This window comes from Lissotriton helveticus, chromosome 2_1, assembly GCF_964261635.1.
Source record: "Lissotriton helveticus chromosome 2_1, aLisHel1.1, whole genome shotgun sequence".
Classification (NCBI taxonomy): domain Eukaryota; kingdom Metazoa; phylum Chordata; class Amphibia; order Caudata; family Salamandridae; genus Lissotriton; species Lissotriton helveticus.
This window is the reverse complement of record NC_136059.1, coordinates 1,648,860,999-1,649,149,356: the sequence shown is the minus strand read 5'-3', so window position 1 is coordinate 1,649,149,356 and position 288,358 is coordinate 1,648,860,999. Positions and strand designations below refer to the sequence as shown.

The 288,358-nt window shown below is 43.4% G+C and overlaps 1 long non-coding RNA gene across 1 annotated transcript; it reads left to right on the top strand.

Annotated features, from left to right (window-relative positions):
• Window positions 1-63,704: 63,704 nt before the first annotated feature.
• On the top strand, window positions 63,705-271,549 carry LOC144819884 (uncharacterized). Its single transcript, XR_013607607.1, has 6 exons — window positions 63,705-63,785; window positions 132,284-132,352; window positions 163,149-163,259; window positions 192,522-192,613; window positions 219,034-219,125; window positions 271,449-271,549. It is a non-coding gene; the product is annotated as an uncharacterized LOC144819884 (long non-coding RNA).
• Window positions 271,550-288,358: the final 16,809 nt, after the last annotated feature.

Genomic DNA, 288,358 nt, shown 5'->3' with positions numbered 1-288,358 from the left:
TTCCCATTGTGACCAGTTTCCTCCACAATGTCCCCCTGTCAACTCAGTCGAAAGCCGTGGAGAAATCTATAAAGGCAGTGTATAAAGCCATTCCCTTGCCCATCTGGTCACATCCAATTATGCAATCTGCCTGAAGCTAGCAGGGGTTGTTTTAGGACCCTTTTTGTATAATGGGACCACAATACTTCCTTTCTAGGAGGACGGTATATTCCAATGCGCATAGCAATAAGACAATATTGGACAGAGAAGTTGTGCCCATGCTGGGCTATCATGTTTGATTATAGCTATAGGTAAATCATCTGGGCCCATCGCATCTGAATACCTTGCCCCTTTGATAAACAAGAAAAAGGTCCTTGACTACTATTGATGAAAGTGCAAAGAATTCCAAATTACTGGTAATAAGGTTTGGGCTGCATCAACTAAGTATCCTGATTGCTTAGAAAGGAATCACCTGAAGCACAGGGGGCCCTATTCAACAAAAGTAATCTGACAGAAAACCCTAACTTTACGACTTTCGGTATTCACAAAAGGCATTTAGGAGTAATAAAGTTAGGATTCCTGACTTTCCTGCTCTAAAATGCCTTTTGTGAATACCAAAAGTCGTGAAGTTAGGATTTTGTCTCATATTACTTTTGTGAATCGGGCCCACGGACCTAATACTTAATCGATCTAAAATGGCACGGACCATTGCAAGTCTCGAATGAGTCCTGTGGTGCTCTGGGAAATGTAGTATTTCATGACTCTACTTGCATGGTTCATAAAATGCATGTGCCACAACTGCAGAACCTCACACCAAGATGTGCCTACACTCCAGGTGTATTGCTGACCTCGTCTACAGCCGAAGAGTCAACCACCATTGAAGTACAGAGGAGCATGTCTCTGTGCCTGCCTGGTATACACAGGAGCCTGGGCTACAGATTTTCCCGCCCTTCTAAGGGACCAAGTTCCTGGCAGCATGGCTACAGGCTATTATTGATGATCTCTATAGAACTCACTTAATAACGTGGAGCATGAAAATTAGAGACCGCTTCTCTGGGCCACTAAATATTGCACCAATATGCCTTTTAACAATTTGTTCTCCTAACATCTATGTATCTCATATTCATTTTCAGAATTCACCTGAATAGAAATATGATTTGGAACAAGCTGTGTCTTCACAGAACAATGTATTACAAAAGATACATGAAATAAATCTTTTTAAATTGTGGTAATTTTAATTGCAATGATCCAGGATCCAGAATGTGTTCAATGGTAAATAGACAAACACAGTTGGTGTGTAGCTTAAAAGTTTAAAAAATGACAATTCTTTGTGAATAACCAGACCTTTCCACCCAAAGTATACTTAAGCATAGGCTTCTCTTTTTATCAGTTTGGAACTTATAAGTAGCTTTGGCTTTCTCTGAAGACTCTTGTGCAGAATTTCGGATTCTCTGAAGTTCAGTTAAGTTATTGAAGGAATTGATGCAAGAAATGTGGTACTAATGGCAGCACCTTAGGTTGATATCCATACATACAGATAAAGAAGTGTCCTACCTATAGCAGAATGAAAGCATTGTTATAGGTTAGTTCTTCTAACCATAAGGTCTTACTATAGGCCTCTTCATGTAATAATGTCTGATACCCAAAACATTATTCAAAATACTAGTCAATCATTCTATCTGTCCATCCATTTGTGGATGATACTAGTGGACCGGCGAACCTCCATATCCAATTCTTTACCCAATGCCAACCACAAATTTGAGTCAAATGAAGAATCTCTATCTGGTATCAAAACATGAGGCACACATTGTGATATAATGATACTATGTGCAAAATACAGTCAAATGATCACCAATCACAAAAATGACAGTACAATTTTGACTCATGGCTAATTCGACAAAAAAGTCCATGGATACGGTGCATCTTGGTCTGGTAGGAACAGGTGTTGTTCTTAAAAGGACATTACATTTGAATAAAATGAAGACAGATCTCAGATTATGACCTTTAATCAATTTGAAGTCAGACTCTTTTGCTCTGCCATGTGGGGTGCCTCATGGATCTTCCTTGTGCACACTATTTATTCCATAGGTATCCCCACTAGCTAAACTGATTCAGTCATTTGGGCTACAGACACTCTCATAAGCTGATGACACTCAAATAATTGTGCCCATCACAGAAGACAGTGAGTCCATGTCTGCCAACTTCAACAACTGCAAGAAGGCAGAGGCTAATTGGATGAGAACTAATTGTCTGAAATTAAATGGAGACAAGATGGGAGTCATCATTTTTGGAAGTCGATTTTCCATATGGAATAACAACTGGTAGCCAGAAATGCTGAGATCGACGGCCACCCTCACCACCCGGAAACAAATCTGTGTGTAATTGTAGACGAAAATCTTGCGTTTGACCTGCAGGTTAATTCCACAGTTTCCACCTGCTTTTATATTATTAGGATTCTTCACACAATCTTCCCTAACATCCATGTATCTGCCTACAGACAAGTGTTTCTGGCCCTAATATCTTCCTAACTTGATTACTGCAATGCTCTTTATCTTAACATCAATAAGTTGGCCTTGACTGAGCTGCAACCTGTTCAAAATTCAGCAACGAAAATGAACAATCAATCTTGGTGGGTCTAAACAAGCTTCACTAGTTACCAGTGAAAACGTGTATTATGTTTAAGGCCTTGTGGAATGCTCACCAGGCCTTACATAGCTCAGGGCCTAGTGCAATTAGACCAATGCTTCATTGGTATCTACCAACCAGACTGCTACGCTCTGCAACTCATAATCGGTTGTGGTCCCCAAATTTTTCTCACTTCTGCCTTTTTTATGACCCATGCTTCTTTATAAACATATTTTCATTCTGTAAGTCCGTTGATTAGAAAGGCATCCACATTATAGATTTACTTTCCTTGGTGTGAGGTACCAGGTGCCCCACTAGTTAAGCACTTCAAGAGACTGGGCCACACTCCCGATACGCTGAAATGGATCGTTCTAGAGAAAATTACCCTTGGCCCGAGAGGGGGGGATATCACCATGATCCTGAACATTCGAGAATCCAAATGGATGACCCTCTTTGATTCAGTGAACAATGGTCTTAACGAATTGGAAAGCAGCCACACACAATTGGTGACACTATCCAAATAAACGCAATTGTACTATGTTATAGATAGTCTTCGCCTATCTGACATCCTGTAGGAACCACTGGACTAATACTAAGCTTGCTACCCACATCCTCGGTTTTTTTTGTTTTTTTTTTTCTTACATGACTGTCACAAAAATAATGGGTAGTACATCGTAAGGGGCATGCCAACATAATGTAAACAAGAACGATGTCTGTGGTTTTCTTTGATTTTGCCAATTGCATGCGGCCACAATGGAGCAAATGTGACATTTTCATCCTCATGTATGAGAGATGCATGTCTTTAAGTTCACTAAGCTATTTAATCGAAGATTGCTGCATTTTTATATACATTATGATACTGTTATTTGTATTCTGGACGGTACACCCTCATGTCCCGAGAGGTGCGCACCCATATTCCATTTTTGAATTACTTGGCAATAGCTGTACATCAATATGTTTTTTATTGTCAATATCTGTTTCGGCACTAATCGATGACGACAATGTGCAAACTTATTTTAATGTGTGGTATGTTAGATCAATATTCCACTACTTTCCTTTCGTCTGGCATGTTTTTTCAAAGTCTGTCTACCATTATCACTATTTAATCGAAGATTTGTGCATTGTTATACACATTAGGATATATGTTATATGCTGGACGTCACGCCCTCATGTCCCGAGAGATGCGCGCCCATATTCCCTTTTTTGAAATACTTGGCAATATCTGTGCATCGATACGATTTTTATGCTGTATCATTAATATCTGTTTTGCACAAATTGATGACAACATCATGTTAATGTGTGGTATTTTAGATTATAATTCCACTACTTTCCTTTCGCCTGGCATGCTTTTCAAAGTCTTTGTACCATTATAACACGCATTGCGCGTTAGTCCACGTGCAAGCGCGCTACACTACGTCTCCTTTCATAAACTGATGCGGCCGAGTTCCCACTCATTTGCTGGCTCATTTGGCGTATACCGGACCAGTTGATTGACTGAAGGCCGCTCTTCTTTGTAACCAGGTATGCATTCTGACAACTATGCCCGTGAGTGTATCCCTGCGCTCTAGTCACGATCTTTTGAAGATCGGTTATCTTACTGCTCTGTATTTCCTTTTCCAGAGACATCGTCGACCGCGGCAATAACGATGTCCTCTTCCCATTGCCGGAACTCAGACCGTCTAAGCTACCCTAAGTGAGTGGTGTTTAGTAGGGACCTATTTCCGTTTTCTCCCATTGCATTCACTGTATATATTCCCTCATAATGTTGCTCCCTCCTTGTTTTTAATGTTTCACATACAGCTACGACTGATGAAAGCGGCAGCATTTACTTTGAATTATATCTCGTTTATCTGCCATTGATACCACTATTCGAGTGTACACGTATATTGATTTATTTTCATTCTTGAACATAATTAAACCCTACTGTGCACATGACAAATATACACGCTTTTTTGAATATATAACAGATCGTCACTCCCCGCCAATTGGAGCCGGATGGCCCAATCTTAGTGATGTTTCCTCCTTACGGTAAATGTCCTTAGACATTTCCCTTTTTAATTCAATTTCCACTTGCCTATTCTTCGACTCACGGCTTTTCATTATTTTAGGATAACTGAAGCCCCTCCCCCTCCCATCACCGTCCTGATGAAGACCCCGCCCTAAGGCTCCATCGTCACCTAGCATCAGTTTTGGGGTCGAAACGTCGACTTTTCCTTTTCCCCCCAACCAGCTGACGCCATCTCAAACAGAGAATATATGTTGATGAGGAATAAGCATGGTTTTGTCTGAAATTGATGTGGTCATTTATTGTGTTCCAACTGTTGGCCTTTTTTTATTACCAACAGCTAATTACCATTGTGAAGCCAAAGATTAGTCCTTTATTTTTCACGCAGGACATCTTTCCACTACTTGTTTCTTCACTTGCACGTCTATACTTTTTCACAACTTGGGGCACAAATGTTATTATTTATAAATATGTTGAAGATATACGCTTTATTTCTCGCTACACATTGTGATTAAATAACAGTGTGTCTGACTCAAACATAACCTCTGTGTCTACTTTTACTTATATGATTATTTTGAATCATTTGCTTTGTCATATAGAATGTTTACTGGGACCCCTCTTTTACATGTACCGTCTATGATGCTCACCCTGCTCTTCTTGGCCTCCTCCACTGAGAACAGAATTCTTTGTGCAGGCTTAGAATTTAACTTTTCAGCAAGACTAAGCTATCCGCTCCATCACGGTCGACCTGAACTTGTGATTTTACTTCAGTCTAGCACAATCAGATGACCAGAGTGGTGTTTATTTGGTACTATTTTCACTAAAAACATTAGAATTGAATAACTCCTGTTCTTCTTATTGGATGTTTGTTGTCTGGTAGTATTTTATTTATTAGAATTTACTCTATTTGTCTAAATTGGCTTGAATTTTTTTGTGCTGTCTTTGAACTTTATTACTGTTTGTGTGTAGCATACATACTTTAGATATTGCCTCTAAGTTAAGCCTGACAGCTTTGTGCCAAGCAATGTGAGATCAAGAACAATTTAGGAACATGGAAATATCTTAGCAGACCTGAAGAGCATACACAAAATGACATACATGTACCATTTATTAAAAAAAAAATATTTTTTATTTTTTTATACATTTTATAACTTAATCATATTGAAATTCATATAAAATAGCAATACCCTCAGTGTCAATTATTGCAAAATTGTAAGCAAGAATAGTTGCTTCAATTATTTTGTTACAGAGGATGCAATACTTTGTTTTCTATTCTAAAGTTCATTAAACATTCACTGAATCATATAAAAAGTTCATAATGCTACTGGAAATCAGAACAACATGATTTGAGTCATGGCTTTTCTATACAATAATTCCTACGTGCGTTTCGGCTGAAGCCTTTATCAGGATGCCATGTACATTTATAATTTGAAACCTGAAAAAGGTACATGTAGACAAGAACATGTATCAGTGGTGCGAATTGGTCCTGTTTACATAATTTCATTTTCAATTAAACAATCCAATAATATACTTTTTTAGAAGGAACCAGAATAAAAACACTAGTCACTTAAGAAAAAATTACCAAAGAAAGATTGAAGATAATATCTTGAAATGAAGAAAAGGGGTAAGGAGAAAAAGGGCAAGTTTTCAGACTCCGTATAGACTGACATATCAGTTCTGTGGAAAAACTCTATTTACCAACACCAATGTGAAAAGTCACTCCTAAAACATACCAAATTGGCAGAAATAGGAAAGAATGGGGGGGGGGGGAAAGGGGAGGGGTAGAGATTTTGGGCAACCCTCGAGTCTCACATTTATGTGTATTAGTGCTTTTCTCAATACTTATTTACAACAGTAAGTACCTTAATGTGTCATGATAAGTTATTAGGCTTCTTGATTATTTCTACAGGAAACAGTTATGTCATTCCTAGGGGAGATTCTGTAGACTGTGAAAAAGATAGAATAATATTATCTCAGTCCTAATCTATATGGCAGAATTTTTTGTAAGTATGTGGGTGAGCAGATCTCACTATTACCTAAGGACGGGGTGAGATGGATCAGACGTTTATGTATATAAATCACTTTTGAAGTATTCCAAGCCATCTACTTGTTTTATCGGCCACCTCAATCTCTATCTAATTGAAACAAACAATGTATTTAGTTCAATCATACTCCAAAAAATCTAAGAGAAGAGATTGGCTTCCCTGAGCTGTTACTTATAACATATACATGGGGTAAGATAGAGCACAAACTATAAATCTGAAAAGGGGATGGCATCGGCCTGCTCTTACTATGTTGTTCAGACCAGAGACTTTACCCCACGGACCTATTCTGCAAGGCTCTTCTGACAGAATTCGTAACATACCCGGTCTGTTTATTTGTTCAGATCTGCAGATTCCTTGAGAGATGGTCTCTTATCGCCGACAGATGCTCTCGGGATCTCATGATTCTAATTGTAGAAACTGCTATGGAGTTGGTCCAGAGTTTGCTACAAGAGATCTTAGAATTAGAAGCCAAAATCAAAAATAGTGAGGCAATATAAGATGCACAGAAGAAATTAGAGGAAGTAGAAAAGGAAATGAACTCCTACAGTGACTATCTACTAAAAAGAAAAACGGATAAACTTAAAAAAGATATAAAATACTTCAGTCAAGAGAGAGCTTATCCGTAATTAGCTGAGCATTTTTATCAACCAGAATCCAATGGTGATACCACAGATCAGTCCAATTATAACAGACCCCCTAGAAAGGTGACTACATTCTCTGATAGTTCAGATTCTGAAAATGAAACATATAATCATTATCCAGAACAAGGTCTAGGCAGGATGACACCAGGTACTAGCAGAGGTGAACAGCCTTTTTTATCCAGGCGAGGGAACCAACACACTCGTTGGCGAACCAGATACCAACTCAGGTTCAGAGGCAATTTCCAACAGGCACCGAACCAACAGTACTCACCTCAACAATACCCTCCATCTCAAAATTACCAACAAGTCCTGAATCCTTATACCAATCAAGAACGGTACCTAGTAACGAGGCATGCACAGTACTGGTGAGATTAGAGCAAATTCCGATCTTTAACCCCTTCAGTGCTAATGACAAGGGTAACTCGTCATGGGGTTTCCATTGATTTCAATGGAAAGTCAATGGGAAGAGGGGGATGTACCTTAGCAGCCAAGTGGTTAATTTTAGTCAATAGACCTTAGACAATGCTACAGAATCTTTACTGACCAAAGGTTTATCCTTTGTTCCGCATAACAACATAAATACATTTGAAATATTCAAAGATTTGATGGTCTTTTTTAGAAAGATCAGATTACAAAGCTTCTTTGAAGGAAACCAAGATCTTACTTTAACTAAAGAGAATAAGTCAGGACTCAAACCAGCATCCACTTTTCTTCCCACATTATTCAATCAATTCAATTTGATTTGTATATGATTTGGAACTCAATTGAGATCCACATATAAACAAAGCATAAACGACAACAAAATTACAAAACATAAAATCCTTAAAATACATTCTATATACACAGAAGCTGGAGTGTGAAAATCATATCCGTTAATATAATTCTAAGAAACATTTAAAAAAATTGAAAATTCTGTAACAAAACATTTCATTAGGAGGGTTAAGAATGGCATCGAATAAAGATTTGGCAGATAAAATGCTTGATTGTAAGCAAATTGGTCTCACCTACTTTCGACGATGCACCATTAGGGCCGGGAATATGAAAAGGATATGGGTAATATCCTGGATCAAAATATTATTGTTACATAAATTACATTTATCGGAAGAACCATACCATCTAGCTAGTAATTTATTTAAAGGGAGAAGATCTTGCCTCAAGAGGAACCAAAAACGGCATAAGCCGTGAGGGAGGTTCCAAGAGGCATAGGGTTGTATGTGTTTAAATGAATAAGAATTAACAACCTGCGTAACACCTTTCTTAGAAATTAGGACATCTCTGTCCCTCCTTAAGCTTAACTCCCATGTAGCCAGTCTTAGTGACGACTTTAGCTGATGTGAGGATAGCAAAAAAAGAGTTGATTCCTCCAATTCTAGTAATGTAACAGCCCTTCTGAAATTCTTTATAAGTAAGTAATATTCGTTCAGGGGACCTAGTAGTTCATTTTTAATCAGAGATCTTAAAGTGGCCGGTTTGCCCCTGGCTAAGCAAAAGACCCAACGTATTACTCCCGCCAGGGCCTGAACCCAATTACTTCGTATGCCCAATTCGAGTATGAGTGATTCCACTGTACAAGCATTATTGACCGAAGTTAGATGTCGCAAAAGTCTGCCCTCGATGGTATCTAAAAAACCCCATTGCCCCAAATCAATAAGCTCGATGCCATAGAGCAAAGAGGCTGGAATTTTTGCTCGAAAGGCCTCTAGCAGATGGACAAAATGTCTTTTGCCGGTGGCTTTATAAAGAGCACTCAGACCATTTCCCTGTGTCTTGGCTTTCCAAATGTTGTTATCTATGTGAGCCTTGTCGCTCAAGTTACCACATACTATTTTCCCTAAAAAAACGTAAGATTTTACGATTTCCAGTTTCTCACTGCCAATATACCAACTAAAATTTCCAGATTTCGATTTTTTCTTCCCCGTTATACACATTACCTTGCTTTTAGAGATGTTAATCTTCAGATGGTGGGACTCGGCAAATACATGCAATGCATGCAGACGATTATTAAGTCCTTTCGGAGTCAGGTCTAGAAGTAATATATCATCTGCATACATTAAGCATGCAACTGGTTTGTCCCCTAAAGTGGGGGCAATTCCTTCACTTAAGGATAGGTTCTGGGGAAGGTCACAGACATAAAGGTAAAACAATAGTGGAGATAATAAACAGCCCTGTTTAAGACCATTAGCTGAGGGGATTGCTTGGGATAGGCCTCTCTCTCCACCCAACAATACTCTGCACCAGGTATCAGAGTGGAGGTCCTGAACTAGATTTAGCAGCCGAGCTGGCATACCAAAAGTAAGTAGTTTCTTCCACAGCAAAGGTCGATCAACTTTATCGAAAGCCGTGGAGAAGTCTATAAAGGCTGCATAGACTCTCCCTCCTCTGACCCTGATATATTTATCAGTTATTACTTGCAGAGCTGTTAAGTTATCCATGGTACCCCATGGTTCTTTCGGAATCCCGTCTGTTCTAGGGGAAGTATATTAGCTTGATCCACCCAATCATTAATTCGTAACAAAAGGCATCTTGCAAAAACTTTGCCAATTGCATCCAACAGGGCAATTTGGCGACAATTTTGGGGAGATAGTCGGTCACCCTTTTTAAAGAGGGGCACCAGGATACTCCCTTTCCACGAGGGAAGAATCTTTCCGCTTGAGAAACAAATATTAGACACAGGGCATAACAATTTGCTCCATTTTACGCTGCTTCGTTTTAAGACAGAGATTGGGAGTTCATCTGGCCCCATTGCCCCGGAAGAGCGCATTTCCTTAATAGCTAATTCAATATCCTTTTCAGAGAAAGGGATCAAAGGCTGACTACTCTCATTAAAACCTATACGGGGGACCGCTGCTCCATTACTTGCGTAAAGGGATGTAACATAATCCACCCATGTTTGTTCTTCAATGGGGATGGGAAGCGGTCTTGTTCAGGCTCCACAGCCCTCACCTATAAGGGACTAGAACGGTCTCATTTCTCCATTAAAGGCGGCCTCTCTTAGTTTTATCCAAATAATATCCTACCCTTCTTTTCGTAATTTTGCTTGTAACCTTCTCCTCCTTCTTTTTAGTAAGGTTACTCTACGCGATCCTTCTGTCGATTTACACAGATATTGTTCCCTTACTAACTTATTTATTTCTATATTAAGTAGACGCAGCGGACTAGAGGGTATTGCAAAACACCTTTTCTTGTTTGGTTTGTTAGCCACCGAAATCACTACCTTCATAAAATCTAGTGTGATGTATTCCTATAGGTACTGTATCGATTCCCCTATTCCTGACCCTGGTTTGGTTAATAATTAACTAGCAGCCATCCAACGGTGCAAAAACCGTTATCTGATTAAGCCACACCACGGCACAGAAGCGCGTTATCTGATTAGGTCATAACGCATGCCATCTAATTAGACAAGCGATATTCCTCCAGCCCCTGATAAGGCATACGGAGTTCTCAAAACAAATCAAACCTACAGCGACCTGGGAAATTCCCATGGCCATTGTTTTGATTTCACCGAGAACTTCAGCAAAAGAATGTGCGAACGAGCCCGTTCATATGACATCCTTATTGACGTATATATGTCCATCCTTACGTCAATCTCGGCACCTTTCAGGTATAAATATTACCGACATTGCCTTAAGCAAACACATGCGGTGGTGACGAGATTGGAGCAGCGAGACGTGCTGAGGAGCCCAGCAGAGAGCGAAGCCCACAGGCGCTGCCCCGCCTTCCTGACGCGCTGAGAACGAGACGCTGTCTTTCTCCTGCTGAGAAATCCAGCTCCGGCGCTTCCAAGCAGCCCTCGCAGGCAGCTGGAATATCAAGACCTGGGATAAGAGATACCAGCCCTCCATCATTCTAGATCTCAGGTACAGAACTGAATAACCCCTCGCAGAGAATTCTCTAGTCAGTCCCTTGGCAAAACAAACTTAACTTAAACTGCTACTTATCTACTCCCGCCCACGTATTAGGCTTAGGTCAGGTACACTGGGGTAGGCGTGGTTAGAAGCACCAGTTGAGTATGATTAGTCAAATGTATATATGTATGTATCTATTTTATCCATTTTAAAGTATCATATGGCTCAGAAACCATATCAATGCTTTTACAGTATTATTTTATAATTCTGTCTCTACTGTATGCACTTTACTTAACTACAAGTATTGCAATAATAGCGATTCATTTCTCTTGTATGAGAAAAGAGACTGATCAATAAATAACATCTTTTTATTGAACACGCCCGTCTCTTCCTTTTCTCTACAATCTGGTGAAACTAAGAATGCACTGAACTGACTGAGTAAAATAAGTTGTCTTTTGTTTTCCCACGACTCTAGGGATACACTCTTGATTAGGGGAGAGCAAAGTTGTCATGTTCTATGGTTGTCAGAAACTAAATCCCTTCTTGTCTATCCAGAGAGGTTAAAATCCTCTTTGCCTATTCGAGAAAGTTTCTAGTGAACTCTGAGCTAGCTGGCAAACACAAAACTTTAAGTCTAATATCGTCGGTAGAAGACCTAGTTAACCTCTGCCCTAGGTCTATACTATTGAAGATATTATTCCAATGCGCAGAGCCTATTGGGATAATAGGAACTACACTACATGGCGCCCAACGTTTGGATAGGCGATAAAACTAACGCAAGACATTAGAGTACCTCAGTGTGCTTTTTCACACAGACCCCTTTTTTCCCATAATACTCCAAAGACGTCTGGAGTGGGTGAAAGGTCATATCCGCCAAACCTCGCAGGAGGAGACTCCTATGTATGGTTCTTGGTTTACTCAACGTTGAAGGATACACTGTTCCAAAATAGTGTGCATCTAATCTTTGTTTCCATAGAAACCTGATCTGCAAATAAACAGAATAACCTTCCTGTCAGTAAAATGACAGAAAGTGAAGAAGAAAGGGAGACAGTTAGATTAGCAGCTGAACTCCTAGTAGCAGACAATACTCTGCTGGAAAATGACCCGGATATAATACTCATCCCGGTCAACATAAGAAAATCTATAACCTTAAAACTTATAGAAAATGGACTGACACCAAGAGGTGGTACAGTCATATTCGTAATTGAGGCACACGAATATCGGCAGACAGAGGTATTCTATTCATGGATAAACTTTCCAGCAGCAAACGCTGTAACAAAGGACTTCCACTATTACAAAATAGAGGAACCTCCTAATGAGTACACTCTTTTCGAGGAGGTGGAAATACCATTCAAATTCCAAGAGCATCTGCTCTTGTTTCATGGCGCCCTAAAACATAATAATCACATCACCAGGCTCGGTCAACTAGGTAGACCAGGAGCAACGTGGCCGGTCCTAGCCGGATACACACCACATCCAGACATTGAAGAAATGCCTGCACCAGATCTTTTAGCACAGCTAAAACAATTAATAAAAATACATAGACAATTAGTCCAATATGTAATGCGGACTTCAACAATCCAACCAGCAATCAAAATTCCACAGCTGACCAGTCATCAGGGGAACACAAATAAAATTACACCTCAGAACATACAGTCCTGTCTAGGTAAAGTACCCGCAAAACGGGAACAAATTCCTTTCTGGCTAGCACAAAAAATCACTCAAATAGAGGCGGTGTTTCCAGATACCACGCCTGTTGAGAAACATAGGATTCTGACTATCTGTCTTCCAATGGGAATCGCACCACATGTGGAGGACTGTGACACTTGGGGTACAGTCTTTGCTTCCATTTACACAAAAACACATGGTGTTCCATCCTTGTCAGTAATACCAGATGTGCTAAAAACAAATTCAAGATGAATACGGTCCAGAACCCGCTTTAACTCTCGGTATGAAATTACTGAAAGACTTCAAGCAGGTCTCTGCAATATTATTAGCCAACATAAAGGGAGAAGCAGCAAATGTGGCGATTCGCCAGAGGTTAAAAGAGACAAATATAGCAGACCAACCATCTGCAATTGCCAGAATCATAGAAAAATCCTATGAAGAACTAGGAAGAGATAGTTTGGGTGGAATACCAGTGAAACCCCAACTAGTTGAAAGTCCTGAAAAAGTATTTATTAAAAATAATTTAAACACTCAAAAAAAGAGCTGACATGGAAATAAACAATCCAATCCTAAAGAAAAAAGATTCCAGTCCAGAGGAAGGTCTCCTCGGCGGAGAGAAAGATCTCCTGACCAAGGACGCAAGTCTCCCCAAAGGGAGCCCTCTGTTAAAAAATACAACCTTAGAAATAGGGATAATATAAAAAAACCTGATAGATATCAAGATATTGATACACGTCCCTCTTAATCTTTTCAGACTTCCTCGCAGAAATCGGAAAGAAGAGGACGATCAGAACACAGGGAAGAGCACGTCAAGTCCAAAGACAAAGAACCTGCTCATCTGAATAAAAAATTACTATTTCCAAAAAAGAAGGTAGCCAGTATTAAAGTAATCAACAATGCCGAGAATACTGAGGACACAGCTGAAAAACGGAGAATGGGCTCAGACAATGCTAGACAGCGCAGCAGAAGTGAGCATAGCTCGCAAAGTCCTTATGAATCATCTGGAGACAGTGGACACGAATGAATACATTCAGGTGGAAACTGCAGATACCAGAGTTAGCAAACCTCATAAAATATATGAAATAACATTGCGTATAGAGGGGGATAAGACTAGAAAAATAAAGGGTCTATTTTGGAATAATCTCTCCAAGGGCTATGACATCCTTCTAGCTGAACGAGACTGGCCTCCAGAGTTTGTCATGGAGTGCCCACATGGCGAAGAAGTAATTATGCCTGCCTTCTCAAACAATATTCCAATTCATAAAAAATATACACTTGCAAGAAAGTGGGCAGTAGCCCAAGCCCCTGCATTATATAAAAACCGTGCGGGATGGGATGAGGACTCTCCTCCTCACAAAATCCAGTTAAAATCACAACCTACTGCTCAGAGGCAGTACCCAATAAGCAAGAAGCTAAAAAACAGGTAAAAGAGATCCTAGATCAACTTGAATACCAGGGGGTGATTGAAACTTGCACCTCACAAATGAACAACCCTTTGTTTCCTGTCTCCAAGCCAGACAATTCATTTCGACTTGTTTTGGACTACAGACACCTTAACTCATGTTGCAAAACATTTGCAGTACAAAACTCGCATAGTGCTGCACTAATGAATAACATAGTGCGCAAAAAATACAAAACCACATTAGACATTTCTAATGGATTCTTTTGTCAAAATATAGCACCAGAGAGCAGATATTTGACGGCGTTCTCAATAAATGGCACGCAAAAAGATTTCTGTCGTTTGCCCCAGGGGTTCAAAAACAGCCCAGGATTATTCTCAGCGAGAGTAACAGAATTACTACAAACATATGATGACGAGGCATTATCTTATGTCGACGACATCTATCTAACAGATGATGACTTGGATACTCACTTGAAGAGAGTGAACACCATAATACTTGGGTTCGCAGCAGAGGGTTACAAATTCAACTTTAAAAAGTCAAGAATTGCCCATCTAACTGTCCTATTTTTAGGATATGAACTATCAAGTGAAGGCAAAAGCCTGGCTGACAATTTCCTAGAGAAATGTGCTGTAATCCAAGCACCTAGAACACTGAAAAACTTACAATCAATTATAGGCTTCCTAAATTTCGGAAGAACTTACATTATAAATTATGCAGAGAGAATTAAACCTCTCTATGATCTAATAAAACCAGATTTTAAAAGAATCAATTGGACTCAAAAACACACAGAAATTTTGAGATCTTTACAAACAGATATGTTAGTTAAAACAAAATTACAAACAGGTGAGAACACACGCAACCTTGTGATTCGAGTCATCCCAGGAAGATGCGGATTCACATACCTGACCTCTAATGAGGGAGAGAAGGTACGAATAGCATACAAATCACATTTGTACACAGAAGCTGAAAAAAGGTTCAGCATTAAGGAAAACATTGTTCATGCGGTTCAAACAGCTGTAGCAAAAGAAAAATACCAAGCAGACGGTAGACAGGTTACAGTCAGAACAGCAGAATCAGCTTTTGAGGCATTAACAACACCATGTAATTTACCGACAACTGCACTAAATCCAGAATGGATACAATGGGTAAATTCTGTTGCTACAGACAAAGTAAAATACTATTTTGACCCGGAAATGAAAGAATTAAAATATATAGAATATGAGAGAGAATACCCTCTGCCAATCGACATTCTGCCTTTACGACACTACGCCTGTGTAATATATACAGACGGGCATCTCAACCCTCTGTTTGGGGAGAGCTGGCTTACAACGCCACATGCGAAATTGTAAAAGAAGTGTGGCGCGGAGGTAAATTAAAACCTCTACTTACAAAAACACACTCAGTGGAAAATAATTCAGAACAACAAACTGAAATAATAGCATTAAAAATGGCGCTAGATAATGCCGATCGCGAATTCCCGACACTTATTGTGTGCGATTCGTATTACTGCGTCAAATCATACAATAACGATTTGCAGAAATGGATTCAAAACGGTTACAAAGATGACACAGGTGCCACAATAAAGCAGAAAGCACTTTGGGAACAATTAGTTCTTTTAAAGAAAGAACTACCAATATCTCACGTGATACATTCACTGAGTCATCAGCGTGATGGCGTTCACGTTGCAGGGAATTCATTGGCTGAGACAGCCACAGCGGTAGCAACTAAACCGGCCTCCGTAGCTACAAAAAAGCATACAGTAAAACACATTGACGGTGAAACTGTGCTGGCGGTGAAAACGTCATCAAAAGGCGACTGCTCAGCGCTACCGATCAATTATCCACTAAATTATACATACATAATCGATGCAAACTCAGTCCCTTTTGCTCGAATCCCTGGAGTGGGGGATAGAGTAATTCCAAACACGGACAGGAGAGGCTTGTTAATAGCAGACGCACATATGGGTGAGGGTCTCAGACACCTTAAGCAAAAAGATTCTCTGGAAGAATTACAATCAGTGTACTGGTGGCCAGGCATGAGCCTGCATCATCACATTTTTGTAAAAAATTGCCCAGACTGCAATAGAGATCGCAGTGGCGAGCGAGGAGGACTATTACCATGGCACTTCGCTCCAGAAAAACAACAACAATAAGAACATACCCATCATGAAAAAAGCGTTATATTAACATAAAAAGACTAATTTTCACTTATAATGTAGACCCCAGCACTCGGCTGACGTCTGGACTGTTATAAAAGGATTTGCAAGTCTATAATGGCATATACGCTAGGAGCATGCTACGTTTTGACTAAAGTATTCCCTTTAGCCCTCAAGCTTATGGGGAAGCATGGCCAAATGAGCATTGCATAGCGGGACTCTTCTCACTTCCTTCCTGAGGGATACGGGATGGTGTAAAGAAAAAACCAAGACATAAAGCAATCTATAACGGAAAAGGTATTAGGTTCGGGAGCTGGGTGGGTCAAACATTTAATAAGTGTCCAACGTAGTCTAAATAACCTGCCAAGGAATTCTCTGAAAGGGTTCAGTCCGTACGAACTATTGTTCGGGACTAGAATGATGATCCAAGATCTTGATAGTCAGACTTCAGTGGTTAAAGACAAAAGCTTTGATATCAAAGATCGTTTGGCTATTTTGCAGGACTTAAATGAAACAAGGAAAGACCTGAGCAACATAAAGTTGAAACAACAGCCAACAACCACTGAAGAAAAACCACCTGTCCCAGCAAGGCCTGTCTGGATTCCAAAAGTCGGGGATCTGGTCAGAGAAAAGATCGCGGTAAAGAAGGAATTTGGGCCTTCTTACAGAAAAGCAGTTCCTGTCTTGTCTATCAACGGGACAAGATCAGTAGTACTACCGCCCCTTGCTGGTAAAAAGGAGAACCGAGTCATATCCATCGACCTGGTAAAACCACAATCATGTGGCCGATAACAAACAGTAGGCCAAGTGGACTCCCAAGAAGTAGCAGAACACCAATGTTTGCTACGAATACAGAGGCTCAAACTGGAAGAATGATCACATTTGGAAAATCTACAGTGAATCAACAAGGACTATGCAACAAAGCAATGGAACTCGAACCTCTTAAAACCCAAATCAAAGCTTTTCATCAAGAAACAACCTATGATGATGTATCTACAGACTTTGCTAATAAAACAAAGCAAAATCCGAAAGCAATTGGAACAATTGACAGAACAGCATCCGGCTACTTCATCAACTTCGATGATTCATCTGAAGACCTGAGTGAAGCAAAGAAACAGCCATCAACAAAAACTTTTAAAGATTAAGCTAAGGAACTTTTTCAACAGCTGAAAGAAACGTATCTGATCTCTCCATGGATTGAATTTTGGGTGGCCTTTGGTGCATTTATCCTCATTCTTTGGCTCATCTTAGTACTATGCTTGGGACATTTCATTGAAGGAAAATATGCTAAAATGGACACAGCAAGCCAGAAAATCAACTTGGTCCTTAAACCACACACATCTTCACACATCGAGAAAAGAGAACTTTCTTCAGTGAACTTCACAGCCAATCCTATACCAGGCGGTGTAGCATGGGACAAAACTGATTATGAAATCTATGGTCCGGTTGAAATCCTGAAGTATCCACACCAATTCAAGATCTCATTGAGTGACTTTGTAAAACCAAGCACATTTGCTGATGATTGGGACTTTGAAAGTATTAATGATATGATGTCTGATCTTGTGATGTCTGCCAAATTCACAGAACATGATTATTTGCAGGGTTTGTCTAATTATGATCAGATGTTCTGCTACAACCACTATGGTAACCATTATCTACATAAATCTGCACAACCTAGAAATGTTTTAAATTATAACCAATGGAAACATTGTGCTACTCCTCCAAAAGATAGCTCGAAAACATTTTATGATAAATATTCATACTTTTCAGGGTTTAACACAAGTAATGCAGAAACATTTTATTTCAAATTGTCAAATAAGACAGGTATGAAGACCATGCTTACAAACACAAAATTGATATATTCCGATTCATTTTTTGAGCAAATGAATACATTTGGGTTTGATTTCTGGAACAATAATATTGAAACAAAAACTGTTTGGGGTACAAGAGAATGGCAAGTACAAGGTATAGAATCATTGTTTAGAGCCTGCATGATCCCAGAACAAATTATATTTTTGAATGACACTATTCACCAAACTACCTGTCTTGGCTTAGCCAAAATCAAAGATTTGAACAAACCGTCTATTCCAAAGCCAACAGTGAACAGTAATAGCTCTATAGATGTTGAGACAGACGTAACCCATATATTAAACCAAAACATAACACATCCTGAATGGAAAAAATGGTTGATCTGGCCCACAGATACAAATAACTGTCAAGACAGATTCCTGAACAAAACACAGGGGTTCACATTGACTAGGCCAGACCCTAGATATTCCCAAAGACAACATCCAGGGATAGTAACCACCTACAGCGTGGGCAAGCTCTGCCTTCAATGGCTACAAACGTCCACACTGGCAGAAATTAAGCAACACCTAACTTTACTTACAGAAGGTGCTGACATGCGTGATTTCATATTGGGACCACGCAAACAGCGTCAAAAACGTTTCATAGCGGCCTCTATATATGCAGCCTATAACGAAGTTTGGAAAGTAACTCAAATTGAGACAGCAGAAAAAATACGGGAAATTGACCGTATTAATTTGGAAAAATCACTTTCTGTGATGGACAATGGGTTAATGACTCTGTCCTCCAGAATATATTCTCTGGACAGCATTGTGTCTTCAGCAATCGATATAATATCGCAAGACTTACTGATGTTACAACACGGTCAGTCCCAATTGCGTTCTATTGTACAGCTTGGCTGGACGTTACAAAATCTGCGTTCTGGCTATGTGCCTTGGCGTTTAATCAACACAACGTCATTATTTAATATCTTTAACCTTACTGATAAACAAATCAGTTTGGCACAGAAGGGTGCTGACTATACAATTCTGAGCATTGAAAGACTTGAGAGATTACCATTGACAATGTCAGAACGACCTGTCATTGAATGGATAATACATGGAATAATAAATATTCCGATAACTACTTTCCAGTTTCAATTCTGCCAAAAATATATACAGGCAGGCCAGTATGAAAGGTTGGGTAAAGGGTACATTAAGTCAATATGGAACTTGCCCTATACACACGAATGTGTCAGTAATAAAGGCCAGAAAGTGTTTCTCAGTGGCAATAATTGTGCAAAATCACTAAGCGGTACACTTCTGTGTCAGGGTATTAGTTTGCATGGAGCCTGTGAAGGGACTTCGAATAATCTTTCATGTTACCAGCTAGGCACACCTGCAACACAAATAGAACCATTCTTTAGGAGACTCTCAAACGGGAGTTACATTCTAATAGTAGATCGCAGATGTTGTAGTTTGCTGCCCGGAAAACCTTATCTCATAACCGTGACTAGGAAGGTCATGTGCTGTGAACGAGTTTTGTTCCCGAACGATTCTCCAGACAGGGAGGCAAGGTTATGGCCCGATTTGAAAATTGCTTCTATTCGAATAGATACTTTAAGCAGAATGAAGACTGTGCTCCTACAGACGCCGACCAGGCTCACGTCATCAAAAGAAATGTATGATCTCCAAGTTGCAAGGACAACAGAAGAGATTCATTCATTATTATCAACTAATTCCCCCATACATTTCGCAGAAATACTGAACGAAATCTTAAATATTTCTGATACCACTGGTGTCTCCAGTGTATTTAAAGCAGTGTTTTCGGGTGCTTTAATTCCATTCAAAGCCATCCTGGGTATTTTTCCAGACTTTGTCCATTCCCTTTTTGGCGGACTTCCTCTCCTTTTAGGACTAGTGGCAGGCTTACTATTTTTGATCCTGTTATTTCGCTATGGCAAACCATGTCACAGACAAAACACCTGCGACAAGGGAAGAAATGATCCTAGCCATTGGCTACCGGGACCGGGTAACTAAAGTCCTTGGACTAGCACGGCTTCGGGACCTGAACATGACTTGGTTTCTTTCATTTAGACCAATGTGGCAAAGTTGTGTTATGCCTGTATTAAGGTGCTTGCTATGCGGCGAAGAATGCGTGTTGGACACCTGTCTGGCACTACAATCGGATGTGCCAATGGACGCAGATACCTTGTTGGGTCCGGTAAAGGCTCATGCATTGTGCTGTCCCCAGCGGCTACCAATCCTGATGACGGCATTTGTGGAGACTTCACCACTACGATTGAGGGGTAGTGAAGTACAAGATGAAAGCAGCATCGATCAGGTACGACCTTCAGTCAGCTATGCTGATCAAAACATCAATGGAGGCAATCATGCTCAGGCTCATGAATGCATGGTAACAACTTTTTCCGAGTTAGTGGAACTTACGCAAGAAGCTGTTGACAGTTTTTTCAACAGTCTAAATGATATGATGTTTTCACCAGAGCAGCAGGAATAACTTTGAGCAAATTAGCACTCGGAGTTCCCCACATCCAGAATTTGGCCTTCAACTTTTTAAAGAAAAGCGATATGAAAAATGTTCTCATCATTTTGTTCAGACTGCAAGAACTTTTTCCCCAATTCCAAAATATTTACGATTTTTGGGACACTTATCTTCTGCTTAAAGTAGACATTATTCTTAGAGAACTGAATTTCTATTTTAGGTAGTCACGAGACATTAGCTATCGTCTAGCACTGTTATACAAAACTTTATGATTGTGATGAAATGGTCTCGCACCTTTTTTTTCTGTATTAAGAGCCATTTCATGTGTAGTTCTCGCATTTTATTCATGCTGAATTTAACACATGCTTTGTATGAGTAGCATTATTAGACTGCTTGTGCATATAGTATACTTGATAGTACATGTGATTGTGTTTCTTATATTTTATAAATTCCAATTTTCGGAATACATATAAATGTATTTTGGGGTGGTACGGTATACTCAAATGCTACTGGTTTCACTATGCCTAGATTTGTAAATATGGACATAGTCTACGTGGAGTGGGTGTGATGTATTCCTATAGGTACTGTATCGATTCCCCTATTCCTGACCCTGGTTTGGTTAATAATTAACTAGCAGCCATCCAACGGTGCAAAAACCGTTATCTGATTAAGCCACACCACGGCACAGAAGCGCGTTATCTGATTAGGTCATAACGCATGCCATCTAATTAGACAAGCGATATTCCTCCAGCCCCTGATAAGGCATACGGAGTTCTCAAAACAAATCAAACCTACAGCGACCTGGGAAATTCCCATGGCCATTGTTTTGATTTCACCGAGAACTTCAGCAAAAGAATGTGCGAACGAGCCCGTTCATATGACATCCTTATTGACGTATATATGTCCATCCTTACGTCAATCTCGGCACCTTTCAGGTATAAATATTACCGACATTGCCTTAAGCAAACACATGCGGTGGTGACGAGATTGGAGCAGCGAGACGTGCTGAGGAGCCCAGCAGAGAGCGAAGCCCACAGGCGCTGCCCCGCCTTCCTGACGCGCTGAGAACGAGACGCTGTCTTTCTCCTGCCCTCGCAGGCAGCTGGAATATCAAGACCTGGGATAAGAGATACCAGCCCTCCATCATTCTAGATCTCAGGTACAGAACTGAATAACCCCTCGCAGAGAATTCTCTAGTCAGTCCCTTGGCAAAACAAACTTAACTTAAACTGCTACTTATCTACTCCCGCCCACGTATTAGGCTTAGGTCAGGTACACTGGGGTAGGCGTGGTTAGAAGCACCAGTTGAGTATGATTAGTCAAATGTATATATGTATGTATCTATTTTATCCATTTTAAAGTATCATATGGCTCAGAAACCATATCAATGCTTTTACAGTATTATTTTATAATTCTGTCTCTACTGTATGCACTTTACTTAACTACAAGTATTGCAATAATAGCGATTCATTTCTCTTGTATGAGAAAAGAGACTGATCAATAAATAACATCTTTTTATTGAACACGCCCGTCTCTTCCTTTTCTCTACAATCTGGTGAAACTAAGAATGCACTGAACTGACTGAGTAAAATAAGTTGTCTTTTGTTTTCACACGACTCTAGAGATACACTCTTGATTAGGGGAGAGCAAAGTTGTCATGTTCTATGGTTGTCAGAAACTAAATCCCTTCTTGTCTATCCAGAGAGGTTAAAATCCTCTTTGCCTATTCGAGAAAGTTTCTAGTGAACTCTGAGCTAGCTGGCAAACACAAAACTTTAAGTCTAATATCGTCGGTAGAAGATCTAGTTAACCTCTGCCCTAGGTCTATACTATTGAAGATATTATTCCAATGCGCAGAGCCTATTGGGATAATAGGAACTACACTACACTAGGAAGCACACAATTTCAAAACCGTGCCACATAGCAAGGTCATCAATTGCAAAATCAAGAACACTCTCCAACTCTCGTTCAGCTTTTGTGTTCCAGTAGCACCTTCCTGATTTTGCTCCAAAACTTACCTGGTCGCCATTAAGTGACAATTGGTCAGGTTTCGGAGGGATTATATTCACAGAGGTAGAAAGTATTTTGTGGTCGCTAAAAAGGGTTTCAATAACCCTAAGATCCTTTAATAGGGCAAAGGTAGAATTCTCTACTATCACAAAATATAATATAGATTCTCCCTGACATGATTTATGAGTAAAATTTGCAGGGGAATCAGAGGGGAGCCTGACATTCGCTATAATCCCGTCCATAACGGACAGTTCTTTAAGAAGTATCTTCCCTCGCTTGTTTGTTTTAATCTTCTCAGGGAAGAGAGCTTGGGGGATCTGTAATGATTCTTCTTTATATTTATCGCGAAACAGGCTCATACTTAAATTAGAGATTTTACAGTTCAAGTCCCCTACTAGGATTATATTAGGAGGAGGAGATTTCTCCCTAATACTCTGAATATAGACAAAAACCCTTTTTAAAGTTACGTTAAAACTAACTTCGGGGGGAATATAAGCATTAATCAAAACTAAAGGTTTAGATACATCAACATTGTCGTAACTAAACAACGTTACAGCCTGAAAAAGGTTACAAGGATCCAAATAGTGAGAGAAATTCCATTTTATCCGGTTGGATAATAGACAGGCAATACCCCCACTAGCATGGCCTCTCCTGGAGGGGACAGCGTAACCCTCCAGAACAAAATAATCCCTTCCTATCTGGATTTTCTCCGAACACCACGTCTCCTGGAGACAAATCACACTGGCTTTTAGGGACAGGAGTAATTGAATTTTTTCAGGACAGTTCTTCAACCCAGCACAATTCCAAGATAGTATTGTTATATTGTCACTAAAGATGAGGATTAGGCGGGTACTTAATAGTCAATTTCCTCGAGAGAACACCAGGTAACCAGTTCCAACGAAGATTTTCATCTACGATCTTATCCTGGGGGAGGGATGTAGGAGGATTAGGGTAAGATACAAGACGGAGATCTTTTGATATGCAAATTTTCAAATCATTGAAACCGCCAGATTGTTCTACATTTCCACATTAGATCAAGTGACACCGGAAATATCAACTTTTGAACATGTGGTTTTAAATAAACTCACAGCAGCCACCAAGTACATCCCCAAGCCTACCTATAACATATCGCGTGAAGAACATCTAGCACTACAATCCTAAAGTTCTTAACCATCAAGTGTTGTGACAAGGTCGGAGGGATAGTAGTATTCGACAGAGAGCAATATATCTCTAAAATGAACAAAATGTTGAACAATAAATCACATTGTGCTTTTATTCAAAAAGACCCCACGAAAAGAGTACAAAAAATCATACTCCAGATAACGACTCAAGCGCTAAGATCCAACTGGATCTGTGAGAAAGAATGGGAATTCTGAAATGTCCAACAACCCAAAATGGCTGCCATCTATGGAATCCCACAAATTCACAAAGACAGTGTCAATCCTCCATACAGACCCATAGTCACGACTATTGGGTCTGTTACAGAGCCACTATCCAAATATGTGGATACTCTTTTGAGACCTTTTGTCCCCCAAATTCAATCATATGTAAGGGACACGCAAGACATTATAAACAAGGTATAAAATCTCCCCTTCAATACGAACAGACACACGATGGTCACAATGGATATAGAAGCTCTATATTCGAACATCCCTCAGGAAGGAGCCCTAGAAGCAGTCGCCTGGTTTATAGATACATTCAATATTGACTGTCCTGAATCCTTTGTCCTTGAATGTTTACGAATAGTGCTTACAGAAAATACTTTTGAATTTAATGGGGCACTATATAAACAAACTAAGGGGGTAAGCATGGGGGCTTACTGTGCCCCCACGGTGGCTAATATCTTCATGACCCTTTATGAAAAGCGATACATCTACAACGAAATTGCTCCCTTCAGTGAATCTATTCATCTATGGTCTAGACACCTAGATGATATTTTTTTCATCTGGCTAGATGATAGTGAGAATATCACAGAATTTGTATCATGGCTTAATCTATGCGATGAGAACATCTTTTTTACATCCAATGTGAGTAAGCATAAAGTGGAATTTCTGGATCCAAAACAAAGAACCACCTTGAAGTGGATCTTTACGTGAAGCCTACAGCTCGAAACACTTTGCTGCATTTCGACAGCTACCACCCTCTGAAACAAAAGGCAAGTATTCCATTTGGACAGTTCCTGCGGTTACGCAGGAACTGTACCAATGCCCATGATTGTGACACTCAAGCTGAAGAAATTAAAGCAAAATTTCTAGCTTGCGGTTATCCGAAATGGCTAATACGTGATTCATATAAACATGCGCAGTCCAAACGAACTGTTCCCAGATTAGTGTTAGTCACAAGACATTCGACAATGAATGAAAAAATTCGGCACATCATAAACTCGAATTGGCACATTCTTAATGCCCCGAAACCAAAGGGTGACGAAATTCTTATAGTTCAATCTCGGATGCCAGCTAAACCCAAAACTAACACACAAACATCACTTACGGGTTTACCATGCCTCATAGGTAACTTCAAGTGCCTCACATGTGTGGCATGTCAGTTCGCCATAGAAACGTCTGACTACATGTTCAATAAAGTCCAGTTGCAATCTAGGACTTAAACAAACTGTAAAACATCCGACATAATTGACCTACTTCTTTGCCCATGTAACAAAGGTTATGTGGGGGAAACTGCACGTACTATGTCGACGCGCCTAACAGAACATAGGTCAGCGATTCGTACAAAGTAAAGTTAAGCTCCACTAGTACATCATTATTTGGAAGCACAACATAGCGCAGATGAGATAAGATGGCTCATGTTAGAGAAAATTCGAACCAATGCTGGCATTCTTAGCACTAACATTCGCAAGTGTAGGGAGGACTACTGGATTTTTGTTTTGGACACATACCAGGATGGAAATTCCATGGGACCAATTATTGAACTATAACTGTAATTAAATCATTTATTCACATACAGTATCAGCAGGACTCTGCAGAAATGTATGAATAGCTATAGTATATCTGTAGGGATTTTCAAATATTTATCCTTTTGGGTGCTACCTTTCAGTTTTGGGAATTCTGCAATCAATATTATGAGCTGAGATAATCTTACCCGGAGTATACATGTCTAATAACACTGAATGTTGTTTAGAATGACACAAACCAGCTTTAAGGTATTAGACAGTACAATTGAACAGTCAGTTCCTGATGTCAAGAATTTAGGAATAAAATAATTAAGTATAGTTCAGTATCATACGAATGATTCACATATAATACCTGGCCAAGTGAAACATTCTCAATATTTGGCCAACAAAAGCTTTATCTATTTTCATCTTTTTGTTCTATTAATCACCATTTAGGACGCGATTCATATTTTATAAATTACGCTGAACAAACTATAAGATGGGCACCACAGAAGTTGACAATTTCAATCCTATAGCTGTCTGTTTTATTTCAGGGCACTTCGATACAGTTCCGTGTAGCTAGAGGCGCGTTCCAATTGCGATTGGCTTATTTAAGAACCACATGAGTAGCCACGCGTAAAGGACGGACATTGCAACCCATGGCGCCCAGCTGGTGAGACGCCCGCATTCCGGGACCTTATACAAACCTTTCGGATGGTAACAATTCGGATATTAGAGACACGTAAACAGTGAGGACATTTAGTAACTGGCAAGTTAGATCGCTAGACTATCGCAGGAGAGAACATAGAGTTAATCAAACGCTCTCCTTTTTGATTCTCTGTCACGTCTATAGGAACATAGATCCCTTCATTGAATGGTGACTGGAACCCTGTAACCACATTTCGAGAGAGTAGCAATTCCTTTAATGGATACAGCGTCTCTGCGAAAAGTGATAAAACAGGTATATACCAGTTAGCCAAATCATAGCAGTCATTTCGTTTTTCAAGTATCATCTGCAATATATTTTAAGCATGCTTGCTTTCTTTCTCCAATATATAGATTGGACTGAGATTATATTATTCTATATTTTTCAGATATAGAATAGATTAGGACTGAGATTATATTATTCTATATTTTTCACAGTCTACAGAATCTCCCCTAGGAATGACATAAATGTTTCCTGTTGAAATAATAAAGAAGCCTAATAACCTATCATGAGACATTAAGGTACTTACTGTTGTAAATAAGTATTGAGAAAAGCAATAATACACATGATTGTGAGAGTCGAGGGTAGCCCAAACCCCCCCTCCCCTCCCCCACCATTCTTTCCAATTTCTGCCAATTTGGTATGTTTTAGGAGTGACTTTTCACATTGGTGTTGGTAAATAGGGTTTTTCCACAGAACTGATATGTCAGCCTATACGGAGTCTGAAAACTCGCCCTTTTTTTCCTTGCCTCTTTTCTTCATTTCAAGATATTATCTTCAATCTTTCTTTGGTAATTTTATCTTAAGTGACTAGTGTTTTTATTCTGATTTCTTCTAAAAAAGTATATTGTTGGATTTTTAAATTGAAAATGAAATAATGTAAACAGTACCACATTTCACCACTGATATATGTTCTTGTCTACATGTACCTTTTTCAGGTTTCAAATTATAGATTTACATGGTATCCTGATGAAGGCTTCAGCCGCAACACCTGTAGGAATTATTGTATAGAAAAGCCATGCCTCAAATCATGTTGTTCTCATTTCCAATAGCATGTTGTACTTTGTATATGATTTCGTGAATGCTTAGTGAACTTTAGAATAGAAAACAAAGTATTGCATCCTATGTAACAAAATAGTTGAAGCAACTATTCTTACTAACAATTTTGCAATAATTGACACTGAGGTTATTGCTATTGTATATGTATTTCAATATGATTAAGTTATAAAATATCATAAAAAATAAAAAAAAATAAAAAAATTAATAAATGGTACATGTATGTCATTTTGTGTATGCTCTTCAGGTCCGCTAAGATATTTCCATGTTCCTAAATTGTTCTTGAGCTCACATTGTTGATACACCCTGATTTAGGAACTACCGTCAGAGGTACCCCTTTCTTTACAAGCTTTGTGCCAAGCGCCAGAGGTTTACGCACAGGTTCATTTTGTAACTTTTGTGGATCACCCTGACAAGAATTGAGATTGTTGCCTGAGTGGGGCTTCCGCCCCTGACTAGTAGCCCAATCTCCTACAGCTACCATAAGCTAAAACCTGGAAAAAATGCTTGCTTATTTGACGTGATCCTAAAGAACAGATATAAGCAACGGATATCTGTTTTGGACTGTAATCCTATTGAGTGCTCAATAATTTGTACATGTTCTTAGCTATTTCCACTTTTCAGGTACATAAAATAAGGAGAGGAAGCTAGGGATTGAGATGATCCAATAAGCTCATTAGTTCTCATCTTAGTATTGCCCTAAAATACTCTGTTACTAATCTGTAAGGGCTTATACAGTACTACATTTATTGACATGTACAATAGAACAAAGACTACTATAGTTTGGTCATCAGTAAATGTCATGGTTATACATAAGCAATGCAAAGGAAATAGAGCAAACTTTAAGGATTACCAGGGAGCCTCTATAAAGCTAAGTGTATTACAAGTTGTACTTTTTGAGAATGAATGCAAACAAGACTCCAAGGCCCTCACTTGGGGATGGAATGCCTAAGAACAAAATGCCTTAGTTTCTATAGGCAAGGAATCTGACCCTGACTTCAATGAAGAGCCTATTTGTTTTACTTTTACTTGCAGTAAGTAACTCAGATAGAATTACACTGACTTTCCTATTGTAATTTGAGAAATATGTCTAAGGTTTCTGACCTTGTGGATCCTCTGCTTGGGTTAAAATGATATAATAGGCCAGGTAATCTATTATGGTTGACCTAACCTGGCAATCCTGATCCAGCAGAAGTGGTGTTAGTATCCACAGTTCCATGAAACCACTGACAACCATGCAGAGAATATCTATGCCCGTTGGCAGTAGATCGAGCAAAAGGGGAATGGGGCAAGAAAGAGAGAGTGAGAGAGAGAGAGAGAAACAGAGGCAATGGAATCTTCTCCTCTTCTGTTCTTACTGATGGACCTTAAACTGCACTGCAGAGGCATTGTACAGCAAGAATTATGTATTGCTGGCTAGATGGATCATGCATGTGGTGAAGATGGTCAGGCTCAGGGAGGATCCTTGTAGAACTCCGCTGTTGAGTCTAAGGGCATTCGAAGTCAACGGTGCCAGGCTGAGTGACTGGGTACTTCCAGTCAGGAAGGAGCAGAACCATCAGAGTGTGTGTCCTTAAATTCCGATGTCATGTAGGTGTTGGATGAGGATAGGGTAGGAGACTGTGTCAAATGCTGCAGAAGGTCCCAGGAGGATGACAACCACCATGATTTCTCTGTCCAGTCATGCAGATGTCTTCCTAGACCATAAAGAGGGCAGTTTCCCTTCACAGTTTCTTTGCTTCTGTTGGTGCTGACATTGATGCAGTCCACCAGAGGGGCACGTTTTGGGATCATTTGGTGGTAGTGTCTCAGGGCAGATTACAATGTGCTTCTGTCTGTTTTGAACTTGCTTAGTCTCTATTTGCACTCCAGCTGTTTGCAGTGGTGTTTCATCAGTATGTGTTCCTCTGTGTACCAACAAGTCTAGGGTTTAGATCTTGTTGTATTGCTGTTTTTGAGGGGAGGTCATGGAGTTTGGGAAGGAGCTAATCCAATTGTTGATATTCTTGCTGGCTTTGGTGAGGCCCTCGCTGTGTTCTGATCGTGGGGTGATGAGAGCGTTATACCAGTCCTTGTCAGTGACGCTGCTCCAGTTTCGGCGGGCTGGTATGGCAGTGGTGTGTGTGGATGTTCTTTTGGATTATGGTGATTCCATCTCATGGGCTTGAGAATTCTGTCTTGCCTGGCAATCTTGTAGGCAGGGGGGATCCCTGTTATGATGTAAGGTGTCGATGAAGGGTTCCGCCTTTGTTTCCATGAGAAAAAGTAGGTTGGGGCATTGTCTTGCGGCAGGTAGGTATCAGATCTCTGAGGCATATTTGAGGGATGAACGGATGTTGAGGTGCATGCATGCGAGTGCAGAGTGTTGTGTTGGTGATTGCAAGACTATGTGAGTTTCAGGACTGTGTGAGAGATTCGGGTGCTCGGTGCTGTCTTTGTGGATGCAGCGAGTACTGGGTGTGGGTGCCTACATTAAAAACAGTGTGGTGGCAGGGATTGAGGACATAGAGGAAGGCTGCTCCTGCTGTTAAACCCATGAGAGTAACTACAAGGGTGGACCTGCTCCCACTCATGCCAAGGGCCAATGAGAGGACTCCAAGGGCTAATTGGCTAGCCGCATGTTAAGCTTCAGGGACACATAAGCTAAATAAGCCTTCCACTTAGAAAGGTCCCATCTGCCCAGTTGGCTCTGGGCTTACTCTGGCCTCTACTGGTGAATCGGAGAGATCAAGTACTAGCTTCCAAACGATCTCGCTCAGGTCCTGGACCTTTGGCTAATACTGGAGAGGACTCTTTCTCACCAAAGTCCTTTGATTTGTGAGCCAAAGTCAAAGATAACAGTTTCTGACCTCAAAGTCAGTAGCTCAGAGACTACCGCTACTTGCTGGTTTGCCGATGCTTTCACTGGACCCTTGTGAAAAAGTGTGAAGGTAAAATCTTGGTGGTCCAGGGCAAAAACCACTGACTGCTGTTAAAAAATAAAAATATTTGTTTAATATTTTCAGAGGGGAAAAGTACCCCATCTTATTTGGGATGGATTACCACCACTTTCAAAATGGTGTTAAATATCACTGTTTAGCGACCGGAATTAATTTGCAAAATAGTAGTTCATACCATTCGATTTAGTATTTGAAATGGAAGTCCAAAACAAACCCCTTCCACAACTGATTTGCAAATGCAAATTGCAATTCTCTCATTTTGTATTTTTTACATGTGAAAAAACATTTTTCCGGTTGCAAACGGCCACATTCTGTGAATTGGCCTATTTGCAACCAGATAAATGCTTTGTATATCTGGCCCTACATGCTTTATGCCACACTGTATTGTTCTCTGTAGTATTGAGTGCCAATTGCCTGCACCATGGGCTGTACAGTAATGGTGCTTTTAAAAATACAACTTTGGGTCATTTCATGATCCCCTTCTGTTCACTGCAGGGGTTTGTTCATGTGTTTTTCCTTTCTACAGTGCATCGATTAACTCACAAACTCTCTGAGTTAGACAATAACTGCAGACATCAGAGCTCATAAACAAAGTGCAATAATTACCTCTTCATGTTTCCAAGCTCTGCTGTGAGCAGCTCATGCACTAACTCAGAGATATTGCAAGTTAATTATTGTGAGGTAATACATGCATTGAAGGGGATTGCATGTAACATTCCTAGGCAATAATAACAATAAAATAGGAAAAAGGTTGCAATGAAAGTGGACATACAAAAACACACTATTAAAAAACTTGTATTTTAATGTACATTTAAGTTATAATCATAGTTCATAAAAACAGAATACATACTAATAATTACATAAAAAAGCTAAAAAACATTATAATCTGAAACAATAATTAAACAACTTAAAAACATATAATCAATCTTTCAAAAAGTGGCAGTTAATAACTCGACGTGCGTTTCGGCGTTAGAAAACGCCTTCTTCAGGAGCCACAAATGATTCTGAAATATATGGACAAATAGAAAAACACATCAAGCTTCATTCTGAGAACGGGAAAGCTCACAGCCCCGTTAGTGAAACATTTTGTGGAAATGAACCATAGACCGGACGATTTCCAATGGCGTGTTCTAGAAAAGATCAGGTCACCTGACAACAAGGGCGGTTGCGCCATTCGCAAGAAAAGAGAAGTTTATTGGATTTTCGTTTTTAACACTTTTAAACAAGGATTGAACAGCGAAATTCCTTGGGAGAATGCGATATTTTAATCGCTTCTGTAATTTAGGTCCCTTGTCTGCTGTTCCTTTGAAATTTATATAGGTCGTTGAACTTATTGGTCCTCATAAGTTTGACGTTTTAATTATATGAATTGTTTTATTCGATACATTGATTTTGTGATAATTGTCTTGTTAATAATATCATTTATTAATCTACTTCATTTCTATCCTTATGATCCAACAATGGTTTATTTTTTCATAAACCTACATTACAATGTATCGTCTTTGTATCTAGTATGTCTTTAGCATATAGACATTCTTATTCGATTATTCTTTTTTTTTTTTTTTTTCTTTAATTTGTCTATTCCTTTATGATATTGGTAGCCTGGATACCTTTCACACGTTAGTTCTTATTATTTATACTAACTGTCTGTTAAGCTTTAAAAGCTAGCAGAAAAAGCTCCAGCAACAATCTTGTTTACGGGCTGATACACCTTTAAGAATTCTCAGGTGCTTATTCACGTTACTTATATGCACCGGCTATTTAAACATCTTACCGGACGTTTGTTACATCCGTATTTGAGCCGTCTGGCGCCAACAACTATCCTTAGTTTGGACGCCGTTTTCCGCCGCATTTTGCCGCAATTAAGGTGAGCTTCTTTCCGCTGGACCGACTTGGTTTAGTTATCGTTGTAGTTTCGACATTGTTAATGGTATTATTTGAGTGGTTTACGAATCACTCTCTACTCCCTAAAAATATTTTTTTTATTTCAGTTTTATTCAGATGGGTCATCGTGTAAACAGTTAGCCGTCAACAGGAATTCTCTGTTTAAACGCCTTTATACGACATAAGCGGCTACCCGCTTGGTGAGTGTTTCTAACATTTAGAATGCACCTCTATATGTAGCCGACAAAAGGGCGCATTGACATTTAGATCTTTGTCGTATTTGATTTGCATGTTTTAAATGTTGCGTATTGCCCATTATAAGAAAAGTAGCCACCATTCAGGTGGCCTTGACTAATATTAAGATGCACATTTGAATATAGTTTATTGAACGGTATCGTTCTGGCTGTAAACATTATACGTTTATTTTTGTCGCTCTAGACATGTATATTATTTTATGATAGATAATTCCTTACATTCATAAATTACCATGACATGGATTTTACCTAGATTATTTTTGTAAACCAAAGGGTGTGAATTTGGTAAACGTTGATTACCTATAGAAGTGGTTTTCTAGTTAGATGCTTTTCATTAGAAGCATAAATAATGACTTTTTTCTATAGATACTTACTTTATTCTTTTCTCCTTATATTTTTCTTGAGTAAACTTATATGTTATTATTTTAGGTTTATAGATATAATATCCTATATCTTGCAACAACACGATAAAAGCTGCGACTACCTCATATTTTAAATCGTGCAACGTTTTATCCAATTTCAAATAAGCTGGAACATTCGATTACCCTTTTTGAGTGATTTAGCCATCACGCCTGTTTAGGTAAGTAAGGTTCCCCCTAAATGCGATTCAGTATCACGGATTTGAGAGATTATAATGGAACATCTAGAGTTAAATATGTGTTCCGTTTGTATCTTTTAGACATAAAACGTACTACCTTTGGAAATTGGGCTCACTGGGACATATCTGTGTTAATATCTGATAAATAGCTGTTTTAAACAACAATTTCTGTATAAGGTGAGCATGAACAAGCCTAATAATTTCCTAGTATCGTTAGATTTTTAGTTGGTCTGAAATTGTGTATATATATGTAAAAAATCGAGTACTTTTTAGGGCCACTTTGAACCGGGTTCTGTCTAATGTTTATCATTCTTGAGTAGTGTGTAGCTTAAGGGACCTTGATGGTAATTTTTTCCAAATCTTCAGGGGGGTCCATTAGTTGTCTGCTCGAACCGTTGGATTATATAATGGAAACATAGAATGTTACTCTTTTTAAGTAAGTCCCCGACCACCCATCACTGGATTAATATTTCTCCTTTCACTATATTATTTGATAATGTGGCTGCTCCAATATAGTATTATATCTTGTGTTGGACTATATATATAAAACATGTATATTAGAAAAACTGTAAGGAAAGGTTGTCTACTAAGGAGGTCTTTTTCTTAGTCAATGGACATGCAATTTTGTGAAATGTAATTCGTTTTTAATTGTCTAATTATAATTTACTAGAATGAAGCTTGATGTGTTTTTCTATTTTTCCATATATCTCAGAATCATTTGTGGCTCCTGAAGAAGGCTTTTTTCTAACGCCGAAACACGCGTCGAGTTATTAACTGCCACTTTTTGAAAGATTGATTATGTGTTTTTAAGTTGTTTAATTATTGTTTCAGATTATAATGTTTTTTAGCTTTTTTATGTAATTATTAGTATGTATTCTGTTTTTATGAACTATGATTATAACTTAAATGTACATTAAAATACAAGTTTTTTAATAGTGTGTTTTTGTATGTCCACTTTCATTGCAACCTTTTTCCTATTTTATTGTTATTATTGCCTAGGAATGTTACATGCAATCTGTCTTTCCCTGTCCTAGGAATTTGATTATTTCTGAATCAGGGGGCCCTTGTTTTTCTCACATTGTTACCCACAGCTTGTCTGTGTAGGGCTTTGTAACAGTATATTATTATATTCTTATTACTGCATTGTTAAATATTGGAGCAGTTACATTGCATATTATTTTGACTTTCTTGATCGTTCTACATCTTCACTTATGGCCCAACTAAAAACCTTTGGGTTTACTGATCAGGAATTTGCTTTATTGGTAGGTACCTCAGTTTCAGTAAATAATACGAGTACTAACAATAGAAGCAACGATGAGACCAGAAAACTCTTAGATCTTAAGAAAAAACTCATCAGGATGGAGGCACATGGTGACTTTATGTTGGCTTATCTGAGAACGGGGATTATCCCTATTGGGTTGAGAGTTCGCAACACACCAGGGTTGTTTGTACACCACAGACCCTTTTTGGAAAAATGGGGTTTAATAGCGAATAGGTGCTCCCGGGATTTAATGATCCTAATTGTGGAGACCTCCAAAGAATTAGCAGCCGCTATTAAAATTGAAATTGACGAACTAGAAGAGAGATTAAAACAGATTAATGGAGTTGAGGAAGCACTGAAAAAAAAGAGGAGTCTAATAAAGAACTATAATCCTTCATTAATTACCTCAATAAACGTAAAACAGATAAACTGGCGAAAGAGAAAAGGTTTTATACTGAGGAATTGGCCTATCCCTTTCTAAATAAAGATTTTTACCAGCAAAATCATTACATTGATGAGACGAGGACTGCCCCTCAGAGGGTGAATAATTTCTCTGATACATCAGACTCTGAAGGAGAGGGCCCTAATAATTATTATGAATCAGAAGGGGCCTACAATTCGTATTCGGGTACCCGACCACAACAACCTTTTTTATCCAACCGAGGGCCTCGCCGGGGACGCCCCAGAGTTAGATTCCAGGGTCAAGGCAGGGGGAATTTTCAGAAAAATTATCAACAACACCAACAGCATCAACAGCAGCAACAAAATCAGCAACCAGAACCTCAGTTCATCAAGGAGACCCGCAATCGGCAATATTGGGGTCGAGGGATGTAATCCCTATCTTTAATTTGTCAACTACTGTTCTTGATCGCCATAGTGAGTCCCTGTTATCTAAGGGTCTTTAATATGTGCCCCATGCACATGTGGATACTTTTGAACTACACCAAGATATTATTTCCTTTTTCAGAAAGATCAGGTTAAAAAAGTTTTTCCAGATGAATGAAAATCTGAATATGAACTCTTATGAACAAGGTGAGTTATCATTGCCTTCCACTTTGAGCCCATCTCTGGACCAATTGGGTCCCGAGGTGGCTGCCTTTGAACTTACAGTACTTCAAAAACTTTAAAGGACACTGAAATGTATTCCTAAACCTCTTTACAATCTTAGTAAAGATGAATCACTGGCTCTTAAAGCACTTTCTAATAACAAAAGCCTTGTAATTAAGGGATGTGACAAAGGTGGAGGTATTGTCTTAGTCGATTCTAATAAGTACGAACAGAATATGAAGGCTATGTTAGACGACAATTCTACCTACCTTAAAATCAATTCTAATCCATCTGTCACCATTTTTAAAAAGATTCAATGTCTGACTAACAAAGCTTTGTCAAATGTATTAATTAGTCCAAAGGAACATGAATTTTCAAATACAAATAAAGGTAAGACAGGTTGTATCTATGGTTTACCCAAGATACACAAGAATGTTATTAATCCTCCTTATAGACCAATTGTGTCAACTATAGGGACCATAACTGAACCCCTATCTAAATTTGTTGATTTTCACTTAAGACCCCATATTCCCTAAATGAAATCCTACATTAAAGATACGGGTCATATGATTAATATAGTTGAGAATCTGAATTTTGTGTCTAACAGGGACATTCTGGTTACTAAGCATGGGCGTAAAATCCGCTCCGATCGCGGATTTTTGGCAAATTCGCAATCCGCGAACTCTCGCGAATTTGTCGAAAATCCGTGAATCCGCTCGCGGCAGATTTTTTGCTTGGTTGCGGCGCGCGGCGTGGTGCACGGCGTTCACTTTCCGTCATTTAGCGTTTGCCGAGTTGTTTTTCTTTGCGAGTGACGCGCCATTTTGGATCTTGCTGCGTGATCCCGCGGGAGTTTGGCGCCCGCGAATACGTAATCGCGGCTTGCCACCTTGCACAGCACACCTCGCGAGAGTTCGCAATTGCGAACATGTAGTTGCGGCGGAAAGGAACAATCTCGCACTCGCGAAATAGAGCTTTTGCAATTCTGCACAAGAAAATCACCAGCAAACAGGATAAACCTTCAGAAAATTATGATTTTTATCAGAATCACTCCTCAGATTGACATTTGCATGGCCTTTTTTTTTGCAAGGAGTCCATTTTGGGGGGGGGGGAGGAAGGAAGTGCCCCACAGTCTCCAACTTCCTGTTCCTTTCCAGCAGGCTCCTCCCAGTGCTTTGTCCATCTCCTGGTCACTTTCATTTGGATCTGGAGCTGGAAGGATTACTTTTTGTGGGTGCTGCTGGATATTTGGATTTGAGGCCTTTTTGACTGTCTTTGGATCACTTTTGGATTAGAAATCAACTTTCACAAGTAAGTTTGTTTGGGGCATTACAGTTGCTGCAAGTAAAATTTTGGAACTTTTTCAGAACATTAAATAAATTATATTGTGGGTAGCCACAGTATCCAGTAGGACCAGGGTTGGTTAGGGGTGCATGATACAACTGTTTTGTTGAATTTAAACACCATTGAGGCCATGGATGGGCTGGGATTGTGCTGATTTTTGTCGTTTTTTTGGGCCTGCTGGTGGGGCCCTTTGCCCAGGGGTGGTGAGTGTTGCATGGGCCTAGTCTTTCTGTGGGGTGTCTTTTTGAATTTAAACATAATTGAGGCCATGGATGGGCTGGGATTGTGCTTATTTTATTGTTTTTTGGGGGCTGCTGGTGTGGCCTTTTGCCCAGGGGTGGTGGTGCATGGACTGAGTGTGCCTGTGGTGTGGTCTCACTCTCTTTAATGTAAACATCATGGATGGCATTGGATTGTGGTGATTTCTGGCTGTTTTTCTGTTTTTTGGGGGTGTACTGTTGATGTGGACTGGCCATGTGGGTGGTGGTGGTGGCCATCTTGAGTGCTGGCTGGTACAGGCAACATGTGCTTGGGGTGTAAGGGGCCATTTTGAGGAGAGGCAGTGTCTGAGGCCTGCACTTATTTTGCCTACTTTTCATCCTTTATGCCCAGGGGTAGTGAGTGTTGCATGGGCCTAGTGTTTCTGAGGGGTGTCTTCTTGAATTTAAATACCATTGAGGCCATGGATGGGCTGGGATTGTGCTGATTTTATTGTTTTTTGTCGTTTTTTTGGGCCTGCTGGTGGGGCCCTTTGCCCAGGGGTGGTGAGTGTTGCATGGGCCTAGTCTTTCTGTGGGGTGTCTTCTTGAATTTAAACATAATTGAGGCCATGGATGGGCTGGGATTGTGCTTATTTTATTGTTTTTTGTCGTTTTTTGGGGGCTGCTGGTGTGGCCTCTTGCCCAGGGGTGGTGGTGCATGGACTGAGTGTGCCTGTGGTGTGGTCTCACTCTCTTTAATGTAAACATCATGGATGGCATTGGATTGTGGTGATTTCTGGCTGTTTTTCTGTTTTTTGGGGGTGTACTGTTGATGTGGACTGGCCATGTGGGTGGTGGTGGTGGCCATCTTGAGTGCTGGCTGGTACAGGCAACATGTGCTTGGGGTGTAAGGGGCCATTTTGAGGAGAGGCAGTGTCTGAGGCCTGCACTTATTTTGCCTACTTTTCATCCTTTATGCCCAGGGGTAGTGAGTGTTGCATGGGCCTAGTGTTTCTGAGGGGTGTCTTCTTGAATTTAAATACCATTGAGGCCATGGATGGGCTGGGATTGTGCTGATTTGATTGTTTTTTGTCGTTTTTTTGGGCCTGCTGGTGGGGCCCTTTGCCCAGGGGTGGTGAGTGTTGCATGGGCCTAGTCTTTCTGTGGGGTGTCTTCTTGAATTTAAACACCATTGAGGCCATGGATGGGCTGGGATTGTGCTGATTTGATTGTTTTTTGTCGTTTTTTTGGGCCTGCTGGTGTGGCCTTTTGCCCAGGGGTGGTGGTGCATGGACTGAGTGTGCCTGTGGTGTGGTCTGGTCTCACTCTCTTTAATATAAACATCACGGATGGCATTGGATTGTGGTGATTTCTGGCTGTTTTTCTGTTTTTTGGGGGTGTACTGTTGATGTGGACTGGCCATGTGGGTGGTGGTGATGGCCATCTTGAGTGCTGGCTGGTACAGGCAACATGTGCTTGGGGTGTAAGGGGCCATTTTGAGGAGAGGCAGTGTCTGAGGCCTGCACTTATTTTGCCTACTTTTCATCCTTTATGCCCAGGGGTAGTGAGTGTTGCATGGGCCTAGTGTTTCAGAGGGGTGTCTTCTTGAATTTAAACACCATTGAGGCCATGGATGGGCTGGGATTGTGCTGATTTGATTGTTTTTTGTCGTTTTTTTGGGCCTGCTGGTGGGGCCCTTTGCCCAGGGGTGGTGAGTGTTGCATGGGCCTAGTCTTTCTGTGGGGTGTCTTCTTGAATTTAAACATAATTGAGGCCATGGATGGGCTGGGATTGTGCTTATTTTATTGTTTATTGTCGTTTTTTGGGGGCTGCTGGTGTGGCCTTTTGCCCAGGGGTGGTGGTGCATGGACTGAGTGTGCCTGTGGTGTGGTCTGGTCTCACTCTCTTTAATGTAAACATCATGGATGGCATTGGATTGTGGTGATTTCTGGCTGTTTTTCTGTTTTTTGGGGGTGTACTGTTGATGTGGACTGGCCATGTGGGTGGTGGTGGTGGCCTTCTTGAGTGCTGGCTGGTACAGGCAACATGTGCTTGGGGTGTAAGGGGCCATTTTGAGGAGAGGCAGTGTCTGAGGCCTGCACTTATTTTGCCTACTTTTCATCCTTTATGCCCAGGGGTAGTGAGTGTTGCATGGGCCTAGTGTTTCTGAGGGGTGTCTTCTTGAATTTAAACACCATTGAGGCCATGGATGGGCTGGGATTGTGCTGATTCGATTGTTTTTTGTCGTTTTTTTGGGCCTGCTGGTGTGGCCTTTTGCCCAGGGGTGGTGGTGCATGGACTGAGTGTGCCTGTGGTGTGGTCTGGTCTCACTCTCTTTAATGTAAACATCATGGATGGCATTGGATTGTGGTGATTTCTGGCTGTTTTTCTGTTTTTGGGGGGTGTACTGTTGATGTGGACTGGCCATGTGGGTGGTGGTGGTGGCCATCTTGAGTGCTGGCTGGTACAGGCAACATGTGCTTGGGGTGTAAGGGGCCATTTTGAAGCGAGGCAGTGTCTGAGGCATGCACTTATTTTGCCTACTTTTCATCCATTATGCCCAGGGGTAGTGAGTGTTGCATACTTGCATGTCCCTAGTCTTTCTGTGGGGTGTCTTCAATGTAAACATCATGGATGGCATGGGATTGTGCTCATTTTTCTGTGTTTTGTCAATTTTTTGGGGTGTATAACTGAACTGATGTTCCTCTGTCTTCCATTGCTTTTAGGTGCACAAGAAGACTCAAGAGAACCACCAGTGCCAGGAAGAAGTCCTGCAGCGGTGTGTGTGTGCAGCATAACGTCACGCGACGTCACGTCTGGACACAGAACCCTCTGCAACTCGTGCAACTGCTGCCTGCTGACCTGCTCTGAAGAAGATGGCCCCAAAAAAAGTAACCCGTAGCTCCTCTAGCAAGAAAGGTGCCAGTAAGGAGCAGAAGAAGCAAGTTACCAAGGACACTGGTGTGCCGCCCGCCCCTTTTTTTGGGAGTAAAAAAAAAAGTATGCCTGCAGCAGCAGCGGGATCTGCTGGGGACCAAGCTGGCAGCAGCACCCCCGCTCCATTGGGCTCAGTGCCACCACCACCACCACTCCAACTTAAGTCCAAGCCCTTGAGTGCTGCAGAGGCAGCCAGTATAGTTCTTCAATCACCATCGACCAGTGATGTTGGCTCATCGCAAGAAAGCAGCAGCAATGTCCCTCAATCAACACAGGTTGTTGTAGCTCATCTGACGAGTGTTGAACAACCACAGCCGCAACAACAATCACATGTGCAAGTACAAGCCCAAGTACATGTGGAAGGAGAGGCAGTGCAAGGAGATGCGCAAGCAGAGGTGCATGGAGGGTCACAAGTGGCCACAATAGTTGTTCCTCCCGAAGTAGGGGCACATCAGGAAATCGACAATCAAGGCGAGGTATCATTTGAGGAAGCCACTCCTCCTGATGATCCTTCATTGTCTTCCACACCCCTAGCAAGGAAGAGATCAAGGGTGGTGTCTACATCTTCTTCAAGCACACCTCCTTCTGATGATACGGATCAAACTTGGGAACCAGCACCACAGCCGTCTGAGAGTGAGGCACACCATGATCCGACAAAGGTAGTTAAGCGTAAAAGGAAGCTCGTCCAAAGTCTCAGAGTTATGGAGTGTGATGAGGCTCAACAAGAAGTGGCGGATACTGCTGCTGATGAAGACTCTGCCAACGACGACCCAGTCATCATAAAGGTCACTGCAGCCCCAGCGGGCATGCAGCAAACAGACATTTTGACCCTAGCCCGAAGAGCTGCTGAGCGTGATGATGATGATGATGTTGTCGATGAGGAGGCAGTGGAAACACCACAATCATTGGAGTTAAGTAGTACACCAACTCGTCCCGCTTCCATATTTCTTTCTGGCAAGAAGAGACCTCCGTCAACCTCGACCTTAATTAGTGGCGGTGAAAGTGCAAAACGTACAAAAGTTGGGCAATCCAGATCCTCCACTTCATCTGGCATTAGCTTCATGACCACCACCACCAGTATCGCCGCCTCCTCCATGTCCCACAGACACTTCAAGTCCCCAGTTTGGGACTTCTTTACTGTTTGTCCAAAAAATCCAAAGTTTGCCATTTGTACCATTTGTAAGCAAGCAGTTAGTCGTGGTAAGCCAGGTACCAACTATGGTACCGGAGGCCAGAGAGGTCATCTTAGGAGACAGCACACTGTCAAATGGTTTGCGCACCTAGATGCGATCAAGAAAGGCCGAATTCAAGGAAACGTTGATGTTTCATCTGATGATGACGAGGAGGAAGAAGACGTGTCAAACACTTTCCTTACACCCAGTACCCCTGTCAGCAGCACACCCAATGTGAGGCACACTAAGAGTGTTGGAGCGACTGAGACACCAACGCACAAAAGTTCACCAGCGAGCAAAATTGGGTCAACGAAGTCATTATCAGCCCGTAAATGCTTGGTCCAGGGCAACATTAGAACAATGCTTACTTCAGACGTGCCATATGAACGCAACCACCCACTGACGCGTCTGTATAACAATAAGCTGGCTAAAATGCTAGCTGTGGACCTTCTCCCTTTTTCTTTTGTAGAAGCGGTAGGTTTTCTAGAATTAGTGGCAACGCTCTGCCCTAAATGGAAGGTTCCTAGCCGGTTCTATTTTGCCAGAAGATGTGCTGGAGGCGATTGGGGCAGCTTTGCAGAAGAGTGCTGTTCACACAATACATCTGACAACAGACATGTGGACCAGTGGCGCAGGCGCTGATTACATGTGCATCACTGCACACTGGGTCTCTTTTTCAGGTGTTAAAGCAAAGCTAAACGCAGGTGTTGACCCGGACCAAGTTTTTAAAGCTGCCCGGAAACATGCAACACTAGCCATGTTTGGCTTGGAGAAAAGTCACACAGCAGAAAACCTTTTGGAAGAGTTTAACAAAAAGGTCTTGAAAATGCTATCCCCCCAAAAACGCATGATTGGTTATGTTTCCACGGATAATGGCGCCAATGTAGTTAAGGCCTTGAGTGATAAACACAGTCCAGCGTTCGAGGTAATGGCCACCTGCCGCAAAATGTGCAACCATTTCGGCCATTCTTTTAAGGCCCGGAAGCATCTGAGGAGACTGCTACTTGAACGTCAAATGCCAGTGAAAGCACTCATCCAGGAGGTGGCAACACGTTGGAACTCAACCTTCTACATGCTTGAGCGTCTGTATGAGCAGTATACGGTACTCGATCACTATTTCTTCACAGAGGGTACATCTCAGAAGGAGGACATGCGGTTGGGTGCGGCGCAATGGGACATAGTTAAAAGCCTGACAGACATGCTTCGTCCTTTTGAGTTCTTCACGCGTGCAGTCAGCCAGGAGGACTGTCATTTGGGAAAAGCTATCCCATTGTTGTGCATGCTGGAGCACCAACTGATGGCGGTGTCTTCTGAGTTTGAAAAAGATGAAAAAAAAAAAGACCATTTTATTTTGTCTGAGAAATTATTAGAGCGCCTACGTGGTGATGAACGTCTTGAAAACATCAAGTCAGAACAGCATTACATTTGTGCTACTATTCTGGATCCACGCTACAAAAAGGCACTGGCAGGCGAAGCATTCTTTCCTTTTGCTGATGCAGATGTTCAAAAGTACAAACATTGGTTAGCCTTGTCAGCCAAGAGGTTTGAAAAAGAACGGCAGGTTATTGAAGGAGAAGACAGTACATCAGCATCAGCATCAGCAGGCCATCCCCAGTCACAAGAATCCACTTCTGCACCTGTGGCTGGGGCACAAGTGACCTCTCAGCCGTTAAAGGCAACTGGATCATCTGCACCACACACAACAGTATCAGTGGCTGTTGTAGAGGATTGGCTAAGTTTGCTTGGGTATGGTTCTCGAAAAAATGTCAAAGGCACAGCAAAAAGTAAGCAAAGTGGAGGAACCGTTGATGACCTTGAGCCGATGGTGCAGGACTATATGAATGACTCAACAGAGGTCTTTCTTAATGATGAGCCATTGCAGTATTGGCATGGCAAAAAACAATTGTGGCCACAGCTCTCCAACCTGGCTATAAACTATTTGTCTTGCCCACTCGCAAGTGTGTCTACTGAACGTGTTTTCAGTGCTGCTGGTGGCATTGTAACTCCCAAACGGAGCCGCCTCTCGCCCAAAAATGTGGAGCGGCTGACAATGATCAAGATGAATCAGCACTTCATACCACCAGATTACAAAGTACGAGAAAGCACGTCGCATGAAGACGAGGAGGACGGCAACGTAGATGAGGGGATTTGTTCTCTGTTCGGTGGCACTGACCTCATCCAGCCTGAATTCGCAGAGTATGATGACGAAATCTTCTTCTTATTCCCTGACACCGAGCCCTGAAAATGAGACAATGAATCAAGAACTTTCTTTTTCGTCCTTATTCACTTTTATTCCTGTTTGTCTCTCTTTCTTTGGTTTGCACAGTTAATTTAATTCAAACTTTAATCACCTAATCCCAAAAACAAGACCATCAGCAGAACTGTCTTCACTTGTTTGCTTATTGATTTGAATGTGCCGCAGTCTACATTCCTCAGGTTCACAAGTTCTGAAGAACATGCTCCTCTATCCTCCTCCTCCAGACTGCGATTTCCCTCAAAGCAGAGTGCTGGATTACGCCCAATGAAGAAAGACTCAGCACTTGTGGGGGTGTTGTACTTCTTTGCGGGTGAGTTGACGGATTTGGGCCCATTGCTGTGAAGCTCTAATAATGGACAAAAGTGTTTTGGACCAAATATGAGGTGGAAATTTCTTGCCATTTTTGCTGACTTGCTTGCCTTTGGGGTGCTCTTTGGCGGGGTTCCGGGTGTTTGTGGGTGATTATTGGTGTCTGGGAGCACTGCTGCGACAATCTAATCTTGATTGCATTTGCTTTTCAGGAAATCCGTGGTGGAAAACAGGAGTTATGATGATGATTGATGATGATGACCTAGCTGCACAGCGCCGCGTTTGGACCGAAGGCCGAGAGATATTGTAAGTATGAGATTTAGCTTTTTCGCTGTTTGGGGGTGTTGTCGGGTGGTTTTTTCCGGGTGGGTTGGTTGGCGGGTCTTGCCTGGGGCATTCCTGGGAAGGTCTAATACCGGATAGAAGTGTTTTGGACAAAATCCTTAAGGAACAGCCTTTTTTTTGCTATTTCTTCTGTCATCTTGCTCAATGTAGCGTTTTGGGGGGCTTCCTGCTGTTCGTGGGTGGGTTGCGGCCGGGGTCTCTGTCGAAGCACTGCTGCGACAATCTAATCTTGATTGCATTTGCTTTTCAGGAAATCCGTGGTGGAAAACAGGAGTTATGATGATTGATGATGATGACCTAGCTGCACAGCGCCGCGTTTGGACCGAAGGCCGAGAGATATTGTAAGTATGAGATTTAGCTTTTTCGCTGTTTGGGTGTGTTGTCGGGTGTTTTTTTCCGGGTGGGTTGGTTGGCGGGTCTTGCCTGGGGCATTCCTGGGAAGGTCTAATACCGGATAGAAGTGTTTTGGACAAAATCCTGAAGGAAACACCAGTTTTGGCACTTTTTGTAAGTTAGGGTTCGTTAGGGTTAGCCCTAGCAGCAGGATTGCATGTGTTTCGGGGGGTTCTATTGCAACGCAGTTCTGGTGTTGTAGAGCACTGTTGGAGCGATGCTGGCTATGGATACTTTTGCTTGCTTGCAAGTGGTTTGAATACAATCCACGGTCTGTATTTGGGCCTACTGTTACTTTCAAAGTACGTTTTGTAACCATTTTTCTGCTAGGCATCGTTTTTGGAGATCTGATTGGGGTTCTTCTACATTTTTGCGACTGGCTTTAGTAAGGGTCTTGGTGGGAGCATTGCTGGGAAGGTCAAATTTTGTTCTAAAACACAGTTTACAGTACACCTACCTTGAGGGGAAAGATCCGCTATAATATTTTGGCCATACTTATTTATCCTTAAAAAGGTGACTCAGACAGAGCACGCAATTTCAAAAATATTGTACTGTCTATTAGGGAAATCAAAGTGTCACTTTTTGAACCACACAGCGTACATACCTTTTATTTATTTATCAGTGGTATTGTAATAGCACTTCCTGTTTTCTGTTCAATAATTACAGGCCGGGTTTCAGTCAACATCCGCCAGGCAGGCAGTGGACAGGGTGTCTTCTGTCAGTGGTCACCAACATTGATGGACGAAGCGTCAGCTGGAATGGAGGAGTGCCGCCAATAAGAGGAAATGTTTGGTGCATGCAACTTACTTACCAAATTCAACAGGACAACTCCAACAACATACGCAATACAGATACAGTATCCATTGTTTTATTCTATGAGTGTGACTGCATGTGCTTAGCTTTAGTTTGTAACCAAAGATTGTCTTTATCTTCAATTATTGTTTGTCCATGCTCTGCTTTTTTTTCTTCTCTCAACAAAACCTACCCAAAAAGAAACCCCCATTCCCATCCATTTTACAAACCCTAACCCTCTTCCCCCGGGCTGTGTTGTTTTGCTTGATGTCTGACTAAAATGACATCAATAATTCCACACACTTGCTGGGGAGGATAAGGTCATAGCAACAGGCTGGTGAAGGAATACGAGGATATCTTCTAGACTTACTCAGCTTCAGTACTATATCTTCTAGTAGTAATAGCCAATGTCAAATAAATTCAACGCAAGTACTAGTTATACTTGCAAGCAAATACTTTACCATTTGTTAGGCTACATTATGGCACTGTTCTGTCTGTCACCTGCTATATTCTCGATCGTACCGTAACCGTTGTAATGCTACAGTAAGGACAAACAAGGTTTCGTTTTCTTTTTTTCCATAGGCATGCAACTGCCACTGTGTCACACCACTAGTACCACCGCAATGAGGAAATGTCACCCGCCCAGGATTGACAACGTTAATCCCCATTTCACGTGGAGCCAGCCCTGGGCCTAGCCCTAATTTCTAACACAAATTACAGGTAAGATAAGCGTTTGGTGGGAGGTAGTATAATGGAGTATTATTTCGGAGTAGACAAGAGATTGACGGTTGTACTACTAAAGTCCTACGACTGTTCAGGAAAACAAAGTTACTGTTACACCCCCGCCCCCCACCCACCAGACTGAAAAGCAGTAAAAAACAGGTATGGTCAGATAAAGTTTAAAAATATATTTATGTAGCCCTAACAAAATAATCTCCCTCACCCACCCTAACCCCAACGATTGTCTTTGAAACGTCCCAAAACGATCCCAACTCCCAAATCCCACCCCCCAAAAGTCTATAAAAAAGGGCAAGGGACACTCCACTACTGGAGGGTGCTGGTGCTGGTGCATTTTGCGGCATGGGCATCATACTCCTTGCGGAGGGTGGCAAGCTCGGAGCGGAGGCCCTTAACCAAGTTCTTATACTTCAGGACCTCCTGCTCCAGGTTGGACATTCGGACTCGTAGGCGGCGTTGGCGTTCCTTGCAGCTCCTGTGGGGGGCAGCTGGTATTTCTGTTGCTTGGCGGTGGCGGTTGTCTTTGTTAGCCCGGCTCGGTCCCGCTGGCTTAGTCACGGAGGAGGATGCAGCGGTCCCAGTCGAGGATGTTGTTGTTGCCCCGCTCGACTGCGTGTCCTCCTCCTCCTCCAGGGCCACCAGCCGCCGATATTCGGCGACAGTGGCCTCCAGCCTCCGTTGCCGGGCCATTCTAGCCTGCTCCCTCCGTGTTGTTGATTTGGAAGGAGCAACTATATGAAGAAAGAAAGACATAGTCTGTAACCAATGCTCCTTAGCATTAATAACACAAAGTGATTGAGCCGAAAGTTGGGTCACAGTACAAGTAGCAAATTGAAAGCACAGTACATAACTATTGAGGACAGTATCTATGTAACCTCCCACTTCTGCATCCTTGCTCTAACATTAGTGGTAGTTTAATGAACAAATTCTACGACCACTATGGACTTCCATTACAGTCGACTATGACAGTACACCAGTCTTATTCTTCTTCTTCTCTCTTGTTTAGGGAAATTGGTACGTTATCTTATGCAAGCCGGCAGAATGACATGGACAGCACAGTGAACTTGCACCCGAGAAAAAAAGTTGCACACCATGATGAGTGAGACAGACTTGCGTTACTGTACCGGTCCAGTACATGCAGGTGGTGAAGCTATTACTTTTCTATTACGGGTGGCACTGAGAATACTCTGTTACAAGGGCTACTGCTTAATTAATTTACCTTTCACCCTACAGTGCAAATGAGTACTAGAAAAGGAAAATGAAGAAGCTAACTAATTTGATTATCTATCACTTCACATGGGACGTATTTGATGACATATGGGATGACTTTAGGTGCTTTGCTTAATATTGAGTGAACAGTGATACACCCACACATGAATGACGTACTACAAGTAAACTAAAGTTATTAAGAGAGGTACGGAGTGTCCACCGTAATAACCAGATATATGCTGTGATTGCAGACGCAATACAAAGTACTGCTACTATTCATGGTAGTATTGGACACATTTACAATTTCTTTTCCTTGCCTTCCCTGCACTGGAACGGACGTGCGGGTGCGGTGGTACATGCTCTTCAAGGTAACACTTAGTTCATCTGGCGACCATCTACTCTCTCTAGATACACATGTGCTATCTAAGAGTCAGAGAATACCATGCTCCAGGCATCCATTCAGTCAAAGTATACGCACACATACAGTTTCTGTTTCACCCACCCAGGCTGCTGTCCTTCCACCCATCCTTGCTTCATCATTGACCCAGCCATGCACCATACCATATTCTTTCCTTCCCAGCCACCTCGGGGGCCAAGCAAACACATATCGTTCTTCTTTGCCAGCCATCATACAAGTTCGCGTCCCACTTACTTACACCCTTCTTTCGCTTTTCGTTCATCCCATCCATCACGTTCGTCTAAGAACTTATTGGGATTCTTCTCACCAAAAACTTCACAGCTAAGTCGAAGTACATTTCGAGGAGGCTACTACCTGGTTGATTTGTAATACACCCGTGCAGAAAGCACACTATGCAGTCTTCAATTTCAATAAGTAAGGAATATATAGCTTACCTGTTTCCGCCACCACCGTTTGAACCCCCACAGGACCGTCCGCCGGCTCTTGCACCGCCTCCTCCCCAGAGTCCTCCGAGTCCTCGCCCAACACAGCCACCTCCGCGCTGGCCCCGTCACCAGATGTTACACCTACAAAGTACATTTAAGAATGTTAGAATACACCACTCACTACTATATAATATTTGGTCTAGGAGAAATGTTAAAAAAACTGAATACAATGTAATAATTTGTGACTGTCTACTCCAAAGTAAAAATGTCCCTTTTTCCAGGGAAGGCTGTTGTCTTGCTGCACTTTTATGCACAACTGATGAATGCTTGCTTTTGATTTTTAACACGCACCACTTTTTCTCCTAACAGACAGAAGCTTGACTCCTAAGAACACGACCAGGATCAAGTTCAAACCAGGTGAGAGCTCGGCTCGACCACAAGAAATGTGTCCAATTAATCGTCAGCACTAAACACTTTTCCGTTTTCAGTTAAATAGTTTTATGACAAAGTAGATTTTAATAAATGTGTTTACTTTTAATAAAGCTTTTAAACTTAAATAGACTCTGTGGTTTTTGTTCCTCCAGACTAGAGTGGATGAGCTAAAGGTTTTGGAATTTTTGCAAGCATGAGTGCCTCTGACACTTCTTGACTGTGCTGTGACTCCGTACTCTCTTGTCCTGCGTACGATAATCTAGAGATCATTGGGGATCAATAATCGGTGACTTCGGGAGCTGAATGACTCTGCCACACTATCTAGTCAGTAAGGAGACAGTGCATAGAGCTATTGCTGAATAGAATGGGAGTCCAATGGAATTGCCAAATGTCCAATCTTAGTTAGCTACACAGACAGACTAATAAGAATAGTCTAGTAATACCACAGGGAGTCATATTCGAGGCAGGATAATAATTTATATCCAGTCTACAAGAAGATCAAAGACGATTTAGAAAAAATCGAATGAGGAACGCTAGGAAAAAATAGGTACTCTTTATTAAAATGTAAACTTACTGGGGCCAGCAAAGGAGCCCTCGCCTGCCCGATCCTGGCCTGCATCCTCAGCACCCTCCTCCTGTGTCCTCTTGCCCTTGGGGGGAGCTGATGTACAACATGAAAGAAAGAAAGACCAGAAAACATGGATGAGATTTTTCAACCAAATCAAACATTTCAAAAGAACAATAACAAAATATTTTGGAGAAATAGCAAATAGATAGACAACTATTCCACGGGATCTATCTCATGTGGTATACTACGTTATTCGTATTGCCTGATTTGCGGAACGTTGACTTAGAAAGTTCCTATGTAACTCAATAAACAGACTACTAAAGAGGTTTGCCTAGGCCTGGCACTGCAGGCAGCAGTCCGCAGCACGCGAAGTGACAGACAAAGTCCATCCTGCTTGCAGATCAGTGAATACTCAAACTATCAATCCACCCACCACCGCCACTATTTCTTCTTATAGCCATGTGTGTAAAGGAAGGACTGGACTTCAGTCTGTTGGGGCTGATTTAGAAGTCCCTTGCGGCTCATTTTCCTCCATTGTTGCGTGCCTTTTGTGACGCAGCGGCAGAACAAAAGACTCGCCATGGTGTTGGTGCGGCGTATAAATTAAAAAAAACCACATATGGGCATATAGGCGATGCATCACGTTGTAAAGCCCTGCGCCATCAGGGGGCGTTCCGGCGCAAGGGAGGGCGTACCTGCGCAGGAACGAATCCTAAAAGTGGCTGAGGGAAATCTACAAGATGTCAATCAGTCACTTTTAGGACAATGATGCATGACTCAAACCCTGCGCACTTGAAGCCGACGTACGGCTTGATGCAGCATTGGGGAGATAGGGTACCCCAGAGCATTGCTGGAGCTGCGCCATCGTTGGCACGCAACTCCAGCAATGCGCTGCCTTTACGGCACAGATGCGTAAGGCTTCTGTGACGTTTTGGGCCAATGGGTGGTGGTGGCATGGCACACAATTACTGCCGCATCCCTGCTACTTTGCAGGGATGCGCCGGTAATTGAAAATATGACCCTTAGTGTCTAGCATTACGCAGTTCTTATCTTTACACTACACTCATACATAATTTCTCAGGCCAATGAAATGCTTCTGAACACAACATACAAAACAAAGAAGCATAGTAGCAAGCAAGGCTACTGAGAAGGAGAGCAGTGCACCTGAAATGCATAGAAGATTTTGAAATATAATTTACCTCAATGTAATCGGCAGCATTATTGCTCTTGGTAAAGAACAAAGATTTGCAAATAACAGAGCCGGATAAAACAGAGTAGTAAATGAATAGCTACTACTAATCACCAAGCCCGGGGACCTCTATGCCGAGCGCGTCCAGCAAGTCCCGTTCCCGGTCCATGACATCGGTCCAGCGGTGGGTGGCCTGGTTATATGTGCGCCGGACCCCAGAGAGCTTATACATGGCCCGGCACACCTTCTCCCACCGCTTGCGGCGCTCCCGGATGCCATAGCCAGTCGCGATCTTGCCGCCTCCCAGGATCGTCTTGGGGAGGCGGCGCTGGACGTGGAAGATGAGTGCCGCCACTTCCTCCGCGCTGAAGATCTCCCGCGGCACCACTTGCTCCCCCCTCAAACGCCCGCACGGGAGCCGGGCACGGGGTGCGGGACCCTTCCCCTTCTCAGGGTGCTTCCCGGCTCCCTTTACCATGGTCTGGGCAGAAATACAGTTAAATGATAAACAAGAAATAGAATAGTGAAGAAGAAAAGAAAAGAGTTTAAAAAAGTAGTTTAAAAGTAACTAAAAGCAGCAGAAAACACAAAAAATAGAGCTAGAAAAATAGAGGGATAGATAATAAGTAAAATTAGATCAAATAAACTTCAAACAAGCAAAGGATGGCAGAGATTGAGAGAGGATAGAGAAAGCATGCCCAGAACCATAGCAATGAATGAGAAACAAGATGGCCGCGCCCGTTTACGACCGCATGGGTAAGTTCGCGCGAGATTTTCCTCGCGAGCACGCGCGAAATTGTACTAGCGAGCAGCACACTTTGCGAGATTACACATAGCGGCCGGAAACGGAATTACGTCACGCAAACAAGATGGCCGCGCCCGTGTACGACCGATAGGGTAACTTGGCAAACGTATAGCTAGAAGCGCCTCGCGAACACGCGCAAGATCACGCGAACATACACGTGGCAAAAAAAACTATTTTGTATTCGCACGCATTCGCGGCTTCCGAAATCGATCTTGCACGGATTCGCGCCCCAAAAAACACGCGAAATTGCAGAAAAAACGATTTTAGCTAAACTGAAAGCAATGAGCAGGTGCAAAAGTTCAAACTTAACATTAGTAACATTCAAGGTAGTGCTTCCTGAGGGGCCCCTCCAGAGTTTGCAACTATTCTATGACCCTGCTATGACCCAAACAGCAGGCTCATAGAATAGCTACAAGTAGACCATAAAGGTCCTGTGAAAAAAAATTTCACTGCAACAAAAAGCAAATTACAGATAAGGAAGGAAGCAGGTGCCAGCCAGACTGGAAGTTTCAAAATTACTGACACATTAATGACCCACAAATTAATTGATGGCAGTTGAAGAAGGGCAGGTGTGCTTGCTTTTTTCAACCACCATAATCTACAGTGATAAATAAACCTAATGGGTGGCAGTGAGGATGTACCAGAGGGTGGCATGGGTGTCCCAGAGGGTGGCAGTGGTGAAACAGAGGGTGCTGTGAACCTGTGATGATAAACCAGACGTAGAAACAACATAGTCGCGGCCGTTGCGAGCCGAAAAGTAAGTTCGCAATTGCGAACTTGTCCCAAAATCGGCGCGAACGCGCGCCAACACAAAAAACGGGAAAATCCGCTAGAGTTCGCGTATCTTCGCGGATTGCGAATCCGTAAATCCGCAATTTCGCGTACTCGAGATCCGCTAGATCCGCCCATACTTACTGGTTACTATGGATATTGAATCCTTATATAGTAATATCCCTTTGAATGAAGCAATTGTAGCAACCGATTGGTTTATTGACCAACATAACATTGTCTGTCCCAAAAAATTCCTTATAGACTGTTTATTTATTGTTTTAACAGAAAACATTTTTGAATTTGGAGATCTACTTTACCGTCAAATCAGAGGAGTAGGTATGGGTACTTCAGTTGCACCATCAATAGCGAATATTTACATGTCTGTTTTTGAAAGTACGTTTATAGACAATGAAATTGCCCCATTTTTTTAGTCTATTTCCCATTGGTCCAGATATATTGATGATATCTTTTTTATCTGGACCAATGGGAAAGATTCTCTACTTGGGTTCCTTGAATGGATTAACTTGACTGATACAAATCTAAAATTTACTGCACAATATAGCACAGATCATGTGGAATTTTTGGATCTCTTGATAAAAAATCAGAATAATAAATTGCAGGTGGATCTTTACGTGAAACCCACGGCACGTAATACACTGCTTCATTTTAGCAGTTTTCACCCTAGGAGTCAACGACAAAGCATCCCCTTTTCGCAGTTCTTAAGGGATCGTAGGAACTGCACAAGTCTTAGTGATTATGACAAACAAGCTGCTATTATGAGGAAAAAATTTATGGACAGAGGTTACCCTCATAGATTAGTCAGAGATTCTTACAAAAGAGCACGCTTTTACGACTGTGATGCTTTATTGAAGTCAAAAGAACCGAATACTAAGGAACAACTTGTTTGTATAACTAGGCATTCGACTCTCAATGATCGTGTCAAACAGATCATTAATGCCAATTGGCATATTCTTAACTGCAACCCTACTTCTAAAAACAATCTTGTCAAACCTTTGTTCGCACATAAAAGAAATAAAAATACTAAGGATCTTATTGTGCATTCTAGATTTGAAAAGAAAACTGCACTGTTAGGAAGCAGTCAGAGATCCCTTTTGAGCAACCTCCCAGTCCGAGGAACAGTTAAATGCTCATCATGTAAATCTTGTGTGAACATTTTAGAAGGTGAACACTTTTCACATAATGGCTTTTCCATCAGAGCGAGTGAAATCTGGAATTGCAAGACAGCCAACGTAGTGTATTTTATCTTATGCCCCTGTGGCCTTGGCTATGTTGGTGAGACCGGTTAGTGAAACATTTTGTGGAAATGAACCATAAACCGGACGATTTCCAATGGCGTGTTCTAGAAAAGATCAGGACACCTGACAACAAGGGCGGTTGCGCCATTCGCAAGAAAAGAGAAGTTTATTGGATTTTCGTTTTTAACACTTTTTAACAAGGATTGAACAGCGAAATTCCTTGGGAGAATGCGATATTTTAATCACTTCTGTAATTTAGGTCCCCTGTTTGCTGTCCCTTTGAAATTTATATAGGTTGTTGATCTTTTTGGTCCTCATAAGTTTGACGTTTTAATTATATGAATTGTTTTATTCGATACATTGATTTTGTGATAATTGTCATGTTAATAATATCATTTATTAATCTACTTCATTTCTATCCTTATGATCCAACGATGGTTTATTTTTTCATAAACCTACATTACAATGTATCGTCTTTGTATCTAGTATGTCTTTAGCATACAGACATTCTTATTCGATTATTCTTTTTATTTTTATTTTTCTTTAATTTGTCTATTCCTTTATGATATTGGTAGCCTGGATACCTTTCTCACGTTCCTATTATTTATACTAACTGTCTGTTAAGCTTTAAAAGCTAGCAGAAAAAGCTCCAGCAACAATCTCGTTTACGGGCTGATACACCTTTAAGAATTCTCAGGTGCTTATTCACGTGACTTATATGCTCCGGCTATTTAAACATCTTACCGGACGTTTGCTCGTTTGGTACATCCATATTTGCACCGTCTGGCGCCAACAACTATCCTTGGTTTGGACGCCGTTTTCCGACGCATTTTGCCGCAAATAGGGTGAGCTTCTTTCCGCTGGACCGACTTGGTTTAGTTATCGTTGTAGTTTCCACATGGTTAATGGTATTATTTGAGTGGTTTACGAATCACTCTCAACTCCCTAAAAATATATTTTTTAATTTCAGTTTTATTCAGATGGGTCATCGTGTAAACAGTTAGCCGTCAACAGGAATTCTCTGTTTAAACGCCTTTATAAGACATAAGCGGCTACCAGCTTGGTGAGTGTTTCTAACATTTAGAATGCACCTCTATATGTAGCCGACAGAAGGGCGCATTGACATTTAGATCTTTGTCGTATTTGATTTGCATGTTTTAAATGTTGCGTATTGCCCATTATAAGAAAAGTAGCCACCATTCAGGTGGCGTTGACTAATATTAAGATGCACATTTGAATATAGTTTATTGAACGGTATCGTTCTGGCTGTAAACATTATACGTTTATTTTTGTCGCTCTCGACATGTATATTATTTTATGATAGATAATTCCTTACATTCCTAAATTACCATGACATGGATTTTACCTAGATTATTTTTGTAAGCCATAGGGTGTGAATTTGGTAAACGTTGATTACCTATAGAAGCGGTTTTCTAGTTAGATGCTTTTCATTAGAAGCAGAAATAATTACTTTTTTCTATAGATACTTACTTTATTCTTTTCTCCTTATATTTTTCTTGAGTAAACTTATATGTTATTATTTTAGGTTTATAGATATAATATCTTATATCTTGCAACAACACGATAAAAACTGCAACTACATCATATTTTAAATCGTGCAACGTTTTATCCAATTTCAAATAAGCTGGAACATTCGATTACCCTTTTTGAGGGATTTAGCCATCACGCCTGTTTAGGTAAGTAAGGTTCACCCTAAATGCGATTCAGTATCACGGATTTGAGAGATTATCATGGAACATTTAGAGTTAAATATGTGTTCCGTTTGTATCTTTTAGACATAAAACGTACTACCTTTGGAAATACGGCTCACTGGGACATATCTGTGTTAATATCTGATAAATAGCTGTTTTAAACAACCAATTTCTGTATAAGTTGAGCATGAACAAGCCTAATAATTTCCTAGTATCGTTAGATTTCTAGTTGGCCTGAAATTGTGTATATATATATATAAAAAATCGAGTACTTTTTAGGGCCACTTTGAACCGGGTTCTGTCTAATGTTTATCATTCTTGAGTAGTGTGTAGCTTAAGGGACCTTGATGGTACTTTTTTCCAAATCTTCAGGGGGGTCCATTAGTTCTCTGCTGGAACCATTGGATTATATAATGGAAACATAGAATGTTACTTTTTTTAGAGTAAGTCCCCGACCACCCGTCACTGGATTAATATTTCTCCTTTCACTATATTATTTGATAATGTGGCTGCTCCAATATAGTATTATATCTTGTGTTGGACTATATGTATAAAACATGTATAATAGAAAAACTGTAAGGAAAGATTGCCTACTAAGGAGGTCTTTTTCTTAGTCAATGGACATGCAATTTTGTGAAATGTAATTCTTTTTTAATTGATTAATTATAATTTGCTAGAATGAAGCTTGATGTGTTTTTCTATTCTTCCATATATTTCAGAATCATTTGTGGCTCCTGAAGAAGGCGTTTTTCTAACGCCGAAACGCGCGTCGAGTTATTAACTGCCACTTTTTGAAAGATTGATTATATGTTTTTAAGTTGTTTAATTATTGTTTCAGATTATAATGTTTTTTAGCTTTTTTATGTAATTATTAGTATGTATTCTGTTTTTATGAACTATGATTATAACTTAAATGTACATTAAAATACAAGTTTTTTAATAGTGTGTTTTTGTATGTCCACTTTCATTGCAACCTTTTTCCTATTTTATTGTTATTATTGCCTAGGAATGTTACATGCAATCTGTTTTTCCCTGTCCTAGGAATTAGATTATTTCTTAATCAGGGGGCCCTTGTTTTTCTCGCAATACATGCATTGAAGACATTGTTCAGCGGGTATACGGAAGGAGACCACACTTAAAAATGATTGGCTTGGCTGCTAGAGCCACCTCTAATTGGAATAAAATCACGGACATTAATAATTGATGGATAAATCCAGCAAACAATGCAGTGATATTGGAACAAGCAGAATTACAATTAAACCTGCATCACTATAAGTAATAAATATACACAGAAAATCGTAAGATCAAATAGAAAGATGTATTACCGTACTTCTCACGAAAATGTTCCCACGGCTATGTGATGCTTATGAAAAGGAAATGTTAGCCCCCTTTCAAGCTGAAGAAATACCTGAAATCATCATTAGACTACCAAATGGCAATTCGGAGGGCGAGGATTGGATGTCATTTTATAATTCATGTTAGACCTGGCACCTTGGCGTGGGTTTACCTTCCATTTTTTTCTGTTGCCTCATGTGTTTTTGCTGGTTATAGATGCTTTGGGCTCTGTGCCGCAGCTGTCCAGTGCCACAGTGCAAGTGATCCCTATGGTAAATTGATGTATCGGTTAGTGACTCCATAATTGGCTGCTTTGGTTTAGTTGGCAGACCCTAGTACAGAGCACTGAGTGTGCCCAGGGTTGGTAAACCAAATTCTGCTGGTGGGCCTGCACCACTGGTTGTGCCACCCACAGAAGCAGCCTGTAAAAGTGTGTCTCGGGTCTGCCATTGCAGAGTCTGTGTGCAGTCTGGTACTGCCATGCTGACTGGGCAAGTGCACCCACTTGCCACTCCCTAAACCTTTCCTTTTCTGCATATTAGTCACCGCTATTGTAGGCCCAAGGGCAGGGTGCATTGTAGGTAAAATGTAGGACATGCCCTGGTGTGTGTGGCATGTCCTAATAGTGAATTACAGCCCTTTTCGTTTTTCACTATTGCAAGGCTACCTGTTCCCCATAGGCCAGAATGGGCAGTTTGATTATTACATCTTATAATCCTAACTGATTCAGGGAATTAGGTAGAAATTCGAGTTTAGTATGCCTGAACTCAGAAAGATAAAATATAGATTTTAGTGTAGTTGGCTTTAACATTCTGTGTTTGAAAATACCACTTTACAAAAGTAAGTATTTTTATGCCTAACTATCCAAGCCTGCCCCTGCTAGGTTGTGTATTCCCTGCCTGGAGGTTGAGTGACAGGGGCTGGGGGGTTCCAGGAGACAGGGTGAGTCAGCACAGGGCTGAATATAGAGATCTACATGTAGATGGGTGGGAGGACATGCACCTGGGACCTGAATAGGGCTGTGCCCTCCCTCCACAATGCTGGCTCCACCTCCTGTGTTGCGTCGGATGTCCCTTGCCTACACTGTGAAAGGAAAGAAGGGGTCTTGTCAACAAAGTGCTCTAGGACTGACCAGAACTGGTTTGGACTAGGCAAAGGCCTCTCTGCCTTCAGAGAACAAAGGGAAAATGATTATAAAAGAGAGGACCCAAACCCCAGAACTTTAGATCACTTTTGGGAAACAAGAAGAAACCTTTGCTGAGGAGAGGAACCAGAGGAACTGAGGAAGAGACTATCCTTAAGCTGAGTGCTGTCTGGGGTATTGGCCTGCAGTGGTTGCCTGACTGCCAAAGAGAGTAGAAAGGACTGTGTGCTATTTTCATTCAACTTATGAAGGATCTCCAAGGGCTTGAGATAGAGCTTGCCTCCTGCTGAAGTCTCAGGGACAACAGACTTCACCCACCAGCTCCGCAAGAGTTCTTTGGAAGTGCCTGCAGTTGTGTTGGGCTTTCTGAGGGACTGCGTGCCGCAAGGAGATGTAAGCACAACTTACGAAGAAGAAGCGTATCGCCACTGCAGCCGCTGTCTTCGCATCACTGAAGAAGGGTGTCGCCGCTGTCGCTTCGCCTCGCAGAAGTGCGTCGCATCCCCGGAGAAGAGTGTCGCTGTCGCATCAGATGCCGTCGCATCATTGGGAAGCTTGCCGCAGCCGCTGTCATCGCATCACTGAAGAAGGGTGTCGCCGCTGCAGCTGTCGCATCACTGAAGCGTCTCGCATCACCAGAGAAGAGTGTCGCCGTCGCTTCAGACGCCGTTGCATCACCGGAGAAGTGTGTCGCAGGGCCTGTCGCGGCTCGGAAGAATCGTTGAGTCACTGCACGGCCACATTGTGTTGCATCAAGGAAAAGACCCCATTTAGTTTCATTGCACCAGATCTTCATCGCATCACGGCGCTGGTGGTCGCATCGGCACGGAAGCTCAGTAAGAAACAGACGCATCACCTCCCCACGCCGAGAAGAACCGATGCATCACCATTCTTGCGTGTAAGGAATGATCTCATCACCTTCCCTGGAACACTTTTGTTCTATAGCGTTACTCATCCAAAGGTACATTGAACTCAAAGTGTCGCATTTACAGTCTAAAGAGAACTAAGTTATTTCTACCATTTTTAAAGTACAGTATTGTGGATTTTTGTCGTTTGTGGTCTTGTGTTAAGCCTAAATAAATATACTTATTTTTTACTACAATTTGTGTGGTGTCCATCTGTAGTGTTGTCACTGGTTTACTGTATGTGTTCACAAATGCTTTACACACTGCCTCTGAGATAAGCCTGTCTGCTCGTGCCAAGCTACCAAGGGGGTGAGCAGGTGTTATTTTAGGAGTGTACCCCCTTACCCTGACCAGACGCAAGGGTCCCTATTTGGTCAAAGGTATCTACCTCTGCCAACTGGAGACCCCCAAATCTAACAATTCACAAATAATTTGCTTTGTTAAACCGAGAAAAAGGCTGAATACATCTTTCCTTATAGGCCCATTACTTGTTAAACTCCTACTATAAAATATTTGCTAAGGACCGAAGGGCACCCTCATTAATTCATCGAGATCAATGTAGCTTTATCTGCGATAAACAACTTGACACTAACCCAAATTCTTTAATTGAAGTAATTGACTTGTTCCCTAGGAATAAATATATTCCAGCCACAGTATTGTGAACTGGAAAACACTATTCACAATAATGGAGGCTTTTGGATATCCACAACAACTCAAACGGTTAACTGCAACTTTGTACAATAAATATGAAGCCACAATTCTGGGTAACTCTGTGGAGGTAGGTTCAGTCTCCGGTTCTGGAAGTACAAGACAGGGCTGTCCAGTGTCCATGATAGCTTTAGCCTTATTTATCAAACCCATGGCCATAGAATGGATTCTGATTGGACGATTCAATCTCATTTTCCTAGCATCCATAAGATCAAATTGTATGCAGATGGTATGTCATTGTGTCTTGCAGCTGACCCAGAGAATATCCAATGCATATTAGAATTGATGACTACACTTTCAGATTACGAGGGTTATAAATAAACCATTAAAAAACTACAAGCCTCTTATTTAACTATGTAAGTAATATTTAACCTGATCAATTAAACCAAAGACATATCACTCTGCCCAAAAGGTACATAGGCATATTAATTAATGAGAAATGTGAAGTGCTCTATTTTCTTAATTTTAAGCCACTCCTTGAAAAGGTTACTTTGAGTTTTTGTCGATGGAAATTACTCCCACTATCTATAATGGGGACAGGTTTCATTAATACAAATGTCCATCATTCTACCATCCCACTTTTCTTTTATTACCCTAGCCTTCCAATAGTCCTCTATGCAAACTTTTTCATACAAGTTAGATTAATCTTTAAAAGTTTTATTTGCAATAACAAGCACCTAGCATCAAAAGTTTTCATCCCAGAAGAGTACAGCTGCATGGCTCTCCCGGACGTTAGGGTTTACTGAGCTGCTAGTCATTTAACGACTGCTCAAAGCTTTCATAAATATGACTATATCATTTTAGATTGTATGATAAAAGAAGTTGTGCCTGACATACCCTGCATACTAAGGGCACATAAGAACCCCGATTTTTTATTGTATCAGAAAATACTGCAATGTCTTTAATTTTTTAACACTCAATTATTCAAAATATTGCTGTATGCACTGCTACAGTAAATGCATAATATATTTAATACCTATTTTCCTTCACAGAGTTGAGGCAAGCAAAGGACCAGGGTTGTCCAAGATATGCTAAGGGGGCACCTAGTAATTGGTTACATATGTTTTGGCTTTACCCTGAACTGAATACAATCTGGAACAATATTTACTTCCCATTAGTTTGCAAGTGAGAATGGTTATTGTCTCGGAGCCAGTGATAGCTCTCCTAGGGTGCTCCTACTCCAAAAGGGTTCTTTTCAATGTCCAACTTAAGCAATCTCCATTGCTGTTGTGACTGCCAGATCTCTGATTGCTAATAACTGGCCTTCTACCACACCTTCAGGGTATGAAGTTTGGAGAGAATGTGTAAAATTATGTTTAAAGACAGCATCTATTCTGAGCTTTCATTGGGCTTGCCTAGTTTAAAATAATTTGTGATTCTTTGATAAAATGAATGTTTGATTCAATATTTCTGAAAGCAATAAACTAATATTAACTACCAATGAACTATATATGAACTTAACATTTTTAAACTAGGGTTATATATTTTCTTTATATCATTGTATTATGACTTATTTTTCTTCTGCTGGATCATGGAACATGCCATTTATTAATACAATTCATCCAAATAAAAATGTTTAAAAATGGTCTGTCTTTAATAAACTAAAGCTTGCCTTGTTAGGCATGCCCACAGTCCCACACCTGTGTGTCCATGTGTTAGCCTACTGAAGCCACACCTAATGGCTTTATCAATGTTTGTTGAAAATCACAGATTCCCAATGCCAATGTGCGGAGATTTCAAGCACTCCACTTGGATGTACAAATATTTGGTCACAAACTACAACCAATAGAGATTTGCAAGAACCAACAATGTACAAATAGGATAGTTCCTAAAAAATTGAATCGTATTGAGTCAGGATCCCTGAAAGGAATCAGGGCTATGTTTAAAAGAAAAGTTAACTTTTTTCGTTTGTTTGAGAGTTTGGATTTGTCCAGTGGACTACTGTTGCCTTATAAACAAACATACTTTTACTTTCACAAAAGGGAATTCTCAAGGTACCCCATCCTTTTGGCGAATGGTTTACCACCCCAAATTTGGGGTCAGCAACTTAACTATTAAGGGTCCAATTTCGATCTCGTTTGGAAAGCATACAGACCGAATCGGCTCCGGAACGCTTTCCATACAACTCGGATCGGGGGATCCGACTGAGTGATTTGAATGCATCTATATGCATCTGGATACGATTTGGTTGGACTCCCATGGATTTCAATTGGAGCCTGTGTCCCGAACCTGAACATAGGCTCCCATTGAAGAAAGGGGTGGCTGGGGAAAATCATGCACCCTGTGGCAGGCACCACATGGTGCCTGCCACACTGTGCATGGTTGGAATGAGGGGACCTATGGGTACCCCCCAGGGCCCTAATTGGAGGCCCCCAGATGAAGGGGGCCTGCTATGGGCCCCCAAACACCAATTCTGACAGCCGTTTCATTCTGGGCAAACCGAATCGGAAAGGCTGTCTGAATGGGTCATCGTACTCACTCGTTCGGAAACCGAGTCCATAGAGCTGTACAATGTAGCTCCGGAAAGGCTCGACCAGTCCGAATGCCTTTCGGAACAGATTCCGACAGCCCTAACGGTTTCCAGGCATCGTACTTGGTTGTTCGAAGTGTGTTCGAATTGGTCTGGAACAAGGGTTCCGGATTTGATTCGGCAAACCCAAATCCAATTCGGAGCCCTTCCAAGCGACATCGGAATCGACCCCTTAGTGTTTTACTGAGATTTCAGTCCCACATCACTGACACATGTAGATAAGAGTTGCTATTTGGAGGGATGCCTACAACACGCCCCTTCCACATTACGATTCCTTATCTATTTCAAAACTCATTTTGGAATTGGTAAAATGTTAAAGACTCCTAAAATCGGTTCAGTACATTGCTAAAAGCATTTATTTCATTGCAAACTCCAAATCAGAGTATTTGCGACCGAAAAACTGCTCTGTCTTGGTTTTTAGTGACCAAGGGAAAAAGCCCAGAGAATTTCCATAAATTAATCAAGAGTAAATGTGATAATAGCACGAGATGGCGAATGGTCTTCAAAGTTGATAATAAGGGCACTCTCTCCTGAATCCAGACATGTGTAGCACCTTTGTATCTCAGGATACTTTCATTTACAAGAAAAGATCTGGTATTTTTAATGTTTTGATGCAGATGTGTGCTCTCTACCTCTTGGTGTGAATAGTAGGTTGCGGTTGATTGGCACTGGTTGTCCAGGTACCAGTTCTGAAAGAAATTGAAAGGTGGAGCACAAAATGTATCAGTGTGTGAAATAAACTCACAGGGCCTGATTCACAAAAGTAAATGTACACATTTTTGTATGTGTACACTTTTTCAGTATTCACAAAACTGCATTTTATAAGTAAGTTCATGAGTGGGTAGACACCGCAGTTAGGGCGGAGAACTCCACTCATAAAAAGACAGACCTATCATTTTTTGGGCGGGTTCTCTGCCCCGACTGCGAAGTCTTTGCAGGCATAAACTTACTATTAAAATGCAGTTTTGTGAATACTGAAGAAGCATAAACTTACACAAACTTTTACGTTTAGCTGAGTGAATCAGTCCCAGCATTGGAACATAAATAATAACACAAACACCACTTTGAAACCCACGTGTATCAGAACATCAGAATGTAGTCAAACCACAAAAGAACTTGGTTAATCAACCCAAAAACAACAGTGGAGGGTATAGATGGCCTATTCTTCTGGGTTTTAGGATGCTTATAAGGAGACACTGCACTCTGCGCAGGTGAGCTCTGTAGTGCATAGAAGCTACATGAGCTACATGAGAGTACAATGAGGCAAACATAGAACAATTATGAAAAAAATGGGAAAAAGCTAAGCTTTTGTAAAACAAAGGGGCATATTATCAAGAAACGACGTTGACATTATCGCCGCTTTAGCGACAGAAAACTGCTGCTAAAGCGGCGATAATGGGCTTGATAATACACTCTTGTGGATTCCCATAGAAGCCCATGTTCTGGTGTGACCCTGGGCTTCTATGGAAATTCTCTACGGCGTATTATCAAGCCCATTATCGCCGCTTTAGCAGAAACATGGCGATAATGTTAACGCAATGCTTGATAATATGCCCCAAAGTATGTAATCTTGCATTTTCTGCGATGACAGGTAGTGGGTCCCTTTATTCAAAAGCTGTAGTTGTTCCCATAAGTACAACAAGGAGCGGTTCTGCTGACACTTCCAATATGAAAACTTTAAATTGTATCATTTTAGGTAATCATGTGGACGTGCACCAGGAATGCCACATTTGTGGCTGGCTCTGAGGGGAAGGAACCAGTCATCAAGAGTGACGATCAGCAAATAACAGCACCAGACAGAGGGGACAGACAGGAGTCCTCAGGTCACAAGAGGGCAGCAGGAAGAACCACAGAAAGTACTACTCCAGCAGCACAGGGGTCGGATGAGGCAGACACTAACACACCAAGGCTCGAACTACCGGAACCCAGAGGCGAGACTCCTGTCCCTGGATTACATACAGTTTGAGAACATTTATATTTTAGGTGTCTAAACTCCAGACTGATATGTGGATGTGGGCCAACGTGAGTCCCTTAATATACACATTGAAAATGCTTTGTGTGGACATGTTGTGAGACAGAGTAACATAATGTTAAAAGTAGCATTGATATTTAAACATTGACTGAGAAAACGTCTTCATGACACCACCAGACTGGGAACCCTGGGAACAGAACACCTATGATGTAACAGGCCCTGCAATGGTTGGACTCGAGACCACATTTATGTGCTCCTCTGGAGGGGAGGCCTTCGCTACAGCAGAAAGAAAAGTAGAGAACAAGGTTCAGAACATTATGTCTGGGAGCAGGATGTCTTCTGGCTGGATCAGTTTTAAATAGATGGATCTCGTCACGAAATCACATCGTGGCTTGTCTGATCCCCCCTGTAGACATGAAAAACTTGGTATCACCCACAGACAGTGGTGATGTACGATGACATGTTGAAATGACTCCATTATGACGTGTTCTTGTTATAAAAGGCTGGTAACCAGGGAGCTGCGCCATTGCAGATCGGGACACCACTGGTGACTGTAGCTGGGCACACGTCAGGGGCTGAGCAGGCCCAGAGAAATGGAGCAGAGGCTGGGTGCAAGGGAACCAAGTAAGTAAATGAACCAAATGAAAACTGTACCGAAAACCAAACTGAACTGAAAACCAAAATTTAAACTAATATCAAAACCAAAATGAAACTGACGTGAAACGGACTTTAAATACCCATTTAACTTGATCCTTAATTTCTTCAACCCAATTACCTCAAATCAAATCGCACCCTCGTTCAACCCACTCCACTCTTTCTCAACCTAATTCTTTTTCCAATCCATTCCCTTCTTTTCTCCTCACCCCTTATCTTCGCTTTCATCCACATAATCTCCCTCTCGTTTTCTTCTCCTGCCCCATTCCTCGTCTATTCTTCCAGCCCCTTCTGATTTGTTACCTCCCACCCCCACACTTTCATATAATTCCTACCCACGTCTTCTAGCCATTTCTTTCCCTTTCCTTCATTTCACGCCCCTTTCCATTATTTAACTTTCCATTTATTACCATCACTAGCAGTTCAGTCATCTTTCTTTCCTCCCATCTTTCTCATTCTCTTTCCGATCTTCACGTACTTTCCCTATATCCTACCCTCCTCTTTGTTCACTATACCTTAGTTTTATTCACCTGTTCTCCAATTCCTTCTCTTCCACTGCCTTCCTATCATTCAATATTGACACACTTTAAACTCTTCTCTTAACCCTTTCTTATTACACTTTACTTATTTACTGGTCTATCCTTTCATTACCTAGCACACCCACTCCCTACCTTCTTCGTTTCTGTCCTTTCCCTTCCATATCAAACACTTCAATTACAGCAACAACTTGAACCATTATACCATTTCTGCTTTTCCCTTCCTCTCTTCTTTCATTTCTTTCCCCATTCATCTACCTACATTCATTCTTCTATTTACTTCTATTAACTTACCGCTGCTATACATGCTGAGATTCCTTTACGACTCCAACTCTTCCAAGCTCCAGCAACCCCCCTCCCCTTTCCTACAAAACCATTCCCTTACATACCCTTTCCCATCTATTCTTTAGCCTCTTGACCCCTCAAAATCCTGTGCCCTTCCCTTCACTATTCATCATTTCCTTTCTTTGCCACTCACTTCCACTCTTTCACTCTCCCCTCCTCTCCTATCTTCTCTTCATCTTTTCCAACCACTGAGCTTCCTTTCTCCTTCCAACCTATACCCAACCATCCTCCCCCTCCCTCTCTTTCTCTTCCTCTCACACACTCTTCCTCTCAACCTTCTTTCTCGCATTCCAATTACCTTCTCTCCCCTTCATGCCTCCTCTCCACTCCCCTTCCTTCCCCTCCTCACCCCTCCCTCCCTTCCCCTCCCTTCCTCCCATCTCACCCCCTCCCTTACCCTCCACGCCTCTCCTCACTCACCCTACCCGTCATATTCCCTCTCTCCTCATGTCCCCTCTACCCGTCACCCTCCTTTTACCCATCCCTCATCTTCCCCTTGTTATACTCCTCCTTCTCCCTCTGCTTTACTCGATGTCCCTCCCTCCCCTCCACACATCTCCAATCTTATCTCCAATCTAATCTTCTCTTCTCTTCTCTTCTCTTCTCTTCTCTTCTCTTCTCTTCTCTTCTCTTCTCTTCTCTTCTCTTCTCTTCTCTTCTCCTTCCTCCCTCTTTTCTCTCCTCTTCGCTCTCTCCTCTCTCTTTCTCCCTCCTAATTCTCTCCCCTCCCTCTCTTACCCTCTCCTCCTTCTCCCCTCCCTCAGCTTTCTCTCTCTCTTGCCTCGCTTCCGATCCTTTCCCCTTTCGTCCCCTCCTTCCCTGCCTCTTCTCGCCCCAGTCCGGTATGCAAGTAGCAGCCCTGGGCCCGGAAATATGCCTGCACAGTGAGTGATGAAAAAATGGCACTGGAAGGATTTAAGGGCCAGATGTAGGAGCCTAAATACCGGTCGGTAACGGACGATTTCGGCCGTTACCGACCGGTATTTAAGAATTGGCATGTAGGGGCCCTATTTTACCGATTCGGTAAATTTACCGAATCGGTAAAATACCGATTCGGTATTTTTACCGAATCGGTAACTTCCCGATGTAGGTGGGACTCTTCTGAGTCCCAAGGGCCTTACAGAATCGGTATTTTACCACCCAATCCATTTGGGTGGTAAAATACCGAATCCAGGTGTGCATGCACATTTGTGCATGCACACCTATGCCATGTGACAGACAGACATGCCCTTAGGTCATGTCTGTGTGCCACATGGCACACATGCCTGTATTTGGGGTGCTAAAGGGTGTCAAAGTGACACCCCCTGCACCCTTGCAGGAATCGGTATTTACCGATTCGGTAATTACCGAATCTGTATTTCCCATTGATTCCTATGATTCCTATGGGCTTGAAGCACTGCAGAAGAGTGAAGCAGGTTGAAAAATATAAGACTGCACGCTGACACCCTTTGGGGGACTGGCGAGGAAATAGTAACCACAAGAAAGATTTGGTGGAGGCTTGAAAACAACTAATATAGCAATGAATAAAAAAAAATCATAGTCCAGTCGGATATGAAGAAAATACTAGGTGAGGACGTAACTCACGTAGTTTGCTATAGGGTTATTATAGGGAAACTATGCTGAGTTACACGAGGATCGTAATCCAGCATTCAGCGCTATTTTCTTGCTGAAAAATGCACCTCACATCCAAATGGACCTTAGGATGCATTTTGCATTCAGAAAATAGTGTTTAATTCAACAGAACTTGAACAGCAGAAGCCCCTTGTTCTCTGTTCCTGTGATCTTGTGGTAATCTTTTTTGCCCCAAATTACTCAGAATTATGCGAGCAGGTGCATTTGCATAATTTCCTGTATTTTTGCCTCACAAGAGTAATGTGGATTTTTCAAAATTGTCCTGATTAGTCTGGCGTAAAATTTTACCAAGGCCTAGAAAATACACAGATCATTACCCAACAATGGGACAACCTGGGTTAGATATGGTATAGAAGAAAATTGGTCCAACTGGGAAGGTTAAATTTAGAAAATCATTACACCCAAAACAAAACATAAATAGACAAAAATGATGATCATTTCCCCAATTTATAGAATGTATATTAGGTCATATTCAATTAGTACAACAAATTCAATGGTTGCTCACATGCACATGAAGTGAAACAAGTGCTGAGGAAATGCTCGTGAAGGGATGGAAGTAGAGAGTGTGAGTACAAATAATTACAATCTTTACATGGAAATCATGAAAGAACCTAACAGTATATAATGTACTAACTAATATACTCCACAGTAGCAAGACGCCATAAATGAATATTTCATTGTCTGCACATGGGTAGTTTCTAAAAGTACAGCTTGAGGTTAAAGGAAAAGTCGACATTTCAACCCCAACCTGTCCGCCATTCGGAAAGCCTTCAGTAATCCTTGAGGGGCCTGCCACCGGGTGCAGGGATGAACTGCACCTCAGCTCTTTGCAATGAGTGCATGCATTCTGTTCGGTATGCATGCTCCGATTGTAAAGAATAGGATTGTGACCGAACAGGGTTTGGTCGCATTTTACTTCCTGGGCTGGAACCGATGATAGGAGGTCGTTAGGTTCCAGTTCCAAACTGATGTCGGACAGACCTGTCAGATGGACTCCGGTCCATCTGACATTGGAATCGGGACCTTAGTCTTAACATGGAATGTTCATTTTTCACAGCAATGATTATCAAAATGTTTGTGACGTGTCTATTTCCACTTTGTGCAGTCTGTCTGGTCCTGGAAACCTAAAACTATCCTTAAGTGTGTGGGATTGAGCTGGGCCTTGGCCTGCAAAGTAGTTGATCATCTGTTGGTGGCAAAGTGCAGTAGAGAATTTAGAGAATTCTTGAGGACCTAGAATGTCCACCAGCTAGACATATACAGGTGGTGTACCGATTCCTGTTTACATATCATAAGGAAAATGGGCCCAATGAAGCCTAAGTAGCAAAAGATAAATTCCCTTACACCTCTGATTTTGTCTGTCAGGGACTGAAATATACAACCAAGTTAAGTCTTCTCTGGAACTTAAACCTTATTCATTTAGACTTAGGGGCCGATTAGGATCGCGGTTTTCCCCGCATCCTCCGGGCCGGCGGAAGCCACCGCCGGCCCGGAGGATGCGGGAAAACCGCTGGGGAGGCACAAAAGACCCACCACCAAATTAGGATGGCGGTGGGTCTCAAAATCGGTCCGCAGCTTTTCCGCCGCGGTCGCCTTCCGACCGCGGCGGAAAAGCTCTAACATGGCTGGCGGTGTCTATCAGACAACGCCAGCCATGTTAGGATGGCGGAAAACAGATGCCTTTCCATGGCGGATTCTCCGCCGTGGAAAGGCATACGGTGAATTCTTTGGGGGCCCGTTGCCGGCCCCCAGGGTGAGTGGGGGGGTGGGGGGTGCACATGGGGGGTACCTATGGTACCCCCCTGTATTTGCGTGAACGAAGCGGCAGGCACCGCGCGGTGCCTGTTGCTTTGTGCATGCAAATGCTAAGCATGCATATTTAACTTTGCGGCGGGTGTTGCTTCAAGCAGCACCCGCCGCAATGTTAAATATTGAGGATGTGACCGCCAGGCTGGCGGTCACATCCTAATTGCACTGGAGGGACCGCCGCTGCCCCTGCGGACGGTCCCTCCTCCTCTAAGGTGGCGGACGGACGCAGGTCCGTCCGCCATCCTAATGAGCCCCTTAGAACGGAACACAGTACAATATAGTGGAATTTTATTGTTGCCATTGTAACTTCTACCACTTTCTTCTAACTTTAACAAATGAAAGTAATCACTTGGCAGTCACTATCTTTGTCTCTCCCCGCTAGTCTATGAAAGTATTTTTCAGCGTTTTCTTATGTGTCTGTATGCTCGACGTAAAGTAACAAAGTTCTGTGGGCCTTTTCCCATTTTAATGCGTGAGCAAATAGCAAAGAAGGAGAAAGAGGAAGGCAGCTAAGTGTTAACATCCATCTGGGTAAGTTGGAAAAAAATGTCACAATTTACACTGAAACAAAAACGACTGCAGGATTCAAGGATTATTTTTCTATTTAGGGCCACCCGGTGACCCCAAAGGAGATCAGGTGGAAATTCCCCTGTGAACGTTTTCTGGATGAGGTTTCCTTGTGTGCAGGAGGAAGTTATAATGTTTCCTTGGCTTTTGACCATGTCAGTCAATCTAATTGCACATCCTTCTCCCATCCTCCATTTTATTCAGAACATATTTATCCTGCAGATGTGCATGTTGTTGCTTACCAGTCATCATCAGTCTGAATTCGAAGAATGTACAATAAATGACATCCGTGAAGATGAACTTGGAGCAGTTTGGACATTCAGCAGAAGCAGACCCCATCCAGATGCTGACGTGAGGTACTACTGCGGCAGCCGCAGATGTAGCTTACACTAATGATTCATGACAGTGCTCAATCTAATGGGCTTGGGAATAAGCACTCACTCTGAAAGCCATTTATTCACAACACAGACGTATCCCACAGTGTGAGGCAATATGTCAGCTTGGCCCTGGAGAGCTGACGTCACATTCTGATTTTCTTTCTCTATGTGGTCCTACCATACATTAAATCAATAAAGAAAACCAAACAAAAAACATTATTGTAGAATATCACATGATATATTAAGTGAAGAATGTACTTATTAAACAACATAAGTTATAAAAACGTGCCAGATTTCATTTTTACATGAAATAATGAGTCTGCCTTTATTTAAACTATTACCAAACGAATGCTTAAAATTAAAGGACTTCTCTTCTGTTCGTTCCTACTGTGAAATTGGGTTGAAAAGACTTTTACATCAATTTCGAATTAGAGAAGAATTTGTGTAACAAACATTGAGAGTTTTTTTCAGCAGAAATCTACTGCATGCATTGATTCTGTTACCATTAGGTAACAGAATCAATATTTCAATATTGTTATGTTATGTTTTGCAGATTTTTATTCAGCACTATCACACAAGAGGGCATCCTGGCAATGTGTGGGTGTCTAGCCAAACCTAAGTCCTAGGGGGACTACTCAAAAAGCCAGGGCTTCAACTTCCTGCAGAATTCTAAACGTGAGTGGGTAGCTGGTCATTCCATGCTTTAAGAGTGAAGTAGGAGAAGACTCGACCTGCCAAAACTGGTTTTCTATATGCATGGGATGTGTGTAAGAATAAGTTCGGCGAGCGAAGGCATCTGGAACGTTTGTGAAATCAGATGTGAATCTTGCCGTAATGCTGGGCCACTGCTATGTAGTGCCTTGATTGTGTATTCTCTCATTTCACTTCTGGTGTGATATGAGAGTCATGGGAGACAGATTAATTCTGGCCACAGAGTTCTGAGTGGTCTGCAACCTACTGGTGAGCTTTTTTGTTAATCCCAGTATAGACGGTGTTCCCGTAGCCAAGCTTGCTTACGACAATGGCATGCGTGACAGTTTTCTAGGTGCTGATTGGGAGCCATTAGAAAAATCTTCTCAGCATCTTAAGGGTATGGAAGTATGAGGCGGTGAGTATGTTTCAGCTAACTGTAACTGCTGAATTTCTCTGGTTTTGTGCGAGTGAAACTTGAGGCTAACTTTAACGTCCCTGTTACCTTTGATTTTTTCAGTGAATTTCTAAGGTTTTTGAAAATTCTATTTCTAACTATAACGTCCCTGTAACCTCTGATATTTTCTGTGAATTTCTAAGGTTTTTTAATTGCTAATTGTTAGCCATAAAGTTCCTGTATTGTTTGGGTTTTTGAATTTCTAAGGTTTATTTAAATTCTATTTCTTAATCGTAATGTCCATTTTTTTGTAAGTGACCCTGTAAGACTTTCCTACTTTCTTTCTATAATTGGATATTGTGTATTATATTTATATAATACACCACTCATTTTTTGATTTCATATGTCTTTGTCAGAAAATACATTATTAACTCGTTTTATTTTTAACAATTTTGTAAGTTAGCACAACATTGGTGCATTTATAGTGGCGATTCTGTCATCAGTAAATGTATTTCACCTGGGGAAAAATACAAGTAAAGACATTTTCTAAATAAAGTTTAACTGTAAATATTTAGTACAAAATTACTTTAACTTTTCTTTCTATGATCAATTTAGAATAAAGCCACCTTTTCAACAATAACAAAAAAATAATCGTGCCTACCGAAATCATTGCGATGACGTCAGTAATCGCAAAGAGCGCATGGTATATACAAAGTGTAAAACATATATATAGACATATTCTACAGTATTTTTAACAGTATAGCCTTATCAGTGTACCTTTTAAACTCATATTTTTCCAGAGAGTTTCCAGAATAATCACCTCCAAACACTTTTCCCCGTTTTCACGAAGACAGTGGAAGTTGCGATGACGTCGGTAATCACGGATAGCGTGTATTTTTCAACAACTCTGAAACTTATATGAAGAGGTATTGTGAACACGTTTAGTATAGCTATTCACTATTTTAATGTTGAAAGCTCTGCTTTTATTTCCATTTTTAAAGAAACTACTTTAAACTTATATTTTGCATTTCTGCTTCACCGCGGTAACCACAACTATTTCTGTCACCGCAATTATAACATGACCCGGAAAGCAAGGAATAGCACTGAATAACATACTGTTCAACAAAATCAATAGGAAGTATATACCCACTGCTCCTTCTTGAATTTTCTTTCCTAGAACTTCATTCTGAGTAGGTGGATTCATTTTGCTGTGCAAAGCTTTTGATCCTATTTTTATATAAAAAATGGCAACAAAGCAAGGAGATGGGGGGCAGCATGAACCACAGAAGGACCAGGAGGGGGAGGAGGAGGCAGACACTGAAGATGTGGAAGAAGTGGAACTTCCACAAAAGAGAGTCAGTGTGACATATGATTTTTTTACAATCTGATTAGGTGAATCAAAACAGCTGCCAAACGTGTGAATTGTACAATCTGCAAGAAGAGCCTCTCGAGAATAACCAACAAGAAATATTCATGTGGGACAAAGTCCATGTTATGCCATCTAAACACCCATCATAAAAAACCTCTCAAACTGACGATCAAGCAGGGTGAAGCTGGACGACCATCTACTTCAGTGGCAGTAGCAAGAATTCCTGGTCAAACCCTCCTTTCTTAGGGGCAGAGTACTACAGATCAGCAGGGTGTACCGTTCCTAACTGGACGTGTGGGGAAGGGGAAAGGGAGGTCTTTCTTCGTGAAGCACTCACACACCCCGGAGGATGTCATGCTTCATCATTGGGCCTTGCTCCTTGACGTGCCGGCGCTGCAATGTCTGACGCGCTCCCGTAACCAGGGCTTTTTGTCGGAGATCTTTTGAAGAAGCAGTGTGAAAAAAAAAGCCAGGAGCAGTCCTACTCTGGTCAAGTTTTTTGGTTTAGGTAGCTGAGTGAACGAATTACCACATGCATACCGCCTCAGTGAATGGATGAGTGCAAGGGTAGTGCTTGGGTGATTAGAAGAATGTATAAGTAGTGCCTGGTTGATTGGATGAGTGCATCAGCACTGCCTGAGTGAATGGATGAGTGTATGGATAATGTCTGGGTGAATGAATGAGTGTATGGGTAATGCCTGGTGATTAGATAAGTGGATGGATAGTGGCTGGGTGAATAGATGAGTGCACGCGCGGGTATTGCCTGGGTGAATGGATGAGTAGAAGGGTAGTGAGAGGGTGATTCGATATGTGCATGGTTAGTACCAGAGTGAAAAGATGAGTGCATGGGTAGCTTGCAAGTGAATGGATCAGTGCAACGTTAGTACCTGAGTAAATTAATGAGTGGAAGGGTAGCGCCTGAGTGATTGGATGAGTGCAAGGTAGAGCCTTGGTAATTTTATTAGTGCAAGGGTAGTGGCAGCTGATTGGATGAGTGCATAGATAGTGCCTGGGTGATTAGGTGGATGAATGCATAGTGCCTGCATGATTGGGTGAGTACGTGGATGGTGCCTCAGTGAATGAATGAGTGCAAGGGTAGTGTCTAGGTGATTAGATGATCTCATGGATAGTGTGTTGGAGATTGTGTGAGTGCATAGATAGTGCCTGAGTGAATGGATGAGTTCATAGGTACTGCTTGGGTAATTGGATAAGTACATGGATAGTGCCTAGTTGATTGTATGACTGCATGAGTAGCGCATTGGCTAGTGCAAGTGTAGTGGCTTGGTCATTGGGTGAGTACACAGATAAGGTCTGGGTGATTGCATGAGTACATGGGTACTGCCTGGATGATTGGATGAGTCCATGAGTAGTGCCTGGGTGAGTGGATGAGTGCATGGGCAGTGACTCAGTGAATGGATGAGTGCATACTTAGGGGCTATTACAATGGTGGCACAGCAACTGAGCACGGGACTGATCGCTGAAGTTGCAGCGATCCCACCATGCAAATTAGGATGCACACGCCATACTGGCGGGTGCATACTCGACATTAACATTGCGGCGGGCAGTGCTGTAAGCAGCACCCGCCGCAATGTTATGCCCATGTTGTGATTAGCCATGCACAACATGACAGGTACCGTGTGGCGCCTGCCACCTTGTGCATGGCAATGATGGGGGATCCCATGGGTACCCCCCAGTGCAGCCACCCACCTCTCCCACCCCAATGGGCCCCGCAGAGATTTCACATATGCCTTTCCATGGCGGAGTCTCCACCATGGAAAGGCATGCATCCTAGTATGGATGGCGGTGCCTGCAAGGCACAGCCACCATATTGAGTCCCTTTTCCGCCCAGCCGACAATCCGCCGAGTGGAAAAGAGGCGGACGGTCTTCCCATCTGCCGCGGTGCCCCTCACCTTACTAATATGGCAGGGTGAACAAGGGTCATTTGCTGGGTGGATCTCCACCGCCGGGCCGGCGGTGTCTACCACCGGCCTGTCGGCAATCTGCCTGATATCATAATGGGCCCCATAGTGTCTGGGTGTTTGCATAGTGCATGGGTAGTGCCTGTGTGATTGGATGAGTTTCTGAGTAGTGGCTGGGAGATTAGATGAATTCAAGTGCAGTACCTGAATGATTGGATGACTGTTTAGGAAGTGGCTGGATGATTGGACTAGTGCAACTGTTGTGCATGAGAGATGAGTACATGAGTAGTGACTCAATGAATCTATTACTAGATCAGTGATTTGACACACGTAATATATCGCGACCTCTAATCTCTGTGAAGAAATAAACAAAAATATATTAGAATTTCATTCAGGCAACCAAACAAATACACAATATATTTTTACCAAAACTTTAATTCAACATGGACAAATGTTTTACAGTTTTTTCCTGTTTTCAATGGATTGTAAAAAAAAAAATTTGCTCAGTAAATCATTATAACTATGCCCTACTGGTTCACTTCACTCATTACAAGTTTTTTAATACTGTCTTGCTGATAGGTTACTACCTTAATGAAAACAATTATATGGTAAAATAGTTTCCGATTTTATTATAGCTGGTACAAAATGTCCAACAATTATGAAGCAGTATTAATTTTTGGATATCCTTTTGTAACATCATCCCTATTAGGCCAAATAATGTCTAAACTGTTCTTAGTCCATGTGTGAAAAACATAACTCATAGTACAGGGTAGAAGTTGCTGTAACAGAAACAAAGGGGGACTTTTTTGTGGTGAAGAGACTTTTCACATGCATCTTAAGGCTACTGGAATTATAGTACCTCCATTTACTTTTTATCTGTAGTAACACAATGTAGTCCTCAAATATTTATAAATTCCTTTCCCGCAATTAAAAAGAGTCCTTCATTTCTAACAGCTTGCTGTAGACAACAACCCCAATAGGCCGAATAATGTCTCATAAACACATAATCCATATATATATCAACGCAATACCACATTTTCTTATCTTCATTCTGTTTGACATCTTACATATAATGTTTAGTGTCCAGAGGTTATATTAACTCCTTCATGAAATATGATAGCTATAGTTGTGAAAGTTATTTTTTATATGGAAATTTGTGCAACTTTAAAGTTTGTAATTTTAGTTCCTAACTTAGGGGCCCATTAGGATGGCGGGTGGACTTTGTCCGCCCGCCATCCTGTCGTGGGAAGGGACCGTCCGCCATAAGGGTGGGGGTGCCGTGCATGGAATTAGGATGCACCCGCCACGGGTGCATCCCGCATTTTTAACATTGCGGCGGTGGTGCTGAAAGCACTGCCCGCTGGAATGCTAAAAATGCATGTTGTGCATTTCAAAGCACAACATGACAGGTGCGGTGCCAGCCATGTTGTACTTTGAAACGCAGGGGGGTACCATAGGTACCCCGCAAGTGCACCCCCCCCACCCCCCTTTCACCCTGGAGGCCTGCAACGGGCCCCCAAAGCAATGCCACCGTGGAAAGGCATAGGACCGCAGGCATCGTAATATGGGGAGAGGAGTTGGCCTAACGGCTAGGCCGCTCGACCTCGGACCTGGGGATCTGGGTTCGAGTCTCGGTAACGACGCCAAAACCTCCTGTGATTCTGGGCAAATCACTTGCAGCCTGATTCATGAAACGAAAATCGGCTGGCAAAGGGCCAGATTCTGAGAATCTGGCCCTTTGCGAGCGCAATTATTGCATTTGGGAATTATCATCCCAAATGCAATAATCGCTATTACAGAATTCGCTATTGTGCGAGGAATTGCATTTAAGGAATCTCTATTAGAGATTCCTTAAATGCAATTCATCAACCAATTTTAAATTGCTAATTCGCAATTTTGGGCCGCTATTTACCGAGAGGTCAGACCTCTCGGTAAATAGCAAAAACTTAGAAAAATGCTTTTAAAAGCATTTTTCTAAGTTGCATGTTGCACACACACATGTCCTTTGGACATGTGTGTGCGCAACACCTGTTCCAATTTGCATTTAAGGGGTGCTACAGGGTGTCCTTTGGACACCCCTGGCACCCTTTAAATCGCTATCTTATTTGCGAGTAGCAAATTGCTACTCGCAAATAAGGAATACTCCCCATTCATTCCTATGGGCCTTTTGGCCCATAGGAATGAATGGGCAGTTATTCCTTATTTGCGAGTAGCAATTTGCTACTCGCAAATAAGGAATGTGTAGGAATCGCTATTTATTTAGCAATTCCTACATGAATACCGTTTTGCGAGTCTCTAATAGCGATTCCTTATGAATCTCTATTAGAGACTCGCAAAACGGTACTTTGATGAATCAGGCTGTTAATCTCCCCGTGCCTAAAATGAAAGTGTGTCCTCATGTAACGTAACTGGAAAAATATGTAAAGCGCTCTGATACCTGATTCGGTTCGGGTCTAGTTCGCGCTATATAAAACTCTACAAAAAAAAAAAAAAAATGGTTGGCGGTGTCTCGCAGACACCGCCCCCATATGTACGCACTTTTTCCGCCGGTCGCCTACGGCGGACGGTCTTCCCATCCGCCGCAGACCCCCCAGCCATCCTAATGTGGCGGGGGGTCATTTCAGTGAGGATGGCGGGCGGATTGCCCCCGCAAGGCCAGCCTGGCGGGGCAATCCGCCCGCCATCCTAATGGGCCCCTAAGTACCATGCACTCTGCATTGTTTTAGCATGACTGTGATATATTTTCCATATCTCTGTAGAAATAACGTTGATCTAAGTTCTGCTCTTCAATTTGGACAGGTCATAACTTGATAGACGTTTGTAGTTACATTTCCAAATGGTCCAGCTTCACAATTTGGAAATGTCAAGTAGAGGAATCGTTCTGAATTGATTTCAGCGCTATAGATACATTCACAATCTTCACAGATATGGGTCCATTTATAAATTAAATCAAATAATTCATTGATATTCTTATCTTCTTCATCTAATAATACTACCATTATCATTAGAAATTCTTGAGCATCCTGCTAAAGGTTTTGACAGAACACTACTGAAACAGTACAGTCATCAGTGAGTTTTCTTATTCCAGTAGCAGAATGTATAATACTTCTATCACTTCTTAATTCTACAAGTAAATTACACAGTTGTGAAGACATTCTTTATCTACCTCTTTAACAGAATTTGCAAAATTAGGCAAATGATATAGTCCATTTCATACTACATTTGCATAAAAGTTCACTCCAAATCTATTATCAAAGTGATAGCCTTGTATTTCCTCATTGTGCTCTAGTTTTCTTTTCTTTCCTACTTCTTGATTTTCTTTTTGTTCATCTTTCTGTTCAACTGTGATAGACTGATTAGATATTTTCCGCTTTGAACACAGTATTCATTTTTGAACCACAGGATACTGGTGTGTATTGACCACTTAACCAATTACACAGCTCACATCAGCACTCACTTTCTTCTCATCAAAATCAATCAGAAATAAACCAGACACTTTTCTAATTTGCGACAAAGCAACATATTACATTCCTTCTTTGAATACACTACTACCAATATTAACAAGACCTGTATCTATACTTAAACCTTAGGATTTATGAATAGTTTCTGCATACGCTAAAGACACTGTGAACTGCTATCGCTGGACATACAAGTCTTTCACAAGTACGAAACATATAACATATCCACTAATCTGCTTAACTTCAGCAATATCATCAAATTTTATAGCTGAGTATTCCACATCATTTCTGTTTGGCTAATTAACAAATGTCATTAATACCCATTGCATGATTCACTAGCCCTTCTTCAACATTTAAATTACGATGTAAGATTACACAGCAATTTTTACAGATACGTAACTGTTTTTCAAATCCTGCAGTTTTTGACACAGACTTTTCTAAACTATCCAATTTCAATTTCAGTTTTTCTGTTAGTAGCACTGTAACTCCTTGATGTTCAATTTTATCTATTGCAATCATTTCGACAATCTCTTCTTTTTCCATTTGCAATCATTGTTCATTGAATTTACTACTCTCCTCAAGGATTGACATCAAACAAACAATAGACTTCTCTTCCTAAAACAAAATTGTACATTACTTGGAAACACATTTTTCATGAGACAGGTAATTCTGTCTTTCCCTCTTTTGTGAGGACTCCCACTCTCATATCCTTTATATATCTTAGGGAACATAATTCTGCGGTAGTTGCTGCTTTTACGCAGCTATGTGTGGGCGTTAAAACCTTGTTATCTAGGCCCATCAAGGAAGTTTAATACTGATTTTTCCACAGCTAATAGAGCTCTTTGAAGGGCACTTGTTAAAAAACCTAGCGATAGAACCCTTACTAAAACACTTAGACAACTCTATAAAGTTGCTAGTTGATTAGAAAGGAGGAAATAATTAGGGATCGTTGGGACAATCTCGCCCGCACAGTTACGCTAAAAATGGGAAGGATTTCTCGTTGGCTGTTAAAGGTATGAGGTCTTTAGGACACCCTCTGTCTTCAATCAGCTGTAATGTTACCAGCGAGACATGGGAAGCATATTTTCTAAGATTTATTCAGCACCAGTCTCAACTATAGCCCCCAATGGGCATTTAATTACCACTATGGCCTTGATTAATTTGTAACGCGTTTCATTTCATGATATGCTATAAAGCCTACTGTAGTATTGTTAACATAATAATTGCAAATTGGACAATGTATTGAATGTTTATGTATATCCAAGTTTGTGATTTTTTTGTTATTATTGTCATGCTTATGCAATTGTCTAAAGCTAAATAATATTTTCGTTGATGCATACAAGATTAAAGTGTTGAGCATTGTTCTATAATTAAACTTAAGGGATTGACAACAACCCAGTGAATAGTGCACAGTGCGAACAAGTTATCAAACTTGTAACAGTATTCCTTTGACCAGACACTTGGACTTACAACACGTGTATCACTGTAGCACCATATAGTAATCATTTGGAATTTAAATATTGTAAATAAGTAAAGAAAGGAGTGCTCCTCCAACCCCTTATCTTTAGTAGATATAGAGCCACAGTTTCCTGTCTTACTTGTTGCATTGCATTATCAACCCCATTCATTGCTATTGCAGCTTCTTTTTCAATGATTGGCTGCCTAAGAGGATCTTGACTTTCAGGTGTTAAACTTTGACTGCTCTGAGAACTCTCTCTTGCTATCTCAGCAGCAATTGTTTCTTCTTGTTCAATCTCATCTCTCAGCATTTGAAGATACACTGGAAACACAGAGCACTCAATGCTGTCTTTCACAGCGCTAAAAGAGTCTTCATAACAGTCAATTTCTCCAAGTAGCTCACTTTCAGTCTCCATGGCTTAAACAACTATAACAAGGCTAAATAGAAAAATTCTCTTTTGTCTAGAGTTTGGCAACGTAGCTTTTGATAGTTGAATACATTTCCTTTGTTATGTCTCACCAAATATCACTCAGATCCAGCCACATCAAATTTACATTCATCTATGCTTTCACTGACATTACTTCTGAAATTATAATGTTGAAGTATTTCATAAAGACACAGCCTTTCCAGATGATAACTTATTCTTGGAGGGAAACGGCCACTACAACGCGGCCGTTTCCACGAATACCTTAACCACGCATGCATTACAACGCATGTGTGGTTACTATGAAAGCCTTTACCACGCATACCTTTACTACGAGGTACGTAGTAAAAGCATGTGTGGTAAAGGGTTAAAAAAAGGGGGGTTTGGGGGTTCTCCCCCCCCAAAAAAAAACTCACCAGAAGAAACGTCGAGATGTGCAGGAAAACGGCGTCGTTTAAAAGGAAACGTAAAGGAACTTTGGCTTCCTCTTAACGACGTCACCACAAAAGAAGTCGAGGAAAAGATTATGCGTAAAAAAAACATTCCGTTGTAACGCATGCGTGGTAAAGGCATGCGTTGCAACGGAATGCGTTGTAAGAACGTACAACCCTTCTTGGATAGTGTGTATCCAGCATGTTACTCTTCAGAATATCTGTACTGTGTGGCTCAAATTTCAGCAATATATTGAATTCCAGGAAGAGACCCCAGTACTCTGTTACTCTGTTACGAGTATGCGCAAGCCCTAAATTCACCCATAGAACTCCCCTAGATTTAGAAAAAAACTAGCTGAGCTTAACTGGTCTACACATTCATAGGAGCCTATCTCTCTGTGAGGATGCATTTTCAAACTAAAACTGTACTATTTCTCCTTAAGAATCTTTACTGCTTATATCTCCTCCCATATTTCTTTCATCTCAGTTTTCTCTGACTTAGTTATGTAAGATGTAACATACCGAGCAACAGCAATTGAGTTGTCTGGAACAAACTGTACCTCCACGTTTGCTTTCCACATATTCAGAATCACAGGGTTGTAGTCATTAATGTACTTGGAGGCCTCTGTTCTTCCTATGTTGTATGTCTTTTTCAGAGATTTCCTTGTAAGTGTATGTCTGACTGCAGACAAAAAGTTGTTGACTCTTCATTGTGAGATGACAGGTCGTGGGAATCCAAAATGACATCTTGTATAACATTTCCCTTTTTCTCTGCATCTTTGGTAACAGTATTTCTGCATCTATGAATTTGGAATCATAGATCTTGTCATCTTAAAATGTTGTCACTACTTTCCTTTGGGATGGAGCAAGTTACATACTGCTCACCACTGTCTGTTCCAAACTTTGGGGCATCTTTTATCGACAACAGCATGTGAATATGGGGAGCACCTCCGGCTTGATAATCTTTATGCAAAAATAAATCACTTTACCAAGAGAAGGTTTTGTTTTGCTAAAGATGAAAGCCATCATTGCTTGAAATCTGTGATTAAAATATCTGCAAACATTTGCAGGGTCTAGTGAGCACATTTCTCCTGGTGTCTTCGGATGAATGTCTTTTATATTTGAATTTGCCTCCTGCAAGAATTCTAGCAGGTTATCCCAAGCATATTCAGCACAACTCAGCAGCAGGAGCCAAGTAAGTGCTCCAAGTTTCCTCAACATGCACTTGAGTTCACCGATACCAATATACATTAGTCCCACGCTGATATGTCATTAGGAGTATTAAATTGTCTTCCAAGAGCTCATCTTTTCCGTGAACTTTTTCCAAAAGTTCTCTTGCGGATATATTATGCAAATTAACTACTGTTTTTAGAAAATGATTCACAGCATATTAGAGGCCAGACAAGTAACTCTCAAATAATAGGATCTTCTGAATAAAGTCTACTACATCTACTCTACCTTTTAGATCTTTTTGCAGCTCTGTTGGGGGTAACTTGACTGTCTTTTGCTCTATATGTACAACAGCCTGAAATAAATGTATAGTTTGGATAAGAATGGACTCAATAATATTTAAACCTTGAAGTGCTTCTGGAATGCAAACCAGTTTTAACTTGTTATGCACAGCTCTAGCAAACATTTTATTATCCTCTAATTTATTGTAGCAGTACTTACATATAACTTGTTGTGTGGACAAGTGAAATCTTTCTTCTACAAATAAGTACAGTACAAACCTTTGCCAGTTATCATTATTTTCTATTTAATTTTTTACATATAAGTCAGCAGTCTGCATTTGATGTTTGTAGTGAGTGCCTCAACAGCATACGGTATACAAACGTACTTTGGTTTTACAGCACATACTGTCTTAAATGTTGTAATCTCTTTTTCAAAACTATCAACTGTAGTACCCGTGCCCTGTTCTACAACTCCTCCTGTTATCAACTCTTCAATTTCTCTACAGTCCTGTTTTGGACTAAATTAATGAAACTGCACATCATCACAAAACGTTTCTACCGTTGCAACAGTACCATGCAAAAGTCCCCTTTTCATTTCACCTAAACAAAAAATCATGAGTTATCACATAATACAGCATCCTAACTAAACTTTGCATTGTTGAGTGGTGTACAACTAAGATCCTGAAATGATGGATTGTGCTTTGGCACACTTCCTTTGATAAAGACGCTAGTGAGTGTCCCTACAAATTTGTATGCTTTCTCAGCTTGCAAGAATCCAAGGGCCAGGCATACAACCCTTTTTGTGGTCGCATATGGGAAATTTGCCCGTTTGCGGCCGCAAAATAGGTCTGCCCCATGTAAAAACCTTATTTTCCGAGTCGGTAACCTATTACCGACTCGCAAAATAGGGTTTGGGACTTGCTATTAGGAAGGGGCATGTGAAGTGCATCCTTTCCTAATAGCACATCGCTAAGCATGGGCGTAAAATCCGTTCTGCTCGCGGAATTTGCGGATTTTCGGTAAATTCGCTATCCGCGAACTCTAGCAAATTTGCCGAAAATCCGTCAATTCGCACGCGGCAGATTTTTTTGCTTGGTGATACAATATTGCGGCACGCGGCGTGGCGCACGGCGTTCACTTTCCGTCATTCAGCGTTTGGCGAGTTGTTTTTCTCTATATTTTGCGAGTGCTGCGCCATTTTGGATCTTGCTGCGGGATCCCGCGGGAGTTGGCGCCCGCGAATACGTAATCGCGGCTTGCCACCTTACCTTGCACAGCACGCATCGCGAGAGTTCGCAATTGCGAACACGTAGGTGCGGCGGGCAGGAACAATCTCGCACTCGCGAAATAGAGATTTTGCAATTCTGCCCAAGAAATCCACCAGCAAACAGCATAAACCTTCAGAAAATGATGATTTTTATCAGAATCACTCCTCAGGTTGACATTTGCCTGCACTTTTATTTGCAAGGAGTCCATTTTTGGGGGGGGGAGGAAGGAAGTGCCCCACAGTCTCCAACTTCCTGTTCCTGTCCAGCAGGCTCCTCCCAGTGCTTTCTTCATGTGCTGGTCACTTTCATTTGGACCTTGACCTGGAAGGATTACTTTTTGTGGGTGCTGCTGGATATTTGGATTTGAGGCCTTTTTGACTTTCTTTGGATCACTTTTGGATTAGAAATCAACTTTCACAAGTAAGTTTGTTTGGGGCATTACAGTTGCTGCAACTACAATTTTGGAACTTTTTCAGAACATTAAATAAAATATATTGTGGGTAGCCACAGTATCCAGTAGGACCAGGGTTGGTTATGGGTGCATGATACAACTGTTTTGTTGAATTTAAACATCATTGAGGCCATGGATGGGCTGGGATTGTGCTTAATTTTGTGTTTTTTGTCGATTTTTTTGGGGCTGCTGTTGGGGCTTTTTGCCCAGGGGTAGTGAGTGGTGCATGGACTGAGTCTGCCTGTGGGGTCGCACTCTCTTTAATGTAAACATCCTGGATGGCATTGGATTGTGGTGATTTTTGTGTGTTTTTCGTTTTTTTTGGGGTGCTACTGTTGATTTGGACTGGCCATGTGGGTGGTGGTGGTGGCCATCTTGAGTGCTGGTACAGGCAACATGTGCTTGGGGTGCAAGGGGCCATTTTGAAGAGAGGCAGTGTCTGAGGCCAGCACTTATTTTGCCTAGCTTTCATCCATTATGCCCAGGGGTAGTGAGTGGTGCATGGGCCTAGTCTTTCTGTGGGGTGTCTTCTTGAATTTAAACACCATTGAGGCCATGGATGGGCTGGGATTGTGCTGAATTTTGTGTTTTTTGTCGTTTTTTTGGGGCTGCTGGTGGGGCCTTTTGCCCAGGGGTAGTGAGTGGTGCATGGGCCTAGTCTTTCTGTGGGGTGTCTTCTTGGATTTAAACACCATTGAGGCCATGGATGGGCTGGGATTGTGCTGAATTTTGTGTTTTTTGTTGATTTTTTTGGGGCTGCTGTTGGGGCCTTTTGCCCAGGGGTAGTGAGTGGTGCATGGACTGAGTCTGCCTGTGGGGTCTTACTCTCTTTAATGTAAACATCCTGGATGGCATTGGATTGTGGTGATTTTTGTGTGTTTTTCGTTTTTTTGGGGGTGCTACTGTTGATTTGGACTGGCCATGTGGGTGGTGGTGGTGGCCATCTTGAGTGCTGGTACAGGCAACATGTGCTTGGGGTGCAAGGGGCCATTTTGAAGAGAGGCAGTGTCTGAGGCCTGCACTTATTTTGCCTAGCTTTCATCCATTATGCCCAGGGGTAGTGAGTGGTGCATGGGCCTAGTCTTTCTGTGGGGTGTCTTCTTGAATTTAAACACCATTGAGGCCATGGATGGGCTGGGATTGTGCTGAATTTTGTGTTTTTTGTCGTTTTTTTGGGGCTGCTGGTGGGGCCTTTTGCCCAGGGGTAGTGAGTGGTGCATGGGCCTAGTCTTTCTGTGGGGTGTCTTCTTGGATTTAAACACCATTGAGGCCATGGATGGGCTGGGATTGTGCTGAATTTTGTGTTTTTTGTTGATTTTTTGGGGGCTGCTGTTGGGGCCTTTTGCCCAGGGGTAGTGAGTGGTGCATGGACTGAGTCTGCCTGTGGGGTCTTACTCTCTTTAATGTAAACATCCTGGATGGCATTGGATTGTGGTGATTTTTGTGTGTTTTTCGTTTTTTTGGGGGTGCTACTGTTGATTTGGACTGGCCATGTGGGTGGTGGTGGTGGCCATCTTGAGTGCTGGTACAGGCAACATGTGCTTGGGGTGCAAGGGGCCATTTTGAAGAGAGGCAGTGTCTGAGGCCTGCACTTATTTTGCCTAGCTTTCATCCATTATGCCCAGGGGTAGTGAGTGGTGCATGGGCCTAGTCTTTCTGTGGGGTGTATTCTTGAATTTAAACACCATTGAGGCCATGGATGGGCTGGGATTGTGCTGAATTTTGTGTTTTTGTCGTTTTTTTGGGGCTGCTGGTGGGGCCTTTTTCCCAGGGGTAGTGAGTGGTGCATGGGCCTAGTCTTTCTGTGGGGTGTCTTCTTGGATTTAAACACCATTGAGGCCATGGATGGGCTGGGATTGTGCTGAATTTTGTGGTTTTTGTTGATTTTTTTGGGGCTGCTGTTGGGGCCTTTTGCCCAGGGGTAGTGAGTGGTGCATGGACTGAGTCTGCCTGTGGGGTCTCACTCTATTTAATGTAAACATCCTGGATGGCATTGGATTGTGGTGATTGTTCTGTGTTTTTCGGGTTTTTTGGGGTGCTACTGTTGATTTGGACTGGCCATGTGGGTGGTGGTGGTGGCCATCTTGAGTGCTTGTACAGGCAACATGTGCTTGGGATGCAAGGGGCCATTTTGAAGAGAGGCAGTGTCTGAGGCCTGCACTTATTTTGCCTAGCTTTCATCCGTTATTCCCAGGGGTAGTGAGTGGTGCATGGGCCTAGTCTTTCTGTGGTGTGTCTTCTTGAATTTACACACCATTGAGGCCATGGATGGGCTGGGATTGTGCTGAATTTTGTGTTTTTTGTCGTTTTTTTGGGGCTGCTGGTGGGGCCTTTTGCCCAGGGGTAGTGAGTGGTGCATGGGCCTAGTCTTTCTGTGGGGTGTCTTCTTGGATTTAAATACCATTGAGGCCATGGATGGGCTGGGATTGTGCTGAATTTTGTGGTTTTTGTCAATTTTTTTGGGGCTGCTGTTGGGGCCTTTTGCCCAGGGGTAGTGAGTGGTGCATGGACTGAGTCTGCCTGTGGGGTCTCACTCTCTTTAATGTAAACATCCTGGATGGCATTGGATTGTGGTGATTTTTGTGTGTTTTTCGCTTTTTTTGGGGTGCTACTGTTGATTTGGACTGGCCATGTGGGTGGTGGTGGTGGCCATCTTGAGTGCTGGTACAGGCAACATGTGCTTGGGGTGCAAGGGGCCATTTTGAAGAGAGGCAGTGTCTGAGGCCTGCACTTATTTTGCCTAGCTTTCATCCATTATGCTCAGGGGTAGTGAGTGGTGCATGGGACTAGTCTTTCTGTGGGGTGTCTTCTTGAATTTAAACACCATTGAGGCCATGGATGGGCTGGGATTGTGCTGAATTTTGTTTTGGGGCTGCTGGTGGGGCCTTTTGCCCAGGGGTAGTGAGTGGTGGATGGGCCTAGTCTTTCTGTGGGGTGTCTTCTTGGATTTAAACACCATTGAGGCCATGGATGGGCTGGGATTGTGCTGAATTTTGTGTTTTTTGTCAATTTTTTTGGGGCTGCTGTTGGGGCCTTTTGCCCAGGGGTAGTGAGTGGTGCATGGACTGAGTCTGCCTGTGGGGTCTCACTCTCTTTAATGTAAACATCCTGGATGGCATTGGATTGTGGTGATTTTTGTGTGTTTTTCGGTTTTTTTGGAGTGCTACTGTTGATTTGGACTGGCCATGTGGGTGGTGGTGGTGGCCATCTTGAGTGCTGGTACAGGCAACATGTGCTTGGGGTGCAAGGGGCCATTTTGAAGAGAGGCAGTGTCTGAGGCCTGCACTTATTTTGCCTAGCTTTCATCCATTATGCCCAGGGGTAGTGAGTGGTGCATGGGCCTAGTCTTTCTGTGGGGTGTCTTCTTGAATTTAAACACCATTGAGGCCATGGATGGGCTGGGATTGTGCTGAATTTTGTGTTTTTTGTTGTTTTTTTGGGGCTGCTGGTGGGGCCTTTTGCCCAGGGGTAGTGAGTGGTGCATGGGCCTAGTCTTTCGGTGGGGTGTCTTCTTGGATTTAAACACCATTGAGGCCATGGATGGGCTGGGATTGTGCTGAATTTTGTGGTTTTTGTCGATTTTTTTGGGGCTGCTGTTGGGGCCTTTTGCCCAGGGGTAGTGAGTGGTGCATGGACTGAGTCTGCCTGTGGGGTCTCACTCTCTTTAATGTAAACATCCTGGATGGCATTGGATTGTGGTGATTTTTGTGTGTTTTTCGTTTTTTTGGGGTGCTACTGTTGATTTGGACTGGCCATGTGGGTGGTGGTGGTGGCCATCTTGAGTGCTGGTACAGGCAACATGTGCTTGGGGTGCAAGGGGCCATTTTGAAGAGAGGCAGTGTCTGAGGCCTGCACTTATTTTGCCTAGCTTTCATCCATTATGCCCAGGTGTAGTGAGTGCTGCATGGGCCTAGTCTTTGTGCGGGGTGTCTTCTTGAATTTAAACACCATTGAGGCCATGAATGGGCTGGGATTGTGCTGAATTTTGTGTTTTTTGTCGTTTTGTTGGGGGCTGCTGGTGGGGCCTGTTGCCCAGGGGTAGTGAGTGGTGCATGGGCCTAGTCTTTCTGTGGGTTGTCTTCTTGAATTTAAACACCATTGAGGCCATGGATGGGCTGGGATTGTGCTAATTTATGTGTGTTTTTTCAACTTTGTGGGGTGTATAACTGATGTCTTCCATTGCTTGTAGGTGCACAAGAGAACCACCAGTGCCAGGAAGAAGTCCTGCTGCGGTGTGTGCAGCACAACGTCACGTGTGGCCACAGACAACTCTGCAACTTGTGCAACTGTGGCCTGCTGTTCAGAGTGACATCTGAAGAAGATGGCCCCAAAAAAAGTTGCCCGTAGCTCCTCTAGCAAGAAAGTTGCCAGTAAGGAGCAGAAGAAGCAAGTGGTGCCACTTACCAAGGAGACTGGTGTGATGACGACCGCCACATTTTTTGGGAAAAAAAGTACGCCTGCTGCAGCAGCGGGGTCTGCTGGGGACCAAGCTGGGAGCAGCACCTTCGTTCCATTGGGCTCAGTGCCACCACCACCACGCCAACTTAGGTCCAAGCCCTTGAGTGCTGCAGAGGCAGCCAGTATAGTTGTTCAATCACCATCGACCAGTGATGTTGGCTCATCGCAAGAAAGTAGCAGCAATGTCCCTCAAGAATCAACACAGGTTGTTGTAACTCATCTGACGAGTGTTGAACAACCACAGCCGCAACAACAATCACATGTGCAAGTACAAGCCCAAGTGCATGTGGAAGGAGAGGCGGCGCAAGGAGAGGAGCAAGCAGAGGTGCATGGAGGGGCACAACAAGTGGCCACAATAATTGTTCCTCCAGAAGTAGGGGCACATCTGGAAATCGACAATCAAGGCGAGGTATCATTCGAGGAAGCCACTCCTCCTGATGATCATTCATTGTCGTCCACATCCCGAGCAAGGAAAAGATCAAGGGTGTTGGTGTCTACATCTTCTTCAAGCCCACCTCCTTCTGATGATATGGATCTTACTTGGGAACCAGCACCACTGCCGTCTGAGAGTGAGGTTGAGGAGGCACACCATGATCTGACAAAGGTAGCTAAGCGTAAAAGGAAGGTCGTCGAAACTCTCAAAGTTATGGAGTGTGATGACGCTCAACAAGAAGTAGCGTATACTCCTGCTGCTGAAGACTCTCACGACGACGACGCAGTCATCATCACTAACGTCACTGAAGCCCCAGCGGGCATGCAGCAAACAGACATTTTGACCCTAGCCCGACAAGCTGCTGAGCGTGATGATGAAGTCGACGAGGAGGCAATGGGAACACCAGAATCATTGATGTTAACTAGTACACCACAACGTACCGCTTCCATATTTCTTAGTCGCCAGAAGGGACCTCCATCCACCTCGACCTCAATTAGTGGTGGTGAAAGTGCACAACATAGTAAAGTTCAGCAATACACATCCTCCACTTCATCTGGCATTAGCAGCACGGCCACCACCAGTATCGCCTCCTCCGGCCCCCACAGACATTTCAAGTCCGCAGTTTGGGACTTCTTTAGTGTTTCCACAAAAAGGGAAAACATAGCCATTTGTAGCATTTGTAAGATTGCAGTTAGTTGTGGTAAGCTTGGTACCAACTATGGGACTGGAGGCCAGAAAAGTCATCTTGAGAGACAGCACGCTGTCCAATGGTTTGCGCACCTAAAGGAGATCAAGGAAGCCCGAATTGCAAGTCGAGAAAACGTTGATGTTCCATCTGATGATGACGAGGAGGAAGAAGTGTCACACACTTCACTTACACCCAGTACCCCTGGGAGCCACACTAAGAGTGTGGGACAGAGTGAGACACCAATGCGAAAAAGTTCATCAGCGAGCGTAACTGGGTCGAAGAAGTCATCATCATCATCCCGTAAAATGGTCCAGGGCAACATTAAAACAATGTTTTTTTCAGACACGCCATATGACCGCAACCACCCAATGGTGCGTCTGTATAACACTAAGCTGGCTAAAATGCTAGCGCTGGATCTTCTACCTTTTTCTTTTGTAGAAGGGGTTGGTTTTCTCGAATTAGTGGCAGCGCTCTGCCCTAAATGGAAGGTTCCTAGCCGGTACTATTTTGCCTGAGTTGCGGTTCCAGCACTACATGAAGATGTGCTGGAGGTAATTGGGGCAGCTTTGCAGAAGAGTGCTGTTCACACTATACATCTCACAACAGACATGTGGACCAGTGGCGCAGGCACTGATTACATGTGCATCACTGCACACTGGGTCTCTTTTTCAGGGGTTAAAGCAAAGCTAAACGCAGGTGCTGACCTGGACCAAGTTTTTAAAGCTGCTCGGAAACATGCAACACTAGCCATGTTTGGCTTGGAGAAACTTCATACAGCACAAAACATTTTGAAGGAGTTCAACACAAAGGTCTTTCACTGGCTGTCTCCAAAAAAACGCGGCATTGGTTATGTTTCCACGGATAATGGCGCCAATGTAGTTAAGGCCATGGAACTGGGTGACTATTTCAGAGTGCCGTGTTTGGCGCACTGTATAAACCTGGTTGTTAAAAAATTCTTGGAGAAAGAAAGTCCAGCATGCCAGTTAGTGGTCACCTGCCGAAAAATGTGCAACCATTTCAGCCATTCTTTTAAGGCCCGGAAGCATCTGAGGAGCCTGCTACATGAACGTCGAATGCCAGTGAAAGCACTCATCCAGGAGGTGCCAATACGTTGGAACTCAACCTTCTACATGCTTGAGCGTCTGTATGAGCAGTTTACGGTACTCGATCAGTATTTCTTAACAATGGGTACAGCTGTGAAGGAGGACCTGAGGTTAAATGCGGCGCAATGGGAGCTAGTTAAAAGCCTGACAGACATGCTTCGTCCTTTTGAGTTCTTCACGCGTGCAGTCAGCAGGGAGGACTGTAATTTGGGAAAAGCTATCCCATTGTTGCGCATGCTGGAGCACAAACTGTGAAGGAGGTGTCTTCAAAGTTTCAAAACGATGAAGAAAAGCAAGAAGCTTTTGTTTTGGCGGAGAAATTATTAGAGCGTCTACGTGGCGATGAACGTCTTCAAAAGATCCACTCAGAACAGCATTACATTTGTGCTACTATTCTGCATCCACGCTACAAAAAGGTGCTGGCAGGCTCTGCATTATTTCCTTTTAGTGATGAAGATGCTACAAAGTACAAACGTTGGGTAGCCTGGTCAGCCATCAGGTTTGAAAGAGAACGGAAGCAAATTGAAGGAAAAGGCAGTACATCAGCATCAGCAGGCCATCCCCAGTCAGAAGACTCCACTTCTGCACCTGTGGCGGTGGCAGAAGTGACCTCTCAGCCGTTAAAGACACCGGCAACCGCATCATCTGCACCAGACACAACAGAAATATCGGGTGATGAAGAGGATTGGCTAGCTGAGATTGGTTATGGTTCTGAAAAGGTCTGAGCGAAAATTCAGCAAAGTGGAGGAAACGTGGAGAACTTTGAGTCGATGGTGCAGGACTATCTGAATGACTCCACAGAGGTCTATGTTAATGCTGACCCATTGGCGTATTGGCATGGAAAAAAGAATTGTGGCCAGAGATCTCCTGCCTGGCTATACATTACTTGTCTTACCCACTCGCAAGTGTGTCTTCTGAACGTGTTTTCAGTGCTGCTGGTGGCATTGTAACTCGCAAACGGACCCGCCTCTCTCCCAAAAATGTGGAGATATTGACAATGATCAAGATGAATGAGCACCTCATACCACCAGATTTCAAAGTACCAGATCGCACGACGGAAGAAGACGAGGAGGACAGCAACTTAGATGAGGGAATTTCTTCTGTGTTAGGTGACACTGACCTACTCCTGCCTGATGATTTCGCAGAGTATGAGGACGAACTCTTCTTCCCTGACACCGAGGCCTGAAAATGAACCAATGAATTCAGACATTTTCTTTTTCGTACTTATTGACTTTTATTCCTGTGTTTCTGTCTTTCTTTGTTTTGCACAAGTTAATATAATTAAAACTTTAATCACCTGTACTTTTGCTTTTTGGCTGTTTGGGGGTCTTCTCTACTTGTTTTCGCCTGGGTTGACGGCTCTGGGGCCATTGCTGGGAAGGTCTAATACCGGATAAAACTGGTTTAAACAACATCCATGAGGAAAAAAGGTTTTGCCTTTTCTGACTTTTCGCTCAATGTAGCGTTTTCAGGGGCCTGTTTGGGGGGCTTCCTGGTGTTTGTGGGTGGGTTTCGGGGTCTGGGAGCACTACTGGGTATGGATAGTTTAGATAGCAAGAGGTTTGAAGGAAATCCATGGAGGCAGAGGGGAGTTAGGGCCTAGCTGCAGAGCGCGCGCTGAGTGATGTTGGAAATTTTCAGAAAAGTGACTAAGTCCACATTTTTGTACTTTTGCTTTTTGGCTGTTTGGGGGTCTTCTACTTGTTTTCGCCTGGGTTGACGGCTCTGGGGCCATTGCTGGGAAGGTCTAATACCGGATAAAACTGGTTTAAACAACATCCATGAGGAAAAAAGGTTTTGCCTTTTCTGACTTTTCGCTCAATGTAGCGTTTTCAGGGGCCTGTTCGGGGGGCTTCCTGGTGTTTGTGGATGGGCTTCGGGGTCTGGGAGCACTACTGGGTATGGATAGTTTAGATAGCAAGAGGTTTGAAGGAAATCCATGGAGGCAGAGGGGAGTTAGGGCCTAGCTGCAGAGCGCGCGCTGAGTGATTTTGGAAATTTTCAGAAAAGTGACTAAGTCCACATTTTTGTACTTTTGCTTTTTGGCTGTTTGGGGGTCTTCTACTTGTTTTCGCCTGGGTTGACGGCTCTGGGGCCATTGCTGGGAAGGTCTAATACCGGATAAAACTGATTTAAACAACATCCATGAGGAAAAAGGTTTTGTCACTTTTTGTAACTTAGAGTTTGTTAGGGTTAGCCCTAGCAGCAGGATTGCCTGTGTTTGGGTGTTCTTGATTTTTGCAACTGAGTTCTGGGGTTTTAGAGCACTCGTGGGAATGTGTAATTTTTGTTGCAAGCGATTTGAAGACAATCCATGGTGGGAAAGGGGGGATCACTTACTCGGTGAGAGGCACTTACTGTTGAAAACATTTAGCCATTTACACTTAAAGGAAGAAAATGACACAGACTTAAGTTTCAGGAAAACTAACTTACTGTTAAACCACCACCCACCAGACTCAAAACAAGTAGTATGGTGGGAAAGGGGGGATTTGGCATAGTTAAAGAAAGCCTTTGCCACTATTCTTAACTTAGGGCTCGTTAGGGTTAGCAGTATTTCTATTGCATGTGTTTGGGTGGGGGGGGCTTTCGAGTCTTGGAGCGATGCTGGCTATGGATACTTTTGCTTGCTTGCAAGTGGTTTGGAAATACAATCCACGGTGGGTAAGGGGGTATTTGGGCCTACTTTTACTTTCAAAGTACGTTTTGTCACCAGTTTTCTGCTAGGCCTCTTTTTTAGAGATCTGATTGGGGGTCTTCTACATTTTTGCGACTGGCTTTAGTAAGGGTCTGGGTTGGAGGCGGGAGCACTGCTGGGAAGGTCTAATTTTGTTCTAAAACACAGTTTACAGTACACCTAGCTTGAGGGGAAAGATCCGCTAAATTAATTTGCCCATACTTATTTATCCTTCAAAAGGTGACTCAGACAGAGTACGCACTTTCAAACATTTCGTACTGTCTATTTGGAAAATCAAAGTGTGACTTTTTGCACTACACAGCGTACACACCTTGTATTTATTTATCAGTGGTGTTGTAATAGCACTTCCTATTTTTCGTTCAATAATTACAGGCCGGGTTTCAGTCTGTGCAATGGGGAAAAAAGGATGGAGTCAGGCTTCACATTAGCGAGCCGCAATTCAGCATCCGCCAGGCAAGCAGTGGACATGGTGTCTTCTGGTCACCAACATTGATGGACGAAGCGTCAGCTGGAATGGAGGAGTGCCGCTAATAAGAAGAATTGTTTGCTGCATGCAACTTACTTACCAAATTCAACAGGACAACTACAACAACATACAGATACAGTATCCATTGTTTTCTTCTATGAATGTGACTGCATTTCTTGGATCTCTCTCTGCTTCTAAATTGATCCCTATTCCCTACAGCCATTCTATAGGTTTTACTTCGGCTAATTTTTAAACCTAATTTAATGTAAGAATAAGAAGTGTTTCTCTGAGTGCAGAGATAGGCAAGTGAAAACGCTGCAGCCCTGTACTGTCGCATTCTAGTACTACTTACTTTTCAGTAACAATGCATGCAGTAGGGCATGCACTTCCTTTATGTCACTTAAAAAGATTTATGGTTAGCTTTGTACCCAAAGATTTCTTTATCTTGAATTATTGTTTGTCCATGCTGTGCTTTTTTTTTCTCTCAACAAAACCTACCCAAAAAGAAACCCCCATTCCCATCCATTTTCCAAACCCTAACCCTCTTCCCCCGGGCTGTGTGGTTTTGCTTGATGTGTGACTAAATGACATAAATAATTCCACACACTTGCTGGGGAGGATAAGGTCATAGCAACAGGCTGGTGAAGGAATCCGAGGATATATTATAGACTTACTCAGCTTCAGTACTATTTCTTATAGTAGTAGCCAATGTCAAAGAAATTCAACACAAGTACTAGTTATACTTTCAATACTTTACCATTTGTTAGGCTCTGTGTGGCACTGTTCTAGTGTACTGTCACCTGCTATATTCTCTATCGTACCGTTGTAATGCTACAGTAAGGACAAACCAGGTTTCATTTTCTTTTTTTCCAGAGGCATGCAACTGCCACTGTGTCACACCACTAGTACCACCGCAATGAGGACATTTCATCCGCCCAGGATTGCCAACCTTAATCGTCATTTCCCGTGGAGCCAGCCCTGGGCCTAGCCCTACTTTCAAACACAAATTACAGGTAAGATAAGCGTTTGGTGGGAGGTAGTATTATGGAGTATTAGGAATAGACGAGAGATTGATGGTAGTACTACTAAAGTCCTAGGACTCTTCAGGAAAACAAACTTACTGTTAAACCCCCACCCACCAGACTCAAAAGCAGTAAATAACAGGTATGGTCAGATAAAGTTTCAAAAAGTATATTTTTGTAGCCCTAACAAAATAATCTCCCGCAAGACCCTCCCTAACCCGAACGATTGTCCTTCAAAAGTCCCACAACCCAACTCCCAATTCCCACCCCCCAAAAGTCTCTAAAAAAGGGGCAAGGGGCACTACACTACGGGAGGGTGCTGTTGACTTTAGCGGCCAGGGCATCATACTCCTTGCGGAGGGTGGCATGGTCGAAGCGGAGGCCCTCCACCAAGTTCTTATAGGTATGGACCTCCTGCTCCAGGTAGGACACTCTTAGGGATAAGCGGCGCTGGCGTGCCTTGCAACTCCTGTGGGGGGCAGCTGCTGTCTTTGCTGCTCGGCGGTGGCGGTTGGCTTTGGTAGCCCGGCTCCCTACCACTGGAACACTGCGCTGGCTGGCAGCCCGTGGGTGCACGGAGGAGGATGCAGCTGTCCCAGTGGATGTTGTACCGGTAGACTGCGTCTCCTCCTCCTCCAGGGCCACCAGCCGCCGATATTCGTTGACAGTGGCATCCAGCCTCCGTTGCCGGGCCATTTGAGCCAGCTCCCTCCTTGATGGTCTTCTGGTTGATTTGGAAGGAGCAACTATATGAAGAAAGAAAGACATAGTCACTCTGTAACCAATGCTCCTTAAGATTAACACAAAATGATTGAGCAGAAAGTTGTGTCACAGTACAAGTAGCAAATTGAAAGCACAGTACATAACTATTGAGGACAGTATCTATCTAACCTCCCACTTCTTCATCCTTGCTCTAACATTAGTGGGAGTTTAAGGAACAAATTCTACGAGCACTATGGACTTCCATTACAGTCGACTATGACAGTACACCAGTTATTCTTCTTCTTCTCTCTTGTTTAGGAAAATTGGTACGTTATCTTATGCAAGCCGGCATTATGCCAGCGCAGTGAACTTGCACCTGAGAAAAACAGACGCACAACATGATGAGTGAGACAGACTTGCGTTACTGTACCGGTCCAGTACATGCAGGTGGTGAAGCTCTTACTTTTCTATTATGGGTGGCACTGAGAATACTCTGTTAAAAGGGCTACTGCTTAATTAATTTAGCTTTCACCCTACAGTGCAAATGAGTACTAGAAAAGGAAAATGAAGAAGCTAAATAATCTGATTATCTATCACTTCACATGGGATGTATTTGATGACATATGGGATGACTTTAGGTGCTTTGCTTATTATTGAGTGAACAGTGTGCCCACACATGAATGACATACTACTACTAAACTAAAGTTATTAAGAGAGGTAGGGAGTGTCCACCGTAATAACCGGATATATGCTGTGCTTGCAGTTGCAATACAAACTACTGCTACTATTCATGGTAGTATTTGGACAAAATTACAACTTCTTTTCCTTGCCTTTCCTACACTGGAACGGACGTGCGGGTGCGGTGTTACATGCTCTTCAAAGTAACACTTAGTTCATCCAGTGACCGTCTACTCTCTCTAGATACACATATGCTATCTAAGAGTCAGATAATACCATGATCCAGGCATCCATCCATTCAAAGTATATGCACACATACAGTTTCTGTTTCACCCACCCAGGCTGTTCTCCTTCCACCCATCCTTGCTTCATCATTCACCCAGCCATGCACCATACCATATTCTTTCCTTCCCAGCCACCTCGGGGACCAAGCAAACACATATCATTCTCCTTTACCAGTCATCATTAAATTTCTCGTCCTTCCACACTTACTTACACCCTTCTTTCGCTTTTCGTTCATCCCATCCATCAAGTTCATCTCAGATCTTATTGGGATTCTTCTCGCCAAAAACTTCACAGCTAAGTCGAAGTACATTTAGAGGAGGCTACTATCTGGTTGATTTATAATACACCCATGCAGAAAGCACACTATGCAGTCTTCAATCTCAATAAGTAAGGAATATATAGCTTACCTCTGCCCGACACCACCGTGTGAACCCTCACAGGCACGTCCGGCACTTGCACCGCCTCCTCCCCAGAGTTGTCCCCCTCGTCCAATACCACCACCTCCGCGCTGGCCCCGCCACCAGATGTTCCACCTACAAAGTACATTTAAGAATGTTAGAATACACCACTCACTACTATATAATATTTGGTCTAGGAGGAATAAAGAAATGTGAAAAAAACTGAATACAATGTAATAATTTGTGTCTGTCTACTCTAAAGTAAAAATGTCCCTTTTTCCAGGGAAGGCTGTTGTCTTGCTGCACTTTTTGGCACAACTGATGAATGCTTGCTTTTTATTTTTAACACGCACCACTTTTTCTCCTAACAGACTGAAGCTTGACTTCTAAGAACACGAGCAGGATCAAGTTCAAACCAGGTGAGAGCTCGGCTCAACCACAAGAAATGTGTCCAATTAATCGTCAGCACTAAGCACTTTTCCATTTTCAGTTAAACGTTTAGTTTTATGACAAAGTTGATTTTTATAAATGTGTTTACTTTTAATAAAGCTTTTAAACTTAAATAGACTCTGTGGTTTTTGGTCCTCCAGACTAGAGTGGATGAGCTAAAGGTTGTGGAATTTTTGCAAGCATGAGTCCGTGCCTCTGACACTTCTTGACTCTGACTCCGTACTCTTGTCCTGCGTTGGATAATCTAATCATCATTGGGGATCAATCATCAGTGACTTTGGGAGCTAAATGACTCTGCCACACTATCTAGTCAGTAAGGAGATTGGGGGTTCAACTACAAAGTCTGTTATCACTGAGGTATGTGGAAAGTCTAACAGCACCTATTATAATTGATAAGCTAAGCAATGCATTATTTAGTGTCCATAGTTCTGTTTGTGCAGATTTGTCCCTGCAACAGTAGTAGAATGGATTGTCCTACTAGCCAAACCAAAAGTCTACAAGAAGATCAAACACGATTTAGAAAAAATCGAATGAGGAACGCTAGGAAAAAATAGGTACTCTATATTAAAATTAAAACTTACTGGGGCCAGCAAAGGAGCCCTCGCCTGATCGCTCCTGGCCTGCATCCTGAACAGCACCCTCCTCCTCCTCCTGTGTCCTCTTGCCCCTGGGGGGAGCTGATGTACAACATGAAAGAAAGAAAGACCAGAAAACATGGATGATATTTGTCAACCAAATCAAACATTTCAAAAGAACAATAACAAAATATTTTGGCGAAATAGCAAATAGACAACTATTCCACGGGATATATTGACCGATCTCATGTGGTCTACTACGTTATTGATTTGCGGACCGTTGACTTGGAAAGTTCCTATGTAACTCACTAAACAAACTACTAAAAAGGTTTGCCTAGGCCTGGCAGGCAGCAGTCCGCAGCACGCGAAGTGACAGACAAAGTCCATCGTGCTTGCAGATCAGTGAATACTCAAACTATCAATACACCGACCACCACCACTATTTCTTCTTATAGCCATGTGTCTAAAGGAAGGACTGGACTTGAGTCTGTAGGGGCTGATTTAGAAGCCCCTTGCGGCTCTTTTGCTCCATTGTTGCGTGACTTTTGTGACGCAGCGGCAGAACAAAAGAGGTGCCATGGTGCGGCGTATATTAACAAAGTGACGCATATGGGAGATGCATCACGTTGTAAAGCCCTGCGCCATCAGGGGGCGTTCCGGCGCAAGGGAGGGCGTTCCTGCGCAGGAACGAATCCTAAAAGTGGCTGAGGGAAATCTACAAGATGTCAATCAGTCACTTTTAGGACAATGATGCATGACTCAAACCCTGCGCCTGCTTGAAGCCGACGTACGGCTTGATGCAGCATTGGGGAGATAGGGCACCCCAGAGCATTGCTGGAGCTGCGCCATCGTTGGCACGCAACTCCAGCAATGCGCCGCCTTTACGGCACAGATGCGTAAGGCTTCTGTGACGTTTTGGGCCCATGGTGCGCCACATTGTAAATACGGCGCACCATGGGTGGTGATGGCATGGCGCACAATTACTGGCGCATCCCTGCTACTTTGCAGGGATGCGCCGGTAATTGAAAATCTGACCCTTAGTGTCTAGCATTACGCAGTTCTTTACACTACACTCATACATAATTTCTCAGGCCAATGAAATGAACACAAAATAGAAAACAAATAAGCATAGAAGCAAGGCTACTGAGAAGGAGAGCAGTGCACCTGAAATGCATAGAAGATTTTGAAATATAATTTACCTACAATGTAATCGGCAGCATTATTGCTCTTGGTAAAAAACAAAAATTTGCAATATAATAACAAACAGAGCGGGATAAAACAGAGTAGTGATGAATTAGATAGAAATAGCTACTACTACTCACCAAGCCCGGGGATCTCTACGCCGAGCACGTCCAGCAAGTCGCGTTCCCGGTCCATGAGATCCGTCCAGCGGTGGGTGGCCTGGTTATAGGTGCGCCGGACCCCAGAGTGTTCAAACATGGCCCGGCACACCTTCTCCCACCGCTTCCGGCGCTCCCGGATCCCGTAGCCGGTAGCGATCCTGCCGCCTCCCATGATGGTCTTGGGGAGGCGGCGCTGGACGTGAAAGACTAGTGCGGCCACCTCCTCCGCACTAAAAATCTCCCGAGCTACAACTGTCTCCCCCCTCAAACGCCCGCACGGGAGCCGGGCACGGGGTACGGGGCCCTTCCCCTTTGCGGGCTTCTTCCCGGCTCCCTTTGCCATGGTCTGACAGAAAGGAAGCAAAATAAGAAAGAAGAAATAGAACAGGGAAGAAAAAAAGAAAAGCGTTTAAAAAAGTAGTTTAAAATGAAAAAAAAGTAGCAGAAAAAACAAAAATTTAGAGCTTGAAAAATAGAGGGATAAATAATGAGTAAAATAGATCAAAAAAAACTTCAAACAAGCAAAGGATGGCAGAGATTAAGAAAGGATACAGAGAGCATGCCCAGAACCATAGCAATGAATGAGAAACAAGATGACCGCGCCCGTTCACGACCGCGTGGGTAAGTTCGCACGAGATTTTCCTCACGATCACACGCGAACATGTACGAGCGAGCCGCACACTTTGCGAGATTACACATAGCGCCCGGAAACGGAATTACGTCACGCAAACAAGATGGCCGTGCCCATGTACGACCGCTAGGGTAACTTCGCAAACGTTGCGCTACAAGCGGCTTCAAGCGGCTTGCGAACATGCAAAAAATCACGCGAACAAACACGCAGCAAAAAACAAATTGTGTATTCGCACGAATTCGCGGCTTCCGAAATCGATCTTGCACGGATTTGCGCCCTTCAAATTGCGCGAAATTGCAGAAAAACGATTTTTGCAAAACTGAAAGCAATCAGCAGGTGCAAAAGTTCAATCTTAACATTAGTAACCATTCACTCTAGTGCTTCCTGAGGGGCCCCTCCAGAGTTCAGTTGCCTATTTGCAACTATTCAATGACCCTGCTCTGACCCTCACAGCAGGCTCATAGAATAGCTACAAGTAGGCCATAAAGGTCCTGTGAAAAAAAATTGCACTGCAACAGAAAGCAAATTACAGATAAGGAAGGAAGCAGGTGCCAGCCAGACTGGAAGTTTAAAAATCAGTGACACATTAATCAACCCCAAATTAATTCATGGCAGTTGAAGCAGGGCAGGTTTGCTTGCTTTTTTTCACCCCCATAATCTACAGTGATAAATCAACCAGAGGGTGGCAGTGAGGATGTACCAGAGGGTGGCATGGGTGTACCAGAGGGTGGCAGTGGTGAAACAGAGGGTGCTGTGAACCTGTGATGATGAACCAGACGTAGAAACAACATAGTCGCGGCCGTTGCGAGCCGAAAAGTAAGTTCGCAATTGCGGACTGGTAAACAAACCTCGCGAACTGGCAGAAACCCTTGCGAACACAAAAAAACACAAAAATCCGCTAATTCGCGAGAGTTCGCGGATTTTGCGGATTGCGAATCCGTAAATACGCAAGTTCGCGTACGCCAGATTCGCTAAATCCGCCCATGCTTACACATCGTACTTCAATGTATGATTGTTTTGTACCCGCAATTGCGGTCTGAAAACAATCACAGTTTACCACCTACTTCAAGTAGGTAGTAAGCCACTTGCAAACTGGAAGGGGTTAGGAGCAGGCAGTGGTCCCACAGACCACTGCTTACTCTTAAAAATTGAAATAGAAGTGTTTCATTTTTCTTTTTTAAATGCATCCCGTTTTCCTTTAATGAAAACGAACTGCATAAAAAAAAACTACTCGTTTAAAAGGCAGTCCAAGACATGGTGGTCTGCTGACCCCAGCAGGCCACCATCCCAGGGAGTGTAGACATTCCCAAAGGGGTCGAAAATTGCTCCTGGCTCATGAATATTAATGAGGCAAGCAATTTGCGACCTTTTTAGGAATCGCAAACAGTGTCTAAGAGACTGTTGCAAATGTCATTTTGCGAGTCGCAAATTACAAGTCACAAAAAAATGCAATTGGTAAGGTTCATACATCTGGCCCCAAACCTTGTAAAGTACTTATTTTGTGTTTTACACTTCGCATTGGAAATATACGTAGGAATTTCCTTAATATATCAATGGATTGCTGTCTAATACTACAAATACTACCACAATTCCATTTGTAGACAGGGGCCTGACTATGCCGCCCTTGTCCCTCTTCTGCAATAACTTCTTCTACTTTTCTAGGTGCAAACACCTCTTTTCCCATAGGACTGCCATTCTTCATTTCATAACATCGTTCGCTTTCATCATTAGCATGAACTCATTTATTTATTTATATGCTTATTTCGCGCCTGAATCAGCCCCGAAGGGGTATCTCCGCGCGTAGCTTCTGAATAGGTATCTTGGCACAACCAGGGACATAAGACTATAATGAGTGCAGAGGGGAGCATCAATCTTGTGAGAAAAGGAATGTTTTTAACTTTCTTCTAAAGGACAGATGGTTGGAGATGTGCCTCAGCAATGGGGGCAAAGCATTCCAGAGCATCGGGCCTTTAAGTGAAATAGCACGTCCTCCCTGTCTTGCTCTCGTCACCCTAGGAACCTGGAGCAGCATAGTGCTGCTGGAACGTAGGACACGACCTGGTAAGTAGGGGACAAATATATCTTTTAAGTATTGGGGGCCGGATCCGTAAATACATTTATGCATAATACAACATACTTTGAAGTCAATGCGCTGTTTCACCGGGAGCCAGTGAAGAGAGGAGAGGAGAGGGCGTGAGGGAGTTCGTGGCATGGCATTCAAGATGAGTCTTGCCGCGGTATTCTGTACCACCTGCAGCCTACCCAGCTGTTCTTGGTTGGCAGAAATAAGAAGTCCATTGCAATAGTCTATCCGACCGATGACCAGTGATTGTACAAGCGTCTTCCTATGGATGTCAGGTAGGAAGGGGAATATGCGTCGAAGCAACCCTATTACTCGGAAACAAGTTCCCGTAATTTGATTGACGTGGTCTTTTAAAATCAATGCTTGGTCTAGACGCACTCCCAGATTTTTTACAGTCCGCTTTGGTACCGGAACAGGTCCAAGCTCAGATGGCCACCAGTCGGGGGACCATAGCAGAGTGGCCCCTCCAAACAACATGACTTCAGTCTTAGTCACATTGCATTGGAGAAAGTTATGGGCCATCCAATCTGCCACGGCTCGCATACCATTTTGAAAAGATTTTATAATTGTTGGTGTGAGAGTTTGGAAGGGAAACAGCAGCTGGGTGTCATCAGCATAGGAGATTGGGGTGAACCCGTAGGATCTTATGATGTCTGCCAAGGGGGCCACATATACGTTAAATAACGTAGGGCTCAAGCAAGAGCCCTGTGGCACTCCCTTGGTAAGCTTCCTACAGATGGAGTTGTGGGAGCCTAGCTTGACACCTTGTTGGCGATCCGCAAGAAAGCTTTCTAACCATGCCAAGGCAGCCCCTTTTATTCCCACCTCCCTCAACCGGCCGAGAAGAATGTCATGCGACACCGTGTCGAAGGCAGCAGACAAATCCAATAGCATCAGAATCACTGAGCTCCCCCCGTCAAGTGACATCCTGATGGTATCAGTCACTGACAGGAGAGCTGACTCTGTGCTATGGTTGGGCCTAAAACCAGATTGGGAGCGGTCTAGGCCGCCTGCTGCCTCGATGTAATTAGACAGGTGTTATCCTGGAGACAGCTTTCTTCATTAAAGAAAGAATCTGTACTAGAAGTATGCATTCATTCTCCACTAAAAACTGTACAAAAGTTACTTCTATTCACTAATATTTCCTTCGGGTTTGTCTCTTCATGCACAACACTATTTTGCCAAGATTCTTCATTCTATTTATAATCAAAATGAAAACGTCCTCTTCAAAACAAAGGCCTTATCAAAAACTCACTCAACTCGTTGTCCCTGTTTCTTCTATACTTTTTCATAGTTCTCTGTAGATTTATAACCACTCTACTATGAAACATTCTAGCTCTGTCTCCTGGTTAAGGTGTGCCCATGTCTTTTACAATCTTTTCTGTTCTTGCAATGTACAGTTTGTCTACTCTTATTGTTTCTCATAGTCATAATTTTATTTTCTTTATTTTGTATTTTTTGTAAGTGCATATACTTTTAAGAAATGACTTTGTCCTCTTACCAGGAGCTCTTTTTTCTTTCACCACTTTTTCTACATTTTGACTCTTTTGTAACTCATTTTTGCAAACATGCTGTAGTTGCTTCTGTTGCTTTTTTGCCCGAGCTTTTGTAGGCATTGTAACTGTGTGTAGTTATGTAGATATTGTTCTGTAAAAAAAACAAGTATATTTTATTTTTTCCCCTAGCCAGTCTAACAACTACTTTACTCCTAACTTACACATACTACAAAGTCAGTTTTCATGTTATGCTGCAGTTTTAAATCTACAGATGAACCTAGAAATATTACTACATGCACAAACTTTAATATAACACACACAGGGCAAAACACAAAACTTTATTTATTGGTTACCTTTTAACATTTTAGCACCCTTTTGTACAACACAGTTACAGCATATCTCACTTCTCACTTATACATGGTGAAAGAACAGTTTATCGCTTCTGTAGTAAATTTTAAAATGAACATCAAGGCAAGAAGGCATATTTACAAGCATCACTTTTTTGGAAACAACAGCATGTGGTGCTTTATACTTACAACGCCACATAAAGCCACTCTAAGTAGCTTTGCATGGCCTTATAAATGCAAGTGCTTATCAGGCAGCACTTTGTGTGAAAGAAGCATGGCATAGGTATTGCTGTCTGTGGTGCTCCCCAGGGTAGATGTAGAGAGATGCACCAAGAACAAATGAATTTCTTTCTCCTCATTTATTCCTGTTTCTATGCGTGCTGCATTCTACAAAGAGGAAAATACCTCTCATGATTGTTTTTGTACAGAACGATGTCCCTTCCTGCATAAAAACAATCATCCCCACTACACAGGCACGCTTGCACCATGGAGCAAGGGTGCCTCCTGTTGGTGCATGGCAGTCAGTTCTGCACCAGTACAGGGGAGAGCATAGGAATCCATCCTATTGTTGTAAATATAACACATACCTGTGCTTTGAAAACAATGTAGCATAACAGACCCAAATGGCTTGCAGCTCCACACTGCATTACTTTCTTCTAAATTTAGTCCCAAGTGTACAAGTAAATGCAGTGCCTCAACACTATAAAAACAAACACAACATAATAACTATTGAATGCCTTTCTACCACTGTCTTAGTGCTCTATTTACTATCTCAGTACTGTTCTACTTAAATGTATCAGATTTACATTTTGGGAAACGGTGCATATAACAATATGCACGTTAATGTCTTTCAAAGCATATACCTCACTAATTCTTCCAACTACATCCAACAGTATGTCACAGCTTAATATATAATTCACCAGATGGTTCTAAAAGACTACATATTGTTCAGTAAAACTTCTAAAAACATGTATTTGTGGTTAAATAGATGAATACTCCCTAGATGATTGAATTAGTGCTTACATAGTACCTAGTTGATTCTTTGAGGATGCAGGTAATGCCTAGATGATTCCCTGAGTATATCAGAACTCCATGGGTCGTTCCATAGCTGCATAGTCACTGCCTGCATGTTTACATGCGTATATAACTACTATCTGGGTGTTTGGATGAGTGCATGAGTAATGACTGGGTGAGTGGATGAGTGCATGGTTAATGCCTCAGTGACTGAATGAGTGCAAGGGTAGTGCCTGCATCTTTAAGTAAACCCAAAAGTCCCACCATCTATATAGTTATGTGCAAACACAAGAACCATACCTCACCATCTAAGCATATGCAAAGCAGTCATATAAGTTAAAAACCACATTGACAAACACTTCCCAATACATAGCTAACACGTATTACTTCTTTCTAATTCATATACAGGCGGACCACATGTTTTCATCTTTTAATTGTGACTATACTACTCCTGTGATATATCTTTCCATATCACTGTGATACTCTTTTTGATCAAACTCCCATATACATATTCTTTTCTTATGTAATGTTTATAAAGAATTTAAAAGTTATGCACATATCAGTGAATTCAGTTTGTAGACTACATTGTTGTTTTAGCTCTTTGTGGATAGTTTTGACACTGTCAGGTTTTCTGAAAACTAACCACAAGAATAGTACACCACACTCATACAAAGCAACCATAGAATGGCAACCTGTTCAACTTTGCACTGTGTGATCATGAGTAAGGCATTAAATAAAAACATGTCTTTCATTTTAGACTACACTAACTCCTCTTGTTAATGGTTAGTATCTGTTAACCCTTTCCCTCTCTTTCAAAAAGAGATTCCTATCTATGTGTGTTTGCGAATTTTTTCCGATCATCGCTGAGAAATCATGAAAAAACAGGAGTTCAAACCTATATCTAGCTTCGTTTTTATAAAAATGTAAATACTACACAACACTTTATTACATAGTCTTGAGCTGGAAATTAAATCTTGCCATTACTTAAATTGTGTCATCACTCCTTAATTTAAAAAAAAATCATCTGTCTCTTTAACACCCTTTCCCCCAATTCACTCTTACCTCACTGTACCTAGCAACCCAGAACAGTCAGTAGGTAAAACGTTCATAACACATTCTAGAAGGAACATGCTGCTTACAAATAAAATATATGTAACTGCAACAGATGATGGACGGAATGCTGATTGATTCAAACATCCTCCCACAGTCATGAGATCTGGGTTAAATCCATCGTTCTTTTGCCCACTACACCACCCCAGTTTGGACCCAGTCATATGCAAATCAGTGTTGACCCTGTCCCTCATGGGAACAGTCCAGACCGAACTGCCAAGCTAGGTCCTCCCTGGACCGGAAGCAAGCATCCTCGGACCGGTTTCAGGGTATGTCACCCTTCATCAGCCAGGCTAGCTTGAATCCAGTGGAACAATGAACAAGGGACCCACGTTTGCGCATACCGATCCCACTTAGGGCAAAAAGTGTAACTGCAACAAATGATGGACGGAATGCTGAATGATCCAAACATTGTTCCCCAGTCAAGAGATCTGGGTTAAATGCATCATTCTTTTGCCCACTACACCATCCAGTTAAGACCCAGCCATATGTAAATCAGTCTTGACCCTGTGCCTCATGGGAATAGTCCAGACCAAACTGCCAAGCCATGTCCTCCTTTGGCATACGTTACCCCGAGTGCAACGGGTATGCCCAGACGTGGGTCCCGTGCTCTCCATCCCACTGGAGTCAAGCTATCCTGGCTGATGAGGGCTGAAAGTCGAAACAGTCGACTGAACTGTTCCCATTGGGCCCAGGGTCAAGACTGATTTGCATATGGCTGCATCCAAACTGGTATGCCATGGTGAGCAAAAACATTATGGATTTAGGCCTAGATATCTGTACTGGGGCGAATGTATGACATTGTTCTACATTCTGTCCATCAATTGTTCTTTTGCATTTGTCACCCTGAGTGGGACGGGTATGCCCAGACATGGGTCCCATGCTCTCCATGCCACTGGAGTCAAGCTATCCTGGATGATGAGGGCTGAAAGCCCCAAACTAGTTCTAGGATGCTTGTTTCCAGTCCAGGGAGGACATGGCTTGGCAGTTCGGGCTTGACTGTTCCCATTGGGCGCAGGGTCAAGACTGATTTGCATATGGCTAGGTCCAAACTAGTATAGTATGGTGAGCAAAAAAACAATGGATTTGGGCCCAGACATTGTTCTACATTCTGTCCATCAATTGTTTTTTTGCATTTGTGACCCCAAGTGGGACGAGTATGCCCAGACGTGGGTCCCGTGTTCTCCATGCCACAGGAGTCAAGCTATCCTTGCTGATGACGGCTGAAAACCTGTAATCGGTCCTAGGATGCTTGTTTCCAGTCTAGAGAGGACTTGGCCTGGCAGTTTGGGCTGGACTGCAGCCATTGGGCGCAGGGTCAAGACTGATTTGCATATGGCTTTGTCCAAACAGCTATGACATGGTGAGTAAAAAAAACAATGGATTTAGGCCCAAATCTATGTACTGGGGTGAATGTATAATATTGTTCCTCATTCTGTCCATCAATTGTTATTTTTGCATTTGTCACCCCGAGTGAGATGGGTATGCCCAGACGTGGGTCCAGTGCTCTCCATGCCACTGGAGTCAAGCTATCCTGAATGATGAGTGCTGCAAGCCCGAACCCTGTCCTAGGATGCTTGTTTCCAGTCCAGGGAGGACCTGGCCTGGCAGTTCGGCTGGACTGTTCCCATTGGGTGCTGGGTCAAGACTGATTCGCATATGGCTGGGTCCAACCTGGTATGGCATGGTGAGCAACAAAACGATGGATATAGGGCCAGATCTCTGTACTGGGGTGAATGTATGACATTGTTCTGCATTCTGTATATCAATTGTTCTTTTTGCATCCAAATAAAATACAGCAGAAGGCTTTAATCCACAGATTCCAAAGCACATCAATGTCTGTATCACATTTTGTCTCTTAAACAACAGTCAATAATATGACTTCTTGGTAAGGCATCAAACCACTACTTAATTTTATTCACTTGCATGCTTACAAAATCCAATGAAATATATCTTTTAAAAAAACACCTACATTTTAACTGCTTTCTATTTAGAAATCTACCTTATTTAGCTCCAGCTGCTATTGCTCAATTGTATCTATTGGGCTAAAGAGGCTGCAAAAAGGAGAGGTATTGACAGAGACTTGGGTTTGCCAAATGTGCAGATTACTTTGTTTGGCCAGAGAGGGTTAAAGCTTCATCAATTGCTTCGCTTTGGTTAAATCCATTGTGAATTTCCAAACTCCTCACCTCATGATTTTGCACTGTGGTGGCAATGACCTAGGTACATTAACTTGGGTAGGGCTTGAAATGCTAATGAAAGAAACCCTTGCAGAACTGATGTCGCTTTTCTCTCACACTGTCATAGTGTACTCTAATATATGCCAAAGACAGATATGGAAATGTTTAAATCAATTCTGTCCACAGATTGACAAAACCAATAAACATGTTAATAAAACTGTTTTTGCATTCCTCAGAGTCCATCGCATGGGCTGTATCTATAACAACATCCTGCGTTTTGACCTGCATGCAATATATAGAAATGACGGAGTGCGCTTTACAGGTGAAGGCAACAGGGTGTTTTTAAGTAACCTGCAACTCTGCATCTGGTTTTATGTGTAGCAGCAATATATATACACAACAAACACAATGGCTCTTGTCAGAACCACCCTAGTACCTTGAAATATTGTGAAGTGCTTTTCTAAAGAGTTTTTTTTCTTTCGTTTTTGGGAATCTTTGTGATGATGTGGTTATCCCTGCTGACACGTCGCAAAAACAGAAAACAAAAGCAGACATTCAATGGCCACCAACACATCTAAAAATGATATGTAAAAAAATAATTCTGAACAGTGCACTACACATGTTACTATATACAGCCTTCTTTCAAAGCATGTTTTAACCCATATTTTTGTACTAAGGGTCTCATTACGATGACGGGCGGAAAGCCTCATCCCGACATTTGGATTCCCCTAGACCGTATCGGAACCCTTCTGACCGTCTCGGTCGGGTTACAATGCCCCCAACCAATTACGATGTTTGCGGTCAGATTGTAAATCCCACGGTCTTTCTGAATTGGTTCCGACCGGCTCTCGGAGAATTTGTGTCAGTCGGAAATGCATCATTCAGCTCTACGGACAACATTTCGGACCTTGCGATTATGAGGCCCGTGTCCAAGTCGGCCTGTTTGACATGAAAAGGCTGTCGGAAACAAACTTTGAGGCCCCGAGCAGGCACCCTTCATCAGGCAGCCTCTGGTTTTGGGGCCAAGAGGGTATCTAGGGGAAGCCCTGTAAAACCCTTCAATGTGTGGCAGGCACCGTGGGGTCCCTGAAACAGGGTGCAAGGTTTTCCACATACCCCCATTTCCCCATAGGAGTCTGTGTTGTCGGGCAGAACACAGACTCCTATTGCAGTCAATGGGAATCCGACCGAACAGTGTTCAGTCGCATCGTAATCGGTCGGGCGGAACCGCTGACCGCAAGTCAGTTGGTTCCAATTCGGAGACGGAGTCTGGCAGAAAGTTTCCACCCTACATCCTATTAAGGCCTTAAGTTTCTTTTAAACCCATCTTTCAGACCTATTTTTCATTTTCCATAAAGTGAAAACACATACATGTGCACATATTACAGTATTTTACACACTAGCGGTTTATTACTGTACACTTCAAACTCATGTTTTTCTAGTGGTTTTCTAGAACAACCATCTCTAAAACCTATTTCCACACATAAACGTTAAAATACATTTCAAAATAAAAACAAACAATATAAAGTATAAAGCAATTAATGCTTTATTATATATATGTAAATATATATATATATATATATATATACATATATGTATTGTAAACACTAAAATCAATCAATGAATGTACATAATTACTATTCAATAAAATATAAATATTAATTATTAAATCATTGTTATTCAAATATAAATTAACTTCCCAGCCTTTACCCCTACAAACCTGGCAGAACTTACCTAAGATTTAACTAAAAAAAAAAACTATTACATAACTTACATATTTAAAATGAATTACAAAATTATTTAAGAATTAATAGTTGCAAATAATCCCTAAAAAAAATTTAAAAATTGTAATGATTATTACTTAATTAAATTTCCACCTTGGACCCGTCCAAAACTAGCATCCTGAAACTGACAGTAAATAAAAACAAATCAATTAAATAGCTAATTTACAAATAATAATTAATAGTTAATTACTTATTGCTTAATTAGCTTCTAACTCTGCACGCTTACAAACCTGGGATCCAGCAACTAAAATATAAGTAAAATAAGTATTTCATCAATCACATAATTAAAATAAATTCAATAATTAATTGACATTTAATGACTAATTGTTAATTATCACAAAATTAACTTCTCACTCTCTACCCCTACAAATCTAAACCCCCCAAAATAACATACAGTAAAAATAAATCAGTATTACATAAATTGCATAATAAATATCAATCATATAATTAAACAAAATGTATGAAATAATTCTTAATTAATTTTTACATTACTAACTTCCCACCTTATTCCGCATAAACCGAGCAACTCACTACATTATAAATTACTATTTAAAATTCATAAATATCCTAAATCACATGAGCTATGTTTTAAAAACGATTAATAACATTTATATAAACAATAGTAACACCTATTATTAATGTATATAATCCACTGAAACACATTAAAATAATGTTCAAAAGATATTTACAACGATATTACTTACCTCAGAAACCGATATTCTTGTTAACGATATTTGTGCTGCATGATAATTGCGTATCACGATATTTAATTTCCGATATTTATAACCAGCGATATTTTTAAATTGATATTTTGTCCGCAAACCCACAGTAACTTGAACTACACTTTTGCTTCATTCGAAAGCCATTGTAGAGTTACAAGTAGAGGAGTAATAGTAGTGAACTCTTTGCTCCTGGGACAAACCATTCTGCAGCATTCAAGTCTGCTCTGAGAGGAGTAAGTCTGCTCTGGGTAAATCTTTGAGTAGTTAGCTGAATTTTATGCTTGTAAAATATCTGGATTATGTGAATGTATTGTATCTGTTGATAAGGACTTATATTACTTATCGTGTATAGGAACGGAATTAGCTGAATCTTTCAAAGGGAATTTATTATGATAGTATGTTTTTGATTTGTTTGTATATATTTATTTTGTCTGTATATGTTGATGGATCAATGCGCACAAGCAAACAAATAAAGAGTTGCAATTATCAAGCCCATTCAGAATAAGGACTTGAACGAAGATCCTAATCAAGAATAAACTGTCAGATACCTCCAGAGCGTTCTGAGAAGAAAGTTAACACTCCTCGCTAGGGTATTGACTTTGGACTCTAGTTTAAGTCTGCGTTCGAGATGACTCTCAGAAATTTAGGGTTGGTAACTGTGGGATGGTGGCAGTTTAGAAAGTCGAAAGAGCCAATCCAGGACTGCATCAGTAGGTTAGACTTCTTAAGAGAATTTAGGAGAAATTCTGCTTTTTAAAGATTGAGTTGTAGGTGGTAGGGCAACATATATCTTTACAACATTCGAGGCATACGATACCAGATAGTTCCCCCCCCCCACTAACCGCGACCTGGTGGCGGACTCAGGGAGCAGGGACCGCAATACCTCACTAGTTGCACAAATAATGGGACTACATGAGTACCATTACAGCCCGATTGCATGTGACATGAACCTGGTGCTACACCAAATGTGATGTAACTCTGTATTTCTTGAATAACCCTGTGGAGATACCATACACTGTTTTAATGTAAGTTACTGAATGATGCACAGTTTGTGTTTTTGTGAAAACAATAAAGATATATTTTTTTTAAAAGCATATATCTTTACAACAGGTTCAAGGCTTTAGGAATGAGAGGGGGAGGAACTCTCACTGGGGAGGAAACCTTTAGGTATAGTTGAGTGTCATCAGATCAATGATAAAAGAGGATACTAGGAATCTTGAGGATGACCCCAAGAGGTTCCATGGAGATTTGCATTAAAAGACATGGATGGATGAATGGGAGTCCATCAATTTGCTTGGCTTTGTAAATGTGACCTCAGCACTTGGGTTGCCTTGTGTCAACTTTTGTGATGCTAGGAGAACGTAAATGCATACTAAAACTGTCACTAAGAATGATGTTGAAAAGATCATTCTTTCTGACTTCTGTAAAGTTAGACAAACTCCGCAGATCAAGATGTGATTACCATTAGTGGCTGTTATAGGAGGAAATGAGCGCTGAATAGACGTTACTTTATATTCAAAGGAGGTCACAAACTATTCCCTTTTATTTTTGGAGTGAGGGAATTTGTAGACATATTGGATAAATGTACAATGACAATAGTTTTTGAAGTTATCTTATCTCACAAAGATTTGATGTACGTGGAAAACATGTTTTTGTAATTATTCCTGGCTGGCCTAAGATGTGATAGGTGGAGCATGAGGGGGGCTAGTTTCCATCTAATATCAATGCTTCTAGGAGATTTTCTTTGTATGGATGTTTGAAGAACCATGCAATCCAAGGCATTGGTTTCCTTTTTTTCTGTCTTGGAGCGCTATTGTTGAATATGAAAGTCATGAAGCAATTATAGTTGGCTGCTGTGAGGCTAATATCAAGTTTGGGGAAGGAAGGGTATTCATTGCAGTTGAGGTAAAGAAGTTCTGAAAGCAAATGAACTACTTTTGAGCCCCATTACGAGTTGGGCAGTCGGACCGTCCCTGGCATTGGAGAGGCTGTCTAACGCTGCAATATAACGAGTTTCCTCTGCTCCAGGGTATACATTGAAGTTCTTCCTCCATGTAAACCTTAGAGTAGAGGAAACAAATGGGGCCCTACAGGGACCCCCTGTGCCTCAACCGCATGCGGATGCACACAGGGGGGCATAACATGTCCTCCCCTGTGTGCAGGCACATAGGTTACTGCACGGCATGGACTTTTGAGTCCATGTCGTGCAGGAACCTCATAGTCCTGTCCCATTGTGGTGCCTTTTTCAAAGGCACCACGGTCTTTAAAAGAGGCACTGCCATGGGACTGCCCCGCCGCCTGCCTACTAGACTACTGAAAAGTCATAATCTGGTAGGTGGGCGTCAGCGACCTTCGGCGGAGCGGGGATGTGGAGGTTTGCACCGCTGTGCCACCGGTCCTCAGAAAAGTCATAATCGAGGCCTAAGTGTGATAAGAAACTCTTTCAGGATTATATGTTAATGATTTTTTGCTGAGTTATATTTGGTAGTAGGATAAGTGATTTTGAAGGCCCTTGCACAGATGTTTAAGGAAATGAGTCTGTTTTAAAAGTTTCATAGGGCAGAGTTAAGGCAAAGAGAAAGGAAGTGGAAGAAATCAATGAGTAAAATAATAAGAGCAGAAGTAATGTCCAGTGGACGGCAGAGGCTTTGTATATAGATTGAAAATTATGAAAAATAGCAAAGAATAATGCACAAAATCAACAATCAAAAATTGTCAAATTTTTTATTTTCATGCCACTGATCGATTCTTTATTTTAGTAATGTGCATGGAACATTGCTGATGATCGATGGTTTCATGTTATTATCAAATCTACAAACAATATTGGGGAATAGACACTCTACCATAAGTACACTGATGTATCTGCATTTAGTCTGTTTTGCAGAAAATAGCAAGTAGGCTGATGTTTTTAGAAAATGACTTTATTTAAAAAAAATGACAGGCCATAATTTAAGTGCACATGAAAATTCTTCCAAGAGTTGAAAAGTTGGTATTGAGAAACAAATGTGTGCATTTAAAAATGTTTATAAAGCTGATTTTTTAGTTATGATTCATAATGGGCTTGGGCATTTACTTACTACCATTTTATTTATTTAATCCTTCAGGTAACCTTATTCCATCATCATTATTAAAAAAATTTTTTTATTTATTAACAAGCCAGGGGCATGACATCATAATACAAATGTTTGGTTCTGTTACGGAGTATGTACTTTACACAATATGAACAGCAAGAACCCCTACAATACAATAAGGCACAGATAGAGTCAAACAGAAACGTATCTGTAAGAATTCAATCCATAAGCTTTAAAGAGGTTTATTTGAGGAAACAGCACAGTAAAAGTCCTGACTGGATGGCAGCAGGATACAACTGCCTTACCAGTACAGAATGCTACATTAACAAAGCTCTGTTTAGAATACCGAGTCAATTACCGATGATAACAAGTATCATGCCTTAAAGTGATATAACTAATGCATGTAAATAATATACTTGTACTATATATACAGAATAACACATCTCTCCCTTTAAATAAAGCACACATGTATATGTAATAACTTATACAAAATCATGTAAGGAAACGGGCCTGTTTCTGACCCGAACATTACTTTTGATTCTAGATGCTACAGAATCACAAATTGGTACATCAACACACTTGTTTTCATGTATGGAATCTTCTTGGTACCGTTTGGTATTTTGTACAGGACACTTAGCCACTCTTCTTGAATTCCAAACCTTACCGTCTTGGGTGATAACAGTATTTCTGAAACCTTTTTTAATTTGAATTGGTCTACCATATTTACTCATTCCTTTACTGACAAGAAAAGGTTTGAGAATCCTGACCCAATCACCAACTTCAAAGTCATGTTCTTTAGCCTTCCATTTATTATTGTACCATGACGTGGCTTTGTCCTGTTTACAAACAACTTTATCAGCAACTTCCTGAAGATCAACCTTGTTTTCCACTATTTTGGTACACTTCTCCTTAAACCACCACGGGCAAATAGCCGAAGCTGGTTCTCGACCCTTAAGTAGTCTAAAAGGACTAACTTCCGTGGTGGTATGTGGAGTGATGCGATAAGTCCATAATTTTTCCCTAACAATATTCAACCAATCACCCTTTTCCTTAACTGCATCCGCTATATACCCTTTCAACACCCGGTTAAAGCGCTCAACCTGTCCATTCTCATGGGGTTCATACAAAGAAGTGCGCATATGTTTGATCTGACAACACTTCAGAAAACTCTCCATCTCTGCAGAGACTAATTGCACACCATTATCCGAGACCAAAGTAGAAGGACAACCCTCCCTTGCAAAAACTTCTCTAAAAAAACTAATGACCGCACTCGTAGTAGCCTTGGCAACAAATTTTACCTCAGGCCATTTCGAGTGATAGTCAATCATGACCAGTGCAAAACGCGAGCTTTCTGGTAGAATGGAAAAAGGACCAGAGATGTCAAAAGCAATTTTACTCCAAGGAGCTTGAGGCCATTGAACAGGTTTAAGCGGTGGAACATGAACTCTTAACATTTTGTCCTTATCACAACATTCACAACAATCCCTGATCGTGCGATTTATGAATCTGTCCATGCCTGGCCACCAAAAATGCAATCTTACCAAACGTTTCATAGCAGAAATGCCGGGATGTGTTCTGTGTGCCAACTTTAAAACCAATTCTCGCACACCATGTGGTGGAATACATTTTCCGGATTTAAATAGAAAATCACCTTCTAATAGTAATTCATCAGCAATATGGAAAAATGGTAACAAATCTGACCTAATACAATTTTTGCTGGACCAACCCTCCATCACATATTTCTTGAGAGTTACAAACACTTTATCTGTATCTTGTGACTCTTTCCACTTACTTTCAGTAATTTCTTGATAATGGGATGGAATTACATCCGTCACACCCAACACGAAATCCATATCATTAACTACATTCACCTTATCTGAACAAACACTGCAAGGAAGAGGTGAAAGAAAATCCGCAGTGACATTTTTCTTTCCAGGAATATACTCCACAGTAAAATTATATTCTTGCAATTTGGATGCCAAACGTACAATCCTTGCCGTCTAATTCCATCCTCCACCCACTGATAATATGTGTATAAGAGGTTTATGGTCTGTCCCAAGTAGAAAATTGCTGCCCCAAATATAAATTCTAAAATGTTCCACCGCCCACACACATGCAAGCAACTCTTTCTCTATGACCGCATATCTCCGTTCAGTTTCATTCAGAGTTCTAGATGAAAAAGCGACATTCCACTCAGTATTTCCATCTCGTTGAGACAGAAAACAACCCAGCCCATACAAGCTAGCGTCAGTAGTTATAATGCACGTATGGCCCATCCTAAATGGTTTCAATGTGGGAGCACTAACAATATCATTCTTAATATCCTGAAAGGCCTTGTCTTGTTCATCTTTCCACTCAAAAGTTACCTTCTGCCTCAACAAATTCCTTAACGGTTCAATTTTGGTTGCAAAATTTTCTACAAACTTACTGTAGTATTCGCACATGCCTGAAAAAGAAAGTAGTTGTTCTTTATTTACTGGAGCTGGTGCTTTAAGAATAGCCTCTACATTAGATTTCTTGGGAACTAAACCTTCCCCTGATAAAGTATGTCCTAAATACTCAACTGATTTACTAAATAGTTTACATTCATGTGCTTTTAAGGTGAGGCCACTATCCTCCAGTCTTTTGCAAACCTGATCCAAATGTGACACATGTTCAAGTTCATTTTTAGAAAATACTAAAATGTCATCTTGGAAACACTTGACAAAGGAATCTAAGTCTCTAAATATTTTAAACATTACTCTCTGAAAAACAGAGGCCGCTGAGGCTAATCCAAAAGGCATTCTCTTATATTGGAATAACCCCATCGGTGTGATAAATGCAGTGTACTTCTTGGATTCCTCAGTTAACTCTATTTGATGATACGCCAACCTGAGATCAAGTGTGGTAAAGATCTGCGCACCATCAAATAAAGAAATCAGCTCATTGATGTTGGGAAGAGGATGACAGTCTATTATGATATTTGAATTTAATGCTCTTAAATCAATGCATACACACAATTTTTGATCAGGTTTTTGCACTAGAACAATGGGAGAAACCCATTCTGAGGACTCAATTGGTTCTATTATGTCCTCTTTAAGAAGGTCATTTAACATCTCCTTCAACTCATCTCTCACATTAAGAGGAACACCTCTCAATTTCTGTTTGACCGGACTTGCATCATTTTTCAAAACAATTTTGTGCGCAAAATGTTTTAACCTTCCCAAATCATCACAAAACACCTTGCTATATTTGAGACTCCAATATTTCGTGTCTTACCTTATATCTTCTTTTCCACCCACTTCATGACTAGTAGTGCTTACCATGTCTTTTTCACTACATAAAGTTACTGGATCTTTTGAACGTGGGTTGAGAATGATACCTAATTCATATTGATCATGCCAACCTAAAACATTAACACCCTTAACCGCAATATATAACTTAATCATAGCAGTTCTGTTCTTGAAAGTGAGCGGTACCTTTAAGAAACCCTCAATCTCAATGATAGATCCATTGAAACTTTCGGCAATGATATCAGATGGTAGTAAACATCTAATATCACATACTTCTACAAGTCTCTTACTAAAGTGTTCTTTAGTAATGATCATCCATGGCGACCCTGAATCAACCATAAGTTTTATTTCCTTACTATACACATAAAAATAACATATAGGAGACTTCATGCTACCTATAACAACACAACCCCTTTGTATAATAAAAACTACAAAACCTTTGTCGAGTTCTTGAGTTTGATTAACTTCAGTACTTTCACTAATACAAGACACTTTTGTGTGATCTAATTTGTTGGAAGAAGTGCGTGTCTGGTTAAAACGTCTGTCTCTACAAACATTGCTAAAATGCCCAATCCTTCCACAAATCTTACACTCCTTGTTGATGGCCGGACATCCCTGAAACGAAGCAATATGTGACTTACTACCACACCTAAAACAAGAAAAAGAATTATTATAATTATCTTGTCTTCTATAAAGGAAATTATTAACATTCCCTTTATTCTTTCCTTGCGCCAAATAAGAACTTTTGTTATCAGATTTTGGTTTAATAACGCAAACTTCTTCTTCAGAAATGGATTTGTTAGAATTAGAGTTTTGCTTGACGACATCCATCCATTTCTCTGACATTTCAGTGGATTTAGCTACCGCAATAGTTTCTTCTAAATTGGGATCTCCCATGAACCAGAGTTTCTCTTGGATTTTTTTATTTTTAACATGGACGATGATTTGATCCCCCAGCATTTCATCACACATTGTTCCAAAGTTACAATGTATGCTAAGAGACGTTAAAGCCGTGAGAAAATCATCAAAAGATTCATCATTTTTTTGTGCTCTGGTGTAGAATTTAAATCGATTTAAAGCAATGCTAGCAGTAGGCTTAAATCTTTTCCCAAGTCAAGACAATGCTTCAACATACACATTTAAAGCATCACCTTCCCCCATGCGTGAAGCAGATGGTGGCAACATTCTGAAAATTTCTTGGCCTTCTGAGCCAAGGCAGTGAAGCAAAATGCTTTTCTTTCTTTCAGCACCCATGCGTTCCCCATCAATCGCCTTCATGTAGTTAAAGAATTCCTCCTTCTATCTGGACCATGGCATTGAGGGATCACCCTTGTTTTGTAAAAATTTAGCTGGGGGATCAAATTGTATTTTTTTTTTTAAACCAAAACTGAAAATACAGTGGAAAAATAAATATAAATACAATGGTATGATTTTTGTCAGGTACTGAATAACAGCTTAGATGTAACTAAATAAATGAATTAAAAATACTTTGTTTTAAAATAGAATGTTACCGTGTGAAAACTTCAGCAATTCAAAGCAAAGAAATAAGTGAACTCCAATAAACACTTAATTGTGCTTTAACTGTGTTTCAAAAGTTTCTGTGTTGCCAAATTTGGTGAAATGTAAAGCGTAATGGAAGAGACTGCTTCCGTGTCATTTATAAGTTGCCGAGCAACCACACGAAGGAATGATTACCGCGACTGCTTCCGTGTTTTTTATTCAGTTGCCAAGTGACCACACAATGCAGGATGTCTTAGTAGTGACGCGCGTGTGTTACGTCGGCGCAAAGAGATCAGTGTCTTGTTACTAGGCAGCAGCGCGATCAACGTCGTCGGAAGGAGCACGTCGTTTCGTTTCCAGGCAGCAGCGCGAGTGAACGAAGAATCCAATTCCTCACGTGTCGACAGCATGGGAAAATTTAAAGGATGCAGGCTTCGTGGCGCTTGAAATAACGCGCTTGGATAACAATCTTTGACACAGCAGGTACAATGTTGAAAATTTTAAAGGTTAAATTCGAACCAGTTAAAATAGATGTGGAATAATCCAAACGAAGTGTCCACACGCTGGCAAATTGAAAATTGAAGTTAAATAACTCTATAAAATGTAACAAAAAGCCAGTATAAAAGGTAGTAATTACCACAGAAACAATGTAAAGGAAATGTACCTTGAATAATGAAGCATCTTTAAGGAATATCCATAAATGTGGAAAATAGTTATAAAATTCCCATGGGTTCAATTTGTACTCCGCTCCTGTGCTGAAAAAGGCAGGAGTAATAGGTCCTCGTCGCCAAATTTGTAAGAATTCAATCCATAAGCTTTAAAGAGGTTTATTTGAGGAAACAGCACAGCATAAGTCCTGACTGGATGGCAGCAGGATACAACTGCCTTACCAGTACAGAATGCTACATTAACAAAGCTATGTTTAGAATACAGAGTCAATTACAGAAGATAACAAGTCTCATGCCTTAAAGTGATATAACTAATGCATGTAAACAATATACTTGCACTCTATATACAGAATATAACAGTATCCAAACAAACCAGGGCATAACAGACCAGATCCTTACATCAACCTTCAATATAATGAGTTATGCACTAAAGTATTCTTAGGGTAGCTATTATTTGATTACAAATGAGCTCCACCCCATATGATCGTTCATTAGAGTTTGACAGCGCAGCCTATCTCAATGTTATCCTACTTCGAAAACAACAGTTGTTGGACAGAATGCAGAACAATGTCATACATTCACCCCAGTACAGAGATCTGGGCCTAAATCCATCGTTTTTTTGCTCACCATGCCATTCCAGTTTGAACCCAGCCATATGCAAATCAGCCATGACCCTGTGCCTCATAGGAACAGTCCAGCCCGATCTACCAAGCCAGGTCCTCCCTCGACTGGAAACTAGCATCCTTGGACCGGTTTCGGGCTTTCAGCCCTCATCAGCCAGGATAGCTTGATTCCAATAGCATGGAGAGCACGGGACTCACGTCTGAGCATACCCATACCACTCGGGGTGACAAATGCAAAAACAACAGTTGATGGACAGAATGCAGAACAATGTCATACATTCTCCCCAGTACATAGATCTGGGCCAAAATCAATCGTGTTTTTTTCTCACCATGCCATTCCAGTTTGAACCCAGCCATATGCAAATCAGTCTTAACCCTGTGCCCCATGGGAACAGTCCAGCCCGAACTGCCAATCCAGGTCCTCCCTGTACTGGAAACCTGCATCCTAGGACCGGTTTCGGGCTTTCAGCCCTCATTAGCCAGGATAACTTGATTCCAGTGGCATGGGGAGCATGGGACTCACGTCTGAGCATACCCGTCCCACCCGGGGTGACAAATGCAAAAACAACAATTGATGGACAAAATGCAGAACAATGTCATACATTCACCCCAGTACAGAGATCTGGGTCTAAATCCATAGTTTTTTTGCTCACCATGCCACTCCAGTTTGAACCCAGCCATATGCAAATATGTCTTGGCCCTGTGCCCCATAGGAACAGTTCAGCCTGAACTACCAAGCCAGGTCCACCCTGGACTGGAAACTAGCATCCTAGGACTGGTTTCGGGCTTTCAGTCCTCATCAGCCAGGATAGCTTGATTCCAGTGACATGGAGAGCACGGGACTCATATCTGAGCATACATGTCCCACTCGGGGTGACAAATGCAAAAACAACAGTTGATGGACAGAATGCAGAACAATGTCATACATTCACCCCAGTACATAGATCTGGGCCTAAATCTATCGTTTTTTTGCTCACCATGCCATTCCAGTTTGAACCCAGCCATATGCAAATCAGCCATGACCCTGTGCCTCATAGGAACAGTCCAGCCCGATCTACCAAGCCAGGTCCTCCCTCGACTGGAAACTAGCATCCTTGGACCGGTTTCGGGCTTTCAGCCCTCATCAGCCAGGATAGCTTGATTCCAATAGCATGGAGAGCACGGGACTCACGTCTGAGCATACCCATCCCACTCGGGGTGACAAATGCAAAAACAACAGTTGATGGACAGAATGCAGAACAATGTCAATCTTTCTCCCCAGTACATAGATCTGGGCCAAAATCAATCATTTTTTTTCTCACCATGCCATTCCAGTTTGAACCCAGCCATATGCAAATCAGTCTTAACCCTGTGCCCCATGGGAACAGTCCAGCCCGAACTGCCAATCCAGGTCCTCCCTGTACTAGAAACCTGCATCCTAGGACCGATTTCGGGCTTTCAGCCCTCATCAGCCAGGATAACTTGATTCCAGTGGCATGGGGAGCATGGGACTCACGTCTGAGCATACCCGTCCCACCCGGGGTGACAAATGCAAAAACAACAATTGATGGACAAAATGCAGAACAATGTCATACATTCACCCCAGTATAGAGATCTGGGTCTAAATCCATCGTTTTTTTGCTCACATGCCACTCCAGTTTGAACCCAGCCATATGCAAATAAGTCTTGGCCCTGTGCCCCATAGGAACAGTTCAGCCTGAACTACCAAGCCAGGTCCACCCTGGACTGGAAACTAGCATCCTAGGACTGGTTTCAGGCTTTCAGCCCTCATCAGCCAGGATAGCTTGATTCCAGTGACATGGAGAGCACGGGACTCACATCTGAGCATACATGTCCCACTCGGGGTGACAAATGCAAAAACAACAGTTGATGGACAGAATGCAGAACAATGTCATACATTCACCCCAGTACATAGATCTGGGCCAAAATCAATCATTTTTTTTCTCACCATGCCATTCCAGTTTGAACCCAGCCATATGCAAATCAGTCTTAACCCTGTGCCCCATGGGAACAGTCCAGCCCGAACTGCCAATCCAGGTCCTCCCTGTACTAGAAACCTGCATCCTAGGACCGATTTCGGGCTTTCAGCCCTCATCAGCCAGGATAACTTGATTCCAGTGGCATGGGGAGCATGGGACTCACGTCTGAGCATACCCGTCCCACCCGGGGTGACAAATGCAAAAACAACAGTTGATGGACAGAATGCAGAACAATGTCATACATTCACCCCAGTACACAGATCTGGGCCTAAATCTATCGTTTTTTTGCTCACCATGCCATTCCAGTTTGAACCCAGCCATATGCAAATCAGCCATGACCCTGTGCCTCATAGGAACAGTCCAGCCCGATCTACCAAGCCAGGTCCTCCCTCGACTGGAAACTAGCATCCTTGGACCGGTTTCGGGCTTTCAGCCCTCATCAGCCAGGATAGCTTGATTCCAATAGCATGGAGAGCACGGGACTCACGTCTGAGCATACCCATCCCACTCGGGGTGACAAATGCAAAAACAACAGTTGATGGACAGAATGCAGAACAATGTCAATCTTTCTCCCCAGTACATAGATCTGGGCCAAAATCAATCTTTTTTTTTCTCACCATGCCATTCCAGTTTGAACCCAGCCATATGCAAATCAGTCTTAACCCTGTGCCCCATGGGAACAGTCCAGCCCGAACTGCCAATCCAGGTCCTCCCTGTACTGGAAACCTGCATCCTAGGACCGATTTCGGGCTTTCAGCCCTCATCAGCCAGGATAACTTGATTCCAGTGGCATGGGGAGCATGGGACTCACGTCTGAGCATACCCGTCCAACCCGGGGTGACAAGTGCAAAAACAACAGTTGATGGACAGAATGCAGAACAATGTCATACATTCTCCCCAGTACATAGATCTGGGCCAAAATCAATCGTTTTTTTCTCACCATGCCATTCCAGTTTTAACCCAGCCATATGCAAATCAGTCTTAACCCTGTGCCCCATGGGAACAGTCCAGCCCGAACTGCCAATCCAGGTCCTCCCTGTACTGGAAACCTGCATCCTAGGACCAGTTTCGGGCTTTCAGCCCTCATCAGCCAGGATAACTTGATTTCAGTGGCATGGGGAGCATGGGACTCACGTCTGAGCATACCCGTCCAACCCGGGGTGACAAATGCAAAAACAACAGTTGATGGACAAAATGCAGAACAATGTCATACATTCACCCCAGTACAGAGATCTGGGTCCAAATCCATCGTTTTTTTGCTCACCATGCCACTCCAGTTTGAACCCAGCCATATGCAAATAAGTCTTGGCCCTGTGCCCCATAGGAACAGTTCAGCCTGAACTACCAAGCCAGGTCCACCCTGGACTCGAAACTAGCATCCTAGGACTGGTTTCGGGCTTTCAGCCCTCATCAGCCAGGATAGCTTGGGGGGCGTGGCTTAGCAAGCCACGATGGCGGCTGTGTCTTGCTGAGACTCCGCGATCGGGCTAGCATCTTGCCCAGTTCCCGTGATCGCTGGGAGCCTCAACCTGCCAGAATCAACGCTCGGGATGCCCCCGCACACTGGGGCACCCCCGAGTGACCAGTAATTCCAGCGGGCGGACAACACTAGCCGAGCTGTATCCTGCCGGGTCCGAGGGACGCCGACCCTGGAAAATGGCGGGCGCTGCCTGAACCTGCGGATCTGTGAGCCGCCGAGACCCGACTCCCTGGACAGCGGTACCCGACGACGCAACCAGCGGCGGCCACAGAGGAGCCTGCAAAATGGGCGATGCTGGCCCACGGAGGGGCTTGTTGCATGGCGTCTCTCTACGCTCCGGAGCCCTGACACGCAAGATGGCGGCCGCCGCCCCGGGGCTCCGAGGCTAGACACCCACCAGACGCCTGATCGGCTCCCGAACCCGGACGGCCTGTCACCGCTAACCACGAGAGGCCGGCGTGCACGCCACCGAAGCGGAGCAGATCATCCCAGGGGTCCGACGCCCTCATCGGGGGCGGTGAATGGTGGTCTCTCCCGCCCCACCCCCGGAGATCCTGACCGCGACGCCTCAGTCTCGGACCCTTGAACCCCCGGGCGCTGGATCCCTGCACAGCGGCCCCAGAGAGCTCGGCCAGCCAGCGACCGGGAGCCACCCCTGCCAGGGCAAGAACACCGAACGGAGCCCTCTTTCACCCCGGAGCCCCGGCTCCCAAGATGGCGGCCGCCACCCCGGGGCTCCGACGCCTCGGAGCTGTTTCCCTGCCAGAAGCCTGATCGGCCCTCAAACCCTGACAGCTTGCCATCGCGGACTGCAGGAGGGCCGCCACTCACACGGAGCTGAACGCCTCGGAGAACCCGCCACTGCCATCGGTGAGTGCTGTGCTGCCAATTCCCCTCCTGCTCCCCGAGGATCTCCAGTCGACGCCCCGGTGGCCCCTTTTCACGTCCACCCACGAGGACAGTCACGGAGCACGCTGCCACCCGACCAGAACGCCCAGTTCGCACTCACATGTACAAACTGCCCAGTGAATCCGAGTGCCTGACCTTGACATGGCGCCTGTGCGGGCCTAACACCGGGAACAGCCACGAGTCCCGCTCTGGGGACGAGAGCATCCCACTTGCATTGAAGACATTGTCAGCGCCTCCCCTAGCCCACGCCACCCGACCTTGCCCTACCGATCAACGCGGACACTGGCCCCCGCCCCCGGGGAGTGCAGGGGCCCCCACGCGGTCGAGTCCACCGACCCCGGTGGCCGCGTGCCACCCTTGATGCCCTTGGTGGTGGCCCCCCGAGGTGAAACGAGCCTCGCCTTGGACTCTGAGGAACCGGAGTGGCGGACCACTCACCCACCGATACCACGTGGCGACGACCTACCACCCGCAGGACACGCGACGACCGAGGGGAAACCCCCCCCTCTTCCCCTCAGCAGCACCCATGGGGAAGCCGAGGGGCACTCAGGGGACGACAGTCCCGGAAACGGCTGTCGAGAAGATGCCCCCCCCCCCAGACGAGGGCATGGACACAGTCCAATACGTCGCAAGCCGACCCTACGCTATCATCGAAGCTGGACCAGGTGCTGGCAGCAATAGAAATGTCTCGCCTCTCGATGGAGGAGAGATTGGGCACCCTGGCAACAGACATTAGCCTAATCCGAGATGAACACCGTAAACTGGCGGATAGAGTGAAGGAGGGTGAGCGGATCGTGACTGAATTGCAGCCAACGGTGCAATCGCAGGCAGCAGATATGCAGGAGATCCTACGCCGCGTGGCGACCCTGGAGGAACGCACGGTGGATTTGGAGGGGCGCTCGAGACGCTGCAACATTCGTGTCCTGGGCCTACCGGAGGGGATTGAAAACTCGGACCCTCTGACCTACATGGAATCCTGGACTAAATCGTTCACCCCGGACTGTGACCGGTCGCCATACTTCTCCATCGAGAGGGCACACAGGGTCCCGGCCCGGGCACCCAAACCTGGTCTTCCCCCGCGGCCCATGCTGGCCAAGTTTCTGCACTTCCGTGACCGGGATGCGGTGCTTCGTGCGGCCCGGACGGCGGGCCCCCTACAGGTGGAGGACCAACACGTTATGGTGTTCCCAGACTATGCCAGGGAGGTTCAACAGCGTCGATCCACGTTTCTAGAAGTCAAGAGGCGCCTCCACGCAAACGATCTTCAATATTCCCTGCTGTTCCCTGCCCGCCTCAAGGTGATCCACAAAGGGAAAGCCCTCTTCTTCGATACGGCGGCAGACGCACAGGACTGGACCGAATTTCATTGCCCGCTGATCCCTAAGCCCGGACCCCGGAAGGCGCGCAATACTGACTACAGGCGGTCCAGGAGACGTGGCGCTAACCATGAGCGATCTGGCCACCCCAAGAGCCAGACGTCCTCCCCAGCGGGCTCACCCGATCTCACCCAAATCATGCAGGAACGACGAGACGCCCTGCGGGCGGTCACTGAACTACATTCGTCACCCCCTGCTTCGGACTTGGAAGGTCAGCCACACCTATTCACCCCAGAGAAAGATCGGGACAGCGATGGAACTATGTCGGGATTTGGCCCGATCTCCTCCCCCCTTGTTGTGGCACACACACTGGACGCTGCCCTAACCAGCCAACCTGTCACTTCCTCGTGAACAACTGAACTGTCACCTGACATATCCTTTTCTTGAATACCTGTGATGATGCGCGACGTCTAGAAGCCTAGACTGCTCTACTAGATAAATGTAAGCGCCAGCGAGCGATAGATACTTCTCCTACTAGAGCCCGACCCGCGCACAGGCCCAGCAACGACACATGCTGCCACCCCCGCAAACTTCTGTTGACTTTCTCCCCTAGTGGGACACTAGTTTGGATATGCCACCCCCAGTGACGTATCCTCAGTATTGGGACAGTTGCCCACCCGAAGTTCTAGTTGCTGTTCACCTCCCCAGTCCCCCCCCCCCACGTTTAAGGAAGCTTGGCGCGCAGGAACATACACGACACGCACACATGGGCGGCACATGGGAACTGTAGAGGTGCCCCTTCCCCAACCACGTCACCCTAGAAATGGCTGTCCCCCACTCTGACGTTAGTATCCTTACACTAAATGTACGGGGCCTACACACGCCCAGCAAGCGCTACTCTGTATACTCCTACATACGGCGCATGGCGGCCAACATAACGTTCTTACAAGAGACGCACATTAACGCTACTGAACTCATTCGCCTACAAGCCAAATGGCGAGGGACCATCTGCGCCACACAATATTCAGCGTTCGCACGCGGCGCATTAATTTGGGTGAGACCTGGTACTCCCTTCCGGGCGCTCCGGCGAGTAGTAGATAGAGAGGGCAGATACGCGCTTCTGGAGGGAATTCTTGATGGGCAAGGGGTACTTCTTGGCAGCATATACGCCCCTAATACGGATCAGGACCGGTTCTGGGATCACCTTACGGGCGTCCTGGCCCAGTTCACCACAGTCCCATGGGTGCTGGGAGGCGACTTTAACTGCACACTAGACCCCTCGCTGGACCGCTCACATCCTCCCCCCACGCACTCCCCGGCCCCCCGGCAGGCGGCCCTCTTCAGGGCATGGACCACACACTGGGCGCTCACTGATGCATGGCGACACCTACACCCACTGGCTCGCATCTACTCCTTCCACTCGATTCCACACAACCTTCGGGTCCGCCTAGACCGTTTCCTCTGCTCTGCTCCGATCCTCCCCAAGGTTACATCTACAGATTACCTGGGACGGATCCTCTCAGATCATGATGCCCACATAATACGGCTTACCTGGCGCCCCCCGCATCCACCGGTCCCCACCTGGCGCCTCCCCAGAGACTGCCTAACGGACCCGGTCTTCAGGGACGCGCACAAAACCAGCATACGCGACTACTTTATGCACAATGAGAACACAACGTCATCGGTACTAGTGGAGTGGGACGCGTATAAAGTGGTGGCAAGGGGAGAATGCATCAAACAGATAGTGGGGGTCCGCCGCACCTTAGAACGGTCGCTCTTAACGACGGAACAAGCTCTAGCTGCTCTCACCAAACGACCTGACGACTCGGAGGAACACGCCGTACTCACGGCAGAGGCCAAAACGGAATATCAAACTGCCTGCGCTGACCTCCGTAAGTATAATTTCAGGGCATACGCCTCTCGGGTGCACAAAGACAGAGACAAAACCGGGGCGCTTCTGGCCTGGATGGCGAAGCAGGACACCGAAATCAAGCCGATCACAGACATTCTCAACCCGGAGGGTGTACTGGTGCAATCACAAGCTGAGATTCTCCTAGCATTCCAACGCCATTATACACGAGTGTACGAAGCCCCGGCATGCTGTACCCCGTTTACCGCAGATCAGTTCTTAGACCCTCTGACGCTGCCCACGATATCGGATTCCGACAAGCGCACACTAGACGCCAAGATAATTCCCTCTGACATCACCCAAGCGATACGCGCCATGTCCCGAAATAAAGCACCGGGACTGGACGGCTTCCCACTAGAATACTACGCAACATTCTCTCCCCTGGTGGTTCCCCGTCTGTCACGGGTGTTCGGGGCGTCACTCCACTTGGGGAAACTACCCCAGTCGCTACGGGAATCCGTGATTGTCACCTTTCTTAAGCCCCACAGAGATCCGCTTCACATGGGGTCATACCGGCCTATCACACTCCTGTCGGCTGATTGTAAGATCCTGGGAAAGATCTTAGCTGATCGTTATGCGCAGGTCATACGCCCGCTGGTCCACCCCGACCAATGCGGCTTCGTCCCCGGGAGGAATACCTCCCAGAACCTCCGCCGAGTCTTCCATATCCAAGATCAGGTACGCGACAGATTTCCCCGTGCTGCCTGCCTCATTATGGACCTGGAGAAGGCGTTTGACACCCTCACCTGGCCCTACCTATTTTCGGTCCTGCGGCGCCTTAATCTCGGCCCGACGCTCATGGCATATACCCGCCTCCTATACACCGACCTCACTACTCGAGTACGTATCGGGAAACGTATCTCACCGGCGTTTGCAGTCCGACGAGGCACAAGACAAGGTTGCCCCTTGTCGCCCCTCTTGTTCGCGCTAGCGGTCGAGCCGCTGGCGATTCGGCTGCGTCGGGAAGGTATAGACTGGGGAGTACCGCTTGCAGACGGGACCCATTGTGTGTCCATGTACGCGGATGATCTCCTCATATATGTCTGAGACATTGAAATGGACCTAACCCCCATAGGGGCCACATTGGCGGACTTTGCAACTGCCTCGGGTCTACAAGTGAACTGGGACAAGTCCACGGTTTACCCCCTACTCCCGGACCTACCCCCCCGAGACATCGACCTTGGACCACATAGGCTTTCATGGTCCACGGAAGCTCCCCGATACCTCGGCGTCCGCTTATACCATTCTCCGACGGACATCTTTGAAGGCAATCACCGCAAGGTGCTCGAGAGTCTGCGCCCGGCGGTCGCCTTCTGGAATAAATTACCACTGGCCCCGATTGGACGGATAGCCCTTGCTAAAATGGTGATGCTCCCCCGGCTCCTCTACCATTTCACAAACCTGCCGGTGATACCACCCAGATCCTTCTTTCGCGACGTTGATTCCCTCTTGGGAACTCTCATCTGGGGAGCAGGCCGCCACAGAGTTGCCCTGAAAACTCTTCAACTCCCCACAACACAGGGGGGACTCGGAGCTCCATCCTTCGAGGCATATTTCCTCGCAGCACAGCTCCAGTGGCTGTCCTACTGGACAGCGGACCGTTACCCTCAGGAGACGGTTACTCCTACTGGTAGAATCACGACTCCGGAGCTCACCCGTCTACTCCTCCCGGGCACCAAGCCACGACGCACTTACCCCCTCCAGGTCACGATAGCGCGCCGATGTATGCTGCGGATACACCGGCTGTCCCCCGCTAGACCCCCATACTCCCCGCTGCTGCCGCTAATAGGCGGCCCCAAGCAGGATTCCTACTTTGCGGCCCCACTACTCGCCGACTGGTCCCGCTGTGGCATCACAGATCTAGAATCACTCTTCGAGGAGGGTCAGCTGAAACCGCTGGACCGCCTGGTCGCAGAATACGGGCTCCCCCCAGGCCAATTCCTCAGGTATAGGCAACTGCTCGACGGATACCGACCCCATTTCAATCTCCAAAATGGCGAGCCAGACACGCACCCAGTAATACATACTATCCTGCATATGGGGGTGGGTCGCCACCTGGTCACATGGCTATACAAATCCATCCGGGAACTCTCATACACCCCCCTGACGACCCTACGAACCACTTGGGAGGAGGACATAGGCCGTGTTCTGCACGACTCGGAGTGGACTAAAGCTCTTGAGGCCCCTAAACGCGTCTCTAGGAACGCCCGCTTCAAAAATATTCAATATTATATACTACACAGGGCATATCTCACCCCAGCGCGATTGCAGAAGTTCTACCCCTCCACGCCATTCCTGTGCCCCAGATGCTGTTCCCCAGCTGCGAATTTCCGTCACATGTTTTGGGACTGTCCCAATCTCCAACCTTTCTGGCAGGGGGTGCACAACACACTACTGGAACTCACGGGTCTCACTACACTAGCCACCTGGGAGTCCAGTGCATTAGGCATCCTCCACATCTGTAAGCGTGAACCGGTGCATAGGCGCTTCGTGTCCCTAGCGCTCCTACTAGCCAATAGATGTATAACCATGCGCTGGCGATCCCCAGAGGGTCCCCCCATAGCACAATGGAAGGGGGCGGTTAGCAAATGGGCGGCAGCGGAGGAAGACGCTTTAAGGGAAGAAGAAGCCAAGGGCGCGCGCAAACTTCCCATCTCCATGGAATGGGCCATGCTCCTTCACAGATTCCGCCAGTCCACGCAGGCTGGAGACCCGCCTGACCCTTCCCCTCCCCCCACCCGAGAAGACCGGTAGCCTTGACCTGAAATGCGCCACCCTAGAGTCGGACCCCGATAACCCCCTACGTCCTAGGCAACCTCTCACATGTCCAGCCATCCGTGGGTTTCTTCCCCCCCCCCTCGACACCCGCCGCCACTATCTCCCTACTTAGACCCTGCTAACGCCTACATGCTTCCCTCCCACAGTTCCGTTACCCCCCTGTTCACTGGTAACACTGTTATGTGCACAGTACAGATCCAGATTCGGCGCTGTTACGGCATGAAAGTACCCATCTGATCTTATTCATCGCCCCTATGGCGATACCGTCCCATCGCCTCTCAGCCTGCAGGAGCCTTTACATGATTACAATGCACTGATTCACCGAAGTCATGTTTATGTGTACCAGTTTTATATAGCAAGAAAACGTTGCACACATAGCCGTTCGTGGCTGAATGTTGAGGCCACGTCGGCGGACTGTCTATTCTGTACTGAAATGCTTTACTGCAACAATAAAAACAAATTTAAATAAAAAATCAGCCAGGAAAGCTTGATTCCAGTGACATGGAGAGCACGGGACTCACATCTGAGCATACATGTCCCACTCGGGGTGACAAATGCAAAAACAACAGTTGATGGACAGAATGCAGAACAATGTCATACATTCACCCCAGTACATAGATCTGGGCCTAAATCTATCGTTTTTTGCTCACCATGCCATTCCAGTTTGAACCCAGCCATATGCAAATCAGTCTTGACTCTGTGCCCCATGGGAACAGTCCAGCCCGAACTGCCAAGCCAGGTCTTCCCTGGACTGGAAACTAGCATCCCAGCACCAGTTTCGGGCTTTCAGCCCTCATCAGCCAGGATAGCTTGATTCCAGTGGCATGGAGAGCACGGGACTCACGTCTGAGCATACCCGTCCTACTCGGGGTGACAAATGCAAAAACAACAGTTGATGGACAGAATGCAGAACAATGTCATACATTCACCCCAGTACAAAGATCTGGGCATTGTTCAACACTCCGTCCATCATCCCCTTTGGTTTTGCCTTGTTCGCCCTCAGTTGGCAGGGTATCCCCAGACGTGGGTCCTTTGCTCACTTTGCCACTGGATTCAAGCTAGCCTGGCTGATGATGGCTGACTAGCCATAAACCAGTCCCAGGATGCTTGTTTCTGGTCCAGGGAAGACATGGCTTGGCAGTTCGGGCTGGTCTGTTCCCATGAGGCAAAGGGTCAAACTGATTTGCATATGGCCATGTCTGAACTGGGGTGGCGGAGTGAGCTAAAGAATGATGATGGATTAAACCCAGATCAGTTGACTGGGGGTGAGTGCTTGCATTGTTCAACACTCCGTCCATCATCCCCTTTGGTTTTGCTTTGTTCGCCCTCAGTTGGCAGGGTATGCCCAGACGTGGGTCCCTTGCTCACTTTGCCACTGGATTCAAGGTAGCCTGGCTGATGATGGCTGACTAGCCAGAAACCAGTCCAAGGATGCTTGTTTCTGGTCCAGAGTAGACATGGCTTGGCAGTTCGGGCTGGACTGTTCCCATGAGGCAAAGGGTCAAACTGATTTGCACATGGCCATGTCTGAACTGGGGTGGTGGAGTGAGCTAAAGAATGATGATGGATTAAACCCAGATCAGTTGACTGGGGGTGAGTGCTTGCATTGCTCAATACTCCGTCCATCATCCCCTTTAGTTTTGCTTTGTTCGCCCTCAATTGGCAGGGTATGCCCAGACGTGGGTCCCTTGCTCACTTTGCCACTGGATTCAAGCTAGCCTGGCTGATGACGGCTGACTAGCCAGAAACCAGTCCCAGGAAGCCTGTTTCTGGTCCAGTGAAGACAAGGCTTGGCATTTCTGGCTGGACTGTTCTCATGGGGCTCTGGGTCAGACTGATTTGCATATGGCCATGTCTGAACTGGGGTGACGGAGTGAGCTAAAGAATGATGATGGATTAAACCCAGATCAGTTGACTGGGGGTGAGTGCTTCCATTGTTCAACACTCTGTCCATCACCCCCTTTGGTTTTGCTTTGTTCGCTCTCAGTTGGCAGGGTATGCCCAGACGTGGGTCCCTTGCTCACTTTGCCACTGGATTCAAGCTAGCCTGGCTGATGACAGCTGACTCATCAGAAACCGGTCCCAGGATGCTTGTTTCTGGTCCAGAGTAGACTTGGCTTGGCAGTTCGGGCTGGACAGTCCCCATGAGGCAAAGGGTCAGACTGATTTGTATATGGCCATGTCTGAACTGGGGTGGCGGAGTGAGCTAAAGAATGATGATGGATTAAACCCAGATCAGTTGACTGGGGGTGAGTGCTTGCATTGCTCAACACTCCGTCCATCATCCCCTTTAGTTTTGCTTTGTTCACCCTCAATTGGCAGGGTATGCCCAGACGTGGGTCCCTTGCTCACTTTGCCACTGGATTCAAGCTAGCCTGGCTGATGACGGCTGACTAGCCAGAAACTGGTCCCAGGAAGCCTGTTTCTGGTCCAGTAAAGACAAGGCTTGGCATTTCTGGCTGGACTGTTCCCATGGGGCACTGGGTCAGACTGATTTGCATATGGCCATGTCTGAACTGGAGTGGCGGAGTGAGCTAAAGAATGACGATGGATTAAACCCAGATCAGTTGACTTTGGGTGAGTGCTTGCATTGTTCAACACTCCGTCCATCATCCCCTTTGGTTTTGCTTAATTTTATCCTACAGCAGCACTTCACTCCAGAGTTCAGCTATTCGGCGCCTGCGTATTCCATCTGCCTCTTCTCTACATAGAGCTTCCTCGATAGCTCCTGCCCACTGTGCTACACCCCTCATCCATGAGTATATTACTGGGCCCCTTGCCGCTTTCCAACACATAGGCACCAGCCTCTTAGCAAATATCAATGCTAAGTCAATAAATCTATTATCAACTTTTTTCTGGGGGTTAGGCCAGGAGAAGCATTCAAGATGCCACACCTCTGGTGTGCACTTTATCTCTCTGTCACGAGTTTGGCTCAACAGCTGAAATACACGATTGGTCCAGTAAGTCCCAAACTGTGGGCATGAACAGACATGAAAGATTTCTGCATCCAGCGGGTCTGGTGTCAGCATAGTTCAGTTATTTTGCAGGTCCGGAGAATGGTCTGGTCGTAAAGTTAAACTGGATAAACTTTAATTTGGTATTTCTAGTTACCGTCTAGGGTAAGCTATTATCTTATCCCATTATCTATCTCCAGTATCGTTTCCTAAAGCCAACTTTCATCTTGCCCTAACCCTTTCCAGGTTTCTTTGCACCATCCTATTTAGTGCTTTATACGGCCATGTCACCAGGAAGCATCATTACCCCATCGCCAGTAATACCTGTAGACTCTCATTTCATTGGCGTTCCTCCATATCTGCCCCTCAGAGTCATTCAAGTGCCTGAATCAAATACTATACGTGCTTCTGGGTATCAAAATACTGGTTTCAGTTAAATGCAGGAGCTGGCTTGAAGTGAAGAACATGGGAGGGTCACCATGCAGAATTCCAACAAGTTGGACAGGTGGGCGATGTGGGGGCAGTTTGAGGTATTTTTAAGACATCTCTACCATCATTTTATCCCTGTAGAAAGTAATAGTGTTTGTTTGCCTATTTTATGTTTTGCTTGGATTAGGAGTGCAATAAAAACACCCTGGTTAGGTTCCTCTGTTGATTAAAATACAGAGCGAGTAAATGGTTTTATCTCTCACTATTTTATTTCATTGTGAACCGTCATGCGATTACTTTAACAGTATTCCTCTTTATTTCTTTTTGTTTTAGGGTCCTGTAAGGGTCGTCTTCTTCTGCGTGCCAGACAGTGTAGGTGCTTCGGAAAGAACAGAGACCCTGGTAAGTAGTCTTTTCTCTCCTTATGCTGTGCTTTAAGGGCAGAGTGGTGACTGAGGATATTCATCATTAAAGAAGTTACCTCCACCAGTGTGACAGTGCCTTAGTCTATACTGTTTTTCTGCTCCCCTGTTCCCACTTAAGGCTTCTTTGATTTTTCCTCCCCCTCCCTACCTGGCCCTGTAGACAAATTCGTACATGGGAGAGCAATGCTCCTCCAGGAACGTGGTGGGACAGCTTGTGACACCGTCAGCTTCCTTCGGCCTCTGCAGCTTCTTCGGGTAAATTGAGGTCGGCTGTCTCTTCTGTCCTCGGATAAGGGAATGAAGGCTCTCGTTGCCATAGTTACTCAGACATGGTATCCGGCTTGTTCTTGATGCTGCAAGAACCTCATACACCTTCTTCTGCTCTTCTTGTTGTGTATCGGTGTCTCGTCCTCGCTCTTCATGGTTTTTGCCCTCTCAGTTCTTCTGGGGTTTAAAAAAAAATGCCCGCTGGGCAATGATATTTGTTGGTCCTCCTGTCCCTGTGACATGGTCAGAGTAGGAGGTACAATACTCCTGGAAGTCTTGACTTTTAAAGCTACTGTCATCCTTATTGTGTTCTTCTTCATGAAGGCATGAAGTAATTTGGTGGTGGAGGGATTGAAAGTAAAAAAGAGGTGCAATAAAAGGGGGAACATATCCTCTGATTTTTCCCTTTCCCCTGCGTCCTGAGGCGTATCCTCGACCTCGCGACAGGTGGTCACCAAAGTGTTTCCATTGAGAAACTCTGTTCACTACCATCCCATATCAACTTTCTAATCAAGAAACCCAACTGTTTGAACCAGGATCCACACAGCTGGGTTAATGAAAAAATACAGTGGTCTGGATAAAGCTACCATTTTAGTCAGGGTGCATGTGCACCATGATTGGCAGGCACAGAGAGTTCCAAAAGTACACACTACCCTTTAGAGACTGCACCATTTCTCCCAAATGTCGTTCTCTATGGTCTTTCAATTCGTGATATATATTCACCCCTAAGTATTTAAATGAATGGGGGGCCCGCCCTATCCCTAATGCTTTGGTCCCCAGTGATTAACCCTTTGGCACCTTTAGAAAAAAACATGTTTTAGATTTATTAAACAAGCCCCCATACCCTTCTGTATTCCATCAGTAGTTGTAACATAGGACACAGTTCTATTTCCTCTTCTCTGAGATATAGCAGTGGGTTATCCACATATAAAGATATTATGTTCACAGGCCTCTCCAGCCAGATATCCCTTCCTGACCCTTCGCCCTGCACATTGTAGCTAATGTTTCAATAACAATTGCAAAGAGAAGCAGGGAGAGGAGGCAACCCTGCAGCGTACCCCGAAACACACCAAACTCCTGTGAAATACATTTGCCAGTCACAGCCCGAGCTGCTGGGTTTGTATGACATATCCATCTGATCCATTGCATTCCCAGACCCCTCCTCAACATGGCTGCCCCCAGATAGTGTCACTGAATAGTGCTGAAGGCTTTTTCTAGGTCAACAAAAAATGAGTTACGTTGGGGAATGTTTCACTCTCTGTGTCTTATAAGACTCTATTTAGCCTCCGGAGGTTAAGGGACATACTACGTGTCAGGGTAAACCCATTTTGATCTGTGTGGATCAAGGTAGTAAAGTGCGACCAGTTTGGTGTCAGTGGAGTTTCATAGGCTTGATAAAAAGTGGATGGTAATCCATCTTACCCTGGTGTTTTCCCCCTTCTGGGTATTTGATAGCTTCCTTTATCTCATTAGCTGTGATAGGACCTTCCAAACTCTCTTCCTCTTCAAGACAGACTAACAAAGACTGTTTTGCCAAGATATGACTCCACCTCTTCCAGAGGTGCCTGTGGGCTTCCTGTATATATTGAGGTAGAATTCCCAAAGGCCTCGTTAATCTCGTTGAGAGTACATTAATTTACACTGCTGTGCCACTAATTGTGTAATTGGGGGGCCATTACACTCTGGGCTTACCAGCCATATCAATCATCTCACAGGTATACCTTTCCCTTTATGTACTCTGGAAATATATTCTCTAAAATTATGGCAGCAGAGCCTTTCAATATTCTGAAAATAATGCTCCCTGCAGTCTGCACGCTTTGTTTTCCTGGCAGGTTTTTGAGTCACTTTTAATTCTCAGGAATGTATAGTTTTGTAAAGGGCAATTAATTTATGAAGCTCTTTCCTGACACCAACTGGCTTACCTATGAAATGGCCCCTCACCACTGACTCAAATGCCTTCCCATTCGACAAGGACACTGGAGATAGAACCCTGATTCTCTTCAAAATACCTTGTGATCTCATCTTTCAGTGATTCTCTTAAGGGGGCATCTGTCAAGTTGCTAGGTTGAAGACTCCATGTTGGTATCAGTCGCTAAGATGACCTGAGTTGAATACTGACTATCAAGGATTGTGGTCCTTCAACGTTCTCCTTAGATATTCTGTACACATGACACATTGGCTTTTTGACCTTATTGCGATTTATTGTACATCATAACTAGAGTAGATCAAATAGTCCTGTTCAAGGCTGTGTTGTGTTATCCATATGTCAGTCTCTCATCCATTTTGTTAAGCCCCATGCAACCTCTACTGGCTGGGATCCCCTTGTTATGTGTTCCTGCAAGTCCCATTGTAGTTCTCCCTATGTTAGCCTAATTGTACATGTTGTAGGCTGCATTTGATTTGCACACATTATTATATAAATATATTTGCTGTGTGCCACACTGTGCTTTCACACGGAACCTACATACGTTTTTGTGTTCTGTTCTTTTCCTGGGATTTAGTCTGAACACCCTAATCAAGGTCAAACAACATTGTGCCTTGTTATTTTCTCTGGTCGGGAACTAGCATGTAGACATAACACAAGAACACAGCTGCTGTTTATGAGAACATATACCTTGTCATATAACTGATTAGAAGAAAGTAAAAAACACATGGAGCAAGAGTTCTGAGACACAAGCATTGCGGCAGTGGAGATGTAGCGTGTCCATCTGTGTATGCTAAGGCACCGGGTCTGCAACTAATCCCAGAATTGTTTTATATATAATCATTTAGCTTCAGTAGGAATGAGGGGGCTTAGATTAAATCTGTCTTATACCATGACAAGACGATTTATAGTATCTGGCTCCATAGTAATGCTAACAGTATTTTTATATGCATTTGTTTTCTCAATGTGGTACAAATACTGCATTGCAGGACACAATAGTTTGAATAAATATTCTAAACTTCCTTTGTGTTTATTGTTTCTTTTTATTGTGAACAAGTATGAGTTAGAGAGAGGAAAGGGTATCCTGTGACCGAGATCCCTGAGAGGGTCGAGAGTGTTGTGTTCTGGGGTGCCAATTCACTTGTTTCTCTGGTAAGGTTAGGAGGGCAAGTGAGGCACTAAAGCTAGTCGGACTCGGGCTCATGAGTGCTGAGGTGGTATGGTGACTCATGGCCAGATGTATCAATGGGTTTTACCCATTCTGTGTCTATGGGAAAATGTGTTCATACATATGGCCCACACTCCCGACCTGCCGATGTTCTATGGACCCAAGCATATTTCAATTGGATCACTGACATAATATCGATTACACAAATATAGAACTACCAAAATATCGAGGAAAAAATTTAGAATGCAAAAATATCGAATTCCTATCTCCAAACAGGTAAGTACAAAAATATCAAATCAAAAATATCGTTGTAAAAAATATAGTTAGTCAAAATATCGATTTTTTTATGTCTTAAAAGTAATTGAAAATTTATGAAATAATACATATAATTAACTTAAACATACTTAAAATACTTAAATAACCTTAAAATTAATAAATAATTCATGAAGTTAAAAAATATATATTTTTTAATACATATATATATATATATATATATTAACGTAATATTAATTAAAAATATGCAATATTTTTACCATACCATATCGGGAGAGTAAAATTTATTATTACAACTCTAATGAGTGCAACAGTAGGGAAAGCGTTGGATAGCGGGAGGGTAAGAATTACTATTCCCACTCCAGTGAGTGCAACAGTAGGGAAAGCATTGGATAGCGTAGGGGTAAAAATTACTATTCCCACTCCAGAGAGTGCAACAGTAGGGAAAGCGTTGGATAGCGTAGGGGCAAAAAATACTATTCCCACACTAGAGAGTGCAACAGTAGGGAAAGCGTTGGATAGCGGGAGGGTAAAAATTACTATTCCCACTCCAGTGAGTGCAACAGTAGGGAAATCGTTGGATCGGGGGAGGGTAAGAATTACTATTCCCACTCCAGAGAGTGCAACAGTAGGGAAAGCGTTGGATAGCGTAGGGGTAAAAATTACTATTCCCACTCCAATGAGTGCAACAGTAGGGAAAGCGTTGGATAGCGTAGGGGTAACATTTACTATTCTCACTCCACAGAGTGCAACAGTAGGGAAAGCGTTGGATAGTGGGATGGTAAAAATTACTATTCCCACTCCAGTGAATGCAACAGTAGGGAAATCATTGGATAGTGGGAGGGTAAAAATAATTATTCCCACACCAGTGAGTGCAACAGCAGGGAAAGCGTTGGATAGTGTAGGGGTAATATTTACTATTCCCACTCCAGTGAGTGCAACAGTAGGCAAAGCGTTGGATAGCGGGAGGGTAAAAATTACTATTCCCACTCCAGAGAGTGTAACAGTAGGGAAAGCGTTGGATAGCGTAGGGGTAAAAGTTAATATTCCCACTTCAGTGAGTGCAACAGTAGGGAAAACGTTGGATAGCGTAGGGGTAAAACTTACTATACCCACTCCAGTGAGTTAAACAGTAGGGAACGTAATGATTTAATATATTAATAAAAATAAATTAAATATCAATACCAATAAAACATTAATTAAAATTAATTTCTAATTTAATATTATGTAATAATTAATTAATTAGAAATACAAAAAAAATATTAATTATTAAAAATCAATTACCTATTCATAATTAATTAACAACTAATTAATTTTGATAACAAAATCTAATTATTAATACAAATTATTACCACTTAATAATTAATTAATAGTAAATTAATTATCAATACACAAAAAGTATTTTGATATGCAATTAATTACAATTACATTACTTCCCACCCTATTCCCCTATAAACCCACAACCTGCTACAGAAAATAAATTAATAAAATTATCATAATTATGAAATAATTCATTAATAAAAACTAATTAACAATTAATACTAATTAATTACCAATTAAAAATGTATTAACAATAAATTAAAAAATCAATACCAATAAATAAATAAAAATATTTACTAAATTACAACTAAATTACTTCCCACCCTCTTCCCCTATAAACCCACAACCCACTACGGAAAACAAATTAATAAAATTAACATAATTATCAATTAATCAATTAATAAAAATTAATTACCAATTAATAAAAATTAATTACCAATTAAAAAAGTAATTCAAAATAAATGCCAATAAATAAATACAAATATTTAATTAATTACAATTAAATTACTTCCCACCCTATTCCCCTATAAACCCACAACCCGCTACAGAACTAAAAAGCAAAATTAAATTAAAAATAATTATTAATTGTTAAAAATGTATATTTAATTTAATATATCTAAATTACTACCCACCCTATCCCCCTATAAACCCACAACCCGCTACAGAATTAAATTAGGCAAAAATTAAATAACATCAAATTCATCACTTAAAAAAAATTAAACATACATTACAAAAATAATATACACTTTTCACACATATACTAACATACAAAACACTTAAAAAAGTTTGATAATATTAAAAATTCGATATATTTTAATGCCTATATTATATACTTAAATATTTTAAACTTCGATATTTTAAACTTCGATATTTTGACAATTGATATTACTTACCTTCCATTCGATATTTTTAACAACTATATTATGTCCAATCGATATTTTGCCCATTCTATATTTTTAATTTGATATTATGTCCATTCTATATTTTTAGTTCGATATTATGTCTTAATACCTTTCTGTTCCTGAGCAGAATTTATATGATCCTGATTCGGAGCGTTAAAACATCCCAGTAACACCTCCCGCCCATCCAACCTGCCAACTACCAATACAAATGATCTTCCTTGTCCTTACCCAGATAAGTTTGCCCCTGCAAACAAGGAATACCTTGTGTGGTATACTATGCTCAATCATCTCCATTGTAAACGGATAGACTCGGATTTGATGAGGTATGTTTCCTGAAGGAATACTACATGCTCCCTCTACTCATCAAATATGCATTAACCTTGTGGTGATTTACTGCTGATCCCAACCCCTGGACATTCCATGTCAGGAACAGAAGCTTATCTCTCACAGATGGCATAACCGCAGCCTTTTAACAGTATTTCCTCATCATTATTGACAGCTTGTTATGAAAATAGCTTTACTACACACAACTGCCTTGTTATATCTATCCGTATAGATAACAAAACTGACAAAGAGGGTGCAAGTCCGAATGTTTTGCATGGTGTAAGACGGGTTGCAAATAACCCAGAGACATCATTTGCTATTGGACCAAGTTTAATTCGGCACAGTGTGGAAATGTTCTGCTGATGATGTTTTGTTGCAATGGTAATACTGCTCAGTATGATAAGAACCACTGGTTCAAATATTTGGTGAATATGCTAGGTTGATGAGCCAGTGTAGTAAAGCTACCATCTGTGACACTGTAACTGAATCCCTCTAAATCAGAATCCCCCTAATCCATAACAAAGCCAGAGTGGGGTGGAGCCTTAGTTGTCCTGGATAGCCAGCTTATGGACCAGTGCATGGAACTGCTCTCTAGGGGACTGGAACGTGAATGGAAGAGGACTGCCTCCACAGCCCCTAGTGTACACCACACTTGTGTGCCATTGAGTGCAAACTTATTTCTAGATGGTTTAGGAGCATACCCTTTTCAGTGTACCACCTTTGAAAAATTTCTATCTGACCCCAAAATCGATTCAGAGAAGCAATTCACATACAGCTGCATCCTTGGTCGAAGAGTTTCTGTCTTTTGGATGTTTCTCCTAGAACTACTGTGATAGTTGTGGAGAGGAGCTTGCACACATGATATCTGGACTTGTACCCTCTTTTTGGTGTTTGTGTCTCATTAAGGAAGATAGGTTGAATGCTGGCAAAATCATATCTTGTCATTCCTTCCACATGTGCAAGTAAAACTAAAATGAGCCTTCATGTTACACTGATTCTGAGATAACTTATTAGCTTAATGTGAGGTGGGTTTTAGAAGTTTATATTGTACACTAGGAGCCTAAGCTTCATTTATCAGTGGCACAGACTGGAGTGCTATCAACCAATGAGACAGCAATGCTCATCAACAGCTTCCTGTCAGACAATGAATCTTCAAAGATGCAGCACAGCCCATCAAAATCCCCATCACTATGACCCCTACCCAAGCTTTTAAAATCTTAAAGGTTTTAGCCAAAGTCTGGGAGGGAGGGTAAGGAAGGGGCTAAACAAAAGATAATCTATGGAGACAGGAGAGAGGAAAGAGACAGTAATGCAGTCACATGCATACAGTCCTTAGTCCCCCCCACCATAAAGTGGGTGAAGAGCTTCTCAGGCCATTGTTTTCCACCTGACACACAGCAGACAATAATTGCATCCTGGAGGGTAGAAACCATCTTCATAGTGGCAGAAGTATTTAATTATAAAGTTTTGTATAGCGCTAACTTGACCCAAGAGGGTATCAGAGCGCTTTACATTTAGGATTGTTACGTTACAAGTTACATCAGATACAAGAGCATAGTAAGGTACATTACACATCAACAATGTTTCAATATTTCGTAGGAGGGAGGGGAGGAAGGAGTAATAGCGGGGAGACGAGGAGGAACAATGCCCAATGTTCGGCTGGGTAGGTGACGGTCAAGGGGGAAACCAGGGCCAACCTCCTCATTAACTGTCAAGCAGCTCCACCGGTCATCAGCCATGTTGCATAGGTCTCAGCGTTCAGGAAAAAACAGTTTTTAGTTTATTTTATTTGCGAAGGTTATATAGCGCTATCTAGACCCGGAGGTATCAGAGCGCATAACCAGGGGAATGTTGTATTAGAAGGTGCATCAAAAGGATCATATAGCGCTGGCTAGACCCATAGGTATCAGAGCGCAATAACAGATGAATATTGCGTTACAAATTACATCAGTTACAATAGCGTAGTAAGTTACAGTAAACAAACAACGAGGTTGAGAGAATTTATAGGAAAGGAGGGAAGGAAGGAGCCACAGCAGGGAGACGAGGAAGAACTGTGTCCAATGTCCAGAGAGACAAATAGAGAGGGAAAGCGGAGAGGTGGAGTGAGGGGGGAGAGGATGAGGGGGAAGATGGAAAAGAAATAAAGGGAGAGTTAGCCCAAAGACCGAGTGTGCAGGTGACAGCCAGGGAGATAATCCAAAGCCAGTCTCCTCCATAGCTCACTGGGAAGCTCCCACGGGCATCGATCCAAAAGCTGGAAAGAAAGGCGATGAGGAGAAAGCAGAGCACCAGAAATATGATGAGGGAGGGTGGGCGAGACAGGGAGAAGAGGAGAAACTGTGCCCAAGGTCCAGCTGGGCAGGTGACGGTCGGGGGATGAACCAAGGTCGATCTCCTCATTAGCTGAACATAGCAGCTCCACCAGGCATTGGACAATATGCTCAGACTCCGCTGTCAGGGTAGAGATCATGTGTACTGTGGGCGAGACAAGTATCAGGCTGCCTATCAAGCTGCATTGCCATATTGTCCATTCGCAGATTGAGGGTGTCTATTTTGCTATCGATTGCTTGTAGACTATGTTGCATGGCAAGCATCATACGCTCCAATTTACTACTGGTACTGGCTTTGAGTTCTGGTTCAGTATCCAAGGCAGTCATCGCACGCGATCTGGTGAGGCGTTTAGATTCAAATGAAAGCTTCGGCTGCAGCCTGTCCGGCTTGTCCATTTTCAGACTGTTAGGATAGTATTCTACCAGCGGGGAAGCTCAGGGTAATTGGCTCGGAATTAGCAGTGCCCTCCCGAGATCACTCCTCGGGTATGCCAGAGGATCGAGAATCCCCCTAATCCATAACAAAGCCAGAGTGGGGTGAAGCCTTAGTTGTCCTGGATAGCCAGCTTATGGACCAGTGCATGGAACTGCTCTCTAGGGGACTGGAACGTGAATGGAAGAGGACTGCCTCCACAGCCCCTAGTGTACACCACACTTGTGTGCCATTGAGTGCAAACTTATTTCTAGTTGGTTTAGGAGCATGCCCTTTTCAGTGTACCACCTTCGGAAATTTCTATCTGACCCCAAAATCGATTCAGAGAAGCAATTCACATACAGCTGCATCATTGGTCGAAGAGTTTCTGTCTTTTGGATGTTTCTCCTAGAACTACTGTGATGGTTGTGGAGAGGAGCTTTCACACATGATATCTGGACTTGTACCCTCTTTTTGGTGTTTGTGTCTCATGAAGGAAGATAGGTTGAATGCTGGCTGGCAAAATCATATCTTGTCATTCCTTCCACATGTGCAAGTAAAACAAAAATGAGCCTTCATGTTACACTGATTCTGAGATAACTTATTAGCTTAATGTGAGGTGGGTTTTAGAAGTTTATATTGTACACTAGGAGCCTAAGCTTCATTTATCAGTGGCACGGACTGGAGTGCTATCAACCAATGAGACAGCAATGCTCATCGACAGCTTCCTGTCAGACAATGAATCTTCAAAGATGCAGCACAGCCCATCAAAATCCCCATCACTATGACCCCTACCAAAGCTTTTAAAATCTTAAAGGTTTTAGCCAAAGTCTGGGAGGGAGGGTAAGGAAGGGGCTAAACAAAGGATAATCTATGGAGACAGGAGAGAGGAAAGAGACAGTAATGCAGTCACATGCATACAGTCCTTAGTCCCCCCCACCATAAAGTGGGTGAAGAGCTTCTCAGGCCATTCTTTTCCACCTGACACACAGCAGACAATAATTGCATCCTGGAGGGTAGAAACCATCTTCATAGTGGCAGAAGTATTTAATTATAAAGTTTTATATAGCGCTAACTTGACCCAAGAGGGTATCAGAGCGCTTTACATTAAGGATTGTTGCGTTACAAGTTACATCAGATACAAGAGCATAGGAAGGTACATTACACATAAACAATGTTTCAATATTTCGTAGGAGGGAGGGGAGGAAGGAGTAATAGCAGGGAGACGAGGAGGAACAATGCCCAATGTTCGGCTGGGTAGGTGACGGTCAAGGGGGAAACCAGGGCCAACCTCCTCATTAGCTGTCAAGCAGCTCCACCGGTCATCAGCCATGTTGCATAGGTCTCAGCGTTCAGGAAAAAACAGTTTTTAGTTTATTTTATTTGCGAAGGTTATATAGCGCTATCTAGACCCGGAGGTATCAGAGCGCATAACCAGGGGAATGTTGTATTAGAAGGTGCATCAAAAGGATCATATAGCACTGGCTAGACCCGTAGGTATCAGAGCGCAATACCAGATGAATATTGCGTTACAAATTACATCAGTTACAATAGCGTAGTAAGTTACAGTAAACAAACAACGAGGTTGAGAGAATTTATAGGAAAGGAGGGAAGGAAGGAGCCACAGCAGGGAGACGAGGAAGAACTGTGTCCAATGTCCAGAGAGACAAATAGAGAGGGAAAGCGGAGAGGTGGAGTGAGGGGGGAGAGGATGAGGGGGAAGATGGAAAAGAGATAAAGGGAGAGTTAGCCCAAAGACCGAGTGGGCAGGTGACAGCCAGGGAGATAATCCAAAGCCAGTCTCCTCCATAGCTCACTGGGAAGCTCCCACGGGCATCGATCCAAAAGCTGGAAAGAAAGGCGACGAGGAGAAAGCAGAGCACCAGAAATATGATGAGGGAGGGTGGGCGAGACAGGGAGAAGAGGAGAAACTGTGCCCAAGGTCCAGCTGGGCAGGTGACGGTCGGGGGATGAACCAAGGTCGATCTCCTCATTAGCTGAACATAGCAGCTCCACCAGGCATTGGACAATATGCTCAGACTCCGCTGTCAGGGTAGAGATCATGTGTACTGTGGGCGAGACAAGTATCAGGCTGCCTATCAAGCTGCATTGCCATATTGTCCATTCGCAGATTGAGGGTGTCTATTTTGCTATCGATTGCTTGTAGACTATGTTGCATGGCAAGCATCATACGCTCCAATTTACTACTGGTACTGGCTTCGAGTTCTGGTTCAGTATCCGAGGCAGTCATCGCACGCGATCTGGTGAGGCGTTTAGATTCAAATGAAAGCTTTGGCTGCAGCCTGTCCGGCTTGTCCATTTTCAGACTGTTAGGATAGTATTCTACCAGCGGGGAAGCTCAGGGTAATTGGCTCGGAATCAGCAGTTCCCTCCCGAGATCACTCCTCAGGTATGCCAGAGGATCGAGGTCGCCTGTTTCTGCCGAGAGTCTCAAAGCACGTCGTGCCTGCCCCACCCAGCAATTCACAGAGCAGCAAAGACAGATAACCCACGCAGCCATGTTGGCCCGGTGTATCATGGGGGTGATTCACAACCAAGCAGGGTCATGCCGCTCTGCAACGCTATCTATGCTCCAGCGCAGGCTGCTAGTTAATACCTTCTCAACAGCCTCCGCCCGAGCAGCCACCATGTGAGGCGGGCAATGGCTATCCACCTGCATTGAGATAGAAGCACAATCTATCCTTGCTTCACGAGCCACACAGCTCCTGGCACAGCATTAGGCTCTATGGTGAGGGTTAGCCTGGCACACTCAAAGTCGGTGAGATGTTTCCAGTGACACTCGTTGTGTCAAAGAACAAAAAAGGGGACACTCGTGGTCAAATGGTATGTGGCTAGGAGAGAAACATAAGTGGCATAAGCTTTGACAATTTCTTCAAAGGCAGCGCAGAGACCAGCGTGTGTGTATCGAGCGGCCCCTTTTAACAGAACCAGGTTATGATATGACACCAGGCACTTTACGACGACATAGACTGGGCTATCTAACCTGATGGTTATTGCAAACAATATTTAAACATCAATTGGTCTCTTAGAGACTGTCCTTGTGTGTCTCGAGCATTTACCAAGGTTGTGTGATTGCTTAATTAATATAACGAAAATAGCAGGATAATATTTGTCTCTCTTGCTATTTCTCTTTTGCGCATCAATAGAGCCGGACCTCATTGCCTGAGCGAGCACCAGGAGAGGTGAGGTCTGATCCCAAGATTGCTCTGGGTGAGTCAAAATTGGTATACCATATGGATATCAGTTAAGTATGCTGATGGAACATATTAGCTACAGCATATATTTATGTGGTTTTGTATATGTTATATTTAGTGGCTTTTTCTTGTCTGTGTCTGTATATATGGGTATGTCTGTATATATATGTATGTACATTATTTTGCTAGAACCAAACTATTTCTGAGAGACACCGCATCCAGATTCTGGAACTCCACTAAATGGTAGGGTCTCTCGGATGATTTACTTTTTTAGCACATTTGCAGTAGTGTTTCAGTATTGGTCCTGAAGAAAGCCACTGGGCTACCTATCGTCCTTGATTGGCTGAAACATGTCGACCTATTTAAACATCACTGGATAGTTACCATCTATCTATACTATCCTAACACTCACTATTTTTTTAACCTTGACATCATGATGACCCTTTAATAAATTGGTTTTTCTGGCATCATAATAGTCAATTTTAGTTTACACTTTTTTCACCTTTCACCTTCTCTAACACTGCAATTCATTTTTCAGCACCACCGCATCTCAATCTTTGGTTGTTTTACATCACTGGCGGATCCTTCCTTGGATGTCTCGCGATAACAACTAGTGGGACACCTGGATGAGATACCAGTTTTCTTTTACAAAAAATCCCAGATGATGATGCTCCGCCATTGGGTGGGCTGATGGGTTTTCTGTACACTGTGGTGCCATGCACATAAGACACAGCCTATGCCACTTATGTTTCTCTCCTAGCCACATACCATTCGACCATGAGTGTCCCCTTTTTTGTTCTTAGCACGTGTAGATTGGGGGATAGGACACTTGAGGGTCGATAATCTCAAATCCCCTTGGGCCCTCCTTAAAGTTTGTTGTTTATTTTATTATTATTATTATTATTACACTCGTTGTGTCCCCAGTGTAGCGCCCGATTAGTATCTGATAAGGAGTCCGAGAGGGTGCTGGGGATGTATGTTCTCATGCCGGTGGTATCTATGGACCAGCACCTCTGCGCTCTGCAGCAGACTATGCAGTCCTTACAGGGTGCCACAGGATAGCATCATTTCGCCCAGTGCTGCTAGAGCACGGCCTCCGCACACTTTCAGCCGCCCGCCACTCTCCCAACTCACCGTTGTAGGCCACTCACAGCACCAACTACCACAGCGTTGGTCTCCTGTCCCCCAGGGGGCCGCAGCAGCTCTCACTCAAGTAGGATGGCCGCCACAGCCTTGCATCCACAGGCGGGCAGATCGACCGTTAATGTAGATAGCCCAGGCCGCCAGCCCCTCCGGCGCTACTCATACCTGGACATTCCACATGGCGCCGTCAGGGAGAGGCAGCACAGTCTGCAACAGCTCCGCCAGATTCACCCGGACAGTCGAAACGCCGGCTGCACCGTACCCACTGCAACGCCAGGTGCATGCCGGCTTCAGAAGTGTCCTCACCGCTGCAGATTATGTCGTCGTGGCACACACACGAGTCTCGCAAGCACAAGAGTAAAACTGCCACTGCTCCCACTTAATGTAAAAATGTCCAATGGCCTTTGAACGAGCAATGGCACCCACTTACTTCAGGTAAATGTAAATGTGTAAATGTATTTCGATTTATATAGCGCACGAATCACCCAGGGGTCTCAAGGCGCTTGCTTAGGGAACCCGTCCTGGTATTCCCCTGTGAGATACCCCGGCAGAGTATCCACAAGGTGAAAGCCAGGCATCCCGCCGCGAGGGGCCGTAGTGGAGATTAAGCAAGCTATTGCCCAGAGTCGCAGAGTGTGACCCCGTGAGTCGAGTAGGCACCGGAGCGAGAATTGTCGAGTCCGTGGAATTTTGAGCCCGAGATCCGCCGAGGCGGGGAATCGAACCCTGGTCCACGGCCGATCTCAGCTTCCGGGTCTGCCGCCTCTAACCACTGAGCCACGCTTCTCCACAGGTCAGGGGCCATAGGGTCCTGTTGATCCTGTTATATAGAGGGTTGTCGATGATTATGCATGCAAAACAAGTGATTGAAAGCATAGCCTTTAGTAGAGAAAACCACAGAAAACATCCAGCTAAACTACCATAACAGTCTTTATGCAGGAATCTCAAGTTACCAGATTAGCAAACTGCAGTTGGCTCAAACTGCTTGAGTAAGAACGGCCTTTCTTGAAAATGAGCCCATGTTAGGAAAAGACATAGATCTTTTCACTAACTTAAAGAGTATCTCATTCATTTCTTGGTTAACAGGGCCCCCAAGCCACAGAACCTAGTTACTAGTAGGCCTGGGCGTGAACTTCCGCTCCACTTGTGGATTTTTTCCCCACTATGTGCCCCGCGTAGTGCGCGTAGTTCTGAAAAACTCTGCTCAGCGGAGCACAGTTTTTCCCTTGCTTGGCCTGCCAACATTGAGTTAGTGAGCGCGAGTGAGGAAAATCTTATTTCAAACCACCCTAAGGCGAGATTTCTGGAAGCGGGATGACGCGCTACCAGTCACGTTCCCGTTGAAGAAGCTGCCGCTCAAGTAGAATATCTACTCAAGCGGCAGAAAAAGCTGCGCCCGCTTGCACTGCATATGGTGCAGTTCATACTGGTCTTCCAATGCTGGACAAACACCCGGTGCTAAAAATCCGCCCGAACGGTTTGATCTAACGTACTCCGCTGTTGGCGGCACTCTGCACAGCAGATTTTTTTGGTCAATTGGCAGAGTTCCGCAGCCTAGTTACTAGGCAGTCCAGTTTTGTTTGGTATCGCAAAACAGATCCCTGAAATCTCCTGACTCCTAGATGCCGCCAACAAAGAATGGGAGGAAGGAGTTTCTGCTTGTTGGAACCAAAATATTGTGGAGCCCCTGGAGTAAATCTGGCTAACGAGTCATTATGTATTTTGTGCCCTACTCAATATATATCATTCCAAATAATGATGTCCAGCACAATTCCCTTTGTCTCTAGATTCTAGGTAACATGGCACTACAGCACCAGGAGAATTGTTGTTGTGTTCGTGCTATGTAAATTTTATCAATCAAGCAAGTGCGGCAAAGAATCTGCTGGGGAAGAGACATTCTCCCTGACTCAGTAATTGAAAGCGCGCCCTTGATGGCTCCACCTATGGATCCTCCCCTTGGTGCACAGTGGGATGGAGAACAACAGCTTCACTTAAGAGGTTCTACTGCACTAGCAGCTCTGACACTCACAACACAACTGCTAGCAAATCAGAGACGCACAAAATTGGTAGCTTCTTTATTTTGCCATTTTGTTTGAGTAACTTGAATTCACTGCCCCTTGCCTTACCATCCCTAATGACCACTGAACATTCTGGAGACAACTAGAACATTTGTGTTTCAGAAGACACTTACTTAAATTTGCCCAATGATATTTTGCAATCAAAATGCAACACATGCAGTAAGTAGAAAGCAATATTCAAGAAATCAATATATGAGAAAACATATTGCAATGACAGAAGAGAGATTGCAGGTTTCTCCAAAGCACCTATTTGGAAACTTATATGTGTTTCATTAACGTCTAGCCCAGCCGCGGACCGTCTATACATGTGAAGAGGCCAAGTCCCTCACATTTTTCAGGATCAGAAGAGTGTCTCTCAAGCTGAGCAAAGGTTAGCCTGACTGACAGGTATTGGGACAAAATATTCAAAACACAAATATCATGGGACAGAATATTGTGTCAAAAATATTGAGGACAAGAATATTTTAATGTCATTTTCTATAAGTAAGTACATTTTCACTTTATATGACTCCACATATATGTACCTTGATGACATGTATATCTTCAATGTATGTAGATCTGGAGTGAAGAATAGTAAATTTATACTTACCTATTTGCACTTACCTTCTAGATATTCTTGTCCTTGATTTTTTTGACACAATATTCTGTCCACACGATATTTGTGTTTCCGATATTCTGTCACTGATCCACGGACACTCTTCTTGTTCAGGTCAGCTAGCCAGGGGCTGGACATGCGCTAAACGTGCATGCATGTTCCTGGCTTCCTGAGTTGAACTTTGCCAGTCTGAGGATTTCACAGCCCTATGGGCGCGACCTCCTCAGACTGGCAAAAGTATCTCGAGGCCCTCCCCCTCGTCACAAGGGAGAACGTCATTGATTGCCTTGGACCTGAAATCCTGAAGTGCCCAGGGCAGAGAGTCAATCAGTGACCCCTCGTCACAGAGTGGGGTGGGGTCAGCAAATTTCACTGATCCCATCCCACTCTGTGACGAATACACGACTGTTTAGCTAATGAGAGAAGGCAGCAGTCCCAACTCTCCTGCGACCCGAGGCTTTCCTCTCTGGGAGCTGCAGGGCAGGTAAGTTTTATGTTTTTGAACGTTTGGTACGTGTATGGTGTATGTATAAAAGTATGTATTTGTTGTGATTGAGTCTATATGTGTGCGTATGTGGCCCGTCCACCCCCCTAACTGCCAAAATTACCGGAAGCCACTGGTCTAGCCTTTGTATCTAATTAAGTGTATCTTTCAATTTGTTTTCTACAGAGCTAAGATACCTTCTCTAAGGATGGAAATTGCGATAGATAGATAGATAGATAGCTAGATTGTTAGATAGATAGATTGATAGATAGATAGATAGATAGATAGATAGATAGATAGATAGATAGATAGATAGATAGATAGATAGATAGATAGATAGATAGATAGATAGAATGGCTCATAATTTAATGTTTGATCAATAAACAAGAAATATACATATGTGTCTTGATTTTATACCTTGCAAAAGTGAGTTAATTTCAAACTCTACAAAATCGTTGCAGTTCTGATCCAACATATGCATGTTTCACAAATATGAGATTGAGCCACCGTATATAACAAACATTTACACAGCGATGTAATTCATTGAGGCTAGATAACAAAAGTGCTGAAAACATTTCTTAAACGAAATTAAATCAGTTCTCACGTCCACTGTACACTAAATAATAAAGACATTCATGTTTAATAACACTCACAGGACGAGATGGAGGTCTGTTCTGACAGGGAAAAGAATGTGCTGTCCAGCTGTAAACACTACAACTGACGCAAAATAGCGCAGAGGGAATCATTAATATGTACCAAGAATGTCGAGTTGTGGAAGAGCCTGAGTTAATAAATTAATACAACTGTTTGGAGAAAAGAACATATATTTTGGGCCTACATCTAAATGCTATTCAAAAGAAAAATGTGCCAAGATGAAGGGGTGTAAAGTCTTTTTTTTTTTATAAATGACAAAACATTCTGGTAATAAAATGTATTTGATAGCTCACACAAAAGCAGTTTCAAGAATAATTTTCAATCCTCTATAACCATTGCTTAAAGTGAAGTGGTAAGGGGGGTGAATGTGTCTAGCCCCTTCTGAGGTTGTGCGGACCAGGGAATTGACCTTGTCTTGGCAATGGACCAGGATGAAGCATAACAACACGAAAATGTTGTCACAGACCAACTCCCTTGAACCCTTCCTCACATCCCAACAACCCTGGGAAGACCCACCTAGGCACTAGGGACACTCTTCCAACTTGTAGGGTAATGGAAATAAAATAGTTGGGATGTGTGTGGGCAGTGTGGATGGCAGTATGCTGCATGAAGAGGCAAACAACTGTGAGGGAAGTGTGGCCTGTGTTCCTTCCTGCATAATAGTGCACTTCCAAATGATGTTAAGGTATTTTTCCTGTATGACAATGAACTTCTAATTACAGGCCTAAGTGAAAAATATCGATGCCACAGAGCAATCAGGCTCAATTTAGAGGCAATGTATAAAGTATTTGTACAACACTTTAAACAGTGAAACAATCAAAAACAACACATAATAAGGATCCCAAACTAAGGGGTCGATTACGATGGCGGACGGAAGGACGACCGCCGTCCTTGAGTAGGCGGAAAATGCCTTTTTTCAGTCCGCCTGCTGCAGGCACTCCGTCTGCCATATTAGGATGGGAAACACAGTCAAATGTCCGTACGCGGCGGAAGAGCACGAACCGCCGCGGAAGTACACCCGACCCCGCGGCGGACGGAACCAATCCAGACACACCGCCGTACGGAATGACGTCTCCGACCGTCCTCCAAACCAAGATGGCGGAAAACACATATAAAATCGCTGTGGAAAAACAACCTGCCTAAACACGGCGGAATCACCACAGCGGAGATACATCACATTGCAGAGATACACACCACAAGCAGATCGCCGTCATGGACCCAGTGCTACACGCATTTCCGATACTCTTCGTGCTCCACCACCACCAAGTCATGGCCCATCATCCACGACAACGCAGGTAGGCCAACACACCAATTGATGTCGGAAGGGGAATACCTGCCAGGGCTGTGACGTAGGGAGGGGGAGTGGCATGTTTGTGAAACTGCCTTTACGATCGCACCAATATATCAACAATTCAAGTACACAACCAGGAATGACAACGACAAACCACGACACATGATTGACTTGCTTTATGAAACATAATAGTGGTATAATCGTACACTACCCAAGAGCATGGGCACTGGGTACAACAGAGCATGTACATCAGAGGCAGCACATGAGGCACAATGCAGTATCAGAACAGCATCAAGGCAGTGTTTACAACAGAGCAGGTACATCAGAGGCAGCACATGAGGGCACAATGCAGTTTCAGAACAGCATCAGGGCAGTGTTTACAACAGGGCAGGTACATCAGAGGCAGCACATGAGGGCACAATGCAGTATCAGAACAGCAACAGGGCAGTGTTTACAACAGAACAGGTACATCAGAGGCACCACATGAGGGCACAATGCAGTATCAGAACAGCAACAGGGCTGTGTCTACAACCGAGCAGGTACATCAGAGGCAGCACGTGAGAGGGGCTATGTGCATCAACAGTCCATGGCACAGAACAGGTACATCTGAAGCAGCACATGAGAGGGGCAAAGTGCATCAACAGTCCATGGCACAGAACAGGTGCATCTGAAGCAGCACGTGAGAGGGGCAAAGTGCATCAACAGTCCATGGCAAGGCACAGGTACATCAGAGGCAGCACGTGAGAGGGGCAAAGTGCATCGACAGTCCATGGCACAGAACAGGTATATCAGAGGCAGCACGTGAGAGGGGCAAAGTGCATCAACAGTCCATGGCAAGGCACAGGTACATCAGAGGCAGCACGTGAGAGGGGCAAAGTGCATCGACAGTCCATGGCACAGAACAGGTACATCTGAAGCAGCACATGAGAGGGGCAAAGTGCATCGACAGTCCATGGCACAGAACAGGTACATCTGAAGCAGCACATGAGAGGGGCAAAGTGCCTTAACAGTCCATGGGATAGAACAGGTACATCTGAAGCAGCACATGAGAGGGGCAAAGTGCCTCAACAGTCCATGGCACAGAACAGGTACATCCGAGGCAGCACGTGAGAGGGGCAATGTGCATCCACAGTCCATGGCACAGAACAGGTACATCAGAGGCAGCACGTGAGAGGGGCAATGTGCATCAACAGTCCATGGCACAGAACAGGTACATCAGAGGCAGCACATGAGGGCACAATGCAGTATCAGAACAGCATCAGGGCAGTGTTTACAACAGAGCAGGTACATCAGAGGCAGCACATGAGTGCACAATGCAGTATCAGAACATCATCAGGGCAGTGTGTACAACTGAGCAGGTACATCAGAGGCAGCACATGAGGGCATAATGCAGTATCAGAACAGCAACAGGGCAGTGTTTACAACAGAGCAGGTACATCAGAGGCACCACATGAGAGGGCACAATGCAGTATCAGAACAGCAACAGGGCAGTGTCTACAACCGAGCAGGTACATCAGCGGCAGCATGTGAGAGGGGCTATGTGCATCAACAGTCCATGGCACAGAACAGGTGCATCTGAAGCAGCACGTGAGAGGGGCAAAGTGCATCGACAGTCCATGGCACAGAACAGGTACATCTGAAGCTGCACATGAGAGGGGCTATCTGCATCAACAGTCCATGGCACAGAACAGGTGCATCTGAAGCAGAACGTGAGAGGGGCAAAGTGCATCGACAGTCCATGGCAAGGCACAGGTACATCAGAGGCAGCACGTGAGAGGGTCAATGTGCATCAACAGTCCATGGCACAGAACAGGTACATCAGAGGCAGCACGTGAGAGGGGCAATGTGCATCAACAGTCAATGGCACAGAACAGGTACATCTGAAGCAGCACATGAGAGGAGCAAAGTGCATCAACAGTCCATGGCACAGAACAGGTGCATCTGAAGCAGCACGTGAGAGGGGCAAAGTGCATCAACAGTCCATGGCAAGGCACAGGTACATCAGAGGCAGCACGTGAGAGGGGCAATGTGCATCAACAGTCCATGGCATAGAACAGGTACATCAGAGGCAGCACATGAGGGCACAATGCAGTATCAGAACAGCATTAGGGCAGTGTGAACAACTGAGCAGGTACATCAGAGGCAGCACATGAGGGCACAATGCAGTATCAGAAGAAGCAACAGGGCCGTGTTTACAACAGAGTAGGTACATCAGAGGCACCACATGAGAGGGCACAATGCAGTATCAGAACAGCAACAGGGCAGTGTCTACAACAGAACAGGTACATCAGAGGCAGCACATGAGAGGGCACAATGCAGTATCAGAACAGCAAAAGGGCAGTGTCTACAACAGAGCAGGTACATCAGAGGCAGCACAAGTACGTGGGTCAACCGCCCAGTCCCAAGGCCAGTAACAATGCAAGGGTGGTTACAATGGACAATCGAGACACAAACTCCACTTACATGTGAGTGATGGTAGCTACACCTCACAGCACAGAATTGGGTGGACTGCTTGAACTAGTCGCCTCGGAAACACTGCCAGCACCAGATACAGGAGTGTGAGACCCAGCCACAGCTCTAGTGACTGACACATGAGCCATAGACCCAGACACACTGCCAGCACCAGAAGTGTGAGGCACAGCCACAGCTCTAGTGACTGACACATGAGCCATAGACCCAGGCACACTGCCAGCACCATAAACAGGAGTGTGAGACACAGCCACAGATGTAGTGACTGGCACATGAGCCATAGACCCAGACACACTACCAGCACCAGAAACAGGAGTGTTAGACACAGCCACAGCTCTAGTGACTGACACATGAGCCATAGACCCAGGCACACTGCCAGCACCATGAACAGGAGTGTGAGACACAGCCACAGCTCTAGTGACTGACACATGAGCCATAGACCCAGGCACACTGCCAGCACCATGAACAGGAGTGTGAGACACAGCCACAGCTCTAGTGACTGACACATTAGCCATAGACCCAGACACACTGCCAGCACCAGATACAGGAGTGTGAGACACAGCCACAGCTCTAGTGACTGACACATGAGCCATAGACCCAGACACACTGCCAGCACCAGAAGTGTGAGGCACAGCCACAGCTCTAGTGACTGACACATGAGCCATAGACCCAGGCACACTGCCAGCACCATGAACAGGAGTGTGAGACACAGCCACAGATGTAGTGACTGACTCATGAGCCATAGACCCAGACACACTGCCAGCACCAGAAACAGGAGTGTTAGACACAGCCACAGCTCTAGTGACTGACACATGAGCCATAGACCCAGGCACACTGCCAGCACCATGAACAGGAGTGTGAGACACAGCCACAGCTCTAGTGACTGACACATGAGCCATAGACCCAGGCACACTGCCAGCACCATGAACAGGAGTGTGAGACACAGCCACAGCTCTAGTGACTGACACATTAGCCATAGACCCAGACACACTGCCAGCACCAGAAACAGGAGTGTGAGACACAGCCACAGCTCTAGTAAGTGACACATGAGCCATAGACCCAGACACACTGCCAGGACATGTCCTTGTACAGTGACCAACAAATACCATGCCAGCATCTGACACATGAGAGTGGCTGACACACACAGTGCCAGTACCTGAAACAGGACAGGAGAGGGCACAACTGACACAGTGCTACTACATGATGCATGACAGCGAACAACAGACACAGTGCCACTATCTGACACATGAGAGTGAACGGCAGCTGAGCCACTAGGACCACTGAAATGATGAGCCACAGGGCTGTATGGGCCAGGAGGCAGGGTTGCTCTGGGAGCTGGGGACAGCTGGACTGGAGCGACATTGGGGTGGTCAGGTCTCACTGGTGTGTGTCTCCGTTTTTTTGTGAAATGTAGGGGCCCCCTGGACTTTACTGGACTGGTAAGTGTTGTGGCCTCATCAGACATCAAAGAAGGATAATGTGCTTGTGGTGGTCTGCTCTCTGGGGACGTGCTGGACCCTGCTTGACGTTTGCTGTGGCCCTGCCTTCTGCCCTCTGCATCCTGTGTAATGGGGGATGCAACAACAGTGTACTCCTTATTCATGTTCTGCGGGGTGTGGATGGGAGTTGAGGTATGTGGGGACTCCACCGCTGACACATGTGTTGTACATTCCTTCAACAACATCAGCCTCGGGGCAGCCAGGGGTGATGTATGCCTATCCTTGATGGAGCTTGTGTCCATGGGTGAAGCCTTGGCCCTGGGATGTGCCTTGGACGTAGGAGGTGTCCTGTCTCTGGAATGTCCCTGATCCCTGGGCGGTGCCCTGTCCCTGGGAGCAGACTTGTCCATTGTAGTGTACCTGTCCTTTGAAGTGTCCTTGTCCTTGGGAGTGTCCCTGCTCTTGGGAGGTGCCCTTTCCTTTGTAGTGTCCTTGTCCTTGGGAGTGTCCCTGCTCTTGGGAGGTGCCCTTTCCTTCGTAGTGTCCTTGTCCTTGGGAGTGTCCCTGCTCTTGGGTGCTGCCCTTTCCTTTGTTGTATCCTTGTCCTTGGGAGTGTCCCTGCTCTTGGGAGGTGCCCTTTCCTTTGAAGCGTCCTTGTCCTTGGAAGTGTCCCTGCTCTTGGGTGCTGCCCTTTCTTTTGTAGTCTCCTTGTCCTTGGGAGTGTCCCTGCTCTTGGGAGGTGCCCTTTCCTTTGAAGCGTCCTTGTCCTTGGGAGTGTCCCTACTCTTGGGAGGTGCCCTTTCCTTTGAAGTGTCCTTGTCCTTGGGAGTGTCCCTGGACTTGGGAGGTGCCCTTGCCTTGGGAGTACCTTTGGAGGGGGATGCGTCTGTTACATGTGAATCTTTTTCGCCCAACACCCCTTGAGGATCCTGTGTGTCAACTCCAGTGTAGCTCATGTCGTGATGGCTGAAAGATTTCCCTGTCCTAGGGGATGGTGTTTGTTCCCTCCGTGCCCTGCCTTGCTGTCTGTGGCTGCTTCTAGTGCAATACCCCGAAAATGACGCCTGGTCTGAAAATTCACTCTCCCCTGAGACATCTAGTGGTGTGGATGGGGGAACAGAAGCAGCACCCTGTCCATGCGACTGAAGAATGGCTGACGACACAGTGTTTGCTAATGACTGAACTGTTCTGTGGAGACCAGCAACATCGCCATGCATCCCCTCCATGAATGCTAACACCTTCCCCAAATTCCTATCGTGGTCTTGGAATGCATTGATCATGTTGGTCTGCCCTGTCTGAGCAGATCACAGCCTCAGCACAAAGTGCACTTTGTGGCACAGGGGCAGGGGCAACGGTGCCTGCGCCAAAGGCAACTCTGCTCCCCCTACTCTGGCGAGCACGAGCTGTACTTGTTGCAGTTGGTGGCAGAGTGGGCCCTGTGTGCTGTGTACCCACTGAACGTGTTGATTGCCCACTCCCTGTCTGTGACAACAGTGCTGACTCACCAACACTTTCTGACGATGAGGACGATGGTGTCTCCACATGTGAGTCCTCAGGTACGGTTCTGTCCCCCTCTCCGTGGCTGCACTCTTCAGTGTCAGTCTGCGTGTGTTTCATCTCGGATCCGGATGCATTGCCACCACTCATCTCCATCGTCTGTGTGTCAGTGCCCTCGGCCAAAGCTGGAAGAGAGTGAAGAGATGTTAACCTAAGTGCCACACTCACGTACTGAAGGTTACAAAGTCACACCTTTCCTTACAGTCGATTGACATGTAGCACCCATCCTGCACACGAACCACCCCTACCAGACATCCTCACATCATAGAACCGTGGGTGTCTGTGAAACATGTACATCATACAAACAGGGCAAGTGCATGCAGACCACCACACATGTCATGCCATGGGACCACAGACCTCAACGGCATGTCCTGGAACCCTCAACTACAAATCAACTGGTATGTTCACCTGGCGGACATGGGTGCTAACGCTCACACCGCTAATGGCACCAACATGCAATTAATGCAAAACACACACACCACGGATGTCACTACTGTGTCTGAGCACGAATACATGCATGCACTCACAAGTTACAGACACATACAGTCTGCTTACCGCTAGTTTGCTGTTGATCACCTCTCAGCCGGGCGGACAGGTCAGGATGCGTCACAGCAATTATACGGTGCATTAGAGGGGTCATGGTGCGTCGGGCAAGGCGGCTTGATCTTGGACTAATCCCCAGTGTCATCTCCGCAACATTCTTGCTGAGCCTGGATATGTCGTCACAGCGCTTGTGGCAGTGTGTGTGTTGTCTATTGCACACCCCCACTGCCCGTACATTTCGGACTATGGTCCTCCACACGGCCTTGCAAAGGTGCAGCTTCACGTACCAGGATGGGAGACAAGAGGGGAACGTCAGTGGACAGTTTGACATTCATAAACATCGTAGAAACACGTATCTTCATGCAGCCATGCTCAGTACAACACATGTGAAGGTCCCACAGCACACCGCAAAGCTTGCAGAAGCCAGGAGTCAGTGACCATCTCATGCCCACCAACATGTTACCCACTGCACTTACCACCTGTCCGGGGGCACCGTAGAGCCGTTCATAGTGGCTGAGCACACCGTCCACAAGGACATCCAGCTCTGCTGCGGTGAAGGGACGAGACCGGATCTCTCGCACTCTCGACATGGCAAGGTCCAGGACTGTGGCACAACAGCAGCAGTTGTTGGATAGCTCTGGAGCAGCAGGTCGAGGTGACGGTCGCAGGCAGCAGTTGTTGGATAGCTCAGGAGCAGCAGGTTGAGGTGACGGTCACAGGCAGCAGTTGTTGGATAGCTCAGGAGCAGCAGGTTGAGGTGACGGTCGCAGGCAGCAGTTGTTGAATAGCTCAGGAGCAGCAGGTCGAGGTGACGGTCGCAGGCAGCAGTGGCTGGAAGCAGTGAATGTGTGCATCAAATCTTCACACATATATAGGGCCCTGAGCTCATATCAGTGGCACATGTCTGCAGCGATTGGTTTTCCCTGGATGCATTACTCAAAAAGAGCCAATGACTCGCCCTGGTGTGGCGGTGCACGGCTTCCGCAATTTTTGAATGCGCTTACGCGCACCGCGTAACCTGTTCCCATTGGCTACATGTGCACCGACCGTCACGTTCACACACCGGCAACCGTATGTGCGCGCTACCGCGATGGTGCATCATTTGAAAATAATCACTCACTGGCGCCGCTATGGCGGTGCACGCATTCCGCGGGCGCGGTGCAGGCTAACACATACATTTGATTATGCAATTTGAAATGGCAGTTGATAACCCCCCTTGAAGTCACATTGCGTCACCCACCGCCAGGCCTGGCGGGTCACCCACCGGCGGGTGCAGGCCGGTCACCCACCGCCAGTTCTGGCCGGTCACCCACCGCCGGGTGCAGGCCGGTCACCCACCGCCGGGTGCAGGCCGGTCACCCACCGCCAGGCCTGGCGGGTCACCCACCGCCGGGTGCAGGCCGGTCACCCACTGCCGGGTGCAGTCCTGTCACCCACCGCCAGTCCTGGCCGGTCACCCACCGCCAGTCCTGGCAGATCACCCACCGCCAGTCCTGGCCGGTCACCCACCACCAGTCCTGTCCGGTTACCCACCGCCAGTCCTGGTGGGACACCCACCGCAAGTCCTGGCTGGTCAACCACCGCCAGGTGCAGTCCTGTCACCCACCGCCAGTCCTGGCCGGTCACCCACCACCGGGTGCAGGCCGGTCACCCACCGCCAGTCCTGGTGGGACACCCCCGCCACTCGGTGGGTGTTTGGTGCTTGGCACGGTCCCTGACGCATTCACTCTGGTCACTATCCTGTCCCACATGTTGTTTTTGGTTGTCAAGGTGGTCTGCTGGACTAGGGTGCCGAAAAGATGTGGTTCGACACGGATGATTTCATCCACCATGACCTTCAACTCACTGTCTGTGAACTTGGGATTTTTCTTAGGTGCCATGGTGTGTGATGTGCAAGGTGTTGGTGGGTTGGGGTGGGGTGTGCAGGTATGTGATGTGTAGAGATGGTGTTGTGGGTGTTTGTGTGGTGGGTGTGTTTGTGCGCAGGTTGTATGTGTGTTTGTGTGTGTCTGCTGTTAGTGGTTTTGTGGCTCTTGCTTGCAGTTATGCTGTGATGCAAAGGACTGTGGTAGTGGGAGGGATTCATTTTATACTCCAGGGATGGTGTTTGTGTGGTCCTTCCGCAGTCATGGTCCGTTTGGCGATGCATTGTTTCCGCGGCGGTCGAGGACGGTGGTGAGTTCCGTTGGAATGGTGGCGTTATCCTAATCGCGCGGCCAGACCCTCCGCAGGTATGGCGGCAGTTGGGCCTGTTCCCGCGGTCATGTTCGTACGCGGCGGAGGGTGTTTCTTTGGAACCGTCCGTTTATGGCGGTCTTTGGTGTGCTCCGTCCGCCGCAGACGGTGTTTGTTATGATCCGTCCGCCGCGGTCGGAGTTTCTTGTCATAAATATCCTAATCGCAACCGCGGATTCTCCGCGGTGCGGTCGGGAGTGATTTTGCCGTGACCATGGTGGACGGGACACATTTCCGTCCGCCATCCCAATACGCCCCTAAGTTGGAAAAATAGAACAGTATTTAATAAATAAAACAAGACCAAAACACCAAAATTCCAATCAGTATAATCGGAGTAATGAATGTTTAAAGAGTAAACTGTAAAATAGCACCTAAAAGCACAAAGCGCCAACCATGGCTATCAGGTCAAAATCAGAAGTTCAGGCAGACCATGATGGAGCACAGGTCAGATAAAGTCCCAGATTAGTCCTGCCAAAGGTTTACCTTCTCAAGTTTTTGTGCAAAGAGCCTCGTTACTGTTGGAGGTGGTCGGGAGGAGCAAGGACAGCGGTTGTCAGCATGATGCAAAGAGCAGCTGAGCTTTACAGATGGGCAGGCTGGTGCTTCACGTTAGCCATCCCGCGCACAGAGTTTAATGCTGCTGTGCGAGGAGAAGGGCTGGTGGAGGCTCGCTCTGATTCTTGGTGCGAGCTGCAAGGTGTTAGTGCAAACAGGCTGTTTTGTGGTCACATAGAGCCTAATAGCCTGATATTAGTGTGTTGGGCAACACCAAGGGTCCAAGACCTGAGGGGTACCATTTGGGGGTAAGAAACACACTACAGCTGGGTCCAGGAGCTGGTTGGAAAGCCTTTTATGTCCTTGAGGCTCAGGTCAAGAGGCCACCAGACTAGCCCTTGTGGTCAGTCTGAGATCCTGAGTTCAAGAAGAAATCGCAGATCCAGTTCTTCTTCCGCAAGCAAGAGGGAAGCAGGCAGCAAGTCAGCACAGTAGGGCTGCTGTTCCTTTAGAGCAGCAGGCCAGTAGAGTGTCATTCCTTGTAACAGCACTGCAGTCCTTCTACCTGAGTATCCACAAGTCCGGAAGTGTACTGAAGTGGTTGTGTCTGAGGTAGAGTATTTATACCCAGCTGTGACTTTGAAGTGGGGTAAAGCTTCTAGAGGTTTGCCTTAGAAGTCTTCAAGCATCCTGCCTTCCCTACTGTGCCCTGCTCCAGGCTAAGTACAAGGGATATGCAGCTCTCAGTGGGGAGGCAGGAGGCAGTCAATTCAGGTATAAGGGGGGCTGTGTCCATTTCCTACCTCCCTCCCATCCATGATGGCCCATCCAGGCACACCTAAGCTCTTTATTGTGTGTGGCTGTCCAGGAGGAATACGTGTAGCTTAATTGGCAGCTGCATCCAGTCATGTGACAAGAGGCAGGCTACAGGCACTAAATAGCTAAGGCAAGAAAATGCCAAATTTCTGAAAGTCGCATTTTCAGAATTGTAATCTAAAATCTTAATTTGCCAAAAGGCAGGACTTTAGATTAGAATTCTAGAGACACCAAACATAAACTGGTTATCTCTTCCCATTTGGAAATTATACATATTTAATGTAATTAGGCAACTCCAATGTTAACCTATGTGAGGGATAGGCCTTTCCCTACCTCCACTTTCTCTGGGCTAAACAGTTATATTGCTCATCGAATATACCACTCTACCCTACTTTCTCAACCCTATTATGCCCTGTCCCTACCTCCACTTTCCGTGGGCTATACAGTTATATTGGTCATCGAATATACCACTCTACCCTACTTTGACAACCCTATTATGCTGTGTCCGACCTGCCACGATCCCCAAATGTTGCTAGCCAATCTTTACAGATTGTGTCTACCTCCGAACATGCCCTACTCCCAAGTTTTTGTTCTGAGATTTTAATGATATTATTTCTTCATATTAATTCACACTGACACAATTGAGACTATCGATTGTATTGCATGACGGACATATAGGGGCCGATTCCGATTCGGGAAAAACCGCTCTGAATAGCGGTTTGGAGCGTTTTTCCTGTACGAATAGTACCCTGCAACGTCCCCCGTATGTACGACGAAGTACGATTCGTACCAGGAGCCGTACACCGTACGAGTCGTACAGAGACCGTACGACTCTAATCTCCGTACGATTCTCCCTTGGAACCCGCTGTACGCGACATCTGTACGGTTCGCGGCTGGTTTTTACGACCCAGCAAGTACGATACGTGTTGAGTACGCACTGTACGACCCTTTTTCTGCGGGAGCTGAAAACAGCCGTAAAAGCAGAGTTCGCGCCGAAACAGGTAAGGAACGGCCCCCCCGGGTATGGTGCGTACCCCCCATGATCGCAGGGGTACGGTGCGTACCCCTGCGATCATGTGGTGTACGCACTGTACCCCTGCGATCATGGGGTGTACGGACCGTACGGTGTGTATGTGTTTGTGTGCTTTTCCGTACGACTCGCCCTTACCTGATGTGGACCGTACGAATCGCGGCCTCATACCCCGGTCCGGATCGTACTTGTAGGGTCGTACGGCATGTGTACGAGTCGTACGGCATGTGTACGAGTCGTACGGCATGTGTACGAGTCGTACGGTTCACGGTTTTAGCCTTGTAATACGTACGGACCGCGACGATTCGGACGGATTCACGGAATACGGATCGTACTATGCGACTCGGACGGACGGGTACAATTCGAACGGAGAGGGCTCCAGATACAAATCGTACGGACGTTTTTTTTCCCGAATCGGAATCAACCCCATAATGTTTAGGTGTCATATATATCTACCTGCATTTGTGAATCCTAACATTTTGGTTCTATTGTATTGTTCTGCTGTTTCATAATGCAAAATCCTAATAAAAACATTTTTTAATGGGAGAGATAGGCCTTGCAGTAGTGAAAAACAAATGTAAGGGTTTTTTACTACCAGGACACTTAAAACTTAAAATTACATGTCCAACTTTCTAGATACCTCTGGGCTGTCCAGCGTCTAAACTAGGGATGACTTATATATATTAAAATGGAATGGTTGGGCCTGGCAAAAGGTTTATTTAGCCAGGTCGAGATGGCAGCTTAAAACTGCACACAGGCTCTGCAATGGCAGACCCAAAACATTGTTGAAGGGTTACTTAAGTGGGTGGCACAATCAGTGCTGTAGGCCCACTAGTAGCTCATCACCACCCCCTTTTCTGAATCGTAGGCCCACTAGTAGCATTTCATTTACAAGCCTTAAGCACATATAGTACCACTTTACAAGGGACCTATAAGTAAATTAAGTATGCCAATTGGAGACAAGCCAATATTACCATGTTTTAAGGAATGAGCACAAGCAATTTAGCAAGGGTTACCAGTGGTAAAGTGTGCAGAGTCCTAAGGCCAGAAAAAACGAGATCAGACAAAATGGAGGAGGAAGGCAAAAAGTTTGGGGAAAGACCACCCGAATGCTGACAGGTCTAACAATAATCTCTTGCACAGCTGATGTGGAACTACACCTTTTTTGGAATTACATTTGGGCACCTTCAGCTAATTGTTTATAACTATAGGCTAGTGAATATATGTAGAAGGCTCCCACCCTTTTCTATGACTATCTCAATATCATAACATAGACATGCGCAAAACACCCTTTGAGCACACACTTTCAATTAAAAAACAAATTAAAGTCAACCTGATAAATACATTCTTTCATTCTATGAAAGCTCAATTTGTCAATGCTATCACTGCAGATGTCTGTGGGTAAACAATCGAAGAACTGAATCCTGCTTGGTGCACTGGGAATAGTGACTTGTAGTTATAGTGCTACAAGGTCCCAGACTGCGTCTGAAAGCACTGTGAATATGGAAGTCGTTATTCTAAAGTTATATTGCATACAGAATAAGATAGGCTGCCAAAAATGTGTAAAACGATTTTGTATTTAAGATAAAACAAGTGCTTCATATATATCACACTGCACAAGGAGACACTCCAGAATTCAGCTGATAACGCCATTACATTACCTTCCAAAAGGAATATGCCTCTCAGAAAGAGTGAATCTTTGTCACCATGAAGACACAAAACACTCCTTCAATTAAATCCATATATTGATTGGCAGGCAGCCTTTACATTTGCTGATTAACCAATTGCACACATTTACATTTCTTGCAGGGACCCTGCCGAGAAGGCTTGTTTCATCTTTCTGTGTCTGTCTCTACCTTGGCTTCACAGAACAGGCGACCTGCCACCCTTCCCTCTCAGCTTGAAGGTCTGCATTAAAAGGTATGAGAACTATTATTGTAAAATCAACAAGCATTTGCAATGCAATCGGTCTCACATTTGCAAGAGGTAAAGCTACTGGCGTTGTAAATGACAATGCATTTTACAAATGTATTTTGGTTTGGCGTGGACTGGAAGTATGTGGTTTGGAGTGGAATTATGTAGGTTGAATTGTAATTGTTAGTTGTGAAATTGTGGGGGGTGAAATTATGTGGTGTGTAGTGTATTTGTGTAGTGGAATTATGTCGTATGGTGAATAGATAGGGGTAAGAGCTGCAAATTACAGATAGAAAGGAAGATAGAAAGGGATAGGTAGTTTGTGCACGATGTGGCTAATGAGCTCCAGACTGGGAGCAGAAAGAGGGTGTGAGAAAGAAAGAAATAAGGGGAGAGCAGGCCATAAACTCACAAAGAGGGTGCTCCTGTGTACTTAAAAGATACCCAAGAAGAGGAGGAGAGAGTGGGTTTGAGGGATGGAACTCTTGAAAAGGGATTAGAAAGAAACTGTGCTTGAAGACCTAAAGTGAACAAATATGAGAGAGATGGGAAGAGTGTATGAGAGAGAGGGACAAGTGGGAGGGGCACCCAGATGGGGGCATCCACAATCTCCACTTGTATTTACCAAGCATGGAATGGAACATAAAATATAACAAGGAGAGGAGACTGAGACATAATACGGAGTGGAGACAGAAACAAACAGGGAGAGAACAGAAACACACACAGATGAGCGACACGAGATAAGCAGGAAAAAAGGCAGAGCAAAACAGAAGAGTGTGAGAGATAGGTTGAGAAATTGTTAGAGTGTAGACAGACAGGACGAAAGAGAAAGTTACCCTAGGTTAGATGACGACGGGTTGTTGCAGGTAGGGCGAGGGGAGGAGAAGAGGCCAGTAGAGAATGGAGGACATGGGAGGTAGGGGATATGCCGAGGAAGGTATAACGTAGGAGATATGAATCACAACCAAGCGGAACCGCTTGTCCTCTGTGCACTGTTGCTTGTCCCTGTTGGGAAATTCGTAACTAAAGTTCATCAAATATGCTTTACCACATTCCACAAAAAGTTCAATTTTGGTTGTAATCAAGGTCTTTTACTAAACGTTGATTGTCCATCAGAACATTATTTAAATTCATAATATCCAGCGTACATGTACATTATATTCCTTTAGAAATCCAATATTTTTCACAATAAAGACTCAAATGCCCAATGCATTTCGGGCCCTGCGGCCCTTCGTCAGGGGCTGTATCTGAAAAACATAAAATAATACATTCACTGAACTGATCAAATCTCCAATGACATGGGTTGCAGTCAATAACATCCTCACAACTTATATAATAAGATCTCATACATCGATAATATATGAACTGAAATTCATATGTATGTTAAACAAATGAGAACACGTAATTTATAACATAATAGAAATCGTGGACTGTGTTCACTTGAAGAAGCACTCACTCGTGTGTAAAAAACAAACGAAGAAAAAGAAAAAGAAAAACGTCCTCGTTAAGCAAGACTGTCACCTGGTAAACTACTCCCTGACTATTAATTAAAGAAACCGGTCTTACTTTTTCGTGACAACATTGGAATGGAAAGTCAATGCATACGTGTCGGGAAACTGACCTTATACCCAGCAACACTATGTTTTCATAAAGGTATACGCTTCGGTTTCCAATTTACTGCGTGCCTGTAAAGCACATATGTAGGTAACTGCATTCTGTGAAATGAGAACCTAATGAAAATGTAAAAAAACGAGAAAGGAACGAATCACCAACCTGTCTTTAAAAGGACTATCCCACGGGGTCAATTTCACCCTTAAGATGAAGTAATGTCCATGCTATGCAAACGCGACATGTAGTGCTGTTCTCTCTAAAGAAAACAACAGAAATAGGGGTTCAACGTGCGTGGGTGCCTTAGTTAGTTAGTGGCGAACCCGCCCGCCCAAAGGAAGTGGCCCGCCATACCTTGCTCAAAGTCGAAAGGATTCCCGTAACTCGAGGACGGAGCCACTCGAAGTGGTAAAAGACGCCCAGTGTAAACAACGCTCTCTCACGCATGCGTGTTAAAGGGAGATCAATGGATGTAGAGAGAGGACTTACTCAATTATGAGGGGCTCCATACTAACGAAAAAGGCACGCCATATTAAAGCGTGTCAGGGGTAAACCCTGATACTCACAGTCAATGAAACGCAACAAAAATGTGAAAAATAAATAAAGTGGTGTGCGAAAAAAAGATGATAATAAAATGGTGTTGAAAAAATAATAGTTATGAAAAGATAAACCTAGCACAACTCACCAGAAATAAAAAACAACTTACAATCCTCATCAGTGATAAAACATGATCACATCTGTAAATACATATTTGAACTCGGGTCTGCATGTTTTCAACAATGGTACAGCAATTACAAATAACATCCTAGATCAACTCTGTCATTGATCCCCTTGGGATCCTGGGTATCTAAACGTTTTATCCAAAATACTTCCTTCTGAAGTAAACATTTGGTGATGTTTTTCCCGGGTGTGGGGACCACCACTTCAAGAACCTGAAACTTTACTTGAGCAATAGAATGTCTGTTTAACTCCCAATGTACTGCCAAACTGCTGTTTGGATTCTTGTTGCGGATTGTACTTTTATGTTCAGAAATACGTGTTTTTACTTTACGTATTTTATTGCGTAAATTACGTTCATGGTGTTGCAGTCTGCATTGTGTTTGGTGATGATGGTTTTAATTATATGAAAAAATACTCAATGCGTGCTACTGAGGTTCGCGCAATGTCCCAAACCTATTTTTCCTATAAAAGATCTCAGAACATTAAGGAGTTATTGAAACACAAACCGCGAGATATTCAAACAACATACAGAGGAACAAGAAAATGTCAAAACTGTGTTCAGTGCAATAACGTCATGGTGACCAACATAGTCAAGCATCCCCACACTGGGGAAACCATCATCACCAAACACAATGCAGACTGCAACACCATGAACGTAATTTACGCAATAAAATTCCCCTGTGGTCTATTGTACGAAGGCAAAACGGAACGCAAAGTAAAAACACGTATTTCTGAACATAAAAGTACAATCCGCAACAAGAATCCAAACAGCAGTTTGGCAGTACATTGGGAGTTAAACAGACATTCTATTGCTCAAGTAAAGTTTCAGGTTCTTGAAGTGGTGGTCCCCACACCCGGGAAAAACATCACCAAATGTTTACTTCAGAAGGAAGTATTTTGGATAAAACGTTTAGATACCCAGGATCCCAAGGGGATCAATGACAGAGTTGATCTAGGATGTTATTTGTAATTGCTGTACCATTGTTGAAAACATGCAGACCCGAGTTCAAATATGTATTTACAGATGTGATCATGTTTTATCACTGATGAGGATTGTAAGTTGTTTTTTATTTCTGGTGAGTTGTGCTAGGTTTATCTTTTCATAACTATTATTTTTTCAACACCATTTTATTATCATCTTTTTTTCGCACACCACTTTATTTATTTTTCACATTTTTGTTGCGTTTCATTGACTGTGAGTATCAGGGTTTATCCCCGACACGCTTTAATATGGCGTGCCGCTTTCGTTAGTATGGAGCCCCTCATAATTGAGTAAGTCCTCTCTCTACATCCATTGATCTCCCTTTAACACGCATGCGTGAGAGAGCGTTGTTTACACTGGGCGTCTTTTACCACTTCGAGCGGCTCCGTCCTCGAGTTACGGGAATCCTTTCGACTTTGAGCCAGGTATGGCGGGCCACTTCCTTTGGGCGGGCGGGTTCGCCACTAACTAACTAAGGCACCCACGCACGTTGAACCCCTATTTCTGTTGTTTTCTTTAGAGAGAACAGCACTACATGTCGCGTTTGCATAGCATGGACATTACTTCATCTTAAGGGTGAAATTGACCCCGTGGGATAGTCCGTTTAAAGACAGGTTGGTGATTCGTTCCTTTCTCGTTTTTTTACATTTTCATTAGGTTCTCATTTCACAGAATACAGTTACCTACATATGTGCTTTACAGGCACGCAGTAAATTGGAAACCGAAGCGTATATCTTTATGAAAACATAGTGTTGCTGGGTTTAAGGTCAGTTTCGCGACACGTATGCATTGACTTTCCATTCCAATGTTGTCACGAAAAAGTAAGACCGGTTTCTTTCATTAATAGTCAGGGAGTAGTTTACCAGGTGACAGCCTTGCTTAACGAGGACGTTTTTCTTTTTCTTTTTCTTCGTTTGTTTTTTACACACGAGTGAGTGTTTCTTCAAGTGAACACAGTCCACGATTTCTATTATGTTATAAATTACGTGTTCTCATTTGTTAAACATACATATGAATTTCAGTTCATATATTATCGATGTATGAGATCTTATTATACAAGTTGTGAGGATGTTATTGACTGCAACGAATGTCATTGGAGATTTGATCAGTTTAGTGAATGTATTATTTTATGTTTTTCAGATACAGCCCCTGACGAAGGGCCACAGGGCCTGAAATGAATTGGGCATTTGTGTCTTTATTGTGAAAAATATTGGATTTCTAAAGGAATATAATGTACATGTACACTAGATATTATGAATTTAAATAATGTTCTGATGGACAATCAACGTTTAGTAAAAGACCTTGATTACAACCAAAATTGAACTTTTTGTGGAATGTGTTAAAGCATATTTTATGAACTTTAGTTACGAATTTCCCAACAGGGACAAGCAACAGTGCACAGAGGACAAGCGGTTCCGCTTGGTTGTGATTCATGTTTCAGGCGCAATTGGGACATTGCACGAACCTCAGTAGCACGCATTGAGTATTTTTTCATATAATTGATAAAAAGTGAAGTAACTTAGGAGTGCCCTTCCCTAAATCATTTTTATAACGTAGGAGATAAACACAGTGAGGGAGAGACAGCGAGGCCCAAGAGTGACAGTCCCCACGAGACAAAGCCAAATCAGAAGAGAGATAGATGAGATAAGGCCATGCAGAAAAGAAAAATGGGCGTTAAAGGTGGCAGGAGTGAGGCTAACTAAATATATATAAAGGGGAGGCATGAAGGAAGAGGCGCAGGCAGGTAAAGAGTTATGGAAACCTAGCTTGAGAGAAAGCCTGGTAGGCAGGAGTGGGAGGGAAACATGAGGAGGAGGGCCATTACAGTCATACAAAGGAGAGGGACAGATTGGAGGAGAGGCGTGAGGAATGCCCTTAAGTGGGTTTGGGGGTCAGGTAGAGTGAGAGAGTGAGCCTGCAGGGAAGAGGAGAAAGGGAAGGGCATGCCTGTGGGAGAAAGAGAGTAAACATTGACTGGCATAGATGTGATAGACAAGTGCGCACCTAGAGTGAGAGGGAGCGAGAGGGGGGGGAAGTTTGTTGAGAAGTATGTAGAACAAGAGCAAAGAGAGTCATACTTAAAGTTAAAGAGAGGCACACTCACATGCTAATAGTGAGGTGTTTATAGATAGGCAGAGTGCGAACAGGAAAAGAACAGGCCGGGTGTGTCGGTAGGCCCTGCAGGAGTTAGTTTTGCCGTCAGAGTCCTCCGACCCTAATCCTACGAGGTGCTCAACAGCAGCACCCAACACAACCTGCTTACCGTTCACAGTGAGTCAGCATGTCCAATGTTCCTCTGATTAGGTATTTCCAGCTTGGAGAGGCAGTGTCAGCGTTACATTAAATAGAACCAATACTGCCATGGCTACGCTGTGATACCCACCTCAAATTGTGAATTCCTGTGAGGGCCCTTGACCTCTGACAAAAATGCATATCAATCCAACTCTCCACAGAAAATTCTCTGCAGGAAAGAGGAAGCAGGACACCAGCTAAAGCACACTAATGTAATCGTGCACAGAAAGACAATGACGCGTTTCAGCTTTACTCAAGTGTTTGTCAAGTAGGTATAATGCGCGTAAGGATCCTTAAAAATAAACATAATGTTTATAGACTTAGAGATGTACGGTCCCAATTGTGTAAACCATTTTGTAAAGACAGTGCAAACATTTACAGTGGTTCAGCAAAGCTTGATACATGAGTCTGAAGTAGAACTGGGGGTATACTCACTGACAGCGCAGCATGTTAGAAGGTGAAGAGACAAGTCGCCATGACTAGCTGAATTTAAAATCCCCATGTGGGTGGAGAAACTAGACTTATGGCACAGTCATAGAATGACTAGGCAAAGTGTCCATTTTAGTAGGAGTATGATGTGCTGTGACTATGGTTAACACTACAATTGTGCCTTTCTGAAAATACACATAATTGGCAAATACTTTAGGAGTCTCAAATGTATTCAAAAATATATAAATTGAAAAATGTAGGACTATTATTTGTGGGCGAATGTTAATGGCTCAAGCACCTTAGTCTCCAAATCTGTCTTTGTGCGTCTGTCATGATGATATCCATTCAGGTAAATAACTTACAATATATTAGTCTAAGTTTTGGGACACCAAGCCCACCTAGTTTTCCCAGTTTTCTACCCACTGTAGATTCGTAGCCTCTAATAATTCAACACCTCTCTGTTTGCTCTGACAATACTAATACATATAAACAAAGGAGGGTGTGTAAGTTTGTTCGTGTGTGTGCATTTTTCACCCATGCTATGAGGACCTCAGTGTTCATAAACCCTGTGTGTATGTGTGTGAGAAGAGGAGGAGGACCCATCTATTCAGTCCATTTTCTTGCAGGCACAAGTCATGTCTTTGCCTTTGCACGCTGATAACATCATAGAGGATGCCGCAATAGATAAACAAGATTGTGCATATATCTTAATGATACACAAACACCACCAGACTCATCTAATATTTCAAATGCCCTGTCTACCTTAACCTTGTAGACCATGCTTAAGGGGACATTTAGAACCTGGTAGGCAGTCAGCACATCTGCCAGGAGGGATAAGCACATTGCCTCTGCCACTTGGGCAGAAGTCTATCCACCCTATTTAGAGATCCCCATCTGCCTGTCTCAGATTTATGTGCTGTGAGGGAAGCCATAACAAACTGTACAAATGTCCTAGGAGGAATCATTTAACATTATTTTCAAATTTAGTAACGTCACTTATGTGAACATATTTCAAATAGAACAGGAAAGTCTCAAAATCTTTTGATACAAAAATGTTTTTTAATCCAATTGCAAAGTAATTAATCAGTATTCGAAATCCTTATCTGGCAACAAAAAATCTACTGAATTTGTCTACATTTCTCCCAGTAGCAACCATACATCTTTTGTTTGTTATAAATATGGGTTAACAATACACCATATTCCAAACTTAAACAGATCAGTTTCACATTGTCTTTGAATATACCATACAGTGTATGGTATATAACAAAAAGATGTAGTATTGTCGACGTTTCGGTCTCTTAACAGTCTAATTGATCCCCGAGACCATCTTCAGGACGGCAATGTTGCACAAAGAATCTAGTGTAATACAAATATAACATACTATGTAAAAGGAGAGACCCAACCTGAATTTAGTATATACATATCACTTCTGCTTACACCTAAAGAGCACCAATAAAACAAATACACACCCGTGTCAATGTGTACCAGTCCTTAAGACGCAACCCAGTGTTATCTTACATAAAAGTGAGACAATGAAGCAAATCAAACCACTAACTAGCTCCATATGCACAAAACTCGTTGTAATTCTATTCATGCCTGAAAACACCACGTGGCACTCTTACTGAAATGTCTATACCACCAACGGGTTATAGACAACCTGAGAATATCAGTCTTCTTACCTCTGAAGAACTCTAGCCAATCTGTAAGGACAAGAGGAAAAAAGATCTCATCCTCTATTCTACTCATAACCAGGAACGGCACAGTTTAAACATTATTAAGATGTCAATGGTACTTACGAATGAGCCGTATTTCATTTGTTCTTTCACAAAATAAATCAAATACCTGCCAAAATCAAAATACTCTGTAAGTTATCGAGGTTGCTGCACAGAATAACCACATGAATCTAAATGCGCTCGCAAATAGACCCAGCTGTACCCTAAGTACTCTCTTTGACAACAAGAATCAGCGTTTCTCTATTCTTCTCTCATCTCCCAGTCCGAGTATCGCGACGCCGGCACTGACGACCTTTGACATCAGGCGTCATGCCGTCTGAGTCACGTGCCATGGAAGCCATGGCAGTGACACCCCCTTCAGAGCACTGAAGCTTGCTGAGAGGGCCCAACCTTTAAAGAACCACTGTACATTACTGTGTAAACCACCACCATCATGTTTCGGGCAGGGGAAATGAGTGATGATGACCCGTCCCTCAATAGGGTGTGATGACCATCATTGGAACTTGATGGTCTCTTGATGGATGGATCTCCAGGTCAGAGGTTTGCACCAGCTGAGCCAGTGGTGTAAACATGGTCCTTTCGCCAACTCCAAATAGAGTGGGAGAATGGAATGCTTGATGGGCGGAAGCATTACAAAGTTACTGCGTTGCACCAGCTCTGCTAAACTCTAATTGAGGCCTTCGCTTCACCTCTGCTCCTGGTGCTAACAAGCTGCCAGCAGGTTGTATATAGTACTAAAGAAAACACCAAAAATAATCTGATAAATAGCAATCCACTGTTCTTTAGAGAGTAGAACAGGCTTGAGGGTAGGTTAGGCAGATCCAGTTGGAATCAGGGGAAGTGAAACAGAGTTAAATGAATGTAAAAAATATACAACTTACATTTAGCAAAACATAAACATATATGTATGCACACATCATGCTTTGGAAGCACTGCACAAATGTCTAAAGTTCATGCATTACAAATTGTTTATTAATGCTAGTAAGAACTCTTGTATTTAAAATTCAATTTCTCTGGTCTATAACTCCTCATGGGCTCTTTTTCCAGGCAGTCTCAATTGTCATCAATCTGCCCTGTGCCAAAATGACTGTTCCCCCTTCCAAGTAGTTTGTGAAAATGTCGCCTATATTTTCTATGAGATGATCAAGGGCAGTCATGATTTTATTGCCCAGCATCTAGTTTCATTGAGTCTGATGCAGGTAGAGTACAATTCTTTAACCTTGTTTGTCACTTTTCTCACAGCTCTCCCAATGATTAAGGACGAAGCAGAGGTATCCTTATTGCTTACCTCCCTAAAGTTGGGCTCCACAGATGATGTAAATCAAGACTCTAAAATATTTATCTTCCATTGTTACACATGCTTTTACCTTCATCCATAACACCAGTTTTCATCTTGCACTGTGCCTAGTGGATGGAAGAAATGGGTTGTCCAACCCCTTTTAAAAAAGTCATCCTTAGACCCCAGGGCAGATGCTAACTATAGGCTTATTTTTCTTTTCCCAACAGTCACTAGAATTGTTGAGAAGTTCTAGCGCACATGCTTTCTAAACATCTTGAAGAGCACCAGTTATTAGATGCTAGCTGGATGAATTTAAGGCCTGGTTTAGGTACTGACACTGGCTCTTATTTCCAAATAAAGCGGCCCATTTGGATGGCGGGCGGATCGTCCACACCGGGCTGGCGGTAGCCACCGCCGGCCCGGCCGGGGCGATCCGTCCACCATCCTGCCATGAATGACCCCCGCCACATTAGGATGGTTGGGGGGTCCACAGTGGACGGAAAGACCGTCCACCGCTTTTCAGCCGGTCGACTCGTCGACCGGGCGGAAAACCTGTATAATATGGTGGCGGTGTCTGCAAGACACTGCCATCCATATTATTATGTGGGCTGTGAGCAGCCTTTCCATGGCGGCATTGCCGTCTGCCAACCTGCCATGAATGACACCCGCCACATTAGGATGGCTGGGGGGTCCACGGCAGACGGAAAGACCGCCTGCCGCTTTTCAGCCGGTTGAATCGTCGACCGGGTGGAAAACCTGTATAATATGGTGGCGGTGTCTGCAAGACACCGCCATCCATATTATGATGCGGGCGCTGAGCAGCCTTTCCATGGTGGTGTTGCAGCCATGGAAAGGCTTGCGGTCTTTGCTGTTGGGGGGTGCGGGTGCACATTGGGGGGTACCTACAACATGAATTTTAAACATTGCGTTGGGTGCTGCTTACAGCACCACCCGCCGCAATGTTAAAAATGCGGGATGCGCCCGCCAGTGTGGCTGGCGCATCCTAATTGGAATGGTAGGAACGCCGCGGCATGGGCGGTCGGTCCTGTGCCCCGATGCGGTGGTGGGGTCATAATAGGGCCCAAAGAATCTTGAAGTAAAAACGTATGAATATTCTTTGCCACATTATAGCTTGTTTTGTTAATGCTATCATTAATTCTAGATTGAACTATGCCAATGCTTGCTACATTGGCATTCATGAATCTGCTATCTACAAGCTTCCAGGTGTTCAGGATATGACAGCTTATTTGTTGTGAATTTCAGGAAATTTGATAAATTATCCAACGCTTGCCATAAGTAGCACTATTATCAAATATTGGGCAAGCTGCTTCTGTCTTTTGTTCCAAGTCTAAGCAATCTCTTCATTAGAAATATTCAGCGGTGGGTGGGGCAGATTGGGAATGTATATGGAGAATATGGTCATTCTTTTCAAATGAATTATGGAGTAATTTGTAACAAATGTTGCATTTCATAACGCACATTGCCCCTTCAGGACTTAAGAACAACATTGCCATGTTATGCCATTGTTGTGATGGGGGCTTCGTAACAGAATTAAAAGCAGGGTTGTTGTTATTATAACACATACTATTTGTGTTTCTTTTGGAGTAACATCTTTGCAGGACACTACTCATCAGCCACCCATTCTTTGAGCCGGTACTTAATTTGAGCTGGTGGTTACCGGGTGGGGGCACCGGCACACATTTTTGTGAACCTCGATTACTGAGTTCAAGAGAAGAAAAACACACAGATTAGAAAGAGTGAGGAAGATGGCTAAAACGGTCACAAAGAAAGAAAGCAGGAACTGCAAGAATGAGAAAAAAGGGCATGGAGTGTCTGGCAGTGAATTAAAGACTATCAGCTTTGGAATTGGGTGCGCTGATGTTTAATTATACCAACACCAGCTTCTGAACAGAGTTTCAGGCACCAGCACTCCTTCTTTCACAAATGAAGTACTGTTATGTGCGATGGAGCTTTAAGGAATGTTTGTATCTTTTGCATGATAGAACATCATATGTTGCAAAGTTATTTCAAGAGAACTATAATTATTGCCAGTTGTAGGCTTGGTTGCTTTCTGCAGGGATGTAGCCCAGGCATCTTACATGCGAACTGCTCAATGTAGGGTGCTAACACCAGCTATTTTTTGCATTTAGATTAGCACAGATTTCTGGCAGAGTAATTAGCAGTGGTAAATTTTACCAACTAGAAGATGCATTAGGAATCAAACTGGAGACTTGCCAGTCACACATCCCGTAAATCAGGCATGTTAACCACTAAACTCAATATTCTGAGACCTGTACATGTGTGTGGCCTCAAACAAGCATATGTTGCAACGTCCTGAGCTGACTGAAAACATACCATTGATCAAGAGTCAACTCTTAAGATGGAATTAAAAAAAAATCTTGACAGAAGGACTTTGTATTTGCTTGGGGACAAACAGGGGTGGTATGTTTGTATGTTTTTGGCATATGGATTTAAAATGCCCAATGCACACACCTGGTCCTACTTAGGGGCATATCAGCAAGGGCCTACGATAATTATCGCTCAGTGCTTTTAGCGCGAGGATAATTTTCGCAGGCGAATGCTGGATTCTATTGCAGCGATAGCATGCTATCAGTAACGCTTATCTCCCAAGCAATAGGAATCCATGCGTTAGCTGGAAAACAGTGTGAATATCGCTGGAAATCCAGGGATAATTGCACTGCTGCCAGCGATACCTTGCTGATTTGGCAGGGTGGTCTTAGCCATGTAATCCACCTCCTATTGGATTACATGGCTAAATTAGATTACAAGCAGGTGTAAGGAAAGTAGCGACAGCTGTGGTTAGCGCTCCTTTTCTTATTGCTCTGCTTGTTTGCGTGCAGTTTGATAATTGGAGAAATGTCGGTTAGCGACATTTCTCCAGTTATTTTGGCACGGAACACCCACTTTGCATCTCATTACAGATGCAAAGCTGGGCATTGTTGTAAGGGGCGCTAAATCAGCAAAACAGCGATAGCGTGTCTTTGCTGATAAGGCGATGAAATTATCGCTGCTTTTCGCCCGAAAATGGACACAAAAGCGGCGATAATGTCATAGCGCTGCCTTGCTGATATGCCCCTTTGTTCTTGGTTAATTGTCAAGATCTCCCTTGTGTGGAATGGTTTTCTCTGATTCATTTTGAGAAAGAGATCTTACCGGCCCTTTCGATAAATCTATGGTCTTGCAGTATCTATTGCAGAGAGTTGTTTCTATGGTCAACAAATTCAAGGTTGCAGCTGATACTTTTAATCTCTGCCTGCTCCCCTTTATATCACAAGATGGTCGATTTCATGTTCACCTTGATTTTTCTAAATCTGGCTCAGACCAGGGTTTCAAATCTAAAAGCTAAGTTATTGTAGCAGTTGTCAAGGAAGACATCAGCTTCTGCGGCATTCGAATAGTTCATTTTAAGAGCTCTGTAGGTGGCCTCAAGCTCCTCAGTGGTAAATGCTCTAAAAAGGTCTAATGTGGCTGTGTGGTAAATCTCCTGCTGTAGAAGACGGACCGCACAACAGTTTATCGAGGAGGAAGGTAATCAAGGTCTGATAAGCCAGGATCTGCAGTCAGCTTTTTATTTCCAGGTGGAGTGACACAGCTTATAAATGGAGAAATTGCACGAGTATGACTGTTTTAGCCACTGTCTTCTAGATGAAGATCTGCCTAATAAATTCATTTAAGGATGCTTGGTTATGCACCCAAGTGGGATTGAAGAGTTTATCATTGCTGCAGTGAATGAGTGCTTAGTGATTATTATTACAAAACATGCAACCACATTCTTGAATAAAGTGTGCACATTGTCAATTAGTTCCTTGCGGGTTAGTGTAGCAGTATAAATGATTCTATGTCAGGACCGGAGGCTTCAGATTATGCTTTTGTACCTTCTTCGCTGTTTTATTACAAAAGTCACAGCAGCCAAAAACAAACCAAATAACAACAGCCCTACCTTAGAACAAAGGATATGGGCAAAACAGAAAACAATGTCCATCGACTACAACTCCCATGAGTACTACTAGGCAGTCCATATTATAGTCCCTTCTCAGTCTCCACTGTAGTTAGACAGCACGTCCCCTTCATGACCACTCCCTCTTTCTTCGCTGCTTCACAGCCAGTTAAGTGGTTTTTCTGCCCTCTCTCCTCATTTCTGTTGTATTTGGGGTTTGTTGGGATTTTAATTGGTAATGATTGTGTATTGATATATTGTGGGGCTTTGCTGTGTGCTCCGTTTTCCTTTACAGAGCCCAGTTCGGTCGCGGGAGCCTTTTTTGCTCCTACGCGACTTTGCCCTTATTTCGGCCGCCTCCGGCCACTAGAGGGTTCTGTTGCGTCTCGTTCTCCTCGGCGCGGTTTTCCGTTGGGGAATCGCGCTGAGGAGAACGTTTCTGTCAAGTGCTCCCTGTCGCCTCACCCTGACGCTCGGCTGAGCCTGTATTGCCCCACATATAATTCCTACGCCCCGGTGGGGGTCTGTATAGCGGCGTGACCGCGTTGCCGCCTGCGGGCGTTCAAGGGCACTCAGTGTGGGTTCTGCTTCCATTCACGAGCCTAGCGCGCTGGGAGGTGACTGAGGCCCAGTCCTTTCAGGAGGGCCTGCGCGCTAGTGGGGTGAGTGCCCCCCAGAATTCCCGGTTCCACTGGGCACCTAATTTAAGCAGCAGTGCTCTGCCCACATATTTCTTCTGGTTCTAAGCAGCGGTCCTATTCCCCAGGTTGACCCCTGCCCATTTTTCATTCGTAAAGAGTCCTTAGGTTGGTGCTGGTCAGCTAGGGATGATGGGGGACGAATACTACGAGGAGGAGGAGTCGCAGGGCTACCTCAACGACGACGAGTTCTACCAAGCTGTAGATAGCTCGATTTATAGATGTGTCTCTGAAATTGTGGGGCCTATGGAGGAACGCCCATCCACACATATTATTCAGGAGTGTGAGAGGGTAACCCAGGCGCACCTAGGGGTGGCTGCTGGTTCTTCCGCCCCAACGGGGTCTACTCCCCCGGCCCCTAAGAAACCCTGTAGGGAGGTGGTGCCGGGTGATTCGCATGGTGTGGACAAGGACGCCTTTGAGAGGTTACGTGACGCATTCCTAGCTAAGGCGATGGATCCCGCGCCTGCGTCTTCCCCGGCCCCGGGCCCTTCGGGATCAGCTGGTGCTGCTCCTCTGTCTCCTGCGCCTACCTCCCCGGCGGACACTGATGATGAGGATGGGTCGGAGCGTTCTTGGCGCCCTTCGGGCTCCGCCGCCGAGCTCCCTCGGGACACCTCAGGGATGTTGGACCCGGATGAAATCATGCATCCGCGGTCCGCTGCCTGGGCCCCCGGGGAGAAGGTGGCGAAGTTCGTCGCTGGTCGCCTCCGCAAGCCCCTGGAAAAGGAGGCAAGGAGCTGTTTGCGCGGAGAATGCCCTAGGCCTACACTAGAGGGTAAGGTAGCCCTGACCCCGGAGTTGGACCAGAAAATGGCCACATTTTTGGCTAAATTTGTTAAGGATCCCCGCAAAGGCATTGACCGTTCCTGGCGGTCTTGCCAGGATAAGCTCTTAGATGCCATTGGCCCCATTACGAAGATTCTGGACATGGCGGAGGAAGCCAAGGAGTCCGGGGCGGCCATCTCCCCTGAGGTCCTCTCTAACTGGGCGCAAAGGGTAGTGGTTTTCCTGGGAAACGCAAATTGCGCGTTGTCTACCGAACATAGAAGGTCCCTCCTAATTAAATTGGATCCTAAGCTGGGTGACCTAGCCTCTTCGGAAGCGGGAGCAGTGGCCCAAGGTGGTCTCTTTGGGGAACCATTTATTAAGGAACTGGGGAAGTTTGTAAATACATTCACATCCCTGGATAGGGCCCAGTCTAGTATCAAAAAGGTCTTCCACCAACGTTTTTCCAGGGGGGCCGGTCGCGGAGGGGGCCGCGCGACCGGCCGTGGTGGTCAGCAGGCGACCAACAGGAATCAAGGCTCCGGACGAGGACAGTATAACTCCTCTCAGAACTACAATACCTTCTACCCCACCAGAGGACAGCGCTTCCGTGGCCGTGGTGGATTCAAGAATGCTGCCGGAAACGCCTCTAACGGTGAGTGTCATTTCGGCGGACGAAGTCCGCGTTGGGGGACGGTTGGCTTTGTTTCCAGACGCCTGGGCCGCTCTCACAACGGACGCTTGGGTCTTGCAAACCATACGGGGTTTCCATGTAGAATTTTACGACCAGCCCCGCCAAGACAGGCCTCCTCTCCCTATCGTTTTCTCTCGTGCGGACGCACTTCTGTTAGATGAGGAGGTGTCGGACCTACTACGCAAGGGCACCATTTGCCCTTCAGTTCGACACCCAGCAGGTTTTTTGAGCAATTTGTTCCTGGTGGACAAACCGGACGGGGGGTAGCGTCCGGTGATCAACCTCAAAGAGTTCAACAGTTGGTTGATCTACCGGCATTTCAAGATGGAGGGTATCCATCTTTTGAGACGTCTTGCTTCCCTTTTTTTTTTTTTTTTTAAACCTTTTTTATTCAGATTTTTTACAACATATTAATTAAAGCCCTTGGTTCCCGCCCCCCCACCCCCCATGAGGACAGGTATTTTTAATATTATTTACATAGAGCTTTACATTACACAAATACAAATTCATAAAGAGGGGGTAACAGAACAGAAAAAAACATATTAACATCAAAAACTCAATACACTCTTGATCATACATTTCATTGTGCGATGATTTAGTGAGACAGGTATTGGGATTCTCAATGAGGTTCAGTTGCGTTATTTGGTGGATAATTTTTTTTTAGCATTTATCCAAGGCATTTTCGATTCCTATATTCAATGCGCCTGTATCCAATCTAGCAAAGGTGCCCAGATTTTCATGCCTCTCTGCCGAATATTACGCCCCTTTTGTTTATAAATGGCTACCTCGAGGCTACATGTCGCAAGTAATCTAGCCTTCCATTGGGAGAAGGATGGTGGAGTGGGATCGAGCCAGGCTGATGCGACACATAGTCGAAAGATTGCCATTGCCACGAAGATCACCCCTTGAACTTGACTAGGCCGATCTTTATTAGTGATGCCCAGCATAATCTCTTCAGTTGTTATTTTAATCCCGGCGCCGGTGATGTCTGCAAGAAACCCAGATATTTCATTTATAACGTTTGATAGGGTATTACATGTGGCGAACATAAGCACACTGTCTGCTGCAGGAAATGCACATCGCGGGCAAGTAGTGCACCTACCTGTCCCCCATTTAGCAATTTTATACGGTGTATAATACAGCGAAAAGTATGTTTTATAGAATTGTGCCTGTAATTTTAAGGACATTAAGTAAGTAAGTGACAGGTCATATGCCATAAGTGGAATGCTAGGTGGAACTTCTAGTTTAATTTGCCATGCCGCCCCATGTTTATCCATATCATCTGGGAGCAAGGCATTAAAGCTTTCATAAATCTCGCCAATTCTTGGGGGCGTGTTGTTGCGCATATTTTCTATGATTTGACATATTTGGAATTTAATACGGCCACCCCCTTTTTTTAGCAGGAAGTCTCTCACTTGAAGATATTTAAAGAAATCCCTGTTGGGGATGTTATAGTCTTTTTTTAATTCATCAAATGATTTCATTCCCTGAGTAGAGTAGAAACATCCGAGTTGCTCTATCCCTAATGTACACCAGCTCCGTACATAGGAGTCATGAAATATTTCTGGAAGATCTGAATTCTGAAGAACCGGTGTGTAATGTGAAAATCGCCCAAGACCAAGTAGTTTCTTGACTTGTCTCCAGACTTTGACCACATTGTTGATTGTTTTGAATTTCACCCTTTTAAGGTGATCATCGTTAACGTGCCGCCAGAGACAGCTAGTGCTCCCGTTCCCTAGGATGAGTTCTTGTGGTGTAGGAATACTCAGATCATCTGGGTTAGATTTTAACAATCTTGTGCTGTAATTCATAACTGAAGCCCAATAATAAAGCATGAAATTAGGTAGCGCCCACCCCCCACGCTCTCTAGGTAGTGTGATCCATTTGAGTGCTCTCCGAGGTTTACTATAACCCCATAAAAATTGTGGGAATATTGAATCTATTTTCTTAAATACATGTGGAGGGAATTCCAAGCAAATTGCCCTAAAATGATATAAAAACTTAGGAAAAAAAACCATCTTCACTAAATTTGTTCTACCTCCGATAGACAAATGTAGGTTATCTAACCATGACAATTCTCTCTTAGTGTGTAGCATAAGTGGCTCCAGATTGTTATTTACAATATTCTCAACATTGGCACTAATGCTAACACCCAAGTATGTTGCTTTATCAGTTATTCTCGGGTCTCTCATCACAATCTTAGTATTAAGCACGAGCTGTGTCTTGCTGGAATTTAGCTTGTACCCCGAAACTCTACCGAAGTTCTGTGCTTCGTTTTCAATGAGATTCATTGCAGTTGTAGGATCCCCTGTGACAATAGCGATATCGTCAGCATACGCTAAGCATTTTGTTTCTAAACCGCGCACATTTATAGGGGCAATTAACACGTTTTTTTCGAGCCTGTGTATGAACCCATCTATGTAGATGGCAAAAAGGAGGGGCGAGCAAGGGCACCCTTGTCGTGTCCCCCTGTTAATTTTAAAATTGTCGGTTAACTCCCCGTTAATCAATACCCTAGCACTGGGATCAACATATAGCTGTTGGATCGCTGTAATATATTTCTTACCTATGCCACAGTTTCGCATGGCGGCCCACAGGAACTTCCAGGAGACCCTATCAAACGCCTTCTCTGCGTCAAGCAGTATAAGCGCCATAGGGTCTCCTGTCGTTCCCGTGTAGTCAAAGAGGGATATAACTCTTTGCACATGGTCAGTTGTAGATCTCCCTGGTATAAACCCATGTTGTCTTTCAGAGACTATATTATGAATCCGAGGTGCTAGCCGTTACGCTAATAATTTTGAATATATTTTGGAATCCCCATTAATCAATGTAATTGGCCGATACAACCCCATTTCCTGGGGATCTTTGTTTTTTTTGGGGAAAACTATTATTTTCGCATGTGACCAGGATTTCGGGGGGTTCCCGCCTTCAAAGATATTTTGAAATAATTCAGTCATGATAGACTTGAGTTGTGGTATAAATTTTATATAGAACTCAGTCGGAATCCCATCTAAGCCTGCAGCTTTTCCAGTTGCTAGGGAGTTCATAGATAGTAGGATTTCCTCCCAGCATAATGCGCTATGTAAGATTTCTTGATCTTCTAATACCAAGCCCTCTGTAATAGATGGTTCAATATAGCTCATGGGATCCTCGCATGCATTCTCATCCTCATGATATAATTTCTGATAGAATATTTGAAAAGCTTTTCTAATATCTGCCGGATCTGTCTTCAAACCAAGCGTAGGATCATTAATTGCTTTAATTAGAGTACCGGATATCTCTTCCCGGGTTCTAACCGCTAGATGATGACCCATTTTCTCCCCCAATTCATAAATAGTCTCCCTACGGGTAGTTGCTCTCACAACTGCTTTCTCAATTAGAATTTCCGATATATAGTTTTTAGCTATTGCCACCTTGTTCACTTCCCTGCCTGTCATCTTGCCATCCTGTACTGCCTTGATCAGATCTTCTTCCGCGATCCGCAGACTTTGTTCCAGGGACCTCATTTTTTGTTTTTCTAAATTGTTACGTCGGAATGAGAATCGCATAGTTTCACCCCTAATACATGCCTTCATAGTGTCCCAGACATAGAGAGACGTCTTGCTTCCCAACGATTGGATGGGGCGGTTGGACCTCAAGGATGCGTACTTGGTGGTGCCCATTCATCCCCCGCACCGGCGCTTTCTGCAGTTCCGGTGGGGGGGTCAGGTGTTCGAGTTTACCGCCCTTCCTTTCGGACTTTCTTCAGCCCCTTGGTGTTTCACCAAGCTCCTCCGGCCGGCGGTGGAGTTTTTGCGGAGCCAAGGTATCCGGATGATAGTCTATTTGGACGACATTCTCGTGATGGCGCAGTGCCCGGTACAGTTAGACCTTCAACTCCGCCGGACGGTATCCTTACTCCAGAATCTGGGGTTTGTCATCAACAGCGAGAAGTCTGTTCTGGTTCCATCTCAGACGGTGGTGTTCCTCGGTTTTACCGTGGATTCGGTACGGTGTACCCTGAGTCTCCCTTCCAAGAAATTGGGGAAAATCCGACACATCCTCCGCCAGACGGTCTTGCGATCGCACACCTCTCTCCGTCAGATTGCCCGGGTGGTGGTCCTACTATCGTCCTCCATCCAGGCAATCTTTCCGGGGCCCCTGCATTATCGCGCCCTGCAGCGCCTCAAGGCGCACCATCTCAGGAGAGGCCTGACGTACGATCAGGTGGTTCCCCTGTCGGACGAAGTGAAGGAGGAGATGCGCTGGTGGCTTGCTCACATGGAGGCCTGGAATGGCCGAGCAATTTTTGGGCCTGTCCCCGACTTGCTGATAGAGTCCGACGCCAGCCGGGCCGGCTGGGGCGTCCGTTGTGGAGAGTTTTCCACAGGCGTCGCCTGGTCATCCGGGGAGCAGGAGCTCCATATCAATTGCCTGGAACTGCTGGCCGGGTCCTTTGCGGTTCGTTGCTGGACCAAGGACACGGTTCGTTCCTGCGTCTTGTTGCGCATGGACAATATCTCGACGGTGCGCTACGTCAATCATCTGGGGGGTCCTCGTTCCAAGTCCCTTTCGGACTTGGCGAAGGACTTCTGGAATTACTGCCTGGTGCATCAGGTATCAGTGACGGCCGAATACCTGCCGGGTCGGGACAATCAGGTTGCGGATTGGCATTCCCGATACCTGCGGGACTCCAATCAGTGGAAACTGGATCCTCAGGTGTTCAAATGCCTGAATACCCCCTGGGGCCCGTTCTCTGTGGACCTCTTTGCGTCTCGTCTGGATTTCCAGCTCCCGTTTTTCTTCAGCTGGAGGCCGGACCCTCTAGCGGAGGCCACGGATGCTTTCCTCCAGAGCTGGAGTGGGGAGAAGTCTTACGGTTTCCCTCCGTTCTCAATGATACTGAGTGCGGCTGCCCACCTTCGCCGCCAGCAGGCGGACGTAGTCCTGGTGACTCCATGGTGGAGGTCTCAAGTTTGGTTTCCGGTTCTACTGGAACTTTCTTGGGATTCTCCAATCCTACTCCCCCGATTTCCGCGACTTCTTCTCAACGCGGACGGGGATCCCCATCATATGCTCACTCAGAGCTCCCTTCACCTCATGGCGTGGAGGCTTTCGGGCGACGTTGGTCGCTCCCGGGCCTTTCGAGACCGGCTGAGAGTTTCCTCTCAAAGGCCTGGGCAGGCAGCACCGCAAAACGTTATCGCTCTGCCTGGAATAAATGGTCACGTTGGTGTCTTCGACGGGACTTGGATCCCGTGGTCGCGGGTGTTGTTCCAACGCTGAACTATTTGGCAGAATCGGCTTCAGCCGGGCTAGCCTACAGTACTATCAATACGATGCGGTCAGCAATCTCGGCGGGCCACCAGCCGATTGCAGGTGTGCCACTGGGGGAACACCCTTTTGAGTGTCGCCTCCTACGGAGAATTTGCCTTTCCCTGCCCCCAGAGCCACGTTATTCGGTTCTTTGGGATGTCAATCTCGTTCTGAACCTTTTTTTGTCATGGCCTCAGAATAGGTATCTGTCGTTGAAGGAGCTTTCAGCGAAATTGGCGATGCTTCTATGTCTGGTGTCGTGCAGACGGGTGTCAGAAGTCCGCGCCCTGGATGTCGTGGCGAGAGTTTTTTCCCCTGATGGGGTGATTTTCACGCTGGGGCATCGCACGAAGTGTGGCTCACGTACAATTTCCTACCCATGCTTCGTGGATACTCCCAAGTTGTGTGTAGTCCAGTGTTTGAAGGCTTATGAGGATTTAACCTTGGAACTTCGTCCTCCGGGCGAAAGACAGTTGCTAATCGCGCTGCGAAAGCCGCACAAGGCTGTCTCTTCTCCCACCATCGCCAGATGGGTGCGGTCGGTAATGCAGGAAGCAGGCATTGACACAAAGCAGTTTGGTGCTCATTCAGCTAGAGGAGCCATGGCTTCGAAGGCGTTCTTGTTAGGAGGTCGATTGGAGGATTTGATGCGAGCTGGGGATTGGTCTTCGGACTCCACGTTTAAAAGGTTTTACTTTAAACCTGTGGTTGACATTGCTCATTTGGTGGTGAGTAAGCTTTAAACTAGCATAATCTGAAGCCTCCGGTCCTGACATAGAATCGAAATTTGCCTAGCAGTGTAACGGTAAGTTTCAATTCTATTAAGGACACGGAGGCGAGGATTATCCCTCCCGGTCTCCTGCGGTGATTACCCACCCGTACTGCAGTAAGTACTCAGGTTTTCCAGTCTTATGCTGATGTAACTTGACAGTGTTGCATTGTATGTGTTTTGGATGCCCTTTCACTGCTGACGCTGTGGCATTTTTCTTGATAGGGAATGATGGTGCCAAGCAAGATCAGTAATGATATAGCGTGCCTCGCGCGAAGAAAGAGGAAGTGGTCATGAAGGGGACGTCCTGTCTAACTACAGTGGAGACTGAGAAGGGACTATAATATGGACTGCCTAGTAGTACTTATGGGAGTTGTAGTCGATGGACATTGTTTTCTGTTTTGCCCATATCCTTTGTTCTAAGGTAGGGCTGTTGTTATTTGGTTTGTTTTTGGCTGCTGTGACTTTTGTAATAAAACAGCGAAGAAGGTACAAAAGCATACTCCCCATATCTGTCCTGAAACAGGATCCTGTTTCTTGGAGCAAAATTTTGTTCCTTTTATTTAGATTCTGCTTCTTGAATAAATCTGTCCCCCCGTCTTGGAAAGGGAGCATTTTGGTGCCTTTGTTCAAGAAGGGAGATAGGAATAATCCTAAGAATTATCGACAAATAGCCCTTCTTGATGCAATTGGCAAAATTATTTCCAAATGTCTCCTATATTCTATAAATGATTGGGTGGAGAGGAATCATATTTTACCTCTAGAACAGACAGGTTTTCGCAAGGGTCATGGTACATTGGACAACCTTACCGCTCTCCAGATAATCTGTGATATATATGTTAGGGTACGAGGAGGAAGAATAAATGCTGCGTTTATTGACTTCTCCACAGCATTCGACAAAGTAGATCGGCCGTTGCTGTGGAGAAAGCTGGCAGCCCTGGGTATGCCTCCTCTCCTGTTAGATTTGGTTAAGGCCCTTCATTCTGATACTTGGTGCCAAGTATTACAAGGTGGGGAAAGGGGGTTATCCCAAATTATCCCGACTATTAATGGATTAAAGCAGGGTTGTCTTTTGGCACCTCTGCTCTTTTCCTTATATATTTCTGATCTCCCTAGGTCTTTAGCAGCTTGTGAAGGTATCGCTCCGTCTTTAGGGGGATCCCCCATTTCTTGTTTGCTCTACGCGGACGATATTCTTATAATAGACCTTACACCAAAGGGGTTAAATAATCATCTGCATGCCCTGTATCTCTTCTCAGAATTCCATTATTTAAAGATAAATACGACCAAAAGTCAAATCATGAGTATTTCAGGGAGGAAAACAACAAAATATGAGAAATTTGGCTGGTCTGTAGGTGGACATAAACTGGAGGTGGTTAACTCCTATGTCTTTCTGGGGAAAATACTATCTGACAACCTACGCGACAAGGCCCACATTGATAACAACGCTCGTAAGGCCTTGTCTCAGGGTAAAAGTTTAAATGCATTATATTCGGCCACTGGAAGAAGACACTTTCCTCATATGCTAGAGGTCTTTAGGGCTAAAATACCGTCTTCCCTCCTGTACGGAATCAAAATAGTTGATATAGGGCAATGGGGCTTTTTACATGTTGTAGAAGGAAAAGTCTTAAGGTTTTTAGCCTCTACTAATACTTCCTGCTCAGTGGCATCCCTAAGACTGGAGTTTGGCATCCGCAGTAGTTGGGTGCAAGGGTTGGTAGGGTTGGTGCGTTGGGTAACCAGCTTGGCAAGAGGGGATGTGGGTACTCTGAGCCACCTAATGAAGTTGGAATTGTTGGGTATTTTTACGGAGTTCTCCTCTCTTGTAAAGAACTTTAGGAAAGCCGTTGAACTTTTACAATTGAAGGAGAGCACTCTTTTCACCCTATCCGCCGCTCAGCTAAAACCTCTTTTGAAACAGGCCTCGTGGGAACTCAGCTTTAAGCTGGATAGGGAATTCATACTTGCTAAGAAAAATGTATCCCCCCTTATTGATACGTGCGTATTAAAACGCATGCAACCCTATGTCGCCTGGAATATACCCCATGGTATAAGGCGTTTCTGGCTACTTTTAAGGCAGGATCTACTCCCCCTTAATAAGCTTATGGCTAAGTGGTACGGTTATCCTGCAACCTGCAATATTTGCAATCTGTCTACCCAAGATTTTATTCATGTTCTTTTTGTAAGTCCTGCACTTTGCTTATTTTGCCACAAGTGGTTTAGACAAATTTGTTTAAAATTGAATATTCTCACTGCCAATTCCTTCTTGAGTGCTTTATATAATCCTCCTAATGCAATGTTTTGCTTTAACATTTTTAATTTCTTTAAATGTTTTTTAAATATCTATTAGAAGGTCTCATTTAATAGTGTTGGTTGAGCACATAGTATTAGTTAAAAATGTTGTCAAGTTATTGGTTGTATTTTTCATGAGTATTTTGTATCATGTATATGTTTATTACTCTTTATCTTGTTTTATGTGGACCTCTTTGGAGTTCCAAAACATAATAAATAAAAACTTGAAACTTGTACAAAAGCATAATCCTCGCCTCCGTGTCCTTAATAGAATTGAAACTTACCGTTACACTGCTAGGCAAATTTCGATTGCTTCTCTTACTTTTCTCTTGTGCTTTTTATTTCTATGGATTGTCTTTGGATTCCAATATGAGGAGGCTTGGCTCTTTCTGAAATATGTGTCTGGTAGGCCAACAATGTGGCAGTTAATTTGTCATTGTTTGTCCCTTGGGTTCCAGTTGTCCTTCTTAGCCATGTGTGAGTTGACGTGCTCCAGTTTTAAGCAGACAGTTTGTAAATAGCAAGATTAAGTGATGCACTGGTAAGGAGTTCGGGACAAGATGGTTCTCCGAGGGGTTACTTACTGTTGCCCCAATTATGGGGGGTGTAGGCAGGATGGATCAAGTCTGACAGGGCACCGTTTGTCTGGTGGATGATCTGTGACAGACCCCCTTGGTCAGATGAGGAGGCTCCAGAATGATATGAGCCATGATGAAATCGACGGAGATATGATGGGAGAGTACATGTGGTGTGTTTCAAGCAGAGCACAGCTGGACTGAGTTAGAGATGTGGGAGTATATTCACTATCACCTTGCGTCACTATTTGGTGGCACAAATTAAAAATTCATATCCATGAAGCAAGGCAGTGCAAATCGCTGTGTTACCTTACTCTGTGCTCAGGAGGCATTCCATGGGCATTGCGGTGGGTTTTCCCATTGATTTTGATGCTGCCCCAGATTTATAAGATCACGTAAATCTGGTAAAGTGTCAAATCCTTACGCCTCCCAAGGCGTAATGAGGAGAAACGTCTTTATTTCTCCTCATATTTTCCTCTTTCTATTGTGCTGCATACTGCAGCACACATAGAAAGAGGAAAAAGACTCTTAAAATTGTGTCTGTGCAGGAAGGTGCGCCTTCCTGCACCTAAACAATCCCGCCAACAACACGGGCACCCTTGTACCAGGGTGTTAGGCTGCCGAAACGGTGCCAGCGCATGTGGGAAGGACAGGAATGTACTGTATTGCATACATACGGTGCATTCCTGCCCATTCACTTTGGCGTAGGACAGTGCAGTAAGATGCCTTGCTGGTCAGCTCTACACTAAATATCCATAAATAAGGTCCGTGGTTTGCAAAGTCATGAGGAAATGCTTTGTATGTTCTTTTTGAGCCTGTGCACTGTCTTTTAAAGGTTGACAATATTTATAATTGCCCTTGGCTCTGACTGTAAAGATTTATGGGACTTGAAGTCTTGTTCATTCCATTATAAAACAGGACAACAAGTCCAAGAATTCAGAGAAAAAACCTAGACTGGAGCACCACATTGCACATGGACCTGGGAAACCTGTCAGCAGTGTGTACAACACATATATGGATTATTTTTAGTTGATCCCTTGCGTAGTAAGGTTGTGTAGATTAATTTAATTATGCATGAAAACACTTGCAGCACAATGAATCCAATTGTATTACGTACACATAGTATACATAACACCTAAAAGAATTAATATCATTTAGCCCAAAGCTAAATTCCCTAGATGTGCTGAGACTGATGCAGCTTTCTATCACAGGGTTTGGGACAGCCCTGACTTAGATGAGTTCTGGAGAAGGGCTGGAGCAGTGCTGCAGGCCTCAATAGACAGGAGAATACTCAGAACTCTAGAAGGATCCTTACTGGACCACTAAGATAAGCCTAAGACTAAACAAGTAACAAATATATTTAATGATTTGGCATTGGCAAACTGGCAGATTCCTAGGGACTGGAAGAACCCCAGGAGACCCAAGTGTCACATATTGTTGAAGGAATTTAAAAAATGGGCAGAAGCTGAGAAGCCCCTCCTGAAGAGAAAAGCAAAAAGAAGATGCAGGATAGTTGATTTCAACAGAGTATAGGACAGAGTAGTTGCTTCCATACCAGATGAGGACCAGGAACAAATCCATCCAAAAAATGGGTATCGCACATAAATGGAACCGAGGAGGGCAGGCTGCTGAGCCCCATAACCATGTCTCACAATTAGAGTGGGTTAACCTCTTTAAACCACAATATGCGGCAAGTGAGCATGATAGTGAAGGCAGTATTGCTAAACAGTTTTTTTACTGAGGAAGCATTTAGTAGGGCGATGTTGAGGTGGCCTTATAATCTATCATGGCAGAAAAATCCCAGGGCCTGGATGGAATACCGGAGGATGTATTTCTTGCCAACAAGTTAAGGTGGGGTCTATATAGTTTCTTATTGTCAAATGCTATAGCTCAGGGGTCGCCGATTCCAGATTCCTGGAAAGGTGCGGAGATCATCCCGGGTTTTTAAAAAAGGAGACAAAGTGTGCCCAGGGAACTACAGGCCCATCAGCCTTATCGATTCACTTCAAAAGGTAATGGGCAGGTTGGTTTTAAATAAAGAGCAGGATTGGATCGATGAAGACGGTATCTTATCCCCCTCCAAGCAGGATTTCGTGCTTTTACTAGCACTATAGATCAAGTATTCAGGTTGACGCTCCTGCATTGGAAAGTAGTGACCCTGGGTAAGGGCAGTTTATATGCCGTTTTTGTTGACCTTCGGGCAGAATTTGATCTCGTGCCACGAGGGAAGCTCTGGTTGACACTAAAAGATATGGGGTTACCTCTTGATTTGTTGCCCCTTATTATCAGACTGCACGAAAGCAATAAGGCCAGGATTCGCTGGGGCAAACAGGGAGAGGTAACAGAATTGTTTCCAGTTGATAAAGGAGTACGCCAGGGATGTGTTCTGGCCCGACCCTTTTCTCAATGTATATAAACGGGATAGTGAACTGTATGAAATTAAATAATATGGATGCACCGATACTGGCAGGCAAAAAGGTCCCCATATTGATGTTTGCGGACGAGACGTTGATTCTCTCTAAAACCCCGAGTGTGCTTCAGAGGGCACTCTCAATCTTTGAAGAGTTTTGCGCTCAATGGGGATTGGAGGTCAACATGTCCAAAACAAAACTGATGTTATTTAACCCAAATAGGGCATTTGAAGGAGGCATCAGACTAAATAACATCAAGCTTGATCAGATTAAGGAGTTTACATACCTGGGGGTCCACGTCCAGGAGGGGCTAAGATGGTCACATCAAGTTGATCTAGCATCACTGAAACATAGTCAACTGGCAGGGGGATTGTTAAAAAAAATTTAACACCTCATTTACTAAGATAATCAGCCCCACCATGGAGATATACAGTATGAAATTAATTAGTTCTGCCTTATATGGTGCCGAACTTTGGGATGACGAGAACTTACTCAAACTAACCATATCGGAAAATAAGTTCTTTAGAAATATTGCGAGATTGCCCCAGAGTACCCCGATGTGCCCATTGCTGATTGACCTTGGGCGGAAGCAAATCGCAGAAATGGCAAAATTGAGTCCTTTGTTGTACTGGCGGAGACTATGGTCTACCCCAGAGCTAGCAAAGTATGCGGCTGGCTTTTTAGATGTAATCAGGGTGGATAGTTCATGTAAAATAAGATGGCTAAGACCGCTTAGAGCCACATTATTTTGTATGGGTATGAGCTCGCTGTGGGATGACCCAGAGAATGCTATTTTTCCCCCAAAGCAGATGCTGAAAGCTAAATACTGTGAAATGGCACAAACGGATCTGGTGAGGAACTGCGAGTCAACCTCCCTCACTGGCCATTTCTTATGTGGCAAATCGGTACCTGAGTTAGATTGCTATTGGGACATTAGCACCAAGCCCTTCGAGCGGAAATTATATTTACAGTTCAGGGTTGGTACACTGCCATAAGAGCCTTCACTAGCAAATGGTCAATATCTTGTGATGATTTGTGCTTGGTGTGCCAGTCTGGAAACTAATCTTTATCCCATGTACTATTTGAATGTAACGGCTACAGAGCTCCGCGGCGTATTTGGTTGTCCCCAATATGTAAACTCTTAGGAACAAGAAGGGCACAGGAGGCAGAAAGAATCCTAAGAAGCGACACATCTGAAGTGATAGTTGTTGCCATGGCGAAATTCTTGGGGTGAGTATGGACAATTAGAGCACGGTCGATCAAGGAGAGAACAGACCACTAAATATATCTGTCTTGCCGTATCTCATGTTTGAGTAGCCCGCCTCCCACTAAATTGGATAGCTGTCTCAAAGTAATTATGAAATTCTAATCTATTCATTTTTAAATAAGATTTTATATTGTACGTAGTGTTTTAAAAAAGTTTTATAACTCTACATTAGAAAGTGTATATTGATTTTAAAATGTTCTTTTTTCCTAAATTGATCCAACTTGGAAATCATGTGTAATTGTTTTTTATGTATATTGTGTGCTTTGATGACGTAATAAGTCGAATAAAGCTTTTTTGGATTCGAATGGATTGGTAACGCACAGAGTAGGATAATTCCTTAGGAGTGGACACAGAGATGCAAGATGCAACACTTACCAGGACCCCCTCCTGACAGTTACAAGTAATGTAACTAGTAAAAATAGTATTAATCATCCGTAAAATAGTCAGCTCACAGCACACAAATAGCTTAAAGAAAAAATATGCAAGGCAAATCAATAGAGCTTGATCAAATTCCCCGATCATTAGACTAAGCAGCTGAGCATTCTGTATGATGCTTTGTTTTTTTAACATTGGGCAAGAGTAAATGTGAGATTGGCCGTATTAACCTTATTAAATCATGTTTTCCTAATAGGTGTTAGGGGCTTTTAGATCAAGTACACAGGGACTTGTAAGGATTGTTGATTAATTATGCTGTATTTCTTTTTCTTTTTTCTTTTTGTGTTTGTTGTTTATGGTTTTAATTAACTAATAAATACTGATTGATTGGCAAGACCATAGTGTGCTCATGTATGGACACAAAGATCAAATGAGTTGCTTGCAAATACTTATGAGTCTTCTTATAGGATTTCGAACAATATGAAGAATTCATGTATACAGATCTAAAAACAATTGTGACACATTTAATACATAACAATCTGTTAGCAACAGGAACTGAAATGCTACATGACAATACAAGCATTTTCTATTACTTTCAGTCCAGACACGTCTTTAAATTAAAATACAACTCCATTAAACTATGACTTTCTGTGTGGGCATTAATTACATTCATATAACTTTCCACTAAAATTAAAATAACAACTTCGAAATGTATTTCATAAATTAATTTCTTTGCACACTTCATCATCTTGCATGAACTTCAGATTGGAAATAAGCGCCATAAAGCAACATAAAATATAACAATATGAGAACATTTGCACTACTGCCAAAACAAGCTGCAGACTTCTCCATGTAACTATACATTATTTCTCGAGCACATTTAAGGCTTACTGTGTTAGCAACCTCAAAATAATGTTATTTACATTTCTAATTGGTTAATAGCTTTCTTAATTACACATACATTCTGTTTGTTGGCACACCTGGGTGTATCAACCAGAACTGGAACTTCCTTCCAATGGGTATAATAGAGAGAAAGTAATATAATACAAATCAAATTGAACACACGTTATCTTATCATATCATCTATGTACCTAATTTTTCATTTTTTTCCTTACATATCTAGGTGTCATCATTCAAAGTCTTACATAGATGCAGCCAGTGGGAACTTGTGTCTGTATAGAGTGAGCCATGATGGAAGGCAAAGAGATGAAGCAGGTGATGCTGATCATTGATATACGTAGAATACAAAGAAGTGACTGGTGAAAAGATTGAATTGTTCTCACCCATTGATAATTATTCCGTTGTGTTTTGCCCACCATGCCACCTCAGACGGGACCCAACCCTATGTAAATTAGCCCTAATCTATATCCTATTGGAACATCCCAGTCTGACTGCCAGATCATGCCCCTCTGAACCAGAACATGAACACTTCCATACTAGTTTCTGCTTATTTGGGCATTGTCAGTAGGATGCAGCTTAGTTCCAATGGCACAGTGAGCAGGGGGCCTATGTTCGGACATACCCAACACACTCAGAGCATCTCACTAAGAAACACAAAAAAGATGATGGTGGAATACTTGAATTAATGTTAGTGACTGGAAATTAATTAGGCTCTCATCTCAGTCCATAGTTTTTGCCGCCTATGCCACCTAATATAGTACCCAGCTATATGCAAATCACTCTTTGTTCTGCTCTGTAAAGAACATTCTAGTCAGAATTGCCAAGCATGACCCCCTCTGAACCCGAGCATAAGAAACTCCAGGGTGGTTTTGATCTGGCATTTCGGGGTGGACGGTTCCAATGTGGAGTAGGCTCAGAACTGATTTGGATAAGATGGGTCTTTGTTTAGAGGGGCATGGTGGGTGAAAAACCATGGACTGGAATGCAGCCCTGAATGATTAATAATGACTGAGATTAATTAATGCATCCCATCCTTCACCTTGTTGTTTGTTGCAATTATGTATCTGGCGCAGACCCTGTGATGCAAGTTAACGGTTTTCTGTAGTAGAATGTAATTATGATTTGTGATGCTGATAACTCAAGCATTGTGAAGCAGAAAAGTATGCAGTGAGTTGGTGTCTAGTGTTTCTTTAGAGGCAACTATCTGTGCACCTTTGTTACACCTGTCAGTTTTATCTAGTTGTGCAGATTGAGTAAAATAATTTTTTATATATAATATATAATATATTATAATATATATATATATATTCATTGATGATGTTTTTTTGGTGTGGAGGGGGGATCAGACAAGTGCAGAAAATTTTATAAAATCACTCAATGTCAACGATGAAAATCTACATTTTACATCACACATCAATCAAGTAGAGGCAGATTTCCTTGATGTTAAGATATTTGTAAAAAATGGCAAATTATGCACTAAATTACATCGCAAGAGTACTGCTGGCAATAGTACACTCCATGCCAGCAGCTCCCACCCCCGTCACACCATTGACAATATCCCCTTTGGTGAGCTATTGAGGCTCAAACGAATCTGCAGCACTGATGAAGATTATGAACTTTGTGCTGCAGAAGCCCTCAATAGAGGTTATAAAGAATCCGTCTTGAAGCAATCCATTGAGAAAGCTAAGAGCAGATCCAGGGACTCTCTTTTATCTAATTCAGAATCCATCATGGAGAAAACATCAGATTCAGACATCAGTGCACCTAGACTGATATTGACATTTAATAGACAGGAACGCAAAATTCGGTCTATTATTAACCAAAGGTGGCCGGCTTTAAAAACTGACTTGGTGCTGGCATCTAGAGTAGCGGCAGGACCCAACATCACATATAGGAAAGGCGTAAGTTTGAGAACCCAGCTGAGCAGAGATTTTCCTGAAGTGATGAAAAAAGACAATTGGATGGTTAAGCCTGGCTTCATCCGTTGTTCTAGCTGCAGAGCCTGTAAGTTCGGGGTAAACACTACCACGTACTCCACACCCTTCAGGCCTGATCCAGTGGAAATTAAGGGCAAACATAACTGCAAAACTGAGTTTGCAGTTTATGTTCTGACATGCACCTGTGGCTTACGATATGTTGGCAGCACACGCCAACAGGTGCATGTCAGAATTTTGCAACACCTGCGAGCTATCGTTAATAACGACAGCACATACCCCGTGGCTCGACATTTTAAAGCTATTCACCATAACAACCTTGAATGCCTGACATATTTTGTTATAGCCTCCATACCCAAACCTATCAGGGGAGGGGACAGGGATCTTATGCTTAGGAGATTGGAATCTCAGTTTATCCTAGAACTGGACAGTCGTTTTCCTAACGGTCTTAACACAACTGAAGACCTCCATGTATTCCTGTAAAAACCATCTGTTGACCTTGATATATCTGGTTTAAAGCTTTCCTGCCATTACCCGCCCCCCTTCCCTCTCTTGAAGTCTTTTATGAAATATATGTTTAATTTCATTTTTTTAATTTTGGCACATATGTTTGGAATTGGGTAAGAGTTCTTCTCTCACTCACCATTCATATTGGAAGAACACCATTTAGGATTTCTTCCATATTTTTCCCTCTGGGGGCACACATAATTTTGGATTCTCTATAGCACTTTAACATTGACACAGACAAAGGGGGCATGATGATAAGCAGTGGCAAGGCTCTTTCGTATTGTACGATTTACTTCAGTGACCATACATGAATAGAATACAAAATCATGATGGATATATAAAGCATTCATGCTGATATCAGATAAGTTTCTTATCTAACGAATTAGAGACAGTGCACAACCATGCATATACACCAGGTCTTAGCTAAAGAGCATGTATAAATAACTCTTTGTGCACAGAATGTTTTGTTTACACATTTTAGTCATTGACTATTTAAACAACATTGCACTTTCTGATGATGGCACTTTAATGCATTTCTGTTTGCACTATTATTGCATCTTTTGCACAAATTTGCTGGTTGCGATATTTGCACATTGTCTCTGTTGCGTGTTTTTTTATAATAATGAATAATATATTTTTATAAACCAAAACGTATTTTTTTTTTAACTATAAAATAAATTGTAATATCATCGTGATTTTAACATGATCATGCATTTATGCTGTTATAACTTTCATGTAATGACTCTTCATGGCACTGATTTAGAGAAAATAGACTGCTTAAGCCTAAGATATGTAGTGTGTCTTTTATATTTACTACCACGTGGTTGTGAAAAAAATGCCCGGGAAAACTATTTGTATTTAAGCTATTGTGATTGTACTGACTAATGATCTGTGAACAAGGGCGGATGCCCGAAACGCGTAGGATCTGGTGGCTTGAGCGCTAATAAATTGTTTTTCTGGCCCATGACGAACGTTGGAGTGGCGTAGCTTCTTTTCGAGATTGCTGCGGCGGCGGCTGCGATAATTACAGGAGAGAGCTTCACTTTGTGCATATATATATGTATATATATATATATATATATATATATATATATATATATATATATATATATATATATATATATATTTATATTTCACATGTCGTTGCTTCTGCTGGACCTCTACAAATACATAAACACCAACAAAGAATTTAGGATGATGTCCGTCTGCCAAGGCTCATCTGGGGGCCTCGAATCCAGCAGAACATTTGCATATCGGCACTACAACTCCCATAAAACTTACACATACAGAGGAGCCCATCAGGGGGCGCGCTATATTGTGTATTTAAGGAGTGGGTGTGACCGAATTGCGTCTCCTTTCACCACAAGCCTTTGAAGAAGCGGATGTACCGCGAAACGCGTCGGCAGAAGTGGAGTTACGGCTGCGAAAGGAGCAGGCTGACATTATCCTTTTTGTGAATACAGGGTTTGTGCTTGGAACTCTATGCTGGTGTCTGAGTGCTTTTCAAAAAACGAAGCAAGCAGGAGCGTGATTTATGGGCGGTGGTCATGCCATCGAAAAGCACCATCCCGGGAACCTGGGGGCTTCTGAGGTCAACATATGCAGGCTCCTTCATGTGGGACACCAACAAAGAATTTAGGATGATGTCCGTCTGCCGAGGCTCATCTGGGGGCCTCGAATCCAGCAGAACATTTGCATATCGGCACTACAACTCCCATAACACTGTGCGTAAACTCATACAGAGGAGCCCATCAGGGGGAGCGCTATATCGTGTATTTAAGGAGTGGGTGTGACCGAATTGTGTCTCCTTTCACCACAAGCCTTTGAAGAAGCGGATGTACCGCGAAACGCGTCGGCAGAAGTGGAGTTACGGCTGCGAAAGGAGCAGGCTGACATTATCCTTTTTGATGAATAAAAGGTTTGTGCTTGGAACTCTATGCTGGTGTCTGAGTGCTTTTCAAAAAACGAAGCAAGCAGGAGCGTGATTTATGGGTGGCGGTCGTGCCGTCGAAAAGCACCACCCCGGGAACCTGGGGGCTTCTGAGGTCAACATATGCAGGCTCCTTCATGTGGGACACCAACAAAGAATTTAGGATGATGTCCGTCTGCCGAGTCTCATCTGGGGGCCTCAAATCCAGCAGAACATTTGCATATCGGCACTACAACTCCCATAACACTGTGCGTAAACTCATACAGAGGAGCCCATCAGGGAGCGCGCTATATTGTGTATTTAAGGAGTGGGTGTGACCGAATAGCGTCTCCTTTCACCACAAGCCTTTGAAGAAGCGGATGTACCGCGAAACGCGTCGGCAGAAGTGGAGTTACGGCTGTGAAAGGAGCAGGCTGACATTATCCTTTTTGATGAATAAAGGGTTTGTGCTTGGAACTCTATGCTGGTGTCTGAGTGCCTTTCAAAAAACGAAGCAAGCAGGAGCGTGATTTATGGACGGCGGTCGTGCCGTCGAAAAGCACCACCCCGGGAACCTGGGGGCTTCTGAGGTCAACATATGCAGGCTCCTTCATGTGGGACACCAACAAAGAATTTAGGATGATGTCCGTCTGCCGAGGCTCATCTGGGGGCCTCTAATCCAGCAGAACATTTGCATATCGGCACTACAACTCCCATAACACTGTGCGTAAACTCATACAGAGGAGCCCATCAGGGGGCACGCTATATTGTGTATTTAAGGAGTGGGTGTGAACGAATTGCATCTCCTTTCACCACAAGCCTTTGAAGAAGCGGATGTACCGTGAAACGCGTCGGCAGAAGTGGAGTTACGGCTGCGAAAGGAGCAGGCTGACATTATCCTTTTTGATGAATAAAGGGTTTGTGCCTGGAACTCTATGCTGGTGTTTGAGTGCTTTTCAAAAAACGAAGCAAGCAGGAGCGTGATTTATGGGCGGCGGTCGTGCCGTCGAAAAGCACCACCCCGGGAACCTGGGGGCTTCTGAGGTCAATATATGCAGGCTCCTTCATGTGGGACACCAACAAAGAATTTAGGATGATGTCCGTCTGCCGAGGCTCATCTGGGGGCCTCGAATCCAGCAGAACATTTGCATATCTGCACTACAACTCCCATAACACTGTGCGTAAACTCATACAGAGGAGCCCATCAGGGGGCGCGCTATATTGTGTATTTAAGGAGTGGGTGTGACCGAATTGCGTCTCCTTTCACCACAAGCCTTTGAAGAAGCGGATGTACCGCGAAACGCGTCGGCAGAAGTGGAGTTACGGCTGCGAAAGGAGCAGGCTCACATTATCCTTTTTGATGAATAAAGGGTTTGTGCTTGGAACTCTATGCTGGAGTCTGAGTGCTTTTCAAAAAACGAAGCAAGCAGGAGCGTGATATATATATATATATATATATATATATATATATATATATATATATATATTCCACGTGTTGTTGTTTCTGATGGACCTCTGGACCCTAAGAAGGTGGTGTATGCATCGGCGAAGTGCACAGATCAAATTAATTATAGTAGACGTGAGAATAAGACACTCTCAGGCCACACAGGAATGCTCAGATACTCAGTTTAATGCTTCTCATAACGCTTTTCGGAGGTCCCGCAGCCTTGATCACACCTAGATCAAGGCTGCGGGACAGACGAAACGCGTTACGTGAAGCATTAACCTGAGTATCTGAGCATTCCTGTGTGGCCTGAGAGTTTGTTATTCTCAAACCTACGATAATAAATATGTATATATTCACTGAAAAAACCATAGGTTTCAGGCAGGTTATAGTTAGAATTATTTAAAAAACCTTAGAAATTCACTGAAAAAAAACATAGGTTTCAGGGGTGTTATAGTTAGCTGGACATTTCACTCATACTAAACCATTGAAATTCCTCCGTTATAGTTAGTTGTACTAACTGTAACTCTCACGCCCGCAATCCACTGGTGATGATTTCACATATTACATCATTCATGACATGATCAGTGACATCACTGATGACATCTCAAATGGCATAAGTGAAATGATAATTCCTAACTATAACCTGCATGAAACCTATGGTTTTTTCAGTGAATTTCAAAGGTTTTTTAAATGATAATTCCTAATTGTAATGTTTATTAACAATATCTGTTTTTTTCTAGAGAGAGTGCGCAGGTCACCCGACTATAAATTTACCAAATACTCACCTAGGCCCATATTCAAATTAACTACAATTTCTTAGATCGGGTAACCTGGGCACTAACTACTAGATATTTGTACTTCCTAGGTCCTATACCCCTGACTTATTCTCCTGGTCATCGGTATCTGTGAACCTATGGGATCAGGGAGTCTAGCATAATAATTATGGTAGCAAGACAACAATATGCACTCATATAATAACCACAGACTCGAGAAGTTTTGAAAACCTTTATCTAATCTTCATCAAAAGTCATGAGCCAAAGATTAACACTAAGCAAACTATCGATAATCAGAATCACAAACAGCGTATAACTATGCAAAAGATATATCATGCCAACCATTTAGAATTCTAATGGGAAGGTAAGAACACGGAACATACTGAAATGAACTTATAGAAATCAGACTTGCAATGATATTTTCTAAAGGACGGGAAAAATAAGTGACATGCTATGAGTCACAGTTTAATCGATTTCAAGAGGGTGGATAAAAAGAGGGAACACAAATTGTAATGACGAAACTAAATTGACCATGTAGCTATAGAGAGGGTAAGAAAATGGAACATGCTAATAATTCAGAATAACCACTTCAGCTTCTTTAAAGGGAGGGTAAAGAAAGAAAACCTCTATACATTCATGAATAGCATTTAACATCCAACTCTAAGGAGGGGGAAAAATTGAACATGCTAATAACAGCAAGATTTACGATTTTATTAATTGTCACAAGGGAAGGGTAAGAAAAAGGAACATGTGCAAATAAGACATTTAGCAAAATTAAGGGAGGGTAAGAAAAGGACGCAAATGATACTATTTGTTACCCACACAGATGTATATTTACCTAAAACGGAGTGAAGACCAACCCTGGCCACGGGTCAGTTAAGGACAGAAACCCCGAAAGTTGCGAAAGCCAGTAGGCCAGCAAGTGCAGGTCAGAAACAGGACAGGAAAGCCAGATTTGGATCAGAACCGGACCACCGAAAGTTTAGACCAGCACCTGCAGTTCAGTCTCCACGCCTGCGCTACTCCCTCTCTGCAGCTGTCAGTCAAAACCCCGATTGGGTTATCGAATTTCCCAGCAAAGTGCTTCGCCAGCACATCAGGTCCCAGAACCCCGATTGGGTCATCGAGTCTTCTGACAGAGTGCTTCGCAGCACCTCTGTTCTCGATCAGCTATTGAGTGCGTTGGGTCAGTGACAGGTCAGCTATTCGGACAAGTCGGAAAAATTCTCTAGCTTAACCTACTCTAGTTGTACTGTTTTCCAGGTCAGTGTACCACCCCCCCAATGTTGCAAGTGTAAGGATCCCCAATTTCGATTGGACAAGAGAGGAGGAGAGGTCGACACACCACCTAAATATTTGATACTTCAGCATTGAATATTAATTTTTACATTCCCGCCCATCAATTTCTGGTTCACATTACTTCTGTATTCTAGGTAACAATGGTTGCTTTATTAAAAAATACATTGTAATTCAACAGGTACACTCTGATGCGAACAGTTTCCCACCAAGACAACGAATACGTCAGGTCACATGGGTATGACTGACGCATGCGCAGTCTAAATTCCCGCGTAGCAGCGGCCATTTTAGATTCAAGCGTATTAGTATTAGTAGACACATAAGCAAGCTTCTCTCGGACACCCAATGTAAAAGGGAAAATATCAAATTAGTAAGACAAACATGTTGATTACTTATTAATAAGGTTATTTCGAGGTTCTTGAATGTGAGCAAGTCGCTTTACGTGTGAATCCTTGTTCCATCAATCCCCACTTTGATGATATTTTATATCATTACAAATTAATGAAACAGATGCCAACTGCTCACATTTCACCCCTCTCAATCTCTTCAAACTTTCTGTTTTGTTTCTTTTCATTATTGCCATGTGAATTTTTCATCTTCTTATATATTTTGCTATTTATCTCCTCTAGTTCGAGTTCATCAATGTTTCTTTTTACTCCTCGCTTGTGCATGGAGCAACTTTTCCTGTGTTTTCAACATTTACAACAAATTATTATAGTCAAGACTAGTAGGCATATTTCCCCTATTGGCATCAGTATTTTACCTACAATACTTCTACCTACATTAGAAATCCAACTACTTACAGCGGAGAGACCATCAGTGAGTCTTTTCCAAGCACTGTCAACCTCCAGTGGTTTGAGCTCTTTTTCCAAATTAGTAATATTTCTCACATACCTTTTGATTTCAACACTTTTGTCTGGTATGTAAGTGCAACAATGTTGCGCTTTCAACATTCTGCAGACTCCGCCCTCTTTTGCCACTAACGTGTCAAGAGCAAGTCGATTTTGTAAAACCATTGATCTGATCGCAACCAATTTGTTATTGACCATTAAGAACCCTCCAGCAGTGTCAGTTTATTACCGATCCACTACTGTTGACAATCTGCAGATTCTGTGTGTATTCAGAGCCACTCCCACTGTAGGTATCAATGCACTAAAAATATCACCTACTATTTCACCAACACTTTCTCTTTTACTACGCACTAATTCATTAGTTCTTTCATTGCTTCCAGTGATTTTACCCACATGGTATATCTTTGGGAAGACAATACCAAAATAACAACTTCCATACCAGTGATCTGGTAATTTGAAATATGCCTTGTTCCCGCATATATAATAAATTGCGGGGAACACAGGTTCTGTCCCATTTTTAAAACCCCAACCACCAATTACCTTGTAATTGTGTTTACATTCACTGGAACCTATGAATATATTGTTATAATAACTAGATCTTTCTCTGTGAAGACAAAGTTTCCCCTTCTTTTCAAAATCCAGCAAAATAGCAGCATTATCCCCACCATTTGAGGCGCTCCCTATGCTTTCAGCCCATTTAGGAACTTTCTGATTTTTGTCATTTGCTTTCTTTTGGAAACTCTCTCTTCTTTTCTCTACCATGTTCAAAAATATTTTCTCTTTTTCTTATAATAAACATGTTAAGTTATTCTTGTGTGCGTCATCTATGTTTATTTTACCTATAGTTAGGAAATATTCACTCATATAACGTGCCACATCTCTAGTGGTATGTACAGGGTTTAGGCTTCTACGTACAGGTAGTTCAGAAAATATCACATCTAAGTTGGAATAGTAATACTGTAAAGGTCCTCTTTTGTAAAATAAACTAGCTAAAACACTGCATGAAATTCCATAGGTTAGTGGCAGATGGTGGTACGTCACACCCTCAGCTACTGAGGTAGGCAGCTTCATACAGACATAGCAGCCCTCTATTTCCATTGCTTCTACATAGTGTACTAACAAGTTTGCAAATACATTTAAATGAGTTCTATTTTTGATTCTATTATAATGCAGTCCTTTCTCATCTGGTGCTTCTAAGTCTACCTTTGTTTTTCTAAGGCTAAGTGCTCTTTCTTGTGTATCTACTACTTGTGGTGTATCTCTAATTTGTAGCTCTTCAGTATCTTTTGGCAATTGACTAGTAGGGTACAGGTTTGTGTCTTTACTCATCGTGTAAGGAATAGCTATTTTTAGTCCTATCCAAAGTATAAGTACTATTGCTACACTATATAAACATATTCTACAACATGTCTTTAACCAACCTCGTTTCGGTCTTCAATTAACAGAAGGATCAGCCATTTTTGACTCGAAGGAGATTCAACCCCTCTTTGTAACTTTACACAGCCTTTTTACCCTGTGTGGATTACAGGTCGGTCTCACTTCTTTGTCAGTCTGGTCAGTAATCAATTCTTCATCACTTTCGTCACTTATTTCCAAGTTTTCAAAGTCTTCCAACACAAGATAAGTCCATTCATGGCTTTGATATTAATTATTTAGTCTTTTTATTCGGGGAGTCCTTCTTCTGGTTTGTATCACAGGCGGGTCAGCTTGACTTGAGACTTCATTCACCTGCTCAGGTTCTTCGTTGATTGTCTCAGTCTTTTCACAAATCTAGGCAACTTGTCTCCTTTTCTGAGTCTTTTAACTGGCACTGTGTCTTGGCCCTCTTTGAATGCTCTTTTATTTTCATTCAGTTGTGGCCATTTGTTTTAAGATTGTCTTTCTCCCTAACTGACTAGGTCCAGGTCTTATTTCAGCTTCTTCCACCTGGTCACTAAACTGGCCTTGTTCAGGTTTATGCTGGATTTGGCTTTGGTTTGTTTCGTCTTCTTCTTCCTGAACACAATTATCTATTCCTGTCTGGTCCTGTTCAAGCTCTTCGAACTTTTGATTATCTTCCACTTGAACCTCTGCCCTTATTTCTATCTGTCCCTCTTCAGGCTCAGGAGCTCTCGGAGGAGTGTCGATTACCTGCTCTTTCCCTATCTGGTCCTCCTCAGTATCAGTTTTGATTTGGATTTTGACGATCTGAGTATCTCCCTCTACACCTGTCTCACCCTCACTTTCCCACTGTCTATATGGATCACTGACATAACATCGAGGGACATACTATCGACCAGCAAAAATATTGTCGACAAAATATCGACAGACAGAATATCGACTTTGTATCTACAAACAGGTAAGTACAAAAATATAGAGTAAAAATATCGTTTACAAAAATATAGTTTATAAAAATATCGACTTTATTAAAAACAATGTTAAATTAAATTAATATTAAAAATTAATTACTAAAATATACGTAAAAATACTTAAATTTCCTTATAATAATTAAATAATTAATTAAAGTTAAAAAAAATTACAATCATATTTGTTAAAACATATATATATAGTAACATAATATAATTAAAAAATATCCAATATTATTACTGTAGGATAGCGGAAGTGTAAAAATTACTATTCCCACTCCAGAGAGTGCAACAGTAGGTAAGGCGCTGGATAGCGTAGAGGTAAAAATTAATGTTCCCACTCCAGAGAGTGCAACAGTAGGGAAAGCGTTGGATAGCGTAGGGGTAAAAATTACTATTCCCACTCCAGAGAGTGCAACAGTAGAGAAAGGGCTGGATAGCGTAGGGGTAAAAATTACTATTCCCACTCCAGAGAGTGGAACAGTAGGGAAAGCGTTAGATAGCGTAGGGGTAAAAATTACTATTCACACTCCAGAAAGTGCAACAGTAGGTAAGGCGTTGGCTAGCGTAGAGGTAAAAATTACTATTCCCACTCCAGAGAGTGCAACAGTAGGGAAAGGGTTGGATAGCGTAGGGGTAAAAATTACTATTCCCACTCCAGAGAGTGCAACAGTAGGGAAAGTGATGGATAGCGTAGGGATAAAAATTACTATTCCCACTCCAAAGAGTGCAACAGTAGGGAAAGCGTTGGATAGCGTAGGGGTAAAAATTACTATTCCCACTCCAGAGAGTGCAACAGTAGGGAAAGCGTTGGATAGCGTAGGGGTAAAAATTACTATTCCCACTCCAGAGAGTGCAACAGTAGGGAAAAAGTTGGATAGTGTAGGGGTAAAAATTACTATTCCCACTCCAGAGAGTGCAACAGTAGGGAAAGCGTTGGATAGCGTAGGGGTAAAAATTACTATTCCCACTCCAGAGAGTGCAACAGTAGGGAAAGGGTTGGATAGCGTAGGGCTAAAAATTACTATTCCCACTCCAGAGAGTGCAACAGTAGGGAAAGCGTTGGATAGCGTAGGGGTAAAAATTACTATTCCCACTCCAGTGAGTGCAACAGTAGGGAAAGTAGATACTTCATATATTATTTAAAAATATATATATATTAATATCTATAAAAAAATAATTAAAAGTAATAACCAATGTAATATAATATAATACTTAATTAATTACAAATACTAATTTAAATTAATCATTACAATTAGTTATCTATTAATACTAATTAATTACAAATTAACAATTAATTATTTAGTAATTAAAAAGTCACTTAACAATTAAAATCTAATAAATACCCCCAAAAAATTAACATATGTAATTAGTTATAATTAATTTACTTCCCACCCTATTCCCCTATAAACCCACAACCCACTACAGAAAATAAATTAGTAAAATTAACATAATTATCAATTAATCAATTAAATAAAATTAATTGGCAATTAACATTTAATTAATTACAAAATAAAAAATAATTAACAATTAATTATAAAAAATACCAATAAATAAATGTACATATTTAATTAGTTATAATTCAATTACTTCCCACCCTATTTCCCTATAAAACCACAACCCGCTACAGAAAATAAATTAGTTAAATTAACATAATTATCAATTAATCAATTAAATAAAACTAATTGGCAATTAACATTTAATTAATTACAAAATAAAAATTAATTAAGAATTAATTATTTGATTTGTACATTGAGCCTTTTGTTTGCTTACTCAGGTCGGACCCCCTTATTAAATCATTTAAGATTGCCGACCTAGAATTAAAATTTGCACTTTACGCCGACGACCTGTTGATGTACACCTCAAACCCGGGAGTAGCCATACCTAGATTAATACAACTAGCAGAAAGTTTTGGTGAGATCTCTGGGTATACAATCAATAAGGATAAAACTGAGATCATGGAATGGAACCAGGGGGTAGGGACGGCAGGTTGCAGGACAAAAATGAGATATCTGGGAGTACACTTAGTCAAAAAGATAGAGGACATTCCTAAAATTAATCTGGATAGGGTTATAAAAGATACTACAGCCCTACTCCATCGCTGGTCATCTCTCCCCATAAATATCTTTGGGCGGGTGAACCTACTCAAGATGATTATCCTCCCCAAGATCACCTTTTTATTTAATTCAATACCCTTATCCTTTCTTTTGACAGCAATTAAGAAGCTACAAGGGAAATTGGGGTCCTTTATCTGGAACACTAAAGCCCCACGAATAACTTGGAAAAAGCTTAGAAGAAGTTTAAAGACTGGAGGATTAGCCTTTCCAGATCTATCTATCCACTGCCACGCTTTCCACTTTAAACACTTCAGACTAATGGCCGGCAAAATTGACCAAACTTCCATGGGTGTATTATTTCTAGCACTATTGCAGGATATCCCCCAGGGACAGGACTCTTTCTTGTTTAAGTTTGGGGACCCAAAGTTCTTCAAGAAGGTCAGGCTTAAGATTCTGGGGACTGCAGTTAGAAACTGGGTATTTGTCAGGAAGAGGCTTAGCATTCCCTCCTATGCAGTACAGGCCCCGATATGGGATTCTCCTGGGACAACAGCTTGTCTTGACGACCAACTGTCTCGACCATTGAAGGTGGCAGGACTGGAATGCTGGGGGGACCTACAGGAAGGAACCCAGCTTCTGACATGGGACGCTCTTTTTAACTTGACACGGGGATCACTCACCAGGTTCAAATACTACCAGTTATCTGGTTGGTGGTCAACCAGAAGTGAGGGCAATAAAACCCCAAACCCCAAATTTGACACAGTAACTAGAAGAGGAAGGTGGAAGAGTCAAATCGCATACTGGTATACATCGCTGCTCGAGGAAGATGATGTAACTGAACCCGAACTAAAAAAACTCTGGATGAACAAGTTAACCACGGATATCATCAACCTCAGAGACTGGTGGCTTGACTCCTTTGCTATCTTACAATCAGTAGTTAAACCCGCGACGCTAAAAAGAAATCACCTATATACTATGTATCGGGTTTATATAACCCCAAAGAAATTAGCGAAGATCACCAAGCTAGAGCATTGTTGCCCGAGATGCAGCCATCCTGAAGCCGACGATGTTCACATGTTCGCTGACTGCCCCGAATTGAAAGGCTATTGGGGGAAGGTCAACGACTTCTTGGGAGAGGTTCTCGGTGTCCCCACTGCAATAACTATAACTACCATCCTGATGAGGCTAAGTATGGGCTACAATATCAATGACCCCTCTACAAAACTCGTCTTTTATGTCATCCTCCTTGCAAGGCGAGAAATATGTAGAGCCTGGAAGGATCCAGCCCCCCCCCACTTTTCCATGCTGCTTACGACAAATCATTGTTACCAGCAAGTCTGATTTGGCATGTGATCCCACAAGTTTGGTTAAAGTTTGGGCGGCCCTCGAGGCATGGCAACACGGTTGACACAGTTGACTGGTTTTCCACTGATTTATCTGAGGCCTTGCCGGTTCCCTTGACTCCAAAGTAGCACAGGGCACCAGTAGAGCTGCAAAACGGAGTATGGATGGGAAAGCAGTGGCTACTTGAGGGATCAGGTTCACCTATCCCGCTTCTGGTCAAGTATAACAACAAGGGCCGGATCAGGACGACCAAATAGCGCGAAGGTTACCAGTTTCCCATCAAGCCTTCCAATAATGGTATATGAGGATTACCAAAAAAAAAAAAAAAAAAAGAATTAATTATAAACAAATATCAATAAATACATTTACATATTTAATTAATTATAATTAAATTACTTCCCACCCTATTCCCCTATTCCCCTATAAACCCACAACCCGCTACAGAATTAAATTACGCAAACTTTAAATAACATTAAATTCATTAATTAAATTACATTATAACATAAATAAACACGTTTAACACATAAAATACACTATAAAAAAATCAATATTATAAAATTATCGATATTTTTATTGACCTATATTATGTACTTCGATATTTTGACTATCTATTATTTAAAATTCGATATTACATTACTTACCTTCAAAACGATATTTTTGATGTCTATATTCTGTCCATTCGATATTTTGTCCAGCCTATATTTTGGACTCGATATTATGTCCATTCAATATTTTTTAGTCGATATTTTGTCTGTTTACCGTCTGTATAAATAGGTTTGTCTTCTTGTTCTCACAGGGTCTACAGTCAGGTCGATTACTGGGACCCAATCATCTTGACTGGTGCTCGGTTGTTCCTTTTCAGCTACTTGTGGATCAATTTCTCGAGACCCTTTAGCTGCACAACCTTCAGCCTCAGTTTCATCAGGTTCAGTCACTTTCTTCGTGTGACTGGCATGGATCCATTGTGGCACTCCTGCACATTTCACAGCTGTGGTGGTAACCAGAATTACTTGTCGTGGTTTACCCCACCTTGGTGCAAGGCAAGTTTTTCGAGTATGTTTCTTTATCACTACCCAATCACCTGGGTTCAGGTCATGTGCAGGAGTTGCTGGTCTGGCAACGGCGTCTTCCCCAACCTGGTGAGAGATAGAACGCACTTGGTCAGCCAGTTCTTTGCAGTATTCTAGTACTAAATCATCAGATATGCTTATCAGTTTGAATCCTGGCACCCATGCTTGCCGCATTGCTCTTCCCATCAGTATCTCATGGGGACTCAAGCCTGTGTTCCGGTCTGGAATACTTCTAAGTCCCATCAGAACAAGGGGCAAAGCATCTGGCTATTCCATTTGAGTTGACTCACACATTTTTCCCAATCTTGATTTGATAGTGCCATTTAATTGTTCCACCACTCCGGAAGCCTCTCGGCAATATGCACAGTGCAGTTTTTGCGTAATTTTGAATGGTTCGCAAATTTGATTTATTATTTCACTATGGAAATGTTTTCCTCTATCTGATTCAATTGTAACTGGAAAACCGTAACGAGGTATATGTTCCCTAAGTAACAATTTAGCTACAGTGATGCTATCATTCCTGTGTGTGGGGTAGGCTTCCACCCATTTTTAAAACAGGCAGACAATAACAAACCAAACCCAAACAGTTCTGAAAACTAGACACCCGGGGGAGTCCAGGGAGGTATGGCATGCGTGGGTCCCCCAATGTTTTCCTACCCAGAATTCCTTGCAAACAAAAATTAGGTAAATAAATCACTTTTCCAAACTTTTTTGCGTGGGATCTCCGTGCCGACAAAAATGTCCTACCACCCAGCGTTTCCCTTGTTCTCCCGAGTAAAATGATACCTCACTTGTGTGGGTGCCCCAAAGCAGAACAGGCTAAAAATGCATTTTTTAAAAATATAGTATTTAGGTTTGACAAATTAAGCACCCCACCTTAGTCAGAGGCCTTTGGTCCACCCACACAAGTGAGGTATAATTTTACTCTGGAGATCAAGGGAAACGCTGGGTGGTAGGACATTTGTGCCGGCAGGGAGATCCCACCCAAAAATGTATGGAAAAGTGTTTTTTTTAACCTAAATTTAAGGTTTGCAGGGATTTCTGGGTAGGAAAACATTGGGGGACCCACCCATGCCATACCTCCCTGGACTCCCCCGGGTGTCTAGTTTTCAGAACTGTTGGGTTTGGTAGTTTCCAAAGATGCCCGCCATGCCCCGGGCCAAAAACTCATGGGAACCCCCTTGCAAAACCAAATTGTTTTGAATTAATTAAGTTTTCAATTTGAGAGTGTGCGATTCTTGGGACAATATTGCATGGAAATTGTGACAGACAATTTCAAGTTTGCAGGAGATTGTGGATAAAAAACAACAATAGAATTCACAAGAAAGACATGACCATATACTCCCATGGTTAAACAATACTATCTAAATTTAGTAAGTTATTTATAGCTATAGTGTACACCTTAACAGAGTTACTCAAAGGTCAAACATTCAAGCACGGATATCTATTCCTCAAAGACACACACATACAGGTTGGATTTGGCACGAGGGCGAGTGATGGTTCAGTACATAAAATTTTATTAACAAGATATTTCAAAAAAATGAAATGCTCTGTCAATAAATATATGCATAAAAATCGAACCAGTGACTCACAACTCGTGAGCTGTAAATCCACGACAAGGCACCAACCGTTTTACAGGCCATTCACACACCTTTCATACCTGATACAAACCAGACCATTGACACCATCCGGAAGGAAAAGCAACACATTACAACAATCACAATAAGGGACAAGGTACACCCTACTTCAGAAAGAGAAAAAAGACAAATATTACTGCACAGCCATCTAATCCGCAAGCACACACACATACTGGTTGGATTTGGTACGAGGGTGAGTGATGATTTAGTACATACAATTGTATTCGCAAGTAATTTCACAAAAATGAAATACACTGCGTATAATTGAAAGTATGATAAACTGAACCACTGACTCACAGCTCGTGAGCTGTAAAGCCACGTCAAGGCACCAACCTCTTTACAGGCCATTCATACACCTTTCGTACGTGTGACACATACAAAACATTCACACCGCCAGCCGCGGACTCATCACATTTCAACACTCACACTAGCAGACAGCGCCATTCAAGGGCCCATCACTTTCACACGCCCACATTTCTGACACTGCAACTACACAAAATGATGGACTGCGTGGAGTGTCACTCAACTAGCAGTGTGTGTAGTGACCAACAGAAAGTAACTACTCACACACCACCAGCTGAGCGCCAGTCCACCCACACCACCCAGCGTGCACCAACAGCCAAGTACCACTCCACGCACACCATCCAGCCAGGCACCACTCCACACACACCGCAAGCCAAGCACCACTCCATGCACACCACCATCCAAGCACCACTCCGTGCACAGACAGCCAAGTACCACTCCACACACACACCGCCAGCCAAGCGCCACTCCACGCACACCACAATCCAAGCACCCGACCATGCACACCGCCAGCCAAATACCACTCAGCGCACACTGACAGCCAAGTACCACTCCACACACACCACCAGCCAAGCATCACTGCACGCACACCGCAAGCCAAGCGCCACTCCACACACACTGCCAGCCAAACACCACTCTGTGCACAGACAGCCAAGTACCACTCCACACACACCGCCAGCCAAGCGCCACTCCACGCACACCATCATCCAAGCACCAGACCATGCACACTGCCAGCCAAACACCACTCAGCGTGCACCGACAGCCAAGTACCACTTCACACTCACCACCAGCCAAGCACCACTCCACGCACACTGCAAGCCAAGCGCCACTCCACACACACCGCCAGCCAAGCACCACTCCGTGCACAGACAGCCAAGTTCCCCTCCACGCACACCATCCAGCCAAGCGCCACTCCACACACACCGCAAGCCAAGCACCACTCCACGCAGACCACCATCCAAGCACCAGACCATGCACACCGCCAGCCAAACACCACTCAGCGCACACCGACAGCCAAGTGCCACTCCACACACACCACCAGCCAAGCATCACTCCACGCACACCGCAAGCCAAGCGCCACTCAACACACACCGCAAGCCAAACACCACTCCGTGCACAGACAGCCAAGTGCCACTCCACGCACACCACCAGCCAAGCGCCACTCCACACACACAACACCAGCCAAGCACCACTCCGTGCACAGACAGCCAAGTACCACTCCACGCACACCATCCAGCCAAGCGCCACTCCACACACACCGCCAGCCAAGCACCACTCTGTGCACAGACAGCCAAGTACCACTCCACGCACACCATCCAGCCAAGCACCACTCTACACACCGCCAGCCAAGCACCACTCCGTGCACAGACAGCCAAGTATCACTCCACGCACACCACCAGCCAAGCACCACTCCACGCACATCACCAGCCAAGGACAAATCCAAACACAACACCAGGCAAGCGCAAGAGCACACACACCGCCAACCAAAGACCAGACCACGCACACTTCCAGCCAAGCACCAGTCCACAGACACCGCCAGACAAGCACCAGTCCACAGACACCGGCAGTCAAGCGCCAAATCATGCACACCGTCAGACAATGGACACTACACGCAAACCAACATCAAACTTTAGATTTTTTTTAAATAAAAGAGAAACAAAAACAAATTGCAAATTGATACAAATCTACTAACTCAACAACTAAATCTAAAAAGACTACACAAATACCAACTTTAAAACTGAACAATAAGTTATAAAGAATAAAGACCAATCAGTTCACTTTACCACTCGTGGATGCTCCCAAAAATTCTTTTGCGTGTGGTACAATCTAAAACAAGCAGGTACACACAGCCCGGGGTTTGAAGGGCAGTCGGGGCAGTACATACGAACCTCCTTCCGCAAACCTCTTCGCCAACAGACTCTACATCTCCGACTGGGAAAGTCTTTTGAGGTTGTAGGAGGAATTTGATCAGGAAAGTGGCGATCTTTCAATCTGGCAACATCCTCCACCACTCCAACTCCAGGAACACTTGCCTGTTCCACTAAAACAAGGCTGCCTATTACAGACTCCTGAAACTTTACAAAAGTCATCTTTGACTGGGGACAAGATTTCTGGAACACAACAAAAGCATTAAAGGTTGCCAAGTGGAAAAGATGGATAGCCAACTTCTTGTACCAAATGTAAGCCTTACGAAGAGCAGCATACGGTTCCAACCTCTGATCTACTCTGTCAACACCACCCATGTGCCTATTGTAGTCCATTATGCACACAGGTTTGCGCACTTCTGCAACCTGACCCCAAACAGTCACCGGTTCAGTGCTTTCATCATGTAGTGTAGTCAACATGTAGACATCTCTCCTGTCTGAAAACTTCACAGCTAGAAGCTCCTCACAACGCAATGCACTGCACTGTCCCCGAGCAAGCTTTCGACAAACAAGTTCTTTTGGGAAACCTTTACGGTTTGAGCGGATTGTGCCACAAGCAACAGTGTCCACTTTGGCCAATTCCCTGAACAACCGCACACCAGTGTATTAGTTATCGACATACAAATGATGGCCTTTGTTAAAAAATCCACGACCAAGTTCCCACACAATTTTCTCAGTCACTCCAAAAGTCGACAGACAACCAGGGGGTTTAATCCTGGATTCCTTACCAGTGTACACCCTGAAATTAGAGACATATCCAGTCTCACTGTCACACAGCATATACAGTTTGATTCCATAGCGTGCCCTCTTACTAGGAATGTATTGCCGAAATACCAAGAGGCCCTTGAACAACAGCAAAGACTCTTCCACTGCAATTTCTTTCCCAGGATAAAAGATCTCAGGAAATCGCTCAACAAAATGATCAATGACAGGCCGAATCTTGAAAAGACGGTCACAATCCGGGTGATCTCGTGGCAAAGCAAGACTATTGTCAACAAAATGCATCATCCGAAGCAGAAGCAAATACCTATCATGACTCATGACTGCCGGAAATATAGCTGTTGCCATCAAGGGACTAGTAGACCAATATGAAGCCATTGATGGTTTCCTAAGCAAGCCCATCAAAAAAGTTAAACCCAAAAACTTTTTCATCTCCTCCAAATTTGTGGGAGTCCACCGGGTAGCTCTAGCGTGGGGCTTAAGGCTGGCACTGTTCACCCTCAAAAGAATTTCAGCATACAAATTAGTCTGCTCTACAATCTCTGCCAAAAACACATCATCCATAAACAACTTGAAAAAATCAATAGGCAAAAAGTTTTCAGTGTTCACCCTACACCCTGGAACATCAGTAAATTCAGGCAATGCCGGCTGCACCATGTCTGGTCTGCACAAACAACTCAACAACCCCAACACTGTGCAAAGTAAGATAAAAAATGTAAGCCTTTATCACAAATATCTATATTTAGAAAAAATATACAATTCACTTACAAGAGACAACTACACTCACCAGCACCTACTCTGCAAAGACACAGCAAATAGGCAACGATATCCCACTATTACTACACACTTTGCAAAATAAACAGTCACATTACAATTGAACAAAAAAGAGGTCTCTTACCAAACACATGCAACTACAGAAACAGCAGAACAACAGAACCACCAGTAACGGAACCGCACACTGCAACAATCTAAAGAGAAAAAAAAAATACACATTAGAAGAAACAAAAACAACACACATTACAACAGGCTATGTCACAGGGTATGTCACAAATGGGGTGTCTGTCCCCAAGGGGGGCAGAATATAAATCATTATAAACGTGGGCCCCCTGGAAGCAACCCTACGGAGGGCAGAGAGGCCAAATAAAGACACGGCAGAACATACTTTTAAAAACAAATGGGCCCAAGAAAGCAACCCTTGGCCAAGGGGTCCGCCCTACAAAAAAAAACAATCCCTGGAGCCTAGTGGGCTTTTCTATCCCCCCCCTGGGTCCAGAAACGGTAAACAAAAACAGCCGATCTGCCCCCAGGGGGGGGCAGAACAACCTACAATATTTATATTGCCCCCAGGAAGCGACCCTTGCCCAAGGGGTTGCTTCCTTTATAAATATAATATAATCCCTGGTGTCTAGTGGGGGCAGACAAGTCTAAAAAAATTATAGGCCACTAGAAAGCGACCCTTCCCCAAGGGGTCGCTTCCTTTGTAATTATACTCAAAACCCTGGTGTCTAGTGGGCTTTTCTGCCCCCCCTGGGTGCAGATCGGCCAAAAAAACGGCTGATCTGCCCCAGGGGGGGCAGAAGAGTCTAATAAAAATGTGCCCCCTAAGGAAGCGACCCTTGCCCAAGGGGTCACTTCCTTTATAAATATAATTAAATCCCTGGTGTTTAGTGGGCTTCTCTGCCCCCCTGGGTGCAGATGTGGCCCAAAAAACGGCCGATCTGCCCGGGGGGGGGGGGGGCAGAAAAGTCTGAAACATAATTAGCCCCCAAAAGGAAGCGACTCTTGCCCAAGGGGTCGCTTCCTGCACTATTTACAGTGCGCGATCGTGCACCAGGAATGCCGTGCATTGGGACATCAGGGAGGAGGAAACACTGTTTCCTCCCCCCCGATGCCTCAAGGCACCAAGAAACGGCCCCCCGCCCCACCGGAGCACAAACACTCACCCTAGCTGCTGGACGCGCTGGAAACAATTGGCTTCCAGCGCGTGCAGCGCTTCCTGATGACGTCGGCGCGCGCTGTGCACGCTGACGTCACCAGGAAGTGTGGGGGGGCCAGGGGGTGGCAGCGGAAAGTCTTCCGCTGCCACCCCAGGACAAAGCACCACGATCGATGCCAGGGGGGGGAGCGCCAGTGCTCCCACCAAGGGCTGTACTGATGACGGAGCGGTTCCGTCATCAGCACAGCCCAACCGACGCTGATGACGGAACCGCTCCGTCATCAGCGTCGAAGGGGTTAATTTCTGTCTCCTGTTTTGCTAACATTAATTTATACATTTCGTCTACGTCTGGGGTTTAAATTTCAACGCCATTTGGAGTACAAAAGATGGTACAATTCATTTTGCACAACAAATCTCGTCCTAACAAGTTCACAGGACTTGAATCACAGACAACAAATCTATGCATTTCTTTACAATTACCTATTCTGACTTCCATAGGTTCTGTAACTGGGGTACTAATCTGTTTATTAGAAACACCCACTACTTGGATTGCTTCTCCCGAGGTAGGTTTGGAACGTCCACTGTTCTCACAGTAGAACGGGTAGCACCAGTGTCCAACAGAAAGGTGACATCATTTCCTTCAAACTTTCCTTCAATGTATGGCCCTGACTGGTCCACCGGCAAGGAGGCGCCAAGCACGCACTCCTCGTCCACCTCCCTCAGGCACCGTCAGTAAGGTTTGTCACAGAGGAATGTGCCATTCAATAGAAATTGTGAAGTTGCTGTATCTCTTCTCTCCCTTCCTTCCCAATTTGTGGTATCTACACTCTGTTGTGCTTTGCTCCTATATTTTGGCATAGGTGCATGAGGCAACTGATTCTGTCTTACCTGCTGCTGGGTCTTCCGTGGCACTCTATTCTGCGTCTGTGGATTTAAATCATTAATTTGCACATTGCCACTCTGCACAGCCTTACACTCGTCCTTCCAGTGCCCCAATTTTCCACACCCGTGGCAGGGGAATTTCTTCTTTGCCTCTTCTCTACTCATTTTTCCCCTCGGCTTTCCCCCATTTCCGGTTCCCTGATTCTGGTTACTAGTCATTTTGTTTAACTGCTGTTCTTGTTGCTCTGCTAATTTTACCTGTGCCCACATGACCTTTTCTTTTAAGTCTTTTCGTTTATTTTCTAGCTCATCTTCACAGTACTTAGCATATTTAAGGACTTCGTCAATTGGTTTAGCCTGCCAACAAATTTTATTGTCTTTGATCCACTGTGAAATCTCAGGCCTTAACCCTAACACAAATCGATAGATTAAATGGGTCATGTCTTTCATTTCGATATTGTCCAGTCCACAGTACTGCTTGAACACCTGCAACAGACATTCATAGTATGCATGTACAGTTTCATCTCGGTTCTGAGTGGTTCTATCTATCCTAGTCCAGTCAGTCTCCTTTGCAGGCACCTTTCCTTTTAGGTACACCATCACCTGGTTATATTTTTTCATTACATCCTCGGAAGGTGCCCCTGTCTTTGGGTCTCTGGGGTAGTCTTCAGTAGGCCAATCAACAGCAATTTTACATTCTGTCCACAAATCTACGGGAACTACAATGTCAAAAAATCCGTCTAGATCTTTCAGAAGACATTTTGAAACTTTCACGAATCTTTCGACCTACCTGTACAACTCTACAGGTTTTTCGCGCAGTTTTGGGAAATCATTTGTAAATGATACAATATCTTGTCGGGACCATGGCACATGTACATAACCTCCACCTGCTCCTTCTCGCATAGGACATAATTTTATCACCTTTTCTGCTTCTTTTAAGACATATTCTGAAGTCATTTGTCTTGATTGAACCTCTTCCTTTTTCTTTGCCCACCTGGCTTTCCATTTTTCTAATTCTCCCCATTTTTGTAACAGGTTTAGTAGTTCTCCTATCTGCACTTTTCTTCCTGACACATTCATGTTTTCTAAATCTTTGTCAGAGAATTCTGCTCGGTATGGCTTTTGCAATACTTTAGATTTACCAATGTAGATTCCCATGCTGTTTGCAGTGTCCAATAATTTTTCATGAAACACCTTTGTGTTCCGGGTAATGCTTTTGCAAATGAATAACAATTCTTCCTCACTAAAAGTGTTTAACCTGTCCAATCCCACATTCCCAGCCATTAGTTCCTCTAATTCAATTCTTAATTTGTAAATGTCCAATGGTTTCGACTGGGTTTTTGGCTTTTCTATTTCTCGTGACCATCTGTCTAATTCTTCAGGATTCACTACAGTTGCACTTCTCGTACCTGATGATGTCTCCATCTGTACTTCTCTCGAATTTAATGGAGTAGCTCTTCTAATCGAACTACTTTCTGGTTCTTCTATTGGTAAGTCCATTAAGGAGATTACGGACTCACATTCACTCGCCTGGTCGTCTATTATTACGGGCTCTTTTCTTGGCTGAACTTCTGGTGTAGTTAGAATGGGAGTTTTAGAACTGGTCTGTTTGTCTCCATATAATGGGACCACCGGGCCAATAGTTACCGGAATTGTTAGGGCTTCAGGACTCGGATTTAACTGGGAAATTTTCTGAATAAGCTCACTTCTCTTTCCCTTTCCTGCAATACCTTCTCTATTGAGGTCTCGTGCACCACTTGTGGGATTAAAGGTGGCTTTAAAAACGGGGCACTTGGATTTACTGTACTTGGTCCGTCATTATAAGGAGGTTTAAAAAATGGGTTATTCAGATTTACTACTCTGGATTCCTCATTATAAGGTGGTGGATTCTTCATTAATAAGTCCTCCATGTAATCATCGTCTGAATCACCACTGGTCATTAAATGTTTTGTTTTCTCAGTCTTTTTACCTCCAGTAGATTCTTCTAGAGTTAATACAGGATATAATCCTTCAACTAACATGTTCTGTCTCCATTGTTTCATTTGTTCATCTCTGGTTTCTCTCTGTACCTTTGGATTTAACCCTTTGTCAATTCTGGGTCTGTCTCGCTCAAAAGCTCGATTTCCCATTCCTCTAATGCCTCAGATTGTGATACTCTAGGTCTTCGATGTAAATCATTCATTCGAGTCCTCAAGTTGAACAACATTCTTCCATTAAATGTACCTTCTAAGGGAAATGCTAAAATTCCATCATCTTTAGTATATTCCACCCAGTTCTCTAACCATACACAAGAGTGGAACCCTCTATCAAACATCATAAATGATGCAGGAGTGTTCGGTGGTGGAATGATGACTCCTTCTCTAGTTTTAATGGGCTTGTCTTTTTTAAAGTAATTCTTTACTCTGTCTACAATTGACATTTTTCTCTTGCTTCCATGCATAGGGCCCGATTAGGATCGCAGTGAATCCGCATCCTCCGGGCCGGCGGAAGCCACCGCCGGCCCGGAGGATGCGGATTCACCACGGCTGACACAGAAAAGACCCCCCGCCAGATTTGGATGGCTGGGGGGTAATTTTTCCGTCCGCCGCTTTTCTGCCGCGGTCGCCTTCCAACCGCGGCGGAAAAGCTCTAATATGGTGGCGGTGTCTATCACACACCGCCAGCCATATTAGGATGCCGGGGGAGACATGCTTTTCCACTGCGGGTTTTCTGCCGTAGAAAAGCATGTGGAGTTTGAGTATGGGGGCCCGTTGCAACCCCCAGGGGTGTTGGGGGGTGCACGCGGTGCCTGCCGCTTCATGCATGCAAAGGAAAATATGCACATTTAACCTTGCGGCGGGTGCTGCTTGAAGCAGCACCCGCCGCAATGTTAAATATAGGGGATGTGACCGCCAGGGTGGCGGTCACACCCTAATTCCGAAGAAGGGAACGCCACAGCCCCTATGGACGGTCCCTCCACCTCTGGGGTGGCGGACGGACGCTGGTCCGTCCGCCATCCTAATCGGGCCCATAATGCGTGGTCTGCCTCTTATCGCCTGATCTCTAGCAAACCCCTGGTATCTTGGATCAGGTCGAGTATCTGGATGACTTGGATACCACATATACCCCGCAAACCTTTCAGTAATCTTATAATAGTAGACGCTTTGTTTACAAAATTACTCCAATACTTCTGCGTCTTTTATTTTTCTTCAACCAATCAACACTGATGTTTAAAATTTTCAAACCAATGATTTCGCGGTTTCTCCAATACAAGCATTTTCTATCGCTTTCAGTCCAGACACATGTCTTTATATTAAAATACAAATCCATTAAACTATGACTTTCTGTGCGGGCATTAATTACATTCATATAACTTTCCACTAAAATTAAAATAACAACTTTGAAATATATTTCATAAATTCATTTCTTTGCACACTTAATCTTCTTGCATGAACTTCAGATTGGAAATAAGCGCCATAAAGCAACATAAAATATAACAATATGAGAACATTTGCACTACTGCCAAAACAAGCTGCAGACTTCTCCATGTAACTATAAATTATTTCTCGAGCACATTTAAGGCTTACTGTGTTAGCAACCTCAAAATAATGTCATTTACATTTCTAATTGGTTAACAGTTTTCTTAATTACACATACATTCTGTTTGTTGGCACACCTGGGTGTATCAACCAAAACTGGAACTTCTTTCCAATGGGTATATTAGAGAGAAAGTAATATAATACAAATCACATTGAACACAAGTTATCTTATCATATCATCTATGTATCTAATTTTTCATTTTTTTTCCTTACATATCTAGGTGTCATCATTCAAAGTCTTACATAGATGCAGCCAGTGGGAACTTGCGTCTGTATAGAGTGAGCCATGATGGAAGGCAAAGAGATGAAGCAGGTGATGCTGATCATTGATATATGTAGAATACAAAGAAGTGACTGGTGAAAAGCTTGAATTGTTCTCACCCATTGATAATTATTCCGTTGTGTTTTGCCCACCATGCCACTTCAGACGGGACCCAACCCTATGTAAATTAGCCCTAATCTATATCCTATAGGAACATCCCAGTCTGACTGCCAGATCATGCCCCTCTGAACCAGAACATGAACACTTTCATACTAGTTTCTGCTTATTTGGGTATTGTCAGTAGGATGCAGCTTAGTTCCAATGGCACAGTGAGCAGGGGGCCTATGTTTGGACATACCCAACACACTCAGGGCATCTCACTAAGAAACACAAAAAAGGTGATTGGTGGAATACTTGAATTAATATTAGTGACTGGAAATTAATTAAGCTCTCATCTCAGTCCATAGTTTTTGCCGACTATGCCACCTAATATAGTACCCAGCTATATGCAAATCACTATTTGTTCTGCTCAGTAAAGAACATTCTAGTCAGAATTGCCAAGCCTGACCCCCTCTGAACCCGAGCATAAGAAACCCCAGGGTGGTTTTGGTCTGGCATTTCGGGGTGGACGGTTCCAATGTGGAGTAGGCTCAGAACTGATTTGGATAAGATGGGTCTTTGTTTAGAGGGGCATGGTGGGTGAAAAACCATGGACTGGAATTCAGCTCTGAGTGATTAATAATGACTGAGATTAATCCATGCATTTCATCCTTCACCTTGTTGTTTATTGCAATCATGTATCTGGCGCAGACCCTGTGATGCAAGTTAACGGTGTTCTGTAGTAGAATTTACTTATGACTTGTGATGCTGATAACTCAAGCATTGTGAAGCAGAAAAGTATGCAGTGAGTTGGTATCTAGTGTTTCTTTAGAGGCAGCTATTTGTGCACCTTTGTCACACCTGTCAGTTTTATCTAGTTGTGCAGATTGAGTATGTCCTATGGTAAAAAATAAATTTTTATATATAATATATAATATTATATATATATAAATATACATTATATATATATTCCACATGTCGTTGCTTCTGCTGGTCCTCTACAAATACATAAACATATATATATATATATATATATATATATATATATATATATATATATATTCCACGTGTTGTTGCTTCTGCTGGACCTCTGGACCCTAAGAAGGTGGTGCGTGCATCGACGAAGTGCACAGATCAAATTAATTATCGTAGACGCGAGAATAAGACACTCTCAGGCCACACAGGAATGCTCAGATACTCAGTTTAATGCTTCACATAACGCTTTTCGGAGGTCCAGCAGCCTTGATCACACCTAGATCAAGGCTGCGGGACAGACGAAACGCGTTACGTGAAGCATTAACCTGAGTATCTGAGCATTCCTGTGTGGCCTGAGAGTTTGTTATTCTCAAACCTACGATAATAAATATGTATATATTCACTGAAAAAACCATAGGTTTCAGCAGGTTATAGTTAGGAATTATCATTTAAAAAAACCTTAGAAATTCACTGAAAAAAACATAGGTTTCAGGGGTGTTATAGTTAGCTGGACATTTCACTCATACAAAACCATTGAAATTCCTCCGTTATAGTTAGTTGTACTAACTGTAACTCTCGCACCCGCAATCCACTGGTGATGATGTCGCATATTACATTATTCATTACATGATCAGTGACATCACTGATAACATCTCAAATGTCATAAGTGAAATGATAATTCCTAACTATAACCTGCATGATTTTCAGTGAATTTCAAAGGTTTTTTAAATGATAATTCCTAATTGTAATGTTCATTAAGAATATCTGTTTTTTTCTAGAGAGAGTGCGCAGGTCACCCGACTATACATTTGCCAAATACTCACTTAGGCCCATATTCAAATTAACCACAATTTCTTAGATCAGGTAACCTGGGCACTAACTACCAGATATTTGTACTTCCTAGGTCTTATACCCTTGACTTACACTCCTGGTCATAGGTATCTGTGAACCTATGGAATCAGGGAGTCTAGCATAATAAGTATGGTAGCAAGACAACAATATGCACTCATATAATAACCACAGACTCGAGAAGTTTTGAAAACCTTTATCTAATCTTCATCAAAAGTCATGAGCCAACGTTTAACAGTAAGCAAATTATCGATAATCAGAATCACAAATAGCGTATAACTATGCAAAAGATATATCATGCCAACCATTTAGAATTCTAATGGGAAGGTAAGAACAAGGAACATACTGAAATGAACTTCTAGAAATCAGACTTGCAATGATATTTTCTAAAGGACGGGAAAAATAAAGGACATGTCACAGTTTAATCGATTTCAAGAGGGTGGGTAAAAAGAGGGAACACCAATTGTAATGACGAAACTAAATTGACCATGTAGCTATAGGGAAGGTAAGAAAATGGAACATGCTAATTATTCAGAATAACCACTTCAGTTTCTTTAAAGGGAGGGTAAAGAAAGGAAACCTCTTTACATTCATGGATAGCATTTAACATCCAACTCTAAGGAGGGGGAAAAATGGAACATGCTATTAACGGCAAGATATACGATTTTATTAATTGTCACAAGGGAAGGGTAAGAAAAAGGAGCAAATAAGACTTTAGCAAAATTCAGGGAGGGTAAGAAAAGGACGAAAATGATACTATTTGTTACCCACACAGATGTATATTTACCTAAAGCGGAGTGAAGACCAACCCTGGCCACGGGTCACTTAAGGACAGAAACCCCGAAAGTTGCAAACGCCAGTAGGTCAGCAAGTGCAGGTCAGAAACAGGACAGGAAAGCCAGATTTGGATCAGAACTGGACCACCAAAAGTTGAGACCAGCACCTGCAGTTCAGTTGCAACGCCTGCGCTACTCCCTCTCTGCAGCTATCAGTCAAAACCCCGATTGGGTTATCGAATTTCCCAGCAAAGTGCTTCGCCAGCACTTCAGGTCCCAGAACCCCGATTGGGTCAGCGAGTCTTCTGACAGAGTGCTTCGCAGCACCTCTGTTCTCGATCAGCTATTGAGTGCGTTGGGTCAGTGACAGGTCAGCTATTCGGACAAGTCGGACAAATTCTCTAGCTAAACCTACTTTAGTTATACTGTTTTCCAGGTCAGTGTACCACCCCCAATGTTGCAAGTGTAAGGATCCCCAATTTCGATTGGACAAGAGAGGAGGAGAGGTCGACACACCACCTAAATATTTGATACTTCAGCATTGAATATTAATTTTTACATTCCCGCCCATCAATTTCTGGTTCACATTACTTCTGTATTCCACGTAACAATGGTCGCTTTATTAATAAATACATTGTAATTCAACAGGTACACTCTGGCGTCTGCGAGTAAGGGCAAAGTTCAGCTTCTCAGGCGCATTTTGGCTGTGACTGTCTTGGCTGGGTTTCAATGTCAAATGACTTCAGCCCTCCTCTTGTAGAGTGCTGTGTGTAGAAGGATTTTCAAAACGGAGTATTCCCGTCCCTTAGGCCCAAAGATTACGATACATAAAAGGTAAAAGGAAACAGTTTTAGAACACAGAATAAATGATTTCACTGTATACCATGAACTTCTACTCTATACCCATTACCTTATTTTTATCTATTGCATTACAATTAGGCCAAACTAACAGCTTGGCGCAATCAGCAGTGCAAGCTTCTTGCATGTGAGAACATAAAGCAGCCATCTTAATTCAGGTGCGCAGATGCGAACAGTTTCCCACCAAGACAACGAATATGTCAGGTCACTTGGGTATGACTATTGCATGCGCAGTCTAAATTCCAGCGTAGCAGCCGCCATTTTAGATGCAAGCATATTAGTTTAGTAGACACATAAGCCAGCTTCTCTCGGACACCCAATGTAAAAGGGAAAATATCAAATTAGTAAGACAAACATGTTGATTACTAATTAATAAGGTTATTTCGAGGTTCTTGAATATGAGCAAGTCTCTTTACGTGCGAATCCTTGCTCCATCACTATCTTTTTTAATTATCATCCCGTTCTCAACCTAGTAAAAACTGCAAATATTTCCACTCTTCAATTGATTCCTTCCTCCAAGAAAATCGCTACAAACCAGAACCACAACTAACGTTAATAATATACAAACTAGGCGTTCCCATAGAAAAAAAACAAAAAAAAACACCACTTCCCCATACTTCAACAAAAAAACAAATTTACAATGCTACCTAAAAAAAGAGGCGATAGTTCCATTTACCACTAACAAATTAATATCAACATTTAACTAGTGTAAGGACTTTGACTATGTACTGCGTGAATTACATCCAACTCACACCCATATTTAAAGACGAATATGTGATAGAAGTACTAATTATGCACTTCCAACACACAACAAAATCACAACACCCAGCTCCACCACCACTACAACCACCCCTCCTGACCCCTCCCTCTCTACTACCTCAGAGGCAGCGCAAAACAGAACAACCAACCTTCCCAAAATAATATATCCCCTCAACAGCACACTAGCTCAATGTTTAGAGATGTGGCAACTAACAATGTATAAGGGAGGACACACGCACATCAACAATAATTTACACAATGCCAAGACTACCGGTGAAATGCTATACAGAACTCACTATACAAACCAAAAACTTTTCCGTGTGTAGATATACTATTGATACGTGTAGTGTACTGCACAGTGGACACAACCATATTATCTCAGACTCTGGGGAATATCTCGGTAATGTACCTGTGTTGTCCCCCCCCTTGAAGCTGAAGCGGAGTGGGCTGGTCCAATTTACGCAACTCCAGCGTAAGAGTATAAATAATTAGGCTACGCCTTGGGCGTGGTTCACTTCTGCAAAGAGAAAAGACTCTGCCACAGCAAAGGTCCTCACTCTGCCACGTGGCTGCCACCATGACCACGTGCCTCCTCGATACAGGCCCATTGCGAACTCAGCACCACAGCACCGCAGACTTATGTCTGTATCGACTACTGCCTTCGATCTACACTCCGGACAGCAAGGTTCACAACTTGAATTCAGCTTTGGATCGACATTACGAACAGCATTGAAGTTAGCCTTGATTTATGTAAGGCAGAGACAATTGTACTCTATGTCTTCAGATTTTGTTAAAATAAGTGACAAAAATTCTTCAGCGATATCTGTGCTGACTACTGCCTTCGATTTACAGTGCAGACAGCAGGGTTCACAACTTGAATTCAGATTTGGATCTACACTACAGACTGCATGAAATGCAGCCTTGATTTATTTAAGGCAAAGAAAACTGTAGTATAAGTCTTCAGATTTTGTTAAAGGATGCGACAATACACATATCTCAATGTCTGTACTGATTACTGCCTTCGAACTACACTGCGGACAGCATAGTTTACAACTTGAAATCAGTTTTGCATCTACACTACTGCAGCCGTGGTCGGCAGTAGGAGTTCCCACAGGGCGGTGATGTGGGGAGGGGGAGGGGCAGGGTGGGTGGTAGTAATGTATGGATTACGGAGTTTAACAGGTAAGTAAACATATAAATAAATAAAATGAATTTCGTTGCGTGCAGTGCGTCACCAAATGCGATGCAGTGCGCGCAACAAAATTTGTTTTATTTCTTTATATGTTTACTTACCTGTTAAACTCTATAATCCATACATTACTACCCCCACCATGCCCCTCCCCCTCCCCACATCACCACCCTGCAGGAACTCCTACTGCCGACCGTGGCTGCTCTACAGACAGCTTGAAATTCAGCCTTGATTTATTTAAGGCAGAGACAATTGTACTATAAGACTTCAGATTTTGTTAAAGGATGCGACAAAAAACATTCCTTGATGTTTGTGTTGACTACTGCCTAAGATCTACACTGCGGGCAGCAGGGTTTACAACTTGAATTCAGCTTTCCATCTACACTACAGACAGTAGGGAATTCAGCCTTGATTTACTTAATGCAGAGACAATTATACTGTATGTATTCAGATTTTGAGACGTACCACTAACTCAGTACACCATAAATAATCACCACGTGGCCTTATTAAGGCAAAATTCAGTAGTCAAAACACATTCTTACCATTACGGTTTCCTCTCCTCTGTCCCGCCTCGACTGTTGTTTGTCTCTACCCCCTGTCCGGGCCCTGTGCTCCCTGACTCTGTTCTAACCTCTTCACTTGTGGGGTGCCGCTCATTCTGTGATCCTACTGCCACGAGGATTGTTTGTGGGCATTTTTCGTTTCCTGCCTGCTCCCTGGGGCTGCTGCAGCTGGTGTGAGCTGCTCCGCAGTCGGCGGATCTCTAACACGCTCCCAGTGTCAGCCCAGGTCGAGGACTCTTGGGTGAAAACTTTGTTAGGAGCCTACCGGGGGACTGCGAGGACCAGCATTCTCTTCTTTGCACAGCTGGTGCCTCTTCCCCCGGCGACCACGCCCCCTGACTTCAGCCTGAAATACCTTTCGCGCCACCCGCTTCGTGGGTGCTGCTCATTCTGTGATCCTACTGCCACAAGGATTGTTTGTGGGCATTTTTCGTTTCCTGCCTGCTCCCTGGGGCTGCTGCAGCTGGTGTGAGCGGCTCCGCAGTCGGCGGATCTCTAACACGCTCCCAGTGTCAGCCCAGGTCGAGGACTCTTGGGTGAAAACTTTGTAAGGAGCCTACCGGGGGACTGCGAGGACCATCATTCTCTTCTTTGCACAGCTGGTGCCTCTTCCCCCGGTGGCCACGCCCTCTGATTTTACGTACTTTACAGCTGTAAGCCCCACCGCATCGCGGGACGGAGCTCGGGGCGAAGACCGGGCAAAGAGCGGGCCGTTTGAGGCCGTTCGAGCACGTGAGAGACCGGACCGGGCCACCTCACTAAGCCCTTTTCATATGGACTCACTTGTTTGTTTCTCTGCTGACCATTGCCCCACTGGACTTGGAATCCTTTGTGTGCCGTTGCTGGGGCTGTGAGGGCGTCACGGGTGCCGTGCGGGGGTTGTAGGCGTGCCGCTTACCGCCTCTCTACCGCTGCGGGACTGCGAGTCAAATTAGCATCTATAGTCTCTTCCCGCAGCGGACACGCCCCCTTCATTGTTGAGGACTATGAGAGCAGTATGGGCTTTCTGAGAAGCGGGTTGCGTGTTGGACAGAGCTTGGTACTGGCCGCTAGTTGGCTGTAGGAGCCTGGGCGGGGTGTTTGCCCCTAAATCCCTCGCTTCATTGTATCTTGCTGTATTTTATGCTGTGAACATACTACCATTGCTGTAGCTTTTGATTACTTGCAATTCGTTGCCCTGCCGTAGGAGTATTATTCATAGTTTATTCCTAAGTCCTTATCTTGGGAACAGGAGACATTGCAAATAGTCACTACTATGGATTCACCATTGCTGAAGAGTGTGGGGGGTAACACTAATAAAGGCACTTTAGACAATTTCTTAAAAAAATCCACCTCTGAGATGGATAGGAAAACTGCACTGGCTGAACGTAGGGTTGAACGTCGTCGCTCTATAGAAGGGATCAAAGTCAGACTTTCTTCATCAACAGTTCCCCAGACTTTAATTTCTGCTCTAAGTGCAGCCCCAGACAGCGAGGATCCCCTTGCTACCCAGGGTATTCCTGTACTTCTACGGGATACTTCCCCCTCACCCTCCCCAATAGTTCTCTCAAATAGCATACCAATTAGTATTACACTATCACCAGGAACTACTGGTGCAGGACAAGAAGCTCCATCCGATACTCCGCGTTTTACCAAAATTATTGCTAGGAATTTACCAAGAAAACTGGAAGTCCCAAAAGTATTTCGTCCGCCACCAACTAAAAGACGTAGGGGGGGGGGGCTCCCTTTCTAAAGGCAAGATCAGTCACTCAGACTTTGGTAAAGGTAAAGGGGCGAACCTAGCCTCTGCTCCCAAACCAAAGGAAGTCTCAATACCAGTAGAGATCCAGATGGACCCCCAAGAAACAATACCACCTCCCGCAACGTCTGCCCCAATATCGGGCTTAGAACCTTCGAGTGGTGGACTGTTGGACCTCCAGACACATGTCCCCTCTCTTGACATTCTTGGGCATTTATTTAGGACATATACTTCTCCAATTCTAGAAAGATTATCGGGGATAGAGCAACGATTGGGGCAACTAGAAATGGCAATTTCAAATAAAAGTGACTCTGGTATTACTAATGCAAATCCTCCTGCTGCAGATATATCTTACAATACCTTATCTGACAAGGTTAAAGAGCCCAACTTATTCAGCAAAATAGTGAACAGAAATCCCGTAGGGACTAAACCAACCAAAACTGCTCCTCGACCACTCTCGCACAGCTCAGGCGCCATCCCAAAGGGGAGAAATAGCCCGCCTGTAAGAATAGCTCAGGAGGCTAGAGGGAGGGTGACCCCGCATAGGGTTGAACATCGCAGGGGCCGCCAGGTTGAACTTCCCCCCGAAGCAGTTCCTTACGTGGTGGTGCTTACGGGTGTCCCTACATTGGAGGGTGATAAGAGAGAAGGACCCCTACAGCTTAAAAATAAAACTATGCACTGGTTGACTCAAAACAGGCCGCTCCCTGGTAACATTAATGGGGAGATCGTACATGTACGCCGGCTCCCTTGGCTGGGGAGCCGAGATAAAGACATTAAGGGCGATCTTATTGTGGTCAATTTTAGAGATCCAGAAGCGGTTAGGCACATCCTTAGTTGGATGCCTGGGAACCTGGGTAGAACAATTATGCCCTGTGACCTCACATATTTCTACCCTAGAGCCCTAGTGGCTCCCTTGTCACGTCCCTGGTTACCCCCTGTTATACCAAGTAATCCTGTTACCAATTTTAACAACCAATACATGTCTTCATTGCCCAACTCCATGGCCCCAAAGAATGCTTTTGGGTGGGAAACGGTCCCCCATAGGGGCTATGGTAGTAATATTGGGGGATTGGTTCATACGTTTGAAACAAGGGGGATGGAGCATCTGATCCCCTTTACACCTCGGGAATACAACAATAGATTCGAGGCCCTATCAGGCCTCGACGATTGCGAATGACGGTTGGATCTTCAGACCAACACATCGCTACCCCCGAGGAGTAGTAGGAAAAACAAGAAGCTAAGTAGTGGTAAACAGACCAGTTTAACTACTGCTGTGTACTCCGACCAGGGGAAGGCGGGAGGAACTGCTGCCAGTAACAGTTGTGGAAATGTTAGGCCGCAACTGGATAATCCAACTCCTGGTAATGAGCGGTGTTTAGACAATATCTTGCCTGATAATATACAAGTTCATGTACAGATCTATAGTGACCAGACCGGCACGACTTCACCATCCTCTGTTCTCCCAAATCAGGACATGACATCTGCACCTGGCCCCCCTGTCTTGCAAAAGGCAAATGACTCCATCTATACCAGGGTTCTGGATCCTACATCCAAACTTCAACCAGGAATCTTGAAGGTCTTGTCATGGAATGTTGCTGGCATTGCCAATAAAATTCACACTGACGAGTGGGATTCCATAGTGACCAACAGTGATGTCTGTCTCTTTCAAGAGACCTGGGCCAGGGAATCTTTGTCCAGAACGGGATATGCAATTTTTGAAATTAAGGCCAGTTGGACTGGTAAGGGGAGGCCCTCAGGTGGCTTGGCGGTGTGGGTAGCCTGTCACATTGGCTGTACTGCAGAGAACATAGAAACATCCTCGCAGGACATACAGTGTGTTATACTGAAGTGGCCTAACGCCCCTAAGCTAGCAATTATAAATGTGTATTCCCGTCCTGTTGGTCCAACCATGGAGTCTCCCACACTGGAGGACCTTTCGTCCTTTTTGGGCCAGTTACCTCTCTGGAGCTCTCACTGCAGAAGACGACTTCTGGGGCGTCCCGGTGTGCCAATCTCCCCATCCCAAATCATGGTCCCCACTGGCGGTACAAATTATGTCTTTGACGCTTAATTTAGCGATAAGGGCGTGTAATGGACGAACAATCTCAGATACCCCCTCTAATTGTACCTTTAATAGGAAAGACCATGAGTCGCGTCTGGACTATATTTTTGTAGACATTAGTTTGTGGCCCAAGGTCGTGGATTTTAAAATCATTCCACGTACAGACAGTGACCACAATGTACTTCTTCTACACTTGACGCACTCTGTTTTAGCACCCGGCCCCCAGCCTTCTGAGATTAGGGAGGATCCATGTAATTTGGTACTCACCTCGAATAGGCGTAGGGTTAAATGGGAGAAATTGGCAAATTCAAAAGATAGTATTAGGAAACTGTATGAGCTAGCACTCCCCAAGTTAGAAGAGCTGGACAAATTAATTAATTACTCTAGCTCCCAGGACTTTAAAAAGAGATTAACTCAAATCCATGAGGAGCTGGAAGGTGCTATGGGCGAGGTCCTCTACCCAGAGGCAGTGCGGCGCAAGCAAAAGACTCAGGCCTCTTCCTGGTACAACTCAGCCTGTAAAAAGGCCAAGACTGAACTAATTACAGCAGTAAAAGCAGGTACAAATAGGACTAGGGTGGCTGAGCTTAGGCGTGAATACAAGGATGTAATGGCCCGGGCAAGGTCAGACTGGGACTGGGATAGATGGCATGATCTCTCTGGTGCCCTTGAAATGAGGGACTCAAGGAGATTTTGGTCACTGGTAAATAACGGTTCAGGTGAACCAAAAGCTGCAGTAGAGCCCAATATCGCAGCCTCAGTGTGGGAAGTCCACTTTGGTAAACTTTATGAAGAGAGCTCTGATGATACCAGTAATGTGGTTGCTGCCCTCCTGGCCCAGCCTAGTGATAAGTTGGAGTTCAGTCTTGGGGAGGTGGCCAGTGCAATAGATAGGCTGGCGATGGGGAAAGCACCGGGACTTGAGAAGCTGCCTGGTGACCTTTTTAGGTCCCACTCTGAAATCTGGGCCCCGTACCTCCACATTCTTTTCAATTCTATTGCAGATGGCATGGAGATCCCCTGTACTTGGCTGGGGGCGGAGAGAGTACCTATTTTTAAAAAGGGCTGTCCCCTTCTCCCAGTCAATTACAGGCCGATCGGCCTTATAGACGTGCCTCAAAAGCTCTTTTCCCGCCTCATATTGGACCATCTTCTGGACTGGATGGAGGATAGAGATATTCTAAGTCCCCTTCAGGCCGGCTTCAGGAAAAAAACGTCCACCATGGACCAGATCTTCTGCCTTGTTCTCCTCTATTGGAAAACTGTGAGGATTGAGGGCGGGAGGCTGTACATGGTGTTCGTAGACCTGAGGTCAGCATTTGACCTAGTCCCCCGAAAAAAAACTCTGGGAAGTTTTAAATGCGTCAGCCCGCATGCCCTCCCCTCCGCTGACTACATCCTCCTGGGGGACCTCAACTTCCACCTGGAGAACAACAACGACCGCAACACCACCACCCTGCTAGACAACCTCGCCAACCTTGGACTCAAGCAGCTGGTGACCACCGCCACCCACCTCGCCGGACACACACTCGACGCCGTCTTCTCATCCAGCAAAGACATCGCCTTCAGCCACGCCACCGGACTCCACTGGACGGACCACAGCTGCGTCCACTTCACCTTCAAAAGAACGACGATCCAACACCACCAGCAACGGGTTGCCCGAAGAAGCTGGAACAAGATCACAGCCGACCAGCTCGCCGCTTCCCTGATCCAGCACCCTCCTGCCAGATCAGCGAACCCAAGCCAGGCCGCCGACAACCTCTCGAAGTGGATCAACAACTGCGCGGACGAACTCGCCCCTCTGAGGACCCCGCCCAGCAGACCCGGCAGCAAGAAAGCCCCATGGTTCACCGACGAACTCAAGAGCTCCAAGAAGAACTGCCGAGCCCTCGAGAAAGTCTGGAGAAGAGAACCAACACCGGACAACATGACCACCCTCAAGCTCGCCTCCCGGAAGCACCACCAACTGATCCGCGCCACCAAGAAAACTGCATTCAAGGACCGGCTGGACAACAACGCACACAACTGCAAGGAACTCTTCAACATCGTGAAAGAGCTCTCCAACCCCAACGCCGGAAACAACGACATCACCCCATCGCAAGACCTCTGCAACTCCCTCGCCTCCTACTTCCACAACAAGATCGCGGACATACACAACAGCTTCAGCATTCAACCGACGCACGCCACGACCGCAGCAACGCCGCCCACCACCACCCTCCACGCCTGGACTCCGATCAGCACCGAAGACACCGTCCGCATGATGAACTCTGTCCACTCCGGATCTCCGACCGACCCCTGCCCTCACCACGTCTTCAACATGGCCGACACTATCATCGCACCCCACCTGCAGGACATTATCAACACCTCCTTTGACACCGCCACCTTCCCTGAGAGCTGGAAGCACGCCGAACTCAGCGCTCTTCTCAAGAAACCCACAGCGGACCCCACCGAACTCAAGAATTACCGCCCCATCTCGCTCCTCCCGTTTCCAGCCAAAGTCATCGAGAAGACCGTCAACAAACAGCTGGCCGCCTTCCTCGAGACGAATGGATCCCTCGACCCTTCACAGTCTGGCTTCCGAGCCAACCACAGCACCGAGACCGCCCTCATCGCTGCCACCGACGACATCTGAGCCCTGATGGACAACGGAGATACAGCGGCCCTCATCCTCCTAGACCTCTCCGCGGCTTTCGACACTGTCTGCCATCGCACCCTAGTGCAGCGCCTCAGCAACGTCGGAATCCAGGAGAAAGCACTGGAGTGGATCATCTCCTTCCTCGACGGAAGAACACAGAGAGTCCGCCTACCACCGTACAAGTCAGAGGCCACCGAAGTCATCTGCGGCGTCCCTCACGGATCCTCGCTGAGCCCCACCCTCTTCAACGTCTACATGAGCCCCCTCGCGGCCATCGCACGCCAACACAACCTCAACATAATCTCCTACGCCGACGACACCCAGCTGATCCTCTCCCTGACCAACGACCCCGCCGCCGCCAGAGCCAATCTGCACGAAGGGATGAAAGATGTAGCCGAGTGGATGACGACCAGCCGCCTGAAACTGAACTCAGACAAGACGGAGGTCCTCATCCTGGGCTCCTCACCCTCCGCCTGGGACAACTCCTGGTGGCCCCCCGCCCTAGGCTCCGCACCCAAACCGACGGACCACGCACGCAACCTGGGCTTCATCCTGGACTCCTCCCTCTCCATGACCAGACAAGTCAACGCCGTCTCCTCGTCGTGCTTCAACATCCTACGCATGCTACGGAAGATCTTCTGGTGGATCCCCACCGAGACCAGGAAAACCGTCACCCAGGCCCTCGTCACCAGCCGACTGGACTACGGCAACGCCCTCTACGCCGGTACCACCGCCAAGCTCCAGAAGAGACTCCAGCGGATCCAGAACGCCTCGGCCAGACTCATCCTCGACATCCCACGAAACAGCCACATCTCCGGACATCTGAGAGACCTGCATTGGCTCCCCGTCAACAAAAGAATCACCTTCCGCCTCCTCACCCACGCACACAAAGCCCTTCACGATCAAGGCCCGAGCTACCTCAACAGCCGAATCAACTTCTACGCTCCCAAACGCCACCTCCGATCAGCCAGCCACGCCCTCGCCGCCATCCCCCGCATCCGAAGAGCGACAACAGGAGGAAGGTCCTTCTCCTACCTGGCCGCCAAGACCTGGAACTCCCTCCCGACAGACCTGCGCCTGACCCAGGACCACCTCTCCTTCAGGAAGAAGCTCAAGACCTGGCTGTTCGAGCAGTAACGGCACCCTCCCCCCCAAGCGCCTTGAGACCCTACGGGTAAGTAGTGCGCTATATAAATGTCTTTGATTGATTGATTGAAATGAGATGGGAGTCCCGGCGCATCTTTTACAGGCCATAATCAGACTCCATGAAGGTAATTTTGCCCAGGTCCGGTGTGGGAGGGGCGGACTTTTGTCAAACAAATTTCCTGTCCTTAGGGGGGTAAGGCAGGGATGCGTTCTGGCGCCAACCCTGTTTTGCCTCTATGTTAACAACGTCCTAACCCATCTCAGTAATGTTAAGGACAATGATGCACCCTTTTTGGCAGGCAGGAGGGTGCCGGCTATCATGTTTGCCGACGACCTTCTTCTGCTTTCCAAATCTCCGATGGGGATACAGCGGACTCTGGATGGATTTGGTCTTTTTTGTAGACAGTATGGTCTTGATATAAATACAGGGAAGACCAGATTCATGATTTTTAACCCTTCCCCCAAGACAAGATCAAATCCTTCTTTAAGCTCTGTAAGCCTGGAAAGGGTAAAAACGTTTCAATACTTAGGGGTGACCTTGCATGAGAACCTAGCATGGGAACCATAGATAGCAAGTTCTCGGATTAGGCTGTCTCAACTGTCCGGGGCGATTCTGAAGGTTACGAACACCTCCACCTTCAAACCAATCGCCCCGGCAATCGAAATGTATAAAACGCAAGCTAAGGCGGCTGCAGTATACGGCAGCGAGCTGTGGGGGCATAAGGCTGGAAAAGCGCTGACGAGCGTAGAAAATAACTTCATGAGACGACTTCTGGGCCTCCCCCGTGGCACACCCCTGACTCCTCTAAGATTAGATATGGGACTCCCACCCATAGGGGAAGACCTTGAACTAGGGCCACTAAGATTTTGGCACAGGCTCTGGACCACCAATGAGCTTAAACACTACAGGCAAGATCTTATCCATGTACTGAATTTAAATCAATGTGGCAAAATTCCATGGTTGGCCTTCGTAAAAAAGGAATTGCATCGCCTGAGTCTCCATGAGCTCTGGGAGGCTCCCAAGACAGGCTGCCATAAAGTTTCTCGGAAAAGACTTATAGAAATCTACAAAGAAAGTAGTCTTGCTTCCATTGTGCTTGCACCCCACAATGGGATTTTAACCCAATGTTTTTTGGAGTCCAAAAATTCTTATTGTTTTGAAAATTTTATGGACATCATTTTTCCATTACTGGCTAGAAAGTTATTTATTCAATGGAGGCTTGGTACTTTGCCACTCAAATCCTTTACGTGTAAATGGGGCAAGGGGGAAGATAAAACATGTCCCGGTTGTGATCTTTGTGAAGAGGAGGAAATTCATGTTCTGTTCTTCTGCCCAGCCTACAACAGACCCAGGAATCATTGGCTAGCGCCTCTGTGTAGGAACCTGGGCATAAGGAGCCATGCAATCTCATACAGAATATTGAAAACCAATACTTCCCCTCACATAGTATTCGCGATTGCAACATTTCTAATGGCCATGTGGCATACCAGGAGGAAATTACTAAAAAACTGATCATTTAAGGATGGTTCTGTTATATATACAGTGTTGTGAATGTATCTCTGGCCTAACATCTGGGAATTGATTGATGTTTTAGTTATTTATCTCTCATAAGAATGGTTTTACGTGATGTTTTACTAATATGTATTCTTCTAATGTATGATCATATGTATCTTTTATGGCCTTAATGGCCGAAATAAAGAATTTTTGGATTGGATTGGATTGGATTACGGTCTGCCTGGACCACACATCATCGCAGGCTCCACACAAACCGCCCCTACCTCAGTGCACCACAACTCATGAACCCTTTACGATAGAATCTTCTGTGTATTATTTCATATGTAGTGCTCCTACGTTTGTACATCATTCATAAACCTTTTATGATTAAATATCTAAGTATATCATGATTAATATTGTACTTGATACCAACAGCAATGTAATAAAATGTAATCGAGCGCATGTGCCCGTACCCACTTCAACTATCTATCTGTGTCTGTGTATTCATTATGTTGGTAAAATTCTGCTCCTGGGCCCTACCACATTATATTGTGCTCTAAACTGCAAACACAGCCATCTTACCTCTGGCAGTAATAAAAACTTTGGTTATATAACTTTCTCTCGCTCAGTCTATAAATACGAACTTTGAAACTGTATCATTATAATACTGCAAGAAAAGTGTATAGTAAATTTATAAGTGTATGCTGTTGCTCGCGTTTTTTTTTCTTTAGCATATTTATATAGCCGACCTAAAACTATGTCTTCAATTTACATGAGCACCGTATTCACAGTACATTAGCAGGCACGCATAGATTACGTCATTTTTCTACAATAACAGGATCTGGACGTGACTCCAACGCTTGAACACTGATTTCCAGCACCAAGTTTGAAAGTATACCTGAATGACCACATATGTATATATATTACCTGCCCTTCATGTGCCAAAAAGTGCAACCTGAAGCTTTCATACCCCTGTATTACTACAGCTACAACACTCTACTGAATGTACAACAAACATTTATATTCACAGAAATGCGTCATGTCCACCATCTTTGTGTGTGCAACTGTGGATGAATGTAGGATCAGTATTTCCCCGTAACTTCCATGTTGGCCATGTTGTGGGACTTTACAGACATAATGACACATTTACGTGTAAGACCAGGGTGACAGCAGCACTACAACACAGACACCCGAATCACTAGATTTCTCATATAGCTCACGATGGAACCACGCCCATAGCTCAGGAGTCATCGTTCACATCCTCGCGCAGCACTGGCATACGTCAGTCCAGCCCACTCTGCTTACTCTTCCAGGAAAACACAACAACGCTACATGGCCCAGATTTCCATTGCAGTGATTTCTTAGTTCCAGGTCTAGTTGTCAGAACGGCACACACACACTCCCCCATGGCTGGTATAGACCCACACCCATCCAGCACATGCGTCACAACACACGTGACCCTACCAATAAAAAAGACAGAGCACATGTGCTCTGCACCATTTTAGAGTTGCTCCCATCACAAGCGCTGTGATGGCCCGTCCTGGTTGTTCGGACGCCTCATGTAGGCCTGAACTACCAAACAGTGGGCCAACCACCACATGCGTGGCCTCTTTGGTCACTGAGTTACTGGTACCGCAAAGACTGAGTGGGTGAGGAACCTGCGATGATGATGGGTGCATGAGTATGTCCTTTCCCATAGCGATATCAAGACTCAGCACCAAATATGAGACTTCTTGTTGGCAAAGCGGGACGGGATAATGAAGAACATGCCCTGTCCGCAAAAAGGTGAGCAGTGAGGCCTGGGTGCGCAGCAGAGGGAGTTGATGGGGTGCAGTAGACTGGATACAAAAAGGCGACGCAGCGATTTAGACGTACGCAGTCCTATATACCGTATCTTATTGCATTTGTATATTTTTTTCTATAGCAAGAAAGTTTTTATAATCGGTCAAAAGTCCGTCGCTTGCGATGATTGAAACCACGTGTATCATTGCGCACCATTTGTTTTCTATAACCGGATGGAAAACATTACTACTCTACTAATTCTTCATAAATCGAAGCCCATTAAACAAGTTGGAACTGTACAAATAGTTGTATTTTTAATGCGGGAGGGAAGGTGTGTGAAAGGGCGATGTTATTCTACTCCACATTAAGATAGTGGCAATTACCAATCATAACACCTTTCTTTTACTATCTTTTAGATGTAGAGCTTCAGGGTGCACTATGTCCCGGCATGTGGTGGAAAACACACCGGTGACAGAAATGTGAGCTGCGAATATTCTTTTCAGTCACTCTCTCACTTCCTCTCTCCTTTGATAAACAAATGACACACAATCTTATCTTCCTTTTTATCTAACAGGTTGTGTTTCACAAATTGGCGTCCCCCCAAACACCTCCAAAGCTCAACGTTTGAGGATTCTGCGATGATGCGTGGCCATCGTAACAACACATAGGAAGGCTGCTTCGGCACGTGGTGGACCCTCTTTGAATCACGCCAATGGCACAAGGTGGGCTAAGAAGCTTGTTTCCGAAGCAACGAGAAGTCACCTGTGGGCGGAGAGAGTGGATAGTGTGCAGCAACTTGACTGCGTAAAAAAGGGACAATTACCTCTGGGCTGTGGGAGTGGATAGTTTGCAACAGTCTGGGTGCGCAAGAAAGGGCACTCACCTCCGGACACTGGGAGTCAATGGGGTGCAACAGTCTGGGTAGGCAGTAATGAAAACTCACCACTATGCAGTGGGAGTGCATGGGTAAGTACTCTGGGAGAAAAAGTGCGCACAGACACCTCCTTGCAGTGGAAGTTGATGTAATAGAGTATCCTGAGTGTCCAAAAGCATCAACCAGAAATATACGTGTGCAGTTGTATGTACTCTGCTATTACTAACCCTATACTATCTTTCAGATCACTAAACATGAGGGTGCGCTATGAACCGGCACGTGCTTGGACACACACCGGAGGCAAAAAGGTGAGCTGCAAAGATTTTCACCAGTATCAACACTACTTCTCCTGCTCCATCTATTACTTTCTCTCTCTCACACTTTCAATGTTGTTTTTTCTCTCTTTCTCTCACTTCCTCTCTCTCACATTCTTTCTCGTTCTCTTTTCAAGTTATAAACGCTGCCGTCCACTCTGCAGATAAATAAATCAAGGCTGAATTTAATACAGTCTGCAGTATAGAACAAAAGCAGAATTGAAGTTGTGAGCTCTGCTAAAAACAGTGTTTGCAAAAGGTAAGCAGAGCGGCCTAGATACACAAATAAACGATATTGTCCTGCATAATGACGTGATCTCTCACCTAATTCTCATCTCTGAATCATTTTAAAGACCTGCTGGACCATACTGTAGATCTGACCCAGCAGGCACTTACCTACAGACACCTCTTCAGCGCGGGCCTATGAGAGGGGTGGGATGTATCAAGCACACTGCACACGTGCGAATGAGCAATATTGCCAAGTGTTATGTTAATTTGTGATCTTTGACCTCATTCAGTCACATCTCTCTCTCATATTAAATACCATCTATACCATAAGATAGTCCTAAGTCTACAAGCAGCGCTGCCCTACAGACTCCTGTTGAGGGTGATTCTGTTGGAGGGGTATTGTGCCCTACCCTGAGTGTGCATGTGAGAAAAAACGATCTTGCCTTTCGTAAAGATGTGATCTCTCACCTCATTCAATCACATCGATTTAATTTTAAAGACTTATTTTCATTTTTGTTTTGCAGGTTTCCTACGCTCCTACCCTTGGAGTCCATCTCACATTTTGTTCATTATACTGTTATGTTAAAGTTACGTTTCTATTTATTTATTTTTGTTTTAATAATACATTACGAGCAAAAGAAGTACACAACTCTTCGAATTAACCTCAAGAGAGGGCTCGAGGAATAGCCACTGATGTTACAAAACCCCATGTACAATTTGCCTACTCCGTACTCAACAATGGGCAATTCTTTATCGATCACAATCAGACACTGTTGCTTCACGATTCACAGTGTGCACTAAATACTTTGTGCCTATTTAAATGGGAGACGGGATTGTCGACAAAACTTAGGGGGATATTTACAAGGACGGCATTAAAATTATCGCCGCTTTAGCAGCAACAAACTACAGCTAAAACGGCGATAATGGACTTCAAAATCCTTTGTTGTCTTACTGGAAGATTTTTTCAACACTGTTTGCTATGGCAGGGTGAGAGCTGAGGCTCCCGCCCTGCCATAGCAAACTTGGTTTGCATTTTGAAAGAGAGAACACAAACACCTACTCTCTCTTTTAAAATGCAATGCAGAATGCTTTTCCCCACGGGGAGTTGCATATTAGCAGGTCCCCGTGTGGAAAAGTAATGGTGGCTTCCGAAGGATGCAGGGAGCTGACTGGCACCGTAGGGACATTGGGCCTCCACCCACAATACCCAACGTTGAATATACACCCATGGGATGGGATCCCGAGGAAGAATAAAAATTAGTAGTAGGTGATATTTTTTTTAATGGTAAAATTAGGAGTCTGTAATGGGCATATTTACAAGAACAGCGTTAAAATGTTTTGGTGTAAACCTGGGCTTCTATTGGAATTCTCACGAATTCTCAAAGGCCTATTATTAAGTCCATTATGGCCGCTTTAACAGCACTTTCCTAACGCTAAAGCAATGATAATTGTAACACTGTTCTTGTAAATATGCCGCCAATATCGCCGGAAATACAGCGATAATTCATGTTCGCAAGTGAAAACCTTGTTAATATAAGACTGTGGACTTAACATATCAATCCACCTCGCATATTAAACATGCTTAAGTCTACTTCAGAACAGATGTTAGGATCTGACATAAACCGCAATTACCAAGAGTTTTGCTATCGGTCCTCAAATCCAAAGGCCGCCTTGTAAATACAAAGCTGTTGTCATACCTTCCTCTTCCATGTTATATTGTCATAGGAACACCTACCTTGCCACTGGGAAGGCCTACATTACAACTCATTGGAGATACGAGGCAAGTCGTTAGCAAACCGGCTGCTAACATGCGTTAATGCATATTAGCGTCGCCTAGTAAATAGGGCGATATCATTTTCACTGCATTTTTGGCTTTTTTTTTTAAATTGTGGCGAAATGGCACTTGTTAATATGCCCTCAAGTTTGCTATGACAAAGCGGGAACCTCGACTCCCGCCCTGCCATAGCAAACAGCAGTGTCCCGGGTGTAGACACCCCAAGACACAGCAGGAGCCGCTTCTGGGGGGTGGTGTTCCCCAAGGCTTTCGACTGCTCCAGAATGGGGACCACACGGCCCCCCTCCCAAAATATAAAAAGACCCGGAGGGTGGTAATCCCCGGGCTTCAATGGACCTTTGAGCTCCCTCACCCAATTATTTTGTAGCACCGAGGAATGGCGGTCCCGGGCTACAGGGCACCTCTGAACCCCCGTCAAATGTAATATTTTAGACCCCGAGATTTGGCCCTCCCAGGTAGCTAATTTTTAAACAAGCACAGGAGCCTGCTCTTCGTTTTTATTTTTTTTACGGCGGATCCATGCACCCAGCGCACAGTTCTCCATTTAAAAAAAAAAAATAATAATAATTTTATGGGCCCTAGGAGTCCTTGTGGGACCCCCTAAGAAGGTCTAGAGGGTCAAAATATTTCTAACCTGCCCCTTTATATGTTTTGAACACTTGTTCCACTAATTTCTAGATCCTCGCTTCTACTGAGGCACAAAATGGCTGCCAACACTTCCTGGTTTCGAATGTTGACAACCACTTGACAGCCAATATACTTCAGCGCGCGATCGGCACGGTGCGCTCAAGATGCGTGGATCAACCGCGGCCATAGATATATATGTACTTTTTAATGTGATTTTCTCAGGAACTGCTGAACGGATTTACACCATTTAAGCAAAAGACACGAGTCTGAACCAAGGACTACCTCTTTGTCAAATGTGGTGTAATTTTGTTCAACAGTTCGGGCTGTAGCCGTGATGAACGGTTCCTTTGGAAAATTGCATGGGGAAAACATGTTTTGGGACCCCCCTTTTTTCTCGGCCCCCGCTTCACAAATCACCCGAGACTTTCAGGATAGGAGCGGACCGGAGCGCCTCACTAGTTTTTAAAATTTCACTATGAATCGTCAACCGGTGCCAAAGTTATTCCAAATAGAATGTTGCGGATTTCCTATGGAAAATAGGTCCTAACTATAACTACCTACTGGCGTCCGCCAGTAGGTAAAATATATATATATATATATATACGTGACAAAGAGGACTATGACCTCGGTCAAATATTTACCTTTGCTCGACATTACGATAATGTCAGGAAAAAGCAAGCGGCAGCTTTGCAGAAAACGTCATCAACACTGGCACCGGAGCAAAGGAATATTTCGGCAAATGCGGCAGTGGAATCATCAATTTCTGATTCAGCCTCGCTAACCAGTGACAGCGATTCGGAAGCAGGGGGAGACCGCGGGCGGTCCAATGAGACAGTCACCATCATACTGAAACCGGATGAGGAGCTGAATTTTTTAGCCGAGGATCGCCGTCAAACCCTGAGGCCGCGGATTCCACAAAACAAAGCAGGGTCCGGAGAAACAAAAGGCGCAGGGAGAGACGCAGAGCCAGAGGCGGCAAAAAAACAAGAGAACGCAATGGCGAAGACGTTAGAGGACAACACCATTATCAATCTCTCAAAAATAACCTTGACTAAAGCGTAAAACCAATTGCTGGCATTAGGACTGTCATTCTGTTCTGAGAGCAATTTTAACTATAGCAAAACAAGAGTGGATGTGTTTACCTACATCAGGAAGTTAAAATTGAAGAAAGTATTCACCATCAAAGGAAACAAGAAGTTGACACAACAGTCTTCAAGGACACTTCCTATTCCGGCAGCTTAAGCAATCTAATAGTGTTTGATGCAGTACTTCTAATGGATATGAATGACTTAAGCAATGATTACGATGAAACAACAGAGGAAGAGGAAAGGACGCCTTTACAAGATAGACTCGCCAACATCATACCTATTCAACCCAGTGCGGGCAAGAGTCCTTTTAAGGGAAAGTCAACCTTTGTACCGATGATGCCAAAGGACGCCGTCGATATATTTGACGAAAGGGTCACGGAGGAGCTCAAGAATCTTTACCGCAAGGTATCTGGTACAAAAAAGAGTTTAAAACACCATGAGATCATGTAAAAGAACCTAATGTCAAAGCTCAAAACCAATCATGAAGTTATTGTTAGCCAATCAGATAAGGGGGGAAATATTGTCATTTGGCCACGAAAGGAGGATGTGACTGAAGCCAAAAGACAACTTAATGATCCTCTCTGTTATCAAGTTGCTATGATGTCGGATTTAAAAAAAGCTAAGGAGTCCTTAAAGAAATCTCTGTTGGATTATAAAAGGCAGGGGTTAATTTCCAATCAGGAATATCTGTTTTTACACAATGAGTTTCCAATTACTCCATATTTATACCTTATTCCAAAAATACACAAACAAGTCAATCTCACTCCGGGATGCCCAATAATTTCAGCAATAGGGGGAGTCAGCAAAAACATCAGCAGATATGTGGACTTCTACCCCTCAACCTTTAATACACGGTCTTCCGTCTTATCTGAAAGACACTGGCGACTTTCTCAATAAACTGAGAGTCACAGAATGGAAACAAGGGCAGCTTTTAATCACTCTTGACATCGAAGCACTGTACACCAGCATAGACCACCAGACTGGCATAGCAGCGGTAAAACACTTTTTGGACACAAGACCACTGAATTTTTACCCCCATAATCTGATGCTTTTAGAACTGTAAAAATGGTGTTTATTTAACAATTATTTCATTTTTGGTAAAGAGCTGTTTTTACAAAAACGTGGGGTGGTCATGGGTTCCTGCTTCTCCCCTAGCTACCCATGTTTGCAAGTTGGCTTGTGGGAGGAGCAGGTTCTCAAGGGCACTCATGGTGCAATATTCAATACCAAAGTGATCCAAAGGTGTAGATATATCGATGACGTGTTTTTAATTTGGGATGGCAGTGTTGAAAGTGCACAGGAATTCATTGAATTACTGAATGATAATGTTCTTAATCTAAAATTTACATCACAAATCAGTGAATCAAGTGTAGAATTCCTAGACACCACAGTGTACATTGAGGGCAATACTATCCAGACAACGTTGCACAGAAAAGTAACAGCAGGCAACTCAACCCTCCATGCTACTAGTAGCCTCCCCCAACACGTCATAAACAATATTCCCTACGGTGAACTGCTCAGGGTAAAAAGAAGATGCAGCACAACAGAGGAATATGAGAAATGGTCGGCTGACCTATTTCACAGATTTGAAAAAAGGGGGTACAATGAAAAAGTACTCAAAGATGCAGGTAGAAAGGCCAAAACTTGGTCTCAAGAGTCTCTTTTAAAAGGGAAAATCATCTCCAATGAGACAGTGTCTGTAACTTCCAGCACACATACCGTCCAAACGGCCCCCAGATTCATTACGACTTTTAACAACCAACACAAACAAATCAGGGGGATTATGAACAAAAACTGGCCAATTTTACAAACTGATCGTGTTTTGGCCCCCATGTTAGCTAACAGGCCCACAATGGCATTTAAAAAGGCCAAATAAATTAAAATAGACCTCAAAATGGACAGTAACTGTCAGATGAGTAAGAGCACTTGGCTTAAACCCAAGAATGGGTTTTTTAAATGTTCTACGTGCAGAGCCTGCAAATATGGGGTCAATAAAACAAATACAAAGTGCCTTTAAGCCCCAATGAAAAACCTATCACAGGACACTTTACATGTCGCACAGAATTTGCTATATATGTCTTCTCATGTACATGTGGTCTTTCATATATTGGCAGTACGAAACTTTAGGCACATTCACGTATTTTACAGCATCTCCAGGCCATGGTCAACAGTGATTCTAGCTATCCAGTGGCATGGCATTTTTAAAAAGATACATGCCAACAATCTTAACTGCCTAAAGTACTTTGTATTTGATGCCATTCCCCCTCTTCACAGAGGAGGTACCAGATGGAAACTTTTAAGGCAGCTAGAATCACAATACATTTTAGAATTTGACAGTAAGGCCCCAAACGGTCTTAATAATACGGAAGACCTATATAATTTTTTATAAGATGTCTGTTTTTTTAAAGACTCAACGTGTTAATGCTTTTATTTAGAATGGGAGACATCTAACTATATGTATGTTTCTTATTTTAAACAAGACGTTGTATAGACCTGCCAGTAATTACATGTGCCTCCATTTACAGATCTTATCAATTTTTGCCAGCATTTTCTATTACTTTTTACCCTTTACGATCAATACAAAATCTATATACATATATATTCATTTTTTATCTCTTGTAGATATGATGTCCACTCCAAGGATGCCATGTCTGAAGTTTATCGATTGCATCACCATACAGAATCTTTTGTTTCACTCAATGGAGTTATATCTAAACAGCCGGCCTGACCTCCCATTTTGTATCTGGATTGTATTTTATACACAGTAATTGTTTGCACTTTTATATCACAATTTCTAGCATGGTTTTAATGGACTTATATATTTCATTTGAATTGCATTCCTGTCAAGGCTCATTATTATGTATTATTTTAGGGCTCTTTTTCTGGTGACAAATTGAGTACTACGCATTTTGCACATTTGCAATGTTTTGCACAAAACGTGATTTGCACTAGTTACATGGTATTTTGTACTGTAAGCCAGAAATTAGCTAAGGTAGAAATTGTATGACTACTACGTTTTGCACTTTATCAGCGTATTTTGCACAGGTTTGCTAGATTTGCACACAGAATATGAGTCTTGTGAATATGGCGTCCTCCTGAGTCCGACGGGTACCACGACTTTGGCATAATCACAGTATTTTGTACTGGAAATATCTAACAATTTTAAAACTGACATTTGCTATGTTTTATATTTATTAATCATTTATATATAGAGTTCATATAAATAAAATGCCATCTAGAATAAGGACGGTTACAGTATTAGGCTTTCCTTAATAATAATGATAAATGCATACCAGATGTATTTTTTCTATGTTCATTTGAAAAAACCATGTGTCACTAGTGGGGTGTGCATTTAAGAGTCAGATCTCGTGTTTTATGGCTTACATGTGATCAAGGCAAGCTTGGCTGGCCGAAACGTGTAATGACAGGTTGTGGGAGCACTGCATACAAGAATAAATAAAAAATAACTTTAATCACAGGAATTGGAGTTCGTGTGTCTCTCCATCGCCGTTTGGAGGTTGGGGAGTCGTTGGATTTCGTAATATATATATATATATATATATATATTATTTTTTTTTCACTGAAAAAACCATAGGTTTCACACATGTTATAGTTAGCTGGACATTACACTCATACAAAACCATTGAAATTCCCCCGTTATAGTTAGTTCAGCTAACTATAACTCGCGTGCCCGCAATGCACTCCTGATGACGTCACATATAACGTCACTCATGACATGGTCAGTGACATCACTCATGACATCACTGATGACATCTCAAATGACATCACTGATGACATCACTGATGACATCATCCAGTGAATGTTTTTTTCAGAAATTTAAATATGTTTTCTATATGTGTATCGCAAGGTCGATGGAGGAATAAATGGATAAATAAATGTCTCAATGGATGTTTTTTCTGTAAAAATGATTGCATAACTGACTTATTAAGTGTATCTTAGTGAATACATGTATTAGCGAGTAATGTTTAAATATATAAATACCGTATCAGTGTCTCACTTTGTCTATAATTGGCAGCATGGGTTGGTGAGTAGCTACATGAGTCTCTATATGAGTTATTAGTTGGCTTTTTGAGTATCAGTATGAGTGTCTGCATGGGGGAGTATTACTTAGCGCTTAGATGCATGAATGAGTGACTCACTGTTTGTATGTGTTTTGAAGACAGCATATATGAAGGACTCTATGGGTGCATGAGTGTGGGTATGGGTGTGTTAGCGAGAGATTGACTGTCTCAATAGTATCTTTATGATTAACTACATATGTTTTAATCTATTGTATATGAGTATTGATGTATATAAGTGATTATATGTGAGAGTGAGAGATTGGAAGAGTTCCTGTATAAATAAATATGTGTTTCTGTTTCTGTAATTGATTAAGAGAGTAAGTGTATGTACGTTTCTGTAAAAGTAAGTGTAGTGCTGTGTGTATATACTGTATATGCAAATAAATGGATGTTTGATAGTTTATTTGCATGTGTGAGTATGTGTGTGAGTAAGTTTATGGATGAGTGTCGGTGTGTCACAGAATGTATAAGTGTATGGGTACATATGATCAGTGAGTACATGTGTAAGTGACTATATAAAACTGTTACTGAATAGCTTGTTGGTAAGTGGTATCGGTATCTCCATTTTTTTGAAAAATGTAGTTTCTATTTTTGAAGGTGTGTATCAAAGGTTATATTACGCTGAGAGGAGGTCTGGCACTTTTTCACAAGGATGATATCATCAGTGATGTCATTTGAGATGTCATCAGTGATGGCATGAGTGATGTCACTGACCATGTCATGAGTGATGTTATATGTGACGTAATCAGCAGTGCATTGCGGGCACGCGAGTTATAGTTAGCTGAACTAACTATAACGGGGGAATTTCAGTGGTTTTGTATGAGTGTAAATGTCCAACTAACTATAACATGTGTGAAACCTATGGTTTTTTCCAGTGAATTTCTAAGGTTTTTTAAATGCTAATTCCTAACTATAACGTGTGTGAAACCTATGTTTTTTTCAGTGAATTTCTAAGGTTTTTTAAATGCTAATTCCTAACTATAACGTGTGTGAAACCTATGGTTTTTTCGTGAATTTCTAAGGTTTTTTAAATGCTAACTCCTAACTATAACATGTGTGAAACCTATGGTTTTTTCAGTGAATATATATATATATATATATATATATATATATATATATATATATATATATATATATATATATATATATATATATATATATATATATATATATATATATATATATATATATATATGTGCACTGGAAAACTAAACAGCCACTTCCCTTACAAAGAAGTACAAAGTTTGCATGTCTGCAGCCTTTCTTATTTTTCACCTTATTAATCTCCCGCTCAATCAACACATCATCCACACATACACACACCTACTTGCTGCCTTTCTTGGCTGGGATTATCAATTATTCTTCTTTAATTCAAATTCAAAGTGCAGGCCCTTTATCAAGGCTTTTTATTATAACAACTACCCCGGCTGAAGGCACTATGAAATTTGCACACTTTCTCCCTTTCTTGGCTGCACTTATCAATTATTCTTCAATTTCATATTTTGATTCAAACTCAAGGCCCTTTATCAAGCCTTTTTGTTGTAACTACTGTTGCTGTGATTCCGCTCCTACACACAACTATGCATAAAGACTTACGACCTCAGTGGATTACGGTGTTCCAAACCCCACCTTAGTACCCAAACCCCCTAACAGACTAGCAGTCAGTGACTCATTGGTTCTTCGTCCTATAGCAAAAACACCAATTATTAGTGAACCCAGAACATGCGACTTAGGTTACCTCAGGTAAGGTGGATAACAAGAGCACTCTTTTGTTATAGTCTTACACCAGTCCAAAACAAGCACTAAATAAAGACACCTGCAACTTTGAAATGTTTATTTCTAACACCGTAATCTCATGCCCAGTACCTTAGATAATACAAGCAAACATGTTATCAGAAACAAAGTTGTCAGCATTGTTACTATTCCATAAAATACAAAGGGAGAAAGCATCCTATAATGCAAAAGGGAAACAGATTTAAAATATACCTAGATTTCACCCTCCCTACCTAGCAGGTTAATTTATAACTAAAGAAGATCTCATACGACTACATAGGCAGACCCATACCTCTGGTACTCAGCAGTAGTAGATCACATTGAGTTCTACACAAACTGTCAGGATACAAATGTTCTCCAACTGTGTGCAATCATGCCTGCTCAGTGCATTATGAAACGCGCCAGTATCAGAGGTGCCGCCGCAGCTGCATATGTCTTATGGCTCGAATGTGCGAGGATCATTCCGAATAACAGACACAGTATTCCAGATAACCTTGATGTTTCATGCTCTCACTATACACACTAAAGTAGCGAGGCAGTCTACATATGTAGTATAATAAATTATTCTCATATGAAGCAAAATACTCAGCCTTCTCTAAACAATATTGCAAGAGCGTGTTGTGTGCAAAGCAGAGCAGGAAAACAAAACTGGCGTTTAAGCTTCTAATAAACCCATGCTAACTTATAACGGTGTGAGTGCAAGGCTCAGCCCAAGACAGCTTTCCTTGACCAAAGCACATAATATAAACATGGGCAAATTACGAACGCAGAGTCCAAGCCTAAAAAGCAGAGTCAAGTTCAATTTTGCAAAAAAAAATTATTCGATCTTTGATAGAAAGCAGTAACTAAATAATAAAGAATAGGTAGAAAAATCAAACAGTCTTATTCCACCAGCGTATAAGCACAGTATGTAGCAACAGCCTCCAAGAGGAAGTCATTGTTCTCATCTGAAAACATTTCAGCCATCCAATTCAATAGTGGGAATGAACATACATGTTCCTCAACGACCGGAGCCTCTATCACCATCGGAGGAAAACTCGGGTCATCTTCAATGTAACTGCATGCCAAGAAGTCATACGCCGCTGCAAAAACATTCCAACGTCCCATTATTCCAGGTATCGCTGCTAAGGCCATAATCCCGCCGCCAGAACAGAGCAAGTCATGAACCACTAAGGGGCTCATCAGCTCGTCATAATCCGCGTTGGGAGACACCGTATTGCAGAGACAAAAATCCAGGGCCCAGTCGAAATCGCAGCTCAAGCAATGGAAGACAGGTTGAACGCATTTGAAAAAGGAGAATCGAAACGATAATCCATAAGCTGCGCTCAATGTAGCCAGAGGCAGCGCTCCGTAATAACTAAGCATTCGGTTGCGCAGCAGCAACAGTCGGGACATATTGTCTGGTGCTGCAGGATGTGCATCCATTTTTAAGTAAACAAATTAATACAAGTACACCGGCAACTAATGCGAGCATTAGGAAGATGCTGGAAAAAATATAATGAAAAAACGCAGACAAGACACCAAATATAGGGGCCGATTATGATGGAGGATTTTCCGCATGCGGAAAATCCTCTGCGGACCCACCAAAGACCCACCGCCACATTAGGATGGCTGGTGGGTCCTGGTTTCCGTCCGCAGCTTTTCCGCCGCGGTTGGCTTACAACCGCGGCGGAAAAGCACTAATATGGTGACGGTGTCTCTTAGACACCGTCAGCCAAATTAGGATGCCCGAAAAGAAATGCTTTTCCACGGCGGGTTTTCCGCCGTGGAAAAGCATACGGAGCTTCACCCGTTGCGGGCCCCCTGGGTGAAGGGGGTGGGGGGTGCACATGGGGGGTACCCCCCTGCATTTGTATGCAGTAATCGGCAGGCACCGCGCGGTGCCTGCCGCTTGCTGCATACAAATGCAATGTATGCATTTTTAACATTGCGGCGGGTGCAGCTTGAAGCTGCAACCGCCGCAATGTTAAAGATTGAGGATGTGACCGCCACCCTGGCGGTCACATCCTAATCTGCACGGAGGGACCGCCGCAGCCCCTGCGGACGGTCCCTCCTACTCTATGGTGGCGGACAGACTCAGGTCCGTCCGCCATCATAATCGGCCCCATAGTTTCTACAGAAGTCATAAGGCCACTGCTTATAACTTTAAAAAAGTAAGATAACCCGCTACTCGAGGACGCATTAAAGATAGTCTAAATTAACTCCCTAAAATTCAGGGGCACGTCTGTATTTAATAAAGCATGCACTTCTGTGCGGGTGTTTGCTACATGAAGGACAAATCTTTCTCTAGCAGATGTAGGAGCAACCTCTTTTTGAGACAATAGCGCTCTTATACGGCTCATTTGGTTGACTCTGCTTTCAAGGTCGGAAACGACGGCCAGAGGGAAACATCTAGCTTCCTATGCAGAGGAGTAAACACAACTTTTTTATAGTAAACCACACGCTCAGTTACCGTAATCATGTAAGCGATGCCTGCTAACATCGCACAACAATCTGCATTATTTCAAAGTAAATAACTCCCGTTTGCCAGTAAACTGAACATTGGTATGATAGCAGGTGTCGGAGTGCCTTTCAAAACTCAGGCCAAATTAGCCGCAGCTTGATTACAAGAGCCATACAATTGTATGTGTCTACAAATTAAGGAGTGATCTGGTACTATTATGCAATCCTCGCCATTATGATAAACTTCTTTTCCCTCCCTCAGGCACCTATATATAAATGGTAATAACCAAGCTTCATGGAGATAAGCGCTCCCTAAAGATCCATATCTGCCTCTAGCATAGTATTTCATACAAACCTCAAACTTAAACAGTCTTAAAAAGTAACATTATGATACCGTAGATAAGCCACACAGCTGAATCGGATCTCCAATGAGTGACCACTTGTAACAATTCTCATAGCGCGCCTTGTGCTCTGATTTGAAAGTGAGAGAGTGATCGCACCATAGTTTGTCTGCTAATCATTCTCAGCATACGCTACGAATACGCTTTCACGTTACGCATCGCATCAAAGCTTACGTATGATGTCACGTACCGCGTCCTGTTCGTTTAAAAACATATATTTATGTATTTAATGAACACACTAATAGAATACATTATGTAGGATACTTATGAAAATAGTTTTTTTAACTTTGAATAATTGTATATTACTTTTAAAAGCAATTACACAAATCGCGGTGGAACGTCATACAAACCCACATCGTAAGTGTACGCTAAGCCATGTGACTTTAAAAGAAGAGATTTCATTGGTTCATAACACTTCCTATTCCAACTGTTGAAAGTTCCGTCCCATTTTAATCATTCTACTTTCACTTTCTAAGAAGAAACATCTCTTCTGAGAATATTGTCAAATAGAAAGAAAATTACCATAATAACACCAATGGACTCATCTTCCACCCATTCTTCAGAGGAATATTTCATTCCTGAAGAACCTCCAAAGAAGAGGAAAGAAGTTCTGATTTGCATGTTTCTTACTTTCCCTGAAGGGCAAAAAAATGTTAATGCTCCATTAGTAACCTGTAAAATTTGCCAAACAACTCTTTCAAGGGGTGATCCTTCTAAAAAATACTCCTTTGGCACAGCAACTATGGAGCGACACGTCAAGAACTTGCACCCCAAAAACTTTCCTCTAGCTGCAACATGGAGGTTGCAGGACAACCCACCTGCTGCTACACCAAGCACATCAACTGCTTCACCAGCATTTTCAGCAAGCAGTCCACACCCACAAATTGATCCGGTTTTTGCTAAAGTTAAAATTCTATGAATTTATTGCAATAAACTTTTGTGTTATGGGGAACAGTCTATTGACCTGATAAAACGCAGGAAGCAGAAGCATCACTATCCTCGAAATTCGTTTTGTTTTTTTCATTCTTGTTGGCCATTTTTTTAGTTCCAGTTCCATTTTTTTGCTTTTAAAAAAAACTTGTTCTCAAAATACAAAAAAATAAAAAAATAAAAACACAAAAAAACCTAGAATTATACCAATCTGCTCCTAAGAACCACACGGACACAGAGATAAGAATGTGAGGATTTAATGTCCCGAGCGCCGGAAACGCTACTTCCCATTGCTAGACTCGCGGCAACTCCTGTGGCCGCCTACGTTCTCAGAATGCACTGGGCCCACGCTCTGGTAAACTAGAGCGCGTCACCACACGAATGTTTAAGGAGCTGCAAAGGGACCCCATCCCCCGGGACTCAAAAAATAACATTTGGGACCGTGTGGGGAACCCCAATACCCCCACAGTCCCAGCCAGCTCCCCGCGTCGTTCGAAAGCCGGCATTGCTTTGTCAGAGAGACCAGTTTATATGCTCCTCTCTCTAACAAAAAGCAATCTGCTTTCCTACTTAAAAAAGACAGCATATTAACTTGCTCACTCTTTCAAATAGGAAAGCGGATTGCTGTACTAAAGTGGAAGCCGCGACCCTCCCGCCCTACCATAGCTAACAGCAGTGTCCCGGGGGAAGGCACCCCGGGACACTGCAGGAGCTGGCCCTGAGAGGTATCGGACTCCAGGGCCATCAAGAACTCTAGGAGGGAGGCCGCGCGACCCCCTCCCAACATTAAAAAGCCCCGAAAGGTGGTGGTCCCCGCGACTGGGGGGTCCGTGCCGTCACGGACCCCCCAATTTTAAATATTACTGCCCCAGGAAGGTGGCGGTCCCCGGAGCATGTGGGGGAGCCGTGAACTCCCCGCATACTTCAAAATAAAACCCAGGGGGTGGCGTTCCCTGGGGCTCGGGGCACCTTTCAACCCCCCATTATAGAAAAAAATTGCCCCTGGGATTTGCCCCCCCCCCGGAGCTAATTAAGAATAAAACGTACTTCTACTTTTTTTTCCTTTTCAACCGTGAACGAGTACGATACGCGTACGCCGCGGTTTTTAAATTTGGGGCCTAAAGATCCATGTGGGACCCCCTCAGCAGGCTTAGAGGGTCAACATTTTTCTACCCTGCGCCCTTTCCTTATTTTTCAACTTTGTTTAACTGTTTTCTTGTGACTCGGTGCTACCAAGGCTCAAGATGGCAGCCAACACTTCCTGGTTTCGAGTGTTGACAGACAGTTGACAGCCAATCAGCATGCAGCTCGCGCTCGTAATTGAAAGGATCTCCGTCCGCGTGTAGAACTCTGTCTCTAGATATCGCTATGATTTTACTTGTAGTTTTCTCAGAAACTTCTGAACGGATTTACACCATTTAACAAAAAGCACAATCTGCAAACCGAACTCTACCTCTCTGCCAAATTTGGTGTGATTCCGTTCAGCCGTTCGGGCTGTAGCCCTGGCAAATTGCATGGGGAAAACACGTTTTGGGAACCCCTTTTTTCTCGGCCCCCACTTGATGAATCACCCCCAACTTTCAGGGAAGGAGCGGAACCGAGCAGGCCATTGTCTTGGAGAAATTTGCGAAGATTCGTCCACCGGCGCCAAAGTTATTCCAAATAGAATGTTGTGGATTTCCTATGGAAACTAGGTCCTAACTATAACTACCTACTGGCTTCACGGAGTTCGCCATTGACGCGTTACTATCAACAGGTGAGGCAAATATGCTAGGGGAGGAGCGTATTGGCCTCAGCAACTTGAAGAAGAGAGACAGGACTATCGGACTAAGCTGACTAGCTCCACTCAGTGCAGGGCGCTGAGGAAGGCACCAATTTCGCCGAAATGCATTCGCCGCCACTGAGTTTGGTACCTGAGCAATAAAGCATCACCAAAAGGATCCCCTCTGGCCTCTGCTTTCTCTTTTGGAGGGAGATGTTGGATATATATATATATATATATATATATTTTTTTTTTTTGGCGCAAAAGGAGCGGCACACCCAGGATATTTTCAAAGCTTTTTATTAGAGCTTCACCCCACCAACGCGTTTCAGCCTCAACAGGCTTTGCTCACGTTGAGGCTCACGTTGAGGCTGAAACGCGTTGGTGGGGTGAAGCTCTAATAAAAAGCTTTGAAAATATCCTGGGTGTGCCGCTCCTTTTGCGCCAAAAAATGATTTCAGGGTCTGGATCCGACCCCTGAGCGCAGCACACGCTGTTGAGCGCTCTCCTTATCTGCCTGGATCACTTTGTGTTGGAATATATATATATATATACTACTAGAGAGTAAGGATAAGAAAGATCAATCTTCTGAGATTAAAAACAAGTTTCGCATGATTACGACTTATTCGGATCAGGCCAATACTTTAAGAACTTTTCTCTCAAAAAACTGGCATATTCTCCGCACTGATCCCATAATTGGGAATGACGTTCCTTTGAAACCTCTAATAACTTTTAGGAAATTGAGATCCATTAAGGACAAAATTGTTCACAGCCATCTTACACCAGTAAAACCAAAAGTGAGTGGGACACTTAAGGACATGAAGGGATTCTTTCCATGTGGGAAATGCCGTGCTTGTGATAACAGCAAGCGGGTATTTTCATACAAGATCCCAGGGATGTCCCAAGCAAGGCCTATTAAGGAGTTCATCACATGTACAACCCCCTACGTTGTTTACTGTCTTATCTGCCCCTCAAATGTGGACTCAAATACATCGGGAGCACGATCAAAAATATAAAAATGCGTATCTTAGAACATCAGAGAGCTATTATGAATAAAGATATTGCATACCCGGTAGCTCGACATTTTGCCAAAGTACATCAAAGTAACAGGGAGCTGTTACAATACTTTGGTTTGGATCACATACCCCAAATCCCTAGAGGGGGAGATAGATTACTTACTCTTCGTAGACTCGAGTCTCGCTATATTATTGATATGCAGACAAAACACCCGCTAGGTCTTAATAGTGGGGAAGAACTTACTGTTCATCTAGGGAGATAAAAAACGAATTTAGAAAATGGGGAATGTATAAAATCGTGGTGATGGTGAATTCAATTCATTTCCTGACGATGGTCTTTGCTAATTCGATTTGATTTATGTGATGTGGGAGGCTATGAATTGGATCTCAAATCTATAATGAACTGTGAGATGTAAGAATTTATGAAATTGTTGATATTAATCCCCTCGCTTTAGCCCTGTAGGGAGTGGTGACAGGAATTCTGTATAAACTCTAATGTTTTGTAATTAGAATTATGATAATGGTATTTTGACATTTCTTGTTAATAGCCGATACACGGCATTATTATATACATTTTTTCCTTTTTCAGGTTTTTAGTTCACAGTGCATGATGCACAGTAGAATGTACTCTGACCATGATTTGTGAGATCTATAGCCACTGATGTGGCTGTCGCATATATATGCTAAATTAATTGTATGTGCTTTTTGTTGACTGTATCATACAACGGACAGATCGAGGATGTCTGGGTAAAATGCCAGTGACTTGCCGATACACGGCAACATTTACAAACATGCACCGGCAATAGTGGCTCTTATGAATTAAATGAGATGAGGTCGGAGGTATTATGAAATTTGTACTATTAAACCTCCTTCAAAATGGCCGCTATATTCACATGCGTTCCCATATTTGTACGTTGTTACTTACAATTGGATGACGTATATATTATGCTGCCAGGCGGTCAGGAATGTAAACATTGACGAAAGAATTTTTGTCCGAAACGCATCTGTTACACTTGTTTGTGGGCTAAAATAATTTTTTGCCGCTTACCCCTGGAATGCGTGTAACGTTTCTTAAACGGAAGCGATTGGAGCCTGGATTGTTTACCGCGTGTATCGGTGCGGGAATCTGCACCCGCTTGCGAGTGCCTCGGGATTACCGATGCGACCTTGGAGCCTCGATATATATATATATATATATATATATATGTATGCTCCCTTCCACACCAAGGAAAATGAGTCACTCTTCTCAGCGGGTGCTTTCAACCGCGTTGGTGTTCGCGGTAAAATAGAGAACCTCCAAACTGCCCCAAAAATACCTAGCCAGGTTATTCAGGACAAATAAGCACTCCCAAGCACGACAGTTGCTTAAGCAGGGGTCGGTTTTATTTTCGCTAGACGCGTTTCTGGAGATAGCACTCCCTTCGTCAGTAATTATTTCAATGCGAACAAACGCTGAGTCCTTATCTATGTTTACACAAAACTCATGGGCATAAACGACGGACCAAACACAGACGCCCTATGCGCGCCATATTGTAATGTGCAAATACATCAAATGCTTAAACATTGCTTACACAAATGTCACACCACATTACAAGCCGTGTATCGTCAAGTTCATCATCCTGGTTTTAACCGCATAATTTAAAGACAGATAAATAATTAATGTCTGATTTGCAGTACCAAGATGACTCTAGTTTTCTATCGGTCCATCATGTTATTCAACATTGATAGACACATATCAAGAAAATCTTGCCGTGGATCGGCCTTGGCAGCCTAAAAGGACGGCCCACTTCCGGTGTAGCACAGTAACAAGCAATGTACTCTGTAAATATTAACAATAGTTAATAATAGGGACATCATACACTCCAGACCTCAACTCAATATCTTTAAAAAACCATCAGACCATAGATCAGTCAGCATTGTATCAAATGCTAATACAGATTCATTTTATGATTCACTTTTCACATGATCATCAACCCAAATGCGAGGCCAGTTCTTCCCCCATGTTCAACCCCTTAGGTGCCTTTGTTTCTAAGTCTATAATATAGCGCGACTCGAGTCTTCTTAGGGCAAGCAATCTGTTACCCCCTCTAGGATTTACTTCTACCCTGTCCAGACAGAAATACCTCAGAAGGTTTCTGTCACTGTTATGTTTGATCGAGAAATGGCGTGCCACGGGATAAGTAAAGTCCTTATTGGCTATTGCCCGCATGTGCTCCAATATCCTCAATTTGACAGGATTGATGGTACTTCCCACATATCTCAGCATGCAAGGACATACTAGGCAATAGACCGCATGGTCAGAATGACAAGACATGAATTTATTGATCTTTTTCCCTCCACTATGTCCTGGGACCTCATAATTTAGAGTTCTTTTGCTTGCAAAACAGGCCTTGCACTTCCCACACGGAAAGAAGCCCTGGGCTTCCTTCAGTGTGCCCTGTCGTTTCTCAATGGGTTTTAGATAGCTATGGACCACTTGGTCACATAGTGATCTTGCCTTCCTGTATGTTAATAATGGTACGTTAGGCATATCAGGTCCAATAATTGGATCCGATTTTAGGATATGCCAATGTTTGGCCAGTGTCTCACGCAATTTATGAGTGTCCGCAGAGTAGGAGGTAATCATGCGGAATTTGCCTTCCATGCTAGAGACCGGTTTCTTGGTGAAAAGACTAGATCGGGGAACACTTCTGACTTTCTTCAGGGTTTCTTTTAGAACATGGGGACTGTATCCTCTTACCACAAATCTCTCCATACACTCCTTAGCTGCTTCCTCAAAAGAATCATCCTGGCTACAATTGCGCTTTAACCGCAAGAGTTCCCCATATGGGATGTTGTTAATCAGTTTGCCTGGATGACTACTGGACGCGTGTAAAACGCTGTTCCCAGCTGTCGGTTTACGGTACAAATTGGTGCAAATGTGCCCATCCCTGATGCTCACCTCCAGGTCCAGATAATTAACCCTTTCCCTATTGATGTCACCAGTAAATTTCAGATGGAATTCATTATCATTGAGTACATCAATATACTGCTTTGCTTCCTCAATAGTACCATCCCATACCAGGAACAGGTCGTCAATATACCTGCTCCATAGTACCACCTTTGAACTCCAGGAGGACAGTCTGGGGGCCCAGGCTACCTGCTCCTCCCACCAGCCCACGAATAAATTCGCGTAGCTGGGGGCGAAGCAGGAACCCATCGCCCCCAGCTACGCGAATTTATTCGTGGGCTGGTGGGAGGAGCAGGTAGCCTGGGCCCCCAGACTGTCCTCCTGGAGTTCAAAGGTGGTACTATGGAGCAGGTATATTGACGACCTGTTCCTGGTATGGGATGGTACTATTGAGGAAGCAAAGCAGTATATTGATGTACTCAATGATAATGAATTCCATCTGAAATTTACTGGTGACATCAATAGGGAAAGGGTTAATTATCTGGACCTGGAGGTGAGCATCAGGGATGGGCACATTTGCACCAATTTGTACCGTAAACCGACAGCTGGGAACAGCGTTTTACACGCGTCCAGTAGTCATCCAGGCAAACTGATTAACAACATCCCATATGGGGAACTCTTGCGGTTAAAGCGCAATTGTAGCCAGGATGATTCTTTTGAGGAAGCAGCTAAGGAGTGTATGGAGAGATTTGTGGTAAGAGGATACAGTCCCCATGTTCTAAAAGAAACCCTGAAGAAAGTCAGAAGTGTTCCCCGATCTAGTCTTTTCACCAAGAAACCGGTCTCTAGCATGGAAGGCAAATTCCGCATGATTACCTCCTACTCTGCGGACACTCATAAATTGCGTGAGACACTGGCCAAACATTGGCATATCCTAAAATCGGATCCAATTATTGGACCTGATATGCCTAACGTACCATTATTAACATACAGGAAGGCAAGATCACTATGTGACCAAGTGGTCCATAGCTATCTAAAACCCATTGAGAAATGACAGGGCACACTGAAGGAAGCCCAGGGCTTCTTTCCGTGTGGGAAGTGCAAGGCCTGTTTTGCAAGCAAAAGAACTCTAAATTATGAGGTCCCAGGACATAGTGGAGGGAAAAAGATCAATAAATTCATGTCTTGTCATTCTGACCATGCGGTCTATTGCCTAGTATGTCCTTGCATGCTGAGATATGTGGGAAGTACCATCAATCCTGTCAAATTGAGGATATTGGAGCACATGCGGGCAATAGCCAATAAGGACTTTACTTATCCCATGGCACGCCATTTCTCGATCAAACATAACAGTGACAGAAACCTTCTGAGGTATTTCTGTCTGGACAGGGTAGAAGTAAATCCTAGAGGGGGTAACAGATTGCTTGCCCTAAGAAGACTCGAGTCGCGCTATATTATAGACTTAGAAACAAAGGCACCTAAGGGGTTGAACATGGGGGAAGAACTGGCCTCGCATTTGGGTTGATGATCATGTGAAAAGTGAATCATAAAATGAATCTGTATTAGCATTTGATACAATGCTGACTGATCTATGGTCTGATGGTTTTTTAAAGATATTGAGTTGAGGTCTGGAGTGTATGATGTCCCTATTATTAACTATTGTTAATATTTACAGAGTACATTGCTTGTTACTGTGCTACACCGGAAGTGGGCAGTCCTTTTAGGCTGCCAAGGCCGATCCACGGCAAGATTTTCTTGATATGTGTCTATCAATGTTGAATAACATGATGGACCGATAGAAAACTAGAGTCATCTTGGTACTGCAAATCAGACATTAATTATTTATCTGTCTTTAAATTATGCGGTTAAAACCAGGATGATGAACTTGCCGATACACGGCTTGTAATGTGGTGTGACATTTGTGTAAGCAATGTTTAAGCATTTGATGTATTTGCACATTACAATATGGCGCGCATAGGGCGTCTGTGTTTGGTCCGTCGTTTATGCCCATGAGTTTTGTGTAAACATAAATAAGGACTCAGCGTTTGTTCGCATTGAAATAATTACTGACGAAGGGAGTGCTATCTCCAGAAACGCGTCTAGCGAAAATAAAACCGACCCCTGCTTAAGCAACTGTCGTGCTTGGGAGTGCTTATTTGTCCTGAATAACCTGGCTAGGTATTTTTGGGGCAGTTTGGAGCTTCTCTCTATATATATATATATATATATATATATATATATATATATAGAGAGAGAGAGTTACCATCATTTGTCCTTGACACAGGAGACTTATTGAACAAACTAGCAGATATACAATGGCAATCTGGTTATCTGTTAATCACCCTGGATGTGTCCTCCCTTTATACTTCTATTCATCATAGGGATGGATTGAAAGCTGTACAACACTATTTAAATTGCAGACCTACGTGTTTGAATGAACATAGCAAAATAGCACTGTCAATGATTGATCTTTGTTTGCATAATAATTTCTTTCTTTTTGCCAATCAGGTGTGTCATCAGGTGAGGGTGTGGGTATGGGGGCCTGTTTTTCTCCCAGTTATGCCTGTCTTCATATGGGATACTGGGAGGAACAGGTCCTCATGCCATGCTACCTAACAACAATGTCCACCAAGGTCGTGAAATGGTTGCGATATATCGACGACCTTCTGATCATTTGGAACGGTTCCGAGAGTGAAGCTGTTCACTTTATTGGCAATTTGAATAACAACACACTGAATCTGGGTTTCACTAGCCAAATTAGTGCAAAGTCGATTTGCTTTTTGGATGTGGAAATCTTCATTCAAAACAATCAACTGAAAACCAGACTCTATAGGAAGCCTACAGCCGGCAATGCCGTGCTTCATGCATCTAGCCACCACCCTGCTCACCTAATACGGAGCATCCAGTATGGAGAGATGCTTCGTATTAGAAGGATCTGCAGTACAGACCTTGACTGTAGATTAGGACAAAATAATTGCAGGGCAAGATTTTTGAGGAGAGGGTATCAACCAGAAATTTTGGATAGGGCCATGGAGAGAGTCAATGCTCTGGGTCGACAACAGCTCTCAATTGGCACTAAACTTCAGCTTAGCAACACACAGAGCGAGACCAGGTTGATCCTTATGTAAAGCTGTCAACATCTAGCCATTCGTAAAATTGTAAAAAATAACTGGGCGCTGATCGCCTGTGATCCTATATTGGGCAAGCAGCTATTAAAAACCCCGAGTATCACCTATAGAAAAGCTAGATCAATGAGCAATTGTCTGGTGTCCAGTAGTCCAGAACTCAGATCAGCAGGTTCTTGGCTTACCAGCAGTAAAGGGTTCTTTAAGTGCTCGGTATGCAAGGCCTGTAAAAATGGAGTAAATAAAACTGAGTATTTTACACTTTTCAGTGAGAGACCTGTCCACATCCTCTCAAAGTTGACTTGCAAAACTGAGTACGCGGTGTATGTGCTGGAGTGTCCGTGGGGCCTACGGTATGTGGGAAGCACAAAGCTGCCAGTACATAAAAGAATACTCCAGCACCTACGAGCCATTACCAACGGTCACACCACGTACCCAGTAGCAAGGCACGTAGAAGAAACCCACAATAAAAACCCTGTTGAACTCAAATACTTTGTAAGCGACACAGTTCTTCCTCTTAAGAGAGGTGGTGACTGTGAGGCACTACTACGCAAACTGGAAACTAGGCATATAATATTACTCGATTGCAAAGTACCAAATGGAATGAATTAGAATGAGGATTGTTTCACTTATCTTTAGCCCTTCTTATCTAATTATATGTACACATCTGCTGCTATCTGCTCTTCTGACCAAATTTTGGTTTTTTAAATATTTCTGTAGTATTATTCTTTCACTTTCACATACGTTTTTACACTTGGTTTGCAGAGCATGCATGATAATATTTATTTGCAGAATTTGCACATTAAATGCATTTATATGCTCTGGCCCACTTGGGCTCTATTGTGGGTGTCTTCAAAACAGTAATCAGACAGAGTGGATATGTTTTGTCTAGGCTCAAAGTGAGGATGTAAGTTGATAGTTTGACCCCTATTAGTTCCCATTTTGATCCTGACTATTTCCACAGTGAGCAATTATGAACGTGATAGAGATGAATGTTTTAACAGCATTGAGTTGGATATTTATATGCATTTTAAAGTCTATATATTTATTAATGGTCTTTTATATTTATTCATTTTGATGCTGGAACATTTGAATTAATTGTATTTATAATATGCTCAGTTAATTTATGTATTTTACAATTATTTATTCTGTCTGTATGATGTGGATACCCATCTATTTCTAATATTGACTAAGGCGCTAGTATGTCTTTTATGTTTATTCAATTGCATCATGCACGCTTTCACTTTAAAAGTAGCACACCGCCTTCTCAGTGTTGTCATGTGATCAAGGCCCTTCGCGGGCTGAAACGTGTAATGGCGGATTTGGTGTTGGGCACAGAATAAAAGAAAATTTACACCAGCTTTGGGTACGCCTCGTCTTGTTCTACGTACTGTGAAGACGTTTCTTTGCCTCATATATATGTATATACCCCCGGTGTTGGACCGGACCTGTGAACATATATATATATATCTATATATATATATATATATATATATATATATATATATATTACAACAACAACTCCGTTCCTCAACTAAATCAGACAGCACTCCAGGGTCGTGTTTCAGAAAAGATTTATTGGCAGACCCCCTGCCCCCTCCGACAGACGCGTTTCACCTTTCGGCTTCATCAGTGTCAGCGAGTGTGTTGAAAGGAAACCATTATATCGTCCACAGCATTAGTAAAAAGTGAAAGTGGACTGTCCCAACCTGTGTTTTACGGTGGCCATCTTTCAATGGACTTGTGAGATGAGTTTTTTTGAGGTACATTTATGTTAAAAATAATGGTTTCTAAAGTGCAAATGTGATAATAAAAAAATGGATTCTGTTGCACAATTCATAATCAAGCTGATAATTCCACACATATCACATATGTTATTTCGGGCAAAATCAATTTTGTTAAAAAACACAGAAAATATATTCGTATTTCAATGCTCATGGCTGCAATAGGTTTCTTTTAGGGGCACAGGTTCCCCAGTATTCATACAGAGGATCCTCTTTTGTCAAGATACTTATTTGTATATTAATATTGCACCATTCCCCTTATGCTTTTCAGTCATAGCATGTTATAATGACATTACGGTCATCTTTTAATATCTATGATCGCCCTCTTTGTGTTTATAGATATGTGTCTGTGTATGTGGCCCTGTATGGGCATTTTCGACTTCGTTATTCTTTATGTTGTTGGTTGTGCCCTGTATGGGCCTATCTAGTCCGTTCTATTTCAGCTGATGGATGTTGAAGAGTGGGACCGGCCAAAGGACCACCATGATGCTATATTTTGTGAAAGTACTAGCACGCTAATAGATGTCGAGTCTTACTATGAATTAATCAAAGCTGATTAGTACAATGGTCTTATTTCAAGCACAGTTATCCGATCCTATTTCTCTTTCCTGTTCAAAGCTCTTTTCCCAGTGCCTATGTTACCTGATCTATTCTAGATGGACCCATAATTCCTCGTCATTGTTCAGCCCTATCGGTTGTTTACTCTGCAGGTCAATTATGTATTTTGATTCCAGGACCCTTAGATCTTTGAACCGGTCTCCACCTCTCTCCCTTCTATCTACCTGATCCAAGCAGAAGAATGTGAGTAAATCTCGATTACTATTATGGTGGGTCTCAAAGTGGCGGGCCACTGGGTAGTTTTTATCGTGGTTAGTTATCGCACGCATGTGCTCCAGTATCCGCTTTTTTACCGGATTAATGGTGCTACCAATATACCTTTTAGAGCATGGGCATTCTAAACAGTAGATTGCAAAATCAGAATTACAGTTTAGAAAATTTTAAATTTTCTCTAGTGGGGCGTGGATCATTGGGTCTCCCTTCGTATTTGGTTATTTTTCTGCTGTATTTGCACGCCTTGCAATGCATGCAGGGAAAGAAACCCTTGATGGGTTTTGTCCTGATGGATTTAGACGGGTCTTTGAAGTGGCTTTGGATCAGATGGTCATTTAATGACTGACAGCGTCTATAGGTTATGGACGGATGTAAAGGTATGATATCTTTCAAAATGGCATTAGTTTTTAAAATGTGCTAGTTATTGTTAAATACCTGAACCAGTTCACTGGATCTCATATTGTAACTGGTAATCATCCGTGTTGTCCCCTCTGAATCGGTTTTCTTTTTTTCTTTTAGAAGGACCTTCCTGTCAATTAGGTCTACTCTACTTGCTGTATTTGTTAGCAAGGTTCTTGAATAGCCTCGTTCTTGAAATCTTGTTATGGCCGCATCCCTAGCTTGTGCAAAGTCTTCAATGTCTGAACAATTTCTTTTCAGACGAAGCAGTTCTCCGAATGGAATGTTACGGATCATGCTTTTGGGATGATGACTTGTCACATGCAACACTGTGTTGCCCGCTGTAGGCTTTCTGTAGAGTTTTGTGTGTAGTGTTTTCCCTACCACATAGACCTCTAGGTCCAGATAGTACACTGAGCTGTTCCTAATGGTGCTCGTAAATCTCAGATTTAAATCATTACTGTTTAGAGCGGCCACATTCTCCTCGGCCGAGGCCTTGTCGCTGCGCCAAACAATAAAGAGATCGTCGATGTATCTGGCCCAGATCATAATTTGATCTAGCCATTTTCCATTTGTCCCACCCCAGGCCACGTGCTTCTCACACCAGCCCACGAATAAATGTGCGTAGCTGGGGGCGAAGCACGTGCCCATTGCTGTCCCCCTAGTCTGTCGATACAGGGTACCTGAGAATAAAAAGATGTTATTTTCAAGACAGAATTTCGTCATTTTTAGAAGCATACAATTATATTGATGGAATCTCAGTGATTTCCTACCAAGAAACCACTTGACCGCGTGAATGCCATCCTCATGGCCTATACGGGTATACAAATTCGCGACATCAAGGGTAATCAGAAGCATGTCTGTATCCCACTTGATGCCGTCTGAGGAAATCCTGGGTGTCCCTTATGTAAGATGACAAGTCTTTAACAAAGGGTGCCAAATATGTATCAATGAATCTGGATGTATTCTCCAAAAGGCTGCCCATTGAAGAGACTATGGGTCTCCCAGGCGGGTTTTTGATGTCTTTGTGCACCTTAGGAAGGTGATAGAAGGTGGGAATAACTGGATTCTCACAATGTAAGTAATCAAATTTGTTTTTATTAATCATTCCCTCATCCCTCCATCCCTCAATCCCTCCAATAAAGCTTGATATTCAAGGGTGCATTTCACATAGTCCTTTCTTGCGATTGTTTCGTAGCAGTCTTTGTTCTGTAATTGCTTCATTGCCTCTTGTTTGTATTTTTGTTTGCTGATAATCACTGTGTTTCCTCCCTTGTCGGAAGGTTTAATTTCAATCGTAGTGTCCAGCTTAAGCAATTTTATGGCCTCCCATTCTTTCCTGGAAATGTTAGAGTTTTTTTCGTCATTTCCATGCTTGTCGTTGCCATTTTTTGGAGATCCTGGAGGACTGCAATATTGAACACGTCCACTGCATCGTATGTGGCATGTGGGAGGACCCATGATTTTCTTTTTAGATTGCTTGGATCTCTCTTTTGATCAATCTCTTTGCTCCTTAGTAATTCAATGGAATTAGGGACATCCTCAATACCAGCTAAGCTATGTGTTGTCGTGAGCATTTCCAGATCATTGTCTTTTATTTCTTCATCCTCACTCTTGGTGTGTTCAGCACTCATTCTTGTTGCAGATGCTGATTTCAAAGCATGTATTTACTGGAATTTTAATTTTCGAACGAATTTAAAGAGGTCTATTCTAGTTTGCACATGATCGAATTTGGCTGTTGGGCAGAAGGTTAGACCTCTTTTGAGTACTGTTTCTTCGTCTGTCGTAAGCTTTCTTTCTGATAGATTTATTATTGTCTTTTCTTTGTCTACCATCTTCCCCATCTGCCCCTGCTGCAGGTCACCATTGGGGTAGCAGCTTGTGCGCCTCCCCCTCCTGCCGCGCCTTGTTTTTCTCCTCTTTTTTGTCTTGTTTGTGGAGGTTGTTGTGGCTTGGTTTGGGGCCGCTGTCGCGTTTCCTTCATGATCTGGAATTCGTCTAAAAAAGAGACCGCAGATGTTTTCTCTGTGCCTGTTCGCTTCCCTTTGTTATTAGTTGCTTCATCCTCAGAGGCATCTGCGACGTCTCTCTACTGGCAGGATTCTGGGTACTCTGTGCCAATCTTTTACTTGTGGCATCAAACTTACGAGCGAAAGTCAATATTCGGCCAGACAGATAATCCTGTTCGTCCCTCTGGAATTTTGTTTGTTTCCTCTTTTTAATCCTAGATTCATACTCTTTAAGTTGTTTTTGCATTTCATTGCGCAAATTCTTGCTGGTTTTTGTGTTCTTATCTTTAATAATACTGTCCTCCAATCTTTGTATCCCTGCCAGAGCTTTATCTCTGTCGCTTCAGGCATATTTTACGAGCATAAGTAGCATTCCTTTAGCGGAGTCCGCTGTGTATGCTGCCCAGTCGTTTAGTAGTTGGAGGTCCGGATTCTCGTAAGAGGGAACTGTATATATGCGCAGCCCTCTAGGAACTCTATTACATTCCACATACCGTTGGAGGGAGGTAGCCTCCCACCACTTTCGGATCTCTCGTTCCTGGTATTTCTCCAATTTCTGAAACAAGATATGCAAGTTGCTTGCAGGTGCAGTGGCAATCACTGCACCTTCTGTTCTGATCGTTATTGCTTTGCTGCTTTTAAAGATGTCATTCGCCTCCCTCTCTCTTTCATCCATGCTAGACATTATCTAGTCGACCTCGTGTGCACACTCTTGTAAAATCAAATCAAGCTTCTGGGGCAAAAGTTCACGGGGATCTGCCGTTACCGTACCCAATATCGGAACTGAGGCTTATCTGATTTAAACAACATTCAGAGGTAATCGTGCATGCAGCACTTACCCGGGCTGGAGTCCCACGGGATCAGCAGGTATCCCAGGTTCCCACAGGCCCGGGTCCGGTGCAGTCAGTTTCCCTCCGTGTATTTCTCGCGGATTCCAACAATCTGGCTCCCGTTTGTTATCTCTTGGATGCCTCGGGGCGGACGGCCAAATTAGCTTCTAACACAGTTTCCGTCACCGCCGTCGCTCCTCCTAGGTTCCGGGTGCTCGTATCTAGCGGTGGTGAGCTGCGGTAAATTATTATTTATTTATTTAATGGTTTTGTAAAGCGCGTAGTAACTCAGAGAGCATCCCAGCGCTGACCTGATTCTCCAAGGATTTCAGCTGTATGGTGAGCTTATGTCTGCGGGAAAAGGAGGGTTTTTAAGGTTTTTCTGAACTGGAGGTAGTTCAGTTCTGTCCTAAGTTTTCGTGGTAACTTGTTCCAATGTTTTGCCGTGTGAACCGAAAAGCGACGGCCACCGGTCTTGGCTTTTCTGACTCTCGGGACTATGATAAGATTTTCTGCACCGGACCGGAGGTCTCTCTCCGCTTTGTATGGGATTAGAAAATCTTTAAGAAGGGGTGGACCGTTATTATTGATGGTTTTGTGGGCCAGGCAGAGGGCCTTGAAGACGACCCTTTCTCTGACTGGGAGCCAGTGGAGGGATTTGAGAGCCGGCCTGGCGGAAGATCTTCCTGGTGTGCCCGTGAGTAGACGGGCAGCGGCATTTTGGACTTTTTGTAGTGAGTTCAAGGTGGCTTCAGGGGCTCCCAAGTAAATGGGGTTACAGTAGTCTAACCTTGCCAGGATTAGACCCTGAATGAGGAGCCTCCTTGCAGTCTCAGGGAGCAGGGGGAAGACCTTCCTGCAGGCTCTGAGTAGCCCAAAGCATGTCCCCGCCGTTTTTTTAGCCTGGGTTTTAAAGCTCATATCCTTCTCAATCCATACACCAAGGCTCTTGACCTCTTCCTTGGGTGATGGAGGATCACCTAGGCAGCTAGGCCAAAGGTGAGATGGTAAAGAGAGCCCCTTGTGGCCCATCAAGAGGATCTCGGTCTTGGACCCATTCAGTTTGAGTGAAGAGAGGTTCATCCATCGGTGGACCTCGGAGAGGCAGCTGTGGAGATCCGATGGGGCGTGGTGGGGATGTGAGAGGGTTACGACCAGCTGAGTATCGTCGGCGTAGTTGATAATTGACACGCCGAACGAACTGACCCTCTTCTCCAGTGGGGCCATGTACACGTTAAACAACGTGGGGCTCAAGGATGAGCCCTGTGGTACTCCGCACCGGAGGGGGAAGATGGATGAGCAGCTGTCATTTTCCCGCACCTGAAAGGAGCGTCCTGATAAAAAGGATTCTAACCATTTCAGGGCTGTACCCTTTAGTCCGATCTCTCCCAGTCGATGGATTAAATTACAACAACAACTCCGTTCCTCAACGAAATCAGACAGCACTCCAGGGTCGTGTTTAAGAAAAGATTTATTGGCAGACCCCCTGCCCCCTCCGACAGACGCGTTTCACCTTTCGGCTTCGTCAGTGTCAGCGAGTGTGTTGAAAGGAAACCCTTATATCGTCCACAGCATTAGTAAAAAGTGAAAGTGGACTGTCCCAACCTGTGTTTTACGGTGGCCATCTTTCAATGGACTTGTGGGATGAGTTTTTTTGAGTTTCATTTATGTTAAAAATAATGGTTTCTAAAGTGCAAATGTGATAATTAAACTGATCAAGTTCGGGGTTCCCGGACGAAACGCGTCATGTTGCCGTTCCCATCGATGGAATGAAAAGCACTTTATCACGAAACCCTCGTTGTGGTCTGTACCTGTGCTTGTGCTGGTGCTGCCGGCTGGTTGCTCGCGCTGCAGGATTGTGGAATCCTATATATATATATATATATATATATATATATATATATATATATATATATATATCCAACCAAAAAAGTTCGCCAAAACTTGGAAGAGCCTCAAACAGGTAGGTTTGATAACGTGCATTTATTCACGGGGCTGCAGGCAGTTTCGGTAAAAACAATCATCTTGTGCCAGACGCGTTTCGAGTCTTCCTGACTCTTCTTCATTGGCAATAACACGTTGAGCAGACCGGCTTTTGCAACCATTATTAATCTGATAGTCCCCGCCCCAGTGGGCTTTGCCAACTGCATGGTTTTCTGGAACTTGTGGTTGCACAATTCAACTCCTGTGAGTCCGTCTTTATAACAGCGTGATATTAAAATAATAACCACAGTGGGGTGATGTAGTTGTTACTTGTGACTGCCGCAAATTCAATCCTTCATGAGCACTGCCTCCTGTAGCGGTGACACCGGATGATGTAACCATTACTGCGTTTACAGCTGGGCACTTCCGCGACCTGGACCGGCCGCTAATATCCAACCAAAAAAGTTCGCCAAAGCTTGGAAGAGCCTCAAACAGGTAGGTTTGATAACGTGCATTTATTCACGGACGCTGCAGGCAGTTTCGGTAAAAACAATCATCTTGTGCCAAACGCGTTTCGCGTCTTCCTGACTCTTCTTCATTGGCAATAACACGTTGAGAAGACCGGCTTTTGCAACCATTATTAATCTGATAGTCCCCGCCCCAGTGGGCGTTGCCAACTGCATGGTTTTCTGGAACTTGTGGTTGCACAATTCAACTCCTGTGAGTTCGTCTTTATAACAACATGATATTAAAATAATAACCACAGTGGGGTGATGTAGTTGTTACTTTTGACTGCCGCAAATTCAATCCTTCATGAGCACTGTCTCCTGTAGCGGTGACACCGGATGGTGTAACCATCGCTGCGTTTACAGCTGGGCACTTCCGCGACCTGGACCGGCCGCTAATATCCAACCAAAAAAGTTTGCCAAAGCTTTGAAGAGCCTCAAACAGGTAGGTTTGAAAACGTGCATTTATTCACGGAGGCTGTAGGCAGTTTCGGTAAAAACATTCATCTTGTGCCAGACGCGTTTTGAGTCTTCCTGACTCTTCTTCATATATATATATATATATATACCAATAACATAAAATATAATAAAAAAACATTCTATCATAAATGAAAACATTAAAAAACTATTTAAAAATATAAACATATTTACCACTACAGTTAGAGCAACAGTAGGAAAAGTGTTGGATAGCGGAGGGGTAAAAAGTATAATTCCCACTCCAATGAGTGCAACCATAGGGAAAGTGTTAGATAACGAAGGGGTAAAATTTACTATTCCAACTCCAGTCAGTAAACCAGTAGGGAAAGTGTTGGATTGCGGAGGGGAAAAAATTACTGTTCCTACTCCAATGAGTGCAACAGTAGGGAAAGTGTTGGATCGCTGAGGGGTAAAAATTACTATTCCAACTCCAGTGAGTGCAACAGTAGGGAAAGTGTTGGATAGCGGAGGGATAAAATTTACTATTCCAACTCCAGTCAGTAAAACAGTAGGCAAAGTCTTGGATAGCAGAGGGGTAAAAACTTACTATTCCCACTCCAGTGAGTGTAACAGTAGGGAAAGTGTTGGATAGTGGAGGGGTAAAACTTACTAATCCCACTCCAGTGAGTGTAACAATAGGGAAAGTGTTGGATAGCGGAGGGGTAAAAATTACTATTCCCACTCCAATGAATTCAACAGTAGGGAAAGTGTTGAATGGCAGAGATATCAAAATAACTATTCGCACTCCAATAAGTGTAACAATAAGGAAAGTGTTGAATAGCGGAAGGTTGAAAATTACTATTCCCACTCCAGTGAGTGTAACAGTAGGGAAAGTGTTGGATAGCAGAGGGGTAAAAATTACTATTCCCACTCCAATGAATGCAACACTAGGGAAAGTGTTGGATAGCTGAGTGGTAAAATTTACTATTACCACTCCAGTCAGGTCAAAATTAAAAACGAACAAAATATTAACAAAAACAAAAACATATTTAAAAAAATAAAATTAATGAATACATATAGAAATATTTCAAAAATTAAAATACAAATATATTTAATATTAAAAATAAAAACATAAAAAACATATACTGTTAATTACATATGACAAATATCTACAAATATTATATTAAATAAAATAAAAAATTAACTTCAAACAAATAAACATTTTTTATTATAGAATCTTAAGAAAAACCCTTTAATAATTACATAAATGTATTTATTTTATGTCCTACCCTATAACACCACACAAATCACAACCCACGTCTCAATGTAAACAAAAATGTACTTCCATAATTAACATAATTAATTACCAATTAAAGAAATATTAATAATTAAAAATCAAATGAAAACTAATACAAATTAATTACCTTCCTATCCTTTACCCCTATAAACCCCACGACAAACACCTAAAACGAATTATACAATTTCCATATTTAATTTACAATTAACTAATTCATATTAATTAACATATAATTATTAATTAATTAAACATGAATTACTTCCCACCCTTTACCCCAATAAACCCCACAACCTGCTCCTATAATTAATTACACAATTTTCATAAATAATTGTCAATAAATTAATTAATAGCAAATACCCACTAATTATTAATTAATCAAAAATAAATTACTTCACAACTTTTACCCCTATAAACCCCCGAACCGCACCTAAACGTGTTACACAATTACCATAATTAGTTATCAATTAATGAATTCATATTATTAACAACCAATTATTAATTAAGTAATGATTAATTACTTCACACAATTAACACCATAAAATCTCAATGAAATAAATAAAAAATAATTATTAATTTATTAAAATTAAATTACTTCCCATCCTATACCCCTATAAACCCACAACCCACTAAAGAACAAAAAACGGAAAATGTAATTAAAATAAAATTAATTAACTAACTACTAAAAATTTAACACATATAGAAACAATTCTTCTTCAATAAAATACATCACATACATTTAAAATATATACTAAAATATATAACACTAATTAAACAAACAATATTTTAAACAACTATATTTTTGCAAACGATATTAATGACTTCTATATTTTTAAAGCGATATTTCTTACCTTTCAATCGATATTCTTGACCACGATATTCTTGCTGTCGACATTTCTCATTCACAATATTTAGGACTCGATATTACTGTAGGTCGACATTTCCAACTCTCTATTCTGTCTGCACACACTCTGTGCGGTATAGTGCAACACTCAAGAAATATGTAAAATGTTTGAGGAAATAAAAACATATCTGCAAGTTAGCGTCTACTTCAAGGAGGTGTAATTCTTTTATACAAATCCTGGTCTGACTATCTTGGTAGATCAGGCTTTGATTCAAACAGTATAAGTGTTAGTGGTAATGCTAACATCCATGTAACGGCCAATTGATTAAAAGTGGCACAAAGTAGCACAAGTGTTGCACCTTTCCAATGCAAAATCCCTCTTCCTATGAAAAGTAAATACCCTTCAAAAACTTTGCCTGTCTCTGCATCACATTGCGTGGCTTTGCACAAAATCTTAGTAAATCTCCCCAGTAATCTTTTTCATTCAAATGCCTTGGGGCTAGAACCTGGCAGAAAATGGAACTCAAACGGCTGACACAACTGATTGGAGAGTTGCCCAAACAATTCTTCTCATAGATATTCAGAAAAAATGCAAGCATTAATTCGGTTTGGAAGTTTTGGACCCTTGAAAAGTAAATGCCAAGAAATGCTGTACACTATGAAATACATCAAAAATGTGTTGAAAAAAAGTATTCACATTGCCATTACTACGTCTTTTTATTCTTAGTAGTTTGATCTGACAGTTGGTCAAACCTGCAAGAATAACAGGTTTGGTCTGCTCCTTTCCATTCAATGCTTTAAAGTGACTTCTGCAGTGCATTTCTTACTAGAGGTAAGAAGTTAGGATCGGCCCTTCGAAGGAGTAGCTGTGTTTTCAAGTATTTATACTGCTAGTTTTTGGATCCTACATAAACTCAAAATTAATTGACAGTAACACTGTGTGTGCTCGAATTCTACGGTAAAAGATATATCAACTTACTCAACCATAAAACTAACTTTAAGATCCATTATTTCCCTATTAAGTAGCAGAGTGACCTTTCTCATACATTTGGGAAATATGATCAGATCTTGTGCTCCTGATCTTGTGCTATTAAGTTTGCATCTTCTGGCTGAAAACTTGTTAACTTTTTTTCAAAAATATTTTTGGGAGTATTAGGACTGCTGTTTGCAAGGATATGGTAATTTAATGTGATATTGTCTAATGTTTTAATATATATTATTTTGAGAAATGAACCAAAACGCATTGTTGTATTTCCTGCAGCCCTGAAGAAATGGCAGTACAAAGACGAAACACATGTTGGCACCTACAATATTGAGTTAATTGCAGGATTGATTTACTATGTCTTTTTATACGCAATAGACAGAGCATCTATGCCAAGCATTATTTATCATTTTACATTTTTTTGTTGGATCTATATATGCTCTATGATGTTTTTATAACAATCATTTTCTATTATGTTTTTAAGTCAATATGATCGTATATACGACAACTTGTGTTAAACTTTAAATATTCTTTCAACAATATCATAAATACAAGCTAATGACTGAACTGTTTTGATGGTATTTGTGGGTTTTTTATACTGATTGTGGGTTTCAAGCCTTACTCCCCTCTACCCTTTATTGTAAATACACAAGATACTCTATATGTGTTCAGTTGGCCCGTTAAGTATGAATTTGCCTTCCACTGATGATGCAGTGCGTTTCGACTATCATGACCATGCAGAAGGTAATAAAATGTATATTGCACTGAAACCTGATTGATTGGTCTGCTGCCAGTCATATCACACTTACCTATTTATGCTGGCAACTGGAAGTAAAAACATTTATGACTTATACATGAAGGAAATTGTAAAAATGAATAGAAATAACATAAACATTGTCCCCTCTGTCAATTTAGTTGAGCCTCCTCTGTGAGAAATATGTGGGTCCAAGACTGCGATGAATCACAAATCAAGACTAATGCCTGGTAGAGACAACACTGTGAGATTCCTGGGGTGGGTAATGGGACTTTCACTATACTACTGGTATAGTATCCACGCTATGGAGATAGTGTCAGAAATATGTTGTGAATAGCAGGTAAGTGGCTACATGTCTTTCTTTGGCATGGTTGATCAGCTCTTACTGTCAAAGGATACAGGAATAGAGTCCTCCAGTGGTACATTCCTTGGTATTTACAGTGCCTCAGATCAAATACTTTTTTTTGCAATGGCACAATACTTAAAAAATGTCTACACCTCTGGCATACATTTAGCCTCACAGGAATAATGGGCATGGATTGGTAGAACAAATGATGAAGTAATGGGCAGCTGTGGGACTTCTTCAAAGCTTGAACTAATTTCTGCAATTGCAGATTGTTTACAGGGAACAGTGTGTGGGGACATAAAGTGTTGCAGGGATTTTGCACATACACAGAACTATGCACAGGAAAACAGGACCTCAGTGAATAGGGGTGTACCAACCTACCACATCAGTACTCAAAATCCTAAATGACTAGCTATTGTGTCTCATTCGTTCTCCTATAAAGATCACGGAGCTTCAAATAATTAGGCAACCCAGAACACAACACTCCCAACTCTCTCAGGAATCGCGGTAGCAAGATGTACTCTTTCGCTCACTCACTCATAGTTGTCCACAATGAGAATAGCTATAGTCACTGAATTAGTTCAAAATGTTTATTTTCAATATCGTGCTCTACAATACAGTATACGTGCCACTCCTAGCAGCAAAATGCATAAACTCAGCACAGTTAGCATTGTTACAATTCCATAGAATACAAAAGGAGAAGTCATTTTATAAAGACTGTGGAAAGCATCGGCCTTTAGGCCTGACCACGCTACCCTTGACTTGAAGAAGTTTATTTTTTAAAAAGGACGACCTCTGGGCTCTGACAGCAGACCCCATACCTTAAAGCCTGGATGTAAGGTTTACATCTCAGGAACAGCACAGCTCTTCTCCTTGGAACAGCTTTCTCCAAGTGTGTTAAAACAACATGCAACAATGTAATATCAAAGCATGAGTCTTCAGTACTGCAGCTATGTGTAGCATGTTATGTCTAGGTGCTAGGGACTGACCAGAACAGTATAACAAGGGGCATTGTTGATCGACCTTGCACATCATGTTCAGACTAAACTCCAGGAAAGGCAGAGAACGCGAAAGCAGCCTGTTCTCATGTGAAAGGCACAAACAGAGTGTTGCAAAAACAAAATCATGTAGTAATGTGCGCAAAAGCAGCATCATGGCAGCAAAGCTCATGCTAACTTGGCAATGTCGACAATGTCCCCAGGCGCCATATAACAAAATCATTCTTTCAACAGAAATATAATTTCTCTTCTAAAGCAGCATTCTTGGCTCTGGATGAAAATTGCTGCACAAGTGTTGTTTTTTATAATTTCCTATCAGTTTCAGATGCAAATGCACGCATTCTGTCTATGGCCAAGACAGTTCTCTTTTGAAATCAATGAAACTACCCAGGTACACTAGCAAAGTAGGTCATACTAAGGCCTCAGCGGCTTGTTCTACTCTAAATTAATTTCATTACCTTGCAAATTCACCTTGGAATTATACTAGCTGCATTGCCACAAGTATGACTCCAGCAGTAAACACTCTATTGTTTTCCATAGGGAAATTAGTAACCTAAATTATAATATTTCATTTGGGTTTTGATTCCAATATACTGAAATGTATTTCTGTAACACTCAGCATGTGAAACTCAAGAATCTGCCAAGAAACTTGAATTTGAGTTTAATGAATTACCTATGGCTTCCATCCAACCACAGTTAATTGTAACAAGCACTTTCAGACAATATAACCTTTTTTATAAGACTCACACAGTGTTTCAATTTATGTTCCCAAGTATAACAAATCTGTGTGTTTTAATTTTTGCCCACACCCACCCAAAAAGAGGGACCATGACAGATTTAGGACTGAAGTGCTTTTATTTTCTCTGATCACTGCTTACATCTACCAATTTCCATTTTAGCATAATTGAAAAACATAAAAAGAAGCATTTAGACCAAACTCAAAACTAAAACCAAATTGCACCCTTTTAGCACTAGCCTTCCTCAGAAGTTGAGTACAACTTGTGGTCATTCCTGTTTGCTCTAACAAATCCCACCAGATTCCACTTAGTAATAACTAAACCTGACGAACGCGGGGAACGCTGAAACAAACTGAGTGAATTTGCAGACTGTAGTGCTGGTGTTCCTAACATAGAAGTAACTTTGAAGCACTTTTTACTTATGTATAATTATATATATAAATATATATAGATATATATATTTTAACTTTTTTGTCTATAGATATATATGTATATATATATGTGAGCAAGGACGTGAAGTCCGAAACGCGTCTGATGGCTTGCACCGAAATAAATACTTAAACTATATCAGAAGACTGACTTTGGCTTATTTTTGTAGTCTGTGTACCTGCTGGTGCGGAGAAGCACAACTGCGGCAAGTTGGATTTGCATATATATATATATATATATATATATATATATATATATATATATATATATATATATATTACCTACTGGCGGTCGCCAGTAGGTATATATAGTTAGCATTTTTTCTCTATGGGATTTTTGAAAATTCTATGTCTAATAACTTTGGCGTTTGTGGACGGAATTGGCTGAAATTTTCAAGAAAATGGCACATTTTGTTTCTGAGCAGCCCTTGAAAATTGGGGGGGGGTTCGTCAAGGGGGGGCCGAGAAAAAAGGGGGGTCCCAAAACGTGTTTTTAACATTGAGTTTTCCATAGGGCGGTTGGCCTCACTTTTAGCCCGAACGGCTGAATGGATTTGCACGAAACTTGGCAAAATTGTAGGGACTGGTAGCCCGATGTGCCTTTTGTAGGTCTCAATATATGTGCTCCAGTGGATTTTGAGAAATTAACGTTTAAAAAAAGATATATATCTGTAACAGCGGACCTGGCAGCGTCCCAGGACGCGTACTTTACGCGCAACGGAGCTTTGTGAAGCGAAGCTGATTGGTTCTCCGGCGTCTGTCAACATTCCAAAAAGTCCGTAGCGGCTGCCATCTTGTCTCTCGGTAGGATCGAGAGACAAGAGGAGGTCAAAACAAAGGGGGAAATAACTATAAGGGGGCATAGTAGATCCTCGCTGACCCCCTAGGTTTGATGTGGAGGTTTTAAAAGGGCCCCGCGGGGCAAAAAAAAATAATAATAATAATAGTCGAACGGCTGAATGGATTTGCACGAAACTTGGCAAAATATTAGGGACTGGTAGCCCGATGTGCCTTTGCTAGGTCTCAATATATGTGCTCCAGTGGATTTTGAGAAATTAACGTTCAAAAAAAGATATATATCTGTAACAGCGCTCCGCTTCGCGTAACGGAGGTTTGCGAAGCTGATTGGTCATTCTGTCACTGGGCTATAGTTGGGCTACATCTGGCTGATATTTGGGCTACATTTGTTTTTTTGTGTGTCTGGCGGCCATCTTTGGGCTACATTGGGCTACATTGGGCTTCATTGGGCTACATTGGGCTACATTTGGGCTCCAACATATATATAGGCCAATGTAGCCCAATATATATTTTTCAAAGTTAATTTTCGTAAAAACCACTGGAGCATATATCTTGAGACATAGCAAAGGCACATCGGGCTACCAGTCCCTACAATTTTGCCAAGTTTCGTGGAAATCCATTCAGCCGTTCGAGCTAAAAGTGAGTCCAACCGCCCTATGGAAATGAAGGAAATGAATGGGTAATTTGTAATTAGCAAATAGCTAATCGCAAACTAGGAATGGTAAAGAATCGCTATTTATTCCTTAAAGTTCGCTATTTAGGAAATGCAAAAAACTTTGATGATACATATGGCGGTTCATCTCTAACAAGATAAGAAGCATAGGGATACATTTATGATGACTGGCGCATCACCAGGGATGTGTTAGTCATTCTGTGCCGCTGTTCCGTCACCTATGGTGTGCTGCATTTACAATGCGGCGCATCATGGGGCAAAAACAGCACAGATGCGTGATGTATCTGTGCCGTAAAGGTGGCGCATTGCTGGAGTTGTATCGCAAGTGTGATGAAGCTCCAGCAAGGGTCGGGGGTGCCCCTGTCGCAGGGTTTCTGTTCTCACACAGAACTGTGGACAGAGGATTGGAACCTCGGCGAATTAGGGTGTCCCAAAACTCACGTTAGTAATCAAAAACTCCTTAGCAAGCTAGGTACAGTGTCACATTGGATATAACAAACTCTCAATGTTTAGACAATCCAGAATATGAACTTATAGTACCTCAGGATACGTGGAACTCATGAACAGTCGGTCGTTATATATTTTTTAGAAACCAGAACATGGAGTTAAGAAGAACACATGTGTATTTGAAATGTTTATTTACTAATGCCGTCTTCTCAGGCGTAGTATCTTAGATAATACAAGTACACATATTATCAGTAGCAAAATTACCAGCATAGTTACTAGTACATAAAAAGCGAATGGTGATAGTATGTTAACATGCTGTAAATGAATAAGAGTTAGCAACACTTATAAGCAGCCGCGGGCCGTGGAGGGAGTTACGGTGAGGCAGGGAGGCGGGGAGGGGGAGAAGCAGGGTGGAGAATACAAGTACACATATTATCAGTAGCAAAATTACCAGCATAGTTACTAGTACATAAAAAGCGAATGGTGACAGTATGTTAACATGCTGTAAATGAATAAGAGTTAGCAACACTTATAAGCACCCGCGGGCCGTGGAGGGAGTTACGGTGGGGCAGGGAGGCGGGGAGGGGCAAGGTAGAGAGGGCTCCACCCTGCTTCTCCCCCTCCCCGCCTCCCTGCCTCACCGTAACTCCCTCCACGGCCCGCGGCTGCTTATATCTCACCCTCCCTAATACACATATTATATTATTTGCTAAGAAGGTCTCTTTGTGTTGGTTTAGGGCGTGCCCATACTTTAGTGTCTTAGATTTGAAGGAATCACATCAGCATACACCAGCTCTCTCTTCATGTGAACCGCATCAACTGTTGTGTATGTGTGTTCGGCAAAGCAATATAAAACCCGCCTCATGCCCAGAATTGGCAGAAGTTGCACTTATGTTATGAGTATGAAGTCGTGGAGATCAGACCTCATAACAATTCTGTATCGTGTTGTTCTTGAAACTTTAGCACTCGCTGTACAGATATAGTTTAACAAGCAAAGCAGATAGTAGAGCAATAACATATTATTCTCATGTAAACCACGATGAACTACTAGGTGGAAAGCTAAAGCAACAACTAAGTGTCGTGTGCAGAAGTTGCAAAAAAGGAAAAATGGCGTTTAAACCGGTAATGAGCCCATGCTAACTTAACACGGTGTAAAGATATCCAGGACCTAGATGACACCTCCCCATGATCCGGAAACGAACTGAATAAGATAATAGAAGTGCCATCTCATGAGAGCAGATTGCAAGTTTATATGTGGACGGTCCGCAAGGTAAAGCATTAAAAACTAGGAAAATTTAATGCTAAAGAAAAATAAAACAGCCAAGTACTTTATCGAGTCTTAAGCCAATAGGCAAGGTAAATAATAAAAACTTGACAAATAAGTCAATGAATTGTCAATGAAATGCTAGTACTCAGCATATCAAACATGAAAAAGGTCTATGACATAACTGTGTATGCAAAATAAGCTGCAACAGCCTCCAATAGGAAGTCACCGTCTTCATCCGAAAACAGTTCAGCCATCCAATTTAAAAGCGGAAAAGAACATACGTGCTCTCCCAGCACCGGATCCTCTATCACCATCAGAGGACAGCTCGGTGGGTTTTCAAGAAAGCTCTGTTCCAAGAAAGACTGTGCTGCCGCCAGTAAATTCCAGGGACCAAGTAGTCCATGCATCAATGCCACAGCCATAATCCTTTCGCCAGGACAAACCAACTCGTGAGTAATGATAGGAGTCATCAGCTGATTAAAGTCGACGTCAGGAGAAACCGGTCCGCAGAGACACAAATCAATGGCCCAATCGAAATCACAGGTCAGGCAGTGAAATACAGGCTGGACACAGGTGAAGTAGGAGAATCGAAAAGATAATCCATATGCCGTGCTTAATATCGCCAACGGCATTGTGCCATAATATTCTAGCATGCGATTGCGGAACAGTGTCAGCAGCTGCAGGGTGGGAGGTTGCATAGGAGGGACATCCATATTTAAAAATGTAAAAAAGCACAAGAGCGTCCGCTGGTAATGCAAGTAAAAATGCCAATCCACGAACCAGAGTGGAGAAAATAGAATGAAAGGAAGCAGGGATGACTCCAAAGATTTTCTCAAATGAAGTCACGAGACCATTGGTAACAACTTTAAAAAAGTGCGCCAGGGTCTTTGTGGAGGATGCGTTAAAGATAGTCGGAACCATCTTGCTGAAATTGAAAGGTAAATCTGAATTGAAAAGGGTCTGCACCTCTGTACGGGTGTTCGCTATGTGAAGCACGAAAGTTTCACGGGCCGAACTCAAGGCCACCTCTCTCTGAGACAAAAGAGCTCTTATTCTTGCCATGCCGTTGAAATCTGTCCCAAGGTTGGTATTTGTGGCCAGATTGAAAACTCCCTATGTTCATGTGTGGGAGGAAATAGAACATTTCTGCAGCAAATAACCCGTTCACTTACTGTTACGATAAAAGGAATACTTTTAATTAACTCAGAACAATCTTCATTATTGAGCATCAAATAACTACCATTTTCCAACAACTTGAACGTGGGGATGATAGCAGGAACTGGCGTGCCTTGCAACACGCAAGCCATATTTGGTCGGTGTTTGTTGCATGAACCGTGTAACTGTATGTGCCTACACATTAGTGAATGATCTGGCGTCTCAGTGCATTCCTCTCCATTCAGATAAACTTCTTGATCATCTTTGAAACATCTGTATGTGTATGGAAGCGACCAGACCTCATGAAGAAAAGCACTACCTAAAGGTTCATAACGACCTATTGGTATATATTTCATACAATTTGAAAACGTATATAAAGCAAAAGGCAGCGTTATTAAACCGTGGATAAGGCACGTTGCCAAAAAACCCGCAATCCTCTGCTGATGATGTCACTGAGCATGTCATGAATGATGTAATATGTGACATCATCAGCAGTGGATTACGGGTAATAGTATCTCTAGTTTACTCCCCTATAGCTGTCTTTCTTTTAACATAAGTGTCTGTTTCCTTCCCTTATACTTACTGTTTTTGGTTCGCTTCTGGTTCGCGTACCGGCGAGCGAACTGGGAAGCGAACTAAGAGAAATAGAGGTTGGCACAGTTCCAAATATTGTACCAATTTTTTAATAACGGGGAGGTAGTTCTGAAAAGAACTTTTTTTTTAATTGTTTTTGTTGTTTTATATTTTTTTTATTATTTTTCGGAACATTTTTTTACTTTTTTTGAATTTTTCTGAACAGTTTTATATTTTTTGGGGTTTTTCTTGGAGGGGGCAATGAAAACGATTCATTGTAAAGGGCTCAACAGGAGCAACAAAACAAAAAAAGAAGTATTTATTATTTTGGGCGTTTCGTACAAACTTGCATATGATAGTCAATAGCTCTGTTGATCAGAGTGATGCTTTTTTCTCCGTAGGAAATGAATCCATCGCAAAATACGCAGATGTGTTTTACTTCACCAAATTTCATTTGTATATTTGGCACCATCTCCCTGCCCTCTGGTCCCGTTACTTCCGGTACAACAGATCTTCTGGCCATAATAGGGAGATTATCTAGGTCGTTCCGAAACTGTGCAGCACTGTAGTTGTTAGGATGCCACCTAGTCATATGGCGATGCATTGTGTAGTTTCCGAAACTGTATTTTTTCTCGGTTCCTCTGGACAGTCTATCTTGACATATAAGGCAAGTTACGTATCTTGCATTTACTTTTTCTGACCTTTGGGAATTTAAAAAAATTGCCAAATGAAGTTTTCTTTCCGGTGAGACGTCCTGGGCTGCTCAGGCAAAAACTGCCTCTCTTCGTGCTCGTCGTCCTGTTCCTCTTCTTCCTCTTCTTGTTGAATTATAACTTGAGCAGGTGGTCCACTCTTCCTTGGATGTGGTGGAGGTGGTGGGGAAGCACCAGCTGAAGCTACTAAAGAAGCCATTGCTCAGTGATCACAAAGGGTCTTTCTCTCACAATGATGAAAGTCAGAGTGAGGAAAGAAGGAGGGATTTTCATCATTTGGGAAAAACAAGAGTTCTCAACCAATCAAAAGTGTTCATTTTAGATTATATGACCTAGTCTTACATCATTAGGAAACCAAAAGTGAAATGAACCAATGAAAAGTGTTATTACCAAGTCACATGACTTGCTGTGTTTACGTTAAGCGCTTTGCAGGGCCTCCCGGTTTGCTTCCAGAAACCTGCGCTTTGCGACTCGCTTCGCGTACCAGTTCGCTAACGTAGCACGTCATATGACGTATCACGCGACAACGTGAAACGTCATGCGGACGGGAGGCGTCACGATGTTGTTTTATAACGCGGCACTTGCGGTAAAGAAACGTTTACCGGCTCGCGGTCTATTTCGCGGCATCAAGGTCAGCTAACGGGAAGCTTCCCGATTCGCGAAGCGGGAACGAAGAAAAAAAAATATTTTAAAAAAAAATTATTCATAAACATATAAAATATATTTTGGGATTTAAAGAAGAATACATTTTACAGCTACAGATATTAGCTGTTAAAAAACCAATGAAATTCACAGAAAAAAACATAGGTTATAGACCATATATAGTTAGGAATTAGCATTTACAAAACCTTGAAAATTCACTGAAAAAACCATAGGTTATAGACCATATATAGTTAGGAATTAGCATTTAGAAAACCTTATTTTACTCACACAAAACCATTGAAATTCCATATATAGTTAGTTGCACTAACTATATATCGCGCACCCGCAATCCACTGCTGATGATGTCACATATTACATCATTCATGACATGGTCAGTGACATCACTGATGACATCACTGATGACATCTCAAATGACATCACTGATGACATCACTGATGACATCTCATTTGACATCAATGACCACATCACTGATGATATCATTCATGTGACAATACAGTGCATCTCCTCACATTTTAATATAACCTCTGTTTCACCCAGTGTTAAAAAGAGAGTATAATTTTTGAAACCATTGACACACCAATACTAGTTACTACATACGCACTCACTGATTGCTACGTCTACACACACCTTCACTCATTCACCCATACAATCATTCATACATACAATCACTCATCTTTACAACACTATCATATGCACTCATACACCTATACAGACACTCACAGTCTGCCACTCATCCATGGAGTTACTCACACACCTAGTCAGTCCTGTAAAGAATCAATGACACTTCCATTTTCTTGTCTATACAGTTAAACATAGAGCACCTTACATTTTCAAACATATACTAACACATACTTACCTTCTTATACAATCATTGATACAAGTACAGATTGATCTGCACAGAGTCACACACCTCCCAGCTAGCCACACACACACTCAGTCTCCCATACAAATACTTGGGCAATCAATCAATAACCCATATAGTTACTCATATAGCTACTGATCAACACATGCAGCAGTTTACAGAACAACAGACATAATGATGCACAAATTAACACAGTTTAGTCACTAACCCATGCAGTCAGTGAGACACATTTAATCACTCACTCATACAGTCAGTCATGCACCTACTAAATCCTTCGTCCAGACACTTACACATCCACTCATTCTTCAATATGTAAGACATATTTAAACTTTATAGAAACAAAAAATCACTGGAAGTTGTTATCAGTGATGTCATTAGTGATGTCATTTGAGATGTCATCAGTGATGTCATCAGTGATGTCACTGACCATGTCATGAATGATGTAATATGTGACATCATCAGCAGTGGATTGCGGGTGCGCGATATATAGTTAGTGCAACTAACTATATATGGAATTTCAATGGTTTTGTGTGAGTAAAATAAGGTTTTCTAAATGCTAATTCCTAACTATATATGGTCTATAACCTATGGTTTTTTCAGTGAATATATATATACATATATATGTGTGTGTGTGTGTGTGTGTGCCCGAATGAAAAAACAAAAGTAATATGTAACTTCAAAAAATATAATATTAATAACTATATACAAAAAAATCGATGGATAAAAAAAATGAATAAAGTAATTAGATAAAATGTAATAATTATATAGATACATCTATTTTTGCCTTGTAGTCTGCACTAGGTGACCACTTCTATTCATGATGCAGGTGCAAGATTTATCTGTTTCAGCCTCCCCAAAGAAACAACACACTTTGGGAGACTTGTACAGGTATTGTGGGGCACGAGGTATAGTTAGCCCAGCTAACTATAACTGCTGAATTTCTCTGGTTTTCTACGAGTGAAATGTCATCCTAACTATAACGTCCCTCTAACCTTTTTTTTTTTCCAGTGAATTTCTAAGGTTTTTTTAAATTCTTGTTCGTAACTATAACGTCCCTGTAACCTTTGGTTTTTTTCAGTGAATTTCTAAGGTTTTTAAATGCTAATTGTTAACTATAACGTCCCTATACCCTTTTGTTTTCTCAGTTTCTAAGGTTTTTTTTAATTCTATTTCTTAATTGTAACATCCATTTTTTGTAAGTGAACCACTAAGATTTTTGTACTTCCTGTGCTGGCAGTGTCCCCCAATCTGACATGTGAACAATGTAGCCAACAATTGAAAACCTTGAAAATGAGAACTGCATCACAGGTTAAATTGACACCACAGATGCCACAAGTATCAGTGTCAGAAAGAACTGAAGTCCCTGTCACCTCCTTTGAAAAAAGAGTAGGCGGGCAAAGACCTTGGCAATGTTGAAGTGCCGCATAGAGCATGGGGCACAGCCAAACATATGCACACACCAAAATAACTTTATTTAGTAAGGACACTGACAAAACAGACAACACGAGTAACTGTCTTTATTCACATGTTGCATAGATAGACACCAACAGTAGAGAAGAGCAAGGCACAAAATGAAGAGCATGTCCATGAGAAGCTGCACAGGCAAGGTCAAAACAGGAAGGCCAGTGGCCAGTTCAGGGAGCACAACATATCCATGAGAATTTGCACAGGCAAGGGCAAAACAGCAAGGCCAGTGGCCAGTCCAGGGTGCAGAGTGAGTACATGAGAATCTGCACAGGCAAGGGCAAAACAGCAAGGCCGGTGGCCAGTCCAGGGTGCAGAGTGAGTACATGAGAATCTGCACAGGCAAGGGCATAACAACAAGGCCGGTGGCCAGTCCAGGTGCAGGGTGAGTAGATGAGAATCCGCACAGGCAAGGGCAAAGCAGCAAGGTCGGTGGCCAGTCCAGGGTGCAGAGTGAGTAGATGAGAATCCGCACAGGCAAGGGCAAAACAGCAAGGCTAGTGGCCAGTCCAGAGTGCAGAGTGAGTACATGAGAATCCGCACATGCAAGAGCAAAACAGCAAGGCCAGTGGCCAGTCCAGGGTGCACAGCATATCCATGAGAATATGCACAGGCAAGGAAGCCCAGTGGGCAGGGTAAAGTGCAGAGCAAGTACATGAGAGGCTGTACAGGGAATAGTCCAACACAGCAGAGCAACAAGCCCAGTGGGCAGGGCAAAGTGCAGAGACAGTACATGAGAGGCTGCACATGGAATAGTCCAACACAACAGAGCAACAAGCGCAGTGGGAAGGGCAAAGTGCAGAGTCAGTACATGAGAGGCTGCACTGGGAATAGTCCAACACAGCAGAGCAACAAGGCCAGTGGGCAGGGCAAAGTGCAGAGTCAGTACATGAGACGCTGCACAGGGAATAGTCCAGCACAGCAGAGAAGCCTGGCCAGTGGGCATGGCAACGTGCAGAGTCAGTACATGACAGGCTGCACAGGCAAGGCCAGAACAGCAGTGAATGACAAGGCCAGTGGGCAGGGCAAAGTGCAGAGTCAGTACATGAGAGGCTGCACAGGGAATAGTCCAACACAGCAGAGCAACAAGGCCAGTGGGAAGGGCAAAGTGCAGAGTCAGTACACGAGAGGCTGCACAGGGAATAGTCCAACACAGCAGAGCAACAAGGCCAGTGGGCATGGTAAAGTGCAGAGTCAGTACATGATGGGCTGCACAGGCAAGGCCAGAACAGCATGAATGACAAGGCCAGTGGGCAGGGCAAAGTGCAGAGTCAGTACATGAGAGGCTGCACAGGGAATGGTCCAACACAGCAGAGCAACAAGGCCAGTGGGCAGGGCAAAGTGCAGAGTCAGTACATGAGAGGCTGCACAGGGAGTGTGTGTGACTGTACCCTTCCATGGGCAGCAACACAGTCAGGGGGTAACAATGGTCAGTACATGCCCACCTGTGTGAGACAGAGAAATGTGAGGGGGAATACCACTCACACTTGACTGTCAGGCGGACTGGGAGCTGGCTGTGTGTCGAGGACAGCAGGAGCACTTGATTGGGGAGAGAGAGGCCCAGGTGAGGTAGGGCTATCAGTGGATAGGCAAGCTGGAGGGCTGTTTGGACCAGGTGATGTAGTGGCACGTGGAGGTGGAGTCATGCAGACCTATGACACAGTGTGGGTGGGAGATGTTTGAGGGGTGCCTTTCCACTTCTTGGGGATTTGAAATGGCTTCCCTGGACTGGGATTAATGGGAAGAGGTGTGGACACAACAGGCATGCACACCAACAAAGCCGCATCAGGTGCAGATACTGGCATTCCCTCTGGGTACGTGCTGGATCCTGCGGAACGCTTCGTCTGGCTTTGCATATGGCCCTCCTTCCTCTGTTTGCCAGGTGTACCCCCTACAGGGCCCTCCTTCTCCAGCTTCACAGGGCTTGGAATGGGAGTCGAGGTGGTGGGGGAATGTGCCTCTGAGCCCTTACTAGGTGTACCCTTGCCATGCGCTAACTCCTCAGTGGACACAGAAACTGCATGCATCTCTTTACGAGATGCTTTAGGGACAGGAGAGTCCTTAGCTGGGGTTGCCTCTGAGGCATGTGAGCCTGAGGTCTGCTTCTTTGCATTTTTGGCCTTGCTTTTGACTGACAGGCTTTTGTCTTTGCATTCTGGGCTGGCTTTGCTCTTCTGTGGGGATGGTGTCTGTGGGTTGGACCGCTTGGGGTGTTTTTGCTGTGTGCTCTGTGTGCTGTATCGTGACTGAGATATATGTGATCCGTGGTCACTATCATCCGACGTGGCCACTACTTGAGGAGTGGACAAAGGCCCTGGAGCAGGAATAGGAGTATGTGCCTGTTGAAGGGCAGACGACACTGTGGAGGACAAAGCATAAACAGTAGGGTGCAGCCCACCCATGTCGGAATGTATGCCTCCATGTAAGCAACCACCTGGGCTAATTTCTTGTCATGGTCAATGAAGGCATTGAGGAGAGCTGTCTGGCCCACACAAAGCAGGTGCAAAAGCTCAACAGACTCAGCACTGGAGGCAGCAGGAGGGACAGGTGCAGGGGCAGCGGTACCCCTGCCCATGTGTGCCTGTAACTTTTCCACCGCGTCAAAAAGCGCCGAGGTCCACTGAGTGAGCTGTCCATCATAGTTGGACATGGGCGGGAAGACGTTTGCTACCGCTAGTGTGTGGTGTGCGGGGCCAAACGGGCAGGACTGCTATGCGTGTTCACATGCCTCTTGTTTATAAAGGGTCAGAGAGCGAGCAGGCCAGCAGATGAGGAGAAAGCAGCCTTCTGGTCACAGGAACTACACGGGGTTGCGCTCGAGAAACTCATGGATGCAAAGACCTCCCTCAATTATTACAGCTAATTTTCGACAGCAGCACACTTGCCCAGCCTCGACCGTGCTCACTAATGTTTTGGGCTGATTAAAACGTTGCTGAATTTAAGCTTCAACTCGGGCACCTGCTTTATTTATATCTGTTAGTGCTTCCTGTTGAGGTTTAATTTTTGTGACAGGAGCCTCGTGCCAGAATGAATCCTGCCCTGCATAGTTATCCACGAATATGCCACCGTTTTGTGCAATACCTCTACTCAACTGGAGTACTTTGTACTGGCTAATCAGTAAGTGAAAGCACTATACATTTACCCAACGAGCTAGCACTTACTGAATAGCCAGTAGATACAGTACTCTAGTATATTTGGGCAAATCCGCGAGTTTGCAAATCTTTTCGTGAACTCGCGGATTTTTTGCGATTTCGCGAGATTTTATTGACCGCAAATCCGCAAAATTCGCCCATACTTAGTGGCGATCATTCGCAAATTCTATCTAGATAGAGCCACCTTGAAGACCCTTTGTGATATGTTGGGGCCCCACCTGCAGTCTCGCCGGACATATTCAACAGCTTTCACCCCAACTTATAAAGTGATGGCAGCCTTCCATTGTTATGCCACTGGATCATTCCAGGGGACAGTGGCCAGCGCAGGTGGTATGTCTCAACCGATATTCAGCATGGTGCTGCGTGATGTTCTGTCCACCATGATGATATACAAGGATCGATATATCCATTTCCCCAGGGGTGCTGAATTGCCTGCTGTGAAGGGAGACTTCTATCCCCTTGAGCACATCCCCCATGTTGTTGGTCCCATAGATTGCACACATGTCGGTCTTGTGCCACCACAGGCAAGTGAGCACATATTTCGTAATCACAAACATTACCACTCCATCAATGTGCAGGTGGTGTGCCTGGCAGATATGATCATCTTGCATATGTGTGCCAGATTCCCCGGCTCAGCCCATGACTCCTACATCCTGCGGAACAGCATTGAGCCCCCGCTGATGGCTAATCTGCTTCCCGAGCGTGCATGGATTGCGGGTGAGTATGCCTAGTCGTATGGCGTGCTGGGTGTGTGACCTGCTGCCCTCTGCCTGTGCAACATTGCAATGTCTATTTGTCATACCTAGGTGACTCTACATATCCCAGCCGTCCATGGCTGCTGAGCCCACTGCAGAATCCCAGGACCCCGGTTAATTTCCACTACAATGATGCCCATCGGAGGACACATCGTGTGGTGGAGCGTACTTTTGGTCTGCTGAAGTCACGTTTCCACTGCCTGGACAAAACCGGAGGTGCACTGGCATACTCGCCTGGGAAGGTGTGTCAGATCGTAGTGGCATGCTGCATGCTCCACAACCTGGCCATTTGCAAGGAGATTCCCCTGCTCCTGGATGATGATGAGGACCCAAGGCCCCCGCCTGCACAACAACCTGAGTCCAGTGATGAAGACAGTGGAGAGGAGGAAGGTGGTGACATGTGTCAACAGCTCATCACCCGCTACTTCACTTGAAGGTGGGTGACGATGTACAACATTTACATTGTCTGGTGATATTGCTGTTGTCGTGAAGGGCTATGTGCGAAAGGTAAAAACAGCCAGTTGTCAAGTAACCTGTGTGTGGATATGTGACTGGGACATGTCATCTGTGAACATATACGGGACGTGTATGTTGACATTTGTTGCCCATTGTATTGTCTGCATGTTGGCTTATATAGATGGTAGGTGTTGTGTAATGTCTGTGATGCCACACTCACACCAGTGAATGTTGTTCTGTTGTGTTTCCCTATGTGCCTCAAACTTATCCTTGCCTACATACAGTACATACTTCTGATACATTATAGACATTTTGAAGACTGTACATCCTGCACTAAAGACAAAGCTTACACAATAAAAGTGTGTAAGGTATTTTATTTACAAAGTTGACATGTGAGGGGTGTGCAATTTTACATAGAGGTGGTGATGGAGCAGAGAGTTGACAGTCACGGTAAATGAGATGAAAGAGTAGATACCACATTGATGTGGTAACCCAGTCCAACAGACAGATGCCATTCACAAGGCAGTGTAGGGAAGGGCAGTTCAAACAGTCAATGCAGTGGGGGATACGGATAGGATTGCCATCAGGGCTGGCTCTGTGGCTGGCATTTGGCAGGTGCTTTGCCCCCAGAGACTCCCAGGCTCTTCTTAGGACAGCCCCTTGGTCACTTGGCTGAGGGGGCCGGCTGTGGTGCCAGCGGCATCTAAGGACTCACCCCTCTCTGTGGCTGCAGGGGACGATGGTGAATTGTCATCCTGCAGCCCACTAGAGGGGGTGGAGGTGTTGTTAGTGGCGCAGGCCTGTCCCTCAGTAATGCCACTTGCTGGCCCATGAGGTCCACCATCTGTCCAATGCGGGTGTCGATGGACCTCATCAGCAGGATGAGCTTGCGTAATAGGTCGTCCGATCGGCCAGATTGTCCCTGGGCCTGTTCGTATGCCCAAGCAC